At 51.1% G+C, this 223,813-nt stretch overlaps 6 protein-coding genes and 2 long non-coding RNA genes across 23 annotated transcripts; 3 read left to right on the top strand and 5 right to left on the bottom strand.

Moving 5' to 3' along the window:
- Positions 1 to 8,182: 8,182 nt before the first annotated feature.
- Positions 8,183 to 38,833, top strand: ATL1 (atlastin GTPase 1). Of its 2 annotated transcripts, XM_085581049.1 has the most exons (15): positions 8,183 to 8,265; positions 19,614 to 19,861; positions 20,649 to 20,783; positions 21,750 to 21,854; positions 22,060 to 22,110; positions 23,612 to 23,668; positions 26,634 to 26,726; positions 27,713 to 27,851; positions 29,101 to 29,228; positions 29,812 to 29,868; positions 30,490 to 30,561; positions 31,799 to 32,230; positions 33,870 to 33,884; positions 37,680 to 37,924; positions 38,263 to 38,833. In XM_085581049.1, the coding sequence occupies exons 1-14, from the start codon at positions 8,232 to 8,234 to the stop codon at positions 37,776 to 37,778; spliced, it is 1,665 nt and encodes a 554-aa protein (XP_085437175.1). In that variant the 5' UTR covers positions 8,183 to 8,231; the 3' UTR covers positions 37,779 to 37,924; positions 38,263 to 38,833. The 2 variants fall into 2 exon arrangements, with proteins under 2 accessions (XP_085437175.1, XP_085437176.1); XM_085581050.1 differs by lacking the exon at positions 33,870 to 33,884.
- Positions 38,834 to 39,080: 247 nt separating this feature from the next.
- On the bottom strand, positions 39,081 to 54,526 carry SAV1 (salvador family WW domain containing protein 1). 2 transcript variants are annotated; one of them, XM_077783877.2, is made up of 5 exons: positions 54,247 to 54,526; positions 52,386 to 52,817; positions 45,271 to 45,541; positions 43,646 to 43,789; positions 39,081 to 40,209 (listed from the first exon to the last, which is right to left on the bottom strand). In XM_077783877.2, the coding sequence occupies exons 1-5, from the start codon at positions 54,338 to 54,340 to the stop codon at positions 40,017 to 40,019; spliced, it is 1,134 nt and encodes a 377-aa protein (XP_077640003.2). In that variant the 5' UTR covers positions 54,341 to 54,526; the 3' UTR covers positions 39,081 to 40,016. The 2 variants fall into 2 exon arrangements, with proteins under 2 accessions (XP_077640003.2, XP_077640004.2); XM_077783878.2 differs by lacking the exon at positions 39,081 to 40,209 and adding an exon at positions 41,187 to 43,488.
- On the top strand, positions 39,083 to 42,880 carry LOC146767445 (uncharacterized). The gene is made up of 2 exons (XR_014955866.1): positions 39,083 to 40,713; positions 40,918 to 42,880. It is a non-coding gene; the product is annotated as an uncharacterized LOC146767445 (long non-coding RNA).
- Positions 54,527 to 57,109: 2,583 nt separating the features above from the next.
- NIN (ninein) lies at positions 57,110 to 118,121 on the bottom strand. 7 transcript variants are annotated; one of them, XM_085581044.1, is made up of 30 exons: positions 117,990 to 118,121; positions 112,145 to 112,348; positions 105,837 to 105,918; positions 98,648 to 98,811; positions 94,035 to 94,074; positions 92,642 to 92,829; positions 91,465 to 91,611; positions 90,393 to 90,560; positions 88,654 to 88,790; positions 87,437 to 87,577; positions 86,543 to 86,717; positions 85,874 to 85,984; positions 85,013 to 85,102; positions 83,152 to 83,305; positions 82,702 to 82,823; positions 81,923 to 82,449; positions 79,197 to 81,233; positions 77,891 to 78,016; positions 76,991 to 77,060; positions 76,079 to 76,294; positions 75,652 to 75,765; positions 74,257 to 74,379; positions 73,607 to 73,720; positions 72,575 to 72,721; positions 71,633 to 71,794; positions 70,834 to 70,983; positions 70,207 to 70,305; positions 66,990 to 67,160; positions 61,580 to 61,693; positions 57,110 to 60,926 (listed from the first exon to the last, which is right to left on the bottom strand). In XM_085581044.1, exons 2-30 carry the CDS (start codon positions 112,325 to 112,327, stop codon positions 60,717 to 60,719), a joined length of 6,282 nt encoding a protein of 2,093 aa, XP_085437170.1. In that variant the 5' UTR covers positions 112,328 to 112,348; positions 117,990 to 118,121; the 3' UTR covers positions 57,110 to 60,716. The 7 variants fall into 7 exon arrangements, with proteins under 7 accessions (XP_085437170.1, XP_077640005.2, XP_085437167.1 ...); XM_077783879.2 differs by lacking the exon at positions 117,990 to 118,121 and adding an exon at positions 117,783 to 117,936; XM_085581041.1 differs by lacking the exon at positions 117,990 to 118,121 and adding an exon at positions 114,576 to 114,839.
- A 6,438-nt stretch (positions 118,122 to 124,559) lies between these two features.
- On the top strand, positions 124,560 to 129,864 carry ABHD12B (abhydrolase domain containing 12B). The gene is made up of 13 exons (XM_021538461.4): positions 124,560 to 124,647; positions 126,225 to 126,352; positions 126,756 to 126,858; positions 126,939 to 127,058; positions 127,364 to 127,394; positions 127,552 to 127,597; positions 127,688 to 127,817; positions 128,034 to 128,074; positions 128,276 to 128,355; positions 128,475 to 128,557; positions 129,056 to 129,134; positions 129,264 to 129,388; positions 129,727 to 129,864. Exons 1-13 carry the CDS (start codon positions 124,568 to 124,570, stop codon positions 129,746 to 129,748), a joined length of 1,068 nt encoding a protein of 355 aa, XP_021394136.4. The 5' UTR covers positions 124,560 to 124,567; the 3' UTR covers positions 129,749 to 129,864.
- PYGL (glycogen phosphorylase L) lies at positions 129,688 to 142,804 on the bottom strand. The gene is made up of 20 exons (XM_021538459.4): positions 142,462 to 142,804; positions 141,076 to 141,177; positions 139,727 to 139,805; positions 139,391 to 139,494; positions 137,976 to 138,107; positions 137,261 to 137,372; positions 137,103 to 137,185; positions 136,147 to 136,290; positions 135,929 to 136,021; positions 135,564 to 135,710; positions 134,813 to 134,976; positions 134,596 to 134,710; positions 133,854 to 133,955; positions 133,627 to 133,774; positions 133,492 to 133,550; positions 132,689 to 132,830; positions 132,361 to 132,568; positions 132,150 to 132,284; positions 131,005 to 131,071; positions 129,688 to 130,529 (listed from the first exon to the last, which is right to left on the bottom strand). Exons 1-20 carry the CDS (start codon positions 142,702 to 142,704, stop codon positions 130,341 to 130,343), a joined length of 2,568 nt encoding a protein of 855 aa, XP_021394134.1. The 5' UTR covers positions 142,705 to 142,804; the 3' UTR covers positions 129,688 to 130,340.
- A 2,915-nt stretch (positions 142,805 to 145,719) lies between these two features.
- On the bottom strand, positions 145,720 to 214,209 carry TRIM9 (tripartite motif containing 9). Of its 8 annotated transcripts, none has more exons than XM_021538454.3 (13): positions 213,289 to 214,209; positions 176,011 to 176,106; positions 175,023 to 175,145; positions 165,513 to 165,623; positions 164,117 to 164,270; positions 161,653 to 161,810; positions 160,314 to 160,452; positions 155,308 to 155,496; positions 152,620 to 152,661; positions 151,586 to 151,609; positions 150,292 to 150,595; positions 149,472 to 149,634; positions 145,720 to 147,281 (listed from the first exon to the last, which is right to left on the bottom strand). In XM_021538454.3, exons 1-13 carry the CDS (start codon positions 214,102 to 214,104, stop codon positions 147,219 to 147,221), a joined length of 2,382 nt encoding a protein of 793 aa, XP_021394129.1. In that variant the 5' UTR covers positions 214,105 to 214,209; the 3' UTR covers positions 145,720 to 147,218. The 8 variants fall into 8 exon arrangements, with proteins under 8 accessions (XP_021394129.1, XP_021394130.1, XP_021394131.1 ...); XM_021538455.3 differs by having other exon boundaries at positions 161,653 to 161,798; XM_021538456.3 differs by lacking the exon at positions 151,586 to 151,609.
- Positions 153,060 to 153,449, bottom strand: LOC146767444 (uncharacterized). Its single transcript, XR_014955865.1, has 3 exons — positions 153,320 to 153,449; positions 153,230 to 153,247; positions 153,060 to 153,198 (listed from the first exon to the last, which is right to left on the bottom strand). It is a non-coding gene; the product is annotated as an uncharacterized LOC146767444 (long non-coding RNA).
- Positions 214,210 to 223,813: the final 9,604 nt, after the last annotated feature.

Here is a 223,813-nt window from a genome sequence, read left to right as displayed (position 1 = left end):
CCAGGGATCCAGAGGCAGCTACAGCTGCTCTGTGCCAGGGCCTCACCCTCACAGCCAAGAATTTCTTCCCAATATTCAACTTAATTCCCTTATCCAGCCTGAAGCCATTCCATGTGTCCTGTCCCTCCATCCCTTGTCCCCAGCCCCTCTCCAGCTCTCCTGGAGCCCCTTCAGGCCCTGCAAGGGGCTCTGAGCTCTCCCTGGAGCTTTTCCTCTCCAGGTGAGCTCTCCCAGCTCTCCCAGCCTGGAGCAGAGAGGTTCCAATCCTTGCAGCATCTTTGTGCCTCTTCTGACCCTGTTCCAATAGGTCTTTGTCATGGAGGGAGAAGTGCAGGTATAGGCAGGGCTTTCAGCCTGTACCCCTTGGTTTGTGGCAGGAAGAAAGCCCCCAGTTTGCCTACACCACCTATATTTTATATATATATATATATATATATATATATATATATCCGTATGTATGCTTATACCAAACACCAAGCTGAGCTTTCCACCTTTCACACCAGAGGCTGGGACACTTCCCAAGAGACTTGAGAGGAGATGGAAAAGGAGGAGGAAGACGAGGAGGATGTAGGACTGATCTGGATTGCAGCCTTGCAGCCACATCGTGTAATCCTTCTCATGGGCTAATCAGTTACTGTGGCATTTAGCTTTGTGGGTAACCAGTGCAATGAAAGTCACACCAGAATTACCTCAGACTTGTTGGGACTTATCTCCCTGGGCTCCCTAAATAAAAAAAAAAAAAGCTTCCGTGAACCTGCAAAGTGGAAAGCATTTATAGCTGCCTTTCCCAATTATTTTCAGTGAAGCAGCTGAAATTCTGGGCAAAGCTCACCCACGGTCTCTGAAATTAATGCTGAACCATTTAAGAAGCCCAAAGGTGGGGATGGGGAGTAGAGGAATGCTGGAATTTGCAGTAGCACTCGCTGCAAAGAGAATCATTAGGGCCTGAAAGGAGGTGTGATTTTCTAGGCGTAAAAACTACCACATACTCAGAGCAGGAAATATGTCTCCAGAAGTTAGGTAGAAAAAATTCAAATGGATGCCAGATGTAGGAGTCTCTGGTGTCCAGTATTGGTTATTTCAGAACAGATTCTGCTTCTTTGGCAGCCACACACCCCAAGCAGGCCCAATATAGTCTAATGACAATGTAGCTAGGCACTGATCCTGAGTTTAAAATGGAGCCTGGGCTTTGAACTTGGTCTTGCATTTGGAAATCCCACATGTAGTACCCGACAGAGTGGTGTGGATTGCATAAGATTTTCCTTCAAACCACAGGCTCCATAGCAGACTTCATTAGGATCTGTGGTGCTTTAGATTAAACTCAAAGGCATAGTGTGCAGACTCCTGGGAATTGCATAGTGGCCTTTAGGTTTACTGGGATTTATTTATGGATTCGTTTGGGCTGCAAAATGTAACTTGCTCTGCCTCCCAGAAACAGGAGAGCTCAGGGCTGCTCACTGAAAGAGATTCCCATTTAATCTCCCCTTGTACTCTCCGAGCCTTCTGCATCCTGTACATCCTTTCCAACATAAATACCTAAGTTTTCCTGAACCCCCAACAAATAAGAAACTATTTACCCTTTAGAGAGCTGTATTTCCTCAAGTGATTTTTAACAAAGCAATTACCTTTCCCCTCATAAATCAGCTTCCTGTGAACCCGATGGGAAGCTGTTTGTGTCCTTTTTCTTTCCCCTTCCTCAGCTGAGGCTTTTCACTCTGCTGACTTGCTGCCCCTGACAAGCACAGCAAAAAGGACATTTCATTTTCCAGTGGCAGATGGTGCATTAAGACGTGGCCTCCTAGAACATCTCTCAGATCTGAGGGGCTGCAATTCACTGCAAAAGCTGCTGTACTTAGTCCTTGCTGGGTTAAGTTTCACTTCCCACCTGGTGGTGCAGTTTCTCATCCTATCTTGCCAGTGGTGGAGAGTGAGTTCTCAGAGCCCATCTTGTGTTTCTGAGCTTTAATCCACCTCTCCTAACCGGGTCTCAGTGCTGGAAGCACATCTGGGAGCTGCCCATAGATAAAAGCAGCACTGGGACTGGATTATTGTTACCCTTTCATGATTAGGAAAATGGAAGAAAATGAGGAAACTGCCTAAAACTGTGCCAAGAGAGGTTGAGGTTGGATATTATGGAAAATTGCTTCAGGGAAAGAGTGGTCAGGCATTGTTTGCCCAGAGCAGTGGTGGAAACCATCCCTGGAGGGTGACAGGAGCAGTGTGAAGGTGGCACTTGGGGACGTGAGTCACTGATGACTATGGCAGTGCTGGGTTAAGGCTTGGGCTCAATGGCCTTAGAGGGCTTTTCTAACCTTAACAATTTAATTAACGATTCTAATGAGTTGTGCAGAGTTTCCAGTGCAAGACACAGACCCTGTGCCCTGCCAGGCCCATACTCCTGAGCACACACTGCGTTTTCCACCCCGGACCACGCTGCTTTTCTGGTCAAGCGTGTTCAGGAATGTGCTTTTATGCAGCATCTTCCATCTGAACAGGTCGCAGCCTTAAAAGGAATGTTAAGTGCTTTTACATAAGGCATTACGTGGGTTTGGAGAATGTGATCTGTTTGTGCTGTAGTCTGAGGAGGAAGAACAGCCACGGTTATTTGAACGAGACACCGAGGAGCACCAGGTAACGGTGGCTGCAGAGCTGTAGAAATTTCTAACTGAACAAGATAATAAAGGTGGTTTTAAAAGCAGTGAAAATACTTCAACCCTAGTGGTTTTTTTTTAACTACTAAAATATCTTTAATTTTACACAGTCTAACAAACACACATGGAAGGCATTCATAACTGCTGCAGCACCTTCCCTATGATTTGAAATTTATTTTTATATTTTTTAAGGTTGTGGTTTGTATTTTTCAGGCTGGTTTTCCTCCCCAGTGGAACACACACTTGTTTCACCCACTTCCCTGCAGTGGAGCCATTCCCAGGCTTTCTGTGGGCAGCTTTCCACCCCTGAGTCCAGTTCAGGATTCTGAACCTCCGAAAGCTTCTTGGCATCCCTTTGTCAGCTTTCAGTGCTGTTCATGCTGCTTTACCTGCTCTGCTATCAGAATCCAGAATAAGAGGGACAGGAAGGATTTTGTGAGATCCTGAATGGTTTCTTGCTGCTGCTGGAATGGCCCTTTGGGGGATAATTGGGATGGCAGCAGATGTGGGCACATAATGACAAGTACAAAAAAATGCCTGGAAAAAAATAAAAAGCAGAAAGAGAGAGAAATCCTGGCAAGATGGATGGAGAGAACACAGCCAAGGGCAAGAGAAGGAGGAGACATCCAGGCCTGTTGGATGTTTGTTATGTCCAGCTTGGGAATTCACTTGCTCAGGGAAGCATCAGCCTGCCATAGACTGAGGATCTCTCCAGGGGTTGTGCTGAGATGCTGTGGGAAGAGAGAAAAGACAGTAAAGGAAGAGAAAATCCTTTTGTCCCTTGCAGGAGCAGGAGAATTGAACAAGACACAGCTCAGTCCTGTGTGCAAGGATTTGTTTTTCACGGAAGGAAGAGGGGCACTGTGGCTATACATTATATTTGTGTCACCCCGTTTACGTAGATGCATCTCAGGAGACTTTGCAGCTGATTGTGCTCTTTGCATTCAAAGGAAGGAAACCAGCTGGATGCCCTTCCCTCCCACGAGCACGCACAGAAGGGCAGAGGTGAGACCAGACAGCAACAGCTCAGCACAAGGATGCAGGAAAATGTGGCCATTTCCATGAAAAACAGCATTAAAAAGGGAAATTCAGAGCACTGCCTGGAAGCCCGGCTGCTTCCCCTGTTTCCAGGTGCACCAACCTGGCTGGAACATTTTGCAAGTATCCTGCTGAATCATCCAGGCAGGTGGATTTGGTTGGTTCTGCCAAGAGGAGCTGGAAGCCTTTTTCTGGCTGAGGTGTATCTTCAAGGGGAAATCCTAGAAACAAACCTGGCACGCACGGATTTTGGCTTGGGCTCACTAAAGCCACGTTGCAAACAAAAAAGGAGGCTGGTGAGGAAGGATGTTTTCAATAGTGTCCATCTGCCTGTCAGTGCAGGAGAGAGGGGACAAATGAAAAACAGGATTGGAAATAGATGGGAATTTTGGCTTAGGAGAGATCCTCTGCCTTGCTGACCTTTAAATTGTGGAATCATGGAATTACCCTGAGGATCATCCAGTTCAACTTCTGGCCCTGCACAGACACCCCAAAAATCCCACCCCGAAAATGCCTGAGAGTTCTCCTGGAGCTCTGGCAGCCTTGGGAACATGACCATTCCCTGGGGAGCCCCACCACATTCTGGGGAAAAAAAAAACTTTTCCCAATAAAGAGAAATAAAAGGATCACAGTCAGATGATCCACAGCCACCGAGGTAAAACCAGGCCTGGGCTGATGATTCTTTATCTCCATGTTTATTTTATTCTTAAGTAGCTCCTTTAGTTTATGGAGCATCTTCCAGAAGGAAGAACCTCCACACTGATTGATTAAACAAGTCATTTAATTAACTGCTGGAATTCTGTCACCTCCACAGTGAAATACCTCTGTGCAGCCCTAGTGTGCAGTCGTGTTTACAGAAGCAGCAAAGATAATTCCTCTGGCTGCAAAGCCCATGTAGGCGGTCACAGCACAATTTGGGGTGAGAAATGGGAGCTGCAGGAATAGCAGGATTTCCTAAGCAACACAGATCTGCTTCACTTAAAATATTACAGGAAGAAAAAGAAAAAAAAAAATACCAAACCAAACAACAGAAAGATGTTAGGAAGGTTTTAGCTTCAGGACGGAGGAAAAGGCTGATCCCGTTTTATCCCTTTTTGGTATTTTCAAGGAATTGAGGCCTCCTAACCTCAGAATAAGGGTTCAGAAATGAAACCAGTGATGAGGAATCTCTGCCAGGCAGAGACATCCCCCTGCAATGCTCTTCAGACACATTTGGTATCTAGATCCCTTTGACTTTCCCATGCAATTCAGCAGAAGCAGTGAAAGAGCACAGCGTGAGAAGGCAGAAGTAATAATAAAAACTAAACTAAAACATCCCAGACCCTCAGATAACCACTTCAAGAACAGATCTGTCACCCAGGGGCTCAGGCAGAGCCTTGTCCAAGGAAAACCCATGAGGATGGCATCATTTTCCTCAGCAGCAAGTCCCAGCGAGCCCGTGGTGGCACCTGAGCAAGAGCAGAGCCTTGGCAGCGTCCCTTTGGCACCTCTTACATAAGCGTTGCACAACGCGCCCGGGTTCTGTTTGCAAAGGGCTGGGGATATGAAAAGCAACTGGAAATGCTGCCTGGGTAAGTGGGACATCGAATCAAGGTAAATTATGAAACGGCTCCCGCCAGCGGAATGCAGCATGGATTTCAATCCAGGTTTTCTCCAAATTCCGGGGCCTTTTCTGCGCTGGGTCTCGCGGTGTTGAACACCAGCTGTGCTCTCCCTCTGAGGGGCATTTTCTCTTTTTGCCTTTTCTCCATTTAGCGTCATTTTTACTCAAGAATTCTTCTAGTCCGTGACCATTCAGCACATCTGCTGTAAAATCAGTTCTTTGTGATCTGGCAGCTTGGGCATCAAGAATGTAAGGATGCTTCCCAGGAAGGGCTGTTTGCAACTGGGAAAATAAAGGAAAGATGAATCAGTGGAGAGAAGGGATGGATGAAAATCAACAAATGCTGAGTCACTCTCTGGAAAAAAAGATCAAGCCCTCTGACTTGGGATCATAGGAAATAATGCAGGAAAAGGCCTTGGGAGTTCATGCAGACAATCCCCACAGCACAGCACAGGATCAAACCTCCCTGCCTCTCTTTGACTGGGATACCACGTGCCATAGTGGCAAGAGAAAAGGAGAAAATGCCAGTAAATGGGGCAGCACAAGCTTGACCTGAGCAGCAGTTCTCAAAGGGAATGAGGAAAACAGGACCTGAGCCCATCTCAGTTTACTTAGACTTTCAAATTAACACGTTTCCTTTTCCATCCTCTATTTTTTTCCCTCCCCTGTCCATTTCCCAGCTGCTTTTCTTTTAATCTCCTCTTTCAACCTATCTGAACACCTCTGACAGTGTTCAGCGTAAGAAACCCCTCCTCACAACACCTGTCTCCTCTCTCCAGCACTGAAGCATCAACAGGCATGTGCAATCTCAGGGATTATTTATAAAAACCCTAATGCAGCTTCTGCAAACCTGAGTGAGCTCCTCGTGGTCACAGTGCCTGGCAGGGGTGGGCAGGATTCAGCTGTCTGCCACGTGAGAGAGCCAAAATTACATGTTTTCTTCTGATGCTGTAAACACAGGGAAGAGGCCAAGGGGAGGCAGTCACAGAGTGTTGGAGGAGGCACTCAGGAATTAAGTATCAGCATATCAATGGGAGCACAACAACACATGGCTTTGGTACATATCAGACGCCTGGAACTGAAAATTGGTTCGTTTTTGAGTGTTCTTCCTGCTGTCAGAAGTGAAGATCCTGATGGCTTCTGCGAATCCAACAAAGCTGGATGGCCCTGACTGCTGTGGGCCAGAGTACAAAAATGATCAGCACTTGCCCAAAATCTCCTCTTGCAGATACAATCTGGGGCTCAGTTCCCTTCCCATCCTGCCAGATTTTGTCCCTCTGGTTAAGTACCATATTTCCACAGTTTCATCAGATGATCTTTGAGTGCTGTGACACGTATCTTCTAAAGAGCACTGGGCTGTGGCTTCAGAGCCAGGTTGATTCCAGCACTTGTTGGCATCACAAGTGTGGGCAAACAGTAGCTGAGGTTAAGTGTGTGCACTCCCATGCTGATCCACATGGAGTGGGCAAGAGGGAGCCCAGAAAGCCAAACACAGCGTGGGCTGCATGCCCAGCAGGGTGGGCAGGAGGTTGAGGGAGGGGATTATTTCCCTCTACTCTGCTTTTGTGACAAACCCCACCTGCAGTGCTGCCTCCAGCTCTGGGAACATGAGAAGGATGTGGAGCTGCTTGAGCAAGTCCAGAGGAGGCCACGGAAGTGCTCTGAGGGCTGGAGTCCCTCTGCTCTGGAGCCAGGCTGGGAGAGCTGGGGGTGCTCACCTGGAGAAGGGAAGACTCCAGGCAGAGCTCAGAGCCCCTTGCAGGGCCTGAAGGGGCTCCAGGAGAGCTGGAGAGGGACTGGGGACAAGGGATGGAGGGACAGGACCCAGGGAATGGCTTCATCTGGGTAAAATGGGATTTGGGGAAGGAATCCCTGGCTGTGAAGGTGGGGAGGCCTTGGCACAGAGTGCCTAGAGCAGCTGTGGCTGCCCCTGGATCCCTGGAAGTCTCCAAGGCCAGGTTAGAAAGAGCTTGGAGCAACCTGGGATAGGAAAAAGGAAAGGAAAAGGACCCCTGCCCATGACAGAGGGTGAAATGAAATTAGCTTCAGGGTCCCTTCCAACCAGACCATTCTGGGATTCTACATTACCAACTGTGCTGCACTTAAATCCTCCACAGAGGTGTCCAAGTCCGGCCCTTACGCTGCTTCCTTTGTGCCACATCTGCATGTGCACAGTGAGTGTCTCCTGCTGCCTGCGGTGCTCCCTGCACAGGCGGAATTGGGGCAGCAAGGCCTGGCTGACCCCAGCCCAGGGCAGGATCCCTGTGGTGATTTTGCCCAGGTGTTCCCATGCACTCACCACACGTCCTGGTTGTGCTGGGTGCTCCCCAGCCATGGCCCCTTGTGGGTGGGTGTCCACAGGGGTGCTCAGTGCCCCAGATGAGCCAGGTGCCCTGCCCTGGGGTGGATGCCTCCAGCGTGTAGGTGCCTCCAAGTGTATCCAGTACCCCCCGTTTGGTTACTCCAGCTGTGGGTGCCCCAACCATCCCACTTCTCTGGCAGGAATAATCTGGAAGTTGGACCACCCTGTCTGGCCATACCCCCCTGAATGGCCGCTGCTGGTGCCCCGGTGTGGGTGCCCGCACGATCCCGGAGCCCTGGCAGGGCTAACCCTGCTGTCGGATGCTCCGGCCCGTGCTGAGCCCCCGGTGGGTACCAGCACCCACGGCGGTGCCGCTCGCCCCGCCCGCGGGCCCCCCTGGCCGCGCGCGCCCCGAGCGTTGGAGCCGGGGCCGGCCCCGCGGGTGCGGTGGGCGGGTGTCCCGGCGGGCCGGGCCGTGCCGGGCCGTGCCGGGCCGTGCCGCGGTGCCGCGCCGAGCGGCGGGCGGGGATGCTGCTGCCGCCGCCGCCGGCTCCCCCGCCCGCCCCGCGCCGCCGCCGCAGCCCCGCCAGACGCAGCGCGGCTCGGAGCGCGCACGGAGCCTCCCGCAGCCGCCGCCATGGCCCGGAACCGCCGGGACAGGAGCAGCTGGGGTAGGGCGGCGGCGGCAGAACCGGGGGGGAGCGGGGGGAGCGCGGACAATGCCGGGCCTGAGGCGGCCGCGGGCCGCGCCGGGGCGGGGCTGCGGCGGGAGGACGCGGGCGGGGGGCTCGGCCGGCCCGGGCGGGGCGGGGGGCTGCCCGGTGCCGAGGGGACACACGGCTGTGTTGGGACACCCCCGCGCGATCCCTGAGGGCGCTGGGGTCCGCCCGCCCCGCCCCGCCAGCCTGAGGGGGACCGGGGGTGCGGGATGGGGCGCCCCTCGCTCCGCGGCCTCCTGAGGCGAGGTGTCCCCGGCTTGCGCTGGTCGCCGCCCTCGGCTTGGCTGCAGCGGGACCCCCTGACACAGCCGGGGCCAGACAGCCCCGGCAGCTCCCTGGGGAGCCTTTGGGCTGCCGCGGCTCCCCTCCGGCTCGCCCTACCAGCCCTTACCCCGGCCCTGCTGTCCCCTCAGCCCCTCTTGGGGGATGCCGCCTCCGCCACCACCCCACCTCATGCGGGAGCAGGGATCCCGCTCACCCCCTTCCGCAGGCAGAACCACAAGGCCAGCCTGGCTTGTCACCCCAACAGAGGGTTTCCCCCGCTTCTGGAAGCTGTGGGATTTAGTTGTCGAGTCACCCTCCAGACAGGGCCCGTTTTAAACCCATCCCCTCCCAGCCCCTGATCCCGGGGGAGCCGGGCAGCAGTGCCGGGGAGCGGAGCGGGGGCACGGCCGGAGGAAGTTCTGTGGATTTTTCCTGCGAGGCTTCGGTTCCCTCCGGATCCTCCAGCGGCTGCTGCTGCCCCTGGAGCCCAGGCTGGTCCCACAGGTGGGCTGCGCCCAGCAAGGGGCTCCTCCACCTTCACCTGCCTGTGATGTATCGCTTCACCCACCCCCACCGACACGCTGTTCCGTAGGAAATCAGATTTTATCCAGCCAGTTCCCGTTATTTGAGGAGAGTAATTTGCCGTTTCCTCCGGAGTCGTAATTCCGTGTGAGATCACTCACGGGTGCCGGCCGTATCCCGGCTCCTCAGGCAGAGCGGGTGAGCCGAACTGTGATGTTTAGATACACAAATTACATTCTAATTTGTGTAGGTGAGCGTAGGATTTCCCATGGCAATGATTAACAGTTCGGAGGCATGCTGGAGGAAGCGTTGGGATAACGGAGCGGCTGATCCGGTGATGGGCTTTTTGGGATAGAGGGGGGGACAAAATGGGCGAAGCTCATTTGATCGGTGCCGTGTTTAGCTGTGACTTCAGGAAGGTCCTCAGATCCTTGGGTAAAGCGGAGGGAAAACTTGCCAGGGAATGTGGTGCCATTCTCAGCTTTGTCTCGCGGAGCGTGTGACAGACGTGGCAGCCCTGACTCCGTGCGTGCTGGGAATTGCACACACGTCCACACGCTGGTGTGGTGCCTTCCCTGCACATCCTGAGAGCAGGAGGAGGGAATGCAAATGATGGAAGTGGAAAAAGCATCATCCTGGGAAGTACAGCCTGCATCTCCAGCAAGGGATTTAGGCACATTTCTCAGGCTGTGCTGCTGAGCCCTGCTCCCGGGAAATGTGATGTGTCACTGATGGGATGAACTCTACCTGAGCTTCTCTGCAAGAATCTGGAAGCGTCCATGGATCCAAGTGGATCTCTGTGGGATCAGCTGCCTACTGCTGCCACCCATCCACAGCTCAAAATCATTCCCTGTATCCCATAGACATTCATCTATTCCTAGAGGATTTCCTGGCTTTTTGCCAGGCTGGTTGACATTGTGAGCAAGAAATTAAGAGAGTGAAATGCTTCAATATTTTACTAGGAAAGAAAAAGAAAAAGTTGCCTTTAATAAATTCATTTATTCTATTTATACAACAAAACCTCATTGCCTTGAAAGCTGTGTTTACATCCAGTGACTGCAGCATTGTGTGGTGACATCAGTCCATGGGGTGACTATTCCACTGCTACATTTTTCAGCTGGCAAAGAAGGAAGCTTGGGCTTTTCCTGAAACTAAGGCAGAAAGGAGAAAGTCCTTGCTTTGTTCCAAAAATGGGCTTATGGGTCATTAAAAATATTAACGCTATTTTGAAACGGATCAAACTTTGCCCTAGTTACTCAGGCCTGGAAACAGGCAGCTGCTTAGTCTAACCCTCCTTTGTTTCATAAAAATCATTTGCTTTTTTAAAGCTCACAGAGCAAATTAGGATGAGTATGTGGGATTGCCCCTGGTCATAGCTTGGGTCGCTGTCACATCCCTGGGAGCTCTGCAGGGGTGTGTGATGCATCCAAAGTAGGATTTAGCCTTGGGCTAAAGGTCAGCATCAGGTTATGCCTCATTTAAGGCTTTTCCTGAACGTGCCAAGCGGTGCATAGACCTCACAACTGCTGCCAGATGAATGGTTGAGACAGCTGCAGATGAAAAAAAATCCCAAATAATTTCTTGTTGTGAGTAGTGGACCCTGCTTTGGCCACAATAAGGATTGTTAGTCCAAGTTCTGCTTGGCATGGTGAAGTCCAGCCAGCTCATGGAGGTTTGTAATAGATTACACTGATTTTTGTCTGAAATTCTTTGTGCTTGGCAGTTGCAGATGTTCAGCAGCCTCTGATGCAGTGAGATCCCCGCTCCCAGTCACTCCTTTAAACAGCACAGACTGGAACAAATCATGTGAAATCTCATGTTTCCTATCATGGCCAATTTTGTGTTGGAATTGGAACGGTCCATCTACCTAGAATTCAGTTTTAAAACCATAAAAGGGATTACTAAGGTTATAGATACTTCTTGGTGAGGGTTTTCAACCTGGATAGGGGATTTAGGAGAGCTCTTAAAGGGAGCCAGGAAAAGCCAAGGAATTGTTTTGAGGGGAAGGGACTCCTCTCCTGCACAGGCCAGGGATCATCACTGCCTCATCTTAGACTGCACACAATGGGTTAAACTGAGAAGAAAACTAGGATTTTAGTGGGTTGTTTTTCATTTTAACCATGTTAACATCCTTTCTGCTTGTTGTTTGATTTCTGCCCTTTTATGATGGATTTTCAGTTTCCACTTCCTGGCATTTCTTTGTGACTCTGAATGCTGGGAACCTGACAAGTGGAAGCTGAGATGTTTCGTAGAGAGGGGCCTTTACACAAAAAGCCAGAAATATTCACAACTAAATGACTGGCTTGTGAAAGAGAAAAGAAAACGAAGTGCTGAGACTTGAAAGAAGAGTTGAGTCAACATTTCAAGCTGAATGTGATTATGGAATCATGAAATGGGCAGGGACACTTTCCAGTAGATCAGGTTGCTCCAAGTTCCATCCAACCTGGCCTGGAACACTTCCAGCTTCTCTGGGCAACCTGTGCCAGGGCCTATCCACCCTCACAGGGAAGAATTTTTTCCTAATATCTCATTTAACCCTGCCCTCTGGCAGTGGGAAGCCATTCCCTGTGTCCTGTCCCCCCAGGTCTTCATCCAAAGTCGTTCCCCCATGGTTGTTGTGCAGGCAGCAGCATTGTACAGGGAATTGGAATAGCTGGGACCCACCAGATGAGCAGGAGCAAGAGCAGCCTGACTTTCTCTTTTTGGGGAAAAACCAGGATGGCCTGAGCCTGCCTGGGAGTGGTGACACGGTGCCCTTGTCCTGCCTCATGTCATGGCCATGCCATGAGTGGCTCTGGCCTTGGCTGCCTCCCTGATTCATGGAAGTGGGAAGCAGCATGCGGCGTTGGCTGTGTCTTGCTGCATTTCCCCTGCTAAGTCCATGGGTGACAAACAGCACACTAAAATGTTGTTTAGGGCCTGGGTGATGTTCAGAGGCAGCAGGCTTTGTATCAGCTCCCTGGATCACTGACTGGAACCTTCTCCAGCGGGGCAAGGAGGCTGGGGCAGGTATTGTCATGCTCTGTGAGGCACAATGTGTCCCATGGATCACTTCTGAAAGTCACTTCACTCTAGAGAGCCCCCAGCTCCTCTGCTCCTGCCAGAAACACCCCCATTTGCCATCAGGAAAAGTGAAGTGTTACAGCAGATAAATAACTGAACACAGATCTCCCAAATGGGATGGAGGCTCTGGAGAAGGGGCTGAGTTCTGCCAAGCCCATAAAACACACTTAAAGCACTTTATATACATAAGCATTTTATGCAGAGTGTAATTACCTTTCATGTTCTGTCCTAAAATTTCAAGGCATGTTTACCAAACTTTATTTTCAGGCAATTTTAGCAACAAAAAGGTAAAAATAATTTAATATCAGAAAAAACCTAAATCCAGTACTGGTGGTGGAGATGAAGGGAGGTTGTTGCTGACAAATAGAGCAGATGAAGAAAATGTGTGGTGGGAGGGAAGAGGGAATTCTGGAGATGTGTCCCTGGAAGTGTCCAAGGCCAGGCTGGATGGGGCTTGGAGCAATCTGGGATAGTGCAAATGTTCCTGCCCTTGATAGGGGGTGGAATGAGATGTTCTTTAGGTTCCCTTCCAACCAAACCATTCTGAGATTCTGTGTTACCCTGGAGAATATGGGAAATATTTATGGGAAATATGGGAATAGGCTTAAATGTGGGAAAGAGAGCAGGCCCAGAGTTTGCACCTGACAAACAGAGAATGGATTTTTGCTGGTGCTGTTCCAACAGTGTTTTGCCTGTGGGAGGTGTCCACCTTGCCTCTGACTCAGCCATTCCTGCTACGTGAGATGTCATGGGCAGAGCCACATAACTGTCTAACCTGACCTCAAACTTCCTGAAAAAAATCTACAAAAAAACTCTGATTTGTTTCATTCCCCAGGTAGTTGCCTGCCTGTGTCTCCAAAGCTCAACCTTGGAATTTGACAGCAGTAGGAACTGCTCTTGCTTCAGAGCCAGCTAAGCACTGGAGCTTCACGTAGTAGGTGTTGTAATTAAAAATTTCACATTGTACTTTGGCATTTGAGATGTTGTAACAGGCAGGTTTGGGGGCCAGTTATCATCCAGACTCTTGCTCCTGTCAGCAGTGGTTCACGTGGGAAGGTCCCAAACCACTCCTGCTATCAGCAGAATCATTCATCCCCTTGTTCCCTCTGCCAAAGGAGAAGGGGCTGAGCTGGCCACGCGGAGCTGACGCTGTGCTGCTGCCAGCTGGGTGACTCAGGGCTGGCAGGAGGAAGGTGCACTCCACATCTCCACTGCTCCAAAAAAAGCAGAGGGTGAGGATGAAGCCTGGCAGCAGCAGCCACCCTGCTCAGCTCCCTGCTCCAACCATCCCAGGCTGCAGAGCAGGGTCCATGCCTGGAGAACATGGGAGTGCAGATTGGATTGGCAGAGGTGTTAACACAGCTGTGCAGCTCAGCTGTAGGAGTTTGCCCTGGCTTTGGAGAGGACAGCTCAGGATCCCAAAGTCATTTAGGTTGGAAAAGACCTCTGAGATCATCAAGTCCCAAATACCACCTCGTTAACCAGACCGTGGCACTGAGTGCCACATCCAGTCTTTCCTTAAGCACCTCCAGAGTGGTGACTGCACCATGTCCCTGAACACTCCATTGCTATTTCCCTGCCATTCTTGATTGTTGAATGACAGGGCTCCTTTCTCCACAAGAGTTTTCTTCACCCTTTTCTGATGCCCTGCAGCTCCAGGGATTTGTCATTGATCCATCATTTCCACAGATTCATGGCAGCTGTGATTACATCCAGTCTGAGAAAGTACAGATGATTTCCTAGCTGGGCATTATAAATTCTGGCTCTGCCTTCCCCTTCCTTGCTGCATTTCCCAGCTGGAAAGGGCTAGCATAGCAAGAGGGCCTGACAGAGCTACATGTGGCATTTACCACGTCCCAGTGGTTCTGGTTAGTGCATGGTGTAACATTTGGTGTTTCCCCTGCTTGAATCTGGGGTCTTCTGGTTCTGTGCACATGTCAAAAATCCCAGCAGAGGTGTGAGCAGAGTAGAGGGAAGGCTGTGTGCCTGTGAGATCAGCTGTGCCCTGGGTGCAGGAGATCCATGGAGAGAGACTTATTTACAAACTACATAGTACAAGGATAAGGGGGAATGGCTTCCCACTGTCAGAGGGCAGGGTTAGATGGGATATTTAGAAAAATTCTTCCCTGTGAAAGAGGGGAGGCACAGGGTGTCCAGAGAAGCTGTGTCTGCCCCTGGATCCCTGGAAGTGTCCAAGGCCAGGTTGGACAGAGGGCTTAGAGCAGCCTGGGACAGTGGGAGGTGTTACTTGTGTAAGGGTTGAAACTGGCTGGGCATTAAGATCCCTTCCAACCCAAACAATGTTGGCATTCTGTGACACAGCAAGGTGTGGTGGATGTCTGTATGTGGTTAAACCCAGCTCGGGAGGATTGCTGACCTGCTGGCCAGGCTCAGCTCTTTGGCTGCATCCTTTGTGCAGAACCAGCGCGGGTTATTGCTGGGCACCACCCTGCTCTGACTTCCCAGTGCACACGCATTGCTTCCACCCTTTATTCCCCATTTTTCCCTGGTTGGATGGATCAGATGCCGAGCTCTGCGCCAGCCTGTCGTGAAGAGGAGGAGAGGAGAGGATTCCTGGTGCATGCTCGGAGCTCCCCGCCCCTCCCAGCCTCCTCTGAGCCCCGCTGATCATCCTGCCTGCCGTGTGGCACAGGGAGTTCAGCACAGCCACAGAGAGCAGAGCTCGTGTGCCAGCAGCAGCCAGGCTGAACGTGCCCAGTGCAGGGGAGATGCTCGGGGAGGGGTGGCTGTGTTCCCCAGAGCTGTTGTGGAGGGCAGATAAGCTTCCTGCAAACTGCAGCTCTTTGGAGAGCGTCCAGAGGGATGGGGGCTGACTGCAGACTCTGTTCAGGGCTTGGCTCGTGGTGCTGTTGGTGGCAGTGTGATATGTTTGGGATGGAAACTCCAGAAAAGACCCACACAGATATCACTGCTGGTCAAACTGGTCCCCTGAGAGCTGCTGATAAGCGGTTTGACACAGATACTCTGTTCCAAGGAACAAACAAGTTCAAGCTTCCCATCAAACCTCGATTTTCTCTCCTTGGTATTTGTTTTCCCTGCAGTAACTTGGTTTGAATGCCCTCAGAATGGCAGCACTACATGACATTGATGTTTTTGTGAGTGTGACATCTGAGCTGGGGCTGTTTTGCCCAGAGAAGAGAAAGCTCCAGGGGGACCTCACCGTGGCCTTCCAGTACTTGGAAGTGGCTTATAAAAAAGGAGAGTGACTTCATACATGGGTAGATAGTGATAGGACAAGGGGAAATTGGTTTAAACTAAAAAAGGAGACATTAGATTGGATATGAGGAGAAAACTCTTCCCTGGGAGGGTGGGGAGGCCCTGGCACAGGGTGCCCAGAGAAGCTGTGGCTGCCCCTGAATCCCTGGAAGTGTCCAAGGCCAGGCTGGACAGGGCTTGCAGCAGCCTGGGATAGTGAAAGATGTCCCTGCCCATGGCAGGAGGTGGAACAAGATGATTTTTTAAGGTCCCTTCTAACCCTCAGACTATTCTGAGATTGTGATTTCAGTGGGAGAATGGAGCCCAGGCTGCAGTCCCTGCTTTCCACAGGATCCAGGAGAGCCTGAGAGCTGGGCTGGCAAATTGGCTTCCTCAGGTTCTGGTCAGGCAGTGTTTGCACAGATGATGAGACATGGTGGCATTTCATTCTCTGGAAGGAAATGTATTTGTTGTGCAGGCTCACATGAGGACAAGGCTGATTCCTTTGTGGCATTTGTCAGCATTTCTGTGACCTGTTCTTCCATGGCCAAGGGAGAACAGGTTTTAGCAAGCACTCACCAAACATTGCATAGTTAGTGGCATGTAATTAACTCTTAGAGAAGAATAAATTAAGTAAATTACTTTAGACATGTTTGTCAGTCTACACACAGGCACAATGTGAAATAATGCTTTTTCAATTTAATTAATTTAGTCCAAAGCAAGTCTTAGACCAGTTAAAGAATTCTTTGCTTTTTTAATGTTGTCTGACAGCCCAGAAAGTACAAAGGCAAATCCTGCTCTCCTTCCCCTTCCCACTTGCAATGGCCATATGGAACAGAGACGTGGCTTCCACCCCGCTGCAGAGCCATGGGAATGAGCTGTTATGGAATGGGGAAAAGGGGCCGGATCCTGTGAATTTCTGAATGAGCAGCTGGAGAATTGACGTAATTGCAGAGCCGAGAGAAAGGAGGAGTCAGCTCAGAAAAGGAGTGAAAACAAAAGTGTGTTTAGGAAAGCTGAGCTCTCCTTCCTTTCCTTTTTGGCTGGATGAGTTTTTGCCACTGCCAGGTACAGCTTCCTTCAAGGCAAAGAACTCATTTATGGCCAGGACAACCAGTTAAAATCATTGACTGCCAGTAGTGTGCAGCCATTTTATAAAATAATCCCTGGCTCTGCAGTGGGGCAGATAATCTAATAAACAGAGCCTGAAAATTTCATCACATGGAAATACGAATATAAATATGAAAAAGATAGTTTTGTCTGCAGATGGCCTACATGAAAGAAGCAGAGATAGGGATGAAATTAGTTCAGAGACCTGCTTAATATAATCTCTCTTTCCTGTTGTCTCCAAGAACTGGGGAATCAATATATCCTGCTCATAATGCTTTGTGTTGTGCAAACAGCCTGCTTTTCCTGGTGTTCAGGTGATGGAAGCAAGGATGTCCCCTAGGAGACCATGACCACTTCTGTGTCTGGAGACATTTTCCCAAAATCTCTTTGTGTCTGCTTAAAAAAAAAACTACTCTCCTTCAGATTATGATGATTTGAAGGGACAAAACAATCCCTTCTCTTCTGCACTGGTTGTTGGCTCAGCTGCTGGAAAGAGCAGAGAGGGAAGAAGGTGTGGAAGATCCCATCCTGGCACCAGGAGAGGGGATCTGGCAGCAGGTGTCCCTGTGGCAGGGGATGGCAGGGGCCTCTCCTCAGCCCCCTGTCCTGGTGCTTGGATCCTTGCCCAGGACTGGGATGTCCATTCAGTTCTCTGGGCCAGGAGCATCCAAGGATTTGTGCCCATCCTGGTACCCACTGCTAGTGCAGGATGAGTAAAGACATAAATCATGGAATCCCAGAATGGTTTGGGTTGGGAGGGACCTCAAAGTTCATCCAGTCCCACCCCTGCCATGGCAGGGACACCTTCCACTGTCCCAGGTGGCTCCAAGCCCTGTCCAACCTGGCCTTGGGCACTGCCAGGGATCCAGGTGCAGCCCCAGCTGCTCTGGGCACCCTGTGCCAGCGCCTGCCCACCCTCCCAGGGAACAATCCCTTCCTAAAATCGAATTAAATCTCTCCTCTTTTAGTTTGAAGCCATTCCCTGTGTCCTGTCCCTCCATCCCTTGTCCCCAGTCCCTCCCCAGCTCCCCTGGAGCCCCTTCAGGCCCTGCAAGGGGCTCTGAGCTCTCCCTGGATGCTTTTCTACTCCCAGCTCTCCCAGCCTGGCTCCAAAGCAGAGGGGTTCCAGCCAAAGTGCTGGTCCCATTTTCCTCTGTCTCTGTGCCTGAGGTGGGATTTGTCTGGTCTGGGAAGGTGGCACACCTGTTGGAGATAGAAATATTTAAGTTTAATTTGACTTACAAATCTTTTCCTGCCCCCACCTTGAGTCACATCCTATCCAAGGATCTCTCTACTGTCCTTTCTGTGCAGCTGGAAGAAGAAAATAAAAATAGGACTTGGCTTAGCTGAGCAGGGCTTTGGGAAACACCACAAGAGACGAGGTATTTCCTATCCTTTATGTGGCCCTTGCAGCTTGGCAGTGCTTAAATAGAGCACAGGAGCCTGTGGCCCTTTGGCACCTGGCTATCCTTACCTGTTGGGAATTCCTCAATGCTGGAAAAGATGTTTGGTGTGTGCCTGCTCTCAGACACCTTCATTTGGCAGTGTGTGCCTGCATCCTGACTCCATGGATTTGAAATTAGAAGGACTTTTTTTTTTTTTCCTGGAGGCCCCTGTGCAGTGACACAGTACTCGGATTTTACTGCTGCAGTCTGGTGGAGAATCTGCTTTTCACACCATTTGGGACTTTTGTTTAGTTAAAAAACCTCCAAGCAATGGAAAGAAAAGATCTTTGTCTTTCAGCTGTGAGCAAAGAAAGCTCATAGTATATGTCCAAGAGCCACCAGAAATCCCCTGGCAACCAGGCCTAATGATCCTGGTACTTCCTTGCAGGATCTTAGGAAATCACAAAAGTGCTGCTGTTATTTAAAATATGGAGTTACTGCTGGAGGCTTCTTTATAGAGAGGCCCAGAATGGGCAAATCCTATTCCTCTTGATACTTAAAACTTCTCTTTTAATGTGTGCACACACAGTCCTTGTGCTTTGAAACAGCTCAAACTGGGTCCCCAAGGTCAGGAGCTGAAACAGAGACTGGGGAGGTTTAACTTGAGGCAAAACTTGGGAAAGTTACAGCCCGAGCCAGCAAACTGGGAAGTTTTTGTTGGAATGTGGGGGGAACTTTCCATCTCACGCTCCTTGCCCTGCTGGCAGGGAGGTTTCACGTGGCTGTAGGTGAGCTGACTGGCACATAATCACCTTCAGCATCTCTTCCCTGTGCTGAAACGTTTGGAAAGACCAGCAAAGGAAAATTACTGCAGCCAGCTTGCTCTTTGCAAATCCCAGGGCTGCAGGTCTTAAAATGCATCTGGCTCCTGTGAGACCCTCCTGTGTGATCCCTCCACAGCCCAGGCAGCAGCTCCACAGGGAACTTTGCCATTTCCAAGTGGGAAAGCGGGTGGGCAGTGCTTGTGCTCTGTGTGTGCTTCCCACTTGGGAGCAGCAAAGTGGCTTTTATCAGGATGGGCTTGTGTCTGCATGGCCTAATTCCTGCTGGGAGTGTCCTGGGGGGATGCTGATGGCAGGAACAGCAGATTGCACTTGGAGCATCAGCTCAGGCTGCAGATGGAGCAGGAATGTGTTGCTACAGGAGCAGCAGTGGCACGGGATGCACAAAGGCAGCATCCTTTGATAGAGCTGTGAGACCCTTGGACACCTCAGCTGGAGAGCTGCTTCTGTTTTTGAGTCAGCATTCAGGAAGGACCTGGTGGGGAGTGTCCAGAGGAGAGCGGATCCCTAGATAATGTGGTAGAAGGGATGATGAGAAGGCTTTCTCCAGCTGAGAAAGGGCCAGGGGAGGTGTTATGGCAGGCACTGCTTGTGTAGGAAGTTGCAGGGATCCGTTTTCCATGCAGGATAAAATCTAATGGATGTGTTTTACCAAGGGAGATTCAGCAGGGAATGCTCTGCCTGTGTGGAGCGTGAGGTCAGACGACCCCAAAAGAAGCATGGAGTCTCCACTGGGATATCTGAGGCCAGGTGCAGCAGATCTGCTCTGGATGATGCCATTTTGGGATGGATATTTGAGTTTTTGGATCTCTCAGCACCCTGTCCAGCCCCGCTGTCGCTGACTCCTCACGGTGCAGAGGAAGGCACCAAACCCCTCTCGTTTTCCCTGTTCTCACAGGTAGTTTCGCAGACAAGACTTACGAGTGGAGCTCCGAGGAGGAGGAGTCAGTGAGGAAGGCAGGGCCAGTGCAGGTCCTCATTGTCAAAGATGACCACTCCTTCGAGCTGGACGAAGCCGCCCTGAACCGCATCCTCCTCTCCGAGGCTGTCAGAGACAAGGAGGTGGTGGCTGTGTCCGTGGCTGGAGCTTTTAGGAAAGGAAAATCATTCCTGATGGACTTCATGCTGCGGTACATGTACAACAAGGTAAGGCTGCAGCTCAGGAGGCCCTTCCCAGGGCTGCTGTTCTTCATGGATGAGCTGGGCAGGATTTGGTGCTTTAGGAATGCTCAAGGCTCTCATGAGTGTGGGCTGCACAAAATAAAGCAGAGCAGATCCCAGGCAGAGGTTTCTCGTGGACTCTTAGCTTTGGAGTTGGAATGTTCACATCTTCTGCCCTGAATCACAGAATCATTTAGGCTGGAAAATCCCTGTAAGATCATTGAATCCAGCTGCTAACCTTATCCAGCTGCATTACCTTATTCACCATATCCTCAGGTGTCCTTATGCACCATATCCTCAGGTGTCTTTTGAACACTTCCATGGATGGGGATTCCACCACTGCCCAGGGCAGCCTGTTGCAGTGTGTGACCACCCTTAAAGTGAGAAAAAATTTCCTAATATCCAACCCAAACCTTCCTTGGTGTAACTTCAGATTGTTTCCTCTTTTCCTGCTGCTTTTTCCCTGAAAGCAGAGCCTGATTCCCACTTGGCTGTCCCCTCCTGTCAGGAGTTGTGCAGAGCCACAGGTCCCCCCTGAGCCTCCTTTTCTCCAGGCTGAGCCCCTTCCCAGCTCCCTCAGCCCCTCCTGGTGCTCCAGACCCTTCCCAGGACACGCTCCAGCCCCTCAATGCCTTTGCTGTGAGGAGCCCAAAACTGAGCCCAGGATTTGAGGTGCCTTGACCATAAAAGGAAGGAAAATCTTCCATTTTGAGGTTCCTAACCTCTTACCCTTTTTGACACCTCCAGCAACTCCTTCTGTTCCTCCCTGCAGGAGGCAGTGGACTGGGTTGGGGATTACAACGAGCCCCTGACCGGTTTCTCCTGGAGGGGCGGCTCCGAGCGGGAGACCACCGGGATTCAGATCTGGAGCGAGGTGTTCCTGGTGGACAAGCCCGATGGCACCAAGGTGTGTGTGTGTCTCTGCTGCTGCCAGCTCATTTTCCAGCTTTTGAGACTCTCCTGCCTTGTCTTAGGTGGTTGTGTAAGTTTAGGGGAGGTTTTCAATACCATGCCTCTATTTTAGTAAGTGAAGGAAGTGATGTAAAAATATTTTTTTTAAATAATGGAATTTTGATAATAATTTTTGACGTGTATTTCACAGAGATGAGGGGTGGAATGTGGTGGTTTTGCACAGGAGGCATTTATGGAAATGATGTAAAAACTTGTGTGTAATTGACAGTCTGTAGAAGACTGTCACAGACCACTGGGAAGTTGTACACACCACGAAAAATACAAGTTAAAGATGGGTTTAACAAAGTGAGGTGATGTGATGTCCAAGTGTCCCTGATACAGTTCTCTAAGTGTCCCTCAATTCTGGGCATCCTAGAGTTTATCTCTGTACTATTCCCAGAAATCTTGAATCTCATGTCCTTGCAAACTCATTCTCTTGTTGAGTAAAAGTTCTAAAGTGGAGTTTCTTCATTCAGAGTTGTCACAGTGGATTTGGAGCATCCTGCAAATTCAGCTGATAGCCAGGAATATTTGTATTTATCTGCACTTCAACGCAGAGCATGGCACCCAAGTGACACTGAGGCATTCAGGGTGTCATTCCTAACGCTGGCTGAATGTGTTTGGGTTCAGAAGGTGCAATTAGTGTTTGGTTTCTGGTGCAGCCTCAGGCAGAGCCTCCTCTGCACTGCCAGCAGTGTCTGAGGAGCAGAGCAGTTCCCTCACTGCCTTGCAGAGTGTTCATTTTGCTGCCTGCTGGAGTCACCCTGCTGTCAGGAGTGGCTGGGGATGAGCTTTTCCTTTGTCCCCCACCAGTGCAGAGGCTGAGGCAGAAGCAGTGAGACCCCAGCACAGTGAGCAGCTGCCATTCCCAGCTGCCATTCTGCTGCTGCTGGGGGTGCTGACAGAGCTGTGTGCCCCGCAGGTCGCGGTGCTGCTGATGGACACCCAGGGCACCTTTGACAGCCAGTCCACCCTCAGGGACTCGGCCACCGTGTTTGCCCTCAGCACCATGATCAGCTCCATCCAGGTAAGAAACCTCTGGGCTGGAGGAGTTCATCCCCAGAAGCTACAGAGCCTGAAGGGTTTCCCTTCTACCACTTGTGCCAGCACCACCTGGGACCTTGCCCGTGTCCCCATGGGGTTGTTGTAGGTTTTAGCCACACCAACCACGTGTTAGCCCCAAGGACAGGCTGTTCTGAGTGATCTGAAGTTGTTTTTTTATTTACATGCAGGTTTATAACTTGTCCCAGAATGTGCAGGAGGATGATCTGCAGCACTTGCAGGTAAGAGAAGCTTTGGGGTAACAACTGTGGCTGCTTAAAAGGGACTGAAGTGACAGGACCACAGGGAATGGCTTCCACTCCTGGAGGGCAGGGTTAGATGGAATGTTGGGAAGGAATTTCTGCCTGTGAGGCACTGGCACAGGTTTCCCACAGAAGCTGTGACTGCCTCATCCCTGGAAGTGTCCAAGGCCAGCTTGGATGATGGTTGAAGCAACCTTGGATAGTGGAAGGTGTCCCTGCCCATAGCAGGGGTTTGGAACTGGTGGGATTTCAGGTACCTCCCAACCCAAACCACCCTGGGATTTTGTTCTGTGATTGTGAATTATCAGCCTGGATGTTTCCATCTGGTGCTGGCTCAGTACAGGTGACCCTCTAAGGGTGATTCCAGCCCTGACTGCTGGAGACAAGCAGCTAATGGGATTTTTTGTGACACAGGTGTCCTGCCTATTTCCTGGAATTACATCCTGCTTTCTCTTCTGTTCAGTTGATTGATTGGTTGATTAATTAGATAGATTTTTCCAGGAGCTTAAGGAAAGGAAAGAAAAGCAAAAGTCCAGCTGAAAAAATCAGCATTTGAATACTTCTGAATTATCTCAGTCCATAAATATTATTAACAATAACACTTCTTTAACACTGAATTTATTCAGTGTAGTTCTGATCTTTCAGTTTGGATTTGAAGCCATGACTGCTTAACAAGTTGACCCATTTTTAGGCATCTGTGAAACACATTATTGTGCCTTCAGTTAGAAATTAGAGTGCAGAGAGACTGGAGAGTCTTCAAATCTTGCTGCTAGGCTGATTTTGGAGTCTTTGCACAGCAGGGGTTTGCAGGGAAAGTATTTACTTCTGAATTCATTTCCATTCCTTCCTGGAGTGCTTAGAGGGAGCAGGGCTCCAGCAGCCCCCTGGAGCATGAGAAGTTTTGGGTTGGTTTGAAACCAGCAGCAAGCAGCTGATCTGAGCCGTTTTCCACAGATTTGGCAGCCAAAAGCTCCAGGCTGGGATCTCTCACATGAGAGCTCAGCAGGGTGATGATGGTTCCACAACAGCTCCCTGTGCCTCTGGGGTGTGAGCTGGGATCCCAGAGCCACTTTTTGTCCAGCTCTGCACGTGGTGCTGGTAGTCCCCACCCATAAATATCCCTTACTGCTCCAGAGAATCAGAGAATTCCCTCCAGGGACCCACAGGGATCATTGATCCAGCTCCTGGCTCTGCCCAGACCCCCAACAATCCCACCCTGGGCATCCCTGGCAGCGTTGTCCAAAGGCTCCTGGAGTTCTGGCAGCCTCGGGAATGTCACCATCCATTCTCTGGAGAGCCTGGGCAGTGCTAGCACCCTCTGAGGGAAGAACCTTTCCTGAAATCCCTGCCCTGGCTCAGCTCCAGCCTTTCTCTGGGTCCTGTCCCTGTCACAGGGAGCAGAGCTCAGTGCTGGTGCCCCTGTGTCCCACAGCGCCTGCAGTGACAAACTCACTGCCCTGTCCTTTGCTTCTCCTTCCAGCTTTTCACCGAGTACGGCCGGCTGGCCATGGAGGAGACATTCCAGAAGCCTTTCCAGGTGAGTGCGAGGATCCTGGCCAGCTCGTTTGTCCCGCTGGCTTCACCACGAGGTGTCACTGCAGTTTGCAGCACGGGGGAGATGGGAGTGCCTGGGCTCAGCTGCTCCAAGCTTTGTGCTTCCTTGTCCAAGTACATCCAACATCCCTCTCTCTCTCCTCTCTCAACCCTTGCCTTCTCAAGAGCTCTGCCCTGTCCTGCCAGGCTTGGAAAGCAGCTGGTTTTGCAGCAGGTTTGTCACTCTGTAGTCAGGAGCTCTGCCCAACCTTTGTTCTGAGAGGTTTGAACTCACCTGCCCTGGGAATCCCTGCTCCTGGCAAAATGAAAGGATAAGGATTAGCAGAACCGTGGGAAAACTTGGTGTAAGTGGGGTTTTAACTTCAAATTAGGGACATCTGTTCATCCTTCTGCTCCCCAACCTGTGAAAAGCTGGTGTTAAAAAAAATGGAGAGCATTGGGTGCTCACAGTAGGTGAGGCTGGTTCCTGTTTTTAGAGACACAGGAGTGTTTTGATTAGGTTGGGTGAGGGTTTGTGAACTTCCTAAAGTAAAAGCCAGCAGAGAACAAAGCATGCTGTAAAAATCCAAAGAGTAATTGGGAATGAGTGACAGCTATTTTACATTTGCTTTCCCACATCAAAAGAGAATTGTTGTCCTGGAAGGACTAAGGGATTTATAAGGTGCCTGTGGTCAGGAAGTGGAAATAAAATTTAAAGGTTAAAAATTACGACAAATGGACAAATTAAGATTTTTTAAGGTGTATTAGATTCTGCTGTGGGCTGGTGACTGATAAATAGTAAAACTAAAAATATATGTAATAAAAATATAAGACAGGCAAGAGCTTGAAGAACATTGTAACATGGTACAGCAAAAAGCCAGACATTAAATAAATATTCCTGCTCCTTATTTAAAGACTGTGGGGATAATGTAGCCAAATATTCCAGTGAAACTGAGATACTTCCTACTCCATTAGTGAAAAGGAGGCTGTGAGGGGAGACTTAAACATGCTTAAATCATTAGGGCTGGATAATAGGCTCTGATTTTCCCAAACACTGTAATTGCTGTGGAGTCACAGTTTGTGGATGGTGAGTCTTGTCAATCCCATTATCAGTTTTTGAAAGACCACGAGCTGGGTTGATAAAGGTAACTCTCACCATGATCCGTTGCCTTCTGTCAGCCTTATCTCTCCAGGATGCTGATTGAAAGCAAATGAAGTCATCATTGTGTGGTTTAATCCATAGTTAATGGATTAAAAACTCATTAACTGATAGATGCCAGAGCACGCTGAACTAATTGTAACTAATTGTAGGGAATCATCATCCTTCAGAAGTGTTTCCTTGGGATCCCCCCAGGCTCTCCCTGATTCAATGTCATCTTCATTAATGATCAGGGAGAAATTATCAAACGATGCTGGGAACCTTTGTGGGTGTGACAAATGTGGCAGAGGGGTCAGTGGTGCTGTGGCCAGGTGAGAAATGATCTCCTGTCTGCACCCAGCATGGGCTGCTTCCTGCAGAACATGTTTCAAATGTGAGAGTGTTGATTAGAAAGCAGCAAAAGTGAGGGTGGGGAGGCCCTGGCAGAGTTTTCCCAGAGAAGCTGTGGCTGCCCCTCCCTGGATCCCTGGCAGTGTCCAAGGCCAGGCTGGACAGGGTTAGGAGCAACCTGGGATGGTGGAAAATGTCCCTGCCTATGGCACTGGATGAGCTTTAAGGTCCCTTCCAACCCAAACTGCCCTGGGGTCCTGGAATTCTCCTGGTGTGATGGTGAATAAACTGCAGTGCCATTGATCCTGCTGGGAGGGAAGTGAGACTTGGCAGTGGAAAATTCACATTTCCCTTTGTCTCCCTCCTCTCCTTGCACTGAGGAGCCCCTGCCAGAGGCTGGCCTGAACGTGGAGCCTTCACAAAGGCAGTGGTAAACACAGCCTGTCTGGAAAAATTTAACTTCAGAACAAAAATAATAATTCCCAATTCAAGGCGTGCATAATGTTTTTGTGGAAAAGTCCTAAACAGGGGCATGTCTCTTAAGCATCTCATGGTGGCTGAGAACAGAATGTCCTGAACCAGCTCACTGGGTGCAGTCACTGTGGCTTCTCCTGCAATTCAAAAAGGCCAACTCACTGTTCTCTCCTTTTTTTAAAAGTTTTTCTGATGTTTTATGGAAGAGAAATAGCAGGAATATTTCCCCTCCCTCCATTAGATTTTTGTTCTAAACACAGATAAATTTTAGGGAAATTCCAATGAAATGGATTCCTCTTGCTGACCTGCTTATCCATGTTCCTGAGAGGAACCCTGGCACCTCTGCCAGGCCCTCCTGGGCTTTGGCATTCAGGACTTACCTCTCCAAACTCTTTATTTCTTACATGGGATGTTGTACAGATGAGGCAGTTGAGACCTGATTTTTTTTCTGAAAACCTCTTTTATTTTTTTAAAGATTCAAAGTTGACCGTTCTGGTATTTATTTATTTATTGCCCAGGAACGTTGAATGCCTCAATAAAGATTACAAAAGCCAATGATTTCTTATTCACCCTCATTCCTCTGCATCTGTTTCTCATTAAAAGTCTGTCTGGAAGGCTGCCTAGTGAAAAAGGCTGAAAAAATGAGCCTGTAGAATTCCCATAGGATGGAACTAAATGTGGCTGGAATTAGGGAGCTTGCTGCCTTTGTCCTGGTTAGCAGCAATCCCTTTTCTTGGGCAGTTTAGATGATTGATGTTGTTCTCCCAGCCAGGGACTCAAACTGTGCAGCAGTTTGGGGGGTGGGACAGTGGAGTGGTCTCAGTCCCTGCAGACTGGGACCTCTTTTTTCCACCAGGAAAGGTGGGAGATGCTGCTGGAGCTGAGAAAAGACTCGGGGACAGGTTTTGGTGTGGTGTGAAATGAGGGTGAGGGTGCAGAGGGTGCTCAGCCCCTGCTGTGGGCTCTGAGCAGCAGGTCCCTGACCCCACTGTTGTGTGTTTTGCAGTCCCTTATATTCCTTGTCCGTGACTGGAGCTTCCCTTATGAATTCTCCTATGGATCTGATGGTGGTGCAAGATTTTTGGAGAAGAGGCTGAAGGTACGTTTTGCCTGCTCTTGGTTCTGGATAGTGGAAGTGCCCCTACCCATGGCAGGGATGATGTTTAAGGTCCTTTCCACCCCAAACCACTCTGTGATTCCATGATTTTCCTGTCCATCTGGGTGGCCTCAGCACTGGAGGTCAGGTGTGAGCTTATGGTCACACTCAGTGCCTTAAAATCACAGAGGAGGCATTTGGGGAGGGTGAATTTCTTTGCCACGTTCAGGCTTCTGCCCAAGCCCAGCTCCCTGGGACTCTCTGGGAGAGTCAAAAGCAATGGGAGTCAGCAGATTCCCAAGAGACTGGGAATGATGCTTTAGTAATTAGGGAGTTGTACAATAAAAGTGATGGGCAAGGGCTGTGTGGGATCAGCCAGGAAATGCATGGATGATCTGGTAGTGGAGAGACCTAATTATATGTGAGACAAGCAAGGCCCTAGTGGGAAATCCCAAATGTTTTTGTATTCCAGTCATCCATGGACATGTGCATTTTCCAAATGATAATAACATGGTCCAGAGCATGTGGTCAGAGCTACTCCAGTTCCTTCTCTTTGTCCTCATGCCTATGGAATCTCCTCCTTTCCTTTCACTGTAAGCACCCACAGTGTGGAGTTATCCTGTTCTCCTGCCACCTTAATCCCAGTATTCCTATCAGAAGGAAACTCCCTGACCCCAAACTGTGGGCAGTAGATGGGCAGCACAGATCTCTTCTCTCTGGTGACCACTGGCAGAACCTGAGGGAAGGGCTGGAGCTGTGCCAGGGGAGGTTTAGGTTGGATCTCAAGGAAAGTTTCTTCCCCCAGAGGGTGCTGGGCACTGCCCAGGCTCCCCAGGGAATGGGCACAGCCCTGAGGTTGCCGGAGCTCCAGGAGCTGCCAGGGATGCCCAGGGTGGGATTGCTGGGGGGTCTGTGCAAGGCCAGGAGCTGGGTTCTGATCCTTGTGGGCACTTCAGCTTGGGATATTCTGTGCTTCATTGTCTCCACAGGTGTCAGGCAATCAGCACGAGGAGCTGCAGAATGTCAGGAAGCACATCCATTCCTGCTTCACCAAAATCTCCTGCTTCCTCTTACCTCACCCCGGCCTCAAAGTCGCCACCAACCCCAATTTTGATGGAAAACTGAAAGGTACAAAGGCAAAGCTCTGGTTTCTACCCTGATTCCTTAGAAGCCCTAGCAGACTGTCCTGCTTGTTCCTGAAACCTCCATAAGTATTTTCCATGAAAAAACTCCTGGGAGAGCAGTTGGATCCTCCTTCCTCCTCCCTGTGCTGTTCACACCCCCATCTCCTTTTTTCCAGTGCAAACAAATGTGGAGGGAGAAAAGGGGTGGGAGGCTGACAAGGCCTAAGAGCTACTGGCAATACCCAGTGATAGGAAAACTGGGAAGGGCAGGGATGAGGCTGGATGTTTATGGATGTGGTGTTAAACCTGCATAAATTCCTGTGCTTCACCTGCACAGGCAGAGCCTGGTTGCTGCAAGGCTGGTACTTGTTTGTGGTGGGTGGAAGGCAGGTTCCACAAGCTCTCAGAACATTCTTTCACTTTGAAAAGCTTTCCAGGGATTATTTAATCTGCCTGACTTGATCTCATCAGTGGTTTCCCTACAGGGCAGGCTTGGTTCAGCAGGTTTAAAAAAAGGGAGAAGGAGAAAAGCGCTGTGGTGAGATTCTCCATCTCAAAAGGAGCCACGTGCTGGGGATATTTTTAGGTGTTTGTTTTGTGAACTCACTAGCGTGGCTGGTTCCAGGCTGCTGCAGTCTTAGTAATCAAGTGGACCATTAGCTACTTAAAATAAATTAGCAGGCAAAGATGTGAGTTTTCCCTGGTTTTGTCTGGCTCAGACTTGCTCTCCTGGCAAACTGTGCAAAGCAAGAGGGACAGCGAGGCAGCAGGAGGGTGGAAACTGAGCTGATCCCTGGAGCTCCTCCTTAACCTCACGTGCTGAGGAGTGTGGAACAAGTGCTGTGTGCAGACAGGAGCTGTCAGCAGCTTCTTGACACAATTTTCATAAATGTCTTGTTGCCTCAGAGCTGTACTCAGCTTTTTGTGCTCTGATGGAAGAAGTGTGGGGGATCTCCCCTGCTTTCCATACCTTCCAAATTCCTGGCTGTTGCATTGATTTTTTTCTGCCTTCAGTCCTGTACAGTTGAATTTAATGGAAACACCAGGAATCCCACCCTGTGCATCCCTGAGAGCTTTGTCCAAATCCCCCTGGAGCTCTGGGGAGCCTTGGGGTTGTGACCATTCCCTGTGGAGCCTGTTGCTTCCACCCTCTGGGGGAAGAACCTTCCATGGAACATGATGGTCTTTAAAGTCCCTTCCAACCCAAACTATTCTGGGACTCTGTGATGCCTCTTTTTTCTTCTTTTTCCCAGAAATAGACGATGAGTTCATCAAGAACTTGAAGATTTTGATTCCTTGGCTTCTCAGTCCCGAGAACCTGGACGTTAAGGAGATCAATGGAAACCATATCACCTGTCGAGGCCTTGTGGAGTATTTTAAGGTATTTACGTAAGAGAAAGTGGATTTATTCCTCTGTGGAATTTTGGTGTAGCTGAAGAGGAAAGCAGCAGCAGGCAGGGCAGCACTGACAGGCCTGACTCACTGCAGCAGAGGGCAAACACCTCATGGTCATGTATTTGACCACACAGTGAGCCCAGAAATTGGGAGGAGCTCTTTTCCTTTCCTGGAGAATTGAGGGCTAGAGGGGATAAAGCTGAGGGCTGTATTCCAGTTGCCTTTGGAAAAAGCTTATTTTTTGTTGTCATGGCTACTGGGACATTTCCATGCGAGACACTGGTGAGTAATTCTCACCACCTACTCTCCAGGGCTACCTTGGCTCCTTCTCCTTCAGGGAAAGGACAGAGGTAGGTGCAGATCCTTTGGGAGGGGTACTGGGAGTGAGTGGAGGAGGGAGAGCCTCCAGTGACTGACCCAGGAGTGGCATTTTCTGACCAAAGCCATCTTGTGCTGGAACATCCTCCCCTTCCCTGCTCCTAAATCCTGTCTGGAGCTGGGTGGGGGTGGTTGGTGTTGCTCCTGGGTGCTGCATTCCACATGATTCCCTTTTCCCTGCTCTTTTCCAGGCCTACATAAAGATCTACCAAGGGGAGGAGCTGCCACACCCCAAGTCCATGCTGCAGGTATGTGTGAGTGGGAGCTGTGGGAATTCCTGCACTGGAATTGCCATTAATGCCCAGGAATTGGCAGAGGTGTCCAGCACAGTGGGACTGCTGGGACTTTATTCCAAATGCCTCAGTGTAACCACCCAAGGAAGGGCACTTTGGGAAGAGTTTGGCATCACCAGCCTGGCATGGCTGAGGAATCCCACCTGGGATGGACTGTGGGGAATTGCTGGCTGCACACAGCACCAGCCAGCTCAGCTGGAACGGTTCCCTGCAGGTGAATGACATCCCTGGGGCCACACAGGGAGGTGACACATGGGAAGTGGCTGCCAGAGCCTTGCAGCTGGAGCTGTTTACTTGTGGCCGAGCCTTTTATCTCTTTCCTTGCTGGTTCCCACAGCTGAAGCCAAAGTTTCTGTAGCTCTGGCTTGGAGGGGAGGAATCCTCTCTTCATGCAGGCTTCTGGATGTGGAAATATGAGATGAGCTTATCTGGGATCAGGTTGGAGGCTGGGAGAGCCCTTTGGCTGATTCTGGGTGCCACACACATGTCCTGGCTGTGTCCACGTGTGGCCCTGCACTTGCACAGCTTAACCCTGTCCTTCTGCACCTACATTTTGTGCCCTTTTTGCCCCTACAGGCCACAGCAGAAGCCAACAATTTAGCAGCAGTTGCCACTGCCAAAGACACCTACAGCAAGAGGATGGAAGAGGTGGGTGGTGCTGAGCATGTTCCTTCCTGTCCCTTCCTGTCCCTTCTTGTCTCCTGGCTCTCCTGTCATAGATTCATGGAATCCCAGAAGGGTTTGGGCTGGAAAGGACCTTAAAGCCCATCCAGCTCCACTCCTGCCATGGCAGGGACACCTTCCACCATCCCAGGTGGCTCCAAGCCCCATCCAGCCTGGTCTTGGACACTTCCAGGGATCCAGGGGCAGCCACAGCTGCTCTGGGCACCTGTGCCAGGCCTGCCCACCCTCAGAGACAGGAATTCCTTCCCAATCCCTAATCCCTAACCCTAATTTCAGCTTTTCCTTTGTTAGGAGTGACATTTCAGGGATGATTTCAGGAGTGGTTTGACCATGTCAGGAGTGATGTTTCAGAAGTGGCATTTCAGGGATGATTTCCCCATGTCAGGAGTGATTTCCCTGTGTCAGGAGTGACATCTCAGGGTTGATTTCCCTGTGTTAGGAGTGACATTTCAAGAGTGATTTCACTGTTTCAGGAGTGACATTTCAGGAATGATTTCCCTGTGCCAGAAGTGATATCTCAGGGATGATTTCACCATGTCAGGAGTGATGTTCCTGTATCAGCAGTGATATCTCAGGGATGATTTCCCCGTGTCAGCAGTGATTTCCTGAATCAGCAGAGCCATTTCAGGGATGATTTCCCCATGCCAGCAGTGACATTTCAGGAGTGATTTCCCTGTGCCAGCAGTGCCATTTCAGGGATGATTTCCCCATGTCAGCAGTGACATTTCAGGGATGATTTCCCCATGTCAGCAGTGACATTTCAGGAATGATTTCCCTGTGTCAGGAGTGACATTTCCGCAGTGATTTCCCTGTTCCAGCAGTGATATCTCAGGGATGATGATTTCCCTGTGCTAGCAGTGATATCTCAGGGATGATTTCCCCATGTCAGTAGTGATTTGCCTGTATCAGCAATTCCATTTCAGGGATGATTTCCCCGTGCCAGCAGTGATTTCCCTGTGTCAGCAGTGATATCTCAGAGATAATTTCCCCATGCCAGCAGTGCCATTTCAGGGACGATTTCCCCATGCCAGCAGTGATTTCCCCGTGCCAGCAGTGCCATTTCAGGGACGATTTCCCCATGCCAGCAGTGATTTCCCCGTGCCAGCAGTGCCATTTCAGGGACGATTTCCCCATGCCAGCAGTGATTTCCCCGTGCCAGCAGAGCCATCCCAGCAGTGCCCTGCCCGTGTTCCCCACCCAGGTGTGCGGAGGGGACAAGCCCTTCCTGGCTCCCAGCGACCTGCAGGCCAAGCACGCGGAGCTGAGGGAGGAGGCGGTGCGGCTTTTCCGGGCCGTGAAGAAGATGGGAGGGGAGGAGTTCAGCCGGCGCTACCTGCAGCAGCTGGAGGCCGAGATCGACGAGCTCTACATCCAGTACATCAAGCACAACGACAGCAAGAACATCTTCCACGCCGCCCGCACCCCGGCCACGCTCTTCGTCGTCATCTTCATCACCTACGTCCTGGCCGGTGTCACCGGCTTCATTGGCTTGGACATCATAGCCAGCCTGTGCAACATGATTCTGGGCTTGACACTTATCACACTCTGTACCTGGGCTTATATCAGATACTCTGGGGAGTACAGAGAACTGGGAGCTGTAATAGACCAAGTGGCTGCAGCCTTGTGGGACCAGGTAGGATAAAGAGCTTTTGATTTCAAACCAGCACGCAAAACGTATCCTCCCTGCACCCCAACAGGGTTGTTGTTTGGGGTTTTTTTTAAGCATTGAGTTTCCTGGGGATTTTCCTCCCCCTTTTCAGATGGGTTTGGTTTTTAGGGTTGTTTGATCCAGCTGCTTGTGCTGTGATCAGTGCAGGGGCACCTTTTCAGTTTTAACTGAAGTTTTAATCCGTTCCTTACACCTTGCAGATGGCGAGAGGAGGGGCAGAGGAATTGTTGCAGATCAGTTTGTGCAGTTTGTTGTAAGGGGGAGGTCCCGGGGCTGCCCTGTGGCTGCAGCACAGGTGGGATGAGCAAGGCTGGAGCTGTGTCCCTGAGCCTCCAGTTCCTGTCCAGTGTGGAAAACAAGCTGTGTAGATCTGAGAAAACTCCCAGCAAGCTCTTTTGTTCTGCCTGTTTCTTTCCTCCTTGTCTTACCCATCACCAGAGGTGATTTTGTGGAGCCTTGTGGGGATGGGCAGCTCTGAGGGATGCCCTGGGGAGGATCCTGGTGTGTGTGCTTGGTGTGTGCATGGCTGTGGCTGTTAAAGAGGAGCAGCCAGGGCCCTCCCCTGCTTCAGGGCAGGGATTTGGGCTCTCCCAGATCTGCCAGAGGTCGAGGCCAGATCTTGGCTCTGCCTGTTTTGGCACCAGCCCCTGATTTCCCATTGCAGCCCTTCCCTGTTCCCACTGTAGAAAAGGGAAAGCCCACAGAGACTCCCCCTGACCCTGCAGCCCATGCAGGGGAACAGTCCGTGTGCCCAGAGAGCCAAAAGGCTGCAGTGCCCTCCTGCTCTTCCCACAGCAGAGCTGGAGGAGCTCATCCCTCAGGAGCCATCCCAGCTCTGATTCCTGGCAGGAAGGGCCCTTCTCCTTCCCTGCTTTTCCTCCACCAGAGAGGTTTTCGTGGAGAGCAAGCACATTCCCTGCTTCCCTGTGCTGCTGCAGCTGGCCATGCAGCTTTGGGGGAAATAAAGGCAGCATTTACTGATGTCCCTTCACTCCAGAGCTGGGCAGGGGTGCTGCTGCTCAGCAGAGAAGTGTCCCAGGTGGATTCATCCTGGCTGCCCTGTCCCCAGCACCTGAGCACTCCCAGTAAAGCCCCCTGCAGTGTCCCTTTGCCCAGGGATTCCGGCCTTGCTGGAATATTTAATTCCAGCGAGAATTATTTGGATATTTGGGTTCCAGCCTTGCTGGAATATTTAATCCCGTGCCAGTGCAGGAAGCAGTGGGAGTTCAGCAAGAACAGGACACAGGCAGCAGGAAGCCAGAGGTGCAACACTTGCAACATGTCCAGCTGGGGGGAAATAAAGAGGGTAAAGTGCTTGGAGCTGTTCCTGGCTTCCACAGGCCCCTGTGGCTTTCCAAGCAGAGGGAAAGTTCTCCCAGGAAGGATTTGTGGCAGAGGGGAGCTGCTGCCTTGGGTGCCTCTGCCCACCACGAGCCAGCAGCTCTGTCCCATGGGAGTGGCACCAGGTGCAGGAGGGATGGATGGGGCAGGGAGGGGTGACCAGTTTGGGATGAACCCCCCAGGGATGAGCTCCCATGGCCACTGAGATCCACAGAGCTGTTTCTTTCTCTTTCTGTCTCCCTTTTGGCAATGCCTCTCCCAGGGAAGCACCAACGAGGTAAGTGGCTCTTGTTCTCCGCATGCTGCCGGGCCTGGGCTCCTGGGAAAAGCATCCTGGCCCCAAAAGCACCTTTGGGCTGCTGGAGCATGGGAGCACCAGGAATCTGGGCAGCAGCTGCTGGCTCTGGCTCTTCTCTGGGATCCAGATGCCTGGGAAGGGTGTGGATGTGGGCACTGTGCTGCAGGAGCCAAGTGGGAGAGAGATTTGGGTGGGGGTTTTCATCTTTCTCAGCTGTGCCAGGAGGTCAAACCCAAACCCCAGATTGTTTTGGAGCACCAACTGTGCAGGTGCAGGCAGGGAGGGCTGAGGAGCCCCCGGGCCTGGCCAGGCCTCTCTGTGCTGCTGGAGCTGCTGTGGGTGTTGTTTTTTGGGAAAAACCAGCCCAAATTGGATTGAGCTGAATGCAGAGGGTTCATCCCTCCCCAGCACCTCCCTGGGCAGCACAGGGAATGCAATCCTGCTCTCCCAGCATGGCAGGGGAGCTGCTCTGAGGGCAATGCTCCCTGTCCAGGCCTGCCAGGAGCAAAAAACCTGGATGAGAGAGGGGAATTCTGCCCCACTCAAATGAAACCCCACCTGCAGAGCTGCCTCCAGCCCTGGGCTCCAGCATCTGAAGGACCTGGAGCTGTTGGAACAACCCTCAGGAGCCACAGAGCTGCTCCAAGGGCTGGAGCCAGGCTGGGAGAGCTGGGAATGTTCCCCTGGAGAGGAGAAGCTCCAGGGAGAGCTCAGAGCCCCTTGCAGGACCTGAAGGGGCTCCAGGAGAGCTGGAGAGGGACTGGGGACAAGGGATGGAGGGACAGGACCCAGGGAATGGCTCCCACTGCCAGAGGGCAGGGATGGGTGGGAGATTGGGAATTGGGAATTCCTGGCTGGGCTGGAATTGCCAGAGGAGCTGTGGCTGCCCCTGGATCCCTGGAAATGTCCCAGGTCAGGTTGGATTGGGCTTGGAGCAACCTGGGATAGCCAAACTTGTCTCTGCTCGTTCCAAGGGGATTGGAACTGAATGGTTTTTAGGGATCCCTTCCATCCCAATCCCTTCTGGAATTCTGGTTTATGATCACAGCCACAGCAGCTCCTTGTGTGCCCAGCTCCCTGTGCTCCTCCTGCCCTGCAGGATCCCAGCGTGAGCTCCTGGAATGTTCCAGGGCAAAGCCTCACCAGGATCTGATTAAACCAAAAAAGACCAATTTCCTACACATGGGCATTATTCCTTGGAGCTCTGGATCCAAGAGCCTCCCCAGCCTGGCCCAGGTGTGGCACCAGACATTTCCATGTTTTCCTGTGTCACCAAGGCCCCCCAGCTCCAGCTGGCAGTGCCACCTCCCGAGCCACTGAGTTCTGGGGGGAGTTCTCTTAGAAGAAATTTAAACGTTAAAAACTATCCCATCCCTCATCCCTCCCAGCAGCCAGGGTGGTCCTTCAGGGGTACCAAGAGGCAGAAGACAGGATTTGTTGTGGATGAGGTGCTGAACAACCCCTGAACCCTCTAAAACAGCACAAAATGCTGCAGGGTCACCTAGATGGGGCTTGGAGGTGAACTTGCAAGAAAGAGAGAAGCTGTGTGAAGTCTCTTCTGCCTGTCCACTGTGTTCCCAAACAATCCCAAAGCACCGCTTGTGTTCCCAAAAGCCCGTTTGGGATGTGAGCAGCATCCTCTTGGTCACCTCTGGAGGCATCTCATCCTCTCCTCCTCCTCCTCCTCACTGCCCCTTCGGCCTCTCCTGCTCCATTCAGCCCCTGGGCACGCGGGGAGCTCGTCGCCCTGTCAGTGTGTGGGGTCCTGCTGCTCAGGTGCCTCTTCCCACCCCTTGCAGAGCTCCTCCTGCCCTGCCAGCAGGCCCCAGCAGGAACCCACGGGCTTTGGGTTGGTTTTTTCCTCACCCAAGGACAAGTTCCTTTGGCATGGCGATGTCAGAGGCGTGACAGTCGGTCACACCGAGTCCTCTGCAGCCAGAGCCGTGTCCTGGCACCTCCTGTGCCCTTTGCTTGGGGATGAAGGTGGGGAAGAGGCAGGGAGGGACATGGGGGGTGTCACTGACCAGGTCAGGGCCTGGCCTGCCTCCAGGACAAACGGAAAATGGTCAAATCAGAAAGGAAAAATCCACATCAGCTGCAGGAAAATGATGGGAACAAGGACCTGTCCCACCCCCAGCGCTCGGGCTGAGGCACAGAGCAGCCTGGGGTCAGGGGGAGGGTTAAGGCAAACACTGAGGCTGCAGGAACCAAAAAACCAAAACTGTGAAACACGCAGGGAAAAACAGCCCCAAATACCTCACTCCTGGTCCAAAGGAATGATTTACACAGCTCAGGGGGAGGAGGTGTTTGGAAAATTGGAATTGTAGAGTCACAGAATTCCCTGAGCTGGAAGGGACCCACAGGGATCAGCCAGTGCAGCTCCTGGCCCTGCACAGACCCCCAACAATCCTCCCTGGGCATCCCTGGCAGCTCCTGGAGCTCTGGCCGTGCCCATTCCCTGGGGAGCCTGGGCAGTGCCAGCAACTCTGGGGGAGGAACTTTTCCCTGAGATCCAACCCAAACCTCCCCTGGCACAGCTCCAGCCCTTCCCTGGGTCCCAAACCCGTGAGCTGGAGCCCTTCGTGTGTTGGACGCTTGACCCAACCGCGCTGTGCACAGGACACGGGGAGATGGGATGGATCCGAATTCCCTGGGATTGGGATTCCCTGGGATCAAAATTCCCTGGGTTTGGGATTCCCCAGGTTTGGGATTCCCTGAGATCAGAATTCCCTGGGTTTGGGATTGCCTGGGTTTGGGATTCCCCAGGTTTGGGATTCCCTGGGATCAGAATTCCCCAGGTTTGGGATTCCCTGAGTTTGGGATTCCTTGAGATCAGAAGTCCCTGGGTTTGGGATTCCCCAGGTTTGGGATTCCTGGGATCAGACTTCCCCAGGTTTGGTATTCTCCGGGTTTGGAATTCTCCGGGTTTGGTATTCTCCGGGATTGGGATTCCCTGGGTTTGGGATTCCCTGAGATCAGAATTCCCCAGGTTTGGGATTCCCTGAGTTTGGGATTCCCTGAGTTTGGGATTGCCTGGGATCGGAATTCCCTGGGTTTGGGATTCCCTGGGATCAAAATTCCCAGGCTTTGGGTTTTTCTGGGTTTGGGATTGCCTGGGATCAGGATTCCCTGAGTTTGGGATCCCTGGGTTTGGGACTCCCTGGCTTTGGGATCCCTGGGTTTGGGATTCCCCAGGTTTGGGATTCCCTGAGATCAGAATTCCCTGGGTTTGGGATTCCTTGGGATCAGACTTCCCCAGGTTTGGTATTCTCCGGGTTCGGTATTCTCTGGGTTTGGGATTCCCTGGGTTTGGGATTCCTTGGGATCAGCATTCCCTGGGTTTGGGATTCCCCAGGTTTGGGATTCCCTGGGATCAGACTTCCCCAGGTTTGGGATTCTCCGGGTTTGGGATTCCCTGGGTTTGGGATTCCCTGAGTTTGGGATTGCCTGGGATCAGAATTCCCTGGGTTTGGGATTCCCTGGGATCAAAATTCCCAGGCTTTGGGTTTTTCTGGGTTTGGGATTGCCTGGGATCAGGATTCCCTGGGTTTGGGATCCCTGGGATCAGAATTCCCTGGGTTTGGGATTCCCCAGGTTTGGGATTCCCTGGGATCAGACTTCCCCAGGTTTGGGATTCTCTGGGTTTGGTATTCTCTGGGTTTGGGATTCCCTGGGATCGGGACTCCCTGGGATCAGGATTCCCCGGTTCGGGATTCCCTGGGATCGGGATTCCCGGCTCGGGAAGGGCCGCTCAGCGCCCGTGTCTCTCCGCAGGCCTTGTACAAGCTGTACAGCGCGGCCGCCACGCACCGACACCTGTACCAGCACGCCTTCCCCGCGCCCGCCGCCCGCCCGGACGGCAAGGACGAGTAGGAGCGGCCCGGCGCCTTCCACCGGCCGGGAAGGAGCAGCAGCAGCGGCCCGGCGCCTTCCACCGGCCGGGAAGGAGCAGGAACGGCCGCCCGGCGCCTTCCACCGGCCGGGAAGGAGCAGCAGGAGCCGCCCGGCGCCTTCCACCGGCCGGGAAGGAGCAGCAGCGGCCCGGCGCCTTCCACCGGCCGGGAAGGAGCAGCAGCGGCCCGGCGCCTTCCACCGGCCGGGAAGGAGCAGGAACGGCCGCCCGGCGCCTTCCACCGGCCGGGAAGGAGCAGCAGCGGCCGCCCCGGCGCCTTCCACCGGCCGGGAAGGAGCAGGAGCGGCCGCCCGGCGCCTTCCACCGGCCGGGAAGGAGCAGCAGCGGCCCGGCGCCTTCCACCGGCCGGGAAGGAGCAGCAGGAGCGGCCCGGCGCCTTCCACCGGCCGGGAAGGAGCAGCAGCAGCGGCCCGGCGCCTTCCACCGGCCGGGAAGGAGCAGCAGCGGCCGCCCCGGCGCCTTCCAGCCCCGCTCGGATCCGCTCCAGCCCGCCGGGAGCGGGGCCAGCGCCGATGGATGTGTCCCGTCCCCGTGTACATACGGCCCTGCCGCAGCCCAGAGCTTTGGTTTGTCATAGCCAGCGACTCCCAGCTCATTTACGAAGCCTTATTTCCCCCTTCTTAATTAGTCACCACTGAGGAAACGATAATTTACGTGATACCGCAACTAAAATGGCCGAAGCTTATCCAAAAGCCAATTTATTTCAGGTACTTGAAGAAGTTATAACATGTAACCACGTTTTTTTTCCCTTCGTTTAACTGTTTAATTACATGAACATAATTAAAGTGTATTAACTTGCTTTATCAGACACTGTAAGGGCACTTCTGCTATGGTCTGTTACCGGTGCTGTGAGGAACCGTTTGTTTGTCTGCACAAAGTGTCACTTTGTAGCCGTGCTGGAGGAAGTTTCTCTGTATTTCTGTACATATTTATCCATGATAGTGCATAGAACGTGTGGTACAGTTCTATTCTTTTATTGTCAGGACTATTAAAGTTTGCTTTTGGTTCCTAAGAAGTTGGTTCTGCAGGGAAAATTTATTTATTATCTAGGCAAAAGTTTCTCCTCTGGGGTTTTTTACGTGTTTGGTTTGATTTGGGATTTCAGAGTTGGTGTTTTGAGGGTCATTTATCCACTGACAGAGCCAGAGTGTGGTACCACCAAGAGCTTTGAGCATCTCAAGCATCCCGTGGGGCTTTTACTGCTGGTAAGAGCGGTTCATTTGAAGTTCTAAAACCCACAAATCAGTCACACAAACCCTCCGTTCATCGAACAAAATGATTTTTATTGAATGAACAGGATTTACAAGAAATGTACTTTTTTTGTCTGCAGTGTTTATTGCACTGAAAAGAACCTATAAATAACGTATCAGGACAATTAATGAACCAAATGAAATTACTGGAGAGGGTAACTGCACAATTAAAGATTTTCCCCAAGTGAGGAGCTTTAAGACAAAAGCTCATTAAAAAAAAAAAACAAAACCAAACAAAAAAAACAGTAATTGCTGTTACATCCCTGATTTTCCCCCTGGGGTGGCACAGTGGGTCAGACAATGCTGCTGCCTTTCCACTGCAGCGGGTCAGGTTTTGGGAAATGCAGGATCAAAACCACTCTGCTTAGGGATCTTGGTCTTTAGGAAGGTACAAGTGTTCCCCCTCTGAGTAATCTGTGTGAAAACGAGGAGTAAATCTGGAGTGCTAATGAGCTAAAGTAAAAAATAAGGCAACTCGGGCTCCGAGGGGTGAAATCGGCTCCTGGTGTGACTGAACAGGCCCGGGGCTGGTTCTGTACATTAAAGCTGTAAACAAAGAGCAGAGCTCTCTCAGGAGAGGAATCCCAAATCCCCAGGGAAACGCCCTCGACAGGCATCTGCATTTGGACAACGTTTGGAAGCCAGGACGTGACAGTTGCATCTATTGCCCTTAAAAAATACACAGCCAGCTTTTAATACTGCAGCTGACCGTGAGGAAGAGATCAAGGCTCGGGGGACCCACGCTGGTTTCTCAGGATAACAAACTACTCCCGGCAACAAGAAAAAAAAAAAGATTAACGAACAATTCCCACTTTTTATAAACAACACATAATACACGTAGAAAAATATTCAAGAGGATAATAACAAAGGTGCAACGTCAACAAAAATAAGCTGCCTTTTCACCAAAAGCACTTTTCTTTCAGAGTTTGTGTGTGTGAGGGGGCCGGCTCAGTAGTTGTGCTGCGCGTACCACTGCTGCCGCTGCTGCCGCTGCTCCAGCTCCGAGAGCAGCGCCTGCCGGAACGCCTCGTAGAGCTTCACGATGCGCTCCAGCTCCTTCATGAACAGCAGCTTCAGCATGCCCTGGTACGTGTCCAGGTCGGCCAGCTGGAACAGCTCCCACTTCAGGATGTGGTCGTACCTGGGGGGAGGTGAAGGATCACACACGGGCACCTCCAGGAGGCTCTGCAGCGGATTGGGTTGAGCCCAAAAGGTGGGAGTTGTTGTTTGGGAATGGGCTGGAGAATGTCACAGTCCTTCCCAACACAGCACAGAACTCCAGCAAGGCAGGAGATGCACTTCAGTGACCAGAATAAACCAGCACAGGGAAACACAGCTGGGAGAGCTGGGAATGTTCCCCTGGACAGGAGAAGCTCCAGGGAGAGCTCAGAGCCCCTGGCAGGGCCTGGAGGGGCTCCAGGAGAGCTGGAGAGGGACTGGGGACAAGGGATGGAGGGACAGGACACAGGGAATGGCTCCCACTGCCAGAGGGCAGGGATGGGTGGGAGACTGGGAATTGTGCCCTGGATGGATGGGATGTGGGAAGGAATTGTGCCCTGGATGGATGGATGGGATGTGGGAAGGAATTGTGCCCTGATGGATGGGATGGTGGGAAGGAATTGTGCCCTGGATGGATGGATGGGATGTGGGAAGGAATTGTGCCCTTGATGAACAGGATGCTGGGAAGGAATTGTGCCTTGGATGGATGGGATGTGGGAAGGAATTGTGCCCTGGATGGATGGATGGGATGTGGGAAGGAATTGTGCCCTGATGGATGGGATGGTGGGAAGGAATTGTGCCCTGGATGGATGGATGGGATGTGGGAAGGAATTGTGCCCTTGATGAACAGGATGCTGGGAAGGAATTGTGCCTTGGATGGATGGGATGCTGGGAAGGAATGTGCCCTGTGAGGGTTGAAGGCTGCCCAGAGCAGCTGTGGCTGCCCCTGGATCCCTGAAGTGCCCAAAGCCAGGCTGGATGGAGCTTGGAACACCCTGGGGTAGTGGGAGGTGTCCCTGCCATGGCAGGGATGGACCGGGAGGCTTTTAAAGTCCCTTCCACACCAAAACACTCTGGGATCCTATGGAAATGATTTTTGGAAGCATTGAACAGCAACTGCATTCACAACACACCTGGAATATTTACTGTTAAAATTAGAGTAACACAGAGAAATGAATTATTTCAGCAGCTCAGGTCCCTCCCAAAGATGGGACACTGCTGGGCTTCCCTCCCCATCAGCTGTTCCCAATTCAGCTGTAACGAGTGTTCCTGGCTGCTTGACCTCCCCAATTAACCCCTCCTGGTTAATGAGCAGCAATAATCTACAATGGATATTTAATGCAAACCCTGATGTGGTTCTACCCTCACTGCCCCACCCTCCTTCCCTGCTTTTTCCTCACACGACCCACCCAAAATCTGATTTCCTTAGCTTGGAAATGGGGAGCTGACTGCTCTGACTATTCCAGAACAGGAGAAACTCGTGGGATAACAGAGTTTGTGCTGAGGCACAGGAGGAGATGGATTCACCTGACTGGAGGCTGAGGCTGAAGTATCAGTGGGTTTATGGAAATAAACTGCATTCCCCACTGAAAGTCACATTCCAGAGGCATCACAGTAGCACCAGGATGTGCAGGTGACTTCCAAAGATGCTCTGAGGAATTTTAAGGATTTCATTAAAACTTACCACAGCTTCTGTGTTAAAGTTATCCCTGATTCTGACAGGGCTGCACACCTAGAATCATTTTTTTCCCCTCGAGAAAAGAGAAATACCAAACTGCAGCTGTTTGGAGTTTGAGCTCTGTACTGACAAAGAGGGTTCAAGACTTCCAGGCACCTCTGGGAGCACCTCTGGATTCCTGAGCTCACATGGACAAAACCTTTCCCTCTTTCTCCCTTCCCACTCATCAGGAGCCTCCCTGCCCTCACAGGAAGGAATTTTTTTCCTATAAACAAAGATTATTTTGGTTAACACCACCTGGACTCTCTATCAGGCTTTTTCTAACCCTAATTCTTATCCTCCAGAGGAATTTGTTGAAACAAAATCTAACATTCTTATTTTTTCCATAATTATCCACTCCTCTGAACAAAAACAACTGGGCTTTACAGCTACATTGACTTACAGAGCTGGGGTAAGTAACAAATCATGACAAAATAAAACCAAATATTTCAGAACAAAACCATGCTTACAGTTGTTTGTCTCAGCCTACTTATTATAAAGAAATCCCTGATGAATTGTTTAATTAATTTTATGTTTGTTTCTCAAGTTTCAAGAAAATACCCAAAATAATCCACACAACATAGGCTGAACTATTTAAATTTACATTTTCTGGATGTGCCAAATGCCTAAATAAAGGAATGGATCTGCAGCCAAAACCTGGAAGTATTTCTAGCAAACAAATCCTACAGGAACTGAGTGTGGAGCCTCAGTGTACTGGGGGATTTGAGGGCAATTTAAATCTTTATGGGCTGCTGGCAAACCCAGCAGTCACATGAAGTAATAAAATTCATTCAAATTGTAGTTACTAGGAGCAGGTAATAAAAAAAGAGAATTTTTTTAGTGGAAGTCACTGAACACCACAGCCTGAATTTGCAGTTACAGACTGACCTCGCTGCTGTAAAACTGAGTTTCTCCATATTCTCCTTATGAATAGCAGATGATTTAGTAATTATTACACCACATTTGGGATTTTTATTGCTTTCTATTCTGTGTTGCTGTTCTGCAGAGCTGCGCCCATTAGAAAATCTCATTTCTTTATGCTGACTCAAACCTTTTCTTGGAGAAGACTCCCTGTTCCTGCAGTATTTTTTTTTTCCCCCAAAATGACTTTTTATTACCCTTTAGTTTTTAATTCAATTTCTTGAACAGAAATATAGAAATAGAAATATAGATGGCAGCCAGCTTTTGGCCTAAAGGGGCTCCAAAGGAGCTGGAAAGGGACTTTGGACAAGGGATGGAGGGACAGGACAAGAGCAATGGCTGGAAAAAGGTAAATTTAGTTGGATATTAGGAAGAAATAGTTCTCTGTGAGGGTGCTGAGGCCCTGGCACAGGTGCCCAGAGCAGCTGTGGCTGCCCCTGGATCCCTGGAAGTGTCCAAGGCCAGGCTGGAGGAGGCTTGGAGCAGCCTGGGATAGTGGGAGGTGTCCCTGCCCATGGAGGGGGGTGGAAATGGATTATTTTTAAGTTCCTTCCAACACAAACAATTATGATTAAAAACTCTTAAAGGTGAAGGAAAAGCTGTGCTGTTTAAAAAGAAATAAAAGAGACATGAGGAAGTTCCACCCTAAAAATGTTTCACATATTTTCTGAGCACGTGGTACCACTCACGTAAATACTCTGAAATCAAAACACATCCTTCACTCTCTGACAGAGCTCTCTGCCAGTTGTGGGAGCTGCACAAAGTGATCACTGCAAGAAATGCCTGAAAGGAAGCAAATTAATGTGATAAACATTTGCTACCACTCCCTCATGCTGTCAACCTCAGCCCTAAAAACCAAATACAGCACAAGCCCTGCTGTCAGTATCAGAAATTCCATTTTTTTTTTTCAAGAGCAGAAAAAGAAAAGGCAGAATCTCACTTGACAGGAGCCCTGGCATAGACCTGCAGCCAGTCGGGGATCTCAGCACTGTGGTAGGGGTTGGCAGGGACCAGCAGGGGTTGGCTCCTCTCCGGGGGCTGCGGCTGGTAGGACACGGGGGGCGGCTGATCGTAACGGGGCACGCTGCAAGGGACAGGGACAGGGTCACCTCCGAGCACCCTGCACCCACTGCACCCACGCATTCCTCAGCACCAGACACAGATTCTGCACTGCAAAGCACCCTGCACCCACTGCACTCACGCATTTCTCAGTATTAGACACAGATTCAGCACTGCAAAGCACCCTGCACTCACTGCACTCAATGCATTCCTCAGCATCAGACACAGATTCAGCACTGCAAAGCACCCTGCACTCACTGCACTCAATGCATTCCTCAGCATCAGACACAGATTCAGCACTGCAAAGCACCCTGCACCCACTGCACCCATGCATTCCTCAGCATCAGACACAGATTCTGCACTGCAAAGCACCCTGCACCCACTGCACTCACGCATTTCTCAGTATTAGACACAGATTCTGCACTGCAAAGCACCCTGCACTCACTCATTTCTCAGCATCAGACACAGATTCAACACTGCAAAGGTTGCTGCTGCAGCCCCACGTGGGGCCTGCACTCAGCAACTGCTGCTGCTGTTTTGGTGCAATTCACCTCAGCCCCACTCACCAGAGCAGGACAAAGCTCTGGAGCTGTTTTTAAAACATTTGCAAGGTGTTGGTTCATACACTCCACCATTTAACATGTTAGAACGGATGTATTCAGGCAGCAGCTGAGCAGAATTACTGCATATAAAGACAGCCCCATAAATTTATCTTTTGTGCCACGAGTTGAAGAATTTTCTCTTCCTGGGTATCAGCAGAAATTAACCATGTGGATTAACAATTTAACAATTAACAGTTGGATTTGGTGTTTATAACAATTAACTATTAGATTTGGTGTGTATTAACAGCTAACACTGGATTTGGTGCATATTGACAATTAACTGTTAATTTGGTGTGTATTAACAATTAACAGTTGGATTTGGTGTGTACTGATAATTAACTGTTAGATTTGGTGTGTATTAACAATTAACATTGGATTTGCTGTGCATTAACAATTAACAGTTGGATTTGGTGTGTGTAACAATTAACTATTAGATATGTTGTGTATTAACAATTAACTCTTAATTTGGTGTGTATTAACAATTAACTGTTAGATTTGCTGTGTATTGACAATTAAGATTGGATTTGGTGTGCATTAGTTTTATTTTACTTTGAAACCAGGAGTGCCTGCAATACCCATTTTCATTCCAGACATGACTTAATTCACATTTCAGATGTCCAGAGCATCTCCAGGCACATCACACCAAGTTTCCTTTCAGTGTACAGTTCAATTCTCTTCCCAGCAACTCTGCTGTTTTACTGACAGCTGCAGAGCTGCTTTGTTTCATTTAGGGGCAATATCCTGCTTTTTAACTTAAAAACACGAGACAAACCCCAAACTTCTCCCAACAGCCTTACTGAGAACCGGCAAAAGCAAAAATAAGATTTTTTTCCTGTTGTATTGCCACAAAGGCAGCTCCTGGCTGGAGCGAGACAAGCCCAGGGGCAGGGAGGTGGAGGCTGACCTGGGAGCACAGGGGTGTTTGTACTGAGCCCTTTTGTTGATGTGATCCACGTAGTAAACGCCGAACTCGGCCGACTCCACCCGCTCCCAGCCCGGCGGGAGCCCCTCCCGCTCCAGGGGGTGGCTCCAGTGGGTGGTGTTGGTGTTGTGATCGATGTAGTATTTCCTTCCTCTGATGGTCCAGTCCACTGACCAGCCAGGAGGAAGAGGTAAATCTTCAGAACTATGATTTGTTAGGTTTCCTAAAGATGTAGCAGCAACTCTCCCGATGCCTAAAACAAAGGGGGATCGAGGTTTAGGGGAAGATTTACAGAAATTATGATTTCTGTTAATAAATAATTATGGCTGCTTCATTTATCAACAACAAAAAAAGAACATTTAAAAACCCCCAAAAACAACAACAACAACAAAAAATTAAAGTTAATTTATCAACAAAAAACCCCCAAAAGGTTAAAGTCAGAAATTAAAACTACCCAGAAAAATCACTGAGTCCTAACAAAGCTTTTTAGGTGAACCAGTCAAGAGCAGCAACAGGATGAGGTAGAACAAGAGAGGAGGGACAAGCAGGGTTGGGGTCCAAGAGCTGCCAGGGATCAGCAGCTGATGAAATTCCCACCTTTTCCCTGGAAACAGAGCACACTTGGGATCTATCCAGCACTAGATTTAAGAGCCTGCTCACCAGCTCTCTGGAATATGTGGTTTGTTGTAGCACACAGTTTTTACAGACTGGCAGCCTACAGAAACAGCTCCTTCCCATCTCTCCCCAGGGACACTCGGGAGGAAATAAAAGCCAGAGGAGCAAGTACAGAAAACTCATTAAAAAACGCCCCCAAGACACCCGACCACGAACTCCCAGTGACATAACCAAGAATTTTGCAGGTTTCTTTCCATCCTGGGAATTTGCTACCTCCTGGATGTGCTGGGCTTAATTCAACTCATTTAAAATTCATTTTAAGGAGTTCCCTCCAGTCCCTCACAGCCCCACAGTTCAACACTACCTCGTTTTAATGAACATTCCAATTATCTTTTCATCCCACAGCCAAATGCATCTATTCAACCCCAATATCACTAGAGTTTGTGTGTTATTATTTCCCACAGCCAGCAGAAGGGATTTGGGAGCCACTTTCCCCACTTTTTTACAAGTCAGAAATCAACCTCTCACACACATTTACTGTCAGGAACACACCCCCTCCTCCTTTTTTTCAGGAATAACACTTTTGTGTGGTTATTTTCTGAGAGAAGGGACAGGCAGAGTCTCTCTCATCTAAAATGACAGCCTGAAACCTGGGTGAGCTATATCCTAAGAGAATATTATAATAATTGAAAATAAAGTTACAGGAAGGCTCCAAAACAACTGGATAAATAGAAAATAAATTAAAACCCCCCTTACAAACATCCTCCTTTAAAACTTTGTGCTCATCCATGAATCTTTTTCAGCCATGTCATGTTGTGAACTGCTTGGCCTTAAAGGATTTCTCCTCTTGTGTCAGTACTTACCTGTTTTGTCAGCTTTATAAAGGGAAGCTGATGGCTGTGTCCATCTTTAATTAGGATTCAACAACCTAGACCTTAATTCCAGAGAAAAGAAACATCTGGAGGCAGAATTCCTGACCTTTGGAAGGGCTGGGGCAGAGAAGCTGGCTCAGCCCTTCATGCCACTGACAAAATAGAAATATTTCAGCTTCTTGAAAATGCTTGGGTTAAACAAATCCAGGGTTTTCCTCCATCAGCTGAACCTCTGGGATGTGATTTCACGGATGTGGAAATAGTGACTGTTAAATCACCACTGCCAGGAGAGCTGAACACACAAACTTGGCTGGGGGAGGAAAAAAAATCTGTATTTTTCTGTTTACTGTTAAAACCTGCACATGCCTGTATTTTTCTTACAGTTCCTCCTCCTTAAATTGTGGCCTCAAATCCATAGATAATTATTTTTACTAAAGGTAGAGGTTAATGCTTCCCAACAATTGGAAGAGGTGCCATCCTCTGCACTAAAGTTCTCCTGACACACGGATTCTCCCAATGCCAGCTTGTTTTTAATCTCCAAGATGCAAAGAACAAAAATAACACCAGATCACAAATATTTTATCCATTCCTTTTGCCATTCTCATTTCATATATGAAGAAGCAGAGCAAAACCATTAAAATAAACTCGTGCAGATGGAGAAATTAACAGTTTTGAAGAATATTCCATGAACATGAAATCAAAGGCCAGACTTATAAACTGATGGTTGTAACTATAATTTTTCCCCCTCTATCACAGATTATATTGGAATATTCTCTGTGCTGGAAGATTTAAGGTGTTGATATTCAAAGGGCCTTAAAGCCATCAACCACTGTGGCATGAAAATCAACAATTAGTACAATTTAGATCTTTTTTCCTATAAAATTACTTTTTAGAGCTCAAAAGAAATTGTCTGTTGGTGTTCCTGATAAACCTCAGATGTTCCTTTGTGGGAGGATGGATACACACATAAGAGAAAAACTCCTCCTATAGCTTTGAACAGTAAGAAAAGAGGAAAATTAACTTTTATATATATATATATATACACACACACCCCTGTAGTTTCAACTAAACAACACTTGGAAGAGCAAATTCCTATGTGATCTTTTCCAAAGTATAACCCAAAGAAGAAAATTCCAAGACAGCCTAAATCCATGGACTGCCTTTAATGGCAAATTTCCAGCCATGGCATTTTCTGCATTTAAATTCCAGGTAAAGTCTGAGCCCCAAAACATTTTCACAGCAGCCCAAAGCTCCACACAGGATTTTCCAGCAAGCACCAGGGATATTCCCTGGACTGGGAGCTGGCACCAGATTTATGTATCCCAAACAGAAAAGCTGAAGAATTTTTATACAAATAGTTTGTGTGAAACTTGGGATTTTCCCGGGATGGAGGATGTGATCCCTAGCACAAAACAAACTGAGCATGTTCACTGTAACTCTCAGGGTTTTCTTGCTCACACAGTCTTTTAGCTGTAACAAGACAAAAATTCTCACTCTTCCTGCTTTCCCAAGAAAGAGTTGTTAAAAATATCCCCTTTTTCCAAATGTCTCCTTTCCCCTGCTTAGGGATGAGCACTCTCTGGAGGGTCAACGATTAATTTAGATTTATGCATTTTTAAAACCTTTTCAAAAGGTCTCTTTCAAGCTCATCAAGCCTCATCTGCTAATTTTGTTTATATTGTTATAATATATTACATAACAGGGTGTTTCTTGGTTCAGCTGTTGCTTTTAAGGAATATCAACACTGAAACTGAGGCTTTAATTTTACTTTCATTTCTAAATTCCAGTATCTTCAATTTAAGGTCTTGAATTACCAATTTTAACTTGGAGCAGCACAGTCCAGTGCCCTTTATCAATACAAAAAGTTCATTCTCTTACAGATCTTAATAAAGTCACAAGTGTGAACAATCTGTAGTGTGTTCTTCACTCAGGGAAGTTGTGTTTAGGAAGGAACAAAGGAACTGGAAATGATGTCAGTGTTTTCCCAGGAAAAGTTTTTTTCTGAGGGAACTCTTCCTGGAAAGAAGTCCAAGCCCACTGGAGCAAAGATTTCCAGGCAGGTAGGAAGGGCAGCAGAGAAATCCCATCACCAGCACAAAGGGCAAAGAGCAAAACCAGAGGAGAAAGTTCCACTTGGGTAGAAAATGCAGAGAAATTTCAGAGCCCAGGAACTCCCCACAAGTGACTTCACCCAAATTTCCAAAGTGCTGAAGAACCAATCTTACAAAACAGTATTTGTCTTTAATTAGCCCAGTTGTCCTGAGAGCCTTTTTTCAGGATGCCAAAATCCTCTCCCTTCCCCTCATCAGAGCAGGGTGAAGAGCAGGAAGAGAAGATGAACAAACTGTTTGATTTTAAAAGAGTAAGTAATAATAAAACAACAAAAAGTTCCAATAACTCTCCTGTTTAGCCAACTCTGCAGGTCCCAGGCCTTCCTAGCCCACTCCAAAGCATCTGAAGGAACTTCCTGAGCACAAGCACCTCTTTTGTTGGAGGGAATGGGGCATTCCAAGCAAGCACAAATTCACAAATAGGAAATGACAGGAAGAGTTCTGAAAGCGTCAAGAATTATGCTGCAAAATTGCTGCAAGTCAGCACAAAAGAAGAAAAAGGCAGGAAACTGCCATCTGTTTAAAAATGAGAGAAGTGTACATACAGGAAAATAAAAATAAGGCTATTTCAGCTGTAAATGGGCTTCATGTCATAATGTGTATTTAGTTTGCTCTTTCATTAAACAAGTTTGCAGTTTTTCAGGGGTAGAACTTAACAGATGAACCCAAAGCACGCTGGATTCTCTGTTAAATTGTTTTTTTCTCCTGTGACATCCCAGTGAACTCATCACACTCCACCACCAGCAAGTGCCTTTACAGTGTTGATTTCAAGCTCAGCAATTTTCATAGACACAAAGAATGGTTCAGCTTACCGCTCACACAGGTACAAATAACTCTGAGGTCTTGGTTACAAGTTAGTTCCAATCTACACTGTAGGTATAACTTCAACCACAGACCTCCCCAAAACTTTAACCTAGAAGAGAGGAAAGAGATGGCGAGGAAAGACAGGTAAAGTCTCTTAGAATTAAAAGTTTGAAAAGGACACTCATAATAATAATAATAAAATAAAATAAAAAAGAAATTAAAAATTAAAAATTTAAGAAATGCCACAGAGGTAGCTAAACGTACAAAATTAGAAGGTATCTCAACAGAAAATACTGGTCAGGAAAATCAGCAGCACTGAATTGGTAATTAGAAACAAACTGAATGGAAATATGGAAAGGAGGAGATGGTAGAAGTGAATCACAGTGAGAGAGAAAATGTGACTTGAAGGAGAAATGCCCATGGAAGGACACTGAAACAATGCTGAAACACCAACTGCTGCAAAAGCACAGCACTGCCCTACAGACTTGGCTGAACACTCTGAAGTCTTGCTAAGAACACGTTTGCAACTTCTCTCCAAATCACCAAGAGGAGGATCTCTGTTTTCAATGAAAGCTGAAATTCACAGGCACCTCTTCACTCACAGACTGCTCCCAAAAAGCACCTCAGTGTGAGCACCATGGAACAGCAGCAAAGCAGGAACACCTCGTGCTCACCAGGCACCATTTCCTTGGGAATCTCCCAGAACACACCAGAACTGACCAAGGGCACCTCTGCAGGGAGGGTGGCAGAGGAGGGAAAGGGGAGAAGGCAGCATTTACAAACTCCAGCTAAAAACCAGACTTTTCATTTGGAACTGCAGGCATCAGGCAATTCTGGCATCTCGCTGAAGAGAAACAACAATGAAGACGAGTAAAGAGTAATTTAGACAAAGACAGTGAAAGCAACAGGCTCTGTTGAAAAAGAAACAAGGAATTACAGAGACATTTGAGTAACTCAAGGAAAACACTGAAGGTGTGAAAGCAATGGATGGTTCAAATAAAAAGAAGCTTAATGGTGAGATGAAGGAAGTAACAAAACCTAAAACTGTCTTATTTTGGGCCACATAATTCTTTAAGAAAAAGGAAAAGAGGACTTTAGGAGCTCAGATGGAGATGAAAAAAAAATGGAGGAAAGTGAAAACACTGGCAGTTGAAAGGCTCACCTTTGTCTCTCCCTACGAGTGCATGAGATTAAATACTCACCCACCACAAAACCTGTGCAGAATTTGTTCAAAATAGGAAATGTTAAAGTATGAGAAAATTACCAAACCAAGCAAACAGGAGCAGCTCCTTTATGATTTCCAGGGCTAAGGCAAACAAACAGCAGGGAAAAAATCTATTCAGGAAGAAGATGTTGCTACAACTGAGCAAAATATGGAGCTCCTTTAAAAAAATTTGATATATGAATCTCCACTTCCAAGCTAGAGTTCAATTTCTGGGAATCTCCTCAGCAGACACAGCTGCTGTTTAACTCTGAAGGTTAAAGTGGTTTGTGAAATCCTCCCTAAAACATCCCAGCACACACTCCCAGTGCTTGCTACCTGGACCAGGTGAATGTTTAATGACTGCTGGATGAGCAACACCTGGCAGAGATGCAGGGTTTGCACATAAAATCCAGGTAGATCAGATATATTCACATTTAGAAAAATAAAGGAGGATTCAAGTAGCAGGCCTTAAAGCCCAGCATTTCAGAATTTCCTGGCTGGCATTTCCATTTTTCATGGAAGTGTTTCTTTGATGAAGAAGGCACTGACAGGTTCTAATCCCACACATGAGGTCAGCAGCATTAAAAGCTGATGTTCTTCCTGGCAGATTTCTTTTTCTAGACAGGAGATTTATTTTATTAGCCACTAATTACTACTTTGTTCACAGATTACAAGTGACAATGTATTTCATATTGAAGGGATGTTATTTACAGGTTTGAAATGTTTGTTTCAAACTCCTCCTTGGGCATAGTTTTTATAATATCAGAGTCAAATATTTCAGAAAAGTAGTATGTAATGGATTTTTCTTTTTTATGTTGTTTTGTTTTAGGAAACAAAGGCAAGTTCCAGTGAAACTAAGAGGGGAACAGGCATATTTACAAACAATTTTAAAAGCCAAACGAAAGGAGTCAAGGATTAAGGAGTCAATGCCAACACTAATTAGATGCCAATTTACTAATTACAAAAAACAGTCATTCTTCCCTATGACTATTTGTAAGGAATTATTTTAATTATTGAGGTCAAATTCAAACAATGAAATGAAGTAATAAGATGATAGTTAAAATTTAATGCTAATAACAATAACAACAACAATTAATAATAATAATAATAATAATGCAATGTTGTAATTTAGAGTTGTTGGTTATTCTCTACATTATGAAAATAGGAGATGTCCCCCAACAAATAAAATTCCCTGCTAGCCAGCAAGTGATGTGTAGAGAAGATGTACATACACCTGGCATTAAAAACCCCAAAACTTGCTTGGCCTTACTCCATTTATTTAAGAAAATAATCCTGGTTTAAGTCTGTTTTTCTGTTTTGGTTATCTGTGACCAAACCCTCAATTCCAATTACTCAAATCCCAGAAATGCCATGAAAAAGCAGCTCTGTCCCACACACCTCAGACACAATCCTGATCATCCAAACTCCCCAAACTGCACCCAAACTCTCACCAAAACCGGAATTTTAACAAAAGCAATAACGAATCCTTACCTGAAGTGTGCCTCCCATGATTCTGGGACATCCTCTGGAAAAGATCGCTGCTGTGCTCATAATACCTGTAGTCCTCGTGCAGGCGTCTCCTCTGGGCATCGTAGAAATGATCGTAGTAATAGCCGCGGGCTCCGGCGTCGCCGTTCTCCAGCCCGGGAGCGGCTTCTGCCAGGAAGGACTGCGAGGAGGAGCCGTATTCCCTGGGCACCTCCGCCAAACCCCTGGCCAGGTAGGAAGGTGCGGACAGTCTGTTGCTTTCTCGCCTCATTATCTCGTGGGGCGGCCTCTGCACCGGAGTTCGGAGGAAGCTCTGGTTGCGGGACACGATCCCATCGCCGCCGGGCGCGTAGGCAGAGGATGCGGAGTCGGGAGGGCAGATATCGGTTCGTCTTGGAATGGTCGGACCGTGGCGGATAAAGGAAGGCATCAGATCTGCCAGAGAGCACGGAGGAGAGGTGAGAACTCTGCCGGAGCGGCCGCGGTGATTTACACACTAAAACTGGGGGAATTCACGTGCAGGAGCCGCTAACGCCTGTGCAAATGTGGCGGTAACGCTGCAGAGAGTCCTGGAGCACACCCCACACCAGGAGCCCGCTGAGCATTCTGCCAGTAAAACTGCAGCTGCAGTAAACAAACCAACCCCAAACCCATCAAAAAAAACACACAAGAAAAAAACAAAACACCAAACCACCCACACTGTGCTGTGGCTATATCAGTCAGGGTTCGTATCTCTCAGAAAAAATCCACATATCTTGGCTACTGCTTCTTTGGGAATGTTGTCCTTACAAACTGGGAATGACAAGATATTAATGCCCACAGGAATCCAAGATAGAATTCATGCTGCCCCCACTAATCCCAAAGTCACAAAGTTCAGCCAGAAAAACGATGTCATTCCATAAGCATTAAGTTCTCAAATTATCAGGGAGATATTTCACTTTCTCCTTTAGAATTTCATTGCCTCCCTCCAGTATGTGAAACATTCCTCCTCTCCCTACTTTTACTTTCAACACGATATAAATACGTAGATTCCTTCCAGATAAATCAATATAGATGATAATTTTCATTTAGAACGACGTTATTCCCATTGTTAATTACTTTTTATTCATAAACTCTTACAGCTTACGGTTAAAATCTGGTGCACCCCAGAAGGTGTCAGCAGTCAATTTATTGAGCACACAAACCCATTTCAGCGTCGGGTTGTGTTTCAAGACCAACAAAACCAAACCTTGAGCACGCTTTCAGCGTGTGTTTGTGGTGTCCAGCCTCAGGAGCGCAGGGCTGCGGCATCAGAGCCAGGGGCAGCCCAGGTTGAGTCACGGGCAGGAGCTGCAGCATTTGTTTCCGCAGGGATTTTACGATATTTTACGATATTTTACCTGTCTGGCGGGACAGTTATCTCATTGACAATGCCCAGGTGGGGCAGCCTGTGGCTGCAAGCAGCGGGCTCATGGATCGACGGAACCCAGAACAACTCGGGCTGGCCGCCCGTGCCGCAGGCACCTTCCCCATCCCGCACACCCTGAGAGCTCTTGGCTTCATTTAACACAACCTCTGAACCCCTGAGGCCTGCTGAAACAGGCACCGAGAAAATCACAAACCCCACAAAAAAAAGTGCGGGCGCGCTGGGCACCCGCTGGAACGAGCAGGGCTCCCTTTGAAGCTTCCTTTCAGCTTTAACTTCCCTCCGTCACCTCCCAGAGCTCCTAGCAGCACTAAGCACACATTTACAGGGAGAAATAACCCTTACACGCAGCCACAGGGGTAACTCCCCCTCACGCCCCTCACGCCGGCCGCGCAGCTCCGGGGCCCGCCGGGCCGCACACGAAGGCCGGGATGGGCCCCCCGAGCCCCCGACACTCACTCCGCAGCAGCGGGCTCGTCTCCTTCTTCACGTACTTCCCCTGCACCTCGCCCGGCTTGGAGAGCTCCGTCCGCGTCTTCTTCCGCGACAGCATCCCACCTCCCGGCCCGCTGCCACCGCCCGCATGCCCGGCGCCGCTCCCCGCTCCGAAGCCGCCCCCGGGGGCCGAGCCGGGACCGGGAGCGGGGTTGGGATGGGGACGGGGATGGGGATCGGGACGGGGCCGGGGGCGCTGAGGGGACGCGGCGGGCGCGCGGGGCCTTGTGGGAAGGCGGCGGCCGCCGCCCTCCGGCACGGCCGCGGGGCAGCGCGGGGAGCGGCCGCGGCCGCAGCGCCCCCGCGCGGCCGGGAGGGCGCGGCACAGCGCGGGGCGGCGGGAACGGAGCGGGCGGGAGGAGAGCCCGGAGTGAGAGAAATCCTGGGATGAGAAATCCTGGAATGACAGGAATCCCGGGAGGAGAGAAACACCGGAATGAGTGAAATCTGGAATAATGACAGAAATCACGGAATAATGTCAGAAATCCCAGAATAACAGAAATCCCGGGATGACAGAAATCCTGGAATGAGTGAAATCCTGGAATAATGACAGAAATCACGGAATAATGACAGAAATCCCAGAATAACAGAAATCCCGGGATGACAGAAATCCTGGAGTGAGAGAAATCCTGGAATAATGACAGAAATCACGGAATAATGACAGAAATCCCAGAATAACAGAAATCCCGGGATGAGAGAAATCCTGGAGTGAGAGAAATCCTGGGGTGAGAGAAATCCCGGGATGACAGAAACACCGAAATGAGTGAAATCCTGGAATAATGACAGAAATCACGGAATAATGACAGAAATCCCAGAATAACAGAAATCCCGGGATGAGAGAAATCCTGGAGTGAGAGAAATCCTGGGGTGAGAGAAATCCCGGGATGACAGAAACACCGGAATGAGTGAAATCCTGGAATAATGACAGAAATCACGGAATAATGACAGAAATCCCAGAATAACAGAAATCCCGGGATGACAGAAATCCTGGAGTGAGAGAAATCCTGGGGTGAGAGAAATCCCGGGATGACAGAAACACCGGAATGAGTGAAATCCTGGAATAATGACAGAAATCACGGAATAATGACAGAAATCCCAGAATAACAGAAATCCCGGGATGAGAGAAATCCTGGAATGAGAGAAATCCTGGGAGGAGAGAAATCCTGGGGTGAGAGAAATCCCGGGATGACAGAAACACCGGAATGAGTGAAATCCTGGAATAATGACACAAATCACGGAATAATGACAGAAATCCCAGAATAACAGAAATCCCGGGATGAGAGAAATCCCGGAGTGACAGAAATCCTGGAATGACAGAAATCCCAGAATGAGAGAAATCCTGGAATGAGAGAAATCCTGGAATAATGACAGAAACCCCGGGATGACAGAGCGACAGAACCCCACAGTGACGGAATCACTGAATCGCCGAGGCTGGAAAAGCTCTCTGGGATCAGCGAGTCCAAAGCCGCGCCCGGTGCCCACCTTGTCCCCAGAGCGCTCAGTGCCACATCCCGGCCTTCCTGGGCACCTCCAGGGATGGGCAGACCCTTCTGCTACCTGACAACGCTTTCTGTGGAGAAATTTTCTCTGGTATCCCATTTAAACCTCCCCTAGAACAACTTGAGGCCATTTCTCCTGTCCCTGTTCCTGGAGCAGATCCCAAATCCCCCCCGGCTGTCCCCTCCTGGCAGGAGCTGTGAGAGCCACAAGGTCCCCCTGAGCCTCCTTTGCTCCAGGCTCAGCCCCTTCCCAGCTCCCTCATGAACTCTCCAGCCCCTTCCCAGCTCCTCAGGAACTCTCCAGCCCCTTCCCAGCTCCTCAGGAATTCTCCAGCCCCTTCCCAGCTCCCTCAGGAACTCTCCAGCCCCTTCCAGCTCCCTCAGGAACTCTCCAGCCCCTTCCCAGCTCCCTCAGGAACTCTCCAGCCCCTTCCCAGCTCCCTCAGGAACTCTCCATTCCCTTCCCAGCTCCCTCAGGGATTCCCCAGCCCCTTCCCAGCTCCCTCAGGAACTCTCCAGACCCTTCCCAGCTCCCTCAGGAACTCTCCAGCCCCTTCCCAGCTCCCTCAGGAACTCTCCAGCCCCTTCCCAGCTCCCTCAGGGACTCTCCATTCCCTTCCCAGCTCCCTCGGGAACTCTCCATTCCCTTCCCGGCTCCCTCAGGAACTCTCCAGCCCCTTCCCGGCTCCCTCAGAGATTCCCCATTCCCTTCCCAGCTCCCTCAGGAACTCTCCAGCCCCTTCCCAGCTCCGTTCCCTTCCCTGGACATCCTCCAGCCCCTCGGTGTTTTTTGTCATGAGGAGCCCAGAACTGGGCACAGTTCTGTACCCTGTCCCCCTGCCTGATGAGGAGCAGGGACCCACGCTGGTCCCCTCCTGCTTTTCCCACCCCAGGATTCTGTGAAAAGCTTGCAACGAGCCCCCAATACTTCCCATATAAAGGCGAAAAGTAGGGATGCAGCTTCAGCTGAACAGAAGCCAAGGTGTGTTCACTACCTGTCAGCTTTTTACACTTCAATGTCATACTTTTGTAATGCAAAAACTACTTTTTCACAGCTGTCAAGCCATCCTTTTTATTATTGTGCATGCCTTTGATAAACTTGCAGATACTATTTGAAGTGTTTACAACATCCATGGGAAGAGAGGTGGTGGGTGTCCCTGGATCCCTGGCAGTGTCCAAGGTCAGCTTGGACAGGGCTTGGAACAACCTTGGGATAGTGGAAGGTCTCCCTGCCATGGCAGGGGTGGGAATGGATGGGCTTTAGGTCCCTCCCAACCCAAATTATTCTATTATTTTCATGCTGGATAAAAACCAAAAAGACACAAGTATGCATTGTACATTAATGTATTTTTTATGCTCATTATAAATAATGTGTCAGTTGCTTCCTCTCTCGGCTTTACATGATGTTCTAAGGACAATATATTACACCAGAACAAAACAAACTCAATAGAAAAAAAATAATATACATTTGTTTTCCTTTATACAGAAGTTGTTTGTCATAAAATGACACCAAACAGGAGATTGGACAGGTAAATGATGGAAAACCTGAGTGACAGGGATGGCATGTGCTGGAAGTAAACAAAAAGATTTTACTCTTGATCAATCCAGACTCTTCCCCCTGCTGTAACACATAACCTGGCTAAAACCAAATATGTTAAAATCCTGTTTCTTTCCTCAACCAGAATTCAAACAACTCAATTTTTCCTTGTATTTCAAGTACTACTTGGAGCATGTGCCACCATGTAGACTTTTAAATCATTCTAAATTGACAAGCAGCACTTCAACTGTGTCAATTTTGTACACCTCTATTTAACCTGGGGTCTGTCCCCTTCCAAAACCCCCAACCTGAAATGTCTATGTGCCTTTATTTTCACAGTGATTCATAAAGAGCTGAAAACATTTAAAACACTTTGTGTAATGAAGTAGTTCATATCTGACATGGCAGGACCTGTTGTAGGAACAAGGCCTAAAAGTTCAGTGATTTTTGACTGCAACAAAAACATTAAATACTTTGGTTTTTGCCTATTCTGCATAGGAGACACATTCATGCACAAAACACCCCTAAATGCTTAATAAATTATGTGTTTCTTATGCTTATTTTCAGTAGCCTGGACTTTGTAAAACAGCTGCTTCTCTTCTGAGCTGACACAAAGAATTCAGGAGCAACGTGTCACCCGTCTGGAAGCAGCTCTGCCTTTCTCTGATCCCTCCTTTTGGGAAGGGATTGTCCTGAATTGTCCTGTACAACACAGGGAGGCAAAAGGCACTTCTGAGAATGAATCCACACAAATCTTCCACTGAAATGGGAGTTTTGCCTCAAGGTATTTACCAACAGGATGTTTTCCTCCTCCTCTCTCCTGTAGTTAAGTTGGGTTTTTTTGGGTTTTTTTTTTTGAAGTTTAGTGAAAGAGGAGTACAGCAAAGTAGGATAGGGGAGAAAGAGAAAAGCCAAAAGTCCATTTTCCCTATTTCTGCTTCTCCCATTTGGGTGCTGTGCTCTAGCAATGTCTGTGTTTGGTTTATAAAAGCCTGGTAGCTACCAGGAGATTCAAAGAATTAGTTAAGTAGTCCAGCCTTTAAATTGAGCAACATGAAAGTAACTGCACAATAATTTAAGTGAAATATTCATTCCTTCCTTTTAGACTTTGGTCACAGACACAAGTAAATCGAGGTCAAGGTATGAAGTAGTCTTAAAATGTACTAGATAACAATATTTTTTGTCCAAATACAGTTCTGAACCTCATTTCTTTTGTTTCCTGGAAATATTTTGGAACTTTGCTAATTTCCAGAGCATGGGTTTAAGGTGTGCTCAAATTCCCAATTTGCCAACACACAGCCCTGATACCCACACAGAGATTTAGTATCATGTAACTCAGACCACTTGGTGATAAAAGAGACCAAGAAATCACTACTTCAGTTTTTTAAACCCTTAGATTTCTATCAATTTAAGACATTTCCAGTTTGTGAAAATATTTTTGCAGCCTCTGAAAAATCTGTAAATCCTTAAATTTGGGATGACTTGGAGAAATCTCTACTACATGCATTTAAAAGAGCACAGCAGTGAAATAATTTATCAGGGCTCCAACATGATGTTCTTCCATGATTCTATTTTCACTTCCACTTTGTTGCCTGCACAAAGCAATGGAGGAGGAAAAGGAGGAGGAAAAGGAGGAGGAAAAGGAGGAGGAAAAGGGGGAGGAAAAGGAGGAGGAAAATGGGGAGGAAAAGGGGGAGGAAAAGGAGGAGGAAAAGTTCACTTCCTGTGCCTAGCTCAGTCCACAAACCCTCTAAAATTGGTAAGTACCCCCAGAGACACAGGGAACACCCTCTCAGCCACATCAGTACACAGTAAAACTCATTTTCCAGAGGCTCCTCCACAGCTTGCAGGCAGTGCTACCCCAGTTTCTGGAGGACTTTTGGCTCCTGACAGAATGATCAGCTTGCCAGTGTTCTCTGAGACAAAACACCTCTTCCTGCCCCTCCCAATCTCTTGCATTTTAAGAGGTCTAGTTTCAAGTATTCCAGAATTTTTGTGCCTGGCTGCTCTGGGGGAGGCAGGGCAGGTTAACACACACACCCTTGAGCAGGCAGGCTCTCATCCAGCTGCTTCTCTGGCAAACCCCTCTGTCTTGAAGGTGTTCCCAAAAATTTGCATTTCTCCCCTGACCCAAGAGGAGGTACCACCCTCATCCCAAACCTTGATGCTCCTCTGCAACTTGGGTGAGGAGCAGCAAGGAAATAACTCACCCAAATCCAATTGGGTTTATCCTGGTTTCCCTAAGGTGTGTTAATCTCCCTCTGCTGACTTCAATACCCACATTTATAGCTGAAGGAAGCTGATTTAGGCTGTTACTCCCTGAGTTCTTCACAATGACACTAAATGTGCTTCTCTACAACTAATGACAGGCTTAGATTCTGCACTAGGATTAACACAAAAGACTTTTCCAAATGATTCCTCAGGTCAGAACAAATGCTGCATTCCTGGCAAAGCTCCATGTTCATGAGGGTTCCAACAACAGGATCCCACTGACAAAACCATCCAAGTGCCCCTCTTCATTCTTCTGCCAGCTGTTTAATAAATACACTGCACTGCTTTACTGAATTTACAAATCACACAAACAAAACTCCCATCTTTGCTTCTGTTGAGTGACTCTTCCTTGGTTTAACTTATTTCCATATACAAAACCAGTAAGGCCTCTACAATTCAGAGTTGTGTGGCAGCACAGCTTTAAAAAAAAAAAAAGGAAATAATAGTCTTTATTTGCTAGTTGGGAAATTTCTTCAGATGAAATACTGTCACACTTAGTTGGAGGCAGTAGTCTAGTTCTATATTTTAAATAAACCTTTTTTTTTTCCTGGGCTCTGCAGAGAAACAGCCATGAAGAACAACCCAGAAGCCTAACGAATAATTGCTTTAGAGAAACCAGAATGAGTTTACAGGACACAGACCATAGCAGCAAAGTCTTGCCTTCAATAACATTTCTACTGACAGTGTTGAAGACTGACCCCTCAGCATTTCTAGGTTTGGAGCATGAAGGATTTTAGAAAGCTGAAAATATTGTTTTCAGTTCAACAATCTGAGTTTACTTTAGGCCTGTGCTCCAATCTAGATTGTCCAGTACAGGAAACTCAGAATTTTGATTTTAAATGAAAGCCAAACCTAGATAACCTAGAAAAACATAAGTTTGGGTGTTTTTTTTACATGATGATGATTATTTTTAGGCAAAACTTAGCAGAAACCCAGTTTAGCAACCAACAAAACTCTCCTTTAATAGTGTCCATTTTGGGAATCAGCTCTGTGTGCTCTCTGGGAAGGCATTTGTAACTAAAACTCATTCAGTTAAAAAAAAAAAAAAAAAAAAAGGCAACGCAGTGAGGAGCTGAAATATTCCCATTTCAGTAAAGTGCACGGGGCTGTGCCACACGACAGCTCTGCTACGACCTGATCTCTGGTGCTGGGCTGAAGGAGGGGGAGGCCAAGTTCCTCACTATCCTGTTGAGGTTGGCAATTTTCTCTTCCAGCAAATAATTTCTCCTCTCTGCAGTTTTCTGCCTCTGCTCCGTCACCTCCAGAGCCTTCAGCAGCTGCGCGTTCTCCACGTAGAGATCCTTGACCACGGCATCCGCCTTGGTGTTCTTGGCAAGCTGCGTTGGGAATGGGACACGGGCACTCAGCAAATGGCCAATTAAAACTCCAAAGGAGGTGGGAAATAGGTGAATGTGTTAATTATAGCTCAAATATCAAAGTAAAAAGCCACTCCTCTCATTAAAAAACCCGGGGTCTTTAGCGATGCTGTGAAAGTTTTGAGACTGGAAAGGTTTTTTTTTAAGGAGATGGGGTAGATAACAGAGGGTTTCAAATCCATTTTTTTAGGTGAATTCTCCTTTACAGCATTTATCCTTCAAGGATAAATTTAGTGCACAAGAGAAACCACAAGCCCACAGAGATACTTCCAAAAACCCCAAAACTACATCAAACACAGGATGAATTTGGGGCAGGAGGCCTCAAAGAAATCAATCTTTTCTCCTCAGGAAATTATTTTTCCCTCCTTTTCTAAGTTAGCATCCTCAGCTGAAATTTGATTTTTGTTTCCTTATTTAGGAAACTAATGAGTAGTGGATTCAGTCCCCAATTTGGAGTTTTATGAAGTTTTGGGCAACTATGCTGTAGTTGAGGTCTGGTTTTATTAAATAAAACCACTTTTATCTTTATTCTGAACAACAGCATGGCAGCTTTTCCCCACTTAGGGGTTTAAAGAAGGAAGGGGGAAGGTTTGAGGAAGTCCAAGAACACTTACTTGTTCTTTCAGCTGATTTACTTTATCTTGGAGAAGCCTCTTCACAAGCCTTAATTTCTGCTCCACATCCATCATCCGCTCTTCCATCATTTTTAGAAGCTGCTCGTGACCCCCCTGGAAAGCAAAATTTATGTGAAAAATCACTTAAAAATCAGTTCCCATTCAGCAGTCTGTTTTGTTTTTCCAGTTTATGCTCAAGAAAATAGGTGGCCCTCCACACTTCAGTCTGATTAAGAGGCAACTAAATTAATAAAACCTTCATAGAAGCAAAATATTCTGGCAGCACTTAAAGGACACTTTCAGCATTGCACTGGTTTTCCAAGCCAACTTACAATTGAAATTATACCAACTCAAGGAAAAATTACATAAAATTCTAATGTTCTGTATTATCTGGAAGTCAGAGCTGGATAATTTCCTTTTCTTGTTCTTTGGTGCTGCCAAATTTCTGATGAATGTGGGAAACAAAACGCCAATTTAATGGTTTTAGAATAAAAGCAAGGTGAAGTCATAAGGTCATGTTTGACAATGTAACTCTCCCATGCCAGAGATCCCTTGAAATGGAGTAATACCCAAAAAAAGCAGGAGTCCAAACTTCATTTTTTACGTCTTTTTAGATTAGTTTTCATAACCCTAAACTGTTTCTTTTTCTTTTTCTTCAGCAAGGTGACAGTGTAACTAAAAGAATCATAATTCTGTGTCATGAGGCCTTTACACCAACACCTGAGGGAAATTTTCCCAAATAAATAAGAAACATCAGGAATTACAAAAGAACTTGTTTGGATTTAGGAACTTTTGACACTGACTGCAGGAAAATTGAGACTTTATTTTAATGCTGGTTTGTTACTCAAATTCCAGGCAGTCATTTGAGGAGAGATAAAGTTTGAGAAAGCAGCAACCCAAAATAAAACACCTTCAAACCCAAACCCATCCCACCTGTGGAGAAGGATAAATGAAAATCTGCTTCAAGTAGGGAGTTCTTCATCTAAAACCCTACAAAATTATTCCTTTAGGGGGCTGATTGAAGCTCACTCAACATTTTATTTGCTGTAGCATCAGAAATTGAAATCTGTGCATGAGGTTATGTAATAATTAATTTTAATTAAAAAGCTTACATTAGAGTCACATAGAAAACAGTTTTAGAGTGTGGGTGGAGTGGATATTTTTCTGAATTAATGGAATTTTATTGGCATTCAAAAACCTGGAATTCACTATTCCACTTCCCATTGGTTGCAGGAGCCCTGAGTGAGTAAATATGTGGAAAAGAAGAATTAGAGAAGTCTCAGTACCTGTGATCCCTGGATTTTTTTTGCCTTAAATAATCTCACTTCACATTATTTCATGTTAAATGAGAGAAGTCAGCTCAGGCAGCAGCTTTAAGGTCATTAAAAATAGGAGAAAAAAGATCTTTACAAGCAAACAGCTGAAATGGTTCATGGCTCCAAGTAGAAAAATCACAGGCCTTAAAGAGGTGTTTTGCTGAACTATTAAAGTATTAAAATCCTAATTTAATTAAATTAGGATTAAATAAATAAATTAAATCCCAGTAAATTAATGAAATTTTATTAAAATCCTAGTTGGAGACAAAATAAAAACGAAATAATTTTCTCCAATAAACAATAATTTTCCCTTTTTATTTTATGGCCACAGCAGTGGAAGATCCCTCATTTTCCTAAATTTTCAAGTACATCTTCTAAAAAAAAAGCTGAGTTTCCATACTCTAGTAGACCCCACCACAAATATTGCCCCGAAGTCCTGATGTAACAATGTTCATTATCAAAGATAAATATTTTGTCTAAAACCTGTTAATTCTTGAAGTGGAAATTATTGATTTCTATGAAGACAAGAGACATTATGCTTAAAAAAAGATTTTATTTTTCATTTACATCAAAAAAAGTCATCTTTCCCTGTTAAAAAGTTTATACATCTTATACAAAAATGCAGTATAAATACCCCAGGTTTTCTTCAAATCTCATATAAAATTAGTACCATTTGAGAAAAATAGGCTCTTTCCCATACTGAACAACTGCACAATTTAAATAACATAAATAAAACCCGTTTGTAACAAATTTAAAAAAGCTTCTGGAAGCTTCTGAGCTTTCACAGGATAGCTTCTAGACAAATAAATAAGAAAATAACACTGCGGAGACCTTTTTTTTTTTGCTGTTTTTTTGGGACAAAAAAGGGAAAAAAAGGAGGGGGGGGGAAAATATTTGATCCTCAATTTTCTCAGCTTATGCCAGTTCTGTTTTTTTGTGTGTTTATCATGGAAAAGGAATGGGATGAAGAGCAGGCAGAGGTGTCAGAGGTGCCCAATCCTCCTGTAGGAATCTGCATGCACTGCTCGCTGCTCCGGTAGCAAGGCCTAGAGAAAGAAGGGAAGTGGGAATACTTCACCCTGATATCCAGGTTTTTCTTCAAAACATCAACACTTCAAGCAAAAAAATAAAAAATAATCACCAATACAAGCAAAGCAAGCAACGCAGGACAAAAAAAAAATACACACACACACACACAAAGAGAAAAAACATGCAGATTATCTTATATTTTATAGCTGTAATTATTATTATTAGCACTACACAGCTGGGAGATTGGGGGGGTATTTTCTACATCTAAGGTTTTTAAAAAAATCAGTGGCAGTGATTAAGTTAGCAAAGTTTATAAAGAGGAAATCCTCCTCTCTCTCTCTCTCTCTCTCTCAAAATCTCATTTATAGCATGAAAATCTCATATAATATATAAAACCTCACAGATTGACAAGCACTTGGGAAAAAATGTAGCCAAACATCATATATGAATATAATACATATATATTTAAAAATATCTATATAAAAATCTCAGATTGCCAAACATTTGGGAAAAAAGTAGCCAAACATGATATATAAATATAATATATATATATATTTTAAAATATCTATACAAAAACCTCACAGACTGACAAGCACTTGGGAAAAATGTAGCCAAACATTATATATAAATATATATATTAAAAAATATATAAAATCTCACAGATTGCCAAGCATTTGGGAAAAATGTAGCCAAACTGGCCCTCCATTGAAAACTTTGCATTTCTATCTCAAACTTTGTTGTTTTTTCCCCAGAGGGAACAAGCAGCTGGTCAGAGGTGATATGAAATTTGAAATAAAGAGCTGTACAAAGGGGGAACCGAGCAACTCAAGTATTAATCAGTGCTAGGCAGACTTTGGGAAATATTGGGTAATTAACAAGCTCCCAAATTTGGTAATTGAGGAAGGGATATGAGATAATCACAGCACTGGACACAGCAGAAACAGTCATGGGAAATTCAGAAGAGTCCAGACAGGTTAACACAGTACAAACAGCTCAGGAGTTATAATTTAATTTAATTTAGTGAAATTTAAACATGTAACAGCAGCCTTTGGGTGAAAATAACTCAAGAACTGACTGTAAAATGAACGAAAAACCACATACAACCAGGATCAAAAAGCAATGAAAACTGCAAAGCAGGATAAAGACGAAATAATTCCATTAAAAGGAAAAATAATGAGGATAACTTTGGATACCTCATTACACAGGATTTAAGAAAGCTGCAAAAAGCAAAGCAGCAGCAGAACGAAATGGTTGATTTTACACAGAAAAGCAGGGAGATAACCTGACCTTGTCCTCACTGGTGAAAGGATGATGGAGAGGGATTAGGATGGAAGCTTTCAGGGTGCTGAAGGGGACATTAAAAGGGACATGAGCTCAGCTAAGTGTCAAACCCTAAAAATCAGGATGGCAAAGAAAAATCAACAGAGATTCAAGCAGGAGGTGCTTACAAAGTGGAGACAAATCTGGCTTTGTTTAATAATAATGATTTAGAAAGTTATGTAGTAAAAAAAGATGTTATAAACCAGAATCATCACTCATTTTAAGGAAAAAAGGAATAAAATTAAAATTATTAAGTGCATTAGTGCAAATATTAGCACAGCTTCTCTAAGTGTTTTTAAATTCACAAAGTTTTTCCAGGAATTGCAGAAGCATTTCCTCTCTGGAACTGCAAGTTCCAGGATGTGACTCGTTTGCAGATTGTTCCAAAATCTAAATTACAAACTCATCGCTCCTAATGCAATCCCAGCACATTCATTTCCCCACTGCTGCAATATGGCTTTGATTGATTTTTAAATTAAACTGCACATTTTGCTCCCCATGGTACAGGACCAAGTACATCAGCCTTTGGTGATGCACTTCAGAAAAGGAACCCTACAATCAATTTATTTCTACTTAACCTGAAATTATTTGCTTTTATTTTTTAATGAAACATTTTGATTTTATGCCTTTCTTAAAAAAAAAAAAAATTTACTCCAAGCTTTGGATACTTTAAAAACTGGTTACTGCCTACATTCTCTCCATAATACCTTTTTTCCTGAAATACCTATTACCACATTCAGAGATTTTTGAGCTTCAAAACCTTGGTCTTATTATTATTATTTTAAGGTATAATTTTAAAGTATAACTGCAATCTAAATTTAAAATATAAGAGGAGTGTTTTTTTTCTGCTACCAGATGAATAAATAGCTAATAGCATTTTATCTCATTTATTCATCTAATCTAAGTAGAAATCTAAATAAATATATAATCTAAAATAGATAAAATACTAAATATACATTTAGATTAGAGTTTTATCTTTTCTCATAATGTAGGGTTGTAATATTATTTTAAGACTCTATTTGGCCTGAGCCAAAACTTTAGAGATCCAATTACTTTTTGAAGAAGAGAATCATTTGGCAATTTTTGTATGGCAGATGCAAACCTTTCTCTTGCCTACAATGTAGTGTTAATTATTTACCTTTTAAAACTGAAAGTGACTCTGCCCAGTGTGGGCAGTGGATGAATTAATCTTCCTTGGAATTGGTTTTCCCTCAGAAATGCCAATGTTGAAGTTTCTGTACAAAAGGAACAGTGCCTTGCCTCATGGCCAAATCAGGAAGAAAAAGGATTAGGAAAAAAACCTTAGAAAAAAGGATTAATTTGCGTTCTACCCTGCTACAACTGACACAACTCCATGTGAAACAACAGCCCAAATTAGGATTTGATGTGATGGATGCCTGTGCAATATCTGGTGTAGTGTATTTTAAAAATAACAGTTCCAGACACGGTCAGGAGATAAACAAACGAAAAAAAAACCCTCTAAAAACACTCACTGCACATGGAGCAGAAGGAGAAAAGCCAGTTAAATGTGGATGGGAGTGGTTTGATCTCAAAAAAAAATTCAGAGGACTTCAGAACAAAGCTCTGGCTCAGGCTAACCACACTAAACAGCATTTGCTGCCGTGAAATTTCATTTTTGAACTGGCATAAACAGAGAATGGATCTCACCAGAATAAAATAAAAAACCCCAAAAACCTCCCAAGCCAACTTTAAAAATCTTCACTTTCAGGGTGGGGGGACCTTACCTGCTGCATGTTTGTCCCCGAGGGTCTGCTCTGGAGCTCATCCTGGAGGTGCTGACCCCTCCTCTCTGCCTGGAGCAGCTGCTGCTGGAGCTGCAGGAATTGTTCCCTGGGCACCGTGGCACAGCCCTGCTGCTGGGAGCTCTGGCTAAGCATCCCCCCGGACTGCAGCATCTGCAAAAAGGCAAAATTCCACCTTCAGCACCTGCTCCCTCCTCTGCCGGGGCTGCTCCAGGAGCAGCTCGCTCTCCGGTTTCCCATCCGCAAGGTAAGCCTGGGCTCGGTGACAGAGGGTGACAAAAAAGATGGAATTTCACACAAAGGAAGCTGGGCTGTGAGCCATCATTTCAGGCCTGAGTTTTTGATGAATTCCTATCAAAGTTGGGTTGGTGAGCTTTAAGTAGCAATAATTTCCCATTTCGAGGGGAAGGCTGAAGTTGTGCTATTAGTTGTGCTATTTCTAGTCTTTAGGATGGAAAAGGAACATTTATCTCTGACATTATGTTCAGAATTCAGTATATAACACCCTATAGATATTTCTCAATGTTCACACCTAACTGTGGAGACATTAAGAGCTAAGACAGTCGTGTGAAATAATTTAGAATTTTTCCAGGCTAAAGCAAAACATAGGTAAGTAACATATATCTCTGATATATGTTCAGAATTCAGTATATAACACCCTATAGATATTTCTCAATGTTCACACCTAACTGTGGAGACATTAAGAGCTAAGACAGTGATGTGAAAGAATTTAGAATTTTTCCAGGCTAAAGCAAAACACAGGTAAGTAACATATATCTCTGATATATGTTCAGAATTCAGTATACAACACCCTATAGATATTTCTCAATGTTCACACCTAACTGTGGAGACATTAAGAGCTAAGACAGTCATGTGAAATAATTTAGAATTTTTCCAGGCTAAAGCAAAACACAGGTAAGTAACTCACAGTTAGTTAGAAGAGTTAATTATACTAAAAATGACCAGAGTTGGACAGTAAAAACCCTTAAGGTTCAGAAAAACTCATTTGCAGCTGGAATGCATATAGCATTAATAATTTCTTTCCATAAAGGTCCTGTTGCCTTAAAACCATTACTCTATTCCCTTAGGAAAAGGTATATAACATTATCTTGGTGATTTTCATTTCCCTTTCACAACTGGCAAAATTATTAATTTGGATAATATTTCAGTTTCTGACTTAATCTCTAACTGTAAATATTTTTTACAATGGCGCAGCTCTTCTGGCCCTGTTACCATCCCTATCTCTGCTGGTCCAGGTAAACAGAAAACATTTATAAATACTGCAAAATAAAACTATTTGTACTTTTTAAAGCCATCTAAGGGTTCTCTGTCTGTAAAGGAGTGTTCTTTTCCTTACAATATAAACAATGAAAATAATGAGCTTTTGGTGGAATTTCTTTCAGGGTTCCTGTCAAGTTGTAAAGCACACAAGTAACTAATGAGGAAATAGTCAATTAGTGTTAGCAGCATCTTAAAAATAATTACCAACGAAACAACAATGAAAACAATACAGCCCTGCTGTTTTCATCTGTGGAAGAAAATGGAACAAAATATGAGGATGATGCCAAGTGGGATCAGAAATTAATTAATTTAAGGAAAAATCATTGGACAGTCTGGTGGAAAAGCATGCAGGCACCAGAGGTAAATATGCAAACACCTTCAAGCCTCACAGGCAATGGGGTAGCAGGAAGCCACTTTTCATTCTCCCACTTCCAATTTTAATTCTTTTGGAAGCAATGGGGTGACTTGTGTCCATTTTCATGGCAACCCCTTAGGAACATGCAGCTCCTCGGGGTGCAAAACCACACTGCACAACACATTAACCACAAAGAACCTGCTGCAGCTGTCCAAAATTGGCATTGAAATGAATAGTGGCTTCTTTACTTAAGAGATGCATGGAATAAAAAGAAAAAAAATCAATTTTAAAAAAAGAAAAAAAAAAAAGAAAAAAAAAGAGTGTTTTCTCCATGCTATGGGAGTACATTAAAAATGATTGCTCTACCTTCACACACTATTTCAGAGAGAGAACTGCCCCCTTCTCTGCTAGTTCCAACCACTGAGTTCTAGCCAGGTTAGCCATGGACAAAAGGAGAACAGGCACAAAAGAGAGAGTTAGAAGTCACAAATCACTGAGTGAATGTTGTACATTATCTGCTTGGGAAAAGGTTTCCAGGAGGAACAAAATCCTGCCCGTTTGAAATACACGTTTCAGGAGAAAAGGCAACCCCAGGCTGGGTGTTTATGGGTTTGAGTGCTTGGCATTTTCCCAATGCTTAATTAAGACTATATAAATAAATTCACAAGGAATAAAAACAGTCTTTTCATTAACTTGTCAAAATCTCATATTTCCTAATTAGGTTTTTACAGTTTTATTACTAATTACATAGGATTTTCAGCCTAATGGCTCCCATTTGATGAAAAACATGAAGCCATTTATGAAGTGTTATAGAAGCCTCATCTAAAAGATGCTCTGACTTATGGAACAAGTCAAAATTGTAGAATTTTTAAAAATTATTGTTATGTTTTAAACTCAAATCCAGGACATCAAATTTAGGCAAGACTACTAAGAGAGAGTTTGGAGGTCTGGGCTGACCTTATGGGACACACTAAACACAAATAAGGTGCCCATTCCTATAAGCAAACACTCCTAAATTTTGATATCCAGTATGATCCATCTCCTGCAGAATTTTTACAGCAGCTTTTGGGAAGTATCTTCACTAAAGTTTTCACTTGTGCCTTTAAATTAAGCTGTGTAAATTGTTGTTTTGTTTTTTTTTTTCCCCATGATTTAGATAATATTAAGCTCAAACTCAGCAAATCATTCACAGAGGAAATAAGAACAGGTTTCTACATTAAGAACAGCATCACACAAATATTAGATACGAAATTTGTGGTGACATGTTTTAGGAAGGAAGAGGGAAGTGTCAGCCTTGCCTCAAGTACAGAAACAAATTTCTTTGCTATTTGATTTTATATCTGAAGCCATATGTGAATTATGACTAAGCAAAACATGCTTCAGAGAGCAGGATGTTTGTCACACAACTTGGTTAGGAAAGATGAGATTAAAAATTAGGAGAGGTTAATTCTTCTAGCTTCAATTAAGTTTTCTCGGTCGCTACACATCCATAAGTTGTTTAAAATAAAATAAATTCACTAAAATAGTGATAAAGGCCCACAGTCAACATTGATTGAAAAGTACCTCCATTAACTGATCATCCAGCTTGACTTGCTTTTTTCTCAGCCCTTCATTTTCTGAGCTGGTTTCCAGTTCACGTTCAAGAGAATTCATCTGACTGATCTATCAGAGACAAAAAGTTTCCTTAGAAAAGCAGCAATTTCTCATTTCATCTGTTCTTGCCCCCTCATGAACCACTGAATACCCAGACAAATCTAAAAACCAGGAGTATTTGGAAAAGTGCTTTGCTACAAGAGCTGTCTCACAGCAGATGCACAGAGCCCTGTCAGCTCCCTCAGACAAAGATTTGTGAGAGGCAAAGAGCACAAAATTCAGAGCAGCAGAAGAAAATTATCTTAGCTGACAGGCTGGTGTAATTCTGTACCTTTTAAACCCAAGCTGCACTGAAAATTAGATCCTCTACCAATGACTGGTTTCATTTTTATAGTTGATAGGTGTAAATTAATGCATTGTCCACATATTTGGGGGTTTTATTGGCAAAAGATTTCTTGTAGGGAAGAATGGAGACCCAAGGGAGGGACTGATCATTGCCTGTTCATATTCCACACACTTAAAATACAGCTTATCCCTTGAACTTCTGAGAGATGGAAACCACTGCACTGAATTGTGTGTTTACCACCCAAAACTCACCTTCCTGTTTGCAGATGACAACTCCTTCTGAAGCTGTTCACACTCCCTCTTCAAGCTCAGCTTCTCCTGCTCGATGGCTTTGACAATCCCTGCCTGGCTTTGGTGCTTTTGGTGCTTTAGGGAAAGGATTGTGGATTCCAGCTGTCGGATCTGAGGAGATCAGGGATGAACAAATGGGAAAAGAAGTTCCAGATGTACATCAAAAGATGTTCTTCTAAAATACCAGTTGATTTTGGAATCACAGAATCCCAGGATGGTTTGGGTTGGAAAGGATCTTAAATCCCAAACCATCCCACCCCTGCCATGCCAGTGACACCTTCCACTATCCCAGGCTGCTCCAAGTCCTGTCCAAGCTGGCCTTGGATATTTCCAGGGATCAAAGGGCAGCCACAGCTTCTCTGGGCAACTCTGGGGTATTTTGGACATATTTGCTTTGATATCTTGGCCTTCTTTCCCTTCACCCTCCCCATAATCCACTAAGAACTGCGAGCCAAGAAATTGCACAAAAGAACGTTAGGAATATTAAGAATCTTTTTGTTAACTTGAAGTTGGACTGAAACTTGGACAAGGACTGGTAGTCCTTGTCCAAGGTTTCAGTCCAACTTCAAGTTAACAAAAAGATTCTTAATATTGGATTTTAAAGGATTTTAGGACTGTCTTTTAAAGAAAAGAAGTATCCTGGGAGTGTTGTGGAGTCTCATTCTCTGGAGATATTCAAAACCTGCTTGGATTGTGGTCTGAGTGACCTCCAGAGCTCCCAAGCCAGCTCTCCTGTGATCTGCCAGCTTGGCCAGCTTACCTTTTCCCTGGAGTGAGCCAGGTCTGTTTTAGTGCTCTGCACTTCCCTCTGCAGCCTCTCGTTCTCCTGCCTGAGCAGCCTCTGCTCCTGCTCATCCCAATGGATCAGCCCCTGCTGGTCCTGCAGCCCTGAGGGAGGCACAGCCACTTCCAGAACCCGGTTCTTAAGACAGACAGAATTGCAGGGTTAGGCCTTCAACAAAGAAGCAGACATTTGCTCTACTCAGGTGGGTTTTAGGTGGATTTTCACTAAGTGCAGGCTCCAAAGTTGCAGCATTCCCATCTCCCTCCCAGCCTACTCGCTGTTTTCCCTTAAGAAATCCAATGGGAAAATCCCAAGTGCTTCCCTCTACTCAAATGATGGATAATAGCTGTGTGCACAAGGAGTGCACAGAGTTCAGCAACACAAAAAAAGCAATTTATGCTCTCTTTAGGGCCAAACAGAACTGAGTATTGTATATTATGCACTAATAGCTGTAATTTAGCTCCTGTTGTACAATTCTGAAACAGCCTCTTTTCCACGTGGACATTAAATATTCCTTAATTACACGGCAAACAAGCCAAATTAGTAACTGAAGTCATAGCAGCAATCCCAAGACTGCTGTCTACAACCTCCTTCAGTTACAAATCCTCATTAGCCGAGAGGTTGGTGTAATTCTGTACCTTTCAAAATCAAGTTGCACTGAAAATTAGATCCTCTACCAATGACTGGTTTCATTTTTATAATTGATAGGTGTAAATTAATGCATTGTCCACAGATTTGGGGGTTTTACTGGCAAAAGGTTTCTTTGAGGGAAGAATGGAGACTCAGGAGAGGGACTGATCATTGCCTGTCCACGTCCAACACTTAAAATACAGTTTTTAAAAATCACCTTAAAACATGCACATGATATCTAATACCCAATAATTACAGCTACCTCCTGAGATGCCTGGAGCCCTTTACCTTTTCACTGGTGCTCTGCAGCTGTTTGTGCAATGCCATCACTTCTTGTTTCAGACTTTCCTTCTCCTGCTGTGTCAGCTGCAGGTCAGATTTCAGCCGGGACATTTGGAGGTTGGTGCTCTGCAGAGTTTCATTGAGGCTCTGAACCTGGAGGGAACAGGAGCACAGCTTGGCTTTTGCTGGATCAAGATTCCCTGTGTGGATCAGGTATCCCAGGTATTTAGGATTCTCTGGTGGAAGGAGTGAAGTTAAAACAATGGTTTCCTCCTTTGAAAATGTTAAATTGAATTTATTGCGCTCTACTCATCCCTGACAGGAAGGTGGAGCTGAAGGGGGTCAGGCTCTGCTCGTGGGGAGCAAGGGACAGGATGAGGAAACAGCCTCAAGGTGTGTCAGAGGAGGTTTAGATTGGATATTAGGGAAAATTTCCTCATGGAAAGGGTGTTTGAGCATTGGCACAGCTGCCCAGGGCAGTGCTGGAGGAATGGTTGGACTCAATCTTATAGGGATTTTCTACCCTTAAAACTCTATGATTCCAAATTATTTCCCAACTTTCTGTTCCAAGCTCGCAGCCACCCACTTTGGATAGAGCCACAATGCTGCATTCACCAGAAACATCTTCCAGCCCTGAGCATTTACTGTGATATCCTGGAAAGAAGCTTTCCCTTGAATTGTTTATTCTTCCTGGCAGGAATTCCTCCTACTCCAGGAATGCTCAGCCAAGCAGGGAACCACTTGATCCCATCCCTGCCTGGGGAAGGATGAGCCTGCACCAGGACAGAGGAGCAACAGCAGAGTCTCTGCAGCATTTTAGGAATCACCAGGCAGAGGGAACTGGCAAAAGTAACTTGGCTGTAGAGAGAAAAATCCCTCACTGTGTCCAACAAGTTTCCTTTTGTCCTTTAAGAACCTCACTTTGAAAGCCCCTCAAGCAGCCATTCTCATCAGGAGGGGCTTTCATGAGAAAAAGCACTACAGGAGATGATCAAAATGCTTTTATCCAGAGTTAGAACATAAATCAGTGTTTCATACCTTGTCCTGGGAGAGGCTGAGCTGTGCTTTCAGTGCCTGACTCTGCTGCTCCCAGGATTTCTGCTCCTGCTTCAAGCTGCCAATTGCACTCTCCAGGCAGCTGAATTGAGCTACCTGCAATGAGATTACATCAGAAATCCTCACTCAGGAATTTGTTTTTGACTCCATTTGACTTCATGGGCTACCCTAGAGGGAGTTAAAGCTAAGGAAGGAAGGAAGGAAAATGCAGGAAAGCAAAAAGCCTCTCAGTTCCCTAAATTTCCACACAATGGGATTATTATTTACAGTGTGCAGACTGCTCTGCTCCAGTTCAGAGTTACAGTAGGTTAGAGAAGCAATAAAAGTCCAAGAACACTGTCCTCCTTGTCCTGCTGCAGTATTTATATCCAGGCCTCTCTTCCTTGCAATGTTTGGAATTTTCTACATAATCAAATTACAGTGAAGCTGTGCTCCAGAATTTAAGCTTTCCTCTCTAAGACCAGCTTAAAGAAAAAAATAAAAAATCCAAGCAGTGGCAATTAAGCCTTTATTTAGCTTGAGGGTGAGGAAAGAACATCCAGAGAAGTTTTACAGGTTAAGTTGATAAAGATACAGGAATTTTAACAGCCCTTTAGAGCACATAGGGATGTGGATTTGCAGTCCTTTCTTACCTTATCAATGCATCTGTTCAGTTCCTCACTCAGGGCTTCTTTCTCTTCCTGCAGCTTTTCATTTTTAGTGATTAAACTTGAAACTTCATTTTGAAGGTCAGAGAGATCAGGACACCTGGGCAGCTGTGGGAAACAAACCCCTCACAGTCGCACTTTTAGGCTGTCACAGAATTTGGCATGAAAATCAGGGGATGCCCAAATGGTTTGGGTTGGAAGGGGCCTTTAAAGGTCATCAAATTCTAATCCCTCTGGAATAAGCAGGGACACCTTCCACTATCCCAGATTGCTCCAAGGTGTCCTTGGACACTTCCAAGGATCCAGGAGCCTGTGCCAGAGCCTCACCACCCTCACAGGGAAGGATTTTTCTGTAATATCCCATGGAAATCACTGTGTGTTAAAACACACAGAGGGAAAACCACTGCACTGCTGCCTTCCAATGCTTTTCCCAATTGTCCCTGTGCTTTATCACTGCCTTTTCCTCATTCCAGCTCCTGTAATTACACTCCAGCCACAATCCTCTCCTTTCTGAATAGGCCTCAGCTGCTTTTGCTTTTTAACACCATTATCTACCCTGAGCACTGGGTGCCTCAACTGAGTGTTTTACAGTGTGCAGAAAATGACTTTGTGGAGCCCTAATCAGGGAATTACTCATTTGAAGCCTTCATTATCTGTTTTTATTAGCATATATTTACAGGCAATTGAGCTGTGCTTGTACAGGAGATAACTGAGCTCTCCAGGAAATTATCCTCAGACCTTGTGAGACTCCCATATCTCCAGAGGGGTTTAGCAACAGGAATTCTCCCTGACAGGACATGCTGGAAGAGCTCACTCCTTAAATGGAGCTAAAATGGGTTATCTCCAGTTAAACAGGGAAATGTTCTCCTGTGGATCCCACTCGCCCTGTCTATTCCTTAATTAGAGTTTAAATCTTTATCTTGACCAGTGCTTCTCTTTGTAGATCCACCACTCCCAAAAATCTTTTGGCAAAGCCTAAGTGAACCCAACCTTATTGGAAGAATTGTGTGTTGCACCTGGAAACTGTTTGAAGAGGAGTTACATTCCCTTACTTTTATGACCTTTCTTTAAAGAAATCAACTACTTCCACCTCTTAATTTTCATCCATTAAGAGACGGTGAAAATTTCATCCATTAAGAGATGGTGAAAATTTCATCCATTAAGAGATGGTGAAAATTTATCTGACAGCACTCAAATAGAATCCCAGAAGGGACTGGGGTTGGGAGGGACCTTTAAAGGTCATCAAGTTCCAATCTCTCTGGAATAAGCAGGGACATCTTCCACTCTCCCAGGCTGCCCCAAACCCCACCCAAGCTGCCCTTGGACACTTCCAGGGATCCAGGGATGGCCACAGCTCTTCTGGGCAATAGGATGCCAAACCTGTTTTGTCTTCTCCAGCTCCTGCTTGAGGATGTGGTTCTCCTGCTCCAGTAGATGAGCTTGAACCTTCATTTTTGACAAGTCCATCTCCAAAGACGACACCATATTTGATGACTGCAAAAAATAAAAGGCTCAGACTTTAATTTAGGAGAGTCACAGAGCAAAGTTTAAGCAGAGGATGCTGCAGCCCCTGGATAGAGCTGAGACAGCACTGGATGAACAGCAGCCACGCTGGGAAGTGCAGGGAAATATTTGGCATCACCAAGCTGTGTTTTCAAGACAAACCTGCACATTTTTCCCTCCTGGCTTTTGGCTGCTGCTGTGTTTAAGCCAGCACTTAGCAAAGCTCAGCTTTGAAATCCCATCCCAGGACAGAGATGCCAATTCCAAAGCCCCTGAAGTCCAACTGTCCTACCAAATCCTGTACCTCGATTTTGGAGTTTTCCAGCTCCTCTTTCAGCAGCAGCCTCTCCTTTTCCCACTCTTCCAGGGTACACTTCCCCTCTTCCCTTTCCTTTTGCTTGAGCACCCTTGCCAGCTGTTGATTGAGATCCTGCACATCTGCTTGGTTTTTGGAGTTCCTCTGGCTGAGTTCTGTATTTTCAGAGTCCAGCTGTTGGTTCCTGGTCTTCAGATCAGCCACCTGAGTGGGGACAGCAGTGATTTGACACCAGGAATGAGATTTTGGATATTCCCTTTCTATTAAGGTCTGACAAGTCTCACTCTGACAAGTGACTCCAAACAAATAATTTGTCATAATTAGAGACCAATCATATCATACCAGTCACCCAACACAGCCCAATTTGCTGGTGTGGATTTTGAGGGTTATCCTAACAGATTATTCTGAGCAACTATTTTCCTAAGCAATACCAAGATGCCATGGATGTAATAGGTTATTTATCCTTCTATTTCACCCATTGTAACAAGCCACCCCTAAAATAAAAGTAGCAGCCACATGGATACAAATGGCAGAATTCTTAGACCAAGCCAGCTGGGAAACAAGCAGAGCTTGAATCACAATCTCTATTTCCCATCGGTTACTGCAGAGAATTGCATAAAAACTACAAAACAAAAGGTTTAAACTTTGTATTGCTATAAAATAAACTTCCCAAGTTGACTGTGGAAAGTGCTCTCAGGCCTGTAAGCTGGACAATTACAGCCTGTGTCTTATGAGCAGCTCAAGCAAACCTCAAATCACCCCCAAAGAAGTAATAGAACAGTCATCAGAACATTTAAATTTATAAAATGCTTGTCTGCAGCTGTCTTTGTGACTATCGAAGGAACAGCTTTGATGCAGTGATGGTTTCTACAGAGAAGTTTCTGGGCTCAGGTCACACACCTGCTTTTTCAGGTTGTCCACCATCTTCTGCACAGCCACTTTCTCCTTTCTCACAGCCTCTATCTTCTGCCTGTGGGAAAATGAAAGCTCACTAACACTAAAATCAATTATCAACATACACAACTGCAGGATTGCACAGGAGAACATCACCTCAAGTTGTGCCAGGGGAGGTTTAGATTGGGTATTAGGAAAGGTTTCTTCACTGCCCAGGGCAGTGGTGGAGTTCCCATCCCTGGAGGGATTTAAAATCCATGTGGATGTGGAATTTGGGGACATGGCTCAGTGGTGGCCTTGGCAGTGCTGGGTTAATGGTTGAACTTGATGATCTTGGAGGTCTCTTCCAACCTTAATGATTCCAAAAATGAGCTGTTTTTTTTAAACACTACCAGAAATGGTAACTGTGGATATTTTTAAATTTATTGCTCAGCATCCCTGTTCTGCATCAACTTGGCAAGTGCTCAACCTCTCAAGGTGCCCCATGTGGGATTTTCCTAGAGGGGAAGAATAATCTCAGGATCATGGATGGTTCTGCACTTGCCAAAGACCCAAGCACTGGAATAATCTGTCAGATGAGCCCCTCCCTGCCTTTGCTGAAGCACAAATAATTGCATCAGGTCAGCTCCCAAGGCAGTCCTGTGTGTGTTACTGGGTCACCTCGATGCCTGCAGCTAAACCCCTGCCTGGCTCTGGGGATGGGCAGGACAAGCTGGGGCAGGGAAAAGGATGAGGAACAACCTGACAACCTGCTGGATTTCCAACAGCACCACAAAATAACCCCATTTTGCATCTGTACAGCACCTAACACACGAAGGAGCTTGGAGAGAAGGGATGAACCCATTGTGGCTGAGCCACGCAGCAGCCTGAAGGCATCACAGGGTGCATTCCCCTTGGAATTCTCACCTCATTTCTTCCCTGGATCCATTCAGCTCCCTCAGTTTCAGGCTGGAAGCACTCCCTTCCTCATTTAATAAAGTCACTTCGTTTTTCAGGACGGCGTTTTCCTCGCGGAGCTTCTCGGCCTCACACCTGTGCCAGAGACAGGAGACAAGTGAGAAAATTCCTGTAGGACACCTGGAGAGGGAGAGAGTCCCACAAGTCAGAGCTACCTGTAATGCTTCAAAAACAAAGCTACAATTGCCTTGTTTTATGTATAAATGGTATGTTTATATTGTACATCAATTCAGCAGGAGCGCTCCCCCAGTTTGTTCAAAAAAACCCCACAATTTTACAACAAACTTTAAAAAAACCCTGGGATTTCAGGGCATGTTCTTGAGCAGCTCAAACGAGTTAAAATCTAAAGCTTGACACTAATATTCTACATATTTTTCAGTTCTTAAGCTACAAATAACAACTGAACACCACAATATACAGATTGCCAGGAGAGTGAGCTGTTTCCCCAACTGGAATTCAGAATTCTGGGAACAGCACAGTTGGAAAGTGTCTTTTCTGTCCTCAGGAGACTGCACAGAAATAACTTAGCCACGGTGGGACACCTGAAAGAACAATTTCCTGCAGGAAGCTGGTGCTGAACAATAATTAAACCACTTGTAGCCACTTTATCCATATAAAAAAAAAAGAAATCCTTGCTGGAACACAGCAGTTAAAAAAAGTAGGTAAAACCTATGATGAGTGTAATATCATGAATATATGTTTTATAACTATATTGAACATACCCCACTCCTCAAGGGTTTCCTAACTGGGAAATAAAGTCCCTATAATTCTCTAATATTAACTTAAATCCTGAGAAAAATATAAGCACTTTTAGCATTTCAAATTACCATAATTCTAAAGCATTCACCGAAACACTGAGGAAAAACAGGAGCAATTTTAGCCTTGCGAGCACCATTCAGCTCTAGAAAAGGGAACAAACCGAGTGAAGTGAATATTAGTAAAAGCTACAAAGCACTCTGGAAGTGTTACCATGGAATTTGGACATGGAAATAACAATGGGTTGGTGCTGGAGCTACACACGGTGACGGTGACATCCACACACAGGACAGTTGGCAGGTGCTCCTGCTTAGGTGGCGGGCACAGGGAGGAGTAAGTCACACACAGCTATTTATTCCAGTGGTCTTTATCCACGATTAGAAGAGTTAGGAGTCCACAGCACTGCTTGCTACTCAGAGTTAAATCAGAGTTAAACTAGGGTGGTTAAAGGAGCAGCCGAGGCAGCGCTGGGTTAGTGGCTAACGTTGCGTTACGTTACCTCAGCAGGTCAACCTTCTGCTGCAGCTCAGTGCACGTGCTCTGCAAGCCCTGGGTCACTGCCCTCCTCTCCTCTGGGTGAGCCAGAGCCTTCTCCTTCACCTGGGGCTTGGGCTCCCTCATTCCTGCTTTTCCCACCCGTGGCGCGGCGCCGTCGCTCTGGGGATTCTTGTCCTGCCGGCCCGTGAACGCCGTGGGATGTTCTTCCAGCTTCCCACCTCTCCTCTCACTCAGCACATCTGCATTTCCTTGAGCATCTTGTTCTCGGACTTCCTCCAATCCTTTCACATCTCCCAATTCTTTAACATCTCCCAATCCTTTAACATCTCCCAATTCTTTAACTTGCACAAGGAATTTGGCGTTTTCATCTTCAAACTCTACGCTTTTCACCTCGCTTTCTTCTTGCTCACGACAAAGCCTTCTCAGCCCACGCAGGTTGTCTTCCAGCGCTCTATTTTTTTCAATTAACTGCATCACTTCAGCTTTCAGATCCTCGTTTTCTAGCTGGATTTCTTCTTGCAGGGACAGAAGTTCAGTCTGTGCCATGGATCTGTCTTCCAGCTCTTCCATCCTTTTCCAAAGTTGAGCTATTACGCTCTTCAGGTCACCGTTTGCTGCCCCAGGAGGGTGATCCAGCATGAGAGAGTCTTCACTCAGTTCTTCAGCCCTCTCCAGCTCCACCTGCATCTTCAAAGCACCAGAAACAAACCCTTTATTTTTGAGAGCTATTCTGTGATTTAGCAGATGAACCTTCTGCTGTGTGACATCGCTGTGTAGCGCTTTTGGCCTGGGAACTTCCTCCAGCTCTCTCTTTTTTGGCAGCAGGGGTACCCAAGAAAGGTTTTTATCACAATCCTGGTTGCCATCAGCATCCAGAGCTGCCTGACTTCCCTGGATCCAACATTCCTGTGCCTCAGGGTGGCCACCAGCGCTGGCTTTCACACATCCCTCCTCCAAATCCCAATCTGCCTCTGACATTTCTTCCAGGTCTGTAGTACCAGCCTCCAGGGCTGGAAGGACACTGAAATCTGCTCCCACGGTTACATCTTGACAATCACTGGGCAGCCCTTCAAAACTGGGATCCATCTCCTCTGTTTCTGAGCCAGACTGGGAGCAGCTGGCACTGGGAGGTTGCAGCTCCTGCTCTGCTGCTTCCAGCCGGTGCTGCAGCCTCAGGATCTGGGCAGCCATCCTGACATTCTCCTTCACTGCCTGCTCGTGCACCTTCTGCAGGTTTTGGAGAACATCCCCATCATCTCCCAGAGGAGCTGCTCCAGGAAAAGCAGCGATTTGGCTCTTGGCTTTTGCGTACTCACTCTCCAGGACCCTGTAATGGCTCTGCAGGGCAGAAAAACTCCGTGTTTCCCACTGCAATTTCTGTATTTTCCCTCGGAGGTCCGAGACTTCCAAACCCATCTCGGCCTTTTCTGCCTCTGCTCTTTCACAAATGTCTCTGTTTAAACTCTCCAAAGCAAGAAGTTTGGAATTGAGCTCTTCTTTCTCTCGCTTATACTCACTGTCCAGTCTCTCCAGCTTCTCCCTAACCAGTTTCCCATTTTGCTCCACTGTGGATATATGTTCATCTTTCTCCTTTAGCTCTTTTTCATGGTCATTTTGGAGTTGGCTTATTTTCTCCTTCATCTTTTCCTCTTGCTCCTGAGCAGCATTCCTCAGCTCCCGCAGCTCCTTCTCCAGCTGCTCCCTCTCACACACCAGCTTGTTCACTTCTTCCTTGAAATTCTTCTCCAGGAGATCCTTCTCCTGGGTCAGGGCACAACAAACAGCCTTCTCACTTGCCAAGCTTTCCTTCAGCTGCTCGTGGGCTTCAGCCACCTCCTGAGCAATTTCATCCCTTTCAAACTCCCACTGGGATTTCTCCTCTCTTTGCTGCTCAGCAAGTTCCTGCAGCTCTCGCTGGTAACGTCCTTCCAAACTCTGGAGGGTTTCTTCATATTTATTCACAAGTGTTTGTGTGTCCACAGAAAACTGAGTTTGTGCATGAGATGCTCTTCTGTTATAGTCACTTGCCATTTTTTTCCTAGACATGGTTAACATAAGATATTACTAAACTACCTCAGAGATTAAAGTGGCTTTTTAGGCTGAATAAAACAAGTTGGAAATGTACCTTTTTTGTTTTTCCACATCCACTATAGGATGGGTGTTTCTGGGAGCTGTAAGTTAAACTCGAGGCAATTTGGTGAAACTTCAAAAAGAAAAACTGCCTTGGAAAAGTGCAACAACTCATGAAACATCCTCAGAAAAGGTTTCATGTGCAATACGTGCCTTTCAGTTCCTGTGCTCAGATTTTGGGGGGGCAGATGCTCTCACCCCCATCACCCCAGGGTGGCTTCAGTTTCTTTTGACACTCCACGTTGGCTAAAAGCACTTCCCTGCCACCCCTTTCCTTCTTCAGCAAAGAACTCTGAAAAACCCCAAATTTTAAAGGGATTTGTGGAGCACAGGGATCCTGAACAGAGCTCGAGTTAATCACGCCTGGTTATGCTTTAACATTATTGCTGCCTCTGGGCGAGCTAAAAATGAATCTAAATCTGCTTGAGAAAGGTCAGAAGAGAAGAAACCCTGGAGAGCAGCCCAGTGCTGTGGAACAGAGCAGGAACAGCACTGGGCAGTCAGGACACTTGGAATTCCCCACCAGGGAAGTGTTTCTGCACTGGGTTCACCTCGGTCACCAGGCTCCAGCCTGTCCCCACCCGAGGTGACACTCACCTTTCCTCCTCCAGCTCCTGCTGGTGCTTCCTCAGCAGCTCTTCCTGGAGCTCCTCCTTCTCCAGGGCGTGCACCTCTGCCAGCCTCTTCAGCTGCTGCTGGAAGCCACGTTCCAGCTCCCCCTTCTCCTCCTGCAGCGTCTGCACCACAACTCTCATCTTTTCTTCCACCCAGACACTGTTTTGGATCAGCTCCTCCCTTTCCTGCCTGAACTTCTCATTCGCCTGCTCCAGCCTGGCCCTGACATCCTCCTCATGCTCCTGCCTCAACAGTTCCTGCAGACTGGCTTTCTCCTCATCGAAATGCATCTGTAATTTGTTTTTCTCCTCGTTGTATTTACAGTCCAGCTTCTCCTGCTGCTCCCTGAACGCGGCTGTCTCTCCCTGCAGCTCTGCTATCTGATTTTTAAGGCCAGTGATCTGATTTTCCATGACATTCATCTCCTCAGCATACTTCTGCCTCATATCCTCTTGCTCCTTCTCCCAGCGGGCTTTTGTCTCATCCAGCTGCTTTTCATAATGGCTCACCTGCAGAAGGGAAAATGGGATGGATTTGTTCATTTTCCACAGAATATTCTACAGGGATGTTTTCCTCAATATTTCCATCTAGTTTTACATATTCATTCTACCGGATATTTTGATTTAAACTTCAGCATCTTATATTTATTTCCCTGGAAAAGAATGCGTAAGTGCTCAGCTTTATTTCTTACTGGGATCATAGAATCCCAAATTGGTTTGGGTGGGAAGGGACCTTAAAGACCATCTCATTCCAGCACTTACTGTGTCTTCAAGCTCCTGTTTGAGGTGATGCAGATCCCTGTGGTGTTGCTCCTTCATCTGCTCAATGGCCATTTCTGCCTCTATGCTCATATTTAATGGGTTGCAGTCTTCTGAACCGAGTCCTTTAGAAATAGTAATCAAGTAATAATTTATATAAATATAAAAGCATGAATTATACAATACATAAATAGATAAAATTCTCAAAAGAATTATTTCATCAGTTCAAATTTGTTGAGCAGCTCTCAAACTCCCATCACAAACACAGCCAAGTAACTGCAAACTTCCACTTCAGCTTCAAAATTGGTCCAGCAGCCACAGTCCAAATGAACATTAACCTCCAAATTAGAGGTGGTGGCCAAGCCTCACTGGGAAGGTTTTCATGGAATGACCTCTAAGATGTTATGAAGAGCTGCAGCCCAGATCTGAGTCCTACAGGAGGGATTTCTTTACCTTGGTCAGGCTCAATCCCGCCGTGGCCGTGACTCTTCATGTCAACGTCAAACTCCTCCGACAGGGAATTTTTCAGGGCAGGCCTGAGTGCTTTGCCTTGGGCACGGTGCTCCTGCAGCTCCGAGTGCAGCTCATCAATCTGGTCCTGCAGCTCCTGACAGCGAGGGCGACAAAAAAAAGCTGAGTGAGAAGGAGCCAAGGCTGCTGAGCACTGACCCGGCCCCACCACAGGACATTCAGGTGGGAATTACAGCACAAAAACTTGTCTATAACCCAGAGTGCCACAGCCTAAGGGGGAATGGCTTCCCACTGCCAGAGGGCAAGGGTGGATGGGATATTGGGAAGGAATTCCTGGCTGGTGAAGGTTTAACAGGAGCTCCAGGGAGTTTTCTCTTTATTCCCTCTTCCTGCTGCTTCCATTTTTTATTTTTCAGCTACATTTTTCTGCAATCCATGGAGGCTTGAGTGTTTTTTCCCAGGCAAAACAAGACAGCTGGAAGTTTCTGAGGGTGGGGAGGCCCTGGAATAGAATTCCCTGAGAAGCTGTGGTTGCCCCTGGATCCCCAGGTTGGACATTGGGGCTTGGAGCACCCTGGGATGGTAGAAGGTGTCCCTGCCATGGCAAGAGGTGGAACAAGATGGTTTTTAAGGTCCCTTTCAATCCAAACCATTCCGGGAGATTCTCTGATGATTCTACAATACCAAACTCTCAAAGGTGAAGGTTTAACAGGAGCTCCAGGGAGTTTTCTCTTTATTCCCTTTTCCTGTGACCTTTTATTAAAAAGCAGCTTTAGTAACATTTCCAAACAGTTGGGAAATGCCTCCTCAAACACCATCTACTTGAAAAATCAAATCAGAAGCAAAAGATCAAATTAGGAAAGAGATCCCCTCATTACTGTATTTACCATCTGGTCCTTCCTCCTGCCTGCCAGAGGAACATCCCCAGGGTTTGTGCCAAGAGCTGTGCACTCCACTCCAGGAACAGCAGTTATTGAGGAAAACAGCTCCCTCAATGTGCAAACACAGAATCCTGAAAGGCCCAGGAAGTGAACCTTGAGTACCGATTTACATCTGCCATCCTCAAAAGGAGAAAAATCAGCTGCATATCGAGAAGTATTGATTCAACTCCTATTTCTAGACAATTTTTGCTTTTAAACTGCAGCTTCCTAAGAGAGCTGCTGTGCTGTTTCCAATCCAACAGCAAAGGCAGCTCTTTATTGAATAGAAATCATCCTGCAGAACAGAGTACATAATTACAAAATGGTTTGGGTTGGAAGGGATTCCCAAGATCATCCCATTCCACCCCTGCCATGGCAGGGACACCTTCCACTATCCCAGGGTGCTCCAAGCCCCACCCAACCCAGCCAGGGACACTTCCAGGGATCCAGGGGCAGCCACAGCTGCTCTGGACAACAGATGAGCAGATATCAGAAAGCAGATGTGTAAATGGAAAACCTGCAGGCTCACCCTAAAGTCTTTTAAGTCCACAAGATGAAAGAGAAAGCAAATTTTCTATTCTCAGGTGTATTTAAAAACAAAACAAAACAAAACAAAACGGGTCTGAATACCAGCAAAATGTGGATGTATCTTATTTCTCCTCTATGTTCCTGCAACTCTGAATTCACAGGGCTCCACGGATCCTCTCCCAGCCCACAGCTCAGCCAGTGGGTTCTGTGGGAAAAGCTTTCCAGCCTGCCTCGTGCTGCTGTTGGCACTGAGGATGTGGCACCTGGGGAATGCTTCGTGCAGGGCTTGGCAGTGCTGGGGGAATGGCTGGGCTCAATCTCAGAGGGATTTTCCAACCTAAATGGCTCTGGGATGTTCCTGGTGGACGCAGGAGCCAGGGCTCAGCCCCACTTACCCTGCACTGCTGCTCGTACTCGCTCCTCATCTGGGCCAGCCTCTCCTCCTGCAGGAAAAACTCTGCACTGGTGGGATCCAGGTCACCAAACTGGAACACAGGAATGGAATGTCCAGTTATCCACCCACCCTGCAGCCCTGCTCAGGACAGCATGGTGCTGTTCCAAGCAGCCCTGCAGCCTGCACTCCCCTCTCTCCACTCTGGGTTTTTATTTTAAATAAAGAAAGTCTGCTTTCCTCCTAGCAGGGAATGAGTAACTTCCCCAAAAAACCTGTCTGCCATCTAGCACAGCTCTCGTGCTCATTCTGATTCCAGATCACAGCTTTCTACCTTAGCACATGCACATCTCAGTGTGGTAAATAATGCCAAGTTTTAAAGAAGGCTGGAAATCCCAATATTTGAACCTTAGGCTATGGCTGCACGAAGTTAAACATCTTTGGAGAAGGTGATATTCTGAAAGTTTAAATGTAATACAGCCATGAACAGCTGGTCACCTCGATTTTCACCTATTTCCATCAGTGATGCCATGTCAAACCTCACTCCTCCTGCATCATCTTTTCCCTGGAAAGGACCTGCAATTTGGGCCCATCCAAAACTCTGTGCTGGGAAAAAAGAAATCCCTGCAGATCTGCAGGATAATTGCTTTATTCTAAGGCTCCCTGCTTTAACTAGAATAAAATTACAGTTTAAGGTGGAATATCTGTATTTTCCTTAGGTGGGAGGCAGTCCATGTCACCAAGGCAGGCTGTGCCTGGATAATCTGGATAGAGACCCCAAGAGCCTCTGTTAAACTGGCAGCTAGAATGTAGCAACTCAAAAGTGATTTAATTCTGAAACCCCACCGGGAAAAGGGGGATTTACCTTCTCAGCCAGGACATTTTCCAGGTTCCTCTGCAGTTTGCTTGCCAGACTTTCACACTCAGCCAGTTTTTCTCCCGTTTCCAAGAGCTCGTTTTCCAGGCGGCTGTTTTCCTGGACCAAACAAAAAAACCCACAACAGATCAGCACTTGGAGGAGGAAAAATCACGTGTTAACTCATCAAAATAAGGGTAACTCTCAATTAAGACAAAGCATGACATATTTCAAGCTTCAGGTGATGACAGGAATTATGAATCCACTCACACACAACCCACTCCTGCCACAGCGAGAGTGAACACTGGATTTTGATAAATGATCAAAAGGCTTAGCAGCAAGTTTGCTTTGGATGGTCTGTTTGTTTTTAAAAGAGGATTTTAAACTCAATTGAGATGTTTTATCTCCTGGCTGTGCACACACACACACACTCTGCATGTGATGGCAGCAGAGATTTGAACTGGAGGTTAGGAATCCATGAACAACCCATCGAGGTGCCCCAAACACCAATTCTCATGGACACTCCTCTCTGTCTTGTTGCTTCAATGACTTTTGGCTAAGTCATAGCTCAACATAGCCCAGAACTCATCCTTTCAACATGGACTGCAAAGTCACTCCCCTTCCCAGAGTATTCCTGGTTTTTTGGGGGAAATCCGGCCTATGCTTAGTCCCTGTTACCTTCAGGGCCAGGGCCAGGCGGTCTCTGATGTAGTTCTCATCCGTTTTCAGCTTTTCAATCTCCTGCTCCAGCTCCAGCCTCTGTTTGTTGGCCTGCTGCAGGATCTGCTCCCGCTCTCTGTGCAGCTCGTTCTTCAGGGCACCCACTCGCTCCTTGTACTCCTCATCCAGCTTCCTGCCAGGGGACAGGGGCTTGTTAGAGCAACAGGGGGACAAACTGTTGGAATCTGTGGTGTTGATGATTCTGAGATTGTAAAAGTCTCTGTCTCTCAGCCCCGCTGCCAAAGCAGAAGCCATAATTGGTCTGTGCTGGTTTCCAGGTTGTTTATTCTGTTGATCTCTCACATGTTCTGCTGCCCTGCCCAGCTCTGTCCTGCAGGGCAGCGTGTGGGGCTCTGCCCTCAGTGGGATGTGACAAACATTCAATACCAGAAACTCCCTGGGCTGCATTTACAAGAACGTGCCAATATCTGTCACCTACGTTGGACAGTGTGTCCCCAGCCTGAACCAACAGAAAAATGCCAACACCACAGTGAGACATGGAGGGCATGAAGGAGGAGAAAAAGGACAAGGCACACCCAATTTCCTCCACCTTGTCCCCTTTGGACCCCTAATCTAGATTCCTAAAATTTTACTTTTGCACCTGTGCCACACTTAATTATTACTGATATCAAACCCTCAGAGCTGGTAATTCATGCTGTAAGATTGAAAACTCTTTTCCATGGCCAGAGATCACAGCCAGTGTCTCTGGAGCTCTGTCCAGGGGGTTCCTGACCCCTGCCAGGGTCCCAGGGCAGCCAGAGGGAAGCCCTGGATTCCAACAAACACTGCTGGAGGAGAAGCTGGGTGGTCACCAAGTCCCAGGAGGAGGGATGGGTGGCCCAGATGCCCCACCTGAGGTTGTACTCGTTGCGGCGCTCGATGGCGGCGTGGTGATCGTCCACTTCCGAGGCCATCAGGGATTTCAGCTTCTCCGCCTTTTCCAGGTCTGAGCGCAGCTTCTCCTTCTCCCTGGCCACCTGGTCAAACCTCTCCCTGGGCAGAGCAGAGCACAGCCAGCCTGAATTAGGGGTCAGCCCTCAGTGCTCCCCCAAAAAGGGGATTTGAAATGTCAGAGAAAAAGCTTGGAAAGATCTCCAAGGGTCTCATCAACTGGATTTGAACCTGTACCCAACCAGCTCTTGGTGTCCCCACATATCCAGAGACCTCAACACTTGAGACCCTCAGCTGTGGTCCAGCCCCCCAGTTCAAATCCTGAAATGGTTTGGGTTGGAATGGACCTTCAAAACCCTCTTATTCCAGACTCTGCCATGGCAGGGACCACTTCCACTGTCCCAGGCTGTTCCAAGCCCTGTCCAGCCTGGCCTTGGGCACTGCCAGGGATCCAGGGGCAGCCACAGATGCTCAGAGCAACCTGTGCCAGGGCCTCCCCACCCTCCCAGTCAGGAATACATTCCCAATCTCCCATCCATCCCTGCCCTCTGGCAGTGGGAGCCATTCCCTGTGTCCTGTCCCTCCATCCCTTGTCCCCAGTCCCTCTCCAGCTCTCCTGGAGCCCCTTCAGGCCCTGCAAGGGGCTCTGAGCTCTCCCTGGAACCTCCTTTTTCGACAGAGAAACCTGCACAGTGAGTCTAGCACAAAGACAAACTGTGTTGATTTTCAAAGGAAAACCAGGGTAATTTACAGTGGGTTTGTACCTCACCTCCACATTTACCACATGGCAGAACCTCTGCAATGCCCCAGATCAGTTTGGATTAAAGGCAATGAAGCTCCACCAGCCTCTGCCCTGAGCTGCGCGTTCCTCAGCCATCAATGACCACTGTGGACAGCAGTGACCACTCCCAGACTGCCAACAGCCTGCTGCTTCCATTTTTTATTTTTCAGCTACATTTTTATGCAATCCATGGACATTTGAGTGTTTTTTTCCAGGCAAAACAAGACAGCTGGAAGTTCCTGAGCACTCCAACAGAGAACTGTGCCTTCCAGTGCCACCCAGTGCCCCTGGGAGCATCACCACCCCTGAGCTGCTCCCTCAGCTCCTGCTTGGCCAAGCAAAGCAGGAAGCAGCACATCCACACCCACACCCACACCCAGCCATCCCTGAGACTCACATCAGGTGCCTGATCTCTGCTTTGAAGCTGGCCAGGGCTGCCTGGTGGACCCCGTTCTTGGTGATGAGGAGCTCGTTCTCCAGCGCCAGCGTCAGCTCCGTCAGGTTCACCTTCCCATCCAAGCTGAAATCCAGAGCCTGTGGAAACAAGGAGGCCTTGGAGCAGGGTGAGCTTCCTGCAGGAGCCTGGAGCCATTTGTGCAGGCATTGACAGGCCAGAACGAGCAGGCTCAGAAGAGATCTTTGCTGGCTAATTAATCTGTCACAGATGCCCCCAGGGCAATGAACCAGACATCTCTGCCACCTCCCTACAACAGAGCTGCTGAGGAGATGGGAAGTGTCCTGCTCGTGCTGCAAGACCAACAGGAAATTAAGGCCAGGACTGATGAATTGCATTAATTCCCTGCAGGATCCAACGAGACTGAGCTTTGCAGGGATCAGCTGCTGCCAGGAGGTGCTTGGGGATGTCTGTGTCAAACAAAACCAGCTCTTGCAACACAGGCAACACAGAAACAGCCCTGCAGGAAGGGTTTGATGGTGAGGATATCACCTCTCAGAAAACAAGTTATCAGCAGCAGCTGCTTGGAATTTTGTAAAATCCCAGAGTGGTTTGGGTTGGAAGAGACATTTAAGGTCATCCAGTCCCAGCCCCTGCCATGGGCAGGGACACCTTCCACTATCCCAGGCTGCTCCAAGCATTGAAGAAAGGCCTCTCCTTTTCCTGGAAGTGTTCAAAACCCCTATGGATGTGGATAGGGTTTAGTGGTGAACAAGGGCTAAGCTGACCGCTGGACTTTTCCAACCTAACCCTGCAGGAACACAAAGCAAAGCACTTGTGGTGGGGCTGAAACACTGCAGACACTGGAGAAACCACCCCACTGACACCAGCACAGAGCAGTTTTCCAGTGGAAAGCAACAAAAGTGTAGGTGGACACACAAATCTGGTGAAGGTGGCACCTTCCCAACCAGTGCGAGGTGATGGGTGGGTTTTAAATCCTGAGCCATGGCAGAGGTTACTCCAGCCTGGCTGCTCTCTCCCCACATGGATATTTAAAAGCCAGGAGAATCACACTCATCATTGTTGGGAATCCAGTGATGGTCACATGAAATTATCTTCTCCCACCCACAGCTTCTAACGAGATGGACAGGGATGGATTTATTCAGGTGCCTGATTTCATCCCCATCACCCTTTTTACTCTGTCTAATGGAACACTGAGGACTGGGCAGGGTTTCAAGGGCTGTCCTCCACCTCAGCACAAGCAATAATTCAGGTCACCCCAGTGCTGAGAGGTTTGCAGGTGCAGCTATTCAGAGAGGAAAAGGAATTAAATTACTTCCTAACAAATATAGGTGACCTCTTCAAGCTGGGCTGGAAATCAGAGTGTATTTTTATCAATAAGCTGCTTGTTCTCTGGGATGCACCATAAAGGAAATGATTGGAAACTTCCCAGAACTCTTGTCACTAACACTGGGAATTTTTATAGAATGGCTTGGGCTGGAATAGATCTTAATGATCATCCAGTTCCCTGCCATGTGCAGGGACACCTTCCACTAGCCCAGGTTGCTGCAAGCCCTGTCCAACTTGGCCTTGAACACTTCCAGGGATGGACGAGCCACAGCTTCTCTGTGTTAAGTTTTAAAAGGGGAGAAACCAGGGACTTTGGAAAGGAAAAAACAAAAATAACTCAGCGTCCAACACAGGGAGAAAAAAACTGAGGGTGAGATGCAGCTGGGGGTTACCTTCAGGATCTCCTGGCTGTTCTCTATGCCCTCCTGGTGCCAGCAGTCCAGGACCCCCTCCACGCAGCCGTAGCCCATGCCATCATCCAGGCTGGAGAAGAGGGAGAAGCCGACGGTGCTGGGCATGGCCGAGGGGGTGGTCGTGCGTCTGCCGCTCTCGTCGAAGGACTGGGAGAGAGGATGAGGATGATGATGATGATGTGACAGGGCAAAGGCAGTGCCCACAGGGGTTTAGCAACAGAATTTCCCTAGCACTGCTCCAGAGATTAAGGATTAAGCTCTGTTTTTCCTCGCTGCCAAGCAAAAGTCGCCGCTGACCTCGCGGCGCCGGGGCACAAGCAGGCGCTCGGGATTTAAAACAAATCCCAGGAGGAGCAATTTTTCATTGCTCCAGAAGGGTTTTCCACTGCTCATTTTTGGGTTTGGAATGTCACTTTCCCGAAAACAGCTGCAGGGAGCACTTGTAGAGTGGTTTGGGTAGAGCCCTCAGCCTCCAGGCAAAGCCAGGGAGTAGATTTCAAACTTTCTCAGAAAAAAAAGCAAAATTGGAGTAGAGATGTGGGACCTGCATGTCCCCAGCCTATCCCAGGCAGTGCTTCCCCCTGCACCCAGTTTATACTGGATGCCCCATCCTGGAAGTGTTCCAGGCCAGGCTGGACAGACCTTGGAGCACCCTGGGAGAGTGGAAGGTGCCCTTGCCCATGGCAGGGGGCTGGAATGAGCTTTAAGGTCCCTTCCAAAACAAACCACCCTGGAATTCTACAAGGCTCTACCAGTTACACACTGCACTCCACAGGTTGTCAGAGCCCTCTCCAAGCCCTAAAACTTCGAAGGGAGCCATGTCCCCTTTCCCATGAGGGTGTTCTCTGTTTTATCACCTCCAAAAGAGCTTTTTCTGAGCAAGAATTTGAAATTTTGGAGCAGGGTATGAAGCAGCTCACTGCCACCACCTCCTGCCTCAAGCTGCCCCTGCAGGGACAGACACTGAGGAAGAGGAGGAGACAGCTGGGTGGGAATTGTTCAGGAATTCTCCTGCTCCTTTCACCCCAGGATTCACCTCTCACTTTCTCACCTGCATGGAGAGGTGTCGTTTCAGCTGCCGGTACGGAGTAGATGCTGAAGGTGTGAGAGATTTCCCATTTCTAAACAGGCCATAAAAGAAGTCCTCTATGCTCATGGTCCCATCTTGTTCCAGGTTATGGAGCACCTCTTCAAGCACCTGCAAGGAGACAGAAATCACATAAAAGGCCAAAAAAATCTGGCACAGAGCAAACATCCTATTCCCAAGGCTCCAAAAAGAGCAAAGCAAGAGCTACCTGCTACATCAGCCTGACATATTTCCATATTCTCCACGTGGAAAACTGCAGGTACAATACACCATTAAAAAAAAGCTCCTGGTCATTTTGGAGCTGCTGTTTAATGAAGCAGCAAGGAAAAAAAAAAAAAAACAAAACTCATTTCATTCTGCTCCTGAGACAGTGTGACCTCAGGAATTCAGCTCGAGGTACTGAGACAGATGCCAAACCCTGAGCAGCACAAAGTGACCAGGCAAAAAAAAAAACAAACCCTAAGACACTGCAAGGTTATCATAAATCTGTTTGATGCTTCAGGGCATGCTGCTTTCTCAAAAGTAGGACTGGAGATGTGCAGATTAGTCCCTCACTGTTTCTTTGTCTACAGTTTATCTTTTCCATTGCCTTAAAACCCTAAAAACATTTCACTGGGAATGCTGCAAAGGAATACCTGTTTTGTGGAGGAAATTAATACAAGCCATGTTATCTTAAGATGCAAAAAATCTGATTTTTTTAATAATACTAAATCCTAAATTGACAAGAGCTTTTTTTTTTTTGTTAGATTTCATTTTCTTGTGGGCTCTTGCTGCAGGACAGAAACACCCACAGGCCTTCACAAAGTCAAAAGTAAGCACCTATGAATATTTTACCTATATTTACTGTCTAGCTAGAAAATTCCTAGGATTAAGGAGACATGCTTGGAATCCAAGCCATGCTTTTCCATTCCACATCCCCCTGTGGCTGCGTGAGGAGACATGCCACGCTTCGGGCTGGCAGCTGCCTTCTCCTAGAGCACCCTGATGGTTTGGGACCAAAAACCTCGCTGGAAAACCAACAGCTGGAGCTGGAAACCCCTTTCCAAGTAGCCACCTGTGCTTGTGGTGAATCCCAGGAGGGATTTTGGGGGCCCACACTAAAGCCCAGGCAGGGGCAGCGGTGGGACGGGTGGTCGCTCACCTCCCCGGCCGCCGTGTGCAGCCCATACTGCTCACAGATGGAAACCAGCTTCTTCCTGTTCAGGTGGCCATCCCTGGTGATGCCCAGGTGCTCACAGACCTCCTGAAGCTTCTCCTCGATCCAGTCTGGGCTCGGGGAGGCGCCAGGGGAGGAGTTCAGGTCGTCCGGGTTCCAGAAGCGCAGCTGCCCTGCAATGGGGGAGATTGCTCCGGAGGCTGCAGCGAGGACCAGAAGATCTGGGGGTTCTGCACCCCACAGGGGGCTGCTGCTGCTCTGCAGAACCCAAGGGATCACTTGTCTGGGTTCATCCCGCTCAGAGCCCACTCTGGATTTTAGGATGTGGATGCTGGTCCCAGCAGTATCAGGCTCTGGCAGAAGGTTCTGCTCAGCATTTCGCTCACTTGTGCCACCAGGGGAAGGAGCCTCGTGTCCACAGAACCATGGAATTGCTGAGGTTGGGGGAAAAAAACCTCCAAGACCATTGAGTCCAGCTGTTCCCTGGCCAGCTGGAACAGTTAGACTCCATGGTCTTAGAGGCCAAGGCCACCACTGCCCCGTGTCCCCAAGTGCCACGTGCACACAGCTTTTCACCCCCCCAGGGATGGGGACTCCCAGTGCCTGACCAGCTGCAGACTGACCAGCAGCTGGATTGTGGCCAGGAGGATCTTTGGGAACGTGGATGAGTCTGATGGCCAACAGGGGCTGCAGAGCAGCAGAGCTTCCTCAGCTGCTGGAACAGATGGGAAATGGACCCCTCCCTTCCCTGGGCTGCTATGGGATCAAGGGAGCTGCAAGGCCACCTCCTGGGGCTGGAAAAGCAGATTTAGGAGAAGAAACGTGGCCTCTTTGGATGGGGTTAGAGAGCGGCTGAAATATGGAAGAGAAAGATGTAGTTAAAAGGAAGATTTTGGTGATGAAGATAGTAAAACACTGGCACAGGTTGCTCAGGGAAATTTCCCATCCCTGGAAGTGTCCAAGGCCTGGTTGGGCAGCACTTGGATAACCTGGGATAGTGGAAGGTGTCTCTGCCCACGGCACGGGGTGGAACTGCTTTAAGATCCCTTCCAAACCATTCCAGGATTTTTTAATTCTGTGACAATTAAGGAACATTTAATGACTGGTCCCTGCTGACATCTAGTGCCCACCACACTCCACTACATCCAGAGCCCCCCGGGGCAGGAGTGGGACCAGGACAGAGGTCAGGGAGAGCAGGAACACCCACAGCAGGATGAGGAGGGCAGAAGGGATATGGCGCTTTAGCTTTCATGCCCAGCTGCACCTTCCTGAGCTCTGCACCACCAGGCTGGGATGCTCCACACACCCAGAGCCCCTCTGAGCCCTCTTGAAAGCTGCAGTGAGAATAAGCACAGCCAGTGCTGCTCTCTGCTCTTACCCTCAGCCTCGTACTCCTCGCTGCCGCGCGTCTTCCAGTGCTGGGGAGAAAACAAAAGGTGCCCGAGTTATTGCTTGCAGGACATCCCCTGAATGAAAGAGACTCTGGGATCAGCATCCGAGGAGCTGCAGGGCTCCAGCAGTGCTGCCAGGCTTTCATCTCCCTGCAGGCTGGGCTGCCAATCCAGGGCTCTTTGATCCTGCCTTGTCCTGGCACGGGTGGCTCCCCAGCAGGAGAAGCCCCAACCCCAGCAAGGACCCAGCAGAGGGGACAGATCAGAGCCTGGCAGGGTGTGGGGAGCCAGGGAGAGCTGTGCCCTCGGAGCAAACCATGCTGCTTTTCTTTGAGGGATTGATGGTTGAGGGGATGGGGCTGCAGGGATGATCACAGAGCTGGGTTATCCTTTTCTTCCAGCACTTTATTTTCCCCCACACTCAGCCCAGCCAAATTCAAACCTCCTGCACTAAATACAGCTCTGTATCAGGAGAGAGCTTTGCTGTCAACAAGCCTTTCACTGAGCTTAACAAAGGGGAAAAACACCCACTCTCTGGTGGTCTTAAACCACCCTGCTCCCTCTGGCATCATCCCATCAGCTCAGGCAGTAACCAGGAGCAAAAGTACAGCATTGAAGGTGATTTCCTCATGTACTACACGCTGTCTCATCCCTGCCACCCTTGTAGCAGCCCAGGGTATTTACTCCCACGTGATGCTCCACAACATGAACTTCTGGTTCAGCAGTGGCAGATGTTGCTCCTGCAGTGGTACAAGTGGACGGCTCTGCCTGCACGTGACTGATGGATTTGGAGTGAAAGTCACCCAGGACACAAAGAGGCTCTAAATCACCACAGAAAAGTTCAGGGCTTCTCATTCAGATTACAGCTAAAAGCCATTAATCTACAACGTTGCCATGGAAACTGAATTAAGTCACTGGACTGTTTTTAGCTCTGCTGCTGTTCCCGTTTCAGCTGCAGGACCAGGCAAGGGCCCTTCGCTGCCTCAGCATCCCAATGTCCCAGGAGGGACAAAAAGCAGGAGCTGAGGCAACAGGTACCATTAAATCCCATCCCTGGAAGTTTTTTTACAAAGAAAATGGCAGAGCCCTGGCACAGGGTGCCCAGAGAAGCTGTGGCTGCCCCTGGATCCCTGGCAGTGCCCAAAGCCAGGCTGGATGGGGTTTGGAGCAGCCTGGGATGGTGGAAGGTGCCCCTGCCCATGGAGGGGGGTGGAACTGGATGGGCTTTAAGGTTCCTTCCAACCCAAACCATTATGGGACTCTGTGATAAACTGCTATCTGAAAATGCAGAAAACTTTGCACAGAGAGAGGGTTGGCTTGGGTGCCAGAGCTAGCACCCTGCAGCCACCCACGCTCATCCTTGGGGACACTGAGGGGAGCCTGGCAGCGATGCTCAGAGGGCAGATCCTCCATCTCCAAGTCTTTCTGCATGAGCAACACGCACACTTTTACACAGAATCAGGTTAATTGAGCAGCAGACCCCCCCCCACTTCAACCACCTCCAGCAAAACCACACAAGCTGCTGCTGTCCCATCCCTGCAAGCGTTCAAAGCCAGGCTGGACAGGGCTTGGAGCAGCCTGGGATGCTGGAAGTTGTCCCTGCCACGGCAGGGATGGGATGGGATGAGCTTTAAGCTCCCCTTCCAACCCAAACCACTCTGGGATTCTACAAAACCACAACCAACAACCCACAGAGGCTGAACAAAGCCAGGGGGGTTTGGGGCTGGCACCCCCAGAAACGACCCCGGGGCGCTCGTGTGACCCCCCCTCCCTCCGGGGTCCCTTTGTCCCCTTGCAGCGGTGGCCGACCCCGAGCCCCCAGCACACAAAGAGGGGCTGGGGAGGGTGGGACACCCCGATGTCACCACTCATTGTCCCCTAGCCCCAGCAGGGCTACAGCTGGCCCCGGGTCAGATGCCAGGGACGCGTTATCCCGGCCGGCGCGTGCGGGGAGCAGATGGCTCCGGACTCTGAATGCTGCGCAGCATCTGCAGCCTGGAACGGGGCAGCAGCCACCTCTCTCTCCCCCCCTGCCATCTGCTCCAGCCAGCCAGACCTTTGTTCTCCCCGGGAATATATTGCTAATTAACATGGTGATCAGCAGCGCATGCCACGAGGTGAGTCCTCGCTCCCCGCTGCTGATGGATTTGGCTCTTCCCAGATCCACACAGCAGCTCCCTGGGCTGAGCAGCCTAAGCAGAGACCCCCCCAAAAATAAGCTGTCAAATCCCCACACTTGGCTTTTCCAAGTGCCTTCAGCTCCAAAGCACCAGTCACAGCAGTGAGGCACTTTTTCTGGGAGCAGGCACTATCCTGAGCTGGTAATCACAAATCCTGGGTTTCCAGGACAGGCCCACTTTTGGGAGTCTCACACTGAGGACCCAAAAGCAGGAGTTTCAACCCGAGCCTCCTAGAATGTTTTGCTTCAATGCCAGGACATGCTGGAAACAATTCAGAAACACACAGAGCACAGGAGCAAGTGGAAGTGAAGGGACAGGACTGGGATGTGCCAGCAGATTCAAAAACCTCAAAGTCAAGGCTTGGAGCAACCTGGACTAGTGGGAATTGTCCCTGCCCGTGGTAGAAGGTTGGAATGAGATGGGCTTTAGGGTCCCTTCCAACCCAAACCATCCTGGGATTCCATGAACCTGCAAGTAGGAGGGACCTGTCCCAGGGCAGAGCCAGCAGCTGGGGAAGGGGAGGTGGTGGATGGATGCTCAGCGAGGTCTGGAAGTCAGCACAGCCAGCATCCACAGGGACAAGCTCCTGCAGGTCAGAGGGACCCTCAGGATGCCACCAGCACCCCCCTACTCACAGCAGGGTTAATGCCAAATCCACACCCAGCTGCTCATTCCCTTCCCCATCCCCTGGGGATGGAGGTCAGGGAGCCTCCCTGGGCAGCCTTCCAGCCTTCTCCCCTCGTGTTTACCAGGGCAGGCAGGGAGGGAAGGAAACCTCTCAGCCACAGCCTGAGCCCTTTTAATTGGCACTGCTTGGGAGCAAGCACCAATTAAGCCATCCTGCCCCAGTTCTCAGGCCAGGGACGGGCTTGCAGAACGCCAGCAGCGTGTTTGTACACACAACAGCAGAGAGCAGGGCAAAAGCTGCTCCCCGGGCCAAATCCCAAGGAATCAGTGCACCAGGAGCCTCCAACACCCCCCCTGGGACCCCACAACACCTTCCAGCAAGTCATTTCCACGCATACCAAGAGGATCTGCTTTGCTTTGGAGACAGCAATGCTGATAAAAGTAGGGATTTCACAACTTCAGCCTGTTTTTTGCTCCACTTGCAAAGGAATTAACCATGCCACCAGCCCAAAAGGTGCAACAGGCATTCCCAGCAGGAGACTGAGCCAGCCCCCACGGCACAGCTGGGTTAATTAACTGACCTTGTTAATGGACTACCCTTTTACACCTCTGTGACAGCTAAAACCAAGGGGTAGGATCAGAGTAGCCTCTTCCACCAAGGACATCACTTCCCTGGGGAGTGTGGGCGGATTAACATCGATTCCAAGGTCAGGGCAGCCCATGTGGCCAACACCAGGAGATGGATGAGCATCCCTGGGGTGGTGAGCAAAGGTCACCACAGGAGCAGGGAAAAGCAGCTGGGAGTGGTGGAAAAGCTTTGCTTTGAGGTGTTGCTCTGGGGTTTTGTTATCATTTTTAAGCTCAGCTGCACAGGAATAACACAGAAACCACGGGAATTAGGAGCTCCTTCCTTGTTTTCTCACACAGGGTTGGGTGTCCCCCTACAACAGCAGCTGCAGAGGCTCCCAGCTCCAAGGGGAGGGAGAAAGCAGCAGTGCTTCTCCTTCCCAGTGGAAAAACTCCCACCACATGCTCCTGAATCAACAATACTTGGCACAGCAGGGCAGGCTGGAAGCAGCCCAGCTCCAGGGAAATGCTGTTGTGGCTGTGCTCTAACACACAGCACCAATTGCAACCACTCGGCTCCTTTGGCTTTCCTGTCTGGGGAAGCAAGAGGAGATTCTGGGATTGAAAGCACTGGCACAAAGAGAGCCACAAATCCAGAGCACAAAACCAGGAATGGGGATTCTTTTTTTTTTGGGGGGAGCAATTAGATGCCACTGTCCCAAAGCAGCTGCTGGCTGTGGGGCTCTGGGGCTCACCACCCCTTCTGCTGGAGCCACGGCCGGATTTTGGCAGCTGCACTAATGGATGTGGACGTGCTCCTTCTGCTCCCAGCCCACACCTCGTTAGGCATGGAGGCAGCAGCTCAGCCCTTGCTTAATTGCTGGCCCACGCTCCAGCCAGGAGCCAGCAGTGCCAGGAGCACATCACCCCAGCTCCTTCCCTGCTTCCCACGGCACATGGAGCAAGGGGGCCACGCCTGGCATGGCTGATCCCCAATGAGAATGGCCACTAAAGGCACTGGGACATCCCCACCCCCTTTGGATGTGGGCAGCAGCCACGTCCAGAGGTGCCAAGGCCACCCCAACGCCCATCCTAGGGACGGGCAAGGAGAGCGGCCGATGCCTTTGCTGGGAATGCTCCAAGCACATCCCAACCCCTCTGGATGTGAGGAGCAGCGATGCCCAGAGGTGCCAAGGCCAGCCCAGCACCCACCCCTCCCTGCTGACCTCCTGGCTGGCAGCAATGTGTGCAGGATGTGCCTCCTCGCCCAGGGGCTCGATGACCGTCACCTCGGCAAAGTCCTCCACCGACTCCCGGAACTCCGGCAGGGAACGGCGCCCGTAGCGTTTGCCACCTTTGATGTACTTGGGCTGTGCTTCTGGGGAGGAATCTGGGGAATCCAAGCACAAAACACATCAGCAATGGGATTTCTGAGCTCTCTCTGGGCCGGTTTGTTCGTTCAGCAGAATTTTGAGCACCCGGTTGCCGCCACCATTGCAAACGCCAATGGCAGCTCCGTGCCTGGATCACCACTGCCCTCACCCAGGTGCTGGGTCTGATGGTTAGATTTAGTGCTGCTCCCTGCCAAAAAAAGCTGCCACAAAGTAGAATCTTCCTCTTCCTCACCCTTCCCCAATTCCCAGATCAAGTTAACAGGATTGGGGGGGGGAAACCCTCTATCTTGCCAGGAGCCTTGGATGGAAAAGTCCATCAGGCCTCTCCTCCTCGCACTCGTCTCCATCAGCAGCACCAGGAGGTTTAATTAGGGACAGAGTTGCACTGAGGCAGCTCAAGTCTCCAGACCCTGCAGACACCTGGGCGGCCGCTGCTGCTTTCCGTGGGCTTGAATTTCAGCTCCATTAAAAATGCCCAAACGAGCGGGTGAGCAGAAAAAAATTGGGCAAGTTTGGAGCCTCTCGGGGGCCGACAGGAGCAGCTGATGGTGGGGCAGGTCCCAGCCTGTGCTGAGCAGCCAAAGCCAACTGCAAGATCTAAATAACCCTTTGGAGTCATCATCTAATTACAGGGGCTCCACATTCCCCGGCTCCAGCTTCCCCCAGCAAGCTCCTGCCTTTGGGGACTGAATTATCCGGGAGCACTCGCAGGCGAGGATCAAAACAAAACAAAAAAATAAATAATCACGTTTTGGGCTGTTTTCAATGAGAATCCTCCGACGTCTGGAGCAGGGGGCAAATTAAACCAGGACCAAATTAACCAGGGATTCAATTAGGGGAAGGCTCCGTGCCACGCTTTGTTTCAGTGTTTGCTAACCTGACTGCCGAAACCCCCCAGGACTCCATCATCTTTTATTTTCCGCCACTTGTGGTGGCGAGAGCAGCTTTTGAAAATTTTATTTGCAGAAGGCTCTGATATAAAAGAAATGCAAGAGTGCAATACTAATAAGGCACAGGGAAGCTGTTCCACCACTGACAAAGGATGCACAGAAAGCAGCGGGTCTCCAAACCCCCTCACCCAAATGCCTCCTCGGATAATATTCCTTTAGATATGGAAGAAAAGGCTTCAAGCTTGTTAGAGGGGGGAGAAAAAAAAAAAATTCCACAACTTAGCTATGCAATGAATTATAAAATACACAGGCTGAGGAGTGCTTTGATTCCTGCAGCCCCGCTCTCCATCCAGCCTCGGCGCAGCTCTAGGGAACAAACCCGGCGCCCGTGTTTGAACAAGGCCATTTTAACAAGATTTGCTGCAGCTGGGACTCAGCACATGAAAGTTGGCCGATGGAGTGCACCGATAGAAAAATCAGGAGGAGCCAGGCTGATTAAGGAAGAGCCCCAGAACAAAAGCAAACCTTATCACTCCTATTAAAGCCCGCCCGGTGGTGAACAATCTCCATCCAGCAGCTCTCTCTGAAATGCTAATATTTGTGGCTACTCATTCACCCAGTTATTTTCTCCCTCCCACACAAGAGAGGGCTGGGGGCTTTGTTTTTCTTCAGAAATCATTTTTATTATTCCTAAGACAGAGCCGTACCTCCATCTGTCTTTGGAGAGATAGAGGAGGGGGAAGAAGCTGGAATTTAGCAACAGTGAAGCTGCAGCTGAATTTCCTTCTGGATTTCCCGAAGAATCCCGTTTCCATCCCCACCACACTGACTGTGTTTCCCCACTGCTGCAGCTGGAAATTCAGTGGTTTAGTGGAAGTGTTCCTGCTCTTGGCAGGGGGCTGGAATGAGATGCTTTTCAAAGTCCAAGCCAAGCCAAGCTGCTCTGTGGCTCTCAGAAACACAAGTGCCCCCTGCAAGCACAGCAAAGGGAAGCACAGGAGCATCTCCCCACTCCTGTGCTTTCAGCATCTGCAGGCTGGCAGCTCATTTCTCTCTTCTCTGTGCTCTGAGCACCACGGGTGAGCTTGTTTGCCTTTTGTAATTAAAAACCTGTGAAGCTCAAGGAGATCCCCGAGAGGGAAAGGTGACCCTCCACAGCTTGAGGAGAACAAAGTTTGCTCCAACTTCCAAACCAGCTGTGCCTGAGCCCAGCTGCTGAGGGGATCCCCAGCTCAGGCACCCTGAAATCCCATTTCCAGAGCCAGGCTGCTTTTGTTAGCACTGCTCTTCCCTTACCTGCAGTCCTGCAGTCCCATCCCTGGAAGCACAAATCCCTCTCCTTTCCAGCACCATCACCTCCCAACCAGGTGGACACAGACACCTCCCACACCTGCAGCATCCTCTAAAGGCCTCTCCATCTCCTGCCTTCCCAACCCAACCCCCCAGCAGAGCACCTGGTGCCCTGCATGTTCCCACCATTCCCAATATTTAGGGAATACTGAGCACACACAAAACTAAAAAGCAGCCATCCATGCTTCCTGAATGCAGGAAATTCATTGATGAGCTGAACAGCTTCTCACTCCCAGCCACAACTGAGGAGGAAGGGTAAGAGACTCATTAAGATTGGAAAAGACCTCCAAGGTCATCAAGTCCAACCTTAGAGCTGCTCAAGCCCCATGTGCTTCCAGAGGCACAGGAGGAGCTCCAAGGAGGTGTCAAAATCAAGCCTCCCACTGAAGCAGATGCCCATGGGACAGCCCTGTGTGCTGTTTATCCCCAAAAATGCCAAATATCCCCCTGAACAGAGCAGGGGACGCCCTGCTACCCACTCCTCCCCCCCAGAGCAGGGTGAGATGCAGCTGCCCAGACCCCCACTATGGTGTGGCTGACAAATCACCAGGAAAGGGGGAAAAAGAGAGAAATAAAATAGGTTGAGCCCTCCCTACTTCCTACAGCCCTTGGCAAAGCGTGGGCTCAGTAAAACCCACCCCAGAGCTGGTGCCTAATTAGCCACTGGGGTCTGATCTGCCCCCCTGAACTGCCCCCAGGCTGGGGGCAAGAGGAGGAGGCTGAGAGAAGAAGCCTCTCACCTTCCTGCCCACTGCCCAGAGGCTTTGTGGCCCTCCAAGTGCCCCTGAAATGAATCAAGCCCCCCTAAATCTGCATTTCACGAGACCTCCCTGATTTAAGCGCCGTGGACAGGAACCATCAATTCCCTCTCTCACTCTCCCCCCATCCATCCCAGCAGTGAAACCTCTCCATGGCTGGAGATTTACACTTGATTTTCTGCCTTTCTGCACCAGATAAGTCATTTCAAAATCCTGCTCTGCCCTCAGATGGGGAGGAAGGGGGGGCATCAAAGCCCTGCAGCGCAGACAAAAGGGGGTTTAGAGCAGGAGCACCCTCATCCCACAGCCTTTAGAGGTGAAATTAATTTCTCTGCTGCTTAAGATCAGGGAGGGAGGGATGCTCCCACTGCTGGGCACAGCACAAGGCAGCCAGGATCTGCTAAATCCTAATCCCCCAAGGCACCAGGTATGTCTGAACTCCTCCAAGTCCTATTTCATAATTCAGCCTCAGCAGTGGAGGAAGAGAGGAGTCGTGGTAGGGTTGCCATAATCCAAAACCAATGGGTTTTGACCCAAAAATACTCTGTGGCATCAGCCACCCCTGTCTGGGCTGTGACACTGGTTTTATCCCAGTGTTGCAGCCACCTGAGCAACCTTTCCCCCATGGATGAGGTCCTTTCCCCTCCAGCCCCTCCTGTTAGAGGGCACTTCTGCTGTCTCCAGAAGGAGAAGGAAAAAACGGGGAAGGAAAAAACCCCAAAACCCTCGTGACTGTGGGGATGATGGCGTCAAACTGCTCTTTAATTTCTCCTGGGTGTTCCTGTAATCCTGCACTCCACCCCATAATCCCTCCCTAGGCCAGCTTCCACGCACTTTTTATTTATTAATGGGAAGGGGAAAAAGCCTGGTTTTTTTCTTCCCTAATCACCTACACAACTGCTCTTATTTTTTTTTCTTTTCCCCAGCCTTAAATCTATTTTATTGCCCACGGATTGCTGCAGCAGTGAGGGGACAAAGAGCAGCGGTGGCATCAGCACCCAGCCCGGTCCCACGGACCTCAAGAGCTAAAATAGTCATGATTTTAAACCACATTCAAGCTTTTTTTCTGCTTTTCCTGGAATCTCCCCAGCCCTCTTCCCGGCAGAGGCGGGCTTTGCCCAGCCAGCTGATGCTCTGGGTCACAGCTGGGTCTGTGTCCCCACACTGACACCCTCGAGGGGACAGAGCTGATCCCAGCACCTCTGGAACTCTGCCTGCCTCAGTTTCCAGGGCTGCTTCCCTGCAGCACCATCCTCCCTGCCAGCCTTGCCTTTGCAAAGGCAATTCAGCCTCTCTGCCAAGACAAGAAAAATAATAGATAAATTTATCAGCTGCTCTCTGCAAGCCTGAGTGCTTCTCCCACCTGCCACTTCCTCCCGAAATGAGGAAACCCCCGTGGCCGCTCCTGCAGGAACTGCAGCACTGCTGGTTCCTTGTCCCCAGCCCCCGTGACCCCAGAGCCCTGCCACAGAATCAGTTTGGGTGGAAGGGGCCTTGAAAACCATCTCCTGCCATGGCTGGGGCATCTTCCACCATCCCAGGTTGCTCCCAGCCCTGTCCAACCTGGCCTTGGGCACTGCCAGGGATCCAGGGGCAGCCACAGCATCTCTGGGCACCCTGTGCCAGGGCATCCCCACCCTCCCAGGGAGGAATTCCTTCCCAATATCCCACCCATCCCTGCCCTCTGGCAGCTCAAATCCTGCCACACCAGCCCCTTGTGGATAATCCCTTTCTTTTGGGTCCCTTCAGGTACTGGAAAGGGCTGTAAGGTGTTCCCAAAGCTTCTCCAATCCAAAAAAACCCAAATTTCTGAGCTTTTCCTCACAGCAGAGGGGCTGCATCCCTCTGTGTCCCCATGTCCTTCCTGTCACCTTCTTTGTGCCCACTCCTCCTCCCTGAGCTGACAGCACCCTTGGGGACAGGGACATGCCATCCCCTTGGCCGTGGCACCCAGACACCACAAAACCCCCAGTGCTCCCCACTGAGCCTCCCACCACCCAAATCCCTGCAGAAAACCACCACAGCAAACTCCCCAGATGCTGCAAACAGCCTTAAAAATCTCTGCTTCTCCCCCCTCCCCTCCTCCAATCCCCCCCCCCCCAAATTAAATTTTCATTTAAATGATACAATTTAGAGCTCTTAACTCAATTTTCCCCCTAGCCCGGGGCAGGCTGGAACACCAGCATTTCCACACTCCCTGACAGTCTGACACCAACAGCACAAAGCTGCTTGTTCTCCAAATCTCCAGTTTGATCTAAATTAAAAGAAGCAAAGACTTTGGCGTTAACCAACCTGTCAAAATGCATTAAAAATAAAATGCCTGCCAGGCCTGCCTGGCTCTGGCTCCCTACCTGTACCCCACACCCTTTGATTCCCTGCCATTCCAACCCCACTCTGACAGGAGTGTCCCCAAGGAGAGCTCTCCAGCTTGTCATTTCCCCTGTGATAACCCCAAATGTAGCTGTTTCTGGAAGATTTATTTACATTTCAATCAAGCTGGAGCTTCTCAGCCATATGATACCCCAATAAATGCAGAATGCTGGATTAGTTCTGCCTCGCTGGGGCTGATTCCTGCTCCTTCCCAAGGGGTTGGAAGAGATGCTCCCCCCTGAGCACCCACTGACCTGCACTTGCAAATTCCATTAGGGAATGCTGGGTACAAGAGCTGCCACCACCCCTCTCGAAGCATTAAAGAGCTTTGCAAATGAGAGGTGGAAAATAAAAATAATCCATCAATCACACCTCTCCAGCCCTGTGGATTTTGCATCCTATTGAAAGGGGAAAGTTGTTGTTTTGCTGGCAGGCTGCTCTCTCCAGAGTGGGATGCTCCAGCTGAGATTGATGCTCCAGGAGAGCAAACCTGGAAAATTCTCTCTCTCCTTTTGCTAAGCTGTTTTCTCCTTGGGGGATTTGGCTCCCCTGCTGCTCCAGAGACAGGATTAGGGATTTACATACAGGTGTGGCACCAGCTGGAGCTGCAGGGGCTCAGCCCTCAGCACGGCCCCACAGCTCCCAGGCCCTGGTGCAGGGGGGAAAACACAAGCTGAAACCATAACTCCTGCCAAGGAAAGCCTAAAAATGCCCCATTTTCAAGGCACACTGAAACAAAGCAAGGAAAACACTGAGGACTTACAGCAGAGCCCCTGGAAGTGTCTAAGGCCAGGTCGGATGGCACCTGGAGCAGCCTGGGATGGTGGAAGGTGTCCCTGCCCATGGCAGGGGGTGGAACTGGTCTCTTCCCACTGAAACCATCCTGGAATTCTCTGACCAGCCCCAACCTGGTTTCTCAGGGGCTTCACTTGCTCAGGAACACCTCTGGAAGAGTCTGAGTGTTTCCTGGGAGAAACCCAGAGGAGCTTCCTACACCCCACCCATCTCAGACACAAGGAAAGAGAATAAAATAATAATAATAAAAAAAACCACATTAAACCAACACCAGCCCCAGCAGCAGCAGGAAATCAGCATTTGTCTGCCTGGCCATAACTCCCTGCTCCTAAAGCATCCCTGGCCACCAGGAGTGGTGTGGGGTGGAGAGCTGAGCCATGTCCCAGGTGCAGCTGCCTGCCCACAGCCATCCTGGGCCTCTCTGGGCATCCAGACCATGGGAATGGGATAGAAATACCCAATGGCTCTCAAAACACCTGTGTACACGGTCCCACAACAAAGCTCATCTCCATTTTTGGAAAGAATCCGTTTCTCACCCTTCATCCAAACTGGTAATAAAGTAGCATCTTTTATTTTTATAAATAAAGAATTAAAATATAAATTTAAATATTAAAAAAATAAATATACTAATATCAATAATAAAAATAAACAAATAATTTTATTTTTCTCAATCTTATATTAAACCTCTCAGTTACCCCAGCTCTACAAAAACTACAACACCTTTTTGCCCAGGATCAGCCTTTTCTGCTTGGATGGCAGCACCTAAAAAGCACTTTCTCTTCTAAGTTCTTCTGTGAGAGCCACCCAGAGCTGCTTTGCCAATGAAAATGTACTATTTTAGCTAATTTCAGTATTTACCTGGTTCTTGGAAGTGCTCTTCATTTGACAGGGTTCTGGATAAGATGAGGATAAGTGCTTCTTTAAACTGATCAAAGTGGACCTGTGTGAAAAAAAAAATTAAAAAAACAAAAGGAAGGAAAGAAGCAATCAGATGGTGCAGGGAGTTAAATATGAGGCCCAAATCCAGCAGGAAGATGGGCAGCAGTGGGAATCACTCCGATCACCACACCAAGGAACCCTGGAGAGGTGACAGCAAGGGACGTGCAGACACAGGCAGCACCTCTGGGCACGTGGGAACAATTCTTGCGACCACAGAAGGACCCAAAGGCAGATTCCAGCCACAGATTCCAGATTCCAGGGTTTTTCCATCGAGCACGAAGGCAGAAGAAAGGGAGCAGTTCATCCATCCCTGGAGGTGACCTGGCCAGGGTTGGTGGCTTCTCCAAGGAGACCACTCCTGCTCAGGGATGAATGAACATTCCCTTGTGGAAATGCTCCACTGCCCTAATTCAGCTTCAAAAACCCCTTCCCAATGTGGATGGCAGAAAAATCCCTCCCTTTCCAGGGCAGCTCCTGTATTTCTGGGAGGGCTGAGCTAGGAATACCAAGCCTGGAGTGAAGCTGGGAAAAACAGAGATGATCCTTCCACTGAAGGTTTTTTTTTCCTTCCTCCTTTTTTTTATTTTATTTTTTTTTCCCCATCTGTGCCTTCCTGGAAAGCCTCCTGCCTCCCAGCCAGACACAGCCACGGAGGCTGCAGCATCCTCCCCAGCCTGCTGGGGAATGTCAGCAATTCCAGCCTTGGGACACAGACCCAGGGACAGCTGGGGAAGCTATTTGACATGGGTCAGTAGCCAGGCAGGGCTGGCTGCTGCCATTTCTCTTGGCTAAATAAATCTTGGGAGAATTTTTAGCACGGAACAAAAAGATTTTGTAGTTTAAAAAAATCCCAGCAAGGCTGCTCTGGCTGGCAGAGGGATTTTCATGCTGCTGGAGGAGGCACGAGCAGCAAAGTTCAGGTCTGAAGGTCTCCAGCCTGTTTCTGGGGGCTCAAATAAGCTCAGAAAAATCCCAGCAAACTCCCTGGTAGGGAGGGACACAGGTGAGCCATGGAGGTACAGGGGAGCACCTCATGCCACAGCTCAGGCGGTGCCAATCACCCCTGAGGCTTTAAACACTTTTAAACGTGTTTTTTTAAACACAATTAAAAAATATGTTCAGCACAGAAGCTCATCAGGAATGCCTTCATCTGAATACTAATTGCTGCCATCCATTTCCAGACACTGGTGTACTTCAAAAAGGCCAGTGTACAGAGAGAGGAGAATTTCTCAGATTAAAAAAAAAGAAAAAAAAAACCTTGACATTTAGACTAAATGAGGATGAATAAAAGATGAGGGTGTTCAAATTACAGGTTCCCTCCCCATGGGATGCTCTCAGGAATCAATGGACAGAGCCAATCCCTTGGGTGGGTGCTGGGGCTGGCACCTCAGAAGAAAACAAGATCCACTTTGCATCCCTCACGCAACCACATGGAATTAAATAAATAAAATCAAACCACCAGGGCAGGTGTGCAGCACCACTGACATCACCTGCTTTGCATAATGAGCCCACAACTCCTGTCTGCACTAATGAGGAGCCCTGACCCTGGTCAGAAGCATTTGAGACCCTGGCAGGCAGCTGCAAATAGCTGTGATTTTGGGTTTGAGCCATGGGATGAGTTACCAACTTTGGAGGTGGAACAAGAAGTCACAAAAGTTTAGATATTAGAGTAGAGGTAGTTACAAAGTAGAGGGGAGAATTTTTTAGTATTGTACAGGGGGGTTTTAGCACCTGTACAGGGGGGTTTTTACTTGGTACATGGGGGTCAGAGGTTTTAAGATGGATTTGGGATTTGGGCCTGCCCTGTCCTCCCTCTTTCTCCTTCCTTGCCTCCATGCTCTTGGTGATGTTGGCACTCACAGATTGGTTTAGAATAGAAAAGCACCATTTAATATAGGTAATAGGCATTGGGAAAAACTGTAACCATGTAACATGTAATGTATGATATAAAAGATAGAAAAGCACCATTTAATATAGGTAATAGGCATTGGGGGATAAACTGTAACCATGTAACACGTAATGTACCATATAAAAGAGAGCAGCAGCCCTGGCGGGGAGAGAAGAAGCAGTCGGGGTCAGAGAGGATGTCAGGGTGTGTGTGTGCCTCTGCCTGAGCTCTGAGCAAACCACAGCAGCCTAAGGAGAAAATCTTTTAGATAACTTGCAATAAACTGCCTTGAGACTGAACAACAGAGACTGCTGAGCCTTTCTTTGGAAGCTCAGGTTGGAGGAGAGACTTTTCCACCACACGGAGCCCCAAACCAGGCTGGGGTTCCCACACCAGGCCTCCACCCCTGTGGGAATCCAGAGCTTCCCTCTGGCTGCCCTGGGACCCTGGCAGGGGTCAGGAACCCCCTGGACAGAGCCCCCAGAGACACTGGCTGTGATCCCTGTCCATGGAAAAGAGTTTTCAATCTTACAGGATCAATTACCAGCTCTGAGGGTTTGATATAAGGAATAATTAAGTGTGGCATGGGTGCAAAAGTAAAATTTTAGGATTCTAGATGAGGGGTCCAAAGGGGACAAGATGGAGGAAATTGGGTGTGCCTTGTCCTTTTTCTCCTCCTTCATGCCCTCCATGTCTCACTGTGGTGTTGGCATTTTTCTGTTGGTTCAGGCTGGGGACACACTGTCCAACGTAGGTGACAGATATTGGCACATTCTTGTAAATGCAGCCCAGGGAGTTTCTGGTATTTAATGTTTGTCACATCCCACTGAGGGCAGAGCCCCACACGCTGCCCTGCAGGACAGAGCTGGGCAGGGCAGCAGAACATGTGAGAGATAAACAGAATAAACAACCTGGAAACCAGCACAGACCAATTATGGCTTCTGCTTTGGCAGGGGGCTGACAGACAGAGACTTTTACAATCTCAGAATCATCAACAGCACAGATTCTACACCCCCAGTGCAGCCAGGGCAGCAGGATCACTGTGGGCACAGGGGAGGATATTTTGCAGGAGGTCACAGCTGTGGCACTGAAGGAGCTGGGAGGGAAGCCCAGCCTGGCTGTCCTTGCTGCAGGCTGTGAATGCAGTGGTGCAGGTGAAACCTGAGCTCCCATCCCTGCCCAAGGACAGCTCCAAGGACAGGCCCTGCACCGGGCCTGGAGGTGCCCAACTTCACAGAATCCCAGGAGGATTTGGGTTGGAAAGGACCTTAAAGCTCATCTCATCTGCCTGCCATGGCAGGGACACCTTCCACTACCCCAGGGTGCTCCAAGCCCTGGCCAGCCTGGCCTTGGACACTGCCAGGGATAGGAATGACTTCCAGGGCTCATCCCCATCCTTGCACATCACCCACTGGTGGAACTCAAAATGTCCCTCAGACATTTTTAGAGGTTCCAGGGCCTGGTCAGAAGCATTTGAGACCCTGGCAGGCAGCTGCAAACAGCTGTGATTTTGGGTTTGAGCCATGGAATGAGTTACCAACTTTGGAGGTGGAACAAGCAGTCACAAAGGGTTAGATAGGATAGTAAAAGTAGTTACAAAACAGAGGGGAAATTTTTTTAGTATTGTACAGGGGAGTTTTAGCACCTGTCCAGGGGGGTTTTTACTTTGTACATGGGGGTCAGAAGTTCTAAGATGGAGGAAAGTGGGCTGATCCTGTTCTTCCTCCTTCTTCTTCCTTCCCTCCATGTTCTTGGTGATGTTGGCACTCACAGATTGGTTTAGAGTAGAAAAGCACTTGGTAACACAGGTAGTAGGTATTGGGGAAAAACTGTAAACATATAATATGTAATATATCATATAAAAGAGCGCAGCAGCCCTGGGCTGGGGGAGAGAAGAAGAGGACACACACAGAGAGGATGTCAGGGTGTGTGTGTGCCTCTGCCTGAGCTGTGAGCAAACCACAGCAGCCCCAGAAGAAAATCTTTTCAATAACTTGCAATAAACTGCCTTAAGACCCAACAACAAGAGGCTGCAGAGTTTTTCTTTGGAAGCTCGGGCTGGAGGAGAGACTTTTCCACCACACAGACCCCAGACCAAGCCCGGGGTTGTCACAGCCCACGAGCACTGTCCCCAAACACTTCTGGTCTGCTGTGATTAAAAGGCACAGAGAGGGCAGCCAGGCACAGCCACACCCATCCCCTCACTCCTGCCATTCCCTGAGGAATCCCAGAACTGCTGCGAGCATCAGGAAAACACTTCCACAGGGGTTTGGCTCTGCCACGAGTCAGAGCAGGATTTCCACCCCACTAATCCCCAAACCATCACAGGGCAGGCAGCACCTCCACCCCTCTCTGGATGCCAGCCCAGCTCCCACTCCTTACCCAGGGCAGGACTTCCAACCCAAACCATCCCACATTTTTGTGATCCCAGAGCATCCATTCATCCCTGGAGCAGAGCCCCCAGCACAAAGACAAGCACGTGGCCCCACAGAGGTGCCCCTGAGCAGACAAAACCTTCCCCCGCTGCCCCCCTCCCCGGTGCCCTCCCATAAATCCCAGCCCCTGGAAGTGCAGGCACACAAAGGCTGGGACCATCTGCAGCAGGAGGGGCAGGTGCAACAAGGCTGTGCTCGGGGAGATATTCCCCCCAGCAGATCCTAGGAAACCCCAAGGAGAGCCATTGAATTTAAATCTGCCTCGTGGGCCACTGCTGCTGCTAAGGGGCAGGGAGCAGAGGCAGGAGACAGATTTTCCTGAGGCTCTGAGGCAGGCTGGAAGGGAGAAGCATCCCCAGAGACAAAGGGGGAATGAAATAAAACGGGATGCCTCGTGCCCTGCAGGGATGGAGCTCGGGGTTGGGATGGGGTGAGTGTGACCTGGCACTCAGGATGCTTTCACAGGGGGTTTTGGTGCCCTGACCAGCTGTGACAGCCACACCTGCCCTTCCTCTCTATGCCACCATCCCACAAGTGGCAAAGCCAGGTGGGATAAGACAAGAGGAATTGGCTCTGAGCTGAAGGAAAGTAGATTTAAATTCAATATTGGGAAGGAATTCTTGGCTGGGAAGGTGGTGAGGCCCTGGCACAGGGTGCCCAGAGAAGCTGTGGCTGCTCCTGGATCCCTGGAAGTGCCCAAGGCCAGGCTGGATGGGTTTGGAGCAACCTGGGATAGTGGGAGGTGTCCCTGCCCATGGCAGGGGGCTGGAACAAGATCAACTGTAAGGTTTTTCCAGCCCAAACCATTCTGGGATTCTTTGATGACAGCATCCAAGTGCCAGGTACTCAAGACAACAGAGCAGCACAGAAAGTCTCTGGTGCTCCAGAAAATGCCACACTGCAGCTCTAAAGGTCAACAACCTCCACCTGGATCCATCCCAGCTCCAGCTGCACTCACTGTCAGCAGAAGAGCTACAGCCCCAGGGCAGGCGAGGAAGAGGAGGAAAAAGGAAAAATTCCTTTGATCACTAAAGGAATTATTTTGTTTGTGAAAACTGCAGTTTGACTGGAAATTGGAGTTGGGATGGCTGCCTGACAGTTGAAAGCCCTGGCTGCCCCTGTTCCACATTTTCCTGATTTTAATGAGCAGTGATGGGATTTCAGGGTGATTTCCAGGGAAGGCTCTAATGCACTCGGAGCACGGCGTGCCGGGAAAGACGGAATGCAGAACACAAGGACATCCAGCTCAACGTGGAGATCCCCTCAAGGGCAAGCAGCTTCTGCTCAGAGCCCGGGATTGAACTCCAGAAAGGTAAAACCACACTGAAAAATGGCTTTGGGAAGCCACCAACACCAGGCAACGTGGACAGAGGTGGATCAGACAGTGTGGGACAATATTGCCTACCTTAGAGAAACACTGCACATGGCTCTGCCAGTCTAACTACAGCTTAAGCCAGCGTAATCACAGCTCAAGCCCTGGATTTATGTCTTGGGATGGGACAAAGTGGCTCAGAGTTTGTCTAAGCACCTGGTGAGCTGGTCTGGGGAGGTGACCTGGGCTAGCAGCACCAGGAACCGGGGCTGGGGGCACGGGCACAGCAGGAGCCTAATGCCAGCACGGGGACTTGCTCTGGCCTTGGACCCTGGGCAAGCACACCAGTGCACAAGGCTCAGCCTGAAGTGCTGGTTCCTGAGTTTCAGAGCACCTGCAGGCAGGGCAGACAGAGCAGTTCTCTCCCCTGTTATCACCAATCCTGCTCCTGGAAGGTGTCCTGTGCCCACCCCAGTCCTGTGGCACCAGAGCCTCAGGAACGTTGGATATACACAAGCCACAGACATCAGCCTCTCCCCAAGACCATTCCATGCACGCAGGAACTGCCCCCTCCATGCCCCCAGCTCCTTACCCTGCCTAGGAGGTTTCCTTGCAGGAGGGTCTGCTGCAGGGCCGGGGCCACCTCCTCCAGGTGCAGCACGTGGCAGAGGTCAGTGAGCTCCTCCTGCCCCAGGGACCCCGTGCCTGTGCTGTCAAAGCTGTCAAAGAGCTCCTTGAGGCGAGCTTCATACTGGTCCTGCTCAGCTTCATCCATCCCATAGCCTGCCACGCTCACCTGCAGGAAGAGAAGGGCCAGGTCACCACGGGTGGCATGGGACAGCAAAAAAACCCCCAAGGGCTGCCACGGCAGCTGCCCACCAGGCTGTTTGGGGCTGTGTTTGCTCACATGAATGCTCCAAAACTGCTCCAGCCTCTCCCATCCCACTGGGGGAAGAAGTCACAGAGCAGAAAGACCCAGGGGGAAAAGCCTGCAGAGCCAAACCCTCGGGAGGGGACAGCCCAGGTGGCACGTCCCTGTCCCTGTGTGTCACCTCACGCCGACTCCTGCCATGGCTCAGCTGCAGCAGCTGAGGTGCTGCAGGGGAAAATTGTTCCCCTGAGCTCCAGTGAGCCCCAGGTGTTGCAGGTGAGGCTTTGGTGAGAAGATAAACAACCCAACAAGGGCTCAGCAGCTGCAGGGAGCAAAGCGTGAGGCTCTGCCTGAGGAGGGGAGGGCAGGAGACCCCAGCCCAACCCTCCAGGGCAGCCACCCCCTCCACGAGCACAACAAACCCCCCCTGCAACACAGCTGGGATCATGGAATGCTTTAGGTTGGGGAAAAAGCTCCCAAGATCCAGCCCAGCTGCCAAGAGCTCCCTGTGCTGCTCCCCCCCAGGTGTGTCAGGTGTGGCTGAAGGCAGGGGAGGGTTTGACAGGCAGCAAACCCAGAGCAGCGTGGGGACAGCCAAAACACACCTGGTGTCCTGCACCAGGCACACAATTTGCCTCAAGTCTTCATCTTCCCCTCCAAGTCAAGTTTCCACCCCCCTCACCCATTGCTAACAGAGGGTCATGGCCCCAGGAGCTGCTCTGGCAGGGGGGAGGAGGGAAATTTCCTCTCTGAAATGAAGGATTTGGCTGGAGCTGTTTGTTCAGCCTGGCCCAGGGCTCCTGGCTGGCTTTGTCACCCAGTGCCACCACACAGCCTGGCTGTGGCTGTGCCACCACCCTGGGGGCACAACAGGCACTGTCACCCTTCTTGGGTGACAATGAGCACTGCAGGGACCTGGTGTCCCAAGGACCCAACTGGGCATCCCAGGATGCTTGGCCAGCCACGGGAATTGTGTTTTTGTGCCTGCTGCAGGTTGTATCAGCCACATTTCCCAAAACAGGGGCTCCTACCCCAAACCTCCTCCCCCATCCAGCCCTGCCCCCTCTGCTCCTCAGGGTTCCTGTGGCTCCCTGTGCCACCAGCAGCACCCCTGGATGTGCCAGAGCTGCTCCAATTGCAGCCCAATTGCACAGCCCTGCCCAGCCCAGGCAGGAAATCTCCAGGGCAGGCACTGCAGCAGCCGTGTCCTTGATTTCCCTGGCTGCAGGAGCAGATGCCAGGGCAGAGCATCCTCTGGATGCCACATCTGGTGACAGGCAGCACGCAGAGCCCACGGGACAGGGACCCTGCACTGCCACGGGCAGGGATGGCTGTGGACACTCCATGGATGGACACAACCCCTCCACCTCAGCCTCACACCCTCCCTGTCCTATTTTTCCCCCCTCCAAATCCCTCTTGAGCTGATTTCTCACGGCACCCAAGCGCTGGGGGGAGGAGGGAGGCACAGACACATTCCACCTGGGGCACAGAGGAGGAGGCAGCACCCAAAAAACTCAGGTGCCTGCGAGCAGGAGGAAGGCAACAAACTTGTTCCCATTCCCACAGCAGCAACCCCATTCCCCAGCTGCACCCCCAGGGCTGCTCAGTGGCTGGATCCTGGTGTCAGGGAGCCCTGCCTGCACATTCCAGCGGCCCCAAAACTCACAGCAGAGATGACTCCAACCCACAGAGCTTCCCAAGCATTTCTGAACCTCTTCTCTTCAGGGTCAGCCACCTCCTGCCCCCCCCAGAGATGTCTCCAGCACCTGACCCTACTGCCACACTGCCAGAACCAGTTCCCCCAGTTAGGGCAGAGAGATAAATGCCACCTCCCAGTATATCCCCGAGCATCCCTGCTGCTGGAGCACTGGGATCACCCCTCTCAATGCCACAACAGCACAGAGCCCAGAAACTCACTGTGGGCAAACCCAGCACTGGGGACCCCACAAAACCAGCGAGAAAACCCCAATCCCCTAAAGGAGGAGAGCATCAGAGCTGCGGGGGCCACCCCTGCCCGACAGCCCAGGTGAGTTTTTGGCCAGGGCAGCCTGGCACATCCCCACAGCCGGAGAGCCCAGAGGGACACGGGCTGGGGAGGGATTCCCGATTCCCAGCTCCAGGAGGGAGCAGGGATGCCAGGGCTGGTGCCTACCTGCAGCCAGAGGCCCGGGGAGCCGCAGGCAGCCCGGCGATCCCGCAATCCTGCACAACCTCCATCTTAGGCAGGCGGCTCCGGCACGCAGCACAAGGTGACCCAAGATGCCTCCTCCTGCCTGAATTATTCAGCGGCGCTTCCACAGCGGGGGGAAAAATGCCACCCAAAGCCTCCTCTCCTACCTGAGGAGCTGGCCAGGCCAGCCTGGCATCAGCCAGCAGGCACGGGAATGAGGTCAGCAGCATCAGAGGCACCTCCGGCAGCCGTGACGGGGATGGGGACCCACCAGAGGCACACAAAGCCCGAATTAAAGGGCAGCCTTTCATCTCTGCTCCAGATGGGCCAGCAGCTGAGATGCAGGAGGGCAGCCAGGATAATAGGGGCAGGCAGGCAGCAGCTGAGCTGGGGCTCCCCATCCCCAGCCAGGAGGAGAGGGGATGGTCCCAGCACAGGGCATCACTTGGTTCAGATTTATTGCTGCCCTTCTGTGCTGTTTCAAGCCCCCCAAAATGACCAGCTAGCACTGAAAAGTGCAGGTTGAGGAGAGTCAGCACCACATTATTCCTTATTTCTGTTCTCCTTATTACCAGCCCGGGGAAGCAAAGCACTCCGGGATGATGAGGAGAGGAAGTTTTCACCGGCATTTCTTTCCTGCTTTTAAATCCACCCCCTCCTGAGAGCCAGATAACCTTCACTGCACACAATGTAGGGGCCCGATAGGACTAAATTCTCAGCTAAATTTAACTCAAACAATGCAGGCTTAAACAGTGATTACTGCTTTGCATATTTAAGCGCCTGGAATCGATATCAACTTTAACCTGGAGCTAATGAAAGCACAGATTGGTCAATCAATGGCATCAGCAAGGAAAACCACCACAATTAGCACAATTATTTTTTTGGGGAGAGCGTGGTGGTTTTTTTAAACAGTGTGAATTACAGAATCCCAGAGTTACTTCAGTTGGAAGGGACCTTAAAGGCCACTTCAAGCCAACCCCCAGGCACAGGCAGGGACACCTTCCTCTAGGACAAGACAAAAATCACATTTGCTGCTGCACAAGAGGGAGATTTTGGGGATGCTCTGCCCAAATGGGCCCCCATGGGCTGCATCACTAATCAGGGCTATGGGTACCTTGCCCTTATCCCAACACTGAAGTCATCACCTCCGAGGGACAACGAGGAAAATTTTTTCTTACTGCTCCTCTTGATTGCCTCGACTCAAATGAGGGCCTGGTAATTAGCAGTAATTACCCAGCGAGGCAGCATCCTGTGGCCAACTCCAAAACACAAGCACGCACTCCATGGGATGTCACTGAGTGTCCCCCGTGTCCTGGAGAGCACGGCCACACTTGGGCACTTTAAAGCAACTTTAAAGCAACTTTCCCTTCCCACTGCACCTGTGACAACCTGGGTGATGTGAACACAGCTGGCAAAATCCACCAGCACCCCAGGTTTTCATGCTGGGGTTGTACGAGATGCCCAGCAACCACCAAACCCAGACTTTTCTGGGAAAGCCAGAGCTGAGGTTGTCTCACACTCATTATCTCCTTCCCTAATGAACCATCTCATCCATCACAGCAGCTCTGCTGAATCACAGAATTCCCTGAGCTGGAAGGGACCCACAGGGATCAGCCAGGGCAGATCCTGGCCCTGCACAGACTCCCCAACAATCCCACCCTGAGCATCCCTAGGAGTGGTGTCCAAAAGCTCCTGGAGCTCTGGCAGCCTCGGGAATGTCACCATTCATTCCCTGGGGAACCCAGGCAGTGCCAGCACCTTCTGGGGGAGAAACCTTTCCCAAAATCCAACCTAAACCTGACACAGCTCCAGACATTCCCTGGGTCCTGTCACCGGTCACCAGAGAGGAGAGCTCCGTGCCCTGTCCCTGTGTCCACCCCAAAATCCCCACACCGTGCCAGGGCAATTTCCAGCTCAGCAACACCCCATCCCCTCTTGGAGCAGCAGCTCCACGAAGGGTCACACCGAGAAACCAAAGGGAAAAACAAAACCCAAAAGGACAATGAAGCACCTTAATGTCAGTACATCACTTGACAGCACGCCCAGCTTTTCCAGGGTCACCACCAGAGTCAGCCTTACAGCTGTGGGCCATTGGCCACACTCATTTTCCTTTTGCACCTCAATGCCATCTCTCCCCGTGCACCCCAAAACCACCCCCAGACCCTCCAAAGTTGGCAGAGAGCAGCGACTCTGTTAACCAGGCTCCACTCCCGATTAGCAAAGCAGCGATGGCGTAATAAAAGCGCCATAAATTTATGTAAAGAGCTTCCAAAGCAGCGCAGCGGTTTGAATATTCACGCCAGCGCGGTATTTGCATTGTAATGGGGCTTTTCACTCCCAGCCTTGCCTCCGTAAGGAAAAACAAAGCGCCCATCTGGTTCGATTTTGCGAATCGGGCTGGGGTCGCTCCGCAGTAAGTCGGGGTGCGATAAAGCCCAAGGTGGAGGCGCAAAGCTGATTATTTCAGAAGTAAACAAAGCGAGCCGGTGATGGATGCAGCGATGCCCCGCACGCCGGGTGATGCGGGATTCGGTGATCCCCGCGGAGCTGCCGGCTCCACCGGAGCCGGGCTCTGCTGAATCACGGCGGCAGCTCCGGTTGGGGAGCACCCAGATGAGCTGGATACACCCAAATTTACACCCAGGAAAATCCCAGCACTGGATGCTCCTAGTCTGTGGATTTTGTCTCTCCTCGGCTCCATCCCTACAGGGATGCTCCAAGGGAGATGGGCCCACGGTTGGTGACCAGACAGCAGATGCTGTCTGCCACCCTGGTGACAACGAGAGCTTTGCCGATGACAAAACAACTGCTGTTATTAATTCCTCCAGCCACAGCCGGCTGCTTCCAGGGCTCAGCCCGGCGAGAGCGCTCCAGACCCCGCTCCCAGCGCTCGGAGCATCCCCCCGGCAGCAGGGACGCACGCCGGGATGGGGGGCCCTGGGCAGGAGGAGCTGTCACCCCGCGGGACCACTGCCACCAGCGCCGAGGGGACCTTGGGGGGCTTTGGGGTGGCACCCACTCACAGACACCCCCTGAAATCACCGCCGCGCCCCGTGGCCACGAGTCCCCATCCCCATCACCCCCTTCCCTCCATCGCCCCCCGCTCCCAGCATCCCATCCCTCCAGCATTCCCCGTTCCCCTCCAGCATCTCGCCACCCTCCGGACCCCCTCCTTCCCCAGGCACCCACCTCGCCGCTGCGCCCCTTCCCCGCCGGCGCGTCCCGGCGCCCCGCACACGCGGCCGCCCCGCCGGGAAGGGCCGGGCAGGGGCGGGCCGGGCCCCGGCACCGCCCGCGGAGGAGGGACGGAGCGGGGCGGACAGCGCTGCCCCCGCACCGGGGCTCGGGGCTGCCCCTCCCCGCTCCCGCAGCCGCCCCCTGCCCGGCCCCGCTCACCGGCTGCCGGTGCCCGCGGGCGCGGCGGGGCTGGCGGAGCGCTCGGAGCGTTGCGGGGCCGGGGGAGGCGCCGCGTTCAAATGCGGCCGCGTTTATTGGGCCGAGGCTCGGGGGCGGCCCCGGGGCTGGCCCCGGGGCGGGGGGACCGGCGGCCTTTGTGCGGCACCGCCCGGGAACGCCCCCCGGCACCGGGGTCTGCTGGGGTGGCCCGCGCCGCCGGGGTACCGGCGTGTCCCCGCTGTTCTGCACACCAGCTTGTCGCTGTCGCGTATCACCTCAGCTTCCCGTTGTCCTGCACCTCGGGATAGTATAACCCTCGGTCCCCGATGGCCTGATCCCCCCGGTGGCGTCACCTCGGTTCCCATCGCCCTGCACCCCAGGGGACATCACCCCATCTCCCTGCTGTTCTGCACCCCAGGGTGGCATCGGCCCAGCTCTCCACTGTCCTGGCCCCTAGGGTGGCACTACCATGGTCCCTAATGTCCCACACCTCAGAGTGGCTCTTCAGTGTCCCATCCCCCCAAATGGCATCATCGCAGTTCTGGTCATTGCGCTCCCCAAGGTGGCATCACCCCAGCTCCCAGATGTCCCCTCCCCCAGGGTGACATCGCCTGAATTCCCATCATTCTGCACCCCACGGGGACATCACCCTGGCTCCCTGCTGCCCTGCACTCCAGAGCAGCATCACCCCGGCTCCATGGGTGGCATCACCCAGCTGCCCGCTGTCCTGCACCCCAGGGTGGCATCACCCCGGCTCCATGGGTGGCATCACCCAGCTGCCCGCTGTCCTGCACCCCAGGGTGGCATCACCCCGGCTCCATGGGTGGCATCACCCAGCTGCCCGCTGTCCTGCACCCCAGGGTGGCATCACCCCGGCTCCATGGGTGGCATCACCCAGCTGCCCGCTGTCCTGCACCCCAGGGTGGCATCACTCCAGCTCCCCAGCGTCCTGTCCCCCGCGGTGACATCACCCTGGTTCTCATCCTCCCACAAGCCAAGTGGACACCACCGAGTCCTTGCTGTGCTGTCCCCAAGGGTGGCATCACCCCGGCTCCACACTGTCCCGTCCCCCAGGGGACACGGCCCTGCAGCTCCTCATTGTCCCAAAAAACCACCGGCACATCACCTGGGCTGTCCCACGCCTGAAGGTCACAGCAACACATCGCTGTCCCCTGCCCTGGGGACACGACACCCCATCTCCCTGCCATCCCCGGGCCTGGGGGACAGCCCCCCAACTCTCTGTGTGTCACCGTGACAGGACAGCTGCTGTGCTGTGGCATCCACCCCTTCCACCGCCCCAGCCCCGTGTTCCGGCGCTTCCCCCTCGATTTTGGGGGGGATCACAAAACCAAGGACCCCTTCTTTCCCCAGGAGCCACCCCGCAGGGCAGCCCTGGGGTGGTGACACACAAGCCACAGGCCCCAGCAGGACTCCAGCCCCCGTTTCAAGCCCGGCAGTCCAAGGCTTGTGGATTCTCTGATGGCTAAAAAAGGGTTCCACCCCCTCTGCAATCCACTCTCGAGCAATTGCATGAGATTATTTTGCTTTTTTTTTTTTTTGTTTCTGGTGAAAATGCCCGGGGCGATATGACTTCTTAGCCTTCTTCCCTTTTTTTTTAAGGCGGCTCTGCTCTGAGAGTTCAAGAAATTTCGTGGGGAGGAGCGAGGGGAACACAAAAAAGCCTCGCACTGGGGGGGGTTGGATAAACCTCGCTCAGATCATAAACCAGGCTTAAAACCCCACAGCAGAGCCACGGGTGGGTTTGCCAGCACACAAGGACATCTGGGACATGTGAGGTGACAGCGGAAAGAGCTCCAAAAAGTATTGTAATAAAATATTGTATTAAAATATTGTAATAAAATATTGTAACAGAATAGTGTAACAAAATATTGTAATAAAATATTGTAATAAAATATTTAGGGATGGCTTTGCTGCATGTCACCTGGCACGTCACTGCCACCTGGCCCGGGGACAGCTCCGTGGCTGTGGGACGTGGCACAGTGTCCCCAGCACAGCCCTGGCCGGGGATGTGGCCGTGTCCCCGCGGTGACAGCAGCAGGGCAAGGTGACTCCAAAGGGAAGGGGACCCTTGGCGAGAGGCTTTGCCGGACAGATGTCAGCAGCCGTGGCTTTGTGCCGGCCGAGGGCTTTTTGTTTGGGTTTTTAACATTTGCCATTTTTCTCCGCCGCTTTCTTCTGCTCTGACACTTGCTGAGGGTTTTTTTTTTTTTTTCCTTTCTTTCCTTTCTCCCTCTCTTCCCACATTTGCTTTTCCATCCCCGCTTCAAACACTTTTTCTCCGCGTATTATGCTGAAGTTGGAACCATCTGGTGCTTTGTTTTGTTGCGAGCCCGGCGAGTGCCAGGACCTTTATCCCCCTCACCCTCCTCCTCCTCCTCCTCCTCCTCTTTGCCGGTGCCTCGCTAATCCAAGCGACAGCCCCGAAAAATCCCCCCCTGTCCCCCAAAAAGCCACGGGCCACACGCGTGCAGGGCGGGCGATGGGGACAAGGCTCGGTGTCCCCATGTCCCCATCCCACAGGGACGTGCTGCTGATCCTCCCAGTGCAAATTCCTGACTCGTTTTTAGGACCAGCTGGTAGCAGAGGCATCCTGCTTTGATTTTCCCCGTAGGAGAAAAGCGTGTTTCTAGGGAGCCGCGGAGCCGTGCCAGACACAAAACCCTCCGAGCCTATTTTTGGAGCTCCTTTCCCAGCGAGCAGCTGCGCTCCGGGATGGGCATTTCCCGGGAAATGCCACCCCGGAGCTGGGAGGAAGGAAACCTCGGCTCAAGCGACCCACGGTGTCACAAAATTCGGGATACGTGGGAAACGCCGCGATTGCGGGACATCAGCCGCCGAGGGTGGCACGGAGCCACCCAAAATCAGGGGCAGGCGGTGGGTGACCCCTGTGCCAGGCCGTGGGTGCTCGGCTCCTGCAGAAACACCCTCCCGGCTTGGCTCGGGCTGCTCCGTCACGCTTTCCTTCCCATTTTCCCTGAACAATGGGGTGCTTTGTTCTAGGGCGAGGAAAAGTCCGGCTGCTGCGCTGGGGGAGATGCTTCTGCATTCCTGGGCTCTTTCCAGCTGCGCCCTGCTGGGCACAGGAACCCCTCGGCCCGACCAGGACAAGGGGAAGAGGGTCATCAAATAGCCAAAGAATTAAAAAAAAAAAAAAAAAAAGAAAAAGAAAAAGGAAAAAAAAAAAAAAGCCATGAAACCATCAGCAAAACGTAAAGGGGAAAAGGAAAAGACGCTGTATGGAAAAAAAAAAACCAGCTGGAGGGAACCTCCCCATCTCCCAGCTGGTGTCGGGAGAAGTTTGGAATGACATAAGCCCAAACTTTGCTATTTTTTACACAAAACAAAGGCTAAGCCGCAGCGGTACCTCCGCGGCTCGCTGCTGCCATCCCACGTCCGGCTCCAATCGCCTTCCCAGCGCCTCCTCCCGAGCCTGATCCTGCCTCATTCCAGCCGAGGATTTTCCCTTCAGCCCAGGAAAAACTCCTGTTAGCCGCCTTTGCTGTGCTGGCTCTTTCATGGCAAGAAATATTTGGGTGGTTGCTCCGTCCTGGTGAGGTTCCCGAGCTCCGTGCCAGCCTCTTCCAGCCCGCAGGAGCTCCAGAGCCCCCGGGCACCGTGCCCATCCCTGTGGGCATCACTGGAATTGTTGGGCATCGCCTCCCCCCCTTGAGAAGTCACTGCTGAGCTGCAGCCAGAGCACTCGCTGGGAATGGGGAAAAATTTGGGATGGAAGGAGAAGCTATGTCCTGTGAAACCAGCTGGGAATGGGGAAAAATTGGGGGTGGAAGGAAAAGCTCTGGCCCACAAAACCAGCTGGGAATGGGGAAAAATTTGGGGTGGAAGGAAAAGCTCTGGCCTGTGAAACCAACTGGGAATGGGGGAGAAATGGGGATGGAAGGAAAAGCTCTGGCTCATGAAATCAGCTGGGAATGGGGAAGAATTGGGGGTGGAAGGAAAAACTCTTGCTCATGAAACCAGCTGGGAATGAGGAAAAATAGGAGATGGAAGGAAAAGTTCTGGCCTGTGAAACCAGCTGGGAATAGGGAAAATTGGGAGTGGAAGGAAATACTCTGCCCTGTGAAACCAGCTGGGAATAGGGAAAATTGGGAGTGGAAGGAAAAACTCTGCCCTGTGAAACCAGCTGGGAATAGGGAAAATTGGGGGTGGATGGAAAAGCTCTGGCTCATGAAATCAGCTGGAAATGGGGAAAAAATGGGGGTGGAAGGAAAAGTTCTGGCCTGTGAAACCAGCTGGGAATGTGGAAGAATTAAGGGTGGAAGGAAAAGGTCTGGCTCACAAAACCAGCTGGGAATGTGGAAGAATTTGGGATGGAAGGAAAAGCTCTGTCCTGTGAAACCAGCTGGGAATGGGGAAAAATTGGGGATGGAAGGAAACCTCTTGCTGATGAAAGCAGCCGGGTCTGTTGGTCATTTCCCCCGTTCTTGTGCCCCTGGAGCATGGAGGAGCAGCTGGAGCTGCTTTGTGGCACCTCCTTGCAGCAGCTGCTGCTGGGGAACGCCTGCCCACAGCCCCGGCTTCACTGGACCTGTTTGTCTTTGCATTTGCATTTTGCTGCTGAGGCAGGGTTAGATTAGATATTGGGAAAGAATTGTTCCCTGTGAGGGTGGGGAGGTCCACACAGGGTGCCCTGGGTCCCTGGAAGTGTCCCAGGCCAGGTTGGACAGGGCTTGGAGCAACCTGGGACAGTGGAAGGTGTCCCTGTCATGGCAGGAGTGGGATGGGATGGTCTTCAAGGCCCCTTGAACCCAAACCGTTCTGGGATTCCATGATTCCAACGCAGCACAGGTTTTAATTTGGAGGGCAGATGAATAAAAGCAGCTCCAAATGCCAGCCTGGGTGGCTGCTCCTCTGGGAAAGGTTCATCCCAGCCCTCCCCCAGCTGATTGATGGGGTCCCTGCTGTGGGCCCCACTGGCAGCTGAGGTGATGAAGGGCTGGCCCAGCTGTGGGTGTCTTCCAGCAGCACATCCTCCTGCAGCTGGCAGGATTTCCCAGGGAATTCTGCTGAAGCAGGGATATTTCTCTCCCGGTGGGAAGTTTCATCCTGAAAAAGTCTAGCTGACTCACCCTGACATGGCTGCAGGTGGGAGGCTCAGCAGCAGCAGGTTTCCACCCTTCCTGCTCGATCCTAGGCACACCAGCTTTAGTGTTAAACCATTTAAAATGATTTTTACTTTTTGACCTGGAAGCATTCCCTCTGTGCTCCTTGCCTGTGGAAAGGCTGTTTTCCCTGGTGTGGCACCTCACTGCTGGCGCCATGCTCCCCCTGGTCTCTTTTGGAGGACAGAGGACTGCACATTTTCTAGGGTCCCCTCTAAACCCACTCAGCCCTGGGTCATAGGGGGCTGGGTGGGTTTTTCTAGATTTTCTGGATTTTAAACCTGCACGTCCTTGGGGGACAGAGAACTACAGAGCTCTCCTGGGGTGCCTGGGGGACAGGGCACTGCCACCCTGGTGGCATCCCTCTAGACCCAACCAGCGTGGGGGACAAGGGGATGACACTGTGCCAGAGACCCCTGTACCCAGCCAGCGTGGGGGACAAGGGGATGCCACCATGTCAGAGACCCCTGTGACCCGGCCAGCCTGGGGGACAAGGGGATGTCACCGTACCAGAGACCCCTGTGACCCGGCCAGCTTGGGGGACAAGGGGATGCCACCATGCCAGAGACCCCGGCCAGCATGAGGGACAAGGGGATGCCACCGTGCCAGAGACCCCTGTGACCCGGCCAGCATGAGGGACAAGGGGATGCCACCGTGCCAGAGACCCCTGTGACCCGGCCAGCATGAGGGACAAGGGGATGCCACCCAGCCAGCGTGGGGGACAAGGGGATGCCACCCTGCCAGAGACCCCTGTGACCCGGCCAGCATGAGGGACAAGGGGATGCCACCATGCCAGAGACCCCGGCCAGCATGAGGGACAAGGGGATGCCACCATGCCAGAGACCCCTGTGACCCGGCCAGCATGAGGGACAAGGGGATGCCACCGTGCCAGAGACCCCTGTGACCCGGCCAGCATGAGGGACAAGGGGATGCCACCCAGCCAGCGTGGGGGACAAGGGGATGCCACCCTGCCAGAGACCCCTGTGACCCGGCCAGCATGAGGGACAAGGGGATGCCACCATGTCAGAGACCCCTGTGACCCGGCCAGCATGAGGGACAAGGGGATGCCACCCTGCCAGAGACCCCTGTGACCCGGCCAGCCTGGGGGACAGGGCTGCACCTGGCTGGGTCCCCCAGTCCCACGGTGACCCCGCGGGTGGCCCCGTCCCTGTCCCCAATGGGCGTGACCAATGGGCGTGACCAATGGGCGTGACCAATGGGCGCGGCCAATGGGCGTGACCAATGGGCGTGTCCAATGGGCGTGACCAATAGTCGTGTCCAATGAGCGCGACCAATGGGCGCGACCAATGGGCGTGACCAATGGGCGTGACCAATGGGCGTGACCAATGGGCGCGGCCAATGGGCGCGGCCAATGGGCGTGCCGGGAGCCAGGGCCGTGTCCCCGTGACGTGGGCGTGGCCTGCCGCGCGCACAGCGATGCGGCGGCGCGGCGGGGACGGCGGCAGCGGCGACACTGGCCGGGCGGACGGCAGGCTCGGCGCGGCCCGGCACGGGCGGTGAGTACCCGCCGCCCCGGGGACACCGCCGCGCTCCCTGTCCCCCGTGGCCGTCCCCCGTGCTGTGGCTGTGTCCCCGCCCCGCGGCCGTGCTGCCCCGCCGGGGCTGTCACCCCGGCCTCTCCCGTGTCCCCACGCCGCGGCCTGGCCGCCCTGCCGGGCCGTGTCCCCGCCTCTGTCGCCGCTGCCGTGGCCGTGTCCCCGTGGGGCCGGCGCGGGCCCGTGCGGTGGCCGTGTCCCCGTGTCACCCTGCCAGCACCGGGGCCCCGTGCGGTGGCCGTGTCCCCGTGTCACCCTGCCGTGTCCCGGTGCCGCGCTGTGGCTTGTCACCCTGCCTTGTCCCTTGTGTCCCCGCGGTCCCCGGGCCGGTGCTCACCTGCGGCAGGTGCTGTGCGAGGCCACCGGGCATTCCCGGCTGTTCCGTCGTGTCCCGTGTCCTGGGGGAAAACCGGGATTTGAGGAGCTGCCCGTGCCTCCAGCACAGCTCCTGCCATCCTACACCATCCTGGGCCTGTCCCCATTCCTTGGGGACCGGTGCCATCATGCCCTGGCACCCCTTGGGCATTCCTTCCTTCGGGCCCTGCAGCATTCCCAGGGCAGGGAATGGTCCGGCTGCTTTCTGGGCTGGCAGGGACTGAGCTGTGCCTGGCTCCCATCACAAACCTCTGTCCCAAATCCCCCATGCCCGGACTGATTTCCCCATCACCATTAACCCAGAGGGAAAGCTGCAGCTCTTGGCTTCCCTTTCCCACCTGGGGGCTGGGGCTCGCTGCTGGGGCTGGCTATGGGGTCACTTGTGGGGTTTTAGGGTCAGCAGTGGTGTCCTGGGGTCACTTGTGGGGTCACTTAGAGGTTTCGGTGTTCTGGGATCACTTGTGGGGCAGCGAGGGCTGGATTGGGGCTACTTATGGGTCACTTATGGGGTTTGGAGGGTACTTGTGGGTCACTAATGGGGTTTTAGGATCACTTATGAGTCACTTACGTGTTGCTACAGGTCTGGGGTCACTTGTGGGTCACTGATGGGGTTTTGGGGTCACTTGTGGGGCAGCAAGGCCTGGTTTGAGCAGAACTGTGGGGCGGCCCTGGAATGACAGGGCACTGTTGGAGCACTGGTGGCACTGGGGGACATCACCCCCAGGCTCCTTTCCCTCCTTCCTCCTTGTCCCTGGAGTATTGCAGCAGCTCCTGGTGCCAGGCTCGGGGCACATCCGTGGCTGTGCCGTGCCAGGCAGGGCCGGGAGTGTTGTCACCGAGTATCGATTGCTCCTTATTGCAGGTTTGACTTGCAGCACCCAGCCCTGGCACGTTCCCTGCCCTTCCTGCCTCCCGGCGCCCCGTGCCAGGGCGTGGGGACCACATCAGAGCCTGTGTCACCCTTTGTCACGGCTCAGACACCTTGGCTCCGTCCCCACATCCAACACCCATGTGGGGATCCAATTCCCGCTCCCAGAGGGGTTGGAATCAGTAAAGAGCTGCGTGCAAGCCTCGTGGCTGGGATTGGGAATGGGGAACCTGCTGTGCTGCACCCCAAATCGCTTGGGGTGGGAGGGGATGTGCTGACGGAGCCTCCCCGGCAGGGCCCGGCGCTCGTGGCTGCCATGGCTGCGCTCCATCCTGCTGGCCCCGCTCCTCTCCTGCGCCGCCGTGCCCTTCCTCGTCCGCCTCTTCCCCAGCGTGCTCACCAAATTCGTCTACCTGAACTTCCGTGAGTATCCCAACATTCAGCTGGCTGCTGCAGACCCCCACCCCCCCAGCCCCAAAACGTGGGTGGCACCGTGCCAGGGTGGCACCGGGACAGCGTTTGGTCCCACTCCTGCTGTGCCCCGGGCTTGCAGAGGAGGCACCGAGGGATCTCTGCCTGTGTTTTGCAAGCTCTGAGGAGGTGGTGCTGCCGACCCTGTTTGCTGCCTGCAGCCACAACACGCCCGGGCAGGCTCAGCATCAGCAGGGCTGGAAATTCGGGTGGGAGGAGATGGCAGAGGGTTCAGCTCGTCTGCCTCAGCACGGCCCTTGATAATTTAAAACAAATTACACGCTGATTTGGCAAGAACTGTGTAAAAGCACCCGGCTGGGAGGATTGTGGATGATGGCTGGGATTTCTCCATCAGTGGCCTTCCCTTTCTTCGTGGACTTTCGGCGGCCGGAGCTGCTGGTGAACAACACCATCAACCTGTACCTCACCACCGAGCCGGGCGTCACGGTTGGCATCTGGTGAGCAGGATGGCCTCAGCACCCCCCTGGGGACAGCAGCGTCCTGTTGGAGCCCCCAGGTGACCCCGCTGTCCCCCCAGGCACACGGTGCCGAGCAGCAAAGGGGCCGAGGCGCAGGGCAAGGGGCAGCGCTGGTACGAGGAGGCTCTCGCTGATGCTCACCCCGTGATCATCTACCTGCACGGCAATGGGGGCACCAGGTGAGGTCCTGAGCTGCTGCTGCAGCGCCAGGAGCAGGGCAGCAGGGCTGCTCTGAGGTGAGAAGCAGCAAAGTCCATGCAGCAGCCAGCCCTGCTGAGGGGCCGGGGCTGCTGCGGAGGTCTCTGACCCCAGCAAGTCAAGGAGAATCCCTGTAAAATAAAGGGAGAAGTTAAAATCCCCCCAGCCCACAGCATCCAGCTCCTCCCTTCTGGGATAAGGTCGCCCTGGTTCCCCTCCTGCGCTGGTGCTGGAGGGGAGGGTCCCTTGGGGTCTCCCCAAGCTCTAACCCCATTTTCCCCATCAGGGCTGCGAGTCACCGTGTCCAGTTCTTGAAGGTAAGTGGTGGCCTCTGGGGACACTGGGACCTGCTGGGAGTGAGGCTCCTGCTGGCCCTGGGGACCCCACAGAGACCCTGTGCAGAGTGAAGGGGCCATGCCCAGGGGTCCTGGGCTGCGTCCCCTGCCAGGGCATAACCCAGTGCTGCTCTGACAGACGATGGGGGCTGCTGACTTCCACATCCTGGCCCTCGACTACAGAGGTAAAGTTGTCCCCTTGCCTCCTGCTGGGTGATGCCCCTCCTGGGGCCTGTCCCCACCAGGGTTGTGACACAGAGCTGTGTCCCCCGCAGGCTATGGGGACTCCACTGGACGCCCCTCAGAGAGTGGCTTCACCACAGATGTCCTGGCACTCTATGACTGGGTGAAAGCGCGGAGTGGCAACAGCAGCATCCTCTTCTGGGGACATTCCTTGGGGACAGGGTAGGTGCAGGGGGCGGGATGGGGGCACACCAGAGCCCACCCTGTGCCCTGTGATGCTGCTGCCAGACTGGTGCCACCTGGGCATGGACCAAGGGCTTGGAGCAGCTCCTTGGTGGAAGCCCCTGCAAAGCCAAATGCAGCCAATGAGGGGAACCTGAGGGAGCTGCGTGTCCCCCCCAGCACTGCTCCCCCTCACTGTCACCTCTCCTGTCACAGGATTGCCACCAACGCAGCGAGGAAACTGCAGGAGGAGCGAGGTAAGGGCCAGCATGGGTGGGTTGTCCCCGTGCAGTGTCACCCTGGCCTGATTTTGGGGCTGCAGAGGAGATGAGGAGCCCTCCCTGTCCTCCTTGTTGGGATGGGGACATCTTGGCCCCACAGAGGGGAGTGTGGCAGCAGCCTGGCAGTGGGGACAGCCCCTCAAAGCCATGCCCACTCCCACCTCACTCTGCCCTCAGGGGTCCAGGTCGATGCTGTCGTCCTGGAGTCTCCCTACACCAACATCCGAGACGCAGCCGCCAACATCCCCATCACCAAGGTGAGCCCGGGGGCTCTGCCCCTGGGGTCCCCCAGCAGTGTCAGCCCCAGCTCCTGGCTGTCCCCCTCACAGCTGAATCCGAGCCACGCTCTAGCACCCCCAAACTCTCTCCCTGCCAGATCTACCGGCAGCTCCCGGGCTTCGAGTACCTCATCCTGGACTCCATGGCTCGGGCTGGGATGTTCTTCAGCAGTGATGAGAAGTGAGTTCCTGGTGGGAAGGGGCACAGCAGACCCCAGGGGCTGTGGGAATGATGCCAGGACCACCTGGCTGAGGAGAGGTGTTAATCACCCCGTTGAAATTCCTGCCCTCCTGTGTTTACCCAGCTTACTCATCCTTCAAAAATGACTTTTTATTTGCACAATGTCAGGTATCGGTTTGATTATTGAGCAAAGTCCACAAACCACCATCCTTTTTTTGGCACTCCTGTTTCTTGTAGTACACAGAGCCTGCCCAAAATCCCTTTGATTTATGGATGCTTTTGAAACCTGGTGACCCTATAATTGTGGGTTAAGGTGATTAAGGTGCTTGGTGCTGCCACGCCAGGGCAGGCAGCATGGGCATCACCCCGGTGGGCATGAGGATGGCTCTGAGGGGCAGTGCTGGGGGGGGTCAGGGTGCTGTGGGAATTTTCACAGGGATTGGGGAGGCTCCTGTTGGCTCTGGGGAGTTTCCTCAGGGCTGTGCTTGCTGCCTGCAGCGTGAAGGTGCTGGACTGCCCCCTCCTCATCCTGCATGCAGAAGATGATGGAGTCCTGCCTCCAAAGCTGGGACACAAGGTGGGCACCCGCCATGGGCTTTGAGCCTGGCTTAGGAGGCTGAAGTGGGCAGAGGGGGGGATGGCCATGCACCAGGAGGGGTTTGGGGTCCCCTGCTCGTGCAGTAACTGCGTTCCCGCCCCGTGGCAGCTCTACGAGACAGCACTCAAAGCCTACAAGGACAAATCCAAGGTGAAGTTCATTACCTTTCCCCAAAAGCTGGGCTTGGGCCACGACTACATCTCCTTCAACCCGGAGCTGCCTGCCCTGGTGAAGTAAGTGCTGCTCCACAGAAATGGGGGGGCAGAGGATGAGCCTGGGCCTCACCTTCCGCTGGCGCCTCCTCTCCTGCTGCCTGCCCCTGCTCCTTCCCCTCCCCACGGTGTTTGCTGGCATCACTTTCCGAATTTCAGTCGCTGCCCGCTGCCCTGAGCCTGTCCTCAGCCTGGGTGGCTCGGGGAGGTGGCTCTGGGGACATCAGCTCCTCTTTGCCCTGGGTGCAGAGATGCTCCAAGCCCAGCTCAGCCCCACGTGCAGGGATCACAAATCAGGTTCTTGACACAGCACAGGAGGCTCAGTGACACAGTGTGAGATTTATTACATCTTGTTGCAGAGACTTCTTAAACATGAAGTGATGCCAATTGCTGCGTGCACTGACCCCTTGCTCCCTGAAATCCACTCCAGGACCCCCCACAGGGCACTGAACTTACTCCTGTAAGTAATAAAAACTACTGAGAAACTTTTAAGTCACCCTCTGCCTCCAGGATGCTGCAGGTTACTCAAGGGATGGAGACACTGATGTGGTCTGGGCCACCAGAGCCACGACTGGGAGCATCCCATGGGACACTGGTGGGGAAACATGGGCCTGGCACCCCCGTATCCTGCTTCAGCAGCGCCTGTGAGGGCCCAGACAGCTGTATCCAGCTGCATCCAGCTGTGCTGCCCACCCCACCCCTGGCCAGCCCTCTATCCTGCATCAGCATTGCTGGAAGCAAGCCCAACCCTCCAGCAAACAGCTCCCTTCGGACTCCAGCGGCACTTTTTTTTTTTATTATTATTTTTAGCACCTAATGCAAGCAACAGGGCGGCGTGGTTTCCCTTTCCACACGAGACTTGCCTTATAAAAACCCCTCCCTCCCCTCCTGCCCACCCCTAGGGAAAGCCAGCAGCAGCAGCAGCGACGCAGAGACTCGGACAGCAGAGAGAATTTTACAGCGCTGGCGTCCCCTACGCTGCGGTGCCGTTGGGGGTCTTGTCCTGCCCCCCGTCCCGGGGCTCGTTGGGTGGGGGGATCTTCAGGTCCGAGGGCTCCACGTGCCAGATGTCCCGGGCGTACTCCTTGATGGTGCGGTCGCTGGAGAACTTGCCGGCCGCCGCGATGTTCCTGACCACCATCTTGGTCCAGGCCTTGGAGTTCTGCAGGGAATTCACAGAATTATGGGGTTGGAAGAGACCTTCCACACCATCGAGTCCAACCCAGCCCCAACAGCTCAACTCAACCCTGGCAGCCGGTGCCACATCCAGGCTTTGTTAAACACACCCAGGGATGGGGACTCCACCACCTCCCTGGACAGAACATTCCAGAGCTTTATCACCCTTTCCATGAAAATCTTTCTCCTAATATCCAACTTATATTTCGCTTGAGGCTGTGTCCTCTGCTTCTGTCAGTTCCTGGAGAAAGAGCCCAACCCCACTTCAGTAGTTGTACAGAGTGACAAGGTCACCCCTGAGTCTCCTTTTCTCCAGGCTAAAGGAGAGGGGTGGGGTTGGTCCCAAGGCTGGTTCTCAGCCAGGAATGGCCTGGGATGAGAACCAGCCTCATCTCTGAGCACGTCCCTTCTCCAGGATGTCCCAGCACGGCTCCCTGCCTTGTCCCTGGGCTGGCACTCACCAGGTACAGCTCGCTGACCTTCTCCTGGCACTTGACATAAGCCTCGTAGTCTGCAAAGACTTTAAACCTGCAGCAGTGAAGACAGGAGGGGTCAAGAGCAGGAGAAACAGGAATGCAGGCTGCCCGAGCCAAGGCATTATTTTAATACCCTTAAATCCAGGGGGTTAAACTTAAGGTTCCTTTACTCCGTTTTGATGCAAAGGAGAAATCCCCAACCAGATACTCTCAAAGAGGTGAAAATCACACAAAAGTTTACTTGCAAAAACAGAGCAAATTTAGGAAACTTTGGCAAAAAATACAACACTGAATTCAAAGTAAATACAGCACTGAATTCAATGTAAAACCGCTTATCATAGCAATGCTTAACATTAATTTAGTATTAAGCATTTACTTAGAATTTATTTAGCGTTTGCTTAGCCCGTTTAACTGGGAAACCTTTAAAACCTTAAGATGTTATGTTAAGCTCCATGAAAGGATTAAGAGAAGGAGAGAGAGAAAGCTGGAAAAGGTGCAGAAAAAACACACAGCTACTGACTTGTGGTCTCCAGCTTGGATGAGGTAGAAATTCCAAGGAAGATGTCAGGGCAAGACCGGCCATAACGCCCTCAGCCCCTTTTATACCCGTAGCCCTTCATGGGCCCGCCCCTAAGGTGGGATTTCTGGTTGCTTGACCAATCAGAGGCCGGTTAGGGCTGCCCCAGTGTGATTGATTGGCAGCTCGACCAATCAGAGGCTGGGTTAGCACAGCGCTCAGGCTGTGATTGACAGCTCTTCCCCAGCAGAGAGCCGGGCTGGACCCCAGAGCACCCCAAGAACCCCAAAACCAGCTCCAGACATGGATCTAATCCCTGCTCTGACAGGCATCCTCCCACGCAAAGCCTCTGGCCAAACTGCCTCTCCCCAAGCCTGGATGCCCTGGGAAATGCAGGGAAAGCATTTCTCCAATCCCAAGGCCCATGGCTGATCAGTGCTCTGGCCAGGAAAGCCCTTGAGATGCCTCAAACCCTCTGTAAGGGCTGTGCAGCCAAAGGCATTAATGTGACAACGCGACGATGGCCATCCACGGAGAATCCATGCCTGAGGAGCATCATCCATGTGCAACCACGGTCCCAGCCCAGGGGATGGATGGCAGCCCAGGACCTCACCTGTCGTGGTGGAAGAGCATGTTGACCACGTCGTTGAAGAGGTTGGGGTCTTTTGGGGAGAAGAAGCCACTTTTAATCTGGTCAACAGCCTGTTTCAGCTCGGGGAGCCGCTCGTAGTAGAGCTGGGCGTTGTACCTGAGGGAAGGAGGCCATAAAACGCTGCTGCCGCAGGTACCTGGGGTGGCAGCCCTGTGGCATTGCCAGCTCTCACCCCTTCCTGTCCAGCTCTGTGACATCCTCCACCCTCATGCCAAAGATGAACAGGTTTTCCTCTCCAGCCTCCTCGGCCATCTCCACGTTGGCACCATCCATGGTGCCGATGGTCAGAGCCCCGTTCAGCATGAACTTCATGTTGCCCGTTCCCGAGGCCTCGGTGCCCGCCGTGGAGATCTGCTCCGACAGGTCGGTCGCAGGGATCACTGCCAACAAAACACAAGGACACAAGGGGCTCCTGGTGACCAGCTTTGGGTTTGTTTCCTGCTGAAAGAGCACGGTGGGAGACACCAGATGGAGGGACACCCCCTCCCCACAGCATGTACCTTTCTCTGCCAGGGACACCCTGTAGTTCTCCAGGAAGATGACCTTCAGCTTGTTGCCCACCACGGGGTCGTTGTTCACCACCTGAGCCACGGCGTTAATGAGCTTGATGATCATTTTAGCCATGTGGTATCCTGGGGCAGCCTGGGAGAAAAGGCACAGGGGAGCCAGGAGGGCTGGAGCCAGGGGCAGGTGAAGCACACCTTGCTCCCAGCATCCAGGGAACAGCCTGTTCATCCCTGTTCCCGTTACCTAACCAACACGTGTTGCACCACAACATTTCTGGGGGCTTCCATGAGCACACACAGCAGATGGTTGTCCAAACCCCACCCAAACTTGCTGGAGTTGAAGCATCAGTGCTACTCCAGTGTTTCTTGGACGACTTAATGGACTTAGCAGCATGGAATCATGGAATTAAGTTGGAAAAGCCCTCGAATCCAACCATTCCCCCTGCACTGTCAAGGTCACCACTGACCCATGTCCCCAAGTTCCACATCCACATGTCTTTTAAGTTCCTCCAGGAATGAGGGCTCCACCACTGCCCCGGGCAGCTGTTCCAATGTCTGACCACCCTTTTGATGATGGAATTTTTCTTAATATCCCATCTAAACCCCCCTCGGCACAGCTTGAGGCTGTTTCCTCTGTCATATCCGTCGTTCCCTGGGAGAAGAGCCTGACCCCTGCCAGCTGCACCCTCCTGTCAGGGAGTTGTGGAGACGTGGCCCCATGAGACATCTGCCCCCACATCCCCCAGGACACTTCCAAAGATTTCCCCAAGATCTCTAAAACTCCTGACCCAACTTACCTTGCCTCCAATGATGACTGTCCTGGGCACAAACAGCTTTGCAGGATCCCTCCTGATTCCTGGAGGAAACAGCAGTGTTGCTGTGGGATCTGGGGCACCGGGATGCTGCTGCAGCCCTGGGACACCCTGGCTTACGGTTGTACATGGTGATGATGTGCAGGCAGTTCATCAGCTGCCGCTTGTACTCGTGGATCCTCTTCACGTGCACGTCGAACATGGAGGAAGGGTTGATCTTCACCTTGTACTCCTTCTCCAGGTACAGCGCGAACTTCACCTTGTTCTCCTGGGCCAGGCCAGGGGCCACGTCAGCCCTCAGGCAGCACCAGCCCCTCCTCTCAGCTCCCCCTGCCCACGCCCCTCACCTGCTTCACTTTGGCCACCTCCCGGATGAAGAGGTCGTCCTCCACAAACTTGTGCAGCTTGGTCAGCTGGCTCAGGTCCCGCACGTAGTCTTCCCCGATTTTCTGCAACGGGAGCAAGGTGCTGAATGGGAATTCCCATGCTGATGGTGGGATAGTTTGGGTTGGAAGAGATCTTGAACATCATCCAGTTCCACCCCTTGCCATGGGCAGGGACAACTTCCACTATCAGAGGTTGCTCCAAGCCCTGTCCAGCCTGGCCTTGGATATTTCCAGGGATCCAGGGGCAGACACAGCTTCTCTGGGTACCCTGTGCCAGGGCCTCACCATCCTTACAGGGAACAATTTCTCTCCAATATCCCATCTAACCCTGTCCTCTGTCAGTTTACATCCATTCCCTTCTCCTGTCACTCCATCCCTTTTACCAAGTCCCTCTCCAGCTCTCCTGGAGTCCCTCTAGACACTTGAAGGGGCTCTAATGTCTCCCTGAAGCTGAATACTCCCAGCTAGGCAGAGCCAGCAGCATCTCCATGGCCTCCTTGGAATTGTTCCAGCACCTCCACATCCTTATGCTGTTGGAGAGCCCAGGGCTGAAGGCAGCTCTGCAGGTGAGGTCTCACCCGAGCGGAGCAGAGGGGCAGCATCCCCTCCCTTGACCCTCAACTCCTCAACCACCCAGAAGATGGGAATGGCCGAGGCTCTCAGGGCTCAGCAGGGAAGGGTCGGTGGCCCCCCGTGCTGGTACCTCCGCGATGAGCTCGGCCAGCCCCGGGTTGCAGAGCAGGAGCCAGCGCCGCGGCGTGATCCCGTTGGTCTTGTTCTGGAACTTCTCCGGCTCCAGCGCCGCGAAGTCCTCGAATCTGCGAGGGCGAGGACGGCCCCAGCTCCAGCCTCGCCCACCTGGCACCACCACCCCTCCCCAGGCGAGGGGGACCCATCAGCACCTCCCCACCCTCGCTCACACTTGAGTCTTGACGATCTCGGAGTGGATCTTGGCCACGCCGTTGACGGCGTGGGAGCCCACGATGCAGAGATGGGCCATGTTGATCCTCTTGGTGTCCCCCTCCTCGATCAGGGACATCCTCCGCAGCCGGTCCACGTCGTTGGGGAACAGGGACGCGATGTGCTGCCGGTGGAGCCGGGGAGGTGGTGAAAGGTGGTGGCGCTGAGGGATGTCCCACCCCACGGCTTACGAGGAGGGGCCGTGGCAATGTCCCCAGTGCATCTGACACCAGCCAGAGCGGTGGCTTTGACTCTGCTGTGGTGGTGCAAACTCCCTCCAAAGGGAGCCCTTCCTCAGCACGGATGGCTCTGGATAGAAGGGTTCCCCCCCAAGCTGCCACACAGGGGGTTTGGGGGTACACACTTGGCCAGTGAGGCCATTTTGGCCAAAGCCTTGTGCTACCAGGACCAGGAGGTCAAACCACCATCTCCTCTGCACTCCCAACATCATCTTTCCCAGGATGAATTTAGCACTTAGGAAGTAAAGAAATGCCAGCTCTGAAGTCCCTGAAGCAACAGGTAAAGCCTCTCAACAGTCAATAATGCAGGATGGCAATGTGCTGGTGGGAAAGGGCTGTCCTGCACATCAACTTCCCAAAATTAGCAGCTGGAATCCCCCAGCCACACACCCAACACCATCAGTTTGTGCACGCCCCTCATCCTGACAGCACATCCCTGTCCCCTCTGCGGAGCAGGCCCCCAGGCACTCACATCCAGGTGTCTCTGGTTGATCTCGTAGATGATCTGCAGGTGCCTGGGGAGCAGCATCTCCACCAGGTCCACGGGCCAGCGCTCCAGGGCCTCGGGAAGCACCGTGTGGTTGGTGTAGGCAAAGGTCCTTTTGGTGATGTCCCAGGCCTGGCAGGGAAGAGCCAGTGCTCAGTCACACCTCACGTGCCAGAACCCACCCTTGGACCTCTCACCACGCTCGGCAGCACGACCCAGCCGGCTCCTCCCAGTGCACACCAGTTAAACCCAGCCTGACTGCTCCACATCATTCCCAGCAGCCTCAAAACTGGCTCCTCCACCATGGGCAGGTGGGTGCAAGTGCAGGAGACCAGGTGGGGTGTCCCTACCTTATCCCACGGCAGCTTCTCGATGTCCACGAAAATCCTCATCAGCTCAGGGATGGCCATGGCGGGGTGCGTGTCATTCAGCTGGATGGCAACCTGGGAGAGCAGGGTGGCACGTGGGGACGCAGCGGGGACACTGGGAACCCCCACAAACACCTTCATCCTCTGGGAGGTGTTGAAACAAGCTCCAGGGCAGAGGTGAGAGCAGCCCTGGCTCGTACCTGGTCTGGGAAGGAATCAAACACGGTCCGGACGCTGTCCGTGCTCCCGAATTTGGATGCTTTGAAGCGGCGGATGATGTCCTGGAGGGTGGCAGCCACGACAAAGTACTCCTGCTTCAGCCTCAGCTCCTTTCCTTCAAAAAACTGCGGGCAGAGGAGCAGGGAACTGCAGGATTCCCACGGGATTCACTGCACTTCCCAGGGAAGGTTTTCCCAGGGTGTGACCCCTCTGTGCTTCCCCTAGTTGTAACCCCAAGCTCTTCTTGCTTCCCAGATTCCAGCACAAGGGTTTGGGATGTGCTGGCACAAACAGGTTAAATCCCATCTGAGCATTGTCAAAACCTGTTCTCCGTGGTTTGAACTTTTTGGCTGCAAGGAAAGTTACCAGGACCAGGAAGGGAAACCATAGGAGCTAGTTCCAAGAAAGGATTTCACCACCATTCATGCAGCAAAAAACAGCAGCCTGGCTGGTCTGCAAAGGAAAAGCTGCAGAGACAACCTCACCACTGGAGCTGCAGTGCCCCCAGCTCTCCTCACCAGCTGGAAAATGATTAAGTGGGGAAAAAACCATCAGGACCTGCCTCAAATAGGCTGAACAGCAATGAGATCCTCCTTTATTTTTTTTTTTTTTTTCCCTGCTCCATGGCTTGGTTTGTGGCTGGTGAAGGGTTGTGAAGGGTTGCTCTATGCCAGCTTGGCAGGAACTCCCAGAGCAAGAGGGCTGGGGTGCAAACAGCAATGTGAGGCACAACCTCCAGTCCCGGGGTTGCAAAGGGCCACCAGGGTAACACCAGCAGCGTTCAGCAGTTGGCTTTTAATTAATATTCTTAGATTCAAGGAACGTTTCTGCAGCAGGGCCTGCAGCATCCTGTGAGTGAGGGGCTGCTCCCTTTCCCCCTCCACCTGGACACTCTTTATCCATCCCTAAAATGGATGGTGAAAACACCGGGACTCACGTTGTCGTTGGGGTAGAGCACCCGGGAGATGTTCTCCGCCAGGTTCCTGTCCAGCACGGCCTGGATGTAGTCCCCGACGTTGACTGGGGGGCAGCAGAGGGGTGAGGTGGGCATGGTGGGACCCCCTCAGCTCTCCCCACCCCTCAGCTCCCACTTACAGTCGCGCAGGTTGAAGTCGTTGGGCGCGCGGGCCGACCACAGCCGCATGGTGTTGACGGTGTTGTTCATGTACCCGGGCACGGGCGTGTCGTAGGGCAGTGCCAGCACCACCTGTGACATCCCCAGGGCAGCTGGAATTGGGCTGGGATCCCCCCGTGCTCCCCCCAAAGCCCTCCCATCCCACTGAGCCTCCTGCTTCAGGGCTGAGCTCAGGGTGGTGTCCCTGCAGGGGTGGGGATGTCCCCTCTGCATGGGGACGCCCCTCTGGCTCTGCCTGCTGGCTGGTGTCTGCCAGAAGTGCTCAGGGCATGAGGAGGTGCTTGTAAAGGTCAGGAGCAGCTTAATTTAGGTTTAACTTATTCCTTCTGCAGCTGCTTTTGGTATTTTGTAGAATCGCTGAATGGTTTGGGTTGGAAGGGACCTTAACGTCCATCTTATTCCAACCCCCTGCCATGGGCAGGGACACTTCCCACTAGACCAGATTCCTCCAAGCTCCATCCAGCCTGGCCTTGGACACTTCCAGGGATGGAGAGCTCAGCTGCAGATGTGGAGCAGCCAAATCTGTCCTCATCCCTGTGTCCATCTCGCCCCACTGCCTTTTCCACCCCAGCCCAAACCTTCCCGGCAGAGATTCTGCAGGACTCATCCCTGGGCTGCAGCCACCCAAATGGCAGGACAAGCCATGCCAGGGACATTCCTATCCCCAACCCTTACCTGGGTGTCGATCCACTTGGCACCAGAGGCAGAGTGCTCCACCCGGCCGTAGAAGTGCACGGGCAGCATGTACTCGGGTCGGGCTTTCTCCCAGGGATTGCCGTGCCGGAGCCAGTCATCAGCTTCCTCCACCTGCCACAGGGAGCCAGAGCAGGGACAGGGTCACCCAGCCCTGGGGACCTCCCCTCCTGCAGGATGCCTGGGGCAGGATGGCTGGGAAAGCTCTGGATGTGCCCACCCTAAACATGGATTTTGGCACTGCTGGATCAGCCTGGAGGCACCACCCTGGACTCCGGGGTGTCCGTGCCTTCCATGGGGATGGGACAAACCCAAGGGGCACTGCTAACGTTGCATTTCCAAACCAGCCCCTTCCAGCAGAGGAACACGACTGCTCTGTCCTCACCCGCTCCAGGCAGCCGTGGAGCAGCTCCTGGGGTGGCCCTGAGCAAGGCCAGCCTTGGCCTTGGGACAAGGGATGGAGCTGTGAGCTTGCACTGGTTGAAGAAGTTAAATTTGTTCACGAAAATGTCTGTCAAATTTTAAATATCACAGCAGCAGCCTCCGAGCTGAGGGGAAGTGTCTGTACCCCCCAGTCTGAGGGGGAGGAGGTGAATGTGGGGCTCCAGCTGTGCCCAAGTGTCAGAACTCAAGATGTCCCTCAGACATTTTTGGAGGGTCCAGGCCCAGGTCAGAAGCATTTGAGAACCTGGCAGGCAGCTGCAAACAGCTGTGATTTTGGGTTTGAGCCATGGGATGAGTTACCAACTTTGCAGGTGGAACAAGCAGTCACAAAGGATTAGACAGGATAGTAAAAGTACTTACAAAGTAGAGGGAAAAAAAATTTAGTATTGTACAGGGGGGTTTTAGCACCTGTCCAGGGGGGTTTTTACTTTGTACATGGGGGTCAGAGGTTTTAAGATGGAGGAATTTTGGCCGGTCCTGTTCCTCCTCTTTCTTCTTCCTCACCTCCATGTTCTTGGTGATGTTGGCACTCACAGATTGGTTTAGAGTAGAAAAGCACCATTTAATATAGGTAATAGGCATTAGGAAAAACTATAAATATGTAACACATAATGTACCATATAAAAGACAGCAGCAGCCCTGGGCGGGGAGAAGACAAAGACGAAGATGAAGGCGAAGACAAAGAAGATGAAGACGAAGAAGATGAAAGAAGACGAAGAAGAAGAAGAAGCAGAAGAAGAAGAAGAAGAAGAAGAAGAAGAAGAAGAAGAAGAAGAAAATCTCTTAGATAACTCGCAATAAACTGCCTTGAGACCAAACAACAAGAGACTGCTGAGCCTTTCTTTGGAAGCACAGGCTGGAGGAGAGATTTTTCCACCACACGGAGCCCCTGAACCAGGCCGGGGTTCCAGCTGTGCCAGAGGACAGTGAGGACCACCCATCTCCACCCATACCTGCCACCCATCCCGGATCTTCTGGTTGAAGATGCCGTACTCGTAGCGGATGCCGTAGCCGTAGGCTGCCAGCCCCAGTGTGGCCATGGAGTCCAGGAAGCAGGCTGCCCAGGAGAGAGGAGAGCAGTGAGCTGGGCCCTCCTTGCAGCCCTGGGAGATGGATCCTCCTCCCTGGGACAGCCCCAAGCCCCACAGGGACAGGAGCTGAGGCCAGCAGCCACCCACCACCTTGTCCGTGCTGGAAAGCCTGGAGCAATAACCCCCCCGGGATGAGGAACTTCCCACAGTGGATGTAAAGCCCTCAGGGATGTGCCACCACCCGGGGGGGTCACTCACCTGCCAGCCTGCCCAGACCCCCGTTGCCCAGCCCAGCATCCTCCTCGATTTCCTCCAGCTCTTCCATGTCCAGCCCGAGCTACAGACGGGAAGAAGGAGAGGGGCTGGAGATGGTCAGGGTGCCCGGCCCCACAGAGGGGAGGCATTGTTGGCACACAGTCCCTTGCAGGTGGGCTCCAGGAGGGCTGGAAAGGCACCCAATTCCACAAGACTCATCTCTGCAGGTGGGACACTGTGATTTGAACCCACAGCAGCTGCTCTTCCCCTCAGCTGTGTCTCTGTGCCACGGCAGGAGCCATCTCCCATGTTTAAAGTCTCTCCACCAGGCTTTATAAGGAACATTCAGACCCTTGACCTCCCCATGGGCAAGATTCGGGGATGGGGGGACACCAAACTATAACCAGGGTGGTGCCTTTGTGGTTCCAGCACTTCCAAGGGCTCTGAGAGCTCATTCCCAGGCCTGCTCCCTCTCTCCATGGCAGGCACCAGGTTCCTGTTCCCTACCTGTTCCAGAACCCCCCAGCCCTTGAGGCAGCTATTCAGGTGGAATATTCCTGCACCCCCAGTACTCCTATTCCCTGAGGGAAGCCACCTGAGTGCCTTCCTGCTCCCCCTGCACCCCAATCCCCTGGGGACAGGATCCAAGTGCTGTGTTCTTGCTCCCTCAGCACCTCCATCCTCTGGAATAGGCACCCAGCTGCCCTTCCTCCCAGCTGCAGGCATTTCCCTTTAGGGTGAGAAGCACCTACACCCCTTTTCCAGGGAAATTTTAATTTTCCAGCCCAGGATGCTGTAGGAGGAAGTGTTTTTTCCTATGCAAAACTCTTTGGGAAGCTCAGGTGGAGACCTTTGGTCCATTGCCCTGCCCTGATGTCCCCTGGTAGGGGGATAAAAAATTTAACCCCCCCCCTAAAAATAAGTTCCTCTCTTTTGTAGTGTTTGCACAAAAGCTGTTCCTGCTCTTGTGCAACCACCCTGGCCACGTCTGATGACGTTGAACACAAGAGGTGACAGGCTGAGGACAAAAGGAGCCACCCAAAACCCTTTGATAACCCCAGTGCCACCTGGTGCCAGCACCCAGCCGGGCTTAATTCAAGGTTTTATTCCTCCCTGCCACTGCTCATGGCCATGAACAGCCTCATCCACAGAACCACCAGTGTCCTTCCAGGATCCTGCTGCATTCCCCAGAACACAGCTGGGCAGCTCCTGGCCTTTCTGTGGAGCAAGCCTTTATTCCCTGTGCCTCAGGGAGCAGGCTGCAGCCAAAGTAGCAAACCACTGACATTCCCAGGAGCTGGAAAACACGGATCCCTCCCTGGGCAGGTCCTCACCCCTCGTGGGATGCTCACCTGGTAGACAGCCTCGTCACAGGCATTCTGCAGCCCCAGGTTAATCATGGTGTTCTGCAGCGTCCGCCCCATGTAGAATTCCAGGGAGAGGTAATAAATCCTCTGGAAGAGAAAAGCACACCGTGGTCACCTTCCCCAGGGCTGGAGGACGCTCCCCTGGAGCTGTTGTGTGATATCTCAAAAACAAGCAGGGGAAAAACCCAGCTTCAAGGGAGCAGGGTGGTTTACACCAGAATTTCAGGCTTGTGGCTCCTGCAGCCCCCTGCCCTTTCCCAAACCGGGGTGAGGCTGTTTGGAGAAGCCTCGCTGCCCTGTCCCAGGGTGGGGACAGCTCCAGGATGGTCCCCGGTGGCAGCACGAAGTTCAGACCTTTCTCCTGCCGCTCCGGGCTGCAAAGGCACCGGAAAACCCAGCGAGCCGCTGTGCCCGGGCGGTGGCTCTGGGGACACGGGGGGGACACTGCCGCTGATCCTGCAGCCGAGCCCCGGCGTCAGCACCGGCAGGTTTTAAGGAAGGATTTAGGCTGGGGGAAGTCGCTGACTCGACAGGTTTCCCCCAGGACCTGCGCGGGGTCGGGTCGGGAATGGAGGTGGGAGAGAATCCCGGAGTCCTAAAATGGGTTGGACCACAAAGATCGCCTCGCTGCATCGCTCCTGTCACGGGCAGGATGCGCTGGGCAGGATCCGCTGGGATTGACGGGTTTGACTCCAGCAGAACCGGGAGCAGCGACTCCAGCCCCAAAACCTGCAAGAGGCTCCTTCTCCTCAGCCCTGCACAACACCGGGCAGCGCTGAGCCATCGCTGGCACGGCCCCAGCGAGGTGTTGGCATGGAGGAAATTGATGCCGACAGGGACATCCAGGTGTCAGGAGGGGGATTAGGGCTTAATCCCCCCGCGGCAGAGCCCGGAGCGAACCGGCGGGACGAGCAGCAGCAGAGCAGCTCCTGCACAAACCGGATCTCTCACGCTTGGCATCACTCGTGTTAAACAAGACCTGTTTGCGGGCTGGCTTCGGGTGCCTTTAAGCCTTTCCAATAATTCCCCCGGGAAGGCTTTGGAGTTGGTTTTGGTAGACAGCACCCACGCCGGCGCCGCGGGACAACAAACGGCGTTCCCAAGCCCTGCACCCCGCTGCCGGCCAAGCCGGGCTCTGTTTGTTTTGCAGAGCAAAGGACAGTGGCCTCGCTTGGTAAAGTCCAGTCCCTCCTCTCGGAAAAGTTACCGGAACAACCCTAAATCCACGAAAAACCGAGCCTCGCCAATCCCTCCGTTCCAGCGAGGAGGGAGGGCTCACCTCCACTCCAGCACAACCCAGGAGCCAGCGTGGGGTGCTCCCAGCACCCCGCCCTGCACGGAGGGGCTCCCCCCATCTCCCAGCGCTCCCACCTTGGGATCCTTCTCGTAGTAGTACTGCTGCGTGCGGATCCAGCGCCCCACCAGGTGGTCCCGCACGGTGTGGGCCAGGGCGAAGTAATAATCGCGTGGGGTGGCCACGTTGCGGTCCTTGACCAGCGTGAAGTGCAGGTGCCGGTTGAAGCCCCGCTTCAGCTCGGCCACGTTCTCCGCGCCCACGATGCCGCGGATGCTGATCTGCTTCCGCCGCTCCTGGTCCGACAGCGGCCGCGCCATCGCGGCGGGGCTGCGGGGACACGGGCAGGGGGCACACGGACACACGGACGGACACACGGACGGACACACGGGCTGGCCTCCGCAGCCGCGTTCCGCCTCCGCCCCGCGCTGGCGCCGCCCCGGGACGGGACGCGACGGGGACGGGCCCCGCAAAGGGCCGCCCACGCGTGGGGCGGGAGCGGGGGGACAAAGGGGGGACCCCGAGGATGGACGGAGCGCGGTGCAAAGGGGGGAATGCCGGGGATGGACGGAGGGAAGTGCGAAGGGGGAGCTCCAGGAACGTGGCCGGGGCTGGGGTGTGCAAAGGGGGACCCCGAGGGTCACAGAGGAGCGTGTCAAGGGAGGGGGACCCCGGGTATGGGCAGAGGGGTGCGCAAAAGACAGGAAGAACTCGCAGGGGCACGGAGGGGGCTGCGGAGGGGGGGATGCTGGGGGTCTCGGAGGGATGCGCAGAAAGGGGATGTGCAAAAAGATGATGTGCAAAAAGGGGATGTGCAAAAAGGGGATGTGCAAAAAGGGGATGTGCAAAGGGAGGGTGCCCCGGGCAGGTGCGGAGGAGGGGGCGCGGGGCCGGGGCAGAGCCGGAGCCCCCCGGCTTCCCCCCGGCCGCCCCCAGCGCTTCCCCACGGAGCGACCGCCCCTCGCGGGGACCGCCCCACGCGGGGCCGCCTCTCCGGGAGCACGTACGAGGAAGGTGCTGCCCGCCGGGAAAGCCCGGAAAGGGTCGGGATGTGTCCCCCCCGTGTCACGGCCCATGCTCGTGGCACGGCTCCCCGCGCGTGTCGCGGTCCCATCGCTGCGTTACGCTCCTCTCCCCGTGTCACGGCCCCTTCCTGCCCGACTGTCCCCCGCCCTCCCCCGCAGCATTTTCCCGGCCCCCTCCCTTGCCCCGCTGTCTCCTCACTGTTCTCTGCCTGCCCGCAATCCCGCTGGGAATGGCGTGGGGTCGCTTTCCCCCGCCTGCCTCCCGCACCGTGGGTGCCCGCAGGACCCTGCCCTCCCCTGCCTCCGCTTCCTCCCAAGGGCGAAAATATCCGATGTGAGCTTCCAACGCAACACTTTCTCCTCCCCCTCCTCATCCTCCTCCTCCTCCAGCCATGGCCTCCCAGGTTTTCCAGGCTGTTTTCCCTGTCCCGGCCTCATCCCCAGCAGGGTGGGCAGCAAGGCAAGGAAATGGGATTGTGCGGCTCTGCCCTGCTCAGGTGAGACCTCACCTGCAGAGCTGCATCGAGCCCTGGGGTCCAGCATCAGGAGGATGTGGAGCTGCTGGAGGGAGTCCAGAGGTGGCCACAGGGATGCTCCGAGGGCTGGAGCCCAGGCTGGGAGTGTTCCCCAGGCAGAGAGAAGCTCCAGGGTGAGCTCAGAGCCCCTTGCAGGGCCTGGAGGGGCTCCAGGAGAGCTGGAGAGGGATTTTGGGTGAAGACCTGGAGTAACAGGATGGGGAAATGGCTTCACAGTGCCACTGGGCAGGACTAGATTAGATTAGATTAGATTAGATTAGATTAGATTAGATCCATGCAGAGGCTTCCACCCAGAGAGTAACAGAATCACAGAACCATGGAATGGTTTGGCTTGGAAAGGAGTTTAAAGATCATCCAGTTCCACCCCCTGCCAAGGGCAAGGACACCTTCCACCAGCCCAGGCTGCTCCAAGCCCTGTCCAGCCTGGCCTTGGACACTTCCAGGGATGGGGCAGCTACAGGGCAACCGGTGCCAAGGCCTCACCACCCTCACAAGGAAGAATTTATTCCCAATATCTCATCTAAATCTCTCCTCTGTCAGTATAAAACCATTCCCCCTTGTCCCACTGCCACAGATGCTCTGGCCCTGGGCTGTTCCCTGTGCTGTACATGACTTACAGGCTGGTTTGACATGCTGCAGGGAAGATGCAGCTTCCTGTATCTCCGGTGTTCTGGGCACATTCCCACTCTGGAAGGAACAAACATTCTTCTGAGATGCACTTCACCCATTAGCATTTTCTCCTTTAGCCCTGGACTCGAGCCCGTGATGAGCTCAGAAGCTGCACATTGAAAACCTCTCCTGAGTCACTCTGGGAAAACAGAGCAGGCACTGATATCCCAGCAGTGAGTCCTTCTCACGGCCCTGGGAGAACTGGCCCTGCTGTTCCCTTGGAAATAGCTCCTCCTCCACTGCTCTGTTACAGATAGATATTAAAATCTTGGCTTCTCGCAAATGGATTTTATATGTGTGGTGTTAAAGTAACTTTGTTATAGAATTTTTACTTCTGTTGTTAATTAAGCTTAGTGAAATTGCTGATATCAGTGTGCTTGTGTTAAAATGCCTGCCTGGATGGGATAACATCCAGTGAAAACAGGATGAGGACACCTGTACAGATCTGCCACCTATCAGCACCCACTGTCTGGAGAAAGTGTGGACCAAGGCCCAAACTAGAAGTGGTAAAGAGGAGCCAAAACCACGGCCAAGAAACACTCGTGCTCTAAAAAGGCAGAGCCAAGGAGGGGCAATGTAAAATAGTTCCTGGAATATGTAAACTAGCTTATGGATATACATGAGTCTATGAATATGCAACAGACTGATGTCAGGGAAAAGGTATTTAAGGGGTATCCCCGAAGGTGAAGGTGTGCTCTTAGCTAAGTGCCAAGATGCACCCAGCCAACAGCCTCTTGCTCTGTGGTCCTTGTCTCCTATTGTCCTTTATGAAACTTTTTACATTGTCATGGGAGAGTGAATATGTTTTCCATGGATCCCTTAGAATTTTGCCTCTATTTCATCTCCCTGGGCAGATGGTGCTCTGTACCCAGCCTTGGTCATTCCTCCCTCCTTCCAGGGATGGGGCAGCCACAGCTTCTCCGGGCAACCAGTGCCAGGGCCTCCCCACCATCACAGCCAAGAATTCCTTCTTCCAGCAGCTCCCTCCCGTTGGCCGGGTTCTGTTTGTTCCCTGCTGCTGTCTCTGGCCAAGGACAGTGAGGGATGTGCCCCGGGGGGGGACGAGATGGGAAGCGAAGCACAGAGATGCTCTGGAAGCTCTGCCTTTCTCTGGTAAAAGTCCTTTATTAGAACGGCAAACATGACACCTCTGGTCAGTACAGCGGCTGTGTGCAGCTACCATCGCGCAACAGGGGGGACGACGTCTTACACTCACTGGGACTCTAAGAAGCACCATGAACACCCTAAAGAACGGGGGATGACGGCTGGGAGAGGAGCCCCAGGTGAGCCGGCCACGGGGGGCTCCTCAGGAATCCACCGAGGAGCTGCCCGGCGTTGTCCCGCAACACGGCTCTCGGCAGCTGGGAGCAACTCCTCGGCAGGAGTCAACGAGATAGCACCCATCCAATAAATTAGGAAAACTCAATGCTGGAGCAACAAGGGGATGGACGGGACCGTCCTAGAGGAGGGCACGCTGCGGGGAATGGGCTATTTACACTTGTCTTTCTGCTGGGCCGGCGCTCCCGTCGCATCCCGGCCGGATCCCGCTGCCCGTCCCGGCTCCGCGTGAAGCCAAGCGAGGGGATGTGAGCGTGCTCTCGGCTCGGTGACGGGGCTGGCACCGTCCTCTCCTGCCTCTGGATTACCAGAAAGTCAAGCAGGGGATGCTGCCGGCAGCAGCGCGTGTTCCTGAGTGCATGGCGGGGCTGTGGCCAGCTCTCCTTCCTCCCCATCCCATCCCATCCCCACCCCGGGCAGACCCTTGCTGCAGAATGATTCTCCGGTGATTGGAAGGACACTATCAGTTGAATTTAAGGCTAGGCTTTGTATGGCAACTATAAAAAAATAAACACTAATCTCCGAAGAGCCGGGCGAGGCTCTCCGGTCTATGGCTGTGGCGCACGTGCTGGCACCGAGGCGTGGGGGGCCCCGTGGGCGTTCAGCACCCGAGCAAGGGGCTGCCAGCACCCGGAGCACCTGGGGACAGGATGGCCACCCCCTGCCCCGTAGAGGCGCCCCGGGGGGACACAGGACAGAGTGGGGTGTGTTGGTAAGGACATGGAGACTGACTGGTAATCCAGGACCCACCTCTACACATGACCGAGGGTGCTCTGCAAGAAAGGCCACAGGGGAAAGAAATAATCCTGCCAAGTAACCAGGCTGGCGTGGGCGGAAGCGTTCCCGTGGTGGGGTCCCTGGGGCTGGCCCCACGGGAGGGGAAAGTGAGACAGAACTGCCCCCCCCCCCCCTTCAAAACCCCAACTCAAATCAGGAAAACCAAACCTAAAAGCAGACACAGGAGAACAGCTCAGGCTACCTAGGTACTTCATCAGCCAAGGAGAGCTAAAGAGCGAAGCGCACACACACAGGACAGCGCGGAGGCCGGAGAGCGGCCAAAGCCAGGATCTTCCTTCCTGATTTGCTTCCCCACCTCCGGCCAGGGGCCGAGCAGGGACCCCACAGCTGGGCAGGGACCCCACAGCTGGGCAGGGACCCCACAGCTGGGCAGGGACCCCGCAGCTGGGCAGCCTGGCCTTGTCCTGCAGCGGGGAACGGGCTGGCTCCTCTCCCCCCGAGAAGAGGCAGCCGGCTCCGGGAGCATCCTCAGGGCATGGCCGAGCGCGAGGCGTAGAACTCGGGCACTGGCAGCCCGGTGTGCAGCGTCACCTGCAAGGAGAGACACGGGTCTCAGCTGTGTCCCAGTGTGCCTGCTGGGACAGCCCGTGGCGTGGCAGCTGGCACACTGTCCCCAGAGAGGGCAGGAGCAGCCTGGGACAGGCAGGATGTGACCAGAGGTGCAGGTGTCCCCTGAAGTGTGGCAGGGGTTCCATCCTGGCGTGTTCCTCACTTTTCTGTGATGCTGGAGTGAGCTGGGACTGCTGGTTCCAAGCCCCAAATATTCCCAGCTGGCTGTGTACAAATCCCACAGCTGGCTGCCTGAGAGGTGGGACATGGCAGGAGCTGGGTCTTTGTGCAGGTGAGATGGACAAGAGGGGATGGGGGGATCTGAAGGACAGTGAAGACATTAGAGGAGATCTTGGAGAAGGCCCTGAGCTGAGTGGGGATGGGGACAGAGAGGGGACAGGGACAGTGGAGGGGATGTGGCTGATTTCTGGTGGGAGCAAGGAGCTTGGTGGTGAGGAAGCTGAGCAGCATCAGGATGTTGGGACAGGGCCATGCTCACACAGGCACTGGTGAAATTCAGTTCCCTCCACAAATGCTTTCCTCTGGGAGGAGAGCACAATTCCTCTTTTTATTGCAGCAGCAGCATTTCCCCCTTCAAATACAGATCTGAAGAAAACTGTCTAAAATACAGTGATTTCCCTCCTAATTAGAGTTGTTTTCAATTAGGCATATACCTCTGAAGAAGCACAATAAATGGCTTGGCTTAATTAGCAGCCTTTTATCAGCATCCCACAGGATTTCTGTGTTGTCAGGGGATTTAGGCTCTGCCTTGCCCAGGGAACTCACAAAGCCAAGGGGCTCCAGAGATGTGTAGAGGACTGAGGTAGGAGTTAAACCCAGCACACAGCAGGATGTTTTTACCACACCAAATTAATACAGCACCTCTAAACCCAGCACAGACAACATGGGCTTCGTTAGTGTTTTCCAATTAAACATTTCCCAGTCCTTCTCCAAGCCAGACAGACTCCTCTGCCAGTGAGACCCCTGGGATGGGAAAATTTAGCAAAGATGCTCCCAAAATTTGGGCTGGTCCCAACACACCTTTGTCCCAGTGCTGCTAGAAAATTGTCACTGCCTTGGTGACAAAGCCCTGGATCCTGATGGACACAGCACAGCATGTCCTAATCCATGCATCCCGAATTTGCAGAGGCCACTTGGTGCCTCTGCCCTTGCACAGAGGTGATCATAAAATCCTAGAGTGGTTTGGGTTGGAAGTGACCTCAAAGCCCATCCCATTCCACCCCCCTGCCATGGCAGGGACACCTTCCACTGTCCCAGGCTGCTCCAAACCCTGTCCAGTCTGGCCTTGGGCACTGCCAGGGATCCAGGGGCAGCCACAGCTGCTCTGGGCACCCTGTGCCAGGGCATCCCCACCCTCCCAGCCAAGAATTCCTTCCCAATATCCCATCTCTTCCTGCCCTGTGGCAGTGGGAAGCCATTCCCTGTGTCCTGTCACTCCAGGCTCTGTTCCAAAGTCCCTCTCCAGGTTTGACACCCACTGAAGAAGACCCTGCCAAAATGATCCATTAGGTGCAACGTGTCCTTGGATGTGCCTGGGCAGGGTGGGAGGTGCAGGCAGTGGCAGGGGGGATGTGCCAAATCCAGGGTGTGCCAGGAGCATTCCCTGGGACAGAGGACAGCAGGAATGTGCTCAGTGAGAAGAGAAATGAAAGATGGAAATACCAGGTTGGTGTCACCGCCTGGGGATGTTCAGGAGAGCTGAGAGAGGGAGACAAGAGGGGTTTGAAAGGTCCCAGAGGAAAACAGGCTTTGAAAGGTCCCTTCTCCCTGGTGATGCTCTCATCCAGGACCTGGGAGAGCTGTAGGAGCTGGTGAGGCTCTTGGGAGGGAGCATCACAAGCGCAGTTATCAAACCCCATCCCAAGGAGGGCTGCAGAACCCCGGTGCTTCAGCAGCCCCGAGGGAGGAACCTGGAGCAGGGAGTGAGGCTACAGGGAGGCCTGTCCTGATTCTGGAGACTCACAGGTGCTTTAGGGTGCAAGTTTAGCTCCTTCCAAGCCCCCCTTGCTGCACGGGAACCCTCCTGGTCCTGCTACTGAGCAGCAACTACTGCAGGGACAGCAGCACGAGGGGCAGTGTCACAGCAAGGTCACCTCTTCCCACTGCTGGGAATGCCACACCCTGCTCCAGAGAGCCCAACCAAGCCCGTACCTGCACGTTCCTGTTGAGGCTGACGGCGGGGAAGAAGAGGCCCTCCAGGTTCTCAAAGGCCACGGGCCCTTGCTGGTCCTCGTTGATGGAGAAGGTCAGAGTCCTCCTGGTCAAATCCAGCAGCACTCCCACCGTGGCGCCTTTCGTGATCCCGCCCTCGGTTCTGGGGGAGGAGAAGGCTCAGTGGCCCCTGTGCTCCTGGCTCAGGCCACGGAGCTCAAGCACTGATGATGGTGAACACCACAGCTCACCCGGGAGCCAGGCTCCCATCCCAGCTATGCTCATCATTCCCTGGGATCCTCCCCCTCCACCCTCCCATGGAGCTGCTCTCCTCCTGCCGTGCTGTCTCCAAGGGAAAAGCCACCCTGAGAGCAGCTACAGCCACAAATCCATGGGGGAAAGCACGAGGAACCGTGGAGCAAAGCCACGCCAAAACCTGCTGATCCATCAGGGAACGGCCCTCAGGGCTGCAGGAAGGTGACCCCAGGTTCTTCCCCAAGTCCCCACTCCCTCGTGGAACATGAGCAGTGGCTGTGGCGCAGGGATGGAGGCAAAAGCTGCTGCAGGAGTTGCAAGGGTTTGGCTGTCACCGGGGATGCCAACAGGAAGAGTCAGCACGGCAAAAGTGGTGGCAAGCAGGGAAGGAATACTGGAACACCAAGCAGCAGGGCCTGATCCCCACTGGGGAAAGGACACATCCTCCAACGGAGACAACCAGGATTGATGCCACCCTTCGCTGTGAACACTTGTAGGTGCCACTATCAAAGCCACAAAAGCTCTTTGGGCTGTGCTGTCCCAAAGGAAGCCCCTGCCCACCTACCTGTTGGTGTGGGAGTTGTTGTGCATGAACCAGCTGCGGTTGTTGTCCACGTACATGGCCCAGGCCTTGTCGTCCTTGCCCAGCATGGCATCCTTGAGGACGTCGATGCGAGCCACGCCGAAGGCCGGGTCGGGGTGGTTGTCGTAGCGATCGATGGACAGCTCCCAGTAGTGGAGCCCTTTGGAAAAGCCCGTTTTCCCCAGCACCACCCTGTCGTCGTAGCTGTTGCAGGTGACAGTCAGGTTGTCATTGGAAAAGATGATGTCAGCGTGGGCAGAGGAGGGGTCGAAAGAAAACCAAGCAACTGGAACACACAAACGGCACGGGGTTAGCGCGGGGGGGACGCGCCGGGGCCGCGTGGAGCGACACAGACAGGGCATGCGGCATGCACGACACCGAGCTTCCACCACGGAGGGACAACTTCCACCACAGGAAGGCAACTCCACCACGGAGGGATGCTCTGAGCTCCCGTGGTTGCAGCTGCCAGTGTGCCTGAGGTTTTATGGCCAGGACTTGGAGGAGTTTCGCTCTTGCTGCTCCACGGCTCCCAGCGTCTCAGCTCAGTGAGCCTGTAGGATCCTCAAAATTTGGCCTTTGCAGGAGATGTGATCCTCACCAGGTCTCCAGGCTCTAACATGATTATGGAATCATGGAGTGGTTTGGGTTGGAAGGGATCTTAAAGCCCATCTCGTTCCAACCCCTGCCATAGCAGGGACACCTTCCACTATCCCAGGTTGGTCCAAGCCCTGTCCAGCCTGGCCTGGAATGTAACTTACTCTCAGGACCAAGTGTCAGGCCAGGGAAGTTGACTGAGGATCAGCAGATAAACTCTGTGTGTGTATTTAAGGGCTGTTTTTGGGAACCAAAAGCACACACAAAAGTCTTAATTTACTGAGTGACACAAAAGAAACCTCCCTGCCAAGCAACGAGCCACACCTAAGGCAAGAACTCATGGGAAGGCTGGAAAATGCCCCAAAACCTCCAGGATTCCGTAGGGCTGCTGGTTTAAATGCACAGGACTCTGTTACTGCAAATCTGACAGACACAGTGTCACGTCCTCGACAAGACAGAGGGACAGGGAGTCATTCACAAGCCACCAGCCCGGTTCCCCAGGTGGTTTCCTCCAGCCGAAAACGTGAACTGACACATCCACAAAACACTCTGACGGCTTGAAAAATAAAAAAAAAACCACTCGGGTGAGACTGATTCATTGGTTTATTGGAACGTTTCACGGGACAGCTGCCATGCACGCGGCCGCCCCGCGCTCCCCGCGCCGCACACGGGGGTGCCGTACCTGCCACCATTTTTTTAATGTCAACTGTGGTCATCCCCAGGGGAAGGCATGCGGGAGAGAAAACAGCACGTCAGCTTGGGTTGGGCAGAGGAGGAGAAACCATTCCTGCTTGTCTGTGACTCCAGCCAGAGCACGGAGCTGTCGGCACTCCGGATCGAGAGGCGCGAAGATGGGCTGGGGCTGTCAGAGGGTGCAGGGTGAGGAGGGAATCCCACAGGGCTGCAGGCTCCTTCTCCCAGGGGAATGAGCAGGACTGGCCCTGCAGACAGGCTGAAGAGGACAGGCAAGCAGCAGCCACCTTGCTTTAATTAGCTGTAAAATGGCTAATTGCACCCACGGCATTCGGCCCACGTTCAAGTGCCTTAATGAGCAGGGATGTGTACTGAGAATCGTGGAATGGTTTGGGTTGGAAGGGACCTTAAAGATCATCCTGTTCCACACACTGCCGTGAGCAGAGACACATTCTGCTATCCCAGACTGCTCCAATCTGGCCTTGGACACTGCCAGGGATCCAGGGGCAGCCATAGCTTCTTTGGGCAATCTCACAGCTGGAATTTCTTCCCAATATCCAACCAAACTCTGCCCTCTTTCAGTTTAAAAGAAGAGGAGAGCAGAAGGATCAGTTCTCAATTTCAGGGCCACTTCCAGAGCACTGAGCTCAGCCTTCTCCTTAGAACCATAGGGGGGAAAACCAAAATGCCTTTACATCATCCAGCAGTCATAACTTCTCCAAATTTGCCTCCTGCCTGAGGCACTGATGGAGTTCTCATTCTTGGAGGGATTTAAAAGCCTTGTGGATGTGGCACCTGGGGACATGGGCCAGTGGTGGCCTTGGCAGTGCTGGGGAACAGCTGGACTCGATCTTAGAGGGCTTTTCCAACCTCAACAATTCCATGATTCCGTCACATCCGGGAGTGCTCTGCAAGCAGGGTACGAGCAAGAAACGCCGCTCAGTCGCCAAAGAAAAGATAAAAAAGCAAAAAGAATGAAGCAACACGCAGTAGGTGCCAGTTAATTGTAATTAAGATACTTGCCTAATTGGGAGTAAGGCGATCCTTGTGTGTCAAAATTGCATCCTATAAAGAGATACTACATTTCACACATCACAGCTAAGGAACAACAACCTCCAGACAAACACTTGTGAGCATTTCATTGTTAATTAAGCATCCAGTAGCCACGGGAGGCCTGATTCATTAAAAGCCAGAGGACACGGAGAGGGGTGGTGAACACAGCCTGGGAGTTTGAGTGTGGACTTTTTATAAAGTCTGACTGCTCAGGACACCAAATTATTCTGCTTTTCTCCAGAAAAGAGGCAGGAAATCTTAGCCTTGGTGGAGTATCTTGACTGCTTGGTAAAGATTCTCTAAACTGACCGAAAAACCACTCCTTGAAGGACAGGGATTGAGAAAAAGGCAGCTCCTGATGGGTCTGGGTGGGAGTGGAGCTGGAAAGGGGATCCGTGGGGGCTGACACCTGCCTCAGAGCCCAGAGGGCTGTAGATTCATCAGCTGCAAAGGCAGGATGTGTTGGGGTGCCCTTCATGCTGCTGTGCCTGATTCCTGGCTGCAAACACCCCATGGGAGCCAGGGACTGATCCAGGAACTTGTCCTCACCTATTGTCCTCACCTAGGGGCTTGTCCTCACCTAGGGGCTTGTCCTCACCTAGGGGCTTGTTCTGATCCAGGAGCATGTCCTCACCTAGGGGCTTGTTCTGATCCAGGAGCATGTCCTCACCTAGGGACTTGTCCTGATTCAGGAGTTTTTCCTCACCTAGGGGCTTGTCCTGATCTGATTTTTTCTCACCTAGAAGCTTGAGCTGATCCAGGAGCTTGTCCTGACCTAGGGGCTTGTCTTGATCCAGGAGCTTACCCTGATCCAGGAGCTTGTTCTGACCTAGGGGCTTGTCTTGATCCAGGAGCTTGTCCTGGTCCAGGAGCTCGCCCTGATCCAGGAGCTTGTCCTGGTCCAGGAGCTTGTTCTGGTCCAAGAGCTTGTCCTCACCAGGAGGAGACACCAACACACGGTCTGTGTTGGCGTTGCGTGGGACAGCACTCAGGAAGGGTGCTGGATTTTAGGGCCACCCCTGTCCAGCTCTGTGCCTGGTTTCCCCCTCCTGCCCTGGTGTTGGTGGGAAAGCACCTGGCTGTGGTTTGTGCTCCGTGCTGTGCCAAGAGGCTCCTCCTGAGGCTGCTTTAATGAATCCTGCCCCGTGTCCCGACTCCAACACCGCTCTCTCCAGGTCTCCGCGCATCGCTGTGCTCCAAGCTCTCGTGAGGGACACACACACCCTGTTTTGGCGTTCAGGACCCCGTTATTCCCTGTCCCCCCACCCCAGAGTGGGGCTGCAGAAGGTCCATGGTGCACACACGGGTATCGCTCACGGGCAGCACGGAAGGGTCCCGGAACACCGGACACAACGGAAGGAACGTCCGTAACAAAACAGCGTTGGAAGCCATCAGCTCACAGCAGCACGATGAGAAACCAAACATAAAAAGCAGAAAGAAAAGAAAGTTTGCAGGGTCCCCTCCCCGGTTATTCTGGCAAGGATCATGCTGCAGCATTCCTCATTCCGTGTTATGGGATGGAAGTCAAACAATCGGGGGCCCCCATTCTTCCAGGGCTTACACCGGAGAAAGCCGGGAATGAACTCCTTTGGAGCGGGGTAAATCCGGGGTGCTGGAAGAATCAGGGCCCAGGATTTTTAGCAACAGAAGATGTGCAAAGATTGGTTAGAAACAGCTCTGAGAGAGCCCCGTGGCTCCTTGCTGTCTGCCCCAATCCATCCCCCAGTCTGCCTGACCTGCCTCCATCCCAGCACAGCCCGCGATTCCGGGCGCACGGATCCGAACCGAGCGCTCGTGTGGGGCTGCCAGGACAGCAGGGCATCACAGGGGAGGTGTCCTCTGCTCTGCAGGAAACAAGGCTTTGGCATGATCCACCCGGGTTTGGAAAAGCCGAGCCCAGTGCTCAAAGCTGAGCAGGAGAGAGCCCACATCTCCAGGCTCCGAATCGGGCTGTGAGCTGGAATCACAGAATCCCAAACTGGTTTGGGTTGGAGGGGACACAAATCACCTTATTCCACACCCCTGCTGTGGACAGGAACACCTTGCACTATCCCAGGCTGCTCCAGCCTGGCCTGGGACAGACACTCCCATGGATGGGGAATCCTCAGTCTCCCTGAGCAACAAGCCAGAGGCTGCATCCAGAATTGCTTCTTTCTTAAGAGGGGTCTAGATTTAATCAACCAAATGAATTTCACAGACCAAATCTCCCAGCAGGGGCTGCGTTTCCTGGTTGTATTAGGAAAGGAAAGCATGGGGATATATTCCCATGCTAAACCCTTGACACAAGCTCAACACAAACCAGAAATGAGGAATCTTCTAGAGGAAAGTGTCCCTGCCCATACCAGGAGGTTGCAAGTGGATCGGCTTTAAGATCCCTTCTAACCCAAACCATTCAGGGATTCATGATCACCAAAGGGTTCAGCCGTGCCAAAAGCAGCATCCAGGTAAGGAATTACTGTGCTGCTCCATCAGCCCACACCTCGAACTGGCCCAGGAGAACCACGCCACGGACCTCGCAGGCCACGGACAAACAGAAAGAATTCCCGCTGCCACCCGCATGTCATGGGAAAAACAAACACAACGGAACAGAACAAACAGATAGTTTGGAGATGCCCAGAAGCACAGACCAAGAGGCAACGCCAGAGGTGCTCAGCTCACCGGCTGAATTCAGGGACTGTAAGGAAGAATGCAAGCTCAGCTGGTGGGCCGAAGATCTTAGCTCAAAGTAGGATCTCCCCGAGAAGCTGGGTTGCAGGTTAAGGGTGGAGGAGAAAGGACTCATTCTACGAAGCTGCGATCTTTCCAAAGGCACTGGAAAAGGGAGGGTCTGTTCTTCTGACTGCGTGTCTAAACGTAAGATCAAACTACAGATCAGAATTGGGGTCTCTGCCGGGCGGCCTCGCTCCCCAGCCCGAGCTCGGAGCGGAGCCCAGGCCCTGCTCTGCTGGCAGGGCAGGGATGGCTGGTGTGGGCAGCCCGGGGAGACCCTCCAGGGCAGCCTGACAGCAAGGAAAGCACGTTCATCTTCCAAAGTGTCCCCGTGTCAGCGTGACCAACTCGACTGGTTTTCTGTAAAGGGGGGGTCCTGCACCTCTTCACAGTAAGGCACCTACAAAAATTCACAGGTTACCATGCACACGTCCCACCGTGCTTGAACACATCCCAAACCTTTTTAATAATCAGGGGTGGAAAACCCAGCTGGCGACATTTTGCGGGGCTGTGCTAAGCTCTAGCACCCCAAGAACCACCAAGCACCCACCTTACTCAAGGGTTGTTCGGGAGGTTGTGTTCTTGGTATCCCTTTGTACCTGTCAAAACACATCTGAGCCTTACAGCAAGAATTTAACTCGTGGGATTCACAGCAGAAATGTCAGAGCAGAGGGAACCTCTTGGGTCATCGGTTTCCGTTCCCTGCTACCACAGTCACCTCCCACGGTTTCTTCCCTAACCTTTTTCAGGATTGTGTTAACATGAAAATGTAGAATCCACCATCCACGCACTCACACTGCATCCCCCAGCCTTCCCAGCTCTGCTGTGAGTATGGATTGAGCTGGGAGTTGTGTTAAAAGAGATAAAAAGGGAACATTTCTTCGCGTGGGGGGTTGTAACTCCTGCAACTCGCTGCCGTGGCCGAGGCTGTGGAAGCAAAGGGCGTCAGTGGGGTCAGAGGAGATAAATTATTGCACAACAGCCAATAAACAGAGCTCAACATTTGTTTATTAGTTTAGCTTCTAACTCTTCCAAGAGTGAGAGGAACTACTACCACGAGTAGCTGTGCTCATGGCTCTCCCTAATTAGCCCCTCACACCCCTCTAGCTCCTTGCAGGCTGATCCCCCTGGGGTTGTTGGCCCTTTCCAAAAGCTGCTGGTTAAAAAGCCCTGGTTGCTGCTCAGGGTCACTCCATGGATGGTCAGGAATTTAAAGCTGGGCTCCAGATGAGGAGCTGGGCTTGAGAGAAAAGGTTCTGGTGCTTGGCTTGGCTGGGGAAGGGAGGTGGAAGCTCTGTGTCTGGAGAGAAGCCTGGGAGGCACTGCTGAGCTCCGTTTCTCCATCTCCACCTGGAGTGAGGTGGTCCTTCATCCTGACACCCAGAACATGGAGAGAGGTCAGCAGGAGTCTGGCCAGAGGCCAGGAAATCTGCTGGATGAGGGAAAACCAGGAGAGCAGGGCTTGCCCAGCTCAGGGAGGAGGAGGAGGAGGCTGGGAGAGACCCCAGGGCTGCCACCAGCCAAGCTTTGGGACATGTCTGTGCCCTGGGTCACCCTGGCAACTTTCTTCCAGACTCACTTCCCAACCCACAGCTGAGCTTCACGCAGGTGCTGGAGGAACAGAGGTTAAGGCAGAGCCTTGGAGCCTTGGGCTAAGACATGACAGAGCAAGAGACACTCCCAGGGATTGTGTGGAACAGCCCAAAATCGGCTCAGGAGGGGACACGGTTCAAGGGAAGGATGCCACCTTCAACCCCTGCTGCCCTAGGCTGTGCTGGTGACAGGGACCTGCATCCCTGGGAAGCCCCAGCACACGGAGCACAGACCTTCTCCCAGCCAGGAACCACCTTGTGCTGCTGGTGGCACCAAGAAGCAGCTTTGAAGAGTGACGTGCAATAATTTCCTGTGGGATGAGCACAAGGTGCCTCTCACACGGGCAGGGAAGATGCTCCTGCTGCAGGCTCCTGCCCGTGCTGCCTTCCCATGGGATTTTGGCTGGGCAGGAGCACAGAGGCACCACCTGCAGAGCCCCAGACACGTCCCCTTCTTCTCATCCTTGTTCCCTTCAGATGCTGAAGCCCTGCAAGACCCTTTGCTCCCCACTACCCTCTGCTCACAGAGAGCAGAAGAAAGGCTTCAGCTCCCTTCCACAGATGAAGATCTCATGGGCCAGAGCTACAAACCAGCTCTTAAATAGCAGAATTCCTCACGAGCACTTAGAGCACGACAGCCACGTTCGCAGAGATGCTCTCTTCACATCGAGCCTGTCCCTTCTTTTATCCTCTCTTCCCACACAACCACTTTGCAGGAAGCTGCAGAGCTTGGCTGAAGGGAAAAGCTAAGCCTACTTCAGACAAAATAGCTCTTAAGAAGGCTTGATGCTGCTGCAAAAGCCAGGAATAAAAGCCTAAGCAAGGGCTGCGATGTGCTCCATTCACCGAGGCACTGGGATATCCGGAAGCTGCACACACAGATGTGATTTATTTCTCTTTGAATCCAAAAGAGCTCGGGCAGCCTCTAAGAGCACAAAATGCTCCAGGCCCATTTGACTTTTTCCTCCCTGTTTCTTTTGTGCTGGAATAGCAAATGCAAGAGCTCATTCAAGTTGAAAAGGCTGAATGAATGCAGCCAGGGAGAGTGGAACTTCTCCCCGGTGGCACGGCCCTGCTGGGACCACAAGCAGCTATTTTCTCCCAGATTCCTTTCTATTATGGAACTAGGCTCAAGGTGAGAGCACCTCTGAGAGGAAATCAAAGCTGGGAAGACCACAGTGGGGACCCTGCAAACTCCTGGCTGGGACAACCTAAACCCCAACTAGTTCTGATGAGGAAATTGTATCTCAAATGTGTTGTGTGAGGCACAAAAGAGATGAGAAGTCAAAGCTCTGCTGTCTCCTGCTGAGGCTGGAGTGGGAGCTGTTGACCTTCAGGCTTTGGGAGCAGTCCTGGCCAACCTGGCACGGGGCTGGATGCAGCTTGTCCCCTTTCTGGATCTCCAGAGGAACCTCTGCAGCTTCTTTGCTGCTGGTGCTCAGTTTGCAGGCAGGCACTGAGGTGTCTCTGACAGATGTGCCAAGGCCTCTGTGCTGTGCTGTGACCTCTCTGCCTCTCCTGTGAGAAGTTTGTCACAGTTTTGCTCTCTGCTCCAGCTCTGAATGAACCCCATTCCTTGCTGACCTGCCCTTTCCAAACTGGAATGGTGAACTGCAGGCAGCAAGAGAAACCAGCTAAGTTTCTCGGAGAGAATCAAGCTTGCTCTGCTTTTGTCTTCTATCTCTTCAGCAAAAATCCCATTTTTCTCCTTGCTCAAAGCCCCCAGAGCTGCCCTGTGGCAGGAAAGCTCTCCCCTTCCTTCCACCCCACCAGCAGCCCCACTGTGGGAGCTGTGTGTGCTCCCTTCTAACCCCAGCTGCCAGCTGGATGCTCTGTGAAAAAAACCCTCGCACAGCTTGGAAAAGAGAGATTTTTGTCTGGGAGCAAGGAAAAGGGATTCCAGCAAGCGTGGAAAGCTCCCAGAGAAGGGTTTTGTGCCTGGCTGTGGGGCAGCAGACGTGCTAGTGGGGGCTGATCCCTTCCTCCAGAGCTGCAGCTCAGAGCCAGCCTTGCCATTCTCCACCTGCGTGTCAGGAATAAACCGATTTTCCACAATGGATTAAGCGCCTGGTGTGACAAATGCACTTAAAGGCTGCAAGGGAGGGTTGGAATATTCTGAGTGGGCGTGGGGGTGATGCAGGGGATGCTGTGGGGCATCCCTGGCTCTGGAAGGACACCCCAAATGCTCCATGTCCCCTCTGCTCCCTGTCCTGCCCTGCCAGGCCTTCATCCCCTGCTTTTGGCACCGTTCAGTCAAGCACAGCCCTCAGGAGCAATGCTGGCAGCATTTTGCTTTAAATGGGCCCAGCAAAAACACCTGAGCTTCCCTTTCGTGTCACATTGACATTAAAGGGTTTAAAATCATGGGGATTTAGGGTTAAAAGGAAAATTAAGCTTAGCAGGCCCTGAAAAGAAATAAATACCCTAAGTACAGGAAGACTTTGTACCTTACTGGAACACCTGTGTAGCTAGTACATGATAAATGTTTAGTTATTAAATATAATTACTGTTTAATCGTAAGAACAATCATGAGAAACTGTGGTCGGGGACCTAAGAGAGATCACGAGAAACTCATGGCAATGTATACAATAGAACAATATAAGTTTAATAATTAATATGTAAGTTATATAATATAAATAATATATAATATATAATACATAATATATAAGACATAATATATAACATATAATATATTATGTATTATGTATTATATATTATATATATTATTATATATAATATAAAATACATTCAGCTCAAAAGCTTAGTAGGCCCTGGTAAAATACCCTGGGAAAGTGTAGGCCTTGTACTTGCTAGAACTGCCCCTGTGTAACCAGTGTATGATAAATGATAGAATTGTTAGGTGCAATGATTGTTTAGAAGTTAAATATAATTGCTGTTTAATAGTAAAAATAATCATGAGAAACTGCGGTCAGGGGCTTGAGAAAGATCACAAGAAATTCATGCTTGAATAAGATCAATGTATAAAACAGAACAGTGTAAGTTTTAACAATTAATATGTAAGTTATATAACGATAGAATATAAAATACGCTCAGCTTGAAAGCCGTGTCGGGGTCAGATTTGGGTTTGTACCCCTGACTCCAGAGCTGTCAATAAAAACACCTGCATATACCAATATCCCGTGATGACGCGTGCTCCTGAACGCTGACAGCATCACCCCAAACGTCAGCACTTCTCCCCAGGGAACACCCCCTGCACAGGAGAAGGGCGAGAGGGGAACCGTGGCCGTGCTGGAGGCTCCTGCCACAGCTTTGTCCCATCAGGGCAGTGCTGCTGCTGCTGCAGGGGTGCCCGGGCAGGGCCGGGCTGTGCCCAGCCGTGTGCCAGCTGCTGCAGGACCTTACCCTCGGAAGTCTGGAGCACCAGGGTCTTGCTGTAGGGGCTGACTCCCGACTTGTTGAAGGCTTTGACCCGGGCGCTGTAGGTGCTGTTGAAGTGCAGCCCATCCACCGTGCACATGGTCTCCTTGCCCACGTACACCTCCTGCAAGGCAACGCCTCCGCTCAGTGCCAGGCCTGGAGAACAGCCCGGGGTGCCCTGGGGTGCCCTGGGTCCCACCCTCCCCGTGGGGCTGGGGAGAAGAAGCAGCGTTGTTCCTCGGGCTGCAGCACCGGCAGCATCTCAGGGGGGTTCTGCCCCTCGGCTCTGCTTGGCTGGGAGCCCACCTGGAGCTCTACCCCCAGCTCTGGGGTCCAGCATCAGGAGCAGGTGGAGCTGCTGGAGAGAGTCCAGAGAAAGCTCTGGAGCTGCTCCAAGGGCTGGGAGAGTTGGGAATGTTCCCCCGGAGAGGAGAAGGCTCAGAGCCCCTGGCAGGGCCTGAAGAGGCTCCAGGAGAGCTGGAGAGGGACTGGAGACAAGGATGGAGGGACAGGACACAGGGAATGGCTCCCACTGCCAGAGGGCAGGGATGGATGGGAGATTGGGAATGAATTTTATCAGCAGCAAGCACTGACCTTGTTCTCCCCACACCCAGCCTCCTGCTCCCTTCTCTCCAGGTCCCCCCCATATCACCTCTCCTTTGCCTCAACTCTGTGGATATATTCAGAGTGCAACGGGCTGGTCCTGTGCCTTCTCTCAGTGGATGTGAACATGCCAGGATAATTATTGGCGTGTTGGATCAGAGAAAAATCATATTTTAATTGTGTAATTACAGCAATTTAAAAGCCCTCAGGCCTTAAACACTTCTGCTTGCTGGCAGCTGGCAAACCATGAGGCTTTCGTGGCAATTAGCATACCTTGCATGAAATATTCAGCAACCTAAAAATATGGTTTGGGTTGGAAGGGACCCCAAAGATCATCTTATTCCAACCCCCTGCTTTGGGCAGGGACACCTTCCACTATCCCAGGCTGCTCCAAGCCCTGTCCAGCCTGGCCTTGGACACTGCCAGGAATCCGGGGGCAGCCACAGCTGCTCTGGGCAACAAGAGCTTCAAACTTGTTGAGTTTCCAAGTCAACTTGGCCACTGGAAAGGCATTTGCATCCCTTTAAATCATCTTGTACCCCAGAACCCTTCAGCTTGTCTGCAACATCTGCTTCCTTGGGCTACCCAGCAGGGAAGAGGGGACTTACAAAAAAAAAAAAAAAAAAAAAAAGAAGAAAAAGGAAAAAAAAAGAGGACAAATCCTGTGGTCACCTGGTGGCAGGGACTCACTGGAGGCAGAACATCCCCTTCAAGCACCTACCCTGAACTGGCCACCGTTGCCATCGTCCAGCTCCAGGATGTATCCTTCCACCTGCACCGTGGACAGAGGGGGCTGCTTCCAGGACAGGGTGGCACTGTTGTTGTGGGTGCAGCACTCCTCCAGCTGCAGGATGGGCGGGGCCGGCACTGGGGAGGAGACTAATCACCAATTAGTGCAATTAGTGCAACCCTGAGGCGTGCAGGGTGCAGTGACTGCCTCGGTGGGAAGGCAGCTCCAGGGCTAGGGGAGGAAGCAGAAAGGATTATTCTCCCACCAAGCTCCACCAAATTCCTCCCCCCCGTCACACCGGCCTGGTGAAGCTTTTCTGCTTTATTCCCATTTTCTAATTAATTTTGGAAAATTATGGCAGCACAATGTGACTGTTTTGAGCTGCCTGGACCTTTCGTGCAGCCAGTCCCAAACCTGGGACAATTCTCCCACGGTTCTGCAGAACTCTGGGTCAGGATTTATCTACAGCCCTGCTTTTCCCTTCAATAAATTCACTGCAACAAAACTGGGGGTGGGGCTGAGTGCCCCCTTTGGCTCCCATCAGCTGCACAGAGCACAGACAGGACTGCCAGGGTTTTTTCTGCTGTGTTTTGGCATCTCCACACGTGTCCCACAGCCCAATCCTGCTCTGAAAAGCACAGGAGGAGTGACAGGGAGATGTGCTCTGATACATCTCCCAACAGAGCTGCTCCTCCACCATCCTCATCCTCACTGCCCAAAGGGCCGAGAGCCAGTGGAGAACACATGGAGAAGCCAGATAAGATGGGGAGGAGTCGTGGATGCCTGGGAAAAAGCTGGATTTGCCCAGCATTCACCCGCTGGGACTCCTCCAGCTCCTGGGCTGGATCCTCCGGGCTGGCAGAGGGTGTGGGATGCCTTGGGGTTGCTCACTGCTCTTTATTGAGGCCTCAGGGGTTGCCCTCCCTCCCCTGGTGCTGTGACACAGATTTGGGATCCAAACCCAACCTTCTGCAAGTCTGCAAAACCAACAACTGATTTCCACAGCCAGGGTGAGCTGGGAGGAGGAGGAGGGATTTGATAAGAGGAGGGTGGGCGGCTGAACCAGCAGCAGATTTGTTCTTATTAATTAAAAATAACCCTCTGGGCTAAATTGCAGGAAGGGAGGGCAGGAACACAGGAGCGTGAAACAGCAATCCAGCCTTCCCCGGGTTTGCTATCCAAAAATATTCCTGACATTTCAGATGAACAGCCTGGCCAAGGAAGCACCATCAGCTGAGGATGCTCCTCGTGGTGCCACTCTGTCCCTGGCCACTGAGACACCCTGGTATGTGCAGGCAGCTCCTGGGCCAGGAATTCCAGCTGTGATGGGGATGAAGAGCAGTGGCAGACCTGCAGCTGGAGGTGCAGGCCAGGTTCCCTGGGCTTGCCAAACCCCAAATTTCTCATGGGCTGCAGCAGCCCTTGGTGGGACAGGAGAAGGAGCACAGAGAGAATTGGGAACAGCGGGGAAATGAAAGCCAAAATGATGATCTCAACCAACAGGGAGCTGAGGAGAGGGAGGGCAGAGCCCAGGCTAGGTGACCTGGCTCTGTTTGGAGGGACATCTGCTCTGTGACAGCACTGAATGAGCACAGGGATGACAGGAGAGGTTTGGGAAAAGCCTTGTGCTGCTCTCAGAAGAGAGGTCCCAACCTGCAGAGCGCTTCTCAATGTACTAATAACTTTGTCAGAGCACTTTTTAATGCACTAGTAACTTTTTAATGCAGAGGAGTGCTTTTCCAGGCAAAGCAAACTCCTGGCCCCTTGCTCTGGCACACTGATGCCCAGGGATCCAAGACAGGGAGGCAGATGGTTGGCTCAGGATGCAAAACCCACAGGAATGGGCATAACTCTGGGTCTGGGGTGCCCAGGCTTGCTGGGAGGTTGCTGGATTAGACCTTTTTCTGACCCAGAGCAACTGAGAGGTGCTTTAGAACTTTTATTCCATTTTCAGTCTCATGAGAAGGGTGAGACAATGGAGATGTTCTAACTCATGTCACCTCAATCAGAAGCCAACTATTTCCTAATTTCAATACACTGTGTTTCTTGGCCTATCAGCCATTGCCACACCACGCTGTAAATACTTTAAAGCAAATCATCTAAAATTACCCCTCGTGGGTCCTACTACAATGCATCTTTCCTAGTTCTACTTCTCCAAAGTATTTAGTTTTATTTGCAAAGTCATCCTTTGAAACTTGTTTTAAGTTCTCTTTTTCTCTTAATAACCTTTATCTTATTCTATAGCATTTCTAAGTCAGCATTTCTTATCCTGAAGTTCCCACACAGATGCACACTGTGCCAGCATTCTGTCGAGCTTGGAGAATCCTCTATGGATTCATTTCTCCCAGGAGGTGAGAAACTCTCCTTTTCTGCCCTTTTCCCCTGGGATGAGCTGCCTGCCAGCTCCCAGCAGGAGCAGAGCAGAGCTTTGGGAAGGCACTGGAAGGATCCTTACCTTTCATCTGCACGAAGTCCAGCTGGTGGATGGACTGCAGCAGAGGGGCGTTGTCGAGGTTCAGGTCGAAATCCGTGGTCATGCGGGGGGTGAGCGTCCCCTTCCCCCACTGATCCTCGGTCAGGTGCACCCTCCTGATCAGAGCATCTGAGATCTGCAGGGCAAGCAGTAGCCTCAGCTGCCTGCCACGTGTCCCACGCCTTGTCCCCACCCTGCTGTCCCCTGCCAAGGCCGGGATGTCACTCGTGGCTTCCAGCATCCCTCTTCTCCACAGGCTGGGCTGCAGGAGGGTGCTGGGTGCTATTTCATGGCAGGGTTTAGTGCCAAAGTGTTGGGAAACCCCAGCTTTACAGAGATGGGGCAACTGAGAGCTGTTTTACGAGATTTGATTCCATTATCAGTCTCGTTGAAGGGTGAGAAATGAGAGATGTAAAACTCGAGGCCATTCCATCAGAAGCCAACTTATTACCTTATAAATGTTTTCCAGCCTTTTATCTTTTGCCACACAATCCTGCTAACACTTCTAACACCAATCACCTGTTATTTTACCCCACGTCATCTTGCTACAATGCATCTTTCACAGCTCTAATTCTCTACAATATCTGGTCTTTTTGCAAGGCTCTAGTTTGAGACTTGTTTCTAGTTCAGTCTCTCTCTCAGCCGTGTCATCTCTGCTCCATGGCCTTCCTAAGCCAGCACACCTCATCTCAGAGTTTGCATGCACATGCACAAGGCTGTGTGAGCTTTCAGGCAGGTTTTGAGAATCCTTTACAAATCCCTTCCTGACAGCAAAGGGAGCCCAGGAATGCCTGGTGGGATGCAGCTCCCAAGGGCTGTCTGTTGGTGTCTCAGGGGAGAGCCACGAGCACAGGGTTGTTGCCACAGGGCCCCAGCTGGGTAATAATTAGCACTGAATTCATAATTGCAGAAGGCTGATCAATTGATTTATTATATCATCTTCTACTATATTATTCTATACTTATTAATAAACTCACTAAGCCTTCCAGCCAGTCCAGTACAGCTTTGATTTAATTGCTCAATCCATCTAAACACCATCCAGTGTCCAATTAAGAAATCACCCTTTGGAAACAAATCTCCACGACACATTCCACGTGTGCACAACAGCAGGTGCAAGTAGAGATAAGATTTGTTTCTCATTCTTCATTCTGATCTTCTCACACCCTTCTCTGGGAAATCTGTGCCTGCTTTGTGTGGCCAGAGAGCTGCTGCCACACGGTGTGATCCCTGCTCCAGAGCTGCACCAAGCCTCTCCCCAAAAATCTCCCTGCCCTGACGCTGCTCCTGCGGACACCGAGGTGACCAGAGGCAGATCCTTGATTTTTCTGGGGCCATCCCCAGCCCTGCTGCACTCCCCCAGGGCATTCCCCACTCCCACCTGCAGGAAGCCGCTGGGGTCGTTCTCCTTGATGACCTCCAGGCAATATTCCATCAGCCCCGTGGTCTGGCGCAGCTTCACGGTGCAGTGCGAGATCTGGTCCCGCACCACCTGCAGGGGACAGGGACAGCAGGGTCACGGGGACGGGCAGTGCTGGCCAGCACTCAGCACTGACCTCCAGATCCTTCAGGACCTAAGGGATGTCGCAGTCCAGAGCATCCCTCTGGCTGCCCTGGATGCCTCGAGCCCCCGGCAAAGAGCCCAGGAACCCTGGCAGCAAAGGAAAAACACCCGAGTGTCGGAACTCAAAATGCCCCTCAGACATTTTTGGAGGGTCCAGGCCCTGGTCAGAAGCATTTGAGACCCTGGCAGGCAGCTGGAAACAGCTGTGATTTTGGGTTTGAGCCATGGAACAATTTACCAACCTTGCAGGAAGAACAAGCAATCACAAAAGTTTAGATATTATAGTAGAAGTACTTACAAAGTAGAGGGGAGAATTTTTTAGTATTGTACAGGGGGTTTTTAGCACCTGTACAGGGGGGTTTTAGTTTTGTACATGGGGGTCAGAGGTTTTAAGATGGAGGAATTTTGGCCAGTCCTGTCCCTCCTCTTTCTTCTTCCTCACCTCCATGTTCTTGGTGATGTTGGCACTCACAGATTGGTTTAGAGTAGAAAAGCACCATTTAATATAGGTAATAGGCATTGGGGAAAAACTGTGAATATGTAACACGTAATGTACCATATAAAAAATAGAAAAGCACCATTTAATATAGATAATAGGCATTGGGAAAAACTGCAAACATGTAACACGTAATGTACCACATAAAAGATAGAAAAGCACCATTTAATATAAGTAATAGGCATTGGAAAAAACTGCAAACATGTAACACGTAATGTCCCATATAAAAGATAGAAAAGCACCATTTAATATAGGTAATAGGCATTGGGGATAAACTGTAACCATGTCACACGTAATGTACCATATAAAAGACAGCAGCAGCCCTGGGTGGGAGAGAAGAAGCAGTCGGGGTCAGAGAGGATGTCAGGGTGTGTGTGTGCCTCTGCCTGAGCTCTGAGCAAACCACAGCAGCCCCAGAAGAAAATCTTTGAGATAACTTGCAATAAACTGCCTTGAGACCAAACAACAGAGACTGCTGAGCCTTTCTTTGGAAGCTCGGGCTGGAGGAGAGACTTTTCCACCACACAGAACCCCTAAACCAGGCCAGGGTTCTGACCCTGTGGATTTGATTTTAGCCCATGGGAGAGGCTGCCAACCTTATCTGAGGAATTACGAGCAAAAAGGGTTTGAACGATGTAATAAGGAAGTTGACACAGGGTGGAAAAGTAGAATTTTGGGATTTTTTAGAATGAAATGCAGGGGTACAAGATGGAGGAATCTGGCTGTGCCCTTCTTCGTTCCTCTTGCCCTCCATGTCTGGGTGTGATAGTGACACTTTTCTATTGGTTTAGGATAGGGACACCTTGTCCAACATAGGTTTTAGGTATTGGTATGGGAATTGTAAACGTGGTACACGGAATTTTGGGTATATAATGTGGGAGACACCCGAGGCTGGGAGGAGACTGCCGTGGTTTCTGTGCTAGCTGGATCTCAGCAGGTCAGAAAGAAACTATCATAGATAAGGAAAAATAAACAACCTTGAAAACTCAGCTTCACACATTCCAGACCTTTTCTTCAGCAGCTGGGCTAGGGAAAAAGGACTTTCACACTGTTGGGGTCTTGCTCACTGACCCTGACAGTTTTGGCATCCCTGGGTGGGCCAGAGTCATCCAGGGCAGCCAGAGGGATGCTCTGGACTCCGACAAAGGAACAACAATGTAGAATTCCAGAAAGTTTTTAAGGTCCCTTCCAATTCAAATTAATCTTGTTCCACCCCCTGCCATGGGCAGGGACACCTTGCACCATCTCAGGTTGCACCAAGCCCCATCCAACCTGTCCTTGGACACTTCCAGGGATGGGAAGTCCACAATCTCTCTGGGCAACCTGTTCTACCAAGCTTTGTTCAGCCCAAAATCATTAACACACATAATTATTCAAAGCAGGAGGGCAGCTTCATGCCCTGACTTTCATTAAGGCAGCTTCCAAATGGCAGCTGCTTGTGGGAATCCAGAGCTTCCCTCTGGCTGCCCTGGGACCCTGGCAGGGGTCAGGAACCCCCTGGACAGAGCCCCCAGAGACACTGGCTGTGATCTCTGGCCATGGAAAAGAGTTTTCAGTCTTACAGCATGAATTACCAGCTCTGAGGGTTTGATAGAAGTAATAATCAAGTGTGGCACGGGTGCAAAAGTAAAATTTTAGGATTCTAGATGAGGGGTCCAAAGGGGACAAGCTGGAGGAAATTGGGTGTGCCTTGTCCTTTTTCTCCTTCTTCATGCCCTCCATGTCTCACTGTGGTGTTGGCATTTTTCTGTTGGTTCAGGCTGGGGATACACTGTCCAACGTAGGTGACAGATATTGGCACGTTCTTGTAAATGCAGCCCAGGGAGTTTCTGGTATTTAATGTTTGTCACATCCCACTGAGGGCAGAGCCCCACACGCTGCCCTGCAGGACAGAGCTGGGCAGGGCAGCAGAACATGTGAGAGATAAACAGAATAAACAACCTGGAAACCAGCACAGACCAATGATGGCTTCTGCTTTGGCAGGGGCTGAGAGACAGAGACTTTTACAATCTCAGAATCATCAATAGCACAGATTCTGAGAGCTTGTGAGCTCTGTGCAAAGCAAATTCCAACTTCCCTGGATCCACAAATGCCAATTTCCCTGGATCCATAAATTCCAACTTCCCTGCATTCAGAAATGCCAACTTCCCTGGATCCACGAATGCTCAAAAGCTGCAGGGACCACGCTGCAGAATCCCCAGGTTTTCTCCACTGGCTGGGGGTGAACTCTGAGGGAGGGGAGCTCCAGGGAGTGGAGATACAGAAATAAATCCAAGCTCTGCCTGGGGCTGCCCAGGCTCCACATTAAGGCACCCCTTGCACTCCCAGCTGGTTTCCCAAGGGATCACATCCCAGTATCCCAGCACAGGAGCACAAGTGTGGCTTGCTGGTGCCTGAGGGCTCTGCTGGCACCAGCAAACAAGGAGAGTTCAGGCTGGATGCCACAAGGATTTATTTGAAAGCTGGCTGCTCCTTCACACTGAATCCTGCAGGTCCAGGATTTCACTGGCAGAGCAGCTGAGGAAGAGAGATTTTATTCTTGGACAAATGTGCTCAAACGCTCGTGGAAGATTTTTTATTTTTTACTCCTGGAAGAGCTTTAAAAAAAAAAGCTGTGTACAGTTCTCCACTGGCACTGAACAGAGCTGTGCAGCTCCGTGGAGTGTTACAGAGAGGATGGGCTGGGAGGATGAGCGTGGAGCTGGGAAAAGCTGCAATAAACAGGGATGAACATTCCTGGGATGAACATTCCTGGGAGCTCAGCAGTGCTGGGATGCCCACTCTGAGCAGCAGAGCACCTCCTCCTGCCAGCATCCCTGTCCCAGGCATGGGCAGGGGAAAGGAAGCACAGGGAAGGAACCTGGGCTTCCACGGGGGGTGACTCCTGCAGGGCAATCAGTGTTGGTTAATTAAAATTTAATCACCTCTACTTAATCACTTAGCAGGAGGAAAAGAATTAGCAGCCTTGCAGCTTAGAAGCACAGATTCCTTCAGGTTGGAAAAGCCCTCTAAGACCACCCAGGCCAACTGTTCCCCACTGACCTGCTGGAATTCTGAGTGCTGAGAATTTTTAGACTTTCTGTGCTGACACTGACCCCCAAAAGAACTCTGCATTTGACCTGAGACTACAGAAAAAGCTTCCAAAATTAAATGATAGAACTGAGATGATGAGTGTGTAGTTTGAACAGAAGTGTGCAGTATCACAGAGTAAAAAAGCTTAGAGCTTGAAGTTTTAAAATGATAAAGATAGAAGTTTTAAAGCAGAAGCTAATTCTTATTCTTCACCTTGTTCTTCTTAAGTTTAGGTGATATTGTGTAATTGGATAAAAAAGTCCACATTGCAGGACATGAGTAGTAAGTTATAAAGTTAAAAGTAAAAATAATTGAAGCATCATTGCTTAATTAAACAGTTTATCCTAAACTGTAGAGAGAGAGAGATCTGACTCCATTTTTAATTTGTTAAAGTATTGTAGAACTCACAGTTTGTGAGACTGTAACATAGATGAGATCTGATAAACATGTGAGTGCTAACAAGAAATACAACGTCACACTTTTAATTCCAAACTTAACAAAACAAAACAAAAAACAACAAAACCCCAACAAAAAAAACCCAAAAAACCCACCAAAAAACAACAACAAAAAAACCCCCAAAAAACCGAAACAAAACCAAACAAAAAACCCCCCAAAAAAACCAAAACAAAAAACCCAAATGAAAACAGAAAAAAAAACAAAACCAAAACAAAACACAAAAAAATAACCAAAAAAAAAACCCCCAAAAAAACCCCAAAGAATCCACACTGACCCATGTCCCCAGGTCCACACGGATTTTAAACCCCTCCTGGCAGCCTGTGCCAGGGCTGGACACCCCTTTCCATGAAGAAATCCTAATATCCAATCTCAACTTCCCCTGGTGCATCTTGAGGCTGTTCCCTGGGGGATCTGGGACAGCATCCCTGCTCGTGTGAAATGCCATGCACCACTCTCCAGCAGAGCCCCAGATTTTTGGGGGGCAGCAGTTGCTGGCTGCTCCCAGCAATCCCAGCCGGGTGCTGCCAGGCTGTGGCACAGGGAGGCTGCAGGAGGGGGTGCAGGGTGGGCAGGGCAGCAGAGGGAGCTCCCACCTTGCTCCTCTGGCCCAGGACAATGTCCAGAGGTTCCTGGAGATGCTGGGTGGCTCCGGGATGGAGCTGGACCTGCACGTGCTGGTTTTGGCCTCCAACGCTGCTGCTGTTGGAGTGGGGAGTTCATTTAATTCTAGTTTCTAACACTTGAGTGCACTGGAACAGCTCGGCTGGGCTGAATCACAGAATTCCAGGATGGTTTGGGAGGGAAGGGATCTTTAAAAGCCATCCAGTCCCACCCCCTGCTATGGCAGGGACACCTTCCACTGCCCCAGGCTGCTCCAAGCCCTGTCCAGCCTGGCCTTGGACACTGCCAGAGATCCAGGGGCAGCCACAGCTGCTCTGGCAATTCCAGCCCAGCCAGGAATTCCCAATTCCCAATCTCCCATCCATCCCTGCCCTCTGGCAGTGGGAGCCATTCCCTGTGTCCTGTCCCTCCATCCCTTGTCCCCAGCCCCTCTCCAGCTCTCCTGGAGCCCCTCCAGGCCCTGTAAGGATAAAGCAGAGCCAGCAGCTGGTCTGAAAAGAGATTTGAAAATCTCTTCTACAGGGTCTGAAAGAGGAATTTATGTGACTTCTCTGGAGGCAATATTGATAAAATGTGAGGAGCTTTTAAAGAAGCCATTATTCATCTAGTGAGTTTTTCTACTCTTCAGGATGAATTAAACTGATCCTGGAGATCCCACTCCTACACTGACCTTCCTGAAAGAGGGCAAGGCCCTGGATTTCCTTTCCCAGTCCATCCAGGAGGTGCAGAGCAGCTTTTTGGCTTCGTGTGACCCCTCCTGCTCAGAGAGAGGGCTCAGGACTTGTCTGCTCCTGGAAGGGCTTTTACCTGTGTGGATTTTGGGTCTCCCAGCTGCACACCAGGAGATAAAACCAATCTGTGGGGTGCAAGCCTGCTGTCAGAGCTCATCCTGGCTGCTCCAACCGAGCCAGGGGCAGGCTGTGCATTCCCACGTGGAATGCCTGGAAAAGCCACGCCGACCCCTCCGTGGGGAAATGCACGTGCCACTGGGAAGGCAGCAAAGATGGGGATTGCTAAAACAATCTTCTTATCTTCTTTACAGCTTCAAATCTCTGTCTGCTTTGCCCAGGATAATGAATTTGTGAACCTCCTCCCTGCTGGAGCTGATGCTTTCCAAGGATTTCCAGCAGAATTGCCATCTGCTGCCTCCAGCCAGGAAACAGCATTTGCTGGGTGAAGACATAATAAAAGCTTTTTTTTTTTCTGTTAAGGTGGTCAAAGACCAGAAAAAAGAGGCTCCAGCAGTAGAGACACTCCAGACTCCCAGAGCAGGTGAATCCAAAGCTGCAGCTCTGTCCCAGCCCTTCCCTAGCTCTGATCCCCTCAGGGATCCAGCACCATCCATCTGGAGAAGCAGGACATAAAACAGCATTTTAATTTCACCATCTCGACAGCACAAAAGCAGAAATCCACGTTGCCTTCAGCACCAAACTGCTTTTGAGGTTAAAAAAAAAAAAAGGATCTTTGCTTGGGATCTACTGGGGCTTTTTACCAAATACCATTTTCTCCCATTAAAATGCTAAATAAGGCAACAGCCAGAACCTGGCTGCTAATTCCAGCCTATAAAAAGATGGTTTCGTGCACTCACAGCAGTTCACCACAACCTTAAAATAGGACAGCTCTTTCAAGAGCTTTTCTTCCCTGAGATGACATTAACTATAATTTACATTTTAATTTTAATACAGCTCCTAGAAGGCAATAACATCTCCACTCAGCTCTACTTAAGTGTCCTCCTCCTTTTTTTTAGTGCTTGGGTGGGTGACAGATTTCAAGGCACTCAGCCTTGGGCTGAGTCCTGCTGGGAATGTCACAGGGAGGACAGGGATGGAATGCCACATGGAATGTCACCCTCCTCACCCTGGGTCACCTGCAGGGCCATGGGGATGGCAGGAGGTGCCCTGTGCTCCACCATGGAGCTGCACACCCAGCTGGAAAAATCCCAGCTGGAAAAATCACCAGGAGAGAGCCTGGCGAGGATTTGAGCGTGCAGAATCCCACAGGCAGAGCTTTTCCCAGCTGGGGGTTTCCATGGTGACTGAAGCCCTGGAGAAGGAGCAGCATTTCACCTCTGCAGAGCCAGAGCCATGGACAGAAAGCCTTGGGGAGTGTTTTCTGTCACCTGCTCTCCCGGGAAACGTGGCAAACGCTGTCTGCCTGAACAGCAGCCTGGAGAAATCATGGAGCAGAGGCATCCCGTGGCCTGAAGGCTGGAAAAAAGACTGGAATGGTTCCACAGTGCTGCTGAGGGCTTCAGGAGGTGCTCCCAGAGCTCAGCCTGTGTGTTTGGTGGGCTGAGGAGAGATTTCTTCCTGGGACAAGGCTCTGTGTCTCCTGCCCAAACCTGCCCGTGCTGCTGGAGGACATCCCCCCTCAGGAGAGACCCCAGTGCTCCTCTGAAAACCAGGAGCAGCAAGGGGAAGGCCACACAAGGATGGCTGCCCTGGCCCCAGCGCTCCTCCAGATGTTGGATTTTGAAGCCCAGGCTCTCAGCCTTGAATCCAGCCGTGGTGGGAGGTTGCAGAAGGGCAGGGAGAGGGGTCCCTCCCAAGCTGGTGTCCTCACAAGCCTCTCCCTGCCCTGCAGCCATGAGTTCTGGCCCAGAGTCAGGCCTGGATCTGTGCCTGCCCCCAAGGAATGTGTGTCAGGACAAAGCAGGGCAGTCCCCAAGCCAAACCCACCCCAAATCCAGGCGCCAGCCACACGGGCATGGGAACTTGGTCCTGAGAAGTGCCTGTGGCCCTGTGCCAGGGGCTGGCTCTGTCCCCCTGTGCCTCTCATCCTCCCTCCATCCCACGGTGCCAGGATGGCCAAAATCCCACTGGGCAGGAGCAGCAGCCCACAGAGACTCCAGGACAGGAGCCAGGACACTGCGGCTCTGTGCTCCAGCTGGGCTCTGAAAGGGCTCCCTGGCACTGCCAGGGGAGTGAAAGGCTCTGAAAGGGCTCCCTGGCACTGCCAGGGGAGTGAAAGGCTCTGAAAGGGCTCCCTGGCACTGCCAGGGGAGTGAAAGGCTCTGAAAGGGCTCCCTGGCACTGCCAAGGCTCACTGGTCACTCATCTCCCAGGGTGAGGTGCTCCAGGATGCGGCAGTGACAAGGGGACACACAGGACAGGACTCTTGTGGGAAAGGGTGACGTTCCCAGCACAGGTCAGTGGCCAAAAGTGTCTTGTGCTGATGTGAGCATCCCTGGAAGTGTCCCAGGCCAGGTTGGACATTGGGGCTTGGATCAGCCTGGGATAGTGGAAGGTGTCCCTGCCATGGCTGGGGTGGCACTGGGTGGGATTTAAGGTCCCTTCCAGCCCAACCCATTCCATGATTCTGATTCTAACTGGGTGAGGCTCAGGTGGCACCTCTGCCAGGGCACCACAGATCCCTTCCTGCCCTTCCCACAGCACCTGGAGCTGCAGGAGCTTCAGGGAGGGGGGCTCCAGGGCTCATTTAAGAGCCCAGTCACAAACCCAGGGCTGTTTCTTCTTCTAAGGACCAGGCCTGGCTGGTGGCAAAGCCCAGCTGATAACGAGGGTGGATGGGGGTGGGATGGAGGCCAAAGGACAGGAACAGGAACAGGGATGCAGATCCAAGGACAGGACAAGCAGTGGGATGCAGATCCAAGGACAGGACAGGACAAGCAGTGGGATGCAGGTCCATGGGCAGGACAAGCAGTGGGATGCAGATCCACTCCTCCAGCCAAAGGCCTCTGTGGGTTGTGCTGAGCAGGGAAATTGCTTTGTGCTGCCCAGCTTTGTGAGAGTTTAATTAACCATGCCCTGAAGGGGATGAGGGGAAGGGAGCCCACCAGGCACTGGGGGACCCCTCCGTGCTCTGGCTGATTGGGGTTGTGCTTTCTTGCTGCAATGAGCACAAAGTCCCACAAAGCTGCCATTGTCCCCCTCCCCGTGGAAATGCCCTCGTGCTGCCCATGGTCTGCGTGCAGAGAGGCCTGGTGGCCTCACCCTCATTTTAGGCAGGTCCAGGAATCCCTGTGGTAGCCTCCTGGGTGGCCCAAAGCAAGGTCAAGAGACACAGAAGGCAGAACATTGGAATGACCTCGGGAGAGAGACCCTGGAATCCTAAATGTGGGTGTGACATCCTTCATCTGCACTCCATCTCTGATGGCCAGGGTGCAACCCCCTTGTCCAACAATTTTGGGCATGGCTGCACCCAGGTGAGACCTGGTCCTTTGCTTCCCTTCCCAGCCCCACATCAGCTGGGAGGATGTGGCGTGGTGACAGTGGGAATGACACAAACCAGGAGCCCCCGCTGAGCTGCACCTCTGCTCCCCAGCACCACAAACCTCAGTGCCACCACCCCGAGGCCATGAAAGCAGAGAAACCAGAGCCACTCCTGCTCCTGGTGACAACTCCTGACACCAAGTGGCTCGGGACTTCAGCAGAAGTTACACTCAGCATCCTGCAGGATCATTCCAGAAGCTTGGGAGCAACATGTGACACCAACAAAGTAATTTTCCAGGCTGTACACACGTGGTTCTGCTGACCTGAGGACTGGGAATGAACCCAACAATCCAGTGGAAACCCCCCGGGGGAAGCAGCACTTCAGCAGGGACATGCTGCGAGATGGAATCCACGTGGAAAAGGAGGGGACCTGCCCAAAAACCAGCATCCCAGTCCTCATCCCCACCCAGTGCCAAGCCTGCAGGAAACTCTCTGACCACCCAGGCTCACCTTCAGCTTGTGCTCGTGCTCCTTGTTGACCCGGGACAGCAGCTGGGCTTTCCTTCTGTTGAGGGCATCGATGAGGGCGTCGCACTGGGCCACCAGGCAGGCTTCAAACTCCACGCTGTTCTCCTGTGGGCACAGAGGGACTCACAGCCCAGGGAACATCCCCAGGCCAGCTGTAAAACTGCATTTTCCTTTCTCATGGTGCCATAGAGGTCATTTTTGCCCCTGCAGCTGCACCGCTGCGGATCCGCAGCGTTGGATGTGGGATCTGCACGGCCGTGGATCGTGGAAAATGTGGTGGTGGGGAAGCCTTGGGAAACCTGCACTAAAGCAGGGGCTGGATGGACTTACAGAATAAAGCAGGGATTTATTAAAGGATCTCCTCCATGGATCCACCTTGGGCAGCACCAGAGCCCAGCCAGGGCTGCACCCAAATGACCCAAAATGGTCCCAAAATGCACGAGCGCTCCCGGGGCTCTCCCTGGGATCAGTTCTGCTCCATTGGCACCTTGGAGTTCATTGTCCCATTCCAGCTCCAGCCCATCAGTCCCACCCTGCTGGTTTTTCTCTCTCCAGCCCACGCTGTTTGTGCTCCTGGGCTGAGCTTTGGATCATTTGTCCTTGGTGCCCAGCTGGAGCAGGAATTGTTTTGTGTCCCTGCTCTGTGCACAGAGCTCAGCATCCCCTGATCTGGAGCCCAGACCCACACACTAAAGCAGCTCAGAATCTGTAAAATATAAAAGCCAAACCTGAGGCATCAGTGGCAGGTGAGGAACAGGTTTGGATCCACCCATGGCAGAGATGGGAAGGGCTCAGGGCTCTGCTGTTCCCTCCACGATGCCAGGAGCAGCAGCTTTGGGGAGGGTTCAGGGGGGCAACATGGAAAACAAGGTTCCTTTGGGAGAGCACCCACCCAAACAAGCTTGGGGAGAGGGACAGGGGATGGCTCATCCTGGTGGGAAGGGACATTTCTCAGCTGGAGACTCAGTACCTGGATTTGCTGCACCATGTTGCGGAGCTGCACCAGGAATTCCTTTGCCTCCTTGGCTCTGTCTGACAATCCATTCAGGGCCTGGGAGAGCTGGCTCTGCAGGGGAAGCAAACAGCAAGGTCATTTCCATGTCCAGGACTCATCCATCCCCCAACACAAAGAGAATTGACTCCACAGAGGTCCTTCTTCAAGCACTCTAAGTAATGGAACTAACAGGCAGAAACAGAGCTTGTAACAATCAGGAAAATCCATGGAAACAGGGGGAAAATGAAAGCAAACGTGGACAGCTTCAGTTATCTGCTCAGACCTTGCTCTGCTAACAGGCAGGCTGTGGAAATGTGGGCAGATTCTCCCAGCACCCCCAGATCAGAGCTCTTGCAATGCAGCTGATGGACGACGTAAGAGACCAGTTGAAGATTTAATTTGATCTGAAATGGGCCCATGGTTTTCAGCAAAGAGACAGGATTGTGTGGGATTTGGGCTGGGGATGGGCTGCAGCATCCCACCAAGGTGTGCCTGAGTGCAAAGGAGGGTTAACCATCACACCCTGGCTTTGGGAAGCAGATATTCAATGTTCACCTCCTCCACAGGCTTCCCTGGGTGTCAGGGACAAGCCACATCCACCCTGGCTCTCACAGGGAGCCATTTGCTCCCTCCCTGGATCTGTGTCCTCCAGAGAATCACCAAAAATACTGAACATCACCCAAAGCCTCCTGAAAGTGAAGCTTGGGGGAAATGGATTTATAGAAAAATTCTTAAAGCTTAACAGAAAGTTTATATAGTGTGTATCTGTATGTAAACTTTGAGATGAGTGATGTTGATTTAGAAATGCTGTGGAAAAGGATAGAGATTGTTGAGAGAGAAATGGAGCTAGAAACAAGTTTTAAAAGATGGATTTGCTGAAAAAGACTAGATACTCTGGAGAAATAGAACTGTGAAAGATGTATTGTAGTAGGACTTATGAAGGGTAATTTTAGATGATTGCCTTTAAGGCATCTGCAGCATGGTGTGGCAAAGGCTGACAGGCCAAGAAATTGCCTATAGTGTATTATAATTAGGAAATAGTTGTCTTCTGGTTGTGATAGCGTGAATTATAACATCTGTGTTGTCTCACCCTTCTCATGAGACTGAAAACGGAATAAAAGTTTTAAAATGCCTCTCAGTTGCCCCATTTGTAAGTCAGAAAAAAACCATAATCCAAGAAAAGGTAAAGGTCTTCCTGCAAAATACTGACTGCTCCTTCTCCCTTTGGAGTGGGAACACTCCCACAGCCCTGAGCAGCAGAATTCTGTAATAACAACCATAATGTTCATCAAATGCTTTTTCTTTTTCATTTTGATGGTGCTGTGCCCCCCGGATGCCAGTGTGGGAGCTGGGAAGTGAGGTGGGAGAGGGGAGAAGGGCTCTGCTCTTGCTGGGCTGAAATCAGGAGTAAAACCCAGCATTGCCACCGAGGAGAGCCCTGGCAACCCTTTAATGGCCCAGAAAATAATGGCCCAGAAAATGACCTGGCTGCTGCTTCCCCCACGGGAGATCTTTAATCTCACCCGAGTGCTTCCCGCATTTCCTTTGCGATTTATCCTCGGGATGTGGAGCTAATCAGGGAATGCATCTCTAATAAAAATGGGATTGCTCAATCAGCTCAGCAGCTTCCCCCCCATCCCTCCTCCCTCCCCCAGGCAAGGTCAGAGCCCACAGGGACAAGCCAGCCCTGCCTCTCCCAAAGCCTCCATCACCTCCCTCAGCCCTCCTGGCTTTGGGGAGATGCTCCAAGCCCAGCAAGGTGTTTTGCTGAGAGCTGTGTTGCTGCAGGGCCCAGGTCCCTGATAACACAGGCAATTAATGGGAAAAATCAGCAGGGGTTGGTTGTGTTTACAAGCTCCTCATTAAAACTGCAGCATGTTGTGTTGGGTTTGTTTTTTTTTTTTTCCCTTTAAAGTCTTTAAAAGGCTTTCTTTTTTTTTTTTTTTTCTTTCCCATTAACATGAATTTCATAAAGGGTATCTTTAGATCAACGTAATTCTTTGAGGCTTTCCTGATGGGAAAGCTTTTTAAAAATGGGCTTAAAATTTAATAAGAGCTCTGTGGTGCCTGTGGTTGTTGCCCATGGAGGTTCCTTCACCCCAGGCACCCCCAGACTTGCAGCACAACAGCTCCCCTGGTGCAGCAAGCTTGGAGCCTCCATAAAGAGATGGTCCAGCAGCTCAGAGCATCCCTGTGTGAAAAATGCATATTTTATGATTGGCTTTTTGCAAATATTACAATGAATATTGTATGTGTAATGTTAGAAAGTTATGCCGTATTAATTCTCTTAAGTAGTGTGTTAAATAGATTTTTAGGTTATAACACAATGTTCAAATAGAAACTATGCTATGTAAGATATTTTTTACTAGCTCAAGAAAGAGATGAGATAATCAAGAAACTCTTTGCACAGAGATAACAGCAACAGGGCACATAAAGAATTGCAACCTCCTTATTGGAAAAGACAAACATTCTTCCATCTTCTCTCTGTCTTTATGGAACCACCAGGATTAAGGGGAAGAAGTTGACATAAACCAAAAAAATTCTTAATTTGCAAGGAATTTATGCATCATGTATCAGATATCTGAATATGGAACAGCTTATGCTTTTAAGGGTTATTCCTTTGTTCCCAATGCATTTTTTTTTGGCAGCTCAGTGCCCAAAAACATCCAGACATCCAGAATTCTTTGCTTTTTATTGTCTTGTAGTGTCCTAACTCTAAATTTTTATTACTCTAATTGTATTACTATTTTTATAACCACTTTATTATTATTAAACTTTTTAAATTTCTAAAAACAAGTGATGGGTGTTTTTCACACCTTTCTGTGGGCTCACTGCACCCCTTCCTCAGCTCAGCCCTTCCCTCTGCTCCAGATATTCTTTTTGCCTGCAGTGCAAGTGAGGGAAGAGCATTATCTAGTCTAGAAAATGTAATTTTTCCAGAGTTTGAAGGCCAGTTCTTACATATGGGCTGGGCACAGGTTGCTCACTGGACACAGGAGCTCCAAGGTTCAGCATTTCACCAGCAGGAGCTTCATCCTCATCTCCAAAAAGCCATTCCCCCTTGTCCTGTCACTTCATCCCTTGTGCAAAGTCCCTCTCCTGAGGGCTGTCCTCCACAGGAGCTGTGGCTGTCCTGGAATGCTGCACTTTGCATCTCCAGGTGACAACAAAATCATTGTGGGGATTTTTGGGGTCAGGAACCCTGCTCTGGGGACATCACCCAGCGGTGATGCAGCTCCCATGTGCTGCAGAGGGGCTCAGCCCAACCCTCAACCAGCACAAGCAGGGAAATCCATGAGTGTGAAATGAAGAAAAATCCCATTTACCGGTGCTTTCAAATCAAGGGAATTTATTCTTTGTGGAAAGCTGCCCTCTTTTCTCAATGCTCTCAGTCCAAGGCAGTAAGAAGAGACCTCTGTGATTCACATTAGCATTAATGGGAGCTGAGCATTTAAATCTTTCTGTCCCCAGAGCACTTAGGAGAGAATCTGTCCCCTCTTTGTGCTCACTAATAGCTCCAGAACCCTCCTCCTTCCCAGGCTGACAAAGGGATTTCTGTCACTCTGATTCTCCCTTTCCCAGCCCAGCGATGAGAGCAGAAGGATGAAGGCTCAGGAGAGCTGAGCAGCCTCCAAGAAACAGAGAAAAGCATCATTTTAAGTCTGCATCGTCAGAAATGCTCTGGTTTTCCTCCTGTACAGCCCAGCTGGCAGTGATGGAGCTCATGAATGCTGGTGTGAGGTGAGGAGGGAGCTGGGCTGGTGATTTTTGGAGGCACGGGGTGCTGGGTGGGTGTGACAGCTCCATCTGGACAGGCCTCAATTCACTGCTCTTGGACACCAGCAGCGGTGAAGAACTTGGTCCTATTTCATTGTTTGCAGGACCTGGCACCGGGCAGGATCATAAAATCACAGAATTGCTGTAGTTGGAAAAGCCCTCTGAGATCATGGAGTCCAACAGCACTGCCAAGGCCACCACTGAGCCGCGTCCCCAAGTGCCACATCCACCCACATCCATTTATTTTAAATCCCTCTAGGGATGGGGACTCCACCACTGCCTTGGGAAGCTTTTTCCAATCCCTAACTACCCTTTGCACAAAGAAACTTTCTCAAATATCCAACCTGAACTCATCCTGGAGCAACCTGAGATGGTTTCCCCTTGTCCTGTCCCTGTTCCTGGAGTAGATCCCAAATCCCCCCCGGCTGTCCTCTCCTGGCAGGAGCTGTGAGAGCCACAAGGTCCCCCTGAGCCTCCTTTGCTCCAGGCTGAGCGCCTTCCCAGCTCCTCAGGAACTCTCCAACCCCTTCCCAGATCTGTTCCTGTCAGAATCTGAGCTATTGATGATTCTGAGATTGTAAAAGTCTCTGTCTGTCAGCCCCCTGCCAAAGCAGAAGCCATAATTGGTCTGTGCTGGTTCCAAGGTTGTTTATTCTGTTTATCTCTCACATGTTCTGCTGCCCTGCCCAGCTCTGTCCTGCAGGGCAGCGTGTGGGGCTCTGCCCTCAGTGGGATGTGACAAACATTCAATACCAGAAACTCCCTGGGCTGCATTTACAAGAACGTGCCAATATCTGTCACCTACGTTGGACAGTGTGTCCCCAGCCTGAACCAACAGAAAAATGCCAACACCACAGTGAAACATGGAGGGCATGGAGAAGGAGAAAAAGGACAAGGCACACCCAATTTCCTCCAGCTTATCCCCTTTGGACCCCTCATCTAGAATCCTAAAATTTTACTTTTGCACCCGTGCCACACTTAATTATTACTGATATCAAACCCTCAGAGCTGGTAATTCATGCTGTAAGATTGAAAACTCTTTTCCATGGCCAGAGATCACAGCCAGTGTCTCTGGGGGCTCTGTCCAGGGGGTTCCTGACCCCTGCCAGGGTCCCAGGGCAGCCAGAGGGAACCTCTGGATTCCCACATGTTCCCTTCCCTGGACACGCTCCAACCCCTCCTGTGGCTTTGCTGGGAGGAGCCCAGAGCTGTCCCCAGCACAGGGGACAGGCACTGCCCTCTCCTGTGGCCACACCACTCCTGGTACAAGCCAGGTGCCTTTGGCCTCTCTGCCCACCTGGGCACACATTCAGCTGCTGGCATCAACACCAAACTCAGCAAAACTCACCCCAAAAGAGCTCTTGGCTTCACACCAAGAACTCAGCACCTGCCCTGACACCCCAACCAGTCCCTGCCTCTTCTCTGCTTCCAGCCAAGTCACCTCCCAGGCAGTTCTTCCCCTGGAGCATCCCTCTGGAGGTGCAAGAGGAGAGGAACACCAAGGCAGGGCAGGAGCTGCTCCCAGCTCTTCTGCTCCTGCCCTCCAAAGCACGAGGAGCTGTCACAGATGCTGGAGCTGAACCCATGAGAGTCTTTCTTTTAATTAAAGCACAGGACCTGCAGCATTTGAATCGTGAGGCCAGCCCTCTGTACGTGATGGCTGCCTAATAAAAATGGGATGTTTAATTAAAACTCGCATTCAGTCAGGAAGTTGATGAAGCTAAACTGCTGCTAATTGGCTTTTGGCTCCAGGGCCTGACTTTTGGATTCAAGGGTGCCTCTGGAAGGAAACCAGGAGCTGCAGCCTGGGCTGAACCTGCCCCTGGACACTGCCAGGGATCCAGGGGCAGCCACAGCTGCTCTGGGGATTCCAGCCCAGCCAGGAATTCCCAATTCCCAATCTCCCATCTGGCAGTGGGAGCCATTCCCTGGGTCCTGTCCCTCCATCCCTTGTCCCCAGCCCCTCTCCAGCTCAAGGCCAGGGTTGGATGGGGCTTGGAGCAACCAGGACTCGGTGGAAGTGGGATGGAATGAGATGGTCCTGAACATCCCTTCCAACCCAAACCATTCCTTGCTTCTGTGGTTCTGCAATCTCAGCTGCAAATATCTGTAAGTGAGCCAAAGCAGGTGACAGGGACAGGCCAGGGCTCTGAATGATCCCCCTGCCAAAGCTCCACCACTCTGCTGCTGAGCATTTGACACGGCTCCAGCTCAGGCTTCCCTGGCTTTCCACAAGAAGTGATCCCAGCCTGCCAGAAAGCTGAAAATAAAGCAACAAATCAAGGAAGAGCCTACATTCGTCATGAGAAGGACACACACAGTCAGAGGCAGGTTTGTGAGCACAGCTCCTGGGTGCAAACTAGGAGAAAAAGGAATTTTTAGGAATGGATCCCACTCCCCTGCTGCATTCAACAGGGGCCTTGGTTCTCCTCCTTCGTTTCAGTTACCCCAGGGAATCTGGGGTGTGCAGGAGGAAGATGAAATGTAAATCCTCAGGTGGAACAACCCGTGGGAGAGCAGCTCCATGAGGGAGCTGCTCCTTGAGACTTGAGGGGTCGGACAGTGCCATGTCCTGGATCCTGCAGGGACCTGCCTTGGGCACCTCCAGGGATCCAGGGACAGCCACAGCTGCTCTGGGCACCCTGTGCCAGGGCCTGCCCACCCTCCCAGCCAGGAATTCCCAATTCCCAATCTCCCATCCATCCCTGCCCTCTGGCAGTGGGAGCCATTCCCTGGGTCCTGTCCCTCCATCCCTTGTCCCCAGCCCCTCTGCAGCTCAAGGCCAGGTTGGATGGGGCATCCATCAGGGCTGGATGCTCCTGCTGTCCCTGCCACAGCCTGGAGAGCAGCTGGGATGTGCAGAGATGATCTTGCACACAACCTGGATCTCTGGGGCAGGCACCTGGCCAGGGAATTATCCCGGGGTGTGGGAATCCAGAGCTTCCCTCTGGCTGCCCTGGGACCCTGGCAGGGCTCAGGAACCCCCTGGACAGAGCCCCCAGAGACACTGGCTGTGATCTCTGGCCATGGAAAAGAGTTTTCAATCTTACAGGATCAATTACCAGCTCTGAGGGTTTGATATCAGTAATAATTAAGTGTGGCACGGGTGCAAAAGTAAAATTTTAGGATTCTAGATGAGGGGTCCAAAGGGGACAAGCTGGAGGAAATTGGGTGTGCCTGGTCCTTTTTCTCCTTCTTCATGCCCTCCATGTCTCACTGTTTCTGTTGGTTCAGGCTGGGGACACACTGTCCAACGTAGGTGACAGATATTGGCACGTTCTTGTAAATCCAGCCCAGGGAGTTTCTGGTATTGAATGTTTGTCACATCCCACTGAGGGCAGAGCCCCACACGCTGCCCTGCAGGACAGAGCTGGGCAGGGCAGCAGAACATGTGAGAGATAAACAGAATAAACAACCTGGAAACCAGCACAGACCAATGATGGCTTCTGCTTTGGCAGGGGGCTGACAGACAGAGACTTTTACAATCTCGGAATCATCAATAGCTCAGATTCCAACACTGGGGCAGCATCATTGCCATGGAATTCATCCCAGGGTGTGGAACACACTCAGGGGTCCCTGCACCTCTGGAAAAGGAAGGGATGCCTCTACACCACTCCTGTTAATCCTACAACTACTGGGTCCTCCTGGAATAAAAGATGCAGCCCCTGCAGCCCTCTCCTTTCCATCCCCTGTCCCTGTGCAGGAACAAACTCCCATTCCCAAAGCTGGCACTGGGAAATCCTGCTCCAGGAGGGACTGGGGCCAAGGCAGGATGGGGGCAGTGGGAATTCAGCTGGGAAAAAACCTCCCACCCCCTCTGCCAGGCAGGGCTGGGGGAGGTATGGCAGGACAAGAGGACACAGCCTCAAGCTACCTCAGGAAAGGTTTAGGTTGGATATTAGGAAAAAAATTTTCACTGAAAGAATAATAAAATACTGGAATTGTCTTTCTAGGGAGGTGGTGGACTCACCATCTCTGGATATGTTTAAAAAAAGACTGGACTTGGCACTTGGTGCTACGGTCTGGCTGTGGTGTTAGGGCATAGGTTGGACTTGATGATCTTAGAGGTCTCTTCCAACCTCATTATTCTGTGATTCTGTGATTCTGTTATTTCTGAAGGAATTTTGAATGAGTTAGAGATGGGATCTCTGAGTTTTTTAGATGATGTGATTTATTTTTCTCATTTTTTATATAGGTATGAAGAATGAGTTTGGTTCACACCTTTATAGTATGGTTCAGAAGGTCACAAGACCCCTACTCACAAGTTTTTTTTTTAAGGATTTATTGACTAATAAAGCGCTGTTAATAAAGATATTTATGTTTTTTAGCTAATCTTTAAATTTTGTCTTTGAGTTTGGAGGCTTGAGCAGCTAAATCCATGCCCATTTCTGGGCCCAAGCCCCCCCAGTGTCTGAGGGTTTTTTTTGTTTCCTTACTGTTGGAATCTAAAATTTAGGGAACTCTCAGAGCTTTGGGCCTGTGAGCCAAAGCTTAGAATTAAACCCAGGATTTGATTTAGGACCTTGGGAAAGGCTCCCAAACTGAGGTGCTAGAAGTGAGAATGTGGATTTGTAGTTTAAAGCAGAGACACGTTAAATTAAGAAGAAGAAAGTTTATAGTTTTAAATAGAATAGTTTTAAATAGAAACTTTATAACTTTTGAAAGTTCAGAGTTTAAGATGTAGAAATAAAAGGAGTTTAGAATGCAGCACTGTGGGTTTGTGTGTTATAATGTGATTGGCTAAGAAAGCTCACACTGCAGCATGGCTCCATAAGATGAAATATTTAAAGATTAAATATTTAAAGATGAAATATTTAAGGGTCAAAAACATAAATATCCTTGTTGGCAGTGCTTTATTGATCAATAACTCCTTAAAAGGGGTCTTGTGACCTTCTGAACCGTGCAGTGAAGATGTGAGCCCAGCTCACCCTTTTTGCCCGTGTAGAAGAAAAATAAATGGTAAAAAATTTATTAAAAAGAAATCGAATCATTTCCAAAATTCCTCACAACTTAGGGTGCCCTGAAGTGCCTGTGGGGTGATGCTGGCAGTGGCCTGGCAGAGCTGCAGCCCCAGCCCTTGAGCTGCCCCTGGGGTGCCCAGATTTGACCTGGCTTTGTTCAGGCAGACACATGGGCACCGTGTTCCCTCAGCAGGCAGCGCTGATTCCAAAGCTCCAGCCCGCAAATAAAACAAGGAGAGATGCTTTTCTAGCATGACCTTACTGAAACCCTGTCACTGCGGGGTCCCCTGGCCCTGGTGCTCTGCCTGCTCCCAGGCCGGGCTGCATTTAGTGTTTTAATTAGCCTGGTGACAGTGACAACCCTGCAGCAGCGGTGTTGGCATTCAGGAGCACACATAATCACTGAATATTGTTGTATGCAGGTGCTTTTATTGACAGCTCTGGAGTCAGGGGTACAAACCCAAATCTGACTCCAACACAGCTTTTGAGCTGAAAGTATTTTATATTCTATCATTATATAACTTACATATTAATTGTTAAAACTTACACTGTTCTATTTTATACATTGATCTTATTGAAGCATGAATTTGTGATCTTTCTCAAGCCCCTGACTGCAGTTTCTCATGATTATTTTTACTATTAAACAGTAATTATATTTAACTTCTAAACAATCATTGCACCTAACAATTCTATCATTTATCATACACTGGTTACACAGGGGCAGTTCTAGCAAGTACAAGGCCTACACTTTCCCAGGGTATTTTACCAAGGCCTACTAAACCTAACTCTCCTTCTAACTCCTCAAATCCCCATGATTTAAAAACCCTTTTATTATCAGTGGCAATGTCTTGTCATCCATCTGTACTTGCCTAGGCCCAGCTGGCTGCCCAGAGCCCCTCACCCTGCACCCTGAGCAGCCCCCAGCTTTGGGGCTCATCCTTGAAAGAAGATTTTTAATGCTTTAAAAATTATTTGGTGACCAAGCCCTGCACTGGAATCTCCTGGAAGCAGGAGATTTAGGGTAAAAACCAACAATTCTTCTCTTGGCATGGATTCTGAGGCACGTAATAGTTATGTCAGAGCTGTGAAAGAACAAGTCTGGGCTGCAGACCTGCTGCTAGGAGCCATGTGGATGAGGGCCTAACTGGGGTGCCTGGGATGATGCAGGGACAGGTCACCCACTGCTGAAATGGTTTAGGTTGGACATGGTTTGGTTAGAATTGGTTTAGGTTGGACGTGGTTTAGGTTGAAATTGGTTTTGATGGAAGTGGATTGGGAAGAAGAAGTGGTTTACGTTGGAAGAAGTGGTTTAGGTTGGAAGAAGTGGTTTAAGTTGGGAGTGGTTTGGGTTAGGATTGGTTTAGGTTGGAAGTGGTTTAGGTTGGAAGTGGTTTAGGTTGGAATTGGTTTTGATGGAAGTGGTTTGGGTTGGAATTGGTTTTGATGGAAGTGGTTTGGGTTGGGACTGGTTTGGGAAGAAGACCTGGTTTAGGTTGGAAGAAGTGGTTTAGGTTAGAACTGGTTTAGGTTGGGAGTGGTTTGGGTTTGAAGTGGTTTAGGTTGGAAGTGCTTTTTAGGTTGGAATTGGTTTTGATGGAAGTGGTTTGGGTTGGAATTGGTTTGGGAAGAAGAAGTGGTTTAGGTTGGGAGTGGTTTGGGTTAGGATTGGTTTAGGTTGGAAGTGGTTTTGATGGAAGTGGTTTGGGTTGGGAATAGTTTGGGAAGAATAAGTGGTTTAGGTTGGAAGAAGTGGTTTAGGTTAGAACTGGTTTAGGTTGGGAGTGGTTTACATTTGAAGTGGTTTAGGTTGGAAGTGCTTTTTAGGTTGGAATTGGTTCTGATGGAAGTGGTTTGGGTTGGGAATGGTTTGGGAAGAAGACGTGGTTTAGGTTGGAAGAAGTGGTTTAGGTTGGGAATGGTTTAGGTTGGAATTGGTTTTGATGGAAGTGGTTTGGGTTGGGAATGGTTTGGGTTAGGATTGGTTTAGGTTGGAAGTGCTTTTTAGGTTGGAGCAGTGTTCTGCTCCTGCTGTGAATCCTTGTGCTCCCTCAAACCTGCCATTCCCTGGCTCCCAGGCCAGGCCAGCTGCTGCCCTGCAGTGGTTCCTCAGCAGGATTTGGGAGAAGCCTGGATGAGCAGAACCCCCAAATTCCAGCATCCCATTTCTCTTCGATCCCATTTCTACGAGGGGCAAACCAGGAGTGCAAAACTTGCCCAGCAGAAGACACAAACCCAAGTGGCCTGAGAGACACCAGCCTCCCAAAGCCATGGGGACACCAGGGGAAGTCACCAGGTCCCATCAGAGCAGCAGGGACCTTCCACACCTCAAGCACTGAGTGGGATCAACCTTGCTTTAGCTCATTCCCTGGAAAAGGGCTGCTCTAGGAGGATTCCTTGATGAATCCTAGGATCATTAAAAGGTTGGAAGAGACCTCCAAGAAGATCAAGTCCAACCTTCCAGGTTGGCTGAAGCTGAGCAAGGCCAGTTTTGCCCTCAGGGACACCCAGTGTGGATCACTAATGTGAATTTTTTGGCTGTCCCTGGTATTTGGACTGAACAAACACCCGAGCTGTGGGATGTCCTGGGCAGCTCCTGACTGTCAGGATATATTAAGGATTCTCTGTCCTTGCTTTGATATAGGATCCAGTCTTTGCTTTGCTTTTTGGGGAGAAGAAATGTAAGCACCTCGTAACAGCCCTTTGATTTTGTCCAATTAATTCCTGGTTTGCTTCATTAATGATCAACAGAAAATGATCTTAGCTTTTCCCTGCCAGCACCTGACACAGGTCCCTTTGAAAGCACGGACAGAACTGCAGGAGCTGTCACAGGGATGCTGAGAAACACTCAGCCAGGAGCTGCTGCTCCCCACAGGCACAGAGAGGGGCAAACGAGGTAAGGACAGAAAGTAAAAACTCCAAATACCCACTTGTTGAGTTGATAGCAAGAGGGTTTTAAAATCATGGGGATTTAGGGTTAAAAGGAAAAATAAGCTTAGTAGGCCCTGGAAAAAGAAATACCTTAAGCACATGGAGAACTTGTTCTTGCTAGAACTACACTGTGTAGCTAGTACATGATAAGTTATATAATTGTTAGATGTAGTAATTAAATATAATTGCTGTTTAATCATAAGAACAATAATGAGAAACTGTGGTCAGTGACCTAAGAAAGATCACGAGAAACTCATGGTAATGTATACAATAGAACAATCTAAGTTTAATAATTGATATGTAAGTTATATAATGATAGAATATAAAATACGTTCAGCTCGAAAACTGTGTCAGAGTCAGATTTGGGTTTGTACCCCGACTCCCAGAGCTCTTAAAAAAAGCACCTGCATGGAATAATATTCAGTGATTATGTGTGTTTGTGAACACTGACAGAGTGAGCAGGTGATGAAGTTCACCCTCCATGTTTTAGGCTGTGTCCCTGCGAGGAGGTGCACAGACCTCAGGGTGGAGAATCAGGACAAGGGAACTCCAAATCCATGTTGAGTCTGGCTTTTTTTGGGGAGCTGAGCCCTGGCAAGAAGATCCCAAACTTTGCCAAGGGCTGCTCCTCGTGTCCTGAGATCCTGCAGGGCCAGGCCTGGGACACTTCCAGGGATCCAGGGGCAGCCACAGCTGCTCTGGCAATCCCAGCCCAGCCAGGAATTCCCAATTCCCAATCTCCCACCCATCCCTGCCCTCTGGCAGTGGGAGCCATTCCCTGGGTCCTGTCCCTCCATCCCTTGTCCCCAGTCCCTCTCCAGCTCTCCTGGAGCCCCTCCAGACCCTGCCAGGGGCTCTGAGCTCTCCCTGGAGCTGAACATTCCCAGCTCTCCCAGCCTGGCTCCAGCCCTTGGAGCAGCTCCATGGATTCCTCTGGACTCCCTCCAGCAGCTCCAGGTCCTTCTGATCCAGTTTTCTTTTCTCCAGCCTCCCCCACTGCCCCTTATTTCATTCCAAAGCTCCTGCAGAGGCAAATCCCTCTCTGCTGTGCCCTGGGATGTCCCTGGAGATGGCTGACTGGGATTTTTGGAGTGAGGCCACTGGACCCTGGCAGGGTGACCTAGAGGGAGATGTGAGCTCTGCACCTCAGGGGCAGCACTGGGGGGACACCTGGAGCTGAGCCTGGAGCTCAGGACACCACAGCTGAGCCTTTAATTCCTCTTCCTTTCCTTCTGCTGCCCCAGGAACACCTGGAGCTGAGGCTGGAGCTCAGGACACCACAGCTGAACCTTTAATTCCTCTTCCCTTCTGTCTGCTGCCCTGTGCTGAGGGGAATCCAGGGCTCTGAGGCTTAGGAGAGAAGGGAAAATGCCACAAGGAGCAGGGATCAGCTGGGTGGGATTAGCTGCTCAGGAAATGCAGCTCATTAAGGGCCTTTCTCTCTAATTAAGGCTCTGCAATGAATTCGTTGCTTCTCAAGAACAACAGAAATATTTTTCTGTGGCTGCCTGAGATGGGGAAGATCTTCCTTGAGGAGCCAGATCCTTCTGACCTCCTCCAGAAGCTGAACTCTGGCTGCTTGTAAGTGCATCCATTGCCCTGATTTCCTGGCACTAAGGAGCAATATCACTGCTGATATTTGCTGTGCACTGACTTCCCCAGCAGTGCTGAGTGGGGAGCTCCGTGTCCATAATCCACCTCCCTGGACTTCTCCTGGTGTGGGAATCCAGAGCTTCCCTCTGGCTGCCCTGGGACCCTGGCAAGGGTCAGGAACCCCCTGGACAGAGCCCCCAGAGACACTGGCTGTGATCTCTGGCCATGGAAAAGAGTTTTCAATCTTACAGGATCAATTACCAGCTCTGAGTGTTTGATAGAAGTCATAATTAAGTGTGGCACGGGTGCAAAAGTAAAATTTTAGGATTCTAGATGAGGGGTCCAAAGGGGACAAGCTGGAGGAAATTGGGTGTGCCTTGTCCTTTTTCTCCTTCTTCATGCCCTCCATGTCTCACTGTGGTGTTGGCATTTTTCTGTTGGTTCAGGCTGGGGACACACTGTCCAACGTAGGTGACAGATATTGGCACGTTCTTGTAAATGCAGCCCAGGGAGTTTCTGGTATTGAATGTTTGTCACATCCCACTGAGGGCAGAGCCCCACACGCTGCCCTGCAGGACAGAGCTGGGCAGGGCAGCAGAACATGTGAGAGATAAACAGAATAAACAACCTGGAAACCAGCACAGACCAATTATGGCTTCTGCTTTGGCAGCAGGGCTGACACACAGAGACTTTTACAATCTCAGAATTATCAACAGCACAGATTCCGACATCCTGGGTGCTTCCTCAGGGCTGGGTCTATGTTAGCAAGGGCAGCAGCTCTGGGTGAGCTGCATCTCCCTTTTCAGGGTGCCAGGAGGCCAAATTTGTGCAGGTGCCCTTCAGCACAGACTCTTCTGTCCTGGATGTTTGTCTGCAACGTGTCCTGCCCTTCATCGTCCCCAGGGAAAGGAAATCTGCCAGGATGGGCCTGATTGCAGCAGGCAGCCCCAGTGATGGCAGAATCCCAGAGTGGTTTGGGTTGGAAGGGATCTCAAAGCTCATCCATTTCCCACCCCCTGCCATGGCAGGGACACCTCCCACTGTCCCAGGCTGCTCCAAGCCCTGTCCAGCCTGGCCTTGGACACTTCCAGAGATCCAGGGGCAGCCACAGCTGCTCTGGGAATTCTATTCCAGGGCCTCACCACCCTCCCAGCCAGGAATTCCTTCCCAATATCCAATCTAAACCTACTGTGTGTGTGAATCCATTCCCTGTGTACTATCACTCCATGCCCCTATATAAAAAAATCCTCTCTCCATATTTCCTGTAGCTCCCTTCAGGAGGTGACAGCTTCTTTCCTCATTTCTGGCCAAGAAAAGACCTTTTCAGGCCAGGCTCGAGCAGCCCAGCTGCCCAGGGATGTGACTGTGAGTGCTGATCCAGGAGAGCTCCCAGAATTTCCAGCTGCAACTTCTTGTGGGAAATAGATTTCTAAAGAATTCTCCAAACTTGATAGAAAATTTACACAGTCTAATAGATCTGTATGTAAACCCTGAAACAAGGGGTACTGATTTAAGGAAGTTACAGAATAGGGATGACATTGTTGAGGGCAAGATTGAACTAAAAACAAGTTTCAACAAGTTTCAAAATATAGCCTTGCAATAAGAGCAGGTATTTTAGAGAATTAGAACTGTGAAAGATGCATTGTAGTAGCAGCCAACCATTGGGTTGTAGTAGCAACCCAAACCATTTTGTGTTTCTTGCTATGAATTCCCACTAGTTTTAGAATTAAAAAACAAAACAAACCAAAACAAAAAAGATTTAGGGACAGAGCAGCTCTCTCCATGACAAACACCAAAGCAGACTTTCACACGATGTTCAGGGAACACTGAGCCATGGTCCAGCACCTCAGCTCTTCCCAAAGAGTCCCACAACATGAAAAGCAGGATGTGAAACACTGATGGATGGTGTCATGGCCATCCTTAATTGTATCCTGGAGGCAGCAAACCCCTCTCCCTTCCTCAGGAAGCTGCTGTCATCTCCCTAAAAAGCCACTGCTCCACTTGACCTCCCTTCTGCTTCAGGCCTGAGGAATGCCAGAGGGTTTGAGCTCATCCAGAAGAAAATGAGCTCTTCAGGGATTGCTGTGAAATGCTCCTGTTTATGCAGGACAAATGAGCACTGGGGGAACGACTGCCAGAAAAGGTCAAAGGAGCTTTAAATCACTTCCAAATTAAACCAATTCTATCCTGAACCACTTCCAACCTAAACCACTTCTGAACTAAACCACTCCCAACCTAAACCACTGCCAACCTAAACCAATTCTAACACAAACCATTCCCAACCCAAAACACTTCCACCAAAACCAATTCCAATCTAAACCAATTCCAACCTAAACCACTTCTGAAGTAAACCACTCCTGAAGTAAACCACTCCCAACCTAAATCACTTCCAACCAAACCACTTCTTTCAACCTAAACCATTCCAAACATGAACCAATTCTAACCCAAACCACTCCCAACCTAAATCACTTCTTCCAACCCAAACCACTTCTCCCAACTCAAACCACTCCCAACCCAAACCACTTCCATCAAAACCAGTTCCAACCTAAACCAATTCCAACCTAAAACATTTCTGAACTAAAGCACTCCCAACCTAAACCACTTATTCCAACCTAAACCATTCCCAACCCAAACCACTTCCACCAAAACCACTTCCAAACTAAACCACTTCCATCAAAACCAATTCCAACCTAAACCAATTCTAACACAAACCATTCCCAACCCAAACCACTTCCACCAAAACCAATTCCAATCTAAATAAATTCTAATCCAAACCACCCCCAACCTAAACCACTTCTTTCAACCCAAAACCACTTCTCCCAAACCAAACCATTTCCAAACCAAACCATTTCCCACCCAAACCACTTCCACCAAAACCACTTCCAAACTAAACCACTCCCAACCTAAACCACTCCCAACCTAAATCACTTCTTCCAACCCAAACCACTTCTTCCAACCCAAACCATTCCCAACCCAAACCACTTCCACCAAAACCACTTCCAAACTAAACCACTCCCAACTTAAATCACTTCCACCCTAACCACTTCCAACCCAAAACCATTTCCAGCCAGGTGAGTGCTGGGGAAAGGGTTGGGTCCTGCTGCCTTTGAAGGACACAAATCACTGCTGCATCTTTTTACTCAAAAACATCTGGAGGGTGTTCCTCTAAGTGGTGAGGGAAGTCCCAGCAGGCAAACACTGTCTCCTTAGGCACAGCTTTTCTCCATGGTGGATGAAGAAAACATGGAAGCAAAGGTTCAGGTTATGATCTCACGGGTCAAGATCTGTGTCCTGTACAGGAGAAAGGTGCTGTGGACAAACCAAGGCCACGAAGCTGTCAGGGGATGGGCACACCCAGTTTTTGGGGTAGAATTAGCACAGGAATACACAGATGTGGTCACCACTGCCTGGGAGCACCAAGCAGCTCCTCCTGCATCTCCATCCAGGCAGTGCTCGTGGTCCAGGCACTGCCCAACACCCAGGAATGTGCACACTGCAGATCTGGTGCTTTCTGCCTTAAAATTCCACTCCATCTGCTCCAATCCCATTAGTGCCTCCCCACTCCGGTGGTTACTCACACTTCAGCTCTCCCATCCCATTATTGCATTAAATCTTTAAATCTGATTACATTGTTTGGAGTTAAATTTAAACCTGATTAACTGCATAAACAGTGATTTTTTTTCTCCCAGTCCTGGCCCTAACCCGGGGCTGAGAGCCCTGTGGGGCAATTCCTCTTCCTGCAGGGAGGGTGCTGACCATCCTTTTGTCTTGTCCTACAGCTTTAATTACCATCTGGGAGCTGGAGTCAGCCTCAGCACAAACAGCCTTGACAGCTCGCCAGCATCTTGACTTTGCTTCGACATTTAATTGCCTAGAAATGCAAATTGGATTGGATTCTCCAGCTCTGAGTGATCACTGAGGCAGTAAGGGAAAGGAACACATCCCGTGGCTGTGAGTGGCTGGGTGGTGACCACGAAGGCTGGGAGAGCTGGAGAAGCTCCAGGGAGAGCCCAGAGCCCCTTGCAGGGCCTGAAGGAGAGCTGGAGAGGGACTGGGGACAAGGGATGGAGGGACAGGACAAGGCAGAATGGATTTCAGCTGAAAGAGGAGAGATTTAGGTTTGATATATGCAAGAAATTCTTCCCTGTGAGGGTGCTGAGGCCCTGGCACGGGGTGCCCAGAGAAGCTGTGGCTGCCCTGGAAATGTCCAAGGTCAGGTTGGACAGGGCTTGGAGCACTCTGGGATGGTGGAAGGTGTCCCTGCCCATGCTGGGGGTGGGATGGAATGGGATTTAAGGCTCCTTCCAACCCAAACATCCTGGGATTCCATGACCCTGTGAAGTCCTACCCCAGAGGGCAGCTCAGCTTCCTCCTGAACCTGTCCCTGATGTGGCACCCAGCAGGTCTGGAAGCCAGCCCTGCTCTGCCACAGCTGAGCAGTGAGGCACTGGGCACCTCTGCCAGTGCCAGTTCTTGGTCTAAGGAGGCTTCAGGTGCCTCCCACAAAGGCACAACTCCACCTTCCAGGCAGCAGGAAGTGGTGGCTGATGTCCTGGCTGTCACCAGGCAGGTGCCACAGCCACAGCACCCCTGTGCAGGACGTCCCTGGCCATCCAAACCACGGCTCTCCACCATCCCAGCCCGGCCCCTGAGCAGCAGCTCCTCATTTCACAGCCCTCTGCCTCTCTGGCTGCTGCCCAAAACTGGGTTTTTACACAATTTACTCGAGGATTTAGCTCAAGGGAGGTTTGCAGAGGCACAGATGGGGGATGGCATCTCATTCCCTTTGGCTGTGGACACACAGAGAACTTCCCTTGGACAGGAAGATGCACAAATATCCTCCAGCATCCCCCAAAGTGGCTTTGCACTCATCTCCTGGCATTTCCCAATGAATCCTCAGTGCTGCAGCCTCCAAGGATGGGCTGCTGTACCCAAAATCTGTCTGCCTTTCCCAAGGGCTGCTGTACCCAAAATCTGTCTGCCTTTCTCAAGGGCTGCTGTACCCAAAATCTGTCAACCTTTCCAAACAAAAGGTCCCTCCTCTCCCACTCAAATCTTATCCTAGACACACCCAAAATCCTAGAGAAGTACAAAATGTAGATTTCTCTGTGTGTTCCTTTTGGCTGCTTCTCTTAACCACAGTGAAAAGCAGCCTGGGGTGTGAACCACAGCACCAGCATGGAAGGGGCTGGACTGGATGACTTTTAAGGTCACTTCTTACCCAAACCATTCCATGATTTTATGAGTGCAGCCTGCATTTGGTCATTTCCATCCTTAACCCAGATTTAAATCAGCCTCAGGCCATCTTTCCCATTCCTGATGGGATTTTGGCTATTCCCTGTTGAGGGAGCTGCTATCTGGGGCCATGGGCACCCATTCAGGGCATTGCCCACGTGCCAAAATTCCCACTCCCAAAGTGGGGAGAGGGTAAATTCAACCACATTTCCACCTCTAGGACTGAAGTGCCAAACTTCTTACTGCCCCCATGGAAACACAAAGCCTCCACCAGCCTGCCTGAGGCTTGAAGACCATCCCAATCCCCTCTCCAGCCTCCTCTCAGTGCATGCCCAGCTTGCTGCTTTTCCCTGAGGTCTCATCTTCCATGGTTTGCCATCATCCCCATCCCTGGGTGCCCCACACCACCACCATCCTCCAGGTTAGGCTGGGCTGGCATGAATAAGTGATAAAGTTCTGGAATGTTCTGCCCAGGAGGTGGTGGAGCCACCATCCCTGGGTGTGTTTAACAAAGCCTGGATGTGGCACTGGGTGCCAGGGTTGAGTTGAGCTGTTGGGGCTGGGTTGGACTCGTGGTCTTGAAGATCTCTTCCATCTTGTGATTCTGTGAATTCTGTGAATTTTCCCAACATTCAGGACAGCTCAGAGCACCTTTCTGGGGTGGTTTTTGTGCTCTCCTTTGAGTCCTTCCAAATAAATCCCTGCACGTCACCATCATCTCTGCAGGAAAATCCACCACCACTGACCTGACCTCTGCTTGTCTGGCACGTTTTTAGGAGCATGTGGGTTCTCTAAAAACATTCTTTTTGGTGTTTCGCTCAGCACTGCTCTCAGGCAGTGTTTAAAGCTCCTGCTCCACCGTGAGTGCCTGACGAGCACAAAAGCCACACATTAAACCTCCCGAGATGTTCTGTGTGACCAGGATGCCCAGAGCCAGCAGAAAAAAACACATTTCAGGGACCTGAGCACTCCCAGCAGCATCCCTGAGCTGCCCCTCACATCTCCAGCTGTCAGAATCTGAGGTATTGATGATTCTGAGATTGTAAAAGTCTCTGTCTGTCAGCCCCGCTGCCAAAGCAGAAGCCAGAATTGGTCTGTGCTGGTTTCCAGGTTGTTTATTCTGTTGATCTCTCACATGTTCTGCTGCCCTGCCCAGCTCTGTCCTGCAGGGCAGCGTGTGGGGCTCTGCCCTCAGTGGGATGTGACAAACATTCAATACCAGAAACTCCTGGGCTGGATTTACAAGAACGTGCCAATATCTGTCACCTACGTTGGACAGTGTGTCCCCAGCCTGAACCAACAGAAAAATGCCAACACCACAGTGAGACATGGAGGGCATGGAGAAGGAGAAAAAGGACAAGGCACACCCAATTTCCTCCATCTTGTCCCCTTTGGACCCCTCATCTAGAATCCTAAAATTTTACTTTTGCACCCGTGCCACACTTAATTATTACTGATATCAAACACTCAGAGCTGGTAATTGATCCTGTAAGATTGAAAACTCTTTTCCATGGACAGGGATCACAGCCAGTGTCTCTGGGGGCTCTGTCCAGGGGGTTCCTGACCCCTGCCAGGGTCCCAGGGCAGCCAGAGGGAAGCTCTGGATTACCACACCCAGCAAACAGCAGCTCTGCCCACCTGACTGATCCACCTGCTCAGCACAGCCCCTGCCACATCTCTGCTCTGCTCACCAGCAACGGGACCTCAGCTCATTAGCACTAATTTCATGCTGCTTTTAATGAAGATTGCTGGATTCACACGGCAGCAGGAAGGAGGAGGAGGAAAATATGGATCACCTGGTCTTCTTTTCTGCTGCATTTCTTCCCTCCTCCAACAGGATGGGAAATGCTCCCTGGAGAGCATCATTTCAGATCTGAGCCTCTGGAAGGTTCCAGGCAGCCTGAAAGATGTGGAGCTGCCAGGACACAGGGAATGGCTGCCACTGCCAGAGGGCAGTGATGGATGGGAGATTGGGAAGGAATTCCTGGCTGGGAGGGTGGGGATGCCCTGGCACAGGTTCCCAGAGCAGCTGTGGCTGCCCCTGGATCCCTGGAAGTGTCCAAGGCCAGGCTGGACAGGGCTTGGAGCAGCTGGGACAGTGGAAGGTGTCCCTGCCCATAGCAGGGGTGGCACTGGATGGGATTTGTGGTCCCTTCCAACCCAAACCACTCTGGAAAACTCTCCAGTTACTGCTGCTGCTTCTAGGCACAAGGCTGAGCTCTCAGAGGTCCCTCCTAATCTGCAGTTTTTATTACCAAAGCTGTGTGAATGAAAAAGAAAAGGAGCATTTTCCTGCCAGGAGCATCTTTGCCTGAGCAGGGCCACTCCAGACCCCCTGGGCTCCCCCAGTCCTGCTCTGCAAGACTGAAGGGAAGGTCCAAGGACCAGGATTTCACATTTCCTTCCAAGCAGCACTTCAGAAAAACCTTCCCATCACCATGGATACTGGAGCACTGGGAATGCACCACTCACCAGGGCAGGATGCTGCCAGGAACACACACCTAGGAAGCTCAGATCTCACCTCCAGTGCAGGAAATCACAGGAAAAACACAATAATTCAGGTTTTCTCTGTTGACTCCTTCCTGCAGGCACTGGGCTCTGAGCCCCTGCAGCTGGATGCAAGCCTCCCAGGTTGGAAAGGGCTACATTTGGGATTAATCCCAAAATGTGACAGCAACCAGATTGCTTTTGGTGCTGCAGATACCCAAAAAGGACAGCCTGGATTGCAGAGACTCCAAACCGTGGAGAGAGCTGGATTTACAGAGAGGGGATAGCTTCTCATTCCCAGACTGAGAATAAAGAGAAATCCTACCTGAGACTGGGAGCAGCCTGGGCACAGGAGGAATTCCACAACCTCCTCCTCTGGCTGGAATGGCCCCAGGAAAACAAACCTGAGCTCTCCTTGGAAATCCAAGCTCAGAAGAGGTTTGGAAGTGGCCTCCTGGGAACCCACACTGAAATTCCCAAGGAAAATAAAGCCCAGAGAGAGGCACTGAGTGATGAAAGCATTGAAGGCAGCAGGAGACTGGGAATGTGCTGGATCATTCCCTTTTCTGACCCACAGATGGGGTAACTGAGAGGCATTTTAGGAATTTTTACTCCATTTTCAGTTTTGTGTGAAGGGTGAGACAATGCAGATGTTATAATTTATGTTATTACTGTCAGAAGCCAACTATTTCCTAATTATAACACACTATAAGCATTTCTTGGCCTATCAGCTTTAGCTACATTATGTTGTAAATGCTTTAAAGTTAATTATTTAAAAATTACTTTTTACAAGTCCTACTACAATACATCTTTCCTAATTCTCTCTCCAAAAGATCTCATCTTATTTATAAAACCACCTTTTCGAACTTATTTCTAATTCCATTTCTCTCTCAACACCTATCCTATTCCATATAATTTCTACATTCCCATTTCTTACCTCAACATTTACATACAAATACATACAATATAAAGTTCTATCGAACTTTTAAATTTTTCTATCCATCTATTTCCTACATTCATGGTGTAAAGGGAGGATGAGAGGCAAGGAAACCACTACACTGGATGGATTATGAGGAGGTTGTAGATCCATTAATAAAAAAAGAAGAATAAATCAATAACCCTTGGAAGAGCTGAGATAATGACTGCCTTTAAAAAAAAATTAATCTTTAATAAGAAGGGATGTCTGGCTAATTAGGAAGTAATGAAGAACTTGTCAGTGTTTCTACAGAGAAGGAGGAGTGAGGGGGTTCCATCCCCACCACTGGAGGGAATCTGAGCCACTGGAGCAGAGAAATCCATCCTGGTGTCACCAGGGGAGCCCGTGCTGGGCTCACTGAACCATTCATGGTCATTTATGGAGGAGTGAAGAACCCAGGAAATACCAGGGGGATAATTCACATTTACTTCAGTAATAGCTGTAGGTTTTTTTTTTAGGGGAAAGTGCTTTCAATTAAAAAAAAAAAAAGAAAAAGAAAGAAAGAAAAACCAGGCTAAGGAGGTGTAACAACGTGGTGCTGAGGATGCCAAGGCCACCACTGATCCATGTCCCCAGGTGCCACATCCACATGGCTTTTACATCCCTCCAGGGATGGGGACTCCACCACAGCTGTGCTGTGATTGGACAACTCTTTTTTGGGTAAAACTTTCTCCTAAAATCCAGCTAAACCTCTCCTGACTCGAGGCTGTTTCCTCTTGTCCCCTCCGTGGGATGTCCACCCTGCAGAGCTGGATGCACAGAGCCCAGGGGGATTAGCCCAGTGAGCTCATTAGCCCTGATTTTTAATTAGCTGCCAGGTGGTCAGCCTGAGTGTCTCTGCCACGAGCCACTGGACAATCCAGAGGCACAGGACAAGCCTGGCTTTGTCCCAGGGGTGTCCTTTGTCCTGTCTGTCCCTCCCAGCCCTTGTGCCTTCACCTCCAGCCTCGGAGCACGGGCACTGCCAGGAGGCTCTGCTGGCTCCTCACAAGGACAAAGGGTCTGTCACAGACACCCAGGGGTTTTAAAATAACCCTAAAATGGGAAATTTGGGCTTTTTCCAGTGGCTTTTTGTCACAGGGACATTCTTCTTTCTCTCGGGATTTATTTTCATAGAGCAACACAGAGGGAAGAAAGAGAAAACAATTTCTATTTCTGCTCCTTGTTTTTCCCATGTGGAACGTGCTTGGAGAGTTGTTTCCCTGGGGTGATTGCTTGGTTGGATTCTGGTGAGGATTGTTTGAGCCTGATGGCCAATCCAACCCACCTGGGGCTGGACTCTGGAGAGAGTCAGATATGGTAGTTAGAAAAAGTAGGTTTGTAGTTTTAGTATCTCCTTTAAATAGTATATTGATGTATTATGGCATAGTTATAATAAAGAAATCATTCAGCCTTCTGAGCTGGAGTCAGACATCAGCATTTCTTCCCACCAGGTTTGCCTTTTTGCCTTTTTTCCCTTGGCTTTTCCAAGGCAAAGGGCTGAGTCCCAGAAGTTCCAGGGCCTGCTCCTTTCCCTTGGAGGCTTTGCTTTACTTAAAGATGTTTCCATTTCAACTCACAGCCAGTTTTGAACACACAAAGGATGAGCAGCTCATTAAGCAAAGCTTGCCCAGGTCTGTCCTTCCCATCTTTCTCTCCAGCCCAGGCCAGGGGCTCCCAGAAAAGGAACAAAAACCATTCCCTGCACATGGAGCAGCACCAGGAGCTCCACCAGCCCTTCCAACGTGGAGAGCCACCAAGGAGGGACCTGTGTGCCCTACAGAGGTCCTGGACACTGCCAGGGATCCACAGCTGCTCTGGGAATTCCCAATTCCCAATCTCCCACCCATCCCTGCCCTCTGGCAGTGGGAGCCATTCCCTGTGTCCTGTCCCTCCATCCTTGTCCCCAGTCCCTCTCCAGCTCTCCAAGGGGCTCTGAGCTCTCCCTGGAGCTTCTCCTCTCCAGGGGAACATTCCCAGCTCTCCCAGCCTTGGATTATCTCCATATCCCCTCTAGGGCCAGCAGTGTCTCATGTGTTTAACTCCAGACCATAATATCTGCCACTTGGAAGACAGGCATCCAAAATAATCATCTCTGCACCAAGCCTGCCCCAGAACAAACCCCTGGTTTTTGCTGCAGGGCTGTGCAGCCAGCAAGAGCACCTGCTTTTGGAATATTCTCCTTCAGGAAGAGGTTGGTCGATGTATTCACGCACACGCAGAGTGGTGAAGGCAGCAAGCTGTTACATAAAATGTTATATAAAATTACCTTCCAACTGCACAGAAATCTCAGAGTCCAACTCCACCACCCTCATGCTGAAGGGATCAATCACTCCGAGTCACCAGAGATGCTCCTGACACCCAGGAGAAATGCAGGAGGCAGAATCAGGCATTAAATCCCACTCTGGACACACATTTGTGGCATTATTTGTGCTCTGAGATCTCCTGGCTCCTTCAAACTGGAACTGCAAATCAACTTGGAGACCCCAGACCAAATCATCTGCTTAAATCACATGGCTGCAATAAAATAATTACTGAGCTCATACGTGTTTTAGCGAGGTTAAAAGCTTTTCCCAGAGATGGAGATTAGGCACAAAACCCTGCTCTGGATCCCTGTGAAGCACATTTAGGAACAGGTCATGTTTTATAGTGGAGTTTGGATCAGGCTAAACCAGCACAGCCCCCCCCGAACTCCAAATGCAGCATGTGCCATCAGCAGGTGATGGTGTTGGCCCCATAAGCCTTGTTACATTTAATTTAATATTAAATAATAAAATAAATAATAATGATACAGTAATCATTATATAACAGTTATTATATATTCTATAATTATAACATAACATAGAATATATTCTGTGTTAATTATATTATATAGTTATATTTGTATATATTATACTATTATCTATTATAAAAATACTGATTATATAAGATTAGATATAATTAATTATAATAATTTAATAAAATAACATATTTAATTTAAAATAGCTGTATTTTGGGGCACATCCAAGGAAAGTGGATTTTTCCTGGGCTCAGGAGCCTTGCTGGGGTGTGACCCCCTTCAGGAAGGGCTGCATAAATACAAATCCCACTGGCTGGTTTAAGTCACACTTATTTTCTTGTTTGTAACATATTCACTGGGAGGGAACTGAGCCATGAGCTCCCTGATGTTAACTCTGAATAAATCCCAGATTATTTGGGGTGGGAAGGGCCTGGAAGCTCATCCCATCCCACCCCTGCCACGGCAGGGACCCCTTCCAGCATCCCAGGCTGCTCCAAGCCCATCCAGCCTGGCCTTGGGCACTGCCAGGGATCCAGGCACTGCTCCAGTGCCTCACCACCCTCACAAGAAATAATTTTGTCCTTCAATTTAGGTCGAGTTCTCCTCTTTTAGTTTAAGACCACCACGACAGGCCCTGCCACAAAGTCTGTCCCTCGCTCCCGGGGTGGCTGGCAGGTTGGTGAAACCCAAAGCTCTGGGACCCGACGTGATTGATGAGAATTTAACAATTCCCAGCTCTGCTGAAGCCAAATCTGTGGCATATGGCAGGAAGGGCTTTTAGCCCACCTCACACAGCCTGCTGCAGCCAGGACATAAATTATTCCTTGACTCTCCTCTGCACGCAGCACAAGATGAACCGAGGTGCCAAATGTTGAGTGCACAAGGTCCCTGGAAGACAATCTGTGCTAATTGCCACTAATGACCTTGTGCAGCATCACTGCCTCTGCCAAGGCTGATCCCAGGAATTGCAACAGCTCCATAAAAGCTGTCCCAGTTTTCCCTCTTGGCTGAAGAAACATCCCACAGTGGCAGGAGGTGTTCCCCCGACTCAGAGCTCGATTCCACCAGAGCAGCTCGCTCCAAGCCCTGTTCAACCCAGTTTGGAACAAACTGAGCAGAGCCTCTCCCTTCCCTCTTTCCTTCTCCCACCTTCCCACCTCGCAGCACCTTCCCACAGTGAGGAAGAGAATCCCAGAATCTCTGAGGTTGGAAAAGATCTCTCAGCCCATCCATGCCATGCCCAGTGTCCACCTCGTCCCCAGCCCGGAGCTCTGAGTGCCACCTCCAGGAGTTCTTGGGCACCTCCAGGGATGGGCACTCCAAACCTCCCTGGGCAGCTCCTCCCAACACCTGACCACCTTTTCCATGAATAATTTCCCCCAAATATCCAACCTGAAGCTGCCCTGATGGTTTCCCCTTGTCCTGTCCCTGTTCCCTGGGATCACACCCCCAATCCCCCCGGCTGTCCCCTCCTGGCAGGAGCTGTGCAGAGCCACGAGGTCCCCCCGAGCCTCCTTTTCTGCTCTGGCACCTTCCTACCACTCCCAGCTCATCCAGGAATCACATCCCAGGCCAACCAGCCACACCTGGCACCATCAAATATCACAGCATGGCAGCAGCAGCCAGAAACCCTCTGCAACAGGCAGCGGTCAGCTGGCACCGTGGCACAGACGTGGGCAAAGCACTTGCCAGGCAGGAATGGAGCACAGATCCTCCCTGGAGCTGCCTGTGGCCTGTCCTTGCCCATCTGGCAGCCTGGCACCACGGCAGGAGGTCCATGGAGAGCCCAAGCCACAGATGGATCAGGGCTGGCTCGTCTGGCCACAGCTCCAGGAGCACAGCACGGCTCCCACCACCACCCCAGCAAGTGACCTCCCTGCCCCTCCAGCTGGGCTCTCACCTGGCCTTAGGGCATGGGGAAAATGCAGCATCCACTGCCAGAGGGCAACATTTAAAATGAAAAAAAAAAAAAATTAGGAAAAAAAAAGATTTCCTATATTCATAAATTTTAACTGCTGTGCTCCGGGGGAGGTGAGAAATCAGCTCAGAGGTGAGAAACTGTGTCTGAGCTCTCGCTCTGATTCACCAAGGTGTGGGCTGCTGGCAGCACAGACCTCAGCAAATGGCCCCTGAGCTCCTCCTTTCCTGGGAACAGAACGTCAGGATGGAAGAGGTGTCGGTGCAGGATGGATGCGGCACACGCTCAGCCACGCCTGGGCTGGGTGGCTTTGGGGTGACAGCGTGACAGGAGCCACCACTGCTGCTCCTCCGAGGGAGCAGCTCCACAAAGAGCAGGAATGGCACAAGAAAGAGGGAGCAGCTGGCTGAGCTACAAAGGAGCACCAAGGAACGAAGGTGGGGACAATCAGAGGTGGTGGCACTGCTCCTGCAGACAGCAGGGCTGAGCTTCGGGGCGTTTGGAGCTTGTTCTGCACAGCAAGTGCACAGACTAAACAAGCTAAACACACAGCACACTTCATCTGTGCTGCTGCCTCAGGTTTAGCTTTTCTGTTTTTCACATCCTGTGCTGCTTCAGTGTGTGGGTCTGAGCTCTATATTATGGGATGCTGAGCTCTGTGCACAGAGCAGGGACACAAAACAATTCCTGCTCCAGCTGGGCACCAAGGACAGAGCCAAGGAGGCGAAGGAATTCCTGGTGCAGCTCCACAACATGGTGCAGCAAATCCAGGTACTGAGTCTCCAGCTGAGAAATGTCCCTTCCCACCAGGATGAGCCATCCCCTGTCCCTCTCCCCAAGCTTGTTTGGGTGGGTGCTCTCCCAAAGGAACCTTGTTTTCCACGTTGCCCCCCTGAACCCTCCCCAAAGCTGCTGCTCCTGGAATCGTGGAGGGAACAGCAGAGCCCTGAGCCCTTCCCATCTCTGCCATGGGTGGATCCAAACCTGTTCCTCACCTGCCACTGATGCCTCAGGTTTGGCTTTTATATTTTACAGATTCTGTGCTGCTTTAGTGTGTGGGTCTGGGCTCCAGATCAGGGGATGCTGAGCTCTGTGCACAGAGCAGGGACACAAAACAATTCCTGCTCCAGCTGGGCACCAAGGACAAATGATCCAAACCTCAGCCCAGGAGCACAAACAGCGTGGGCTGGAGAGAGAAAAACAAGCAGGGTGGGACTGATGGGCTGGAGCTGGAATGGGACAATGAACTCCAAGGTGCCAATGGAGCAGAACTGATCCCAGGGAGAGCCCCGGGAGCGCTCGTGCATTTTGGGACCATTTTGGGTCATTTGGGTGCAGCCCTGGCTGGGCTCTGGTGCTGCCCAAGGTGGATCCATGGAGGAGATCCTTTAATAAATCCCTAATTTATTCTGTGACTCCATCCAGCCCCTGCTTTAGTGCAGCCTTCTCAAGGCATCAATGCCAGCAAGCCATAGACTAAACAAGTTGAAACAGCACACCTCATCTAAATCCCCAATTGATTTCTACCCCAAGTTAATTTCTAACCCCATGTGTCATTGCCCCATTTTCTAGAAAATGAGTGAATTCTTTTACTTAGTACAAATCCCTGTGATAACATTGTGCCCTGCCAAAGAATGAGTGCTGTGCCACCCAGGGAATGGTGGCATCTGTCACAGAGCCAAGGGACAACACCAGCCCTCACCCAGCACCTCGTTAATCCCCAGCTGATTGCACATCCAGGGCTCCCCCCAATTTGTCACCTCATTTCAGTCGTGCCTTCAAATCTCTGTGACTTCAGTCCTTGACTGAGTAAGGATGGAAGTGCTTTCCCAGGGAGGAAGGGAGGGAGGCTGATGCTCCCGTTGTGTCCTGGATGGGATTTCACCCAGCTCTCACAATTTTGGAAATTCCCAGTTCATCTCCACCTGTTCTGTTATGAATTCCCACCCTAATTGTTGCTGGGCTGGAGGAAGGGCACTGGTGCTAAACTCACATTTCCTGGGAGAGGACAGGCAGGGGCTTTGTGCAATTATTTGCCCAGGAGGATGAAGCAAATCCTTGGCAGGGAGATCTCCAGCCCACCCCTTCCCCTTCCAGCATCCTCAGGGAAATGCTGCCACAATTCCCATCACTCCTCCCCTGCTCCAGCCTGCATCCCTGGGTGCTGGGGTGAAACAGCCCTGCCAGGGAGGGAACAGAGGGAACTCTGCCCCCAGAGCAGAGTCTGTGTCTGGAAATCAATAAACGTGCCTTGTTAGGAATAATCCATTTCAAAGCTTGACAGAATCCCCCCTTCTGCCAGCTTTACATCCTCTGACAGAGAGACCATGGCACAGAATCACAGAAACCTGCCTGGAAAGGGGGATCAAATTCAGGCCTCTGAGTTTGCCTCTGCAGACAGAAAGGTCCTTCCCAACAGGAATCCCACAGGCACAGCAAAGCCCCCATCAGGGACCCTGGGAATCACAGAATCCCAGGATGGTTTGGGTTGGAAAGGACCTTAAATTCCCATCTTGTTCCACCTCCTGCCATGGGCAAGGACACGTTCCCCTAGACCAGGCTGCTCCAAGCCCTGTCCAAGCTGGCCTGGAACACTTCCAAAGGGAAGGAAGCAGGGAGAAGAAAAATGGTGAAGTGAACAGAAGCAGTGAATTCCACACATCTTGACTGAAGGGACACTGGTTTATCTGGGCAAACAGCAGCAGAGGAAACGCCAGGAGCTGCAGGTGGAAAGCAGCACAGGCTGTCAGGAATGGTGCCACGGAGGCACCCTCGAGCTGAAGGCGAGGCCATAACCCAGCATTAATTCACACATCCCCCAGTCCTGCCACAGGGAACAGCAACAAGAAGGGAGCTGACCATGCAAATCCAGAGAGGCAAGGGAAAAAAACCCAGAATTTAGTGCAAAAGCCCCCCCCCCCAAAAAAAAAAAAATTAAAAAAAAAAAATCACTGGTTGAAAGATGCTCCACATTTTCGTGGTCGGTGCAAATAATTTAACTGATATTTCCCACGTATTTTGGTTGTGCACCAAGCAGGAAGCAGCAGCCCCAGCGTGGGCAGCCAGGCTGGCAGCTCCACAGGAGATCTGGGATTTTCAGGAGGCATTGGAAGTCACAAATGTGATCTTCCACTCCAGTGGCTGCTGCAGCTGCTCCCTGCACCCATCCCAGCTGTGGATCTGAGCTGCTCCCCTGGGGAATGGCAGCTCTGCCCCGGCCCTCAGCACTCCAGGCACCATCCATGCATGCCTTATTAACATCCAATTCCCAGCTTTTTTTTTCCCTAAACCCATCAACTCCTATAAGGTTAGTAAAGGGGAAAGGGTAATTAACACTGATGGGAAATCCCTCAACTGCCAGATCCCTCCCAGGGCAATTTCTGCTGCTGCAGAGCTGAGCGGGCTCCTATTAACAGCCCTCTATTTCTATGACACAGGGAATTTAATGGCTAATTAAATACAAAAACATGGCCCAAGCCTCAATCCATGCTGTGCATACGGTGTTTGAGGTTGGGCATCACCCTCGCAGTCACCCCTCTGCCGCTCAAGAAAAATTCCAGCTGAAAAACTGGAAATGAACTTGGCTCTTGTTCTTCCTACCCAGGAATTCTGCCCTGATCAGAGCCTCTGCTGAGCTTTTCCAGCCAGCTCCAGGTCAGGCTGTGCTCAAAGCTGAATCCAGCTCTGAAGGCAAAATATGAGCTGGTTCAGACTGCAACCAAAATTTTCCTTTCGATAGAGGCAAGGTGAATTCTCTGACCTGCTGTTCTCAGCTCTGGTCTCCTTCCTGCATTATTCAGGGAGGTGTCACTGGAATGGGTGAGAGCTGGGCTTCATTTCTATTTATTTGTCTCCCTGTTGAAGAGTTTAGCACATTTCCTATTTATGGCCACCTGGCAGGAACCTCAGTGGTGCTCCCAGACCCCAAACCATCCCTGCTCTTTCCAGCTACAATTGGGAATTTGAAAAACTCACTCTGAGAGCTTCTACTCCTCACAGTAATTCCACACCAGGCTCTGCCTCTCCTTCCAGGACATCACCTGAGCCAGGGTCACCAGAGATTTATACCCCCAGCTCTCTCTGCCTTATAAATAGAAATTTAACCAATCCATCCCAGCAGGACGAGCTGAATGAACAGGGAATGAGCTGGCTTATTTCTAAGCCAATTGAACAGGTAAAAATGCCTCAGCCCAAGAACAAACAAAACAAGGACCAAGGCTGACAAAAGAGCAGCTTTGAGAGTTGTTATGTTTCAGGCAAATTTTTCTTTAATTACTCTCTCATACAGCTGGGAAGAGCAATGCAATTTGGAGGCACTCTGAACTAAATGAATTTGTGTGAGCAACACGAGTTAATCAAAGGCTGCTGGAAATTCCTTCCAGGTCCAGAAAAGAGAAGGGAAATATCTCCCAGTGGTATGTGCTGGATTGCTAGAAAGTGCACAGCAAGACTCCAAAAAGGAATTTGTGGTCATTTGGTTGTGGCAAGAGGAGAGAACACAAAATATTTAGATGGGATTTGGGGAAGGAATTCTTGGCTGTGATGGAGGTGAGGCCCTGGCACAGGTGCCCAGAGCATCTCTGGCTGCTCCTGCATCCCTGGCAGTGCCCAGGGCCAGGCTGGACAGGGCTTGGGGACACCTGGGACAGTGGAAATGTCCCTGCCATGGCAGGGGTGGGATGAGATGATCCTGAAGGTCCCTTCCAACCCAAACCATTCTGGGGTTCTGTGGCACCAAGCAAAGTTTTCCCTTTAAAAGCCTGAACTTGTGGGTGCTGGATTATTTAGAAGAGCAGGAATGAGCAATGCAGAGTAGCCTCAAAGCCTCCTGAGAACCTTTTCCCAACAAAGATCCACCCTGCAGCAGTGTCAGCTCTTGGAAAGCATCCTGTGAAACCTGGTTAATAAACAGCAAAGCCCTTCCACACTCTCAAGTAATTTATTTAACACCAGGCACACTGTTTGCTCTGCTTCCTCATTCTCCTGTTTTTCCAGGCTAGGGATGTGGCTGTGGAAAATGAATTTGCAGAGAATTCTTAAAGCTTGAGAGAAGGCTCACATAATATGCATTTATACACAAACTTGTTCTTGTTTAGCTACTTTTTGGTAAAAGTTTTCTTATACACTTTAATTCTCAAGTAATGTAAGCCAAGAAATGCTTATAATGCATTGTAATTAGAAAATAGTTAGCTTCTAATTAAAATTGCATAAATTATAACATCTGTATTGTCTCACCCTTCACACCAGACTGAAAATAGAATAAAAGTTTTTAAAACACCTCTCAGTTACCCCATCTCTGAGTCAAAAAAAAAAAAAAAAAAAGCTTAATTTGACATATGGTGACAGGGAAACCCCTGGGTATGGACACTGCAGAAATTCCCTTGAAAAAGGCAAGAATCAGTCCCTGGGTTAATTTTCCCCATCTCAGCTGAGGTGCTCCTGACTTGCACCACAATAAATGCAGCAAAACCCACCCAGGGGGGTCCTTCAATCCTCAGGTGGCCAAGAGGAGAAAAAAGATGGGATAGAATGGAAAAAAATTGATATTTACAGATGAAAATGGATTCCCCCCAGAGCTCAGTCTGCTTGCTGAGGCCTGAGCCAGATGGTGGAACAGAGCACTGCTCTGTCAGATCCGGGTATTTTTGGACACAGAATTCCAGGATGGTTTGGGTTGGAAGGAACCTCCAACTCCTCATTCCACCCCCTGCCATGGCAGGGACACCTTCCACCATCCCAGGGAGCTCCAAGCTCTTTCCAACGTGGCCTGGAACACTTAACATGGCCTTGAACTTTTATGATGCAAACAGATAACTTGAAATATAGGGGAAACATCCCATGTAGTGGATTTGGGAACCTGTGAAGGGTGGCTCCAAGCTCCATCCAGCCTGGCCTTGGGCACTTCCAGGGATCCAGGGGCAGCCAGAGATGCTCTGGGTACCTCTGCCAGGGCCTCTCACCCTCACAGGGAAGTTATTTTTCCCCTAATCTAACCTTCCCACTGGAATGGGATGAAAGCTGCAGTGATTTCCACTCACTCTGAGATGACCCCGAGCCCATTTCCATCTGCAAATGCCTCCGAGGTCACCTCCTGCCTCCTGGGCTCCACAAACCCTTGGGAGAACCTTTGGTTAACAGGGTATGTGGGGCTGCTCCTCACTCCATTAACTGCAAAGCAAAGAGCCACCTGACAGAAAGCTTTTATCCAAATCAATGAACAGGAGAAGGCAGCATCACCTCTGCAGCCCAGTCAGGCTGGAAAAGACTTTTAAATCATTCAGTCCCCATGTCCCCAAGGGCCACACCCACACAGCTTTTAAATCTCTCCAGGGATGGCAACTCCTGCACTCCTCTGGGAAGATTTTTGCAATGCTTAACTACTCTTTTCATGAAGAAATTTTCTCAAATATCCAACCTGAACCCATCCTGGAGCAACCTGAGATGGTTTCCCCTTGTCCTGTCCCCGTTCCCTGGAGCAGATCCCAAATCCCCCCTGGCTGTCCCCTCCTGGCAGGAGCTGTGAGAGCCACAAGGTCCCCTGAGCCTCCTTTGCTCCAGGCTGAGCCCCTTCCAGCTCCTCAGGAACTCTCCATTCCCTTCCCAGCTCCTCAGGAACTCTCCATTCCCTTCCCAGCTCCTCAGGAACTCTCCATTCCCTTCCCAGCTCCCTCAGGAACTCTCCATTCCCTTCCCAGCTCCCTCAGGAACTCTCCAGCCCCTTCCCAGCTCCCTCATTTTTGCTCCAGATCCTGGCTGGATTTCTTGCCTTTTTCTGACTTCCAAGCCTCTCAGGCTGTTTGCCACCCTCTGGATTTGGCCAAGGAGGAATGGAGGAGGTGGGAAGGCTGCTGGGCATTGCTGTTGGATCCTGCTGCTGCAGCTGGAAAAAGGGTGGTGGCATTCACAAAGGCCATCACACCAAGGCTTGGGAAGCATTAGGGATTCTCCCTGCTTCTCTTTAAACAGCAAATATTTTACTTTCCAAGTGCAAATAAGTCTTGGTCATACAGCAGCTCCCTGGATACTTCCCCCGTGGGTACAGGAATTCCCATGGACACAAGAGCAGCACAATTCCAGTCTCAATCTCCCCTCCAAAGTTCCTCTGGCAGCCAACACAGAGCCCTGGCCATGTGAGCTGAGGAAAAATCCTCTCTGCTCATCCCTGTCCTGCCTCTGGTGTCCCCTGGGCACAAACTGAGGGGCCAGGGGATACCAGAACCCACCCCTGGTTCTCCTCAGATGTCCAAACCAGATGGAATTAAGTCCTAGTGTGTGATTTTTATTTTTTTTTTTTTCTCATAATAGGAATCACCTGCATCCCTCATTCCATCTGTGCTGGGGCAGGAGGAGCTGAGCCCAGGTGACACCTGAGCCTGCTGAGCATCACTGCTGAGCCCACACTGAGGCATGGGATGGAAATTCCCAGGGCTGAGCTCTGCAGGGATTTGCAATCCAAGGCCAGTTTGTGTCTTCAGCCTGGGCAATCCCATCCCAGGCACTTAAATCCCGTGTAAAATTAAAATGGAGAGCACTGTTTTCCTTCCACTAAAGTCAAGATTTGTTTCTGCTTCTCTCCAAAATGACCTGGACGTGCTGCCTGACCTCCTCAAGGAGAGAGTGGTCCCAGATCAGAATCTTGGGATCATTTAGGCAGTCCTTTGAATAAATCCCTGCTTTATTCTGTAACTCCACCCAGCCCCTGCTCCAGGGCAGCCTTCTCAAGGCATCAGGGAGATCCTTCCCAGCCTGTCTGTATTTGTACACAAGCATCCATCCATGCCTCCATCTCTCCACAAAAACACACCAGCCAGCTGCTGAGCCTGCACTCTCCACACATTTCCAGCAGAAGAGGGGCTTGGATGTGTGAGGAATAAATGATTGAGCTCCATCTTGTGCTGCTGCTTCTGGCATGCCAAGCAGCATTCCCAGCTCGTCAGGATAAAAACTCAGCCAGCTGCAATATCTGTGCAAAACTGGGACAATTCAGATTAAAAAACCCAATTCCCTCCGCGTTTCTCGGAATATTCACCCTGAAAGGGAGACAGGGACAGAGAGGATTTGCCACAATCCGTGTCCAGCTTTGAAAAACCCCAGCTCCCTGAATGACAATTGATGGTGCCTCAGCACAGATTATTTTCAGGAGAACCTTCAGGGAGGAAAGGGGAAATCGGGGCAGTTGGAAATTGGGAAAAGCCTTTTGGATTTGGTTCAGGGATTGATTGCCCTGGCTCTGGCAATCACCCACTGGGGCGTGAACGCTGCTGATTTCAGCTCATCCAGCACTCTGGGGACAGCTCTGGAGACAACCACAACCTTCCCAGAAGGGAAGAGCATCCCAAAAAATACCCACACCAAGAGGTGTTGGAATGGTGCAAGAGAATTCAGGAGCTGGCTGAGGGGTGTTAATTAAAAGAGGGCTGATTTAGGTGGGATATTGGGAAAGAATTCTTGGCTGTGAGGGTGGGGAGGGTGCCCAGAGCAGCTGTGGTTGGCCCTGGATCCCTGGCAGTGCCCAAGGCCAGGTTGGACAAGGCTTGGAGCCACCTGGGAGAGTGGAAGGTGTCCCTGTGAATGACAGGGGATGGAACAGGATGGGACTGAAATCCCCCTCCAACCCAAACCATTCCATGATCCCCTCCTGTGAGCTGCAGGCATCATTACACTGCTCAGCACAGAGAAAAGATCAGGCCAAAAGGGACAGTCACCCCTTCAGCAAATCTGTCCCACTGCCAAGGGCCTGTGCTCTCACAAAATGACACCACCAGATACTTTTGCAAGAGGATCACCCCTCCAAACCACAGGTGGTTTTGTTCCTAATGCCCAGTCCCAACCAGGATCAAGCTTGGAAGTTGTGGGTATTGGTTTTGGTGGTGCTGGTTTTTTATTTGTTTTGGGTGTTTTTTTTTTGTTTGTTTGTTTGTTTGTTTGTTTTTGGGTTTGGTTTTGGTTTTTTTTTTGTGTGTGTAACAAAAATCAAGGTAAATAACCCTTCCCCTGATTTTGTTGGATGGCATCTCAAGGAGCAATCTAAGTCCTGGCTCCAAAATCCCTCCTTCAATTACTCCTTAACACCACATTTAACCCCACAGACTCTTCCTGTCCCTAAAAAGCAAACTAACACCAGGTAATACCAGTGAACCCCTGCAGAAACACAGATCTCTCAAGGCAGGCGAGGCTTCACTGTCCAAAATCATCATTGGAAATAATGTTACATTATCCTCATCTGTCAGCTACATCAACGAAACAGCACTTGGCTAAAGCTCTCCCCTGGGAAAAGGGATTTGGAAGGAAAAGCTAAAGCTCATCTTATTCCAACCCCACTGCCATGGGCAGACAGCTCCCAGCAGACAAGGCTGCTCCAAGCTGACCTGACAGCCGAGTTTTCCCCCACGTTCAGGTGGAATTCCCTGCTTTCCAAACTCTGCCTGTTGCTTCTCATCCGCCTGCTCCACGCCACAAGAGCCTGGCTCCATCCCCTGCTCCTGTGAGCAGCTCCCCAGCCACCTGTGCCACCCTGGTGCTGGGCATCCCACAGCAGCTGGATGCTCCTGCTGGCTGCCAGCAGCTCTGGGATCAGGGATTGCACCCCATGGATAAGAACAAGGGCACCAAACTGCTCTGGCACATCTCCACAAGAGCCCTGAAAATCCAGAGAGGAGTTGTTCCTGCTCCCAGCAAAAGGGGGTCAGGAAAAAGCCCCTTCCAACAAGCACCACCAAACCTTCTCCCCACGGCATAACGTGGCTACCCCCCCTTTTTGGGGCACTGGGACAAGTGACACCTTGTCCCTGCATGCACCCACTGACCCAATTCGGGGTGCAGAGCTCCAGCCCAGAGATCTGCATCCTTCACGGACCACATGCTACCAGAGTATCCCGAAATATTCCTGGAAAGCAACCCAAGTCCCTTCCACCGGGAGGTCACAGCCTCCCGCAGCTCCTTGTCACAGGTCCCGCCCCTCCCCACCTGCCCCAGTTTGTTGGAGTGGGGACCAATTATGGCGATGTTCATCCAAGGAATGACGCCCAGCCCCTTGCGCCCTGTCCGCCCGTGTCCCGCTCACTTCTGCCCCAATTCCCTCGGGCACTGGTGCGAGGAGGGAGGGCGGGAGGCAGAGGGATGGATGGAGGTGAAGATGATGATGCTGATGATGGCCACATCCCATCGCAAGCGCCGGGACCCTCTCCTCCAGCACGGACGCGTGTGCGAGCGAGCGGAGCTGATCAGCATTCAGGGACAGGCTCCCGGCTGCCCGCTGCCACCCCTCCTCCTCCTCCTCCTCCTCCTCCTCCCGGTGACTCCGAGTGCGGCAGGAGGTGGCACCCCGCGGCTCCCCGCTCCCACGGCGGATTTCACGCCTCCCTCCTCCTCCTCCTCCCCAAACCATCGCTCCCTGTTGCTTCCCCGGCTCTGCGGCGCAGATGTCCCCGAGCCACCCCCGGGGGAGCCGTGCCAGCTAATGTGGTGGCACCTGGCAGGACTGGATTTGGGGAGCATCATCCGCACGATGCCAACGTCCCCACGCCGAGGGGGCGGCGCGGAGCGGGAGCGGAGGGCTGGGGATGCTCCCAGCCCGCAGCCGGGCACGGGAGGCGGCTCGGCCGGGGAAGCCGCGGCTCACCTTGTGGAGCTTCCACATGGCTCCCAGCGCCTTGACCTCGTGGCTGGAGTGCTTGCCCTCCTCCAGGCACTGGTAGCAGACGGGGCTCTTGCACTGCACGCAGTACATGCTGTGGTTCTCCAGCTCGTGGTCGGTGCAGGTGGAGATCTTGCGGGGGCTGAGCCGGCGGCTGACGCGGCCCTGGGCCGGCGGCACCAGGCGGTGCTTGGCCAGCGGTCCCCGCGGCGGGTGGCACCGCAGGCGGCACGGGTCGCAGTAGAAGACGTCGCACTGCTCGCACATCACGGCCGCCTCCTTGGGCGCCTTCTCGCAGAGCTGGCAGCGCAGGGCCGCCGCCCTGCCCTGCTGGTAGCGGTCGATGACGCCCTCGAGCAGGCGGTTACGGGGGAAGCCCCGCAGCCCGCGCTCGTCCAGCACCAGGCTGCGGTGGCACTGCGGGCACGTCAGGCACGCGTTGCGCGGCGGCGGCGGCGGCGCCAGCGCGGCGGGAGGCGGCGGCGCGGCCGGCGGGAACACGCGAACCCCGTTCGGGGACTTCTGGCACGGCGTGGTGGGAGCGCTGGCGAAGCCCCCGTAGGAGCCGTAGCCGCTGTCCGCCTCGCTGTACAGGCTCATCTTGTCCAGGTCCAGGTAGTCATAGTCGGAGACGGCCGAGCCCGAGGCGCGGCGGCTCTGCGGAGACTCCGAGTCCGGCGTCTGCACCAGGATGTTGCGGGCGCACGCCTGGCACAGGTTGTGCGAGCAGGGCAGGATGATGGGCTCCCGGTAAAAGGAGCCGCACACCGGGCATTTCAGCTCCTCTTCCATCTCTTCCATAGGGGAGGGAAGGAGGAGGGCGGCGGCGCGGCTCCGGCGGCCGCGGCAGGAGCCCGAGGAGCGACCCGCACCGCACCGCGCCTCGGCGCCGACTGCCGCCCGCCCGCCGCCCGCCGCCGCGCGCGCCGCCGGGCCCCGCCCCCCCGCCCCGCCATTGGCCCGCCCGCCGGCGCGGGGGCGCGCTGCGCGCTGCGATTGGCTGATCCGCCTGTCCGTCATCCAGCCTGCCCGCCCGGCGGTGCCGCTGCGGGGACTGCGCTCGGGGCTGCGACGCCGCTGCGGGGTCGGGGCGGGGAGAGAGCGGGGAGAGAACCGGGACGGAACCGGGATAGAGCCGGGACAGAGCCGGGAGAGAGCGGGGACAGAGCCGGGACAGACACGGGACTGAACCGGGAGAGAGCGGGGACAGAACTGGGACAGAGCCGGGACTGAACCGGGAGAGAGCGGGGACGGAACCGGGACAGAGCCGGGACTGAACCGGGAGAGAGCGGGGACGGAACCGGGACAGAACAGGGACAGAGTCGGGAGAGAGCGGGGAGAGAGCGGGGACAGAACCGGGACAGAGCCGGGACTGAACCGGGAGAGAGCGGGGACGGAACCGGGACAGAACCGGGACAGAGCCGGGAGAGAGCGGGGACAGAACCGGGACAGAGCCGGGACAGAGACGGGACTGAACCGGGAGAGAGCGGGGACAGAGCCGGGACAGAGCCGGGACTGAACCAGGACTGAACCGGGACAGAACCGGGACTGAACCGGGACTGAACCGGGACAGAACCGGGACTGAACCGGGACAGAACCGGGACAGAGCCGGGACTGAACCGGGACAGAACCGGGACAGAACCGGGACAGAGCCGGTCCCGGGCCTGCCGCTGCTCTGCCCGCTGCTCTCCCCTTCCCCGGCTCCCGGCAAGCGGCACTACAGCCCCGCGGTGCCCGCAGCATCCCTCCCCGGGATCCAGGCGCGCTGCTGCCGTTCCCCTCCGGGCGCTCGAGGTGCCTTTGGCAGCTCCAGGGACGCGCTGATGGATGCGGTCGTGCGGGTGTCATTGTAATTAGCAGAGCGGCCGCACGCGTGCGGCGATCGCAGCGCGCCCGGCGGTGCCGCGGCTCCCCGTGCGTGGCGGAGGGATGCTGCTGCGGTGATGCCCCGCGTGGGGAGCGGGACGCGGTCCCTGAGCCTGGGACGCCCCCGTGGGGACACGCTCCGTCGCTGGAGAGCGGGGACAGGGGCCCCGAGGGGCTCCCGTGGCTTTGCTGCTCTGCCCCGCTCGCTCTGAAGGTCGGCTGAGGTCTGAAACTCTCCTGGCAACAGAGCGGCGCAGCGGGTCCTGCTCAGCCAATGGAAAAATAGGATTGCTTGGAATGAATCTGGCTTGTCTCCTATTTCCCTCTCTCTGTGCACAAGTTTGGGGCTGCCCGCTGGTGCAGATGCTCTGTGACCCCCTGTGATTGATGGCTTTGGGCTGTGTCCAGCTCTTGAAGGACCTGGAGGTGCTGGAAAGAGTCCAGAGGAGGCCATGGAGCTGCTCCAAGGGTTGGAACCAAGCTGGGAGAGCTGGGGGTGCTCACCTGGAGAGGAGAAGCTCCAGAGAGAGCTCAGAGCCCCTTGGGGGGCTTAAAGTGGCTCCAGGAGAGCTGGAGAGGGACTGGGGACACGGGATGGAGGGACAGGACCCAGGGTACGGATTGAAGCTAAAAGAGAGAAGATTTAGAGCAGGTATTAAGGAAATTCTTCCCTGTGAGGGTGGTAAGGCCCTGCACAGATGCCCAAAGAAGCTGTGGCTGCCCCTGGATCCCTGGAAGTGTTCCAAGCAAGGTTGGATGGGATTTGGAGCTATCTGGGATAGTGGAAAGTGTCCCTGCCCATAGCACCCGTTTCCATGGCAGGGGGTGGCAAAAATACTGGGGTCACCCAGGGCTGTGAGTCCCCAGCTTGGCAGAACACACTGAGGGGCTCCTTCCCTCTCCCGTGGGTCCATGCAGGTCCTGGGGTTCAGGGAGCACGTGCAATTCCAAGCTCCCACACTGATATTCAGGCAGGGGGAAAGCCCAACAACCCAGATGCCCAAGGAAAGCACCACCATTTCTCAGCCTGACAAGTGATAAGGAGAAAAGGATTTTCCGAGTGTTTCTCTTTTCCACTCTGGTGCGCTTTGTTCTTCCCTTTCTGCTTCCTCAGGCTCCTGCTGGCTCCGTATCGACCGTGGCTTCCCCTGGACTCTGCTGAACATTCCTCATTTGCTCTCCGTTGGTGTCTCTGCTCTGAGCTGCTCATTTCCCCCCCGTTCTCCCTCCTCGAGCTGCCCTTTTTCCAAAATAAAACCATCATTCCTTGTTTGCCTCTTGTTTCCTGTGGCCATTTTTCATCGTGGCAGGTCTAGGATTGCCGTTTCTGCTGGAGTGATCCCGCTGATCATGGAAATGGGCAGGAAGAGGAGCACAGCCAGTGCCTTTGGAAGCAACCCTTGGTCAGAAACATTGAGCTGCTTTCTTCTTGGCACTGCAGCTGGAGCTCACGCTCTGGCTGTGCTTTATTTACGACTGCCACACTTGTCACTGCCCCTGCACCTGCAATAATTATCTGACCCAGCTTCAGCATTCGCTTGTCTGACGTGGCTGTGATCATTTGAAGGGTGGAGAAATTGCTTTGTTCTCAGCTGGCTCCTGCTTTCCTCCTGTGGCTCTCACCAGGAGCTTCACCTTCACACAGTCATGGAATCAGTGAGGTTGGAAAAGGTCTTTGGGATCATCGAGTCCAACCTTGGTCCCCACCTTGTCCCCAGCCCAGAGCTCTGAGTGCCACCTCCAGTCATTCCTTGGACACCTCCAAGGATGGGGACTCCAAACCACCCTGGGAAATTCCTTGTAATGCTTGACCACCTTTCCATGATGAAAATTTTCCTGGATTTTCCTGCTTCAGGAGCAGCTCCATCCCCTGCTGTTGGTGCATCTCCTGTTGTAACCAGCCTCTGTCCTGGAGAGTGTGGAAGGCACCGCTGGGCTGAGATAAATGAAAGTCATTTAGACTCTGTAAGTGCTGTTGGATCCTTTTGGTGAATTGTAATAAATATCTGAGCTAAACTAGAGCTCATAAATAAAAGAGAGAAACGAACCAAGACAACAACTCTGCAGTGTCTTTATTCATCCCATGCCCAGAACACCTTGAGGAGATAAATCAGAGAGTGGACAAGGGCTCAGAGCTCCTCAGGGAAAAGGAACAGAACCTTTCCAGAGGTGCTCCCACGCTGCTGGAGAGGCCTCAGGTGTCTGATGCAAGCAGATCTTCCTCTGGGAAGCCTTCTTCAGGCTCTGGGAACGTGTTTCCTCTCGTTCCTGGAGGTCCCACACATGGTGCCTTGTCCCTGCACGGGATCTCTGCTGCTCCTGTAGAAGCCATCGTGCTGGAACGCTCTCCCTGTGCCCCCTGGGGACATCTCAGCAGATGCAGCCAGAGCTTGGAGCTGCCTTTTTATGAATCCAAGACATTGGCAGCTCATAATTCACCCTGTCACCAACCAATACACCCTCCTCCTCCTCCTCCATAATTTTGCATGGATGAGCTCTTGGCTGGCAGGAGAAGTCCTTGTTTGTGAGCCTGTGTGCACGACCTTGAAGTCAGCATCCCTGAGCTCATGCTGCTCGCTCAGGTCACCCAGAGCGTTCAGCACACCCTGATTCCCCTGTCCTGGGGACAGCTCCTGGCAGCAGGACAGCTGCTGAGGTCACTCTGCTCCCTGGTGCCAAGAGCATGGTCAGGAATGCTGGCCCCGTGCCTGGAAGGGTTCCAGGGCTCCCACAGTTCCAGCAGGAGCTGCTTCCCAGAACAACTGCCAGAGCTCCTCACTGGTGCCATCATTTGCTCCAAGCACCATTCCAGGAGCTCAGAAAGTTGGAAACCCTTCCCATTTGTTTCTGAGGTGTCCTCCTTGCGAGGAAAACGCCAGATTTTTGTGGACGAGCGACTCCATGGAACGCTGGTGGCGTCTTTGCCCAATGTCAGTGTCACCAACATGAAGGATCCAGGAAATGCTTTGTGCCTGGAGCCAGACCTCCCAGTTTTTGGGCATTTTGAACATTTTGATGCCCAGTTCTCCAGCATCAGTTTCCCTTTACCCAGGACGGGTTCCTTCCCATCACTCAGAGCTGCTGCAGGCTGAAGGCAATGCCTGCTCTGCTGCCTCACTGCTGGCAGGGAGCTGCAGCTTCCTGGGAGAGTGCTGAGGTTTCCTGGGGTTAGATGGATTATTTAAAGGAAGGCTTCCCAATGGCAAAACACTCAGGATTTTTCCTGTTGTGTAGGAGGAAGACAAAGAGGCTCAGCACAAGGAGGATGTGGAGCTGCTGGAGTGAGTCCAGAGGAGCCACAGAAATGCTCCAAGGGCTGGAGCCCCTCTGGGACCCTCTGGAATGTTCCCCTGGAGAGGAGAAGCTCCAGGGAGAGCTCAGAGCCCCTTGCATGGCCTGGAGGGGCTCCAGGAGAGCTGGAGAGGGGCTGGGGACAAGGATGGAGGGACAGGACCCAGGGAATGGCTCCCACTGCCAGAGGGCAGGGATGGGTGGGAGACTGGGAATTGGGAATTCCTGGCTGGGAGGGTGGTGAGGCCCTGGCACAGGTTTCCCAGAGCAGCTGTGGCTGCCCCATTCCTGGAATGTCCAAGACCAGGTTGGACAGGGCTTGGAACCACCTGGGATGGTGGAAGGTGTCCCTGTCCATGGCAGGGGGTGGAACTGGATGATCTTTAAGGTCCCTTCCAACCCAAATCATTCCATGATTCAGGGATTTCTCTGCTTCCCTCTCTCCCCAAACACTCAGGGCTTGTTTGGCTGATGAGCAATACCAGCAGAGCTGTTCATCCATGGAGTGGGTGTGAAACAAGCCCTGGTTCATGACTGCTCCAAGCCTTCCCAAGAAGCTGTGGAGGTGTCCAAGGCTGCTCCTTGCTCTGGCACAGGGAGGCTGGATCCTGAGAAATGCTAATGGCAACAGTATTTTTGTAACTGGTTGAAATATTTAATGGTTTTCTCCTCTATCAGACTTTAGTTACAATTGCTGTGCATGATGCCTCAGGTTCAGCTTTTCTATTTTCAGATTCTGAGCTGCTTTAGTGTGTGGGTCTGGGCTCCAGATCAGGGGATGCTGAGCTCTGTGCACAGAGCAGGGACACAAAACAATTCCTGCTCCAGCTGGGCACCAAGGACAAATGATCCAAACCTCAGCCCAGGAGCACAAACAGCGTGGGCTGGAGAGAGAAAAACCAGCAGGGTGGGACTGATGGGCTGGAGCTGGAATGGGACAATGAACTCCAAGGTGCCAATGGAGCAGAACTGATCCCAGGGAGAGCCCCGGGAGCGCTCGTGCATTTTGGGACCATTTTGGGTCATTTGGGTGCAGCCCTGGCTGGGCTCTGGTGCTGCCCAAGGTGGATCCATGGAGGAGATCCCTTGAATAAATCCCTGCTTTATTCTGTAACTCCATCCAGCCTCTGCTCTGGGTCAGCCTTCTCAAGACATCAAGCACACGCTTTGCTAATTAAATCCAGCACTTAATTGGTAGCACAAAGGATAAGCCCTCAGGGGTCAGAGGAGGTTGTTCCCTGAGGAGTTCCAGCTGTGACCATGGGCATTGGTAGGGGATAGTGCTGTTCAAAAATGTCTCCTGGAAATCACTTCTGAAAATAAGGTGGCAAAATTGCTCCATCAAGTCTGAGCCGGGCTGGCGAGATGCCAGGATCTGGGCACGTCTGACTGGAGGAGAAATTAAAGCTCAAATGATGCCTCAGAGTGAGATGTACTGAAAAAAAATCTGTACATCTCAATGTGCTGCTTACTTTCGAGGGTGACATCATTTATTTTTAAGTTATTATTTTTTCTTACTCTCAGGAGCTGGTGGAAAATTTCTGATTTTTATCAAAACAGAGCAGAATCCATTACTAATACACTGGAAGAGCAGAGCTGCAAGTCTGAATTGTGATGCTCCTTTGACCAGCCTGCCCAGTTACTCATCCCCTCTGGGATTAATGCCCCACTTCTCCAGCTTGTGACTCATTTTGGAGAACAGCAACATTAAATTCATCCCACCAGAAAAATCTGTCCTTCCTCCCACAGCCAGTTTGTTTCCACCCTCCTTTCCCTGCTGCCCAAAGACTCAGCTGGAGCACTTGGTGGTTCAGATGTGCACAAAGTGGGACATTCCCTGTGTCTTCAGCATTGAAAAGGAAGTTTTGTCCAAAATTTATTGGCTTCACAAACAACTCAAGGTTTGTTTGACCTGCCCTAGAAGCGTCCAAGGTCAGGTTGGACGGGGTTTGGAGAAGCCTGGGAGAGTGGGAGGTGTCCTTGCCCATGGCAGGGGTGGAATAAGATGACCTTGATGGTCCTTCCAACCCAAACCATTCTGAGATTCTCTGATATTCCCATTTTCAGACAATTTCTGCTTCCTTTAAGTGGAAAGCTGCTCATTCAAAATGATCTCCTAACCTCTGCAGTATGGACATCTCTTAAAATAAAATCGAAATTATAAAGTTTTAAATTCTGAACCCTAAATGACATCTAAATAGAACAATCAAAGTGGATCTGCTGATGAGTCACCCAGGTGTTCCAGAGGCCTTCAGGAGCAGCTTCCCCATTAATATACTGGAATATTTTCTTTCCAAGCCTCCTCAGCTTCTGGCTGAGAACTTTGGAGGAGAGCAGCTGAAAACTTTTTTGGATGTATCAAGTGGGAGGCTCAAACCTAATGTATGGCTGAGTGTGGTGCAGATTTCTTCTCGCTGCCATGGCAACCAAACTAACTAAAAATAAGAAACATTCCCATAAATGTCAAAACACTCCATGCTTCCGTGACGTATGGAGGATCTGACCTGGAATCTGCAATCATTATGTAACGGTGTTTAACATTCCTGTAATTACAGGGGAAAATTGTCTCCAGGTTAGATGCTTTGCATAACTTTGGGAGTCAATCTGCTTCCCCGTGTTCCTTGGGATTTAAGTTGGGGATGAGCTGGAGGTGCTCGGAGCAGCTGGGATTACGAGTGATGGGAGACTCATGAAACCGGTGCCAGTGTCCATCTGCTTGAAATCACCAGGAAATAAACCACGAAATCCCAAAACTGGGCTTTTGGAAAAGCTGCCTGTGCAGGGGGCAGCTGTGGGTGAGCTTGGAGACCTCAGCCCGCAGGGAGGACACCCCAGCAGTGTTTTAGGGGCTCCCTCCCAGGTGTGCAGGTCCTGCTGGAGGGAGCAGCCCAGCCTGGTGCCTCTGTCCGAGGGCTCCATCACCTCTCCCTAAATCAGAGAGCTGGAATTGGGCAGGGACTTGGAGACACTTGCATCAGGTGGGACTTAGCTGGAGACTTGCCCAGGTGTGGGTGTCTTCACGGTGGACTGGGATGAGATGGATGGGATGATTCCCATGGGATGAGTTTTCCCGTTGCTCCAAGTGGCCTTCAGGAGATGGTCAAGCTCCAGGACACTCCCCTGCTGCAGAGCCTTCCCCCGAGGCCGGGAATGTCCTGCCGAGGTCAGCAGAAGGTGCCACCATTCCTCACGGTGAGCTTCATGGAATCCTGGAATGCTTTGGATTGGAAGGGACCTTCAAGACCATCCAGTCCCAACCCTCTGCCCTTCCACTAGCCCAGGTTGCTCCAGCCTGGCCTGGGTTTCCTGCTGCTTGTGCCGCTGTGATTTCTCTTCCAGGATCTCCAGCACGGGAAGAGGATTCTCACCAGAAGGAAAACAAGCTGAAGAGAGGGAATGTCCTGGCCAGCTGCTGTGAGAGGTATCCCCCCTCCCTGGGGTCACTCAGCCTCAGATCCCAGGTCTGGTGGCCAGGTGTGAGGTCCTGGCAGACAAAAGTTGACCTGACCTGAAGCCACAATGGTGGTGGCCAGAGGCCAATGATGGGATCAACCCTTCCATATTCACAGAATTCACAGAATTCACAGAATTCACAGAATCCACAGAATCACCAGGCTGGAAGAGACCTTCAAGACCATCGAGTCCAACCCAGCCCCAACACCTCAACTCAATCCTGGCACATCCAGGCTTTGTTAAACACACCCATGGATGGTGACTCCACCACCTCCTGGGCAGAACATTCCAGAACTTTCTCACTCCTTCTGTAAAAAACTTTTTCCTGCTATCCAACCTCTATTTCCCTTGGCACATCTTGAGATATGGATCCTAAACTGAAGGCTGTGGGAAGCCCAGCAGCAGGGACACCCTTCCCAAATCCCAGAGCTGCCCCTTTGAGATGGGGTGACGGATCTCCTGCTCCAGCCCTGGCTGGGATGGCTGTCCCCGACCCCAGGCTCACCCCTGCCAGAGGAATTGCTGCTTCCCACAGTGTCTCCCCCCCTTCCCAGCACGGATCCCTGGGCGTGGGTGTTGCCAGCAGCCTGCAGTGACACGCTCAGATGAATCAAGGGGGAGGTGGTGGAAGCGCTGAGGAGATGTGAGAGAAGCAAACCAGGCATGTTCCCATTCCTGGCTGCCCACTCCTCGTGCAGACTCACCTCTGGCTGGCAAAGCAGCGTTCGAAATCTCAATCAAAGGGCAAAACAGAGAGAAGCTGGCACATGGAGATATCCCGTGGTTTTGTGGTTTGTGGAAACATCCATTGTGCATCCATGGATAGCCAAGGTTGCTCCTGTCACACAGCACTGTGAACACTGAACAGCTGTTGTTCCAATCCAAGGTTAATTCCAAAAAAAGTGGGAAATCCTTCTTTGGGGGTGTTCACGCCAACCACAGGCACATTCCTTGCAAATTTAGGGGGTCTAGCACTCAAGCATCCAGCCTGGGCTCAGGGATGGAAGAGGTGCAGCCCATCTGGTTCAGACATGGTGGAAGGAGATGTTGGAGGAGGTGAAGGGGAGAGGATGTGGCAACCAGAGGAACCATCCTCTGGGCCATTTTATGTCATCACCTCAGTGCACCTGGAGCATCCTCGCTGCACCCTCTCTGTGACAGGCTGGATCCAGCAGGATTTTAGGAGAGAAGAGCTGTGTGACTCCTTGCCCGAGGTGCTGCTCCAGGCTGCCAGACCTCCAGGCCTTGGGATGCTGCCAGGAGAATGGCACCTGCCAGGCCCCCGATGCAAACCCTCCCCAAGGAAAACCTTTCCTTTTTTTTCCCGGCTGCCTTTGCCGTGCTGGAGCTGAGGCAGCTCTCAAGCCTGAGCCTCCTCAAGGAGATGAGGGAAAAGCAAGGTCTGGACCATGGAAAAAGGAAAATGTGGACACCAGGACATCAGTGCTCTGTGGGATTTGCTGGGCACTTTTTTGAAGGCTCTTATTCTTCCTCCCTGCTTTTGACTTTAATTTTTTGGAAATAAACTCCAAAGGCTCTTTCCAGTGAAGCAAAAAGGGAAAAAAACTTGTGTGGAGACTTCACCCACAACCATTCCATGTGAAAAGGCTGCTAAAATGCCAGGAAAATGAAAGGTCTGTGGACTTCTTCACCCAAAGAAGCTGTGGTTGCCCCTGGATCACTGGAAGTGCCCAAGGCCAGGTTGGATGGGGCTTGGAGCAACCTGGGACAGTGGAAGATGTCCCAGCCCACGGCAGGAGGTGGAATGGGATGAACTTTTAGGTCCCTTCCAACCCAAACCATTCCCTGTAAATCCATGATTTTGTGTCTTTGTGCAGAACTGCTGGGAGCAGAGAGGGGTGTGGGGAGCAGGACTGGGAAAATCAACCTAAAAAGAAAA

This window comes from Lonchura striata, chromosome 5, assembly GCF_050655825.1.
Source record: "Lonchura striata isolate lonStrDom1 chromosome 5, ASM5065582v1, whole genome shotgun sequence".
NCBI lineage: Eukaryota > Metazoa > Chordata > Aves > Passeriformes > Estrildidae > Lonchura > Lonchura striata.
Note: the sequence above shows the minus strand (reverse complement) of the source record. Positions and strands in the feature narration are given on the sequence as shown.

Excerpts from the sequence above, each read along its gene's own strand:
- TRIM9 (XM_021538454.3), bottom strand. The coding sequence starts at position 214,104 with ATGGAAGAGATGGAAGAGGAGCTGAAATGCCCGGTGTGCGGCTCCTTT. Across the intron at positions 152,662-155,307 it reads ACAGTCCCTGAATTCAGCCG|GATGCAATTTTGACACACAA; the intron begins GTGAGCTGAGCA and ends ATCTCTTTATAG. Across the intron at positions 150,596-151,585 it reads CATTAAAAAAATGGTGGCAG|TTGCTTGGTTTTCTTTCGAC; the intron begins GTACGGCACCCC and ends TGTGTGTTCCAG.
- PYGL (XM_021538459.4), bottom strand. The coding sequence starts at position 142,704 with ATGGCGCGGCCGCTGTCGGACCAGGAGCGGCGGAAGCAGATCAGCATC. Across the intron at positions 139,495-139,726 it reads GGGTCTGGGCAGGCTGGCAG|CCTGCTTCCTGGACTCCATG; the intron begins GTGAGTGACCCC and ends TCTCCTGGGCAG. Across the intron at positions 132,569-132,688 it reads GGTGTCCCTGGCAGAGAAAG|TGATCCCTGCGACCGACCTG; the intron begins GTACATGCTGTG and ends TTTTGTTGGCAG.
- NIN (XM_085581044.1), bottom strand. The coding sequence starts at position 112,327 with ATGGATGAAGCTGAGCAGGACCAGTATGAAGCTCGCCTCAAGGAGCTC. Across the intron at positions 76,295-76,990 it reads TGGACAACCTGAAAAAGCAG|GTGGCTGATCTGAAGACCAG; the intron begins GTGTGTGACCTG and ends GTCCCCACTCAG. Across the intron at positions 61,694-66,989 it reads CGGGGACAAACATGCAGCAG|GGGGGTCACGAGCAGCTTCT; the intron begins GTAAGGTCCCCC and ends TTTGCTTTCCAG.
- ATL1 (XM_085581049.1), top strand. The coding sequence starts at position 8,232 with ATGGCCCGGAACCGCCGGGACAGGAGCAGCTGGG. Across the intron at positions 23,669-26,633 it reads CATTCCAGAAGCCTTTCCAG|TCCCTTATATTCCTTGTCCG; the intron begins GTGAGTGCGAGG and ends TGTGTTTTGCAG. Across the intron at positions 26,727-27,712 it reads TTTTGGAGAAGAGGCTGAAG|GTGTCAGGCAATCAGCACGA; the intron begins GTACGTTTTGCC and ends TTGTCTCCACAG.
- SAV1 (XM_077783877.2), bottom strand. The coding sequence starts at position 54,340 with ATGCTGTCGCGGAAGAAGACGCGGACGGAGCTCTCCAAGCCGGGCGAG. Across the intron at positions 52,818-54,246 it reads GACGAGCCCGCTGCTGCGGA|ATCTGATGCCTTCCTTTATC; the intron begins GTGAGTGTCGGG and ends GCTCTCTGGCAG. Across the intron at positions 43,790-45,270 it reads AAACACCCCTGTGCTCCCAG|CGTGCCCCGTTACGATCAGC; the intron begins GTCAGCCTCCAC and ends TGTCCCTTGCAG.
- ABHD12B (XM_021538461.4), top strand. The coding sequence starts at position 124,568 with ATGCGGCGGCGCGGCGGGGACGGCGGCAGCGGCGACACTGGCCGGGCG. Across the intron at positions 126,353-126,755 it reads ATTCGTCTACCTGAACTTCC|TGGCCTTCCCTTTCTTCGTG; the intron begins GTGAGTATCCCA and ends TTTCTCCATCAG. Across the intron at positions 129,389-129,726 it reads GAGCTGCCTGCCCTGGTGAA|AGACTTCTTAAACATGAAGT; the intron begins GTAAGTGCTGCT and ends ATCTTGTTGCAG.